Source organism: Pristiophorus japonicus, chromosome 13, assembly GCF_044704955.1.
Source record: "Pristiophorus japonicus isolate sPriJap1 chromosome 13, sPriJap1.hap1, whole genome shotgun sequence".
NCBI classification, from domain to species: domain Eukaryota; kingdom Metazoa; phylum Chordata; class Chondrichthyes; family Pristiophoridae; genus Pristiophorus; species Pristiophorus japonicus.
In genome coordinates, this window is record NC_091989.1 from 60,892,070 (window position 1) to 61,180,427 (window position 288,358).

At 42.9% G+C, this 288,358-nt stretch overlaps 2 protein-coding genes across 17 annotated transcripts in view; one reads left to right on the plus strand and one right to left on the minus strand.

Annotated features, from left to right (window-relative positions):
- The first annotated feature begins 26,644 nt into the window (after positions 1-26,644).
- ptpro (protein tyrosine phosphatase receptor type O) lies at positions 26,645-190,463 on the plus strand. The gene is given in 27 exon segments (XM_070896667.1): positions 26,645-26,719; positions 99,716-99,995; positions 107,343-107,504; positions 110,205-110,357; positions 112,683-113,135; positions 114,406-114,567; positions 127,636-127,832; positions 136,239-136,359; positions 138,967-139,160; positions 141,156-141,267; positions 144,922-145,073; positions 152,538-152,658; positions 154,837-154,970; positions 161,088-161,223; positions 162,404-162,524; positions 162,626-162,718; positions 164,656-164,739; positions 168,219-168,254; positions 170,673-170,754; positions 173,377-173,467; positions 173,998-174,074; positions 175,466-175,600; positions 182,168-182,317; positions 184,576-184,730; positions 188,288-188,423; positions 189,168-189,288; positions 190,380-190,463. Coding segments are annotated over 26 exon segments (3,723 nt in total). The 3' UTR covers positions 189,279-189,288; positions 190,380-190,463.
- A 9,881-nt stretch (positions 190,464-200,344) lies between these two features.
- eps8a (EGFR pathway substrate 8a, signaling adaptor) overlaps positions 200,345-288,358 on the minus strand; it is a 245,891-nt gene continuing 157,877 nt past the window's right edge. For 11 of the 16 annotated variants that reach the window (XM_070897554.1, XM_070897562.1, XM_070897561.1 and 8 more), the window contains 17 exons: positions 287,709-287,870; positions 273,544-273,693; positions 272,122-272,204; positions 271,355-271,494; positions 269,664-269,737; positions 266,964-267,090; positions 266,344-266,432; positions 265,850-265,924; positions 241,697-241,845; positions 238,488-238,671; positions 235,665-235,798; positions 224,585-224,696; positions 224,012-224,158; positions 218,688-218,904; positions 213,506-213,686; positions 209,917-210,049; positions 200,345-201,318 (listed from right to left, as the gene is read on the minus strand). In XM_070897554.1, coding sequence (XP_070753655.1) covers positions 201,205-201,318; positions 209,917-210,049; positions 213,506-213,686; positions 218,688-218,904; positions 224,012-224,158; positions 224,585-224,696; positions 235,665-235,798; positions 238,488-238,671; positions 241,697-241,845; positions 265,850-265,924; positions 266,344-266,432; positions 266,964-267,090; positions 269,664-269,737; positions 271,355-271,494; positions 272,122-272,204; positions 273,544-273,693; positions 287,709-287,870 — 2,271 coding nt within the window. In that variant the 3' untranslated portion in view covers positions 200,345-201,204. Of the gene's footprint in view, positions 201,319-209,916; positions 210,050-213,505; positions 213,687-218,687; positions 218,905-223,887; positions 223,924-224,011; positions 224,159-224,584; positions 224,697-235,664; positions 235,799-238,487; positions 238,672-241,696; positions 241,846-265,849; positions 265,925-266,343; positions 266,433-266,963; positions 267,091-269,663; positions 269,738-271,354; positions 271,495-272,052; positions 272,205-273,543; positions 273,694-287,708; positions 287,871-288,358 lie in introns of those variants that run through there. The other 5 variants (XM_070897568.1, XM_070897560.1, XM_070897563.1 and 2 more) reach the window with 5 other exon arrangements.

Below are 288,358 nucleotides of genomic sequence, written 5' to 3' on the forward strand. Positions count from 1 at the left end.
GTGGCAGATCTCCGGCGACTGGCGAGCCTATGTAAGTTCCCAGATGCATGCAGAGCGGAGATGGTGCGAGACTTTTTATTGAGGGCATCGGGCACGCTGGGGTTTTCAGGAAACTGATTGAGACCAAAGACTTGACCCTGGAAATGGCGGCTTTGATGGCCCAGACATTTATCTCAGGGGAGGAAGAGACCAGAATGATGTTTGACAAAAATCTTGGTTTAAATGCAGCAAATGGACAGGGAGTCAACATTGTTAATGTGGAACACAGTTCTCCAGGCAGACAGGGGCAATCGGACATGCCCGAGCATGCAGTCGAACCCAAAGGGGGATTTCAACAGAGACAATGGCTAGCTGAACAGCGATTCATGCCATCGCAAGGGACAATGCAACCAGTAATGGGGCCATCAACACCTGTCAATGGTGTGCTTAAGGACAGTTACAGAGACAGTCAGAGACGATCGACTGGTAATGGACCGTTTGTTTCCAACAACGGCTCATGTTGGAGGTGTGGAGGCAAACACCCAGCCAGAGCTTGCAGGTATCAGCAATATACCTGCAGAAACTGCAATGTCAGCGGTCACTTGGCGCGTATGTGTAGGAAGCCTGCAGCCAGGTTGACGGGGAGGACGGGTCCAATTTAAGCCCTACGAGGCCAAATGGACACTGGGGGAAATCGCTGGAAGCTGATGTTCAGCGAGTTCATGTGGAGCACATATACAGTTCATACACCAGGATGCCACTGATAATGATGAAAGTGCTCCTCAATGGCATCCCAGTATCAATGGAGCAAGACACAGGGGCCAGCCCATCCCTGATGAGTATCAAACAGTTCGACAAGTTGTGGACACCCAAGGCCAGGAGACCAAAATTAGTGCCGATTGACGCACAGCTACGGACATACACAAAGGAGATCATTCCGGTGCTAGGCAGCGTCACGGTAGTCGTGACCCACAAAGATTCAGAGAACAGATTGCCACTCTGGATTGTCCCGGGGGACGGTCCCGCACTACTGGGGAGGAGTTGGCTTGCTGTCATGAACTGGAAATGGGGCGATGTCAATGCAATTTCTTCTGTGGAGCGAGTATCATGCTCACAGGTCCTGGACAAATTTGACTCGTTATTTCAACCCGGCATTGGCACTTTCATGGGGACCAAGGTAGTGATTCACATAAACCCGGACGCCAGGCCAGTACACCACAAGGCCAGAGCGGTGCTGTATATGATGCGGGAAAAGATAGAAGGCGAATTGAACCGCCTGCTGAGGGAAGGCATCATCTCGCCAGTCGAATTCAATGACTGGGCGAGCCCGATTCTGCCGGTGCTCAAGGCAGATGGGTCGGTCAGGATATGTGGTGATTACAAGGCCACCATCAATCGTGTGTCACTCCAAGACCAGTACCCACTACCGAGAGCGGAGGACCTCTTTGTGACGCTATCCGGTGGCAAACCTTTTTCAAAATTGGACCTGACCGAGCTTACATGACCCAGGAGCTGGCGAGTGAGTCGAAGAAGCTGACCACCATCACGACACACAAGGGGTCTGTTTGGGATTCGCTCGGCCGCCATGATCCTTCAACGAAATATGGAAAGCCTCCTCAAGTCGATTCCAAGGACGGTGGTTTTTCAAGACGACATCCTCATCACGGGTTGCGATACTGAAGAACACCTCCACAAGCTGGAAGAGGTGCTACGCAGACTGGACCGGGTAGGGCTGCGACTGAAAAAGGCGAAGTGCGTCTTCCTAGCTCCAGAGGTAGAATTCCTGGTGATGAGGGTAGCAGCAGACAGGATCAGACCTACTGCGTCCAAAACGGAAGTGATCCAGAGAGCACGACAGAGCTGCATTCGTTCCTGGGGCTCCTGAACTATTTTGGCAACTTTCTTCCCAAATTGAGCACGCTGTTAGAGCCGCTACACGTGCTCCTACGCAAAGGTTGCGATTGGGTCTGGGGGGACAGCCAGAAAAGGGCTTTTGATAGAGCACGAAATTTGTTGTGCTCCAACAAGCTGTTAACGCTATATGACCCGTGTAAAAAATTTGTGTTAACAAGCGATGCGTCGTCCTATGGGGTCAGGTGTATGCTGCAGCATGTCAATGCCAAGGATCAGTTACAGCCGTTAGCTTATGCGTCCAGAAGTCTGTCCCAGGCAGAAAAGGGCTACGGGATGGTAGAAAAGGAAGCGCTTGCATGTGTATATGCAGTACAAAAAAATGCACCAGTACCTGTTTGGCAGGAAATTTGAGCTGGAGATAGATCACAAACCCCTAACGTTCCTTTTGGCCCACAACAAGGCCATAAATGCAAATGCATCGGCCTGCATACAGAGATGGGCACTCACTTTAGCCGCCTATGACTATATAATTCGGCACAGACCGGGCACTGAAAACTGTGCCGATGCACTCAGCAGGCTCCCACTAGCCACCACCGAGGGGGCAACCGAGCATGCTGCTGAGATGGTCATGGCTGTTGAAGCTTTCGAAAGCGAAGGCTCACCCGTGACAGCCCGTCAGATCAAAGTCTGGACTAATGGAGACCCGCTACTGTCTTTAGTCAAGAAATGTGTCCTGAACGGGGACTGGGCAGCCACGTACGGGGCATGCCCTAAGGAATTTAAACCATTTCACAGGCGCAAGGATGAACTCTCGATTCAGGCCGATTGCCTACTATGGGGAAACCGAGTAGTCATGCCCCAGATGGGCAGAGATGTGTTCATCAGAGAACTCTACAATGAGCACCCGGGCATTGACATGATGAAGGCAATTGCCAGGTCACACGTTTGGAGGCCAGGGATAGATGCAGACCTGGAACTTTGTGTTCGCAGGTGCAACACGTGTGCCCAGCTGGGCAATGCGCCCAGGGAAGGCCCCCTTAGCCCCTGGTCCTGGCTCGCCAAGCCATGGTCACGCATCCATATGGACTACGCAGGTCCTTTCATGGGAAAAATGTTTTGGTTGTAGTAGACGCCTACTCCAAATGGATCGAGTGTGGCATTCTTAATTCAAGCACATCCTCCACCATGGTAGGAAGTCTAAGGGCAATGTTCGCCGCCCATGGTCTACTGGACATCTTGGTCAGCGACAAAGGCCCGTGCTTTACAAGCATTGAATTTCAGGACTTCATGGCAGGAAATGGTATCAACCATGTCAGAATGGCACCGTTCAAGCCGGCCTCAAACGGCCAGGTGGAACGAGCAGTGCAGATAATCAGACAGGGGATGCTCAGAATCCAAGGGGTTTCCTACAAAGCCGGTTATCACGCCTCCTGTTGGCCAATAGATCCCGACCACACTCGCTCACAGGGGTTCCACCCGCAGAGCTGCAAATGAAAAGGACGCTCAAAACCAGGTTATCCCTTATACACCCAGCCATGAAAGAAATTGTTGAGAGCAGGCGCCAGTCACAATGTGACTACCATGGCAGGAATGCGAGGGTGCGATGTATTAATGTCAATGGCCCTGTCTTTGTCCTCAACTACGCTGCAGGGCCCAAATGGCTTGCAGGCACTGTGATTGCCAAAGAGGGGAATAGGATTCTGGTAGCCATGCATGCTCCCAGGGGTAAAGGAGAACAGTTTCTACTTTCATAAATGCAAATAGACATAAATGGCAACTAATTGCTAAATGCAGTCACCACCATGTTAAATGCTTGCAGCATTGTGAAATAGCTATATTTACATTTGTTTAAACGAACTCGGGTATCACATTCCACTAAAAGGGTTTCTGTGCACTGGAACCGCACAGGATCACAGCAGCAAGGTTCAACATGGAGGCACGTCAAGGGTCACGAATTCGAGTCACTTGCGATTAAATCATTGTAAAATCCATGAATTGCTCAAGTCAATAAATCCTTTGGAAGAGTAAACTTCGGCAGCATTACAAAAAATTTAAATTGCACAAGATACAACTCATAATATTGTCTCAGATGATTTTGGAGCATTGGTTAAACTTTAGCAGATTTTGTACAGCTGCACACACACAAAATAAGAGGGGGCCAGATACTGGTAGGCCAAATGCTGTACCTGCCCATAACTTACAGCGGTCTTGGTCTCAGTTGACTGAAGATCTTTTCCTTTTGTAACTTATTTGCTTCATGGGTTCTTTGCTTAAAAAAATCACAGCAACACATTGCTATTAAGAACTAGTTGGTTTATTAACAAAAGGTTTAACAATCACATTACACGTTACCAGTTCATCCACCGGACTCACAACCACCTGCCTCATCGTGGATCCCTGAACCCAACTGGCTGGGGTTTTATTGAGTCTTGTGAACATCACGTGACTAGCAAAGCCACTCACAACTAAACAGCTCTACAATTATTTTTGTTGTATCTGTAAACAAGTGGCCCGGTTAAAGCGGGGGGCGCCAAAAACTTTCAATCAAGTGCCCCCTTGGTTTTTTTTTTGAGGGCACCAAAAACACAAATTATACAAATGCCCCCTGGCTAAAAGTGGGGGTGGTTCGGTGGGGGAGGGGGTGGGGGTGGGGCACAAAAACCGTCAAACTTAAACAAATTAAACTTTAGACACGTGGTTCAAATTAAAATTTGGTTGCCGGGGGTGATGATGCAGTCCAGTCCCTTTGGCGACTACCTCTCGCGGAAGGCCGTGAGCGTACCGGTGGATACCGCATGCTCCATCTCCAGGGACACCCTGGCTCGGATCTAACCGGGGAAGAGAGGCAGGCAGTCTGGCTGAACGAGCCCCTCGACCGCCCGCGGGCTGGACCGGCTGATGGCCACCTTGGCCATGCCCAGGAGCAGTCCTACGAGGAGGCCTTCCGACCTGCCCGCTCACCTATGCACAGGGTGCCCAAAGATCAGGAGTGTGGGACTGAAGTGCAACCAGAATTTGAGGAGCAGCCCATTCAAATATTGGAAGAGAAACTGCAACCTCGCACATTCAAAATATATGTGGAACACAGATTCCTCTAGACCGCAGAAATTGCAGGCGGCCTGGGAGCCCGTGAACCGGCTTAAAGATTTATTGCACGGGACTGCTCCGTGCACCACCCTCCAGGCCAAATCCATGATAAATAGTGGGAGGACTCCCGTGTAGAGTGCACTCCATCGGGGACCCCCGCCTCCAGCGGACGGCAAGATGGTATCCGGACGGCAGATGAGGATGGCAAGGTTGAGAGTGTGCAGGAGCAGCCTGTACAGGAAACCCCTCCGCGCAGAACTGAAAGGCACGGAGGGGATTTCATGGAGGAGGCTCAAGTTGTGAGGCACCGGCTCCCGAGGGAGGTTTCGGGGCTTGGTGCCGATGTCAACAGCTCTACAAACCTGTGAGCATACTTACAGGTGCATACATTACACCTTTCCAATCATCCTATTTCTTTTAACTGCTGTCATGTATCTCACACTACTGTATATAACTGTATCTTACCATGCTATACATGACTGTAACTAGATATGACCTGTAACCACAAGCATGTTTTACCACCAGGGGTGCACTTGCAGGAGACACTGCATACCTGTTCCACACAGGTATATAAAGGCAGGTCTCAGGTAAGTGTGGCACTCGAGGGCTGTGAAATAAAGGTGCAGGTCGAGAGTAACCTTGACTTCAGTATGTGCCTCGTGTAAGTCTGTACTGCAGGGTCAGGACTTTACAGTGGCAACGAGTTACGGGATCACAGAATCCACAGAATGGCTACCAACGGCTCAGATGAGAACTACAATGCTGGAGACAATTGGGAGGACTTTATAGAAAGGCTCCAGCAAAGCTTTGTAACCAAAGACTGGTTAGGCGATGATAAGGCAGACAAGAGAAGAGACCATCTCTTGACCAGTTGTGGCTCGAAAACACACCCCTTAATGAAGGACCTGCTGGCACCCGAGAAACCAGCAAGCAAGTCGTTTGAGGAGTTGAGCACACTGGTGAGAGACCACCTGAAGCCAGCGAGCAGCCTACACATGGCCAGACACAGTTTCTACAACTACAGACGCTGTGTGGGCCAGAGCATACCGGACTTTGTGGCGGAACTTCGGAGGCTGGCTAGTTTATGTGAGTTCTCCGATGAACTAAGGAAAGAAGTACTGAGAGACATTTTTATTGAAGGAATAGGCCACGCAGGCATATTCCGAAAGCTCATAGAGACCAAGAACTTGACCCTAGAGGCAGCAGCACTGGTCGCACAGACATTCTTGGCAGGAGAAGAAGAAACGAGGTTGATCTATACGGCGGGTACGACAACTAACAAAACATCGGAACAAGGGGTTCACAGCATGAAACAAACCGCTACCACCACACACAGACAAAGGCAGGAGAGCAGGCCTTCAACAGCAGGCAGTGGCGCCAGAAGCCATCAAGGGCCACATGAACGGCCGTTCACACCTCATCAACCCACAATGTGAGCAATCAACTACAGACTGAGGGAAGCTCAAGAGAGATCAGCCAGACGCAGCTCATCCTTTGGAAACAATGGAAGTGGTCTGTGCTGGAGATGTGGGGGAAGGCACTCAACAAGAGGGTGGCAATTTCAGCATGCTGTTTGCAGAAACTGCAACTATACAGGGCATCTGGCTCACATGTGCAGAAAAACAGCAGCTCGGCTGGTATACGAATCGGAAGGGTCGGAAAGCGGACCAGAAGATGGTGGGGACAGTGCCCGGGACGCCGAGGTACAGCGGGTCAACGCGATCAATGTCTACTGTTCTTACAACAAGATGCCTCCAATAATGATGAGGGTCCTACTCAACGGGATACCCGTCAACATGGAACTGGACATGGGAGTTAGTCAATCTCTCATGAGCGTCCAACAATTTGAACAGCTGTGGCTGCACTGCAGGGTCAGGACTTTACAACTGCAATTCTTTCCATATTTTTTAATGGGTTTACTCCCTCGTTCTCTCCCCCTCCTTCTCCTCAAGCTGCATTTATACTACAAGAAGTCCTCGGGAGCAGAATCAGTGTAAGAACAAGATAAAGTGTCTTACGTGATAAGGACTGAAACAGCTTACCCGACTGTTCCCGTTCACATTAACATTTGGTTAAAAAGACAAGAATTAATGTGACATAAAGCGGGAAAATGCTCCTAATACGCGGTATGCCTGTCAGGATCAGAGAGAGAAAAGATATGGGGCTAGAACCTCCACTTTTGTGGTTATCGCGATATTTCCAGCGTGGGCATTAAAAAAAGAGGTTTCAGATCACCGGCTTCTCGCTCATTCTCAAAGCACCTAGTGTAGAATTTACCAATATTTCGCAAAGATTCCTTGTACCTTTCCCCTGCAGAGGAGAAGAATCCCTTTTTGGACTTTTAAAATGGAAGGAAAACGACGGGACACAAATGAGTTTAAAGGGCAGACGAGGCCTGCAGGGGATAAAAGGGGATGCATTCATGGAGACCCCCCCCACCTCCCAGCGTTTGGACTCATAGGAAAGGCAATTTAATTTGGAACTCGATGAACATTTTGGTATCCTAGGAAAAACTCTGAGGAAGATACCTAAGTGCTTTACAAGTTTAAGCTCTCTAAAGGAACATGTTGGAACATACTGCCAGAACAGAGGGTGGGACTACACTCAGGAATTGGGTTTTGGAGCTAATTCAATTTGTCTGGGAGAATGAGCCAATCGATAACTAACAAGAACTGTAAGGCATAAAAATTCGCTCCCTAGGACATAAACGCATCAAGAGCTATCAGGCTAATCACCGGAGACCATTATTGGCATGCATGTGCAAATAGGCCGATAGAAATCACGGGCCCAGCCCATCGGCCCAAGAGTTTAAACACTGCTTCAACAATGCAAACCGGTGATTTTCCACATTACCATGTCATAATCAAATTGCTGCTGAACGAGCCCACCAAAATCTGACAAAGAAGCAAGCTCAAAACTAACGAGCAGCTCCCTTGAAACAAAGAGCTGGGCCAGATTTGGCGGGAGATAAGGAAGCCTTTTTGGGGTATATCTATTCCCAGTTTTACAAGGGGAAAAAAAAGCAGCAAGAGGTGGGGAGTGAGGAAATGGAGTAGTGGAGAAAACTACAAGAAACCATCAAGGATCGACCAAGCATGCCAACAGCAAGAGGCCCACGAAACAGACGGTTGTCAGCAACCAAATTGACAACCCAGGCCACCACAATCAGCAAAACGACCAACCAAAACCAACTCAGCAAAAACCGAAGAATCGACATTTATTTCCACTCTACAATCTACTTCTGAATGACTAACGGGTGAGAAATTACCTAAAAGGACTAACTAAAACTATTCCTAACCAAAGAAAGTGGGTACTTACCCCATACATCCAAAACACGACTTACCACATCAGCGGACTCACCCCAACTGAAGACTACGCAGTCCGAAGTCCTCTCCTCCATCCGGGGTATAGCTCGCCTAGAAGGCAAAGTGCAATAAACCCCGAAACCGTGATTCACCGGCAACTGTTAAAAAGGAATTGGTGAGCATAGCCCCTGAACCCACAGAGCTATAACTTAGTTAGTATGGGGAATTGGGAGGGGGAGGCTGGGATAACTTGTGTAAATGTAGCTGCATTCTCCTCTTTACCCCATTTAGAGTTTAAGCTGTATTCTTTTCCCCACAGGCTGTATTTTGACAATTTATTCAATGTGTTGTACCTCTTAGTGTGTATTGGTATCAGTATTCTGTGTGTGTTATTAAAGGTGTGCCTTTTACTTATTTTTAAACACAATAAAGCCATACCTGCTTCCTACCTTGAAACCGATTATCTGTCCAATGTCCAAGTCTGTCACAGTCCCTTCATAATTCCGGAGTCTAGAACCAAGGGTGTGGGAGCGATTCGAAACCGCTCATTTAAAGTCAGAAGGGGAAGCTGACCCCCTGAAAACCATCCCTTACACTAGTCTCCATTTTTGAAAATGGGTGTTACCGCGAGCGATATAAAATGGGCGGTAACATTAAATTTTTTTGACCTTCTGCCGTAAAGTGTGACCGTCCTTAGCAACGGCATGGCAACGCTCGATTCCCGCGATTCAGGAGGTCAAGGGTCATCATGACATAGGCAGAAGAGGAGACAGAGAGAGAGAGAGCTCAGAGGGACAGAAGGCATGTCTGGGTGTGGTGTGGCTGCTTTGGGAGGAAGGAGGAAGACTTGAGCTTCACAGCGAGTAGGCAAACAAAAATTAGCTGTTACCAGCCACATATTTGCCTGAATTTGCCTTATAATGGAGGGAGAGGAGGAGGCATCACAGCACGCTGTAGAGACTGATGCTGGAGAGAGCAGTGAGGTGGGAGAGGAGCACATTGGAGGGCGCAAAAGAGCCAGGAGTTTCTCGGATGAGGCAAATGCCTCCCTCCTGCAGGAGGTCGAGTCACGCTGGGGTGATTTGACACAAGGAAGGCGTGAGAAACCCACCCCAAAGGCTTACCAGAGGATATGGGTTGAGATAGCAGAGGTGGTCTCGTCGGCGACCAACGAGGTTCGTGAGTGCAACCAATGCTGCAAACAATGGAACGACCTTGTGGGATCCGCAAGAGAAAATATTACATTGATTTACATGTACTAAGTATTTATATAATTTGATTTGTAAGTCATGAGTGACTATCATCAGATGTGAGGTCTTTCACTTTTACCGGGAATGTTTTACTCAAAGCCTGCGGTCACGGTGTACGTCTTTAGGTAAAGAATGATCATTTTCATAATAATCATGATTACATTGTTGTTTATGTGTTGTATCAGTTTCTGTGACAGTACCTAGCAATGATATCATGCAAAGATCTCATGCCATGTCGCCCTGTCACCTTTTACAGAAGAAGCTATCAACGATGAGGTCTATGCAAAGGTGAACGGGTGGGGCCCACCAGTCCCCAGCGACGTCACTGACATGGAGGAGCGGGTGCTCGCACTCGTGGGGAAGCACACCCGGACAGCCCCTGAAGACCCTGAAATGATGCCACGTGAATAAACTTACACCATTGCCTGATGTGAAGTCAATAGATGCCACACCCAATCATATCCGTACAATCATATAGGATAGATGATTTCTAAAATTGTCATAGAAATAATGATGGCCGAATGAAAATCATTGGAATGCAAATGTGTTGATGATGATGATGAAATGTGATGTCTGTGATGATTTTGATAGCGGTGGTGCTTTTGTCATGCATATGCTGTGTGTAGCGCTGGACTCACCTTGTGACCCTACCACCCCCTTCTCCTCTAATAACCTCATTTGTGTTTTGCAGCTCAGCCAGCAGCGCAGCCCCAGGAAAGATCACAGAGGCCAGAAGGTGGGGACTCGGGGCCCAACTTTCTGGACGATCCAACATCTGGTGCTGAGGAGCTCCGATTCTCGTCCGTCAATTTGCTGGGTCCGTTCTCCACGGATGAGAGCGCGGACTTCTAGGAACCTGCATCGTCACGCTCCAGAAGCCATTCTGCCCCAAGTCATTCCACTCTGGAGGTACCGGCCCCAAGCACTTCGCCACAGGGCACCCCATTTGTCCCCAGGACGGTGTCGACCCCGCGGAGGTCTCGTGGATGCGGCAGATCTGTTCCACGAGCACCACATGACAGCGGAGTGATGGTACAGTTGTCCAGGACTGTAGACATTGGTGACCAGCTCATCGAAGCATCGGGGGGCATATCCCAACAGCTGGCCACTATGACCGAGTATATTCCATGGATGGCGGAGGCCCTGGATGCGATAGCCAGGAACACTGCTGTCACAAGCCTCCCAGTGGTCCCCGTGCACGGCACTCTACCCCTAGGTTCCGCAGCACCACTGCGAACAACAGATGAGAGCAAGGACCAAGATCCTGCTTCTGCATCAGAGAATGTTGCCCCCTCGGCACCCCCCACTCCCGTACCCGTGCACCACTGCATCTGCCTTCATCCCCCCAATGAGGCACCGCCTGAGGAGCTCCTTGGCCAGGCACCGTGGAGCAAGGAGGGAAAGGGGTAGAGGTGGGGAGAAGAAGGGGAGGAGGGAAGGAAGGAAAATAAGATGCATGTCCACAGGTGATGGCTGTGTTATATCTCCATCTGGATGTACGCAATTTATTGTAATGTATGGGGGCTGGGGATCACCCTCCTGCTTTGCATTTGTATTCTGTGTTGCTGGACATGTTGAACATTTGATTGATGTCAATGGTGGAAAAAATGGGGTGTGGGTGGGGGCTGGGTGTTATTGCCTGTGATACTTATGATTTCAGATCAATGTTGGGATAAAATTTTTGTTATTGAACATAACCTTGTTGCATATTGTCTCATAGCTGCATCATTACACACTTGTGATTTGTTAACATGAACGGGTTAAATACAACTTAACATCAATCAATGTAAACTTTAACTGGCACCAAGGTGATGGGCACTATTGATGTCTGAGCTGCACACACTCAGCAGTGTGTCAGCGTTGTCACTCACATCAACGCTCTTTCAGGCAAATTGTTCAGATATCAGCTCCTCACGTAAGAGTCTTGTAGCTATGTAGCCGCCACGAGCCCTTTCCTGCGGTCTGGAGGGGGTCATGGGCATAGTTGCATAGCCAGCCTGATTGTCTGGCCCCAGGTCAGTGTTCAGCCCCTCGTCGTCCTCTTCCTCTCTCTCCTGAGGTGGAGCATCAGTGCCTTCTGGCAATTTTTGGCCCCTCCTGATAGCCAGGTTGCGCAGCATCGAGCACACAACCACAAATTTAGCTACTTGCTCAGGGTTGTATTGTAGCTCCCCTCCTGAGTGATCAAGACATCTGAAGCGCTGCTTAAGCACAGTTATTGTTTAGTGACCCCATTGCATTGAAAGTATAATAGCGATTGATCAGAAGCAATGATTTCCTCACTAAAATTCACTTAGAGTAAACCCCCAATAGTTCAGAGTCTGAAAATATGTCTGTTGAGATGTTCACTTCACCGGAGAAGAATTCCAGAGTCAATGCAAACTCCCCCGAAGTTGAGGCAGCCTTTTGAATGAAACACTTGCAATTTTAAAAATGCCAGCCACACCGCTGGCATTCGTTCAGAACAGTTTCACTTTTTCTGGGCGGTTTTTTGGGTGAGCGATATTGTGGGCGATATGTGTGTGAGGTGGTGAAAGTGACAGTGGGCGATCTCCTGGGCGTTAGTTTCGCCAAATGTGCTCTTTACGACAAAAAAAGTGGGCGGGAGATATTATTGAATCTTGGCGTTAATTCCGTGTGGAAAGTAGCGCTGGGCGATATTATGGCCATTGATTTCGCCCATTCTGATGATTCCGGCCAAAAAAAGTGGGCGGGCGGTAATAATTTTTCCCGTCGTTAAGCACATGGGGAAAGTAACGCTCGCCGATAAGTTTCCTAAAAATGCCTGTCAGTTTCCATTTTGTGCCAAAATGGGCGATATATGGGCGTTATACATCATTTCAGCGGTAAAATGGTCATTAAGCATGCAAAAAAAGTGAAGGTTCTAGCCCAAGATAACATTTTGGATGCAAAGCCGTTGTCATATTTCCAGCATCCACAGTTTTTCTCTGCTGGCTGAATGAATATGGGAAATGTGAAAGAAAGATCCAATAGTTGTACAATGGTCACAACAAAAACTGAAGCAAAGAATGAATTATTTCCGATTAATGTACATTTCCCAGTTGCCTGTCTTGGGAAATTACCTGAAGTAGCTGTTGCCAATACAGAATTGCAGAACATGAAATAAAGTAATTACAAGAAACATTGATACGGTTCATTTTACTACATCCACCTCAGTAGGAGAAAAAATAAATAATGTTCAGAGAATAAAGTCTGACTATTTTCCTGGCTAATGAATGAATGTTTTAAGGTTATCGGAGTTGCCATGGGAAGTGTGGGAATTGCTCCTGGTGAAGAAAGAAAAGAATTGTGTGGAAGGAGGGACTTGGAACTCATGAAACCTTTTATTTAACTAAATCTTTAGAGTGGAAGTTATAGGAACGAGCATGCAGCCAACAAACTCCATTGGATGCATCAAAAGCCTGCATCAACTTTGATTTATTGATTAAAATTTGAATGAGACATGCGGGAAAAAGTGAAGATAGAGAAGCAGACTGCAAGGAGCACCCAGTGCAAGGAGACCAAGGCTGGAGAACTTGTTAGAAGGTAACCAGTGTTGAAGCCTGATGCCCCAATCAGGGGAAGTCTGGAATATTCGGTGGTAAGAAGGTTCCAGCTTGAAACATTTGTCACGTTAAGTCTGGTACAACCAGCAGGTGAAATAATCTGGAGTTTAAAGGAAGTTTAGAATACTTGTCTGGAAAAGCTGGATAGATTCGCTTTGGGAATTTTATAGTACTGGTTTTGAGATGCTTGAGGCATCTATATGGCAATGGCTGACATTTCAAGAGGCTGAGGCTGGACAACCCACTGGGTAAATCCTGAACATTCATTGTGTTGCCGAAAGTATCTCAGGTAAGGTATCGTGTGAAAGGAATGGAATGTGGAAACATTAACTAGAAAGCAAGAACGTGTCAGAAAAAGAGACCTGCAGCCAAAAGATATTTTCAGGAAAGCTTACACTGAAAACCTTTCATCAAAGGTGCCATAAATTTTGAAGCCAAGGTAAATGGTATGAACTATAGGAACTGGTGGCATAACTGAACTATCTGCAGCACACGAGGTGGCCATTTAGCTTAGAGTTACTCCTCCTGGTACTAGAAATGCAACCAAAGATCAATATCTGTGCTCTACAGTCAGAAGCAGTAACGGTGACATGGCACTCCACCTTTTTGCCATAGGCTCCTTTCCGGCAATTGCAGAAGTCTTGGTAAGTTTGAGGTTCAATGCCGCCCTATCTCAACATTGAAGTCAGCATCAATATGCAAGAGCAGTAAAGTCTGAAAGGGTTTTTCAAAAAGATGGTGTATAATCAACTGCATCCATGTTGACCATTCAAGCATCTGTGCAATATCGCACGAGAAGAATATCATTCGAATGTCCGATGGTTATAAACGAACAGTCCCTTGTGCGTGGTGATAGTGGTCAGTAGTTTAGATTCGTCGGCCAGTTCCTGGGTCATGTAGGCTGAAGTGAGGTCCAACTTGGTGAACAGCTTGCCGCCTGCCAGCGTGGCGAAGTGGTCCTCTGCTCTCAGGAGCGGGTATTGATCTTGTAAGGACACCCGATTGATGGTGACCCTGTAGTCACCACAGATCCTGACAGAGCCATCCGCTTTTAGGACGGGAACAATGGGGCTCGCCCAGTCGCTGAATTCAACAGGCGAGATGATGCCCTCTCTCAACAGCCGATCCAATTCGCTCTCGATCTTTTCCCGCATCACATACGGCACCGCTCTGGCTTTGTGGTGCACTGGCCTGGCGTACGGGGTGATGTGTACCACTACTTTAGTGCCTTTGAAAGTCCCCAACGCCAGGTTGGAATAGTGAATCAAATTGTTGTAGGACTTGTGAGCACGAACTTCGCTCCACAGATGACATTGCGTGAACATCTCCCCATTTCCAGTTCATCTCAGCTAACCAGCTCCTCCCCAACAGTGCGGGACCATTGCCCGGGACAATCCAGAGCGGCAGCCGATTCACTAACCCATTGTGTGTGACAGCCAACATTGCACTGCCTAGCACCGGAATGATTTCTTTACTGTAAGTCCGTAATTGTGTTTCAATACGTGCTAATTTGGGTCTACTGGCTTTAAGTGGCCATAGCTTCTCGAATTGCTGAACGCCCATGAGTGACTGGCTGGCCCCAGTGTCCAGCTCCATGCGTACTGGGATACCGTTTAATAAAACCCTCATCATCGTTGGTGGCGTTTTGGTGTATGAACTGTGAATATTCACCACATGGACCTGCTGAACCTCGGCATCCATCAATTTGCCCCAAAAGTCATCCTGCCTCAAAGAACCCTCTTCTGGTTCATCCACCTCATATATTAGTCTGGTTGCAGACTTCCTGCCCATTCGAGCTGAGTGGTCACTGAGATTGCAGTTCCTGCAGACAAACTGTTGAAATCTGCAAGATTTAGCTGAGTGTTTTCCCATACACCTCCAGCATGAGTTAAAGTTTCCATTGTTGGGAACAAAGGGACTATGGCCAGACATTCCGAGCTGACTGTCCCTTTGACTGCTCTTAAGTACCCTATTGGTGGGTGTCAATGGCCCCATCCCGGGCCGCATTGTCCACTGTGATGGCGTGAATGTCCGTTCAGCCTGCCATTGTCTCTGTTGAAGTCCTACTCTGGGGTCTATTGCTGCCTGGGAAGTGTCGGACTGCCCCTGCCTGCCTATAGGGCTCTGAGTTGCATTGATGATGTTGACTCCCTGATCCATCACCGCGTTAGAGGCAGAATTGTGCACGTATATTATTTTCGTCTCTTCCTCCCCCGCCATGAAAGTTTGAGCCATCAGCACTGCCGCTTCCAAGGTCAAATCCTTGATCTCAATTAATTTGCGGAAAATTCCTGCATGACCGATGCCTTAGATAAAGAAGTTCCTTAGCATCTCCCCCCTGCAGACGTCTGTGAACTTACAGAGGCTGGCCAAACGCCGGAGGTCCACTACGAAGTCCGGTATGCTCTGTCCTTCACGACGTCAGTGGGTGTAGAATCTGTGTCAGGTCATAGTATGCTACTCACCATTTTGAGGTGCTCTCCGATCAATTTGCTAAGTTCTTCAAAGGTTTTGTCTGCCGGCTTTTCAGGTGCTAGTAAGTCCTTCATGAGCGCGTTACATCTTTGGTCCGCAGCTGGTCAAAAGATGAGCCCTTCGCTTGTCAGCCGCTGCATCCCCCAGCTATTCTTTCGTAACGAAGCTTTGCTGAAGCCTCTCGACAAAATCGTCCCAGTCTTCCCCAACACAGTACCGTTCCTCTGTGCTACTGGTGGCCATTCTCGTGGATCGTGAATTCCCGTTTCTTGTCGCCAATGTAAAGTCCTTACTCTACAATATGAAACCACACGAGGCACATTCTGGGGACAAGGTCACTCTGTGACCTTCTCTTTATTCACAGGACTCCAAAGACGATGACCCTGCATGGGACCTCCCTCTTTATGCCTGTGTGATCAGGTAAGGAGTGTCTCCCACAAGTTCACCCCTTGTGGTCAAGGTATGCATCTAGGTTGAGTGTATATAGTAATACGTGGTGTTATATTGTGGTTACATATATGACAGTCACCCTGGATTGGAGGTGCTGAACCCCTCGAGGATTTCAAGTCCTTTCATGAGCGAATCAAGCGAGAGGACTTTTCTAGGTGTGACGTCTGAGTCTGCGGGTACAATGTGTCGCAGCAAGCCACACCTGCGAGATGTCGTCGTGGGGGCAAACTCCAGACCTGATCCAGAAACACTGGACTCTGAGAACTTAGGACATCTTGTGGGATGAACGGGGAGAACATCGAACAATCTCGATTGCCTCTGGGAGCCTTTGGTGAGGTGAGGGCAGAGTTGGGGGGACTGTCATTACAGGTTGAAAGACTGTCGGGATGGTTGAACGAGGTAGTGTCGGCAATAGCGGGGCTCACCCAGGCAGTCCTTAATGCGAGGAGCGTTTTCCACTCTACACCAAATTCAAAGGTTGATCCTGAGGATGAGGTTTAACCCGGGCATTCCACCATGACACATTTTGGCTCTGTCCCTGTTGTAGCCCAGCATCAAGAAACGCCGCGCCAGAAAAGGAACAGACTTCATCTGGGGGTACAGGGGGCAAGGAAGCAGAAGTCTGCAACTACGGGCACGCGCAGGGGTAGCAGTATCTACTGGGGCAGGATTGGCGCACAGTGCTGATGAAGAGGATAGATGTCTTGTTTGTTTTTGGGTTGATTTAGTTGATTGTTCTTTGTAAAGTTTGCCACGGCTCTGAATAAAGTTTTTTAAGTTTTGAAGGTTTAACCATAAATAAAGTCAAGCTAATTACAACTATGCTGTACAAATGTTTAATAAACATTTTAATTTTGGACTTTTAACCTGACTCTTACATTTCATTTTTTAATGCTGCACTAATAAATATTACAGGAGAACCGGACTGAAAATGTAAATTGGCATCACCCCTTGCAACCTATTGGTTTAAATTACACAGTGCTAAGGTGTTCATGGACCCTGCCTTGTTCTGGCTCACTGATGCATGCAACGAAGTAACATGGTGCATATATCAGTGACCCTCACCCAGTCTGTATCCATGAACAACTTCATCTTATTGTCCATCTAAGCACTCCAACACTCCAAAACTCCATTTAAACATACAAGATTTGTGGTGGGAATATTTAATAAATATAAGGTTATGTCCATCTAAGCACTGCAACACTCCTTTAAAAATTAAAAGATTGGCGGTGAGAATATTTAATAGCCATTATGTGATGTCCACCAAAGCACTCCAACACTCCTTTGAAATATACAAAATTTGTGGTGGTAACATTTAATATAAATTATATATTTTCCACTTAAGCACTCCAACACTCCATAAAAACCTAAAAGATTTGTGGTGGGATTATTTTTTTTACAAGTTAATGCTCCACCTTTAATAGAGATCACTGCTGCTTGCCTTTGAGCCTGGAGTGTCTTGCATTGTCCTTTATGTACAGACCTTCAGCCTGGGCTAGTAGCGAGCCGTGTGGGAGGAAGATCTTCGGCCGGGGCTAATAGCGAGCCCTGTGGGAGAAGGACCTTCGGCCTGGGCTAGTAGCGAGCCGTGTGGGAGGAGGATCTTCAGCCGGGGCTAATAGCGAGCCGTGTGGGAGGAGGATCTTCAGCCGGGGCTAGTAACGAGCCCTGTGGGAGAAGGACCTTCGGCCTGGGCTAGTAGCGGGCCTTGTGGGAGGAGGACCTTCGGCCTGGGCTAGTAGCGAACCGTGTGGGAGGAGGACCTTCGGCCTGGGCTAGTAGCAAACCGTGTGGGAGGAGGACCTTCGGCCTGGACTAGCAGCAGGCCGTGTGGAAGGAGGACCTTCGGCCTGGGCTAGTAGCGAGCCCTGTGGGAGAAGGACCTTCAGCCGGGGCTAGTAGCGAGCTGTGTGGGAGGAGGACCTTCGGCCTGGGCTAGTAGCGAGCCCTGTGGGAGAAGAACCTTCGGCCTGGGCTAGTAGCGGGCCTTGTGGGAGGAGGACCTTCGGCCTGGGCTAGTAGCGAACCGTGTGGGAGGAGGACCTTCGGCCTGGGCTAGTAGCGAACCGTGTGGGAGGAGGACCTTCGGCCTGGACTAGCAGCAGGCCGTGTGGAAGGAGGACCTTCGGCCTGGGCTAGTAGCGGGCCTTGTGGGAGGAGGACCTTCGGCCTGGGCTAGTAGCGAACCGTGTGGGAGGAGGACCTTCGGCCTGGGCTAGTAGCGAGCCGTGTGGGAGGAGGACCTTCGGCCTGGGCTAGTAGCGAGCCCTGTGGGAGAAGGACCTTCGGCCGGGGCTAGTAGCGAGCCATGTGGGAGGAGGACCTTCGGCCTGGGCTAGTAGCGAGCCCTGTGGGAGAAGGACCTTCGGCCTGGGCTAGTAGCGAGCCGTGTGGGAGGAGGACCTTCGGCCTGGGCTAGTAGCGAGCCGTGTGGGAGAAGGACCTTCGGCCGGGGCTAGTAGCGAGCCGTGTGGGAGGAGGACCTTCGGCCTGGGCTAGTAGCGAGCCCTGTGGGAGAAGGACCTTCGGCCTGGGCTAGTAGCGAGCCGTGTGGGAGGAGGACCTTCGGCCTGGGCTAGTAGCGAGCCGTGTGGGAGAAGGACCTTCGGCCGGGGCTAGTAGCGAGCCGTGTGGGAGGAGGACCTTCGGCCTGGGCTAGCAGTGGCTGCATTCGACGTCCAGGAGAATGGGAAGAAGGCTGCACTGGATCCCAGAAGAAGAAGAGAATTGGTATGCTGATTCTTCATTTTTGGAAGCTTTTTATCTTTTCCTTCAACTATTTGGATTATTTTGGGCCGTGAGGACATCGATGGAAAAAGGTATAGATTTGATTAATTTTTATTTTTTTGCTATCATTCTTTTTTCATCGCAGGAGCATCAGAACGCATAAGTTTATATTTATTTTTTATTTTATACCTACTTATAGTTAAAATTTTCTCTTTAAATTACCTTAAAGTTTAATTGTAAGCTAAATGGAAGTCCCTTTGGCCAGGGATAGCAGCAGGCCAGCACAGATTCTCTAACTGCAGGTAAGGGTTTTCCTACGGTGTTTCTAGGTTCTGTGCACTGGTTTTTAAAAGTTTGTAGGTGGGGAAAGTTTCCCTTATGTAAAGAAATGGCACAGAACCTTCTTTTATAGGTACACCAGTGCCAGAATGTTTGGCGGCAAACATTCTGCCGCTGGTAGTGGACCCTGGCGCCACAACACTGGGGAATCTTTGGACTAAGCTTTGGTGCCTAAATATTTGCTGGGCGCTGAAAAAGCGGTGCCCAGAGATGAGCAAAATTGGGGCCTACAGGCCAAGGTTATATTATAGTATAAGATTAGAACCAGGTCCCCTTTTAGACAAAGCGTTCTCAATGACCAGGAGTCACGTAGCCACATGGAGAGCCTGGAGGTGGGCACTTCAGGACTTGTGTGACCCTCTGACATCAGAGAATTCTCAGAGCCTAGGAATTAGGTTGCATTATTTGCATGTCATTTAATGTAAATGGAAGACCAAGTCAGTCAGTGTAATAAAGCTGGTTATTATAAAAACCACTCGTGCGGGAATGATGAGCGGAGTTATTGTCCATGGACTAACAACCATTTGTTGCAACGGTAACCACTAAGAAATCCACCATTAAGTCCAATTTAATAAATACATACTGGCATATTAAGAAAAAGAGCACTATTCAACAAACCAAACGTGTCAGGATTTAGTAATCATAAAGTATAAGTCATAGATTTAATTAATTACAACAAATATATACTAGGGGCTAGACTTTCGGCATATATCAGCTCATTTAGCACCCATATAAGCGCTGAGATTCAGTTTACCGCCCATAGTTAATGATAAATGGAAACTACCGCCCATTTATCGCCGCGAAACATTCGGCATACAGGAATGAGTTACTTCACTCGCTCAATTTTTTTAAATAAAATTTAACGTCATCACTCGTGCACCGCCCAGAATACTGCTTATAATGGAAACTAGTGCCCAAATATCGCCCAGATTATCGCCGGGTGCTACTTTCGGCATTTCGCCCAAATGATCGCTCGCCCAAAAAGACGCTCAAGAAAAGCTGCACTTACCTGACCTTAACCTGGCAGTCTGGATGCCATTTTGTAAATTGGAGGAAGTTAAATAAAGGCCTGCTTCAAGTTGATGGGAGCATTAAAGCAATTTGTGAGTGATTTTAAGGGCATTTTAGAATCTTGCCAATCATCTAATCACATTGTGGTCAATTTCAAGTTTATATTGTGTTTGTTGAGGACAATTTAAGAATTTTGAAGACAGTATAAGGCATTTATGGTGATTTATAGTGATGGAGCCTGTAATTTCTCAACCTGTATTGATGACTACACACATGCTGCAGAATAGAGATGGGCGAAGGTTCATTGAAGAGCATTATGTGCCCAATCAAACAGATGGTAGATTGCTGAGGAGGAGGAGACTTTACACCCAATGCATTTACAGAGATAAGTGATCATACCTGGACTTGTCCGATAACACAGGGGAGGCTGCGCCTCCGAAAGAAGGTCATCAGTGAGATATGCCAACTAATTTAAGGAGATCTGCAGCCTAACTGCACCATCAGGGCTGCACTGCTCGTTGAGGTTAAGGTTACTGCGGCACTTTCCTTCTATACATTGAGCTCCTTTCAGGCCTCAGCTGACGACATTTGCAGCATCTCTCAGCATGCCACACATTGCTCCATTCAACAGGTGACTGAAGCCCTTTACGCACGCAGGATGGGCTTTATAAACTTCCCTATGACCAGGGAGGCACAGAGTGATAAGGCTTTGGGGTTCTCTAGAATAGCAAACTTCCCCAAGGTGCAGGGAGCAATAGACTGTACGCACATCGCCCTGCGAGCACCTTTACAGGATGTAGAGGTTTACCGTAACCCAAAGGGATTTCACTCCCTGAATGTGCAGCTCATTGTCGACCACAAGCAAATAATCATGGCAATGAATGCAAATTTTCCAGGGAGTATCCATGATGTGCACATCTTGCGTGAGAGTACTGTCTCTGACCTATTTAAGAGTCAGCCACAAGGTCATGGCTGTATACTGGGGGAGAAAGGATATGGCCTTGCCAGCTGGCTCATGACCCCCTTGCGAAAGACTCAGACAGAAGCCGAGAAGTGCTACAACGAAAGCCATATAGTTACACACAATATCGTCGAAAAGACAATTGGAGTGCTGAAGCAGTGCTTCGGATGTCTGGACATCAGGAGGCAACCTACAATACCACCCTGAGCAGGTCGCTGAGTTCATTGTGGTGTGCTGCATGTTGCATAACCTAGCTATCAGGAAAGAATAAGAATTGCCAAATGGAACTGCCAGTCCACCTCAGGAGAAAGGGAAGAGGAGGAGGAGGAAGATGACCATCTCGGGAAAGAAAATCAGCCTGCCGATGAATCCATGCCCCACCCCCTCTACACCACTGGAAAAGCCCCGTGGTAGTTACGCAGCTACAAGACTGTTGCGTCAGCAGCTCATAAATGAACGCCTAGTGTGAACTTACATTGGTGACAGTTATCGTTACGTTACGTTACGTTTCATCCTTGCCTGGCCTGGCCTCGCCATTGTTTGCAACCCTTGTATTGATGTTTAACCCTATGTTATTAAAAGACACTGCACAACAATTGTAAAGTTAAATTAAAATCTTTAATAATTTAACAATTGAGGTAAAAAAAATTTATACAAACTATATAACACCCAAATTCCCCCCCCCACCCCCAACAGTCACACAACAATAAATTTTCAATAACGATAAAAATATATAACAGTACAAAAACCCTCTTCCACCCCCCTCCCTCCATTCAACAATTTTTTAATAACAATGCAACCACCCCCCAACAGTCAACAATTTTAATAACAATAAAAACTGTAACAAGAATAAGGCTCCCCCGCACAACCGAGTGAATATCCCCCTACCTGCGGCCACCCTTCCTTCTACCTCTTCCATTCCCTCGTCGTAACCCCCCCTTTCCCACTTACCCCTTCTACCCCCACTAACACCAAGTCATCTTGCAGCAGGGCACATCGAGCGCTGCTGCTGTGGGGGGTGAGGGGCGGGGGCGCGGTTTGGGGTTGGTGACGTTGGCAGATTCAATTCTTGGGTCCCAGGAGAAGACATTTCCAAAGAAACGTCTTCTGGGTCAGAAGCAACTGCATCCTCCTGACTCGCATCTGTCGACGTTGGTGGTACGTGCAGTGCCGTATCCCGAAACCATCGCCTGCCGCATGGCATCGACGGAATCGGCCGTTCGCCGCATTGCCGCAACCATCTGCCCCATGTCCTCCGAGATTCTAGCAGATAGTGCGGCAATGTTGCTGGTCAACCCACCAATCGCTTGGAGGAGCTCACGACCAATGTCGACGCTTGCCCTCGACAGAGACACCATGTCCTGGTTTACATCTGCCTGTCGCTGCGCATGCCTACCTTGCCGACCCAACCTCCACTCGGAGCGCCCTGCTGCAAGCCGTTTCGCCCCGCTACTTCATCCGTTGAAGATGACGTGACCGCAGGTACTGCAGACTCTTCAGTTGATGTCTCAACTGGCGCGGAGCTGGGGAGCTGGAAAACATAATTGAGGTTAGTAGAAGAGAAGGGGAGGCATGAGAATGCTTGTGCTGCGCAGGCATATGTACAAGGAGCAACACTGCTGCAATAAATATGAATGACAGACATTACATATAATTAACATGAGAGTACAGAAGAGTACAGAAGCTGCATGCATAACATTACATCATTCATATATTATAATAAAATGGCAGTAAGTTACTTTAAATTACCACTGGTTTATACATTATTCACGTGGTGCAACAATGGGAGGCAGAAAGATTATGCGCCCCTACAAGGTGCTGAGACATGCTCCTCCAGGTCGATTAACTGAAAAAGATCTGCAGGCCCTTCTCCGGTCTGCCTGCGCTCCACCCGATTCTTAGATATCTTCTTCTGAAAATGTGACAAGAGCATGGCATAAGCTAATTGCCTAGGTACTATTATGGAAACTATGAGGTCTGCCCCAGCGAAGCTGATCGAGTATGGTCAATGCTTCAATGCTAAGCAATTGCTCCATGCGGAGCTCCTTCACAGCAAATGAGCCAAAGGCGGGCAGAGGAAACGTTACAAGGACACCCTCAAAGCCTCCCTGTAAAGTGCGACATCACCACTGACACCTGGGAGTCCTTGGCCGAAGACTGCCCTAGGTGGAGAAAGTGCTTCCGGGAGGGCGTTGAGCTCTTCGAATCTCAACGCCGCAAGCATGAAGCGGTCAGGCACAGGCAGCGGAAGGAGCGTGTGACTAATCAGCCCTACCCCCACCCCCCTTCCCCCGACGAATGTCTGTCCCACCTGTGACAGGGTCTGTGGCTCTCGTATTGGACTGTTCCACAACCAAAGAACTCAGTTTAAGAGTGGAAGCAAGTCTTCCTCGATTCCGAGGGACTGCCTATGATGATGTTGATGATTACGGAAACACACTGATATTGTAATTTACAACTAGTCATCTCACATGCTATTCATCTTTCACGTTATATGATAATACGGTTTGTGTGCAATTGATGCATGGTTATAACATCTACATTCAGAGAAGAAATTTAATAAGATCGTGGTTAGGAACTAATGCGTGACACCAACACCCTCACGTACAATCCCGAGGAAAGGCCCCATCCACGGGCCGTGCCATTCGCAGCCTGAGGGGAGGGAGCCGGGTTATTGCAATTGATGGAGGTCCCCGAGGGGGTGGGGGAGAAGCAGGACCGCTGGTGAGCTCGGCAAAGATAGGACTATGAGGGGAGGGGGCACCATGTCCCTGGGCTGTGCTCGGAGACCTCCGTGTGACCAGAGCTAATAGCCCAAAGTGTCCCAGGGCAGATAGTGAGCCAGGGCAGCTCTCCCCCAGTCCAGGCTGTGTGACTGACAGCAGCCGGAGAGACTCACAGTCTGGGCAAAGCTGAGCGACCCCCTCAGCGCTCAGTCATGCTCCCATCCACCAACCTAACCAAAAAGGAGACGGTGCCCAAGTTAAAGAGTTGCTCACAGCACACAAGCAGCGATATAATTTAATAATTATCCTTCTAAAGGAAAATGGTAGAAATGCTGAGTGTTTGTGGTCTGTCTGTTTCCAGTCATTCCTATGGCCTCAATTTCTGATCAAAGCGTTTAAATAATAATTAATACCGTCGATTCAGTTTAAAGCATCTGAGCCAGATACGAATGCACATTTGCACAGAATGGTTCCTGAGCCTTGCTCTCCCAGGGTCAGAGTCCTGGACCCCGCCCTCCCAGGGTTAGAGTCCTGGGCCCCATCCTCCCAGGGTCAGAGTCCAGGGCCCCGCCCTCCCAGGGTCAGAGTCCTGGGCCCCGCCCTCCCAGGGTCAGCGTCCTGGGCCCTGCCCTCCCAGGGTCAGAGTCCTGGGCCCCGCCCTCCCAGGGTTAGAGTCCAGGGCCCTGCCCTCCCAGGGTTAGCGTCTCGACCCTGCCCTCCCAGGGTCAGAGTCCAGGGCCCCGCCCTCCCAGGTTCAGAGTCCAGGGCCCCGCCCTCCCAGAATGAGAGTCCTGGAGGCACAGGTTCCGACCCCTGTCCAAATCTTACCAGGGATGCTACCCAAGATTACCCAGCTTAATTACAATCCGGCAGATTTACATTCTAATTAATGAGTCAGTGCATCATTACAATTATAAAATTAATAATTGAATACTTACTTTTGCAGATGCCATCAGACTGTTCCAACGCTTGCAGCACCAGTTTGGGTTTCTCACATCATGGGCTGCCAAAGTTACCACTTGCATCATTACAATTATAAAATTAATAATTGAATACTTACTTTTGCAGATGCCATCAGACTGTTCCAACGCTTGCAGCACCAGTTTGGGTTTCTCACATCATGGGCTGCCAAAGTTACCACTTCGGCGATGTCCGCCCATATTCGCTGGTATACCCGGGGACGGAGAGGGGGGGTGGGTGGGTTTCCCACGCCCACCCCGGGTTGGGTGGGTGGATTTCCCACGCCCACCCCAGGTTAGTTGGCCCCACCGAGTCTCCACCTCATGGACCAGAGCTTCACTGGCTTCATCAGAAAAGGCTTCCGCCCTCCTTCTCCCTGCAACCTCCGCAACATCACTTTCTCCCAACTCCTTGTGTTCCATCTCCATTGCCTTGACACAACCTTCCTTCTCTCTCTCGCTCCCCTTGTCTTCTGAGCATGAGCAGATGACCCCTGACCTCCTGAATTGTGGGAAAAGTTAATTGACTGAAAAAAAGGGCATGCGCAGAACGGCCGTTGCTATGGACGCCAGCCTTGCATGACTGAATACATCGCTAGCGCCCACTTCACATCGCTAAGGCTATCACCCAAATTAAAAAGGCAAAACTAGCGATTTTTAAAATGGGCGACATTCCGGCGATCCTGAAAAATAAAACAACCACTAATGCCAGAAATAGCGCCCATTTTTGGGCGATAGCGATAATAATGGACAGTCTAGCCCATAAAGTTTTGAATCAATACTTTAAATAGACAGGTGTTATACATGTAGTGTATGTATTAATTTGATTTGCACTTTAGGAGAGACAACGGAGAGGCAATATATTCTAAATGGTATTATTTTGATGGGGGTGCAAGAGCAGAGAGACTTGGGGGGTGCATATTCACAAATCCTTGAAGATGGCAGGGCAAGTTAATAAGGTGGTTAAGAAAGCATATGGGATATTTGGCTTTGTAAATAGGGGCATTGAATATAACAAGGAAGTCATTGATTTTGTAAACCAGTGAGATTGCAAGGATATTTATAATCCCATGTGATAAATAGCTCAAAGAAACATACCTTCTCTCCTATTCACCCTTCTAAATTCATAGAAATATAATTATTAAATAGTGATAATTGAGAACTATTTATTAGCTACCCAGATACACAGACGTGAATGAAAAGCAGTATCTGGATGTTTGTGGATTTTAGATACAAGGATTGTGCATCGTTCCTCCCTTCCCAAACTGAAGCACAGGCACTTCTTATTTTGGTGATAGAAAATGAGTGTTATTAATTAAATGGTGCTGAATAGAATGACTCCAGATTTAAAAATGAGTGGCTTGTTTAAAATAGACATTACCGCCCTGACGCTCAGTAATTAGTGAAATATTCTCACAATCCTACCCTACTCCCCTCTGGATTGCAATTTCTGTTCGCATTTCAGAGACAACACTTGCCCCAGATAAGATGATGGAAGGATCAGTTAATAGAAAGGAACTGAAAGCTCTCGGGTGTTTGAAGCGGGCCGCACGGTTGGTTCTCGGCTGGAGCCACAGTCTCCCTGGAGGGAGAGAGAGAGAGAGAGAGGCGGGGTTAGGGAGCAGGAGAATGAGTTTTTTGTGTAGGGATGCTCCCTGCCCATTGATCAAATGCAACACAACACACTGATGGAAGGATCACAGGAGGGAGGTGATCAGTCTGCTCACTGAATGCGTGTTTTAGGAACCGTTGAAGGGGGGGGAAGGAAAAAAAACAGTGCATAATTTTTCCAGTGGTGTCAGTAAAAGGGAGGGAGGGAGAATATCGACAGGCTGAGACACAGTCTGCAACACGCAGAGTGAGCGGAGACAGTGCAAATGATCAGATGCTGCAGGAAAGCGCCATTGTCTGTGTCAGCAGCCTAGCCTCCTGCCAAATTTCTCCATCTCCATTAAATGCATTGGGATCTGCAAAGAAGAGCCGTTTGCTCAATGGTGCTTTTTATCACTTGTTTCCTTTTCGCCATAAAGGTAAGTGGAATACAGCCTTAAACTGATGCGTCACTTTTTTAAACACAAAATGTTCCTCAATTTAAGTGAGGAATATTATTTTGTACAAAACAGACTGAAATTGTTTGAATTCTCACTGTATTGTTAGCGTCTTATGTGAAGTGTAAAATACATATTGTAAAGGTCTTGGTGTGTTCCCGCCCCAATGTGCTTTCACCATTAATAACCAGAGCTGACACAAAAGGTCGGCTTGGCATAATATGCTCCCAGGCACAATGAAGTCACTTTATTTTTGCCGAGACTAATGTATTCCAGCTTGGTACTGCATCCCAGTGCTAGCAGTCACGTATAGTTTTAATGTCTGTTTCCTGAATTAGTCACGTTAGGTAAATATTAGATTATAACGGGACAGTTCTGATTATTATTTTTATGAAAGAGAAACTGTTTATTATGAATTTTCTCTGACCTGTGCTGTAAATTTGTGAAAGATTATCCAGATCGACTTCAAGTCTGATGGTTTCTTTTTTCTCTCTTGGCACTTCGCAAAATTAATGCATTTTTGAATAAACGGGGTCCAAGGAGACCACAGTAATGGTGACCCTTTCTTTGCACGAGTTTAAATAGACCTGCTCCCCAAGGGCAGCACTCCGCCTTTTAATAGTCCTTTCACACTCATTCTGTAGCCCTTTACTTTCGAGGTTGCAGGAGCGACACGGAAATTGTTTCTGACGTGTGGCCAATGTACTTAGATTTGTATTTTGATAAATTTGACAGCAGCCATCTGAGAATAAATAGACAAAACAATGAGCTGCGTTCCAACAGAAAATAAGAAATTGGTTGTCTATAATAGTTATTGTAGGAGATAGAAATTTAAGAACGTGTGATTAATTTGGGATACTTGAACCATATTTGTGAATATATATTTGTATATGTATGAGTGTAGTGTACACATACGCACATGTACACACACACGGACAAACAAATATATACACATACATGATATATATATAATATAATATACACATATACACACACATTATTTATTTATATATATATAATATACATACACACACACCTGTGTATGTAGTGTGTGGATATATATATTTATTTCAGCAGCTGTCATTGTGATCGACAACAGTAAGAATCTGTCAAGATTAATTTATATAAATCCCTATCTTGGTACTTCAGGACCCTCTCATATCTGTGGATTAATGGTAATGGGCAAGTGTGTAGGTGCAAGGAGCTGGATCCAGTCTGCAGGCCATGGGCTACATTTTGGTAATGCACAATGAAGCGGGGAAGTTTCCAGTTTTAATATTCTCTTTCTCCCTTATGCACTAGTATGAGCTCCTTTTAGTAGTAAGAGCTTACATAATCTCGAATTAATCAAATCTATTAATGTACACACCTGCTTCTTATTGTCTGCTTTCAAAGTGACAGTGATGCTCCCTTGGTACATCAGCTGTTTGAGCTGGAGAGTAGCTGGTCTGTACAGACTAGGTAGGTCCCAGCTTCAATCCCTGGTCTATAATGAGTTATTAGTTCCTAGCCAGGGTGACAGTAAGGCATTGTAAATAGCTGCTTTCTCCTGGATTAGGGAGGGGGAAATATGACATGGTTCCCCCTCCTGGTTGCTATTTAGGTTTTGCCTGCTGGAGGTGCTCGGGTCTGGACCTCAAATGATGACCGGTGATCTGGTTTGGCTCTAAGACACGCTGCGGTTGAATAGCCTGTCAATGGTTACCATGTAGGCTCTCACATAAAGGCTGGTCAATTGTATCATGCAGAAGTTTAAATGTTGTGTAGTAATTATTTACACCCAAATGCACATTCCTTGCATGTAAATTGGTTTAGCATATTGTGTACTGATGTATTACACTCTCCTAGATTTCAAGCTCATTTTCCTGAGTAAATGATGTTACATACAAAATTCCTTTTATGGGGTCCATCTTTGAATGAATTTTCATAAGTAATGTGTGCTCACTTACAGAGAGCAGCTGCGTATTTTGGGCCTGTTTTTCAGCATGAATGGCACATGTTACATGTGAAAGAAATACAATACTTCTAATTGAAGATGAAAAGAATTACATTTTGCTTTGAATTATGAGTCATTGCTGGGTATGAGCAAGAGCTGCATAAGTTAATGTTGTATAATGTCCTGATCAATTGCCTACACTGGAATGGACCGTGGGTGTGCAATATTTAAATTCATATATCTTGCCTACACAGAAAATCTGTAAATTTCACAAATGTATACCGGAAACTGAAAAGCACTTTATGACAGCAGTAATGAAAAATGATCAAAATTGAACTTAAAAAAAACTAGGTCTGATAGAATGAACCATTGTCTGATAATGGCATGTTCACTGTGATAGAATTGTCCACCTCTGACCTTACTTGAATGTTTTATATTAGAATCTATATGCAGCGATATGTTACCTATTGTTCCAATGAAAAGGCACTAGTTTAGTGTGGCACTGAATTGGATCTTGCACCATCCTTTTTAACATTGCACTAACAACAAATTGCATTTATATAGCCCCTTTTTAAGTTAGAAAATGGCCCAGGGCTTCACAGAGGGGAAATGAATCCAACACACTGGCACATTTGATAGGATATTAAAGGGATGGGGTGGGAGTGTGTGGAAGAAAAGAAGTAGTTTAAGGCGGGATTTTGAGTGTCCAGCCGAGATGGTTCTACATGTATTAGAAGTCTAATTGCTCAAAGTCCAATACCTTGGTTGTGATGGATTCAGGTACATGATATTGAGGAATTTCTCACTTTCAATAGGAATCTTTTACTTTCATAGTTCTCTTCTGATTCTCAAGGTTACTGGTGCTCATATTTAAACACATTTGTTCTGATTGTAATTAAATTGCCACTTAAGGAGTTGGCTCCGAATGTGGAATCATGTAATGTGGCCTTTAGTGAGCTCCAGCATATTTTTGAACAATCTTTATCCACACTACTTAAATAATGAGCTGCTTTGCAGTACAGAGGCTGGGTCAGAACAAAATTATCTCATCAATCCAAGAGAAGAATGAGAATTAATTTCAGTAATTTTCCAGTGAGTTATGAACTTATTGTATAACTTATGAAATTAAGCTGTGCCCTAGCAACTGCCCTGTCATTTTTCATCATGCCAAATATTGCTTTAGAAAATAGTTAACCCCGAATCTCCTTAACTTTGACACTTCCTTCCCACACTGCCACCCAAAAAGGGCTGACTGACGTAATGCTTAGCTTGCCGCATTTCCTTACTCTGATAATCTTCCCCAACCTCGCTGTATAGGCAGTTGATAATAAATTAAGAAAATCACACTGTTGAAGATTAGTAAAGAACCACCATCATGAGCTGGATGAATTTTTCCTGCTGTAATCCATGTAGAATTAATTGAGGGAATATGAGACAAGCTGCACTTTTGTAATAAAAACATACTTGCACTATTGGTACACCATATAGGTATACAATATCCAGAAAAAGATGCAACAGCCATTCAGTTCATTACTTTTAAGATCATAATAAGTCCAGAGTCCAAGATGGCAGTACTTCCCTCCCACAGCAACTGTTTCAAGTGATACTAGGGCTAGATTATCCGATCACAGAAATCTGACCCTATGCAACTCCCTCTACCTTGCTTGACAAAGATCAAACAGTTGTGTTAATATCTCTAACCCTCAATCTCTCGCACCAAATATTGATCCCGCTCTAAAGATTGAGGGTCTAGTGCTATTAGTAATATTGTTTGCTAATTGACTCTGAATCAACTACCTTTTCTGGGAATCTATTCTACGTGGCTGTAATCTAGTGGTGGGAGACTAGGTATTTTTCTAATCTTTGCTGTAAGCTTGTGAATTCTGTGTTTACAACTAAAACATTTACTTTTACTTCTTTTACATCTGATTTTCAATTTTTTTTAAAGTAATGGTGGATAAAATTCAGCGTATTTCTCAGAATACTAAAGTGAAGAAAACTCTCCCTGAAAGCATAAAGGTTTGGCCCATCTAGCACGATTATTGTAAGTGTTGAAAAATTGCTTCACTGATGTTGCTCTTAAACGATTTAACTTGACTGAAAGGAACATTGCACCTTGAACACCCTGTCAAATATGTCAAAATAACCTTTTCAGTCTCTTATTTGTATTTAAAATGAGTGCTGTTTAGATATTTAGTGTTCCCTATCCTTCCAAAAAGGTATAACGGTTGTGCAGCCCCAATATGCATTATGGATCGAGTCCCCATGCAAATTATACCCGGAAACAAGACACAAGGAATTTGAGATATTTGTGAAAAGCCAAGATTTATCAATATTCCAGAGAGCCATTTACTGGTCAGAGATTGGATTCAGATACAAACACTGTGGGTTAGGTTTTGTCTTCAGCAGCTAGAGGAGGGGGTAACCTAGTGGGATGGATCTAAGGTTACCAATCCTCCAGATTGTCCTGGAATCTCCTGGGCAACCGAGGAGAAAAATCATATGATTCTTCATTTTCTTTGAACACCTTAATTTATTAGTTATAAAAATATTGGAGATGGGAAGCAAAAGGCTGTTTGACGACTGGGCGGGGCAGTTGGAAGCAGCAGGTCATGTGATGAAACCTCTAGGAATACGTCCAATCAGAGTTGGCAACCCCGAGATAGATCGCATGCCCTTTATAAAAGCCACCTGATTTTCATTCCATGTCTGTCAGTGGAATGACAATGTGATGGGTTCTGTAAAGGGGGGTGCTGATTACTGTCCAGGCTGTAAAGACCAATATCTACCTCCATGTTCTCTGAGAAGGACTCGAGACATTTTGAATAAAGTTTGAGATACGGTCCAGTCAGCGCGTGGCAGTTGCTGAAATAGGTTGCAAACCGTTGCATGATAGCCCAACTAGAAATGGTTAATTGAAATTCTGAAGGGCAATGAGTGGAAATGTGGGAAAATAGAAGACATTGTCCTCAGTGGGAATCGACCTTAGAGGGGACAAAGAGACAAAATGCCAGCTAATCACTGCATGTACTGGGTTAGGACATGATAGAGGTGTATAATAGAAGATAAATGGGACCGAGAAGTATTGACAGATACATTTGAAGAATATTTTACACCCAAGAATATTATGTACCAAAGACAAGTTTAATACCAGGCTTCAAGCTTAGATTTCATAGATTTGTGAAAAAAGGCCAAATCTTCAAATACAGATGCTGCACGGGATTTGTCAGACCCAGATTACTGAGAGCAAAGATCTACAGAAGGTTGTTGATATTTGCAGAGGAACAGAAGCCTGGAAAATCTGAAGTAATGAGTGGAGCAGAGATGTCATTGCATACAATGGAAAAATAAAATCCAGATCTAGCTGGTCATCAACAAATCATGAATTGTAAGTGCTGTGATAAATCACACGAGAGGAAAAACATCCAGTCAAACGTGATTTTTTTTAAAAACGAAATCTGCTTTCTCAGTTTGCAAAGCCAAAACTAAAACCAACCCTGTCGGAAGAGCAAAAAAATGAGAGTTCAGAGTGGAAGAGCAGGTTGGATGAGATTCAGACAAGAGATGACATTGAATGGGTCGTCAACCTCAAGATAAACACTTTAAGCTAGACACAGGAACACAGTGTAATGTCATGCCGCCGTCATTTACATGAAGCTGAGCACTAGATTGAGAAAACCTAATGCAAACTTGGTGATGCAGTCTGGGCGTGGCATCAAGCAAATCTGAATATAAAGACAAAAGTCTGGAATTCTAAACTCTGCAGCGGCCAGTCTTTGGATTTCAAATGTGCCAACAGTTAGGATTGATCAAATGAATTGACACAGTCACTAACAATAAATGCCTAAAAGAATGTGTGCTAATTTATTGCGAGGTTAGGGCTGCCTATGACTAAATCCAGGCACTCAACCCGTCAGATATGCATCAAGGAAAGTGATAGTCACTAAAGTTTATGATGAGCTGGGAAAAGAAATAGCGTGGAGAAAATTGGTGTAATTAAATCAAAGAACTAAGTGAACGGCTCAATGATATGGTGAGAGCAGTCAAGCTAAACAGTGAAGGAGTGAAAATATGCCGCAACCCGAAATATTTCGATAAAGCCACAGAAAGGAAACATCTTCTGTAGGCCATAGAGGAATTAGTGTCAAGGTTAACAAATGCCAAAATCTTAAACACTCTTGATGCAATTTGTGGCTACTGGCAACTACAACTGGATGAAAGCTCAATTGTACACATTTAATATTCCTCTTGGCCAAAATGCATATAGTAGAATGCCCTCCGGATCACCTCAGCTGCAGAAAAGGACCTAAATTTTGGGGAAAATCCCATATTGAGTAAGAGAACACATTTTGAGTTAGTAAAAAGGAAATTCCTGAAGCAAATCCCTGATTATAATCGCTCAACCATTAGTGGCCATGCCTTCTGTTGCCTGGGCGCCAAGCTCTGGAACTCCCTGCCTAAACCTCTCCGGCTCTCTACCTCTCTTTCATCCTTCAAGACGTTCCTTAAAACTTACCTCTTTGATCAAGCTTTTGACCACCTGCACTAATTTCTACTCGCGCGGCTCGGTGTCAAACTTTAAAATCTCATAATACTCCTGTGCAGCGCCTTGGGACGTTTCACTTTGTTAAAGACGCTGTATAAATACAAGTTGGTGGTGTTGTTGAAATGGAGATGTAATGGGATTGGTATAGAAATACCATGGGGGTAAAATAACATGGGCAGGGACACAATATCAGCAGTAACGCATTTGCTGCCTATTTTTAGTTCGATTGACTTCACTAATGCGATTCTGCCTGTGTTGTGTTCCCGTCCATATCCAATTTCAGCCCCCACCACCACCCAGCCGGTCCCATGTTCAGAAGAAAGCAGCCCCTCTGAATAAAACTTGAGATATGTTGCAGATAGTTTCATGCCCATTGTTCAAATGAGCTGCTAATTCTTACAATGGGAGAAGGTCAACTGTGTGATCTCTGCCAGAACCTATTGTTTGGAGTGGGACAGGTCAAAGGAAAGAGTAAGCCCTAATGGAGGGAATGCTCCAAGCCAGGCAGGCAGTGGGAAGGTTACTAGTGCTGGTAAGCTGAGCAGTTTTATCTGTTACACTCCAACAGCACACTGTGTGACCTTTAGAGGTCCTGATGTGTTGGCTTTTGCCAACCAGTGCCTGATTTCTCTGGACAAGGAAGCAGAGCGAGTTCCTACAGGGAGGGAGTGTACATTCCATATTGGGTCAACAGAAACTCTACCTATGTGGATTTCGCCGCTTGATTTGGAGATGTTTTAACATGATGAGTTTCTGCATGTCAAAAACCTAGCTGACCAAAATGCTCATCATGCACAGCGCTATGAGACACTCGATGGACCGAATGGCGGCCTTCTGTGCTGTACTAGTCTATGATTCTACACATGTTGTGATGCAATAAATGATCCCATGAATGTACTGTGTTTGGTACACAATGATTATCCATTGGGATTAATGGCATCTGCTACTTCCAGTAAGAAACCATAGGAGATGGGGTGCCTTTAAACTGTAGCAGAGGCAGGAATTCTTATCCTTATTTTCAAATCCCTCCATGGCCTCGCCCCTCCCTACCTCTAATCTCCTCCAGCCCCACAATCCCCACGAGATGTATGCGCCCCTCTAATTCTGCCCTCCTGAGCATCCCTGATTATAATCGCTCAACCATTGGTGGCTGTGCCTTCTGTTGCCTGGGCCCCAAACTCGAACTCCCTGCCTCTCTTTCCTCCATCAAGACGCTCCTTAAAACCTATCTCTTTGACCAAGCCTTTGGTTGCCTGCGTTAATTTCTACTTATGCAGCTCAGTGTCAAACTTTTATCTCATAATACTCCTGTCAACACCTTGGGATGTTTCACTATGTTAAAGGCGCTATATAAATATAATTGAATGCTCTAGTCAATCACAGATTCGGTCCCATTTTTGAAAGGGGCAACAGGAAGCGAGACTATATTGTATTGTGCTCTTTGGGCTATCTTTTAAAGCATTGAACAAACAATCCAAACAAACCCTGCTGTGGCAAATTAATCATTGGATCTGCAGGCCTTCACGGTCACTACTGTTGTTTGTTAGTTCTGGTTATGCTTTCGGATCAGTACATTTGTCTTCAGGTGGCTCTACTTCAGTTTGACCATGTCAGCAGCTTTGATGTGCCACAACACAGAACAATGAAAAGTGAGATGGAATTAAATGGTATGTACACATCGGGGCCTTTATAAGAGTTGTTATCCCTACTCATGATCTAATGTACATTAACATTTACACAAGAGTGACTTTACTCATTAATTCACAAAGTCTATTTATGTTTTCAAAGGTTTGGTTTTACTATCACCAGTGTGTAGATCAAAACATAACCCAGCAGCTTTTGTAAACTTAATTAAACTTAATTTTACACTTGTAAGGCAGAAAGCAACCAAGCCAATTAAACAAATCTTTCTTTAGATCATGCATGAACAAGGTGGGAAAGGAAGGTGGAGTAAATCATCATCATCATAGGAGTCGCTAGGAATTGAGGAAGACTTGCTTCCACTCTTAAAATGAGTCCTTAGATGGCTGAACAGTCCAATACGACAGCCACAGTCTCTGTCACAGGTGGGACAGGTTTGCTGCATGCTCCTTCCGCTGTCTGCGCTTGTTTTCTGCATGCTCTCGGCGATGAGACTCGAGGTACTCAGCGCCCTCCCGGATGCACTTCCTCCACTTAGGGCGGTCTTTGGTCAGGGACTCCCAGGTGTCAGTGGGGATGGCGTACTTTATCAGGGAGGCTTTGAGGGTGTCATTGTAACGTTTCCTCTGTCCACCTTTTGGCTCTTTTGCCGTGAAGGAATTCCGAGCAGAGCGCTTGCTTTGGGAGTCTCGTGTCTGGCATGCGAACAGTGTGGCCTGCCCAGCAGAGCTGATCGAGTGTGGTCATCAGCATCATCATCAGTAAATCACTTTTCAACTGGGTGATAGTCTGAGATGTTGAGCAGTGGGGACTCAGAGTGCAACTGTTCATCTGTGTATGTGAGGGAGCATTTCTGGCGTGCTCCCTCCCGCTCCACTACCTCTGATGGTGCAAATATAAGTAGAGTGATTTTGTGGGTGCCACTTAATACAGCCTTTAGTTCAGCAGTAGCGTGTGCGAAGCCAACAGTTTCAGAACATGCAGTTTACTCCAAGCAGCCTTACGACACAAGATATTCATCCAGGTCAGTGGAAATGTTACCACCAGAAAATCGCCCATGATGCATGTGCAAGTTAGAAATATTCCACAGAATGCTGAACAGTTTTCCTTTTTTTTTTTAAGCACCCAATTTTTGGCAGATCAAGACTAAATCCATAGAAACACAAAGCTAAATGTAGAGTTGGTTCTTGAGCAATTTATTAATCGCTTCACTGATCAATGCACTGAGCGTGGATGAGGCTTGCCTAGGTGCACAAAACAATCTTAACTGCAAGAAATTGGTGACCGAGAATCGTGATCCTGAGTCCATGGGCATGGGAGAGCTCCCAGCCCTGATTGGATCTCTTGGTGAGACTTGTAGGAAAATTGCCTCTAACAATGAGAAAGTTAACGAAATCAATATAACCTGCAAAACTAAAGGTTCGTTGCACAGAGGCAACAACATTGCTAACTCTTTTGTTATACTCCATTTATTTTGAAAAGGGAAAGTCTTCACACACATGCACTGGCTTTGTATTGCTCACTGATAATATCCATTCTGTGGGCATTGGTGAAAGGTATTTTCACACCTATGGTCATTTTGTCCAGTCACATTAACTTCTTGAGATTGAAGAGATCGCAAAGTCTCAGTTTAAAGAATGGATTCAGTCGAGAATACTTTGTGGACTTTATGGGATTTTTCTGAGGGTATTTTCACTGGGATGGGATCACCCTGTGCAGAGGGACCACATGGCAGTTGGCTGTGACAAAAGAGCTGTCAGTCATCCAGAATATACGGGTGCACCCACCAGTCCTAGCTAAAGAATGGGGGCCATATGCAAAAACAATTCTCACCTCCATCTCCGAAGAGAAGCAGAACAATGAACCCACTAGCCTGGCCAGCCAAAGAGGAGCCATTTTTTTTTGCCAACACAAACACCGAGATATGTCCCAGACTCAGGGTCATTAGTCCAATACACATGGGTCTGATGGCCCATCATTGACTAAGCACCGGCGCGCTTAGAAACAAAAGGCTTTTAAAGATTGGCGGGAAAGATCATAGGCAGTCCCTCGAATGAGGATGACTTGCTTCCATGAGAGTTCACAGATGTTTCAATGAAGGACCCGATGTTCCAGTCCTGAACTCCAGTTGAGGGGGTGGAAGATGCCTGTGCGTGGATTCTTTTAACGTGTGGTGACCGTTGCACACCAGCCACCACATGGGCTCGACAGAGCTAGGCCTTTATCCAGTGGCAAGGATTAACCAGGACGACTGGAGACTTGCTCTGCTGCACGGACCTAGTGCGCACACACATCGCAGTGTGGGCTGGCCCGTGCTGGCCCTGGCGGGAAAGATAGGGATAGCAAGACTCCTATAAAGATAGACTCTTTTCCACCATTTCGCTACCCTTCTCCCCCTCTCGCTTTTGCTCCAAGATCGACGTAACAAGGAGGAAGCCGCAGTTCCACAGAAGAAGCCACTGCGACAGAGAATCGCATACCCCTCACAGGCAGTGACTTCCCTCGGCTGAGCTGAGCGATTGAGACCGACCATGTGCGGTGGTGAGCATGGCCGCGAGTGTCCCAAGCCGGTAACCAGATTTCCCAAGCGAGCTGGGTGAGGTGTAAGGGCTCAGGGTTTTCTCAGAAGTGAAGCTTTTCGGGGCTATTCTGGGGAGGAAGCTTTGTTTGGTATAGCCAGGCGAAGGAGCTTATGTGACTGGGTAATTCGTTGGTAGGGGTGGAGTTAGAATCCACCATAGCAACAAGGGAATTACTGCATGTTACAGGTCCTCAGTTTTGTACGATATGTATGTTGTTTATAACCTGGATCTTATTCTCCACAGAGACAGTGATTTCGTTTAGTAGTGCATGTTTTAGCCAGTCTATGTTAGACCAAATAAATATAAGTACGATTTTTCACCGAAGTAATCTTGTCCGTGACTTATTCCATTTACACTCAATAATAATCCCCAGGTATAGAACTTTCGTAAGGCGGGGGCGATTCGAACTGCCCGTCTAGCAATTGGGCTAGAAACATAGAAAATAGGTGCAGATATAGGCCCTTCGGCCCTTCGAGCCTGCACCACCATTCAATAAGATCATGGCTGATCATTCCTTCAGTACCCCTTTCCTGCTTTCTCTCCATACCCCTTGATCCCCTTAACCGTATCTAACTCCCTCTTGAATATATCCAATGAACTGCTATCAACAACTCTCTGCGGCAGGGAATTCCACAGGTTAACAACTCTCTGAGTGAAGAAGTTTCTCCTCATCTCAGTCCTAAACGACCTGCCCCTTATCCTAAGACTATGTCCCCTGGTTCTGGACTTCCCCAACATCGGGAACATTCTTCCCGCATTTAGCCTGTCCAGCCCAGTCAGAATCTTATATGTTTCTATGAGATCCCCTCTCATCCTTCTAAACTCCAGTGAATAAAGGCCCAGTTGATTCAGTCTCTCCTCATATGTCAGTCCAGCCATCGCTGGAATCAGTCTGGTGAACCTTCGCTGCACTCCCTCAATAGCCAGAACGTCCTTCCTCAGATTAGGAGACCAAAACTGAACACAATATTCCAGGTGGGGCCTCACCAAGGCCCTGTACAACTGCAGCAAGACTTCCCTGCTCCTATACTCAAATCCCCTTGCTTTGAAGGCCAACATACCATTTGCCTTCTTCACCGCCTGCTGTACCTGCATGCCAACTTTCACTGACTGATGAACCATGACACCCAGGTCTCGCTGCACCTCCCCTTTTCCTAATCTGCCGCCATTCAGATAATATTCTGTCTTCGTGTTTTTGCCCCCAAAGTGGATAACCTCACATTTATCCACATTATACTGCATCTGCCATGTATTTGCCCACTCGCCTAACCTGTCCAAGTCACCCTGCAGCCTCTTCGTGTCCTCCTCACAGCTCACACCGCCACCAAGTTTAGTGTCTTCTGCAAACTTGGAGATATTACACTCAATTCCATCATCCAAATCATTAATATATAAGATCAAAACCGTTTACAAGATTAAGGATATAATAATATGAAAGTGACTAAGCGAATTGAGGGCTTAAAGATTCCGGGCCTGAAATTCAGGGTGCCTATAAGGCCCATTTCCACTGTTTTGCGACGGTCGTGTGGCGGAATCGAGTGGCTGCCATGTTGCAGTTCATTGGCCGCCCCGATCCAAATTCAGCTCGGGGATTTTTCGGCCTGTCCCCACTTCTGCCCCGCTGCTGCCGACCGCTGCAAGCACATCATCGAAGTGCGCACCTCCGCTATCCCGCACCTCCATTTCAATCCACCCCAATTTTGCTGAAAAAAATCCACTAGCCGATGAATGGTGCCCCCGGCAGCTTTTTCTGTCAGTGCACCTTGTCTGCTCTCTTTCTGCCCTGACATTGCGGCGGCCATTAAAGGCGAGAGCCGAATGCCGCGACCGCCATCTTATTTTTCTTGCCAGCCGACTTTAATGTCGGCCAAACTATTGTTCCCCCGGGTTTGGCCGGGCCGCCAACAGGCAGCCTGGCACCTCCTCTTGGGTACCAGGCCACTGGCCCAGCCGAAACCCTCCCTGGTGGCCAAGTGGCCAAAGCTAAAAAATCTCCGATTCTCTCCCCTTTAACACACGCGCTGTGACGTCACCACCGCAGTGGCGGAGACTTGATCCTGCCCCAACTTCCGCCCCTCAGCATGACTTACTGCCGCACTTCCGCCTCCTTTATGACCGACTTCCGGTCTAACGTTAAAAAACTTCTAAGTCTTGAAAATCGATCGGACGGCCGTCTCATCGCTCCCGGCGGAAAAAACAGGTCAAAAATCATAGGTGCGCCAGCTTTCTGGTGTGCCTGAATTTCGGCCCCTCCATGTCTTAAGTAGACAGTTGCTGTTGCCTTTGAGGCAATGCTCAAACGTCCTCTGGGTTGTTTTGCTGCGCCGAAGAGTGTTCCTGGTGTGTGCTTGATTCATTTATAATGAGGTGTGACTCGAGGAAGACGTTGGTGCACTCCACACTTACTGCTCCCAGATAGTGCCAGGAGAGGAAGATCGGCCCTGTAGTCTTTTGGATGAGATGATAAACCGAGACCCTCCCCCATCTGCTTGCTCATTGAAGAAGAGCAAGGAGTTCTCCCTCTATCCTGACTAACATTTCTCCCTCAGCTAACCCTGCCAAAAACAGATGAAATGCTCATTTATCTCATCGCTGCTTGTGAGGGGCCGTGCTGTGCACATCTTGGCTGCTGCATTTACCTACAGAGTAACAATGACTGCACTTCAAAAGTCATTCATTGGCTGGGAATTACTTTTGGAATTCCACAGAATGTGAAAGCTGGTGTATAAATGCAAGTTGCCTTCAGTTGTGCTTTATGTAGCTGACTGACAAATAAGTCAGGGATCACTTTGTCTATTAACCAACTGCTAACTTAGAATTTTTATGAATTTACCAGCGTAGATTTCTTGTTTACCAATTAGTGTGCTACTGCTAAACTAATGCTGATGGTCGAGTGGGTTGCCTGACAAGGCTGTGTACCATGAAGTGATAGGAATTCAGCCATGCTCACGATTCCCCATGCTGAGTCCCCTGCCTGAGCTGTGCTGGCAGAAGGACGTGTGAAGGACGGAGGGTGAAAACGCCAGAAGCTTGGGTCCAATCAGACTGCTCTTCCAACAGCGCCACTACAAGGTGACAGATCAAGGCCCTGGGAATAACTTTCTCCGCTCCTTAACTGAAGGCCCTGGAGCACTAGGAATAACTGAGTGAACAAATAAGAATGCCACTGAACATTTCTGTATCAGCAGTGCTCTTTCCCAGTATAAGTGACTCCTTTTTTTCTAGGTGTAGTTATCGTAATCCCAATGACAGATTGCAATCACAGTGTATAAAAAAGTATATTTCTCATTAGAAATATGTTACACTATGTAATGCTACACAAAGCATTAGTTATGAAAGTTAAATAATAGTGTGTTTTTTTTAAACTAATGAATCTTCAAGATAGTCAGAAAGAACTTTATTTATTTAATACCTTTCCTAACCTCGGTGTCCCTCAGCCCTTTACAGCCAATGAAATTCTTTTGAAGTGTAGTTACTGTTGTAATGTAGAAAATGTGATAGCCAATTTGTAGAGGTACTATAGCATAGTGGTTATGTTACTGGACTAGTAATCCAGAGGCTTGATTGGTTCAAATCCCACCACAATTTTCACTTAATTCAAATTGTGTGTCCCAAACAGGATGTGAAGGATAAGGTTTAGAAGCAAAAACAAGGAAGAACTTTTATTTATATTGGTGTTCATGTTCTTTGGCTGTGAAGCACTCGAGCCATCCCATGAATTACTTTTTAGGTATAGTCATTGTTTTTCAAGCAAGTGAACACAGCAAATGGGATTAGTGACCAGTTATCCTGTTTTTGATGGTGTTGGTTGAAGAAGCACTGTTGGTTTAGACTCCGAATACTCTCAATCAACACATAGTGCCATGGGATCTTTTGCATGCTGCTAAACAGGCACATTTGGTTTAATACCTTAACTGAAAAACAGCACCTGCTAACAATGCAGTGCTCCGTCCATACTGTACTGAAGTATCAACCTAGATTACATGCTGAGGTTATGTAGTGGGGCTTGAAACCATGAACTTCTGACTCTGAGGGGAGCAGGCTACCCATTGAATAAGCGGACATTGTTTATTATATTTCTGGAGCTGAGTTTACTGTGCCTCCAAACTCCTAGTGCATCTCCTGGAAGGTTACGTGATTATCCAGAACAGTCAAGTATCCAGTATAATATGGAGTGATCACGCAGTGCACTACTACAGCAAAATCATTTTCACTGACACGTGAAACAGTCTGAACTGAGAGAACCCATTGTCAACACAATATCACCAAAACAGTAGTCTTGCATTAATCACCAATGTCCATTTCTCATATTTTAAAGGCACAGGGCCCAAATTTGGTAAACTTACCGCTGGCTGCCGGTGAGTTTTCTCGGCGGTCTCCCTGGTTTCTGGGCGCTCTCCCCTCCGAGCGAGTTTGGTGAGGTCCTCGCTGACGGGGAGAGAAGACCGCTGGGGAACGTGCGCCGGCGTGCAATGCCGACAAAAGTCCTCCCACCCGCTGACTCCCCAGATTGGTCCGGGCGGTCCTCCGCTCCAGCAGCAGAAGAGACTGCCGCGAGGAGGCAGGTTTTACCTGAACGGTAAGTATGAAGACTTGCAAGAAAAGGTTAGTGCACTTGTTTTCTTCTTTTCTTTTGCAGCGAATTTGGTGGATGGGGTCCTCTGAAGGACTTGGAAAAGTTTTTTTTCCATTTGGTGAAATTTGTTTTCCCCGTTCCCCTCTACCTGGGCCCAACTCTATGCTTGGCGGTACTTTGCCGAGGATCGCATTTGCCGCCTACAATGTGACCTACCACCCACTGCCACCCAGAATCAGCGTGTAAGGCCCATTTTTTCCGTCAGGCGTTTTTTTCCACATTTTTCCACCAAACCTCTGCCCAAAGTACCATCAGGATCTTAGTGGTCCTTTCGACAGTACATGGGCGGAACTTAGGTTTGGACAAACTCGGGCCCCTAGTATTTTTCTTGTCTTTTGATAATTTATTTTGACAGGCTTATATCAATTTATGTGTGGCAAATTGCTGTAAATAGATCAGTTTTGTTACAAAGTTAATTAAACCAAACCACATTTTGACGGTCTCCATTATAATACGATCTTTGTGGTTATGGTACTTGATACAGGGATTTATACGGTTAGATTTTAGACAATGGTATGGGATGTTCACAAGTGGAGGCCTCTAGTTGAAATGCACAAAGCATTGACTCTTAAAGACAATGAAGGCAGAGTGTATATAAAATCAATCCAGACTCCCTCTGGAAAATAATTACCTGTACTGCCATTATATTTGGGACTTGCATTATACCCCTTGTGTGTTTAACTTGAGATATTAAATAGAATGAAAAGCCTGGGATGTGTTGATTAGATCTGATTTATGTTGTTGATTTACTGCCTGGGGAAAGCTCTTTAAATCATTAATGACCTACAAGAAGAATCTATGACAGGATGTCTTTTTTTTAAAGTACTGTACAAAATTAAATTTGGGATCAATCGTGCTGTGTTAAGCAAAGCTCAGTGTATGTTGGGCTGCCTTGTTAAATATTAGATGCATTCTATGAATTGCAGATGTTCATATATTATTAAACATCATACATGAGTGTGCTGTAATGCATTATTGAACAGCATGTTGAATTGTGGAATTAATTTCAAATGAGTCTCTGTCAGTCAGTGTAAGGCGGCAAATTTATACAGGAGTGATTGATAATAATAACGGACTGAAACCTCGGAGTTTAGAATCACGGAGGATTAAAACTGTACTCAATTTCAAAATTCTCATCCTTGTTTACAAATCCCTCCAGGGCCTCCCCCCTCCCAATCTCTGTAATCTCCTTCAGCCTCACAAACCCCCGAGATGTCTGCGCTCCTCAAATTCTGTCCTCTTGAGCATCCCTGATTTATAACTGCTCAACCATTGATGGCTGTGCCTTCAGCTGCCTGGGCCCCAAGCTCTGGAACTCCCTCTCTAAACCTCTCCGCCTCTCTACCTCTCTTTCCTCCTTTAAAACGCTCCTTGAAAACGACCTCTTTGACCAAGATCTGCCGTAATTTCTTCTTATGTGGCTCGATGTCAAATTTATTTGTTTTGTCGTAAAACAGTCCTGTGAAGCACCTTGGGTCATTTTACTACATTAAAGGCGCTATATAAATACTTGTTGTTGTACTGGCCTTCATGCAAATAGGGGCTAATTGTAACTATGCTCTTAGTTTGTGGAAGTATGTGTCCAATATAATGTCAACTTAATTCCAGAATTCTGTTCAGAATTAAGTGAACAGACGCTAGTTGTACTAAATATACTTTGACAATACTTTTTTTAAGCACTGACTATCATGAGTGTGGACTGGAAACTGGTGGTTTATTCCCCATGTTCTGTGCACTAATTTTAGTCATACATTGCCAGCCTTTCATTGCTACCACTGTCCCCTCTAGGCTCTCTACTGCTCTCATTTATAGCCTCTCATTGCCGCCACTCTGCCTGCCAGCTTGTTTTCCCTCTATCTCAGCCACTCATTTGTTCACTGTCTGTCCATCTCTTCCCAAACCCTTGACGTGTTTTCTTCCTTTGGCCTACCAGTCAATTTTCTCCCCTCACCCACCCCGCCCCAAACCTGTTGATTGCCACGGTTTCTCTCTCCCTCCACTCACTAGTCTCCGTCTCAGCTTGTTGTCGCCGTTTATGCTCCAGTGTAGACCGTTCCATTTTTTTGTTGTGATTTAATCAACAAATTGACAATTGCAAAGAAAACAAGTAAGAACAACAATGGTGATAAGACGAGACAAACCAATATGGAATGGAATGTTTTTTAATGAACTGTGGAGGAGGGAGGTCGATCCACTTATTGAGTCATATTCCACACCGCACTAAATGTCAGCAGTATACCGGCCCCCTCACACACTGTAAAATGACAATCCACTTCCCACAGGCACTCGGGGGTAGCTGAAGTCTGGCACAGTGTTTAGTGACCCCTTCATTTGACGACTGGCTTTCATTTATGCAGGTTTTAGTCCTACTTCTGTCACTAATTAGACAGAAAAGATTAACATTATATATACGCAGCATAAGTAAGATACATCAATGGGCAACAAAAAAAAAACAACCAAGAGAGCCTCCCTCTCTCAATGGTGTCATGTGCAGTCGAGTGTATACGCAGTACAGGAACACTATACCTCATGGACGAGTAAGCTAATGGAATATTTATCACTGCGATGCTTGTGATGTATAATATCTCATTTTTTTAAATCTCTGCCGATTTTATTAAACACTTGGATTATTTCATGATTCGTCGAGTGATTTTTGTCCGAATCCATAATGCAACTAGCCAGACATCAAGCCTGCTCCTGTTACTCCAACATTCCCATTGGAAGTGTGAGTAAATCATGCATTATAAAATTGGGGAGTGCTTGACGTAATAACAAAGTATATGGGTAAAACCAAACTCGCGTAATAATTTTGTACACTAAGTGATCTCCTGTGCAGTTGCTCAGTTTAAGTCAGCAGATGTGCTGTTTTATAATGACAGGACTGTTATTACATAAAACTTTTAGTTTTGATCAACTTTATGGTTTAAAATGCCTGTGTTCTGCCTAAGAGTGAAAGTAAAGTTCCTGCTGACTACTGTGACAATTGGTTGTAGTCAGCGGTAACTTAATCCAGTTTCTAATTTTGTACAGTGGTGGTGATCCGAAGGCCCAATTGCTGTATAGAATCATAGAATATTTTAGCACAGAAGGAGGCCATTCGGCTCATCGAGACTTTGCCGGCTCTTTCGAAGAGCAATCCAGTTAGTCCCACTCCCCTGCTCTTTCCCCATAGCCCTGCAATTTTTTCTCCTTCCAAGTATTTATCCAATTCCCCAGAAGTTGCACACTACTGGATTTAACCCGAGCGAGCAGCCATGGAGACTGATGGGAGATAGCACCAAAATAATCTCGGTGCTGACGGCAGCCAAACAAGATGGTTTTTAACCATTAAGGGAATTAAGGGTTACGGGGAGCGGGCAGGTAAGTGGAGCTGAGTCCACGGCCAGATCAGCCATGATCTTGTTGAATGGCGGAGCAGGCTCGAGGGGCTAGATGGCCTACTCCTGTTCCTAATTCTTATGTTTTAGTTGTGCTGAATGGTAGGGTTTTCTACTCCATTGAAATGATTCAAGGTGGAGAAAACAACCGACAGACGAGACAAGTCTGTGGGGGGGAAAAGGAGGGTTGAAGAGATGGTTCTTGTCTATGAAAAGACTGCAGTTGCCTTCTCCATGATACCTGGCCTGAGAGTTTGTTGCTTATTTTTCCGAGTTAACGTGAACATTTTTGCGAAGAGCTTCGGAAGCTATGGTCAGGACTGTTTTAAGTAGTTACCGTTAAAATATTATTGTAAGGATGTATCACCGATACTCTCACCAGATTCATCATCATCATCATAGGCAGTCCATCGGAATCGAGGAAGACTTGCTTCCACTCTCAAAATCAGTCCTTAGGTGGCTGAACAGTCCAATATGAGAACCACAGTCCCTGTCACAAGTGGGACAGATAGTCGTTAAGGGAAGCGTGGGTGGGACTGGTTTGCCGCACGCTCTTTCCGCTGCCTGCGCTTGATTTCTGCACGCTCTCGCCGATGAAACTCCATGCTACATGCGTGGTGTAAAATACACTGATATGTTTGAACATATAATAACCACATTCTCACCCGCTGAACTAACCTACATACTTTGTGCACCATATCCTAACTGTTGAAACTATTAGTCCAAGTATGAAAACACCATACCCTTTGATTGCCCGTGATCAATGCCATGAGATCAATGCACTGATAGACACGATACATATTTATCTGTTGAAATGTGTAGTGCACAAATGAGATGTGACTATGATGGAGGTGAGATGCATCATGGACCTTCTTGGTCTTTAAACTTTAATGAACAGGGTAACTGTATGAAAATGCATTTGTTATGCATCTTTCATGTTACTAATATTTTTTTTAATGTAAATAACTTTTGTTCCTTATATTGCTCAGAATATTTGTTAGCAAACACTAATTTGAGTAATTATATAAGCTGAGAATTTAAAAAATATGTTTGCATGACATTGTTCTGTCCACTCTTTGAACACTGGGTTAACTTATTTAAAATGATGACCTTGGTGCAGTGGAGGGTGCTGATGGTGTGGGAGTGCTTGATGCTGACAGTATGTTCCTGGAATGGGATTGTATCATTCTTCAGCATCAACATCCCTCACCTTGATAAATATTTTCTTTAAATAGTTTAAAATAATTAAGTTATTAATGCCTCTGCTAAAATAACCACCAGATGCACGTCACGGGAGGGGGGAACAATTTTCTTGGAGCTTTGCCACTGTAACTTGGGTACAAACCTGTTTATGCATGCACAGGGTCACAGCTGAACCTCTGGTGGGCAGGGCGAGAATTGCCCAGGAAATTCACCCCGATAACGTCGGCAACACTCATTTTCAGTCTATAGATCTAATTGGCACTGACTTGGTGAGTGTTGGGATTATGGTCAATGTTCCCTCTTATTTTTCTTTTGTGTGCAATCTCTTTAACTGGCTGTGCAACCCATTTAAACTTTCGCACATGCGTGGTTCCTGCGATATAAAAGCCAGCGAGCGGCCTACGGGGGACCTCCAGACCGCTACGTGACCGCGCAGCTTAGCGAGAACGTTGGTTATCGTACTTTGCATTGTTTCTGTGATGTGGAGTGTTGCTCTCATACAGCATCAGGTGACTTATCCAATGCACCAAACTGTTTTAAGATACAAGAACATAGGAAACAGGAGCTGGAGTAGGCCATACAGCCCCTCGAGCCTGCTCCGCCATTTAATCCGATCATCGCTGATCCGATCATGGACTCAGGTCCACTTCCCTCCCCGCTCCCCATAACCCCATATTCCCTTATCGATTAAGAAACTGTCTATCTCTGTCTTAAATTTATTCAATGACCCAACTTCCACAGCTCTCTGAGGCAAAAAATTCCACAGATTTACAACCCTCTGAGAGAAGAAATTCCTCCTCATCTCAGTTTTAAATGGGCGGCCCCTTATTCTAAGATTATGCCCCCTAGTTCTAGTCTCGCCTATCAGTGGAAACATCCTCTCTGTATCCACCTTGTCAAGCCCCCTCATAATCTGATGTTTTGATAAGATCACCTCTCATTCTTCTGAATTCTAATGAGTAGAGTCCCTGCCTACTCAACCTTTTCTCATAAGTCAACCCCTCATCTCTGGAATCAATCTAGTGAACCTTCTCTGAACAGGGTACAAAGCAAGTATATCCTTTCCTAAATATGGAAACCAAAACTGTATGCAATATTCTAGGTATGGCCTCACCAATACTCTGTATAACTGTAGCAAGACTTCTCTGATTTTATACTCCATCCCCTTTGCAATAAAGGCCAAGATTCCATTGGCCTTCCTGATCACTTGCTGTATCTGCATACTAACCTTTTGCGTTTCATGCACCAGAACCCCCAGGTCCAAGTGTACCGCAGCACTTTGCAATTTTTCTCCATTTAAATAATACTTGCTCCTCGAATGTTTTCTGCCAAAGTGCATAACCTCACACTTTCCAATATTATACTCCATCTGCCAAATTTTTGCCCACTCACTTAGTCTGTCTATGTCCTTTTGCAGGTTTTTTGTGTCCTCCTCACACATTGCTTTTCCTCCCATCTTTGTATCATCAGCAAACTTGGCTATGTTACACTCGGTCCCTTCATCCAAGTTGTTAATATAGATTGTAAATAGTTGGGCTCCCAGCACTGATCCCTGCAGCACCCCACTAGTTACTGATTGCTAACTCGAGAATTAACCATTTATCCCAACTCTCTGTTTTCTGTTAGTTAGCCAATCCACTACCCATGCTAATATATTACCCCCGACCCCGTGAACTTTTATTTTGTGCAGTAACTTTTTATGTGGCACCTTGTCAAATGCCTTCTGGAAGTTCAAATACACCACATCTACTGGTTCCCCTTTATCCACCCTGTTTGTTACATCCTCAAAGAATTCCAGCAAATTTGTCAAACATGACTTCCCCTTCAAAAATCCATGCTGACTCTGCCTGACTGAATTATGCTTTTCCAAATGTCCTGCTATTGCTTCTTTAATAATGGACTCCAACATTTACCCAACCACAGATGTTAGGCTAACTGGTTTATAGTTTCCTGCTTTTTGTCTGCCTCATTTTTTAAATAGGGACATTATATTTGCAGTTTTCCAATCTGCTGGGACCTCCCCAGAATCCAGGGAGTTTTGGTAAATTTCAACCAATGCATCCACTATCCCTGCCGTTACTTCTCTTAAGACCCTAGGATGCAACCTATCAGGTCCAGGGGATTTATCCACCTTTAGTCCCATTATCTTACTGAGTACCATCTCCTGAGTGTGATTGTGTTAAGTTCCTCCCCCCCTATAGCCCCTATAACTATCCACTGTTGGGATATTTTTAGTGTCCTCTACCGTAAAGACTGATACAAAATATTTGTTCAGAGTTTCTGCCATCTCCATGTTCCCCATTACTAATTCCCCGGTCTCATCCTCGAAGGGAACAACATTTACTTTAGCCACTCATTTCTTTTTTATATACCTGTAGAAACTCTTGCTATCTGTTTTTATATTTCATGCTAGTTTACTTTTCTATCTTCCCTTTCGTAATCATTTTTTTAGTTATTCTTTGCTGCCTTTTAAAAGCTTCCCAATCCCATTGGTTTTGGCCACTTTGTATGCCCTTTTAATTGGATACCATCCTTTATTTCTTTAGTTAGCCACGGATGACTATCTTTTCTTTTCCACTCTTTCCTCCTCGCTGGAATTTTTTTTTGAGAGTTATGAAGTACTGTATCTCCTTAAATATACGCCACTGTTCATCAGCTGTCCTACACTTGAATCTATTTCCCCAGTATACAGTTGGGGGAAGAAGTTCTGATATAAAAGTTGTTTAATTGTTCACTACGGCCACAGAATTTAGTTAGCTAGAGCCCAAAACTTTTAGCTCAAATAAACGAGGTTTCTACCAGAATATAATTGTTTGTAATACTTGTGGCGCTGATTTTTGGAAAGCCCTAACCCTATTTATCTAAAGTGTTTGCTCTGTATATGGTAATATATACACACGCACAAGCAGATATCTATAATATACACACACACACCTTGGCCTAAATTGTTAGTTAATAAAGTGACCGTGTATTTTACACTGTTCCATATTGCTAGAGTTTTAGGTGATTTATTCCCCACCCAATGGCTCACCCCCTGCACATTACAGTACACATATTTTGAGGTTCAAATGAAATCAAAGTGCTTAGCTGATCATTTTTCCTGGGCATACACACACTGCCCTCATTACCAGTGGCAGTCTACCAGCCCCATGGGAGATCAAAGTACCCCCTGTACTCCTTTTGACCCGAGTCCTTTCGTGTTACTACCTCCAGAGCCAGCACAATGTGTAAATGTCTCAAAGCCTAGTATTTCTGCTTTCCCCAATGTCTTACTTTGCTTATTCAATGAGTAGCTGAGCTTATAGACCAGAAATAGTCTGCTTTGATCCATGTTCTGTGCTGAGTTAGCTGATTTTAGCCAGGTTGACAGTAAGGACATGACAATTAACCCTTGTGCTTTTGCGTTTAGAGAGAGGAGACCTGACCACTCATGTTCACTAGTCAGCCGCCCTTGCTGTAAGCACACTTGTGCAGACTGTAATGTATTTGCTTCACAGGTTCTTTGCTTAAGAATTCATAGCAACACGTTGCTCTTAAGAACTAGTTGGTTTATTAGCAAAGGTTTAACAATCACACTACATATTACAATTCATCCACCAGGCTGACAACTACCTGCCTGATTGTGGATCCCCAAACCCAACTGGCTGGGGTTTTATTGAGTCTTGTGAACATCACATGACTGGCTAAGCCACTCTCAACTCAACAGCTCTACAAACCTGTGAGCATACTCACAGATGCATACATTACACAGATGTTGGATGTGGACGAATGGGGCTGGATTGTAAACCATTCCATTAGGCATAGGCTGCCAGCACTCACATAAAGGCTCACATCAATAATGGCTGCTCGGTGAGGTTTGGGAAGCTCTGCCAATGCCCATAGAACTGTGTGCAGCAAGGATCCTGTCATGTATCTCACATTACTGTATATAACTGTATCTTACCATGCTATACATGACTATAACTGGATATGACCTGTAACAATAAGCATACCTTACCACCAGGGGTGCACTTGCAGGAGACACTCCATATCTGTCCCACTGAGGTATATAAAGGGAGGTCTCAGGCAAGTGCGGCACTGGAGAGCTGGAATTAAAAGTGCAGGTCCTGAGTGACCTTGATTTCAGCATGTGTCTCATGTAAGTCAGTACATTAGAATCAGGACTTAACAGTGGCAACAAGTTACGGGATCACAGAATCCACAGAATGGCTACCAACAGCTCAGATGAGAAATACAATGCTGGAGACAATTGGGATGACTTTATAGAAAGGCTCCAGCAAAGCTTTGTGACCAAAGACTGGCTGGGCGACGATAAGGCAGACAAGCTGTGGCTCAAAAACATACGCCTTAATGAAAGACCTGCTGGCACCCAAGAAACCAGCAAGCAAGTTGTTTGAGGAGTTGAGCACACTGGTGAGAGACCACCTGCAGCCAGCGAGCAGCCTATACATGGCCAGATACAGGTTCTACAACTACAGATGCTATGTGGGCCAAAGCATACCCGACTTCGTGGCGGAACTTCGGAGGCTGGCTAGTTCATGTGAGTTCCCTGATGAACTAAGGAGAGAAGTACTGGGAGACTTTTTTATTGAAGGAATAGGCCACGCAGGCATATTCCGAAAGCTTATAGAGACTAAGAACTTGACTCTAGAGGCAGCAGCACTGGTCGCACAGATGTTCTTGGCAGGCGAAGAAGAAACGAGGCTGATTTATACTTCGGGTATGACAACCAACGAGGCTTCGAACAAGGGGTTCACATTGTGAAACAAACCGCTACCCCCACACACAGACAAAGGCAGGCCTTCAACGGCAGATAGTGGCGCCAGAAGCCATTAAAATCAAGGGCCACATGAACGGCTGATCAGACCTCATCAACCCACAATGCGAGCAATCAACAACAGATTGAGAGAAGCTCAAGGGAGATCAGCCAGACGCAGCTCATCCTTCGGAAACAATGGAAATGGTCTGTGTTGGAGATGTGGGTGAAGGCACTCAACCAGGGTGTGCCGATTTCAGCATGCCATTTGCAGAAACTGAAACTACACAGGGCATCTGGCTTGCATGTGCAGAAATACAGCAGCTCGGCTGGTATACGAATCGGAAGGGTCGGAAAGCGGACCAGAAGACGGTTGGAACAGTGCAAGGGTGCCGAGGTACAGCGGGTTAACACAATCAATGTCCACTGTTCTTACACCAAGACGCCTCCAATTATGATGAGGGTTCTACTCAACGGGATACCCATCAACATGGAACTGGACACGGGGGTCAGTCAATCCCTCATGAGCGTTCAACAATTTGAACAGCTATGGCTGCACCAAAACAGACCAAAACTCAAAGACCGACACCAAACTAAGGACCTATACTAAAGAGATCGTCCCAGTCCTTGGCAGCGCCATGCTCTGTCACACACAAAGGGACGGTGCACCGACTTTCCCTGTGGATTGTCCCAGGGGATCTCCCAGCACTGTTGGGGAGAAGCTGGCTAGCAGAACTTATTTGGAAATGGGATGATGTTCACGCCATGTCGGAGGAGGAACGGACCTCCTGCTCAACAGTTCTAAGCCGTTTTGAACATCTCTTTCAGCCAGGTATGGGCACCTTCACAGGGGCTAAAGTTAGAATCTACATCACACAGAATGCCAGACCAGTCCATCACAAGACTAGAGCTGTGCCTTATGTGATGAGGGAAAAGATTGAAAATGAACTGGACCGGCTTCTGCGGGAAGGCATAATTTCTCCCATGGAATTCAGCGACTGGGCAAGCCCCATCGTCCCTGTCATGAAACCTGATGGATCCGTGCGAATCCGTGCGAGTCTGCCATAAAGTGTCTCACTACAGGACCAATACCCGCTGCCCAGAGCGGAGGACCTATTTGCCATGTTGGCTGGAGGAAAACTTTTCTCTCAACTTGACCTCACATCTGCGTATATGACGCAAGAACTGACCGAAGAGTCTAAGCTACTCACCACCATCAACACACATCGAGGCCTTTTTGTGTACAATCGATGCCGATTCTGCATCAGGTCAGCAGCTGCTATATTCCAGCGCAACATGGAAAGTCTGCTCAAATCCATCCCGGGGACGGTTGTGTTTCAAGATGACATACTCATCACGGGCAGGGACACCGACTCTCATCTCCGCAATCTTGAAGTACAAAGTCGATTGGATCGGGTAGGCCTAAGAGTTAAGAAATCCAAGTGTCTGTTTCTCGTGCCTGAGGTTGAATTTTTGGTCAGAAGGTTTGTCGCTGACGGAATCCGCCCAACCGAATCCAAAACTGAAGCGATTCGCTTGGCACCCAGGCCCCGGAATGTCTCGGAACTGCGCGCCTTTCTCGGGCTACTCAATTACTTTGGGAACTTTATGCAGAACTTGAGCACGCTGCTGGAGCCTCTCCACGTACTACTCAGAAAGGGGTGCGATTGGTTTTGGGGGGATGCCCAAGAACGCGCCTTCAATAAGGCATGCAACCTTCTATGTTCCAAGAGTGTTTTAGCCTTTTTTTGACCCAGGTAAAAAGTTAGTCCTGACGTGTGATGCGTCAGCGTACGGGGTCGGGTGTGTTTTACAGCACGTCATTGATGCGGGTAAACCAGGTCACTTTCGCGGGCGATGCGCGGGTACGGTATGGTTGAGAAGGAGGCGCTCGCGTGCTTGTACGGTGTCAAAAAGATGCACCAATACCTTTTTCGGGGCCAAGTTTGCGTTAGAAACCGACCACAAACCCCACACGTCCCTACTATCCGAATGCAAGGCACGCATTCAGCGGTGGGCACTCATGCTGGCGGCTTACGACTACACGATCAGGCACAGACAACTGTGCCGACGCACTTAGCAGGCTACCCCTGGCGACCACAGAAGTGTCCGATGAACAGGACTGTGAGATGGTCATGGCAATCAATGCCTTTGAATCCACAGGTTCACCCATGACGGCTCGCAAAGTCTGGATGACCAGCGACCCCACGTTATCTCTAGTTAAAAGATGCGTTTTAACCGGTGACTGGTCAGAGGCTCGCGATGCCTGCCCCGAGGAGATCAAACCTTTCCATAGGCGCATGCATGAACTCTCACTACAGGCAGACTGCCTGATGTGGGGCAGCCGAGTAGTTATGCCCTTACGAGGCAGGGAGGCGTTTGTCCGGGAGCTCCATCGCGAGCACCCGGGGATCGTCCTTATGAAGGCCAAAGCCAGATTTCATGTCTGGTGGCCTGGCATTGACGTGGACTTGGAGCTCTGCGTCCGTCGGTGCACCATTTGTGCCCAACTCAGTAATGCCCCCAGGGAGGCCCCCCTAAGACCCTGGCCCACCAAACCGTGGTCGCGGGTGCATGTAGACTATGCGGGCCCATTCATGGGCAAAATGTTCCTCGTAGTCGTTGATGCATTTTTAAAATGGATCGAGTGCACCATTTTAAACTCGAGCACCACCTCCACCACTGTGGAGAGCCTTAGAACCATGTTTGCAACGCACGGCATTCCTGACATATTGGTCAGTGATAATGGTCCGTGCTTCACCAGCGCAGAATTTCACAATTTTATAGTTGACCACGGTATAAATCATGTTAAGGCGGCACCTTTCAAGCTGGCCTCCAATTGCCAGGCGGAGCGAGCAGTGCAGATCATTAAACAAGGCATGCTCAGAATCCAAGGTCCCATGCTGCAGAGCCGCCTGTCGCGACTGCTGCTGGCATACAGATCTCGTCCGCATTCGTTGACTGGGGTTCCCCCGCGCAACTATTGATGAAATGAACCTTAAAAACCAGGCTGTCGTTAATCCTCCCAGACATGCATGAAATTGTTGAGGCTAAGCGTCAAAAGCTAACTGAGTACCATAACCGAAATTCGAGGGGGAGCTGGAATGAGATAGGGAACAAAGTGTTTGTGCTAAACTATGGCCGGGGTCCCAAATGGCTTGCAAGGACAGTAACAAACAAATAAGAAAACAGGCTACTGGTTGTACAAATGGACAATGGCCAAACCTGTCGGAGGCATGTAGACCAAGTTTAAAAAGTAGATTCACTGATAACACTGAAGAACCAGAGGCAGACTACAATGTGGAACTCACACCACACCTGGTGGACAGATAGGTGGAACAACCTGAAGAAAGGACAGTCTCAACAGACAACCCAGGCGAGATATCAGCAATCCCACCGAACGAAACAGACAGCCCAGGCGAGATACCAGCAATCACACCGAACGAAAAACAGGCACCAAAGCAAACAACTGAACCACAACTAAGACGCTCCACGCGAGAGCACAGACCACCTGAGAGACTGAATCTATAAAGGCAATAAGACCTTGGGGGAGGGTGATGTCATGTATCTCACATTACTGTATATAACTGCATCTTACCATGCTATACCTGACTGTAACTAGATATGACCTGTAACAATAAGCATACCTTACCACCAGGGGTGCACTTGCAGGAGACACTCCATATCTGTCCCACTGAGGTATATAAAGGGAGGTCTCAGGCAAGTGCGGCACTGGAGAGCTGGAATTAAAGGTGAAGGTCCTGAGTGACCTTGACTTCAGCATGTGTCTCGTGTAAGTCAGTACATTAGAATCAGGACTTTACAGATCCAACACCTTTGAGAGCAGGGGACAGAGGAAAGTTGTATTTAGAGATTCTGAAAGGAAGCAAAGCAGGAAGTCCTCTAGAAGAACATCCTGCTGCTGTTGTGCAAGAACAGTTTGCTGCTACAGCAAGACTAGGATAGAGAGATTGTGGTGGTAGTGCGGCGAATGTTTGTGGCAGAGATGCGGCAAATGGAGGTACGGGGCCCAGAAGAGCCAAGGGCCCAGGGGCAGCACGGGCCAGCCCACACTGCGATATGTGCGCGCACTAGGTCCATGCAGCAGAGCAGGTCTCCAGTCGTCCTGGTTAACCCTTGCCACTGGATAAAGGCCTAGCTCTGTCAAACCCGTGTGATGGCTGCTGTGCAACGGTCACCACACATTAAAAAAATCCACGCACAGGCATCTTCCACCCCTGGAGTTCAGGACTGGAACATCGGGTCCTTCATTGAAACATCAGTGAACTCATTCCTTTTGCTGTGGAAGCAAGTCATCCTCGTTCGAGGGACCGCCTATGATGATGAACCACAACATTAAACTCTTCAGTGTAGATTGGAATTTCCTGGCTTGTTTCTTTTTGATCTGAAGCACCAAGCTGCTCAATGTTGTATGGTCTGAATATTCAAGAAGCTGCAGTCATTAACTTGCATTATTGATGACTGAATGCATGCTATTTGAGATTTCAGCACCGTTCTTAAAAAAAAAATACATATTTTATTTAACATTTTGATTCCTCTCGCCTCACCAAGACCAATATATTGGCACCGAAAGCAATGAGCAGTCTGAACCTTCATGGTCTCCTCCAAATACAGATTGTACACATTTTGAAGGCAACGTGAGACGCAATGATCACTGTGATGGACTATCCCATTGCTCCAGGTCACACAGGGACAGGTTGGAAAAAGGTGGCACTGACATGAATCGTTCAATGAATTCCCTAATTCCTTTTTATATAAAAATAAGAGTATCCACAAGAGAAACAAGAGCTTGAGAAAGCAGTAAAAAAAATAAGCATTGTTTCTTTAAATGCAAAACTATTGAGATACACAAGAAAAGTTTGTTTCCGATTCACCTGGTCAGCATGGATTTATGAAAGGGAAATCGTGCTTGACAAATCTTCTACAGTTTTTTGAGGATGTAACGGGTAGAGTGGATAAGGGAGAACCAGTGGATGTGGTGTATTTGGACTTTCAAAAGGCTTTTGACAAGGTCCCACACAAGAGATTCGTGTGCAAAATTAAGGCACATGGTATTGGGGGTAATGCATTGACATGGATAGAGAACTGGTTGGCAGACAGGAAGCAGAGAGTCGGGATAAACGGGTCCTTTTGAGAATGGTAGGCAGTGACTAGTGGGGTGCCGCAGGGCTCAGTGCTGGGACCCCAGCTATTTACAATATACATTAATGATTTAGGCGAAGGAATTGAAGGTAATATTTCCAAGTTTACAGATGACACTAAGCTGGGTGGCAGTGCGAGTTGCGAGGAGGATGTTAAGAGGCTGCAGGGGGACTTGGACAGGTTAGGTGAATGGGAAAATGCATGGCAGATGCAGTATAATATGGATAAATGTGAGGTTATCCACTTTGGTAGCAAAAACAAGAAGGCAGATTATTATCTGAATAGTGACAGATTAGTAAAAGGGAAGATGCAAAGAGACCTGGGTGTCATGGTACATCAGTCATTGAAGGTAGGCATGCAGGTACAGCAGGCAGCAAAGAAAGCAAATGGCATGCTGGCCTTCATAGCGAGGGGATTTGAGTATAGGAGCAGGGAGGTCTTACTACAGTTGTATAGGGCCTTGGTGAGACCACACCTTGAGTATTGTGTGCAGTTTTGGTCTCCTAATCTGAGAAATGACGTGCTTGCTATTGAGGGAGTGCAGCGAAGGTTCACCAGACTGATTCCCGGGATGGCAGGACAGACACATGCGGAAAGACTGGATCGGCTAGGCTTATACTCACTGTAATTTAGAAGAATGAGGGGGGATCTCATAGAAACTTATACAATTCCGACGGGACTGGACAGGTTACATGCAGGAAGAATGTTCCCGCTGTTGGGGAAGTCCAGAACCAGGGGTCACAGTCTAAAGATAAGGGGTAAGCCATATAGGACCGAGATGAGGAGAAACCTTTTCACCCAGAAAGTGGTGAACCTGTGGAATTCTGTGCCACAGAAAGTTGTTGAGTCCAGTTCGTTGGACATATTCACAAGGGAGTTAGATGTGGCCCTTACGGCTAAAGGGATAAGGGGGTATGGAGAGAAAACAGGGGTGGGCTACTGAGGTTGCATGATCAGCCATGATCATATTGAATGGTGGTACAGGCTCGAAGGGCCGAATGGCCTGCTCCGGCACCTATTTTCGATGTTTCTTTATTATATGGGTTAGGCTTGCCCTGTATTTTATCAACAGGTGGTAGTACTCTCACCTCTGAATCAGAAGGTTGTGCGTTCAAGTCCTACTTCAGAGAGTTCACATAATCCAGGCTGACACTTCAGTGCGGTACTGAGGGAATACTGCACTGTTGGAGGTGCCGTCTGCCCACTCAGATGGATGTAAAAGATCCCATGGCACTATTCAATGAAAAGCAGGAGAGTTCTCCCGGTGTCATGGCCAACATTTATCCAGCAACCAACACCCAAAACGGATGACATTTATTTCATTGTTGTTTGTGGGATCTTGCTGTGTGCAAATTGGCTGCTGTGTTTCCTACATTATAACAGTGACTACACTCCAAAAGTGCTTCATTGGCTATAACGTCCTGAGCTGATGAAAGGCACTATATAAATGCAATTCTTTCTTTCTCCTCTTACTTTCTCCTTTTTCTCTTTCTCTTTCTTTCTCTCTCTCGCAGACTGGAAAACATTTGAGTACTTTCTGCTGATGACACGTTGCACATAGCGGTAGCACTAGTCGGTACAAACTGACTTTACATTAATTCTGTATTGCACATACAGCTGGAGGTTACAAATTGTAGCTGATCTGTAGGGGAAGCCAAAAATCATGCTGAAAATGGAGAAATATGTTTGCTCAGGATCAGGCTGAGCAGTCCTTTGCTTACTTTTAATTAGTGGCAGTGATTGGGAGGAACTGCAGTGCTGCGGGCTGCTGCTATGTTGCCAGTGTTAAAGGGGCACCATCCTACTTTGCTCTTCACAAGTCGGATTTTCCAACTCTCAAAGATCAGCTCTATACAACAAAGCCTCTTTCTGAACCACTGAAAAGTGGAGGAAAGTTTACTGAGGGCAGGTTGAGCTATTGAATCTTGCTTGTGGGGAGCACGTGTTGTAGAATCGGACATGGTGGTCAGTGCGCCCGATACTCCAATCTGGCTTCCCGGCGAAAGTGCCTCTGTGCAGGGAGCCCCACCGCACAGATTTACCCGCATGCACTGTGCCAGAAGTGCTGCAAAAAGCATCTGTATTCATGGCCCTCAAGGTACAAGAATTGTTGTGTTGAGTTTTCTGATGAGTTCCTGGTCTATAACAACACAAGAAATGGGAGCAGGAGTCGGCCAATGGGCCCATCGAGTCTGCTCCGCCATTCAATAAGATCACGGCTGAACCTTTTCATCAGCTCCACTTTCAAGCTCTATCCCCATATCCCTTGATTCCCTTAATCTATCCAAAAATCTATCAATCTTTGTCTTGAATGTACTCAGCAATTAGGCAGCCACAACCCAATTCTGAGAATTCTGAAGTTTCACTCTGGGTGAAGAAGTCTTTCCTCATCTCCGTCCTAAATGGCCGACCCTTTATCCTGAGAATATGGGTCCGAAATTGCCCCGCACTAGGTTTGGGGCGATCATTTCGCTGAAAGTGATTTTTTTTTGTGTCAGAGCGGGAAACACCGGGCCCACCGCGGATTTGGGCTCTTTGATTTTAAAAAATGCTGCCTGCGAGAACGCAGCATTCGCGAGGCGCTCCACTCAGTGTCTGCGCCACATCACGCTGGTGACTCCCAGTGTTCCTCCCCTTTTAAAGCGAAGGGCCTTTGCGAACTCTGCAGCCTCTTTAGTGGCACCCACTGGGCCACCAGGGAGAGTGTCAACCGGGCCAGTGGCCTGGAACCCAAGAAGGGGAGCCGGACTGCATGTCGGCGGCCCGGCCACACCAGCAGCCAACTGAAAAAAGATGGCGGCCGCCGCGCTAACACCTCCCCTTTAAGGGCGGCCGGGGTACCCCAGCCACCACAGCTTCTCACCCCAAGAAGCTGTCGGTGGCATCGCCCCTCGCCAACCTCGCGTCCCGCGGGACAATTTCCCCCGAGGGCCGGTAAGGGGTCAGCATGGGACAATGAGGGTCGGTGTGCGGCATACCACAAACCACTTTTTGCCGGCGAACCCCCGGGGGGAATTCCGTGCGGGTCGATGTGGTTGCCGTGCTCGCGCGCTAACTCATTAACGCTGCATTAATGCTGACCGGCAGCACTAACTGGCTCTCTGCAAAGGGGCGATTTTGACTCCTGTGACTCCTAGTCCTGGACTCCCCAGCCCGGGGAAACTGCCTCTTAGCTTCCACCCTGTCAAGCCCTCTAAGAATGTTACACTTTTCAATGAGATCACCTCTCATTCTTTTAAACTCCAGAGAATATAGGCCCATTCTACTCAAATTCAGCTTGTGAGCCATCAAGTTGGGTAAAACAGCAAAATTCATGCTGCAGCCTCAGTCTATATACTTTACAAACGTTTCCAATGTAGCTCTCTGATTTGTATTCTGTCTTTCATTAAAACAACTCAAGGATAAATTTGTAACCCCAGCTGCATTCTCTGTTCACTGTTTTGCTGATCTTTGCTTAAGCAGGGGAAAAGTATAGTGCTGGAAAATTTACTGTGGTGACAAGCCCCCTTTGATGTGGGACCTTTCGTAAAAATTTTATTTTTATGAAATGAGCTAGGAAGGTTTAATGCATCCTTCTGGGCCAATAAAAGGAATAGTATTACAGTGAGTATGCAGTAAGTAGCAAGATGGAGAGATATGAATTTTAAACTCTTTCATTGGCACAAGGCTATATATTATTTTGACAGATGCTCTCTGGACAGTATTGATCTTGATTTTCTGTTGGCTCTGGTATCTTTACCTCATTTTGATTCATCACGCAAGAACAATTTACACTTGAATCATGGAAATTGCAGCACCGAAGCCTAACATTTGAGTTGCTGTTAACTCATCAGCCGTGTCTGCCGATTTTAATTTCATTTCCCTGCCCCTTTTAAATACTTGTCCAATTTTCTCTCTTAAATCTCTCTCAAATCATGCTGAGGGAGGGACTGAAGCTCTGGAGGCAGTGCAGGGAAGAGCCACGAGATGGATCCTCGGTGTCGAAGGGCTGAGCAATGAGATGTGGCTGGAAAGACTTGAGGCTGAAAATGAGGTTGACGGTTTTTTGAGGCGTTAATGTCAGGCGGTGGATAAATTTAGTTTCGGGAAATGGTTTGCGTCGGCAGCCAAAATATTCAGCAGCTGCACCCTGAGTGTGAAGCGGAGCGCTAAGGGAGGCGTCCCACACTTCTCTTTGGGCGCTAGGTCAGGTGAGCAACTGAATATCTGTTGCTAAAGAGCTCTCTTTGTAGCGCCTTAAGAGAGACCACCCTGCAACAACAAAGAAATCGGAACATAAACCACAAAAAGCATTCCCTCTAGATCACTCACCCCAAATAAAGTTAAATCGCAAAAAGAAAAAAAAACATTCACACCTGCCTCTTGCAGTTATTCCTTCCCTCAGTGCCCTGGGACAGCTCTGACCGCCCGCTTTCTCTGGCGAGGTCACTACCGGCCGCTATGGGCACAGCGCAAAACAAATGCTTAAAGTGGGTCGATACCGGGGGCATTGCACACCGGCGCTACGCTCCCGGGCGGTACTCCTCCGCGCCGCCGGTACCCGCACACTGAAATTGCCGATCGGCACGGAAGCCGGCGCTCGCGGTTGCCAACCCTTTACCGCCCCTGTTCCGACCTTTGCGAGGGACAGTATCACACCGAATTTCCAGTCCTTGGGCTTTTTTCCTGGAGAGGGGGGATTTGAGAGAAGTGATTTTCTAGAGGCAGACAAGATGGTAAAGGGGAATGGTAAAGGTAAATGCAGAGCTTTAGTTTTAAATTAAATTGCAGGACGAAGGGACACTGGTTCAAACCAGTAAAAAGTAAATTAAGGGCTGTTGTGAGGAAATCCTTCTTCACACACACTGATCAACACATGGAATAGACTTCCAGATAGGGCAGTGAAGGTAAAAGCCCTGGAAACTTGAGAAACAGTTGGATGCTGAAATATGACTTCAGTGTCGCGCTGGATAAATGAACTAAGATGGGCTGAATGGCCTTCCTCGCCTATAGTCTCTGTTCGAATGGACACTTGTGGTGAAGCATTATGGGGGTGAAATTTGACAAGGGTAGGGATGCGAAACAGTCAGTATCGCATCTGGTGCCCGTTATATGTCTCGTCCAATATTCAGTTCCGTGACTTCAATATACCTTGATATCAGGGAGAGTGTCTAACGGGCAGCCAATCTGATGCCGCCTGATTTGCGACCCTGCCCGAGACAAATTTCTAGGGCTCCATGTTTTTAAAAAAGATCTTCCAACGGTGATCATCCTTAATTACTGGGGCTACATTCTACAAATGAAGTGCAGAAAGACCACTCAATAAGAAGCTAATAAGTGTTTTAAAAATAAACATTCAAATCATAAGTTCAGAGCATTTGGAACTCGCCAATTCTGGGAGATTCGGTATCACTGTGACTGGCCTGGGAAAGGGTTAATCCATTGTCAACTTAATGCAATTCCAAGAATCTGTGCCCTTGATTTAATTAGTTGCATCCACAGAGAGTAAATCAAATGCTGTGTGAGCACCAATGTTAATTCGCATCCGTCAGCACATTTCTGTCATGAAATATGCTCTGCTTTGGAAAGTCTGGAATGCTTCTTAACAGGAACATTAAAAACGTTCTCTCTGACTATTTGGGAGATGGAGACTAAAACCCATCATTACCACACATTGATATTCATAAAATATACTATTATATAGTGAAGGTGTTGAGAAATACCAATACTTCCATGCATTTATATTTTAAAACCGATATGTCATTGTTAGTACTTCCTTCAGTTGAAGTGAAGAAAGGAAGAACTCCCATTTACGCAGCGTGTTTCAAGCCCTGGGTTTGAATAGTGCCATGGGACCTTTTTTGTTCACTTGAACAGGCAGATGGGACCTAAATGAAACATCTCATGTGAAAGGCGACACCTCCCACAATGCAGCACTCCCTCTACTGCACAGAACTGTCAGCCTAGATTATACGTTCGGTCATGGAATGGGACTTGAAACTCAAGTCTTTCTGCCTCTGGCGAGAGTAGTACTACATCAACAAAAACTTGCATTTATATAGCGCCTTTGATGTAGTAAAACGTGTCAAGGTGCTTCACAGGAATGTTATTAAATAAAATCTGACACCATAAGGAGACACTGACCAAATCTTTGGTGAGCTGTCCTAAAGAGGTAGGCTGTAAGGAGTGTATTAAAGGAGGAGAGAGGGATAGAGAGGCGGTGAGATTTAGGGAGGGAATTCCAGACCCCGGGCCTAGGCAGCGATGAAGATGGAACGATGAAAATTGGGGATGTGCACGAGGCCAGAATTGGAGGAGTGCAGAGAAATTGGAGAGTTGTAGGGCTGGTTACAGAGATGGGGAGGGGTGAGGTGATGGAGAGATTTGAAGACAAAGATGAGAAGTTTAAAATCACGGAGTCAAACCGGATGGTGCTGGGCACCACTTAGTGTTTCAGCCTAGTCTACAATAGTGGTGAGGTGTATTCATAAAAACCTTTGGGCTAGTTATTCTTTTATTTAAAAAAAAACATACCTAGTTTCTTCCTCATTTAAAAGCCTGCCATAAAATTGGAAGAATGCACAGTTTTGAAATGTGCAATTGCTGATTTCATCAACAGTAAGAAAAGACAAGAGCCAATAATAATGCTTCTGCAATATGCTTCTCTAACAGCTACTTGTCTTCTATGAAGTTCCAGATGTTCATTAATCCAGCTGTGCAGTCTGAAACATTAGTCAAAAACAGCTCAATGATTGTTTTTTAAAATCCAGTATACAGACCAAACCAGTATGCCTGGCTCTGTCCAGTACGTTTTGTCCAGAGCGATTCATAACTCATTGGTGTTGAAGGCATTAGATGCCGGAGTGTTTGAAAATACCAAAGACTGAGCTGAAGAATGTGCTAGGGTTACTTAACTGCATGTATGAGCTCCCTTTGTTGGGGGCTGGAAAGAAATGTTTCCCTGAATAAACTTTTTATATCAGTAACCTGCAACCTTTAAATATAATCAGATTTCCTCATTGTAAATGTATCCATTATATTTATTATTCGCTTGTTTATCTTTTCTTAAATTTTATTTGCTTGTTTATCTTAAATCAATTTGCTTAATGAAAATTGCATTCCCATTTAAATGGCATCATTGGGTCTTCATTTTAATATTAAAGTGTTCATACCCATGTAATCCAGAACTGGATATGTGTCCAATGCGCTTAATGGGTGCAGATGTACCAATGCGGATTTCCACTCATATTTTATGATTGGTAACACTCTGCTTACAGCCCAAAATCAGGTGTTACCAAGGACAGTATACCCTCCTATTTCCATGGTTGATGTTTCACTAAATGACCTAGACCGTGGTGTCACTTTCCAAATCTGTGCCCATTTTTCCTGAAACTCCATGTTTCAATCTCTCCATCATGTTTCCACCTTTATCACGGTACTGAAACGACCCTAATCAAAATCACAATGACATCCTCTGTGATTGTGACCGTGGTGCACTATTCCTCCTTGTCCTTCTCGACATCTCTACATCCTTTGACATGGTTGACCACACTCCAATGTGTCTCCTCTATTGATTTTTGTAGGCCTCTTCTTTTCCCTTAAATATCCCGTCTAATGCTGGAAAATATATTTTAAATATTTATAACCTTGATGATTCTTGCTCCGAATGCAGTCACTTGTCTTTGAGGTAGTTGCAGCTTTGTTTTGACTGAATCCTTTTGAGTCCTGCAGCTTGCCATGAATAGGTAATTAGGACAAACCTCAGGAATTTCCATGGTTGGCCCAGCAGGATATCGACAAGCACACTGCTAAATTTACTCTCGTGTTAATAACATCTGAAATATCGCTACATTCAGATTGCAATGTATACTTTCAGCTTTCTTTATTGCTCAGGAAATAAATGGTAATAAATCAAATTAAAATATCACCCACCCTCACGTTATGGGTTTATCTGTACAATTCACTCTGCTATAACAATCATTCTCTTTCATTTAAGCTCGAGTAAATGCACAGTTTTTGATTTGACTGCCAAGCAGTGGAACATTTATGATGAGACTAACGGCGGCCTCCTATGCTGTATCATTCTATGATTCTATGTTAACAAGGCCTTATTGAGTATATATTTGTTGTAAAATGCATAAAACCCACTTATTTTTCCCCAAATGATTTTATAAATGTTAAAATCGAAGATTCTGGGAGGAGGGAGGAAGTGAAGTTGGCCCATGCTGTAAGCAGGGATTTCTCCTTCACGTTGGTTCACAACTGGTAGCCGAGATAAGGGGTTATGGTGTAAATTCACGTAGCATGTGCTCCTGTTCATTGCAGCCGACGAATGCATGTGAAATTACTCTGCATTCAAGTACCAGGATTTATTGATACTAAAAATAGCAGAGTTACAAAATGAAAATAATCTCTGCCACCTCGCATTCGAGGAATGCCTTATTGATTTTGCGTTCTCTGTTCTCTTTTCTGCTTGAGATAGTTCACAATATTGTGCCAAGCATTTTTTCAGTAGTCCAATAATACCCCATGATGCTTTAATGGCTGCGGAGGTGAGTAAATCATCCATTGGGAGTTCTGTTGCAGACTGAACTAGCTGCAAGTGTAATTAGTTCCGGGAAAGGCAGGTTCAACAGAAAACTATTAAAGTGATACATTGTGAATTTGTCCGTCAATAAGCAATTAGTCAAAATTACCACAGATATTAAAATGATTATTAAACTTTAGAAATGATTGCACAATTAATTAAAGAATGTGTGGATCACCTGCAACTGCTGCATCCTGTGATTAATCAGGTTCCTGCGCTGATTCTACATTTTATTAATCCTACAAAACATTGTAGCATGTAATGCTGAAGATACCGTATGGTGGCTACTCTGTGAAAGACAGTAGTGGGCATATTTTCTTCAGTTCCCTTGTGTGATAGACAAAGTTGGTGTAAATATAAAATGTGGGCAACCATTCTACAGTTGGACTAATTTCTCCTCCTATTCCATTCATATTGGAGGAAAGAATGGGTTAAATGGCCTTTTCAAGTTCCATGCTTCCTTCTATATAAATAAATGAAAGAGGTTTGTCAAACACGATGATGGTGCCATTTCAAAGAACCATTGGGAATATAAAATAATTCCCCCACAAATAAACTCTATGGGGCGGAAATTTGGTCTTCTGCCAAACCTCTTAGCGCCCCGCTGGGACATTAGGTGCCGGGTATGCGGGGGAGCAGACCATTACCGCCCGGGAGAGGAAAAATTGGAGGAAAATATACTCATAACTGTCATGACAACATGAGATGTAATGGAAAAGCTGGGTGTGGAAATTCGCTCACGCCTCAGTTGGGGCGGTGTCCCGGGCAGAGCGGTAAATTTTGCGCCGGCAAATGGTTTGCGTTTGCAGCCGCAAGATTTATCAGCTGGGCCCAGAGTTTGGAGCGGGGCGCTAAGGGAGGCATTGCATGCCTCTTTTAGGGTGCTAGGCCGGCTGAGCAAGTGAAAATCTGGTCTCGGAGCGCCATAACAGAGGCCTAGGGAGAAAAAAACCTGAAAAAACCCATCAAAAACATTCCCAATACATAGCTCACGCCACCGTAATATAAATTGAAAAAAAAATGTTTTAAAACAATCACATTTACCTCAGGTTGATATTACTTACCTCACTGCGGCCGATAGAGCTCGAACCGTCCGCTTTCGCAGGAGTTCCCACCAGGGGGTGCGCTAAGGATCGGGCGGCAGCCAAATATAGAGCCGGTGTTGCAATGAGGGGCGTTGCACACCGGATCGCCTCTCCCAGGCGGTAATGGTCCGCTCCCCCGTAAACCCGGCACCTAATATCCCGGCGGGGCACTAAGAAGTTTGGCAGAAGACCAAATTTCCGCCCCATAGAGTTTATTTGTGGGGGAATTATTTTATATTCCCAATGGTTCTTTGAAATGGCACCATCATCGTGTTTGACAAATCTCTTTCATTTATTTATAGAGGGAAGCATGGAACTTGAAAAGCCCATTTAACCCATTCTTTCTGCAGACTATAAGCTGTCTATGCTATCATTGTCTACCCAACCTGTTTCTTCAGGAGAGGTCCTGCAAAGTTTCCTCCCCCTCAAAATTAAAATTGAGCAAAATTCCAGACTACTAACCTAATTTTATATTCGCCATTATAACATCCTAACATTTGCCCGGTCCCAGAAGCCATAAAGTGTCAAATTGCATTTGATTTACAAAACATGCAGTGGCATAAATTGCATCACAATGTTGTATCACGCCTTTCGGACATGACCTTTTCATAATGAAGTCTCTGCATCTCGGCACCCACCCAAAATGACAATTATTCTCCAAACACATTTCCATGAAAATGAGGCATAGAATACAAAAGCTAGAAGCTAATGTTGAGCTTGTACAAGACCCTCGCCTGCAGTGCGAAAAGATTGAGGGCTGACCTTCGGAAGGATTATGATGAGGTAAATTGTGATGGATTGTTTCCACTGGTTGACATGACTGTAGCGAAAGAGATGATCACAGAAAGAACTAAAATGGAGGTTAGAAAAAAAAATATGATTTAGAATGTAGAATTCTCTGTCACAAATTGTTGCTAAAGAGTCCATAAATTCTTTTAAAAAGGAAATTCGATCATTCCTTGAAAATGGGGAATATTAAAGGGTATGGGGAGAAATTAGGAGAGCTTGCTCGAGGAGAAAAACATCAGCAAAGACTTAATGGGCCAAACGGCCTATTTCATGTGCCAGAGTATTCCTTGATTGATTGTATGAAAGCAATGGTCCTTTTAATGGCTGCTGAGAATATGTAGTCAATACTCATCATTCATCAGACAGTTAAAGCTTCATTTCGGTTGCATGAAGTGAGGCCGTGGAACAATCCTGCCGTTAATTGTTACTGACTACAGGGAGTGTGTAAAACAGTGGTTCCACCACCCAAATTGTTGGCTTTATTGTTTAGCTCCTTTTATTTAATAGAAGGACCCTGATTATGGACTTTTCTAGTACACCTTCTAGCAGCTTGTTAGAGAATCTTGCTTTTACTTTTGGTCAGCAGGATATCTGATGCACAGAAACCCCATCTGTATGCTTAGCAATCTCCAAATATAAGCTGCTGACTCCCGCAGCTGAGGTTTTGTCCTATATAGATGTCAGACGCTCTCCCCATTGAGAGATACTCCACTTGCCTAAGTGCAGAATGCTTAGGTGCAGGTTGGCAACATCTGAGGCTTTGGAGAACTCCCCCACCCCCCACACAAGCGTGTTTAGGATACTGCAAGAATTTAACCAGCGAAAAGCACAAAATTTACCAACTGCTTGTCTAGTTAGGACCATCCTACTGTTGAAACATAGAAAATAGGTGTAGGAGTAGGCCCTTCGAGCCTGCACTACCATTCAATAAGATTATGGCTGATCATTACCTCAGTACCCCTTTCCTGCTTTCTCTCCATACCCCTTGATCCCCTTAGCCATAAGGGCCATATCTAACTCCCTCTTGAATATATCCAATGAACTGGCGGCAGGGAATTCCACAGGTTACAACTCTGAGTAAAGAAGTTTCTCATCTCAGTCCTAAATGGCCTACCCCTTATCCTAAGACTGTGTCCCTTGGTTCTGGACTTCCCCAACATCGGGAACATTCTACCCGTATCTAACCTGTCCCATCCAGTCAGAATCTTATGTTTCTATGAAATCCCCTCTCATCCTTTTAAACTCCAATGTATAAAGGCCCAGTTGATCCAGTCCCTCCTCATATGTCAGTCCTGCCTTCCCGGAAATCAGTCTGGTGAACCTTCGCTACACTCCCTCAATAACAAGAATGTTCTTCCTCAGATTAGGAGACCAAAATTGAACACAATATTCCAGGTGAGACCTCAGCAAGGCCCTGTACAACTGCAGTAAGATCTCCCTGCTCCTATACTCAAATCCCCTAGCTATGAATGCCAACATACCATTTGCCTTCTTCACCGCCTGCTGTACCTGTATGCCAACTTTCAATGGCTGATGAACCATGACACCCAGGTCTCGTTGCACCTCCCCTTTTCCTAATCTGCTGCCATTCAGATGATAATCTGTCTTTGCATTTTTGTCCCCAAAGTGGATAACCTCACATTTATCCACATTATACTGCACCTGCCATGCATTTGCCCACTCACCTAACCTGTCCAAGTCACTCTGCAGTCTCCTAGCGTCCCCCTCACAGCTCATACCGCCACCCAGTTTAGTGTCATCTGCAAACTTGAGATATTACACTCAATTGCTTCATCCAAATCATTGATGTATATTGTAAAGAGCTGGCACTCCACTAGTCACTGCCTGCCATTCTGAAAAGGACCCGTTTATACCGATTCTCTGCTTCCTGTCTGCCAACCAGTTCTCTATCCACATCAGTATATTACCCCCAATACCATGTGCTTTGATTTTGCACACCAATCTCTTGTGTGGGACTTTGTCAAAAGCCCTTTGAAAGTCCAAATACACCATATCCACTGGTTCTCCCTTGTCCACTCTACTAACTACATCCTCACAAAATTCCAGAAGATTTGTCAAGCATGATGTCCCCTTCATAAATCCATGCTGACTTGGACCGATCCTGTCACTACTTTCCAAATGCGCTGCTATTTCATCCTTAATAATTGAGTCCAACATTTTCCCCACTACTGATGTCAGGCGAACCAGTCTATAATTACCCGTTTTCTCTCTTCCTTTTTAAAAAGTGGTATTACATTAGCTACCCTCCAGTCCATAAGAACTGATGCAGAGTCGTTAGACTGTTGGAAAATGATCACCAATGCATCCACTATTTTTATGGCCACTTCCTTAAGTACTCTGGGATGCAGACTATCAGGCTCCGGGGATTTATCGGCCTTCAATCCCATCAATTTCCCTAACACAGATTCCCGCCTAATAAGGATATCCTTCAGTTCCTCCTTCTCACTAGACCCTCGGTCCTCTAGTACTTCCGGAAGGTTATTTGTGCCTTCCTTCATGAAGACAGAACCACAGTATTTGTTCAATTGATCTGCCATTTCTTTGTTCCTCATTATAAATTCACCTGAATCCGACTGCAAGGAACCTACGTTTGTCTTCACTAATCTTTTTCTCTTCACACATCTATAGAAGCTTTTGCAGTCAGTTTTTATGTTCCCAGCAAGCTTCCTCTCATACTCTATTTTCCCCCTCTTAATTAAACCCTTTGTCCTCCTCTGCTGTATTCTAATTTTCTCCCAGTCCTCAGGTTTGTTGCTTTTTCTGGCCAATTTATATGCCTTTTCCTTGGATTTAACACTATCCTTAATTTCCCTTATTAGCCATGGTTGAGCCACCTTCCCCGTTTTATTTTTACTCCAGACAGGAATGTACAATTGCTGAAGTTCATCCATGTGATCTTTAAATGTTTGCTATCGCCTATCCACTGTCAACCCTTTAAGTATCATTTGCCAGTCTATTCTAGCCAATTCACGCCTCAAACCATCAAAGTTATCTTTCCTTAAGTTCAGGACCCTAGTTTCTGAATTAACTGTGTCACTCTCCATCTTAATAAAGAATTCTACCATATTATAGTCACTCTTCCCCAAGGGGCGTCGCACAACAAGGTTGCTAATTAGTCCTTTCTCATTACACATTGGCTTGCAGATTTATCTGGAGCCAACTTTGCTGATCAGTCATGTACAGCCTGTTACAGTTGTCTGATTACCAAGTCAGCTATAGTGGTTCTAATTCAAACCCCAAAGGGACCTCTCTTTGACTCTCCCCTTGAAAGAGGATAGTCACTAGTTGATCATTAGACAACTGTCAACCACTGGTTTTAATTCTCCCTAGGTGGACTCTAGATACAAGAACCCCCTGACAAGTGGTATGGTGAACAGTACAACCCACAGCATAGACACATACTGCGGCCGCGATTTCACCAACCATGGCAAGTCCTGGCAGACGGGGTCAGTGGCGGGTTGTGACCCTGCTCCTGGCTCCAGCCCGCAATGTGGAAAGAATTTTTCCTATATTGGACATGTTAAGACCGCACTGCGACGTTCCCGGCCAATTCAAACGAAGTGGGTCTGATGATGTAATTTGATGCATCACCAGTCGGTTTCCTTAAAGGGACCATGTCCATATTGATTTTGACAGTTGTTCTGTCAGTGTTCTGCAGCATTGAAGTGCTTCAAACACTGAGAAGCGCTGCAGGGCTGCACCCAGACTCTCCCAAAACTCCCTCCAGATGCTTATGGAGAGAGTCACAGCTTGCAGGGAGGTTCTCTTCCCTTTCAATGGGTGGAAGAGACCTCCCCAGAACACTAACGCACCCTGGTTGCACATTGCACAGGAGGACACAAGCAGGGATGTCATCAGGAGGACCAGGCTGCAGTGGTGCAAACCTTTCAATGATCTCAGTAGATCACGAAACGTTACTTCAAAGTCACACTCAACCTCATCCTGCTGTGCCATTCATCACATCCCCATCACTCTGCCTTCGCGACCCTACTCCTACACATCCTTACTCACACCAACTTACCTTATACCTCCACCCATCCCTCCCTCTCTATCTACGTTATCACATCCCCCTCTCACTAGTCACACGTCACCCTCATCCTTGTCCAATCATACCCCCTAACAGTGTTCATGTAGAGTTTCTGCTAGTGTGTTGTCCAACATTGAAATCTCTATTTTGAACATTTTGCATTCTTGGACAGATTTGTGTGCACCTTTGGAAGTGGCGTAGTGAGTTGTAGTGAATGGTGAGACATAACGATACCCCCCGCAAGGTGATGTGTGAAAGGAATGGCTTGGACATTGTAGGGATGCTTTATATTGTTGGTGTAAGATGGTGCCAACCTGGCACATCAGGGTGTACAGCATCAAGTAAAGTAAATCTGGCCATGGTGAGGTCATCCCTGGCCTCCTGGGCAGCAATGTTGTCGGGTGCTGATGCCCTGTGTCCTGTGCAGCATCAGATGATTGCGGAGAATGTTGCTGTTGTTGTTGGTGATACTGGTGTGTTTAATGATGGTGTTGGCACTGATCATGATGGGATTCTCAGGACCAAGGTGAGATTGTTTTCAAAGGCACCAATGCTGATGGAATAGATGGCAACTGATGTTGAGCTGGCAGAAGCGATCTGTCAATGGTAAGAAAGGTTGCTCCAAGGAGCTTACAGTGAATGAAGAGTTCACTGCAAACACTTCCAACCTCAAAAGTATCTTCCAACTCTTGAAGGACTCAGCTTCTGAGATTGTAAAGTGAACAGTGCTGAAATTGTAGCTTTTATACCAATTCTGTAGCTGTCAACTAGTCAAAGCAATGGAGAGTTACTGAGAACCTGACACTTTTCTGACGTATTCCCCGAGGGACGCGAACCTTGAAGAAACTTGGAAAAATGAAGTAGCTGGTAAAATTCTTTTAAAATACCTTTTAAAGTACCTCTTAATGTTGATTGGCTGGCTCGTCGCTTGGTATCGGGCCTGTGAACCGCAGCCAGACCCGGCACTTTGTTAACTTACAAGGAGGCGGGGTCAGAGCGGGGTCCCGCCCAGCTGTTGATCATCATCATCATCATCAACAAAGGCAGTACCTCGAAATCGAGGAACATTTCCAGTCGATTCCACTCTAAAAGTGAGTTCTCAGGTGACTGTAAAGTCCATTACAGTCTCTGTCACAGGTGGGACAGACAGTGGTTGAAGTAAAGGGTGGGCGGAGAGTCTGGTTTGCCGGATGCTCCTTTCGCTGCCTGCGCTTGTTTTCTGCATGCTCGCGGCGACGAGACTCAAGGTGCTCAGCGCCCTCCCGGATGTACTTCCTCCACTTAGGGTGGTCGTGGGCCAGGGATTCCCAAGTGCCGGTGGGAATGCTGCACTTTATTAAGGAGGCCTTGAGATCAATCACGGTCATTTTGGCTGTAGGCCCGCCTCCAAACGCGGACTCGCAGGGCTGGTATAGCTCATCGAACAGTGGCTCAGACTCTGAGCTGCATCTGCTAGCCTGTCTGGATGTCAGTCAATCAAGGTGAGCACTGAATTTTAGACATGAGCCCATGATCTTGTGTCTAGCTTATATATAATTCTTTCGAGGCATGTCAGAATTTTTTCATCAGCTGTACCTCCCAGAATTATGGTCATAAGAACATAAGAAATAGGAGCAGGAGTAGGCCATATGGCCCCTCGAGCCTGCTCCACCATTTAATACGATCATGGCTGATCCGATCATGGGCACAGGTCCACTTCCCTGTCCCTTCCCCATAACCCTTTAATCCCTTATCGGTTAAGAAGCTGTCTATCTCTGTCTTAAATTTATTCAATGTCCCGGCTTCCACAGCTCTCTGAGGCAGCGAATTCCACAGATTTACAACCCTCAGAGAAGAAATTCCTCCTCATCTCAATTTTAAATGGGCAGCCCATTATTCTAAGATTAAGACCCCTAGTTCTAGTCTCCCCCCATCAGAGGAAACATCCTCTCTGCATCCACCTTGTCAAGCCCCCTTATAATATTCATTTCGATAAGATCAGCTCTCATTCTTCTGAATTCCAATGAGTAGAGGCCCAACCTCCTCAACCTTTCCTCATAAGTCAAACCCCTCATCTCCGGACTGAGATGAGGAGAAACTTCTTCACTCACAGAGTTGTTAATCTGTGGAATTCCCTGCCGCAGAGAGTTGTTGATGCCAGTTCATTGGATATATTCAAGAGGGAGTTAGATATGGTCCTTATGGCTAAGGGGATCAAGGGGTATGGAAAGTGTAAAGTCCTGACCCTGCAGTACAGACTTATACGAGGCACATGCTGAAGTCAAGGTCACTCTGGACCTATACCTTTATTTCACAGCTCTCGAGTGCCACACTTGCCTGAGACCTGCCTTTATATACCTGTGTGGATCAGGTATGCAGTGTCTCCTGCAAGTGCACCCCTGGTGGTAAAGTATGCTTGTGGTTACAGGTCATATCTAGTTAGTCATGTATAGCATGGTAAGATACAGTTATATACAATAGTGTGAGATACATGACAGAGAGAAAACAGGAAAGGGGTACTGAGGGAAGGATCAGCCATGATCTTATTGAATGGCAGTGCAGGCTCGAAGGGCCGAATGGCCTATTCCTGCACCTATTTTCTATGTTTCTATCAACCTAGTGAACCGTCTCTGAACTGCCTCCAATGCAAGTATATCCTTTTGTATAAACTTGTCATGGTCATATTGCGCCATACTTTTACCAAATACTGTTATTGACATCATAACATTTAGTAAGTTTACTCATATAAACTCATATCTAACAGAGGTACCCACATGTATTGTACATTATCCCTGTAAGCATTATTATAAATCCCACTTGAGACACATTGGCATTTGCTGGATATATACTTTAGTATTTTGTCCTGCATATGGCGTGCACTTGTCAATCACACCATGGGGGCATCACAGTTTTTCATACAAAATCTTTTATGTCATGCTTTCACCTGACTGGTCACTGTTGAACAAATATGAACGAATCACAGCTGAACAGGTAGGTAAAGTTCCAGTTAAACACGAGGACAGCTGACAGATACATTTCCAAATGAGAATGACTAAGAGCATGTGAAATAATGAACTGAACTTGTGCAGTCAGCAAAATCTGTCAATAATAAAAAAGGGAACAAATCCAATTACTCCAAATTTTGTTTTGAAAATCCTTTCAGCTGGCATCATGGTTTCTCCACAAAATTGAGTACCTGCTGCTGGAAATAAGGGTTTTAACATAATGTGGAGAAAATTAAAGAATTATCAGGAAAACTATTAAACATACAACAGTATTCTCTGTGTTTGAAGTACTTGTAACAATGTCTTTCACCAGAGGCCTGTGTCTGTGTGAGAAGCGTGAGCTTCAAGTTCAGGTGAGTTCCCTAACGCTTTGCTGTCTGTTAAAGAGAATCCCAGAGGTAGCAAGTTAATTTGTCTAATATGTCTATGTGCCTATGATTGACAGGAAAACAGTGTGTTGCAGGACTTGCTGTTTTCCAGCCCTCCCTAATCCCTTTCCAGTAATGAAACATTAATGGCAAACCAAAAATTGAAATTAATTTTTTTTAAACTTGTTTTTATAGCATGTACATTGGTCTGGATTTTTGGATGGAGGATTTTCGGGCTTTCCGCACCTCTCTTAGGGCGCTAGGCCAGCTGAGCAATAAAAACATTCGCAGTACCATGACTACCCCACAAAAATAAACCCAACAATCAAACTTACCTCATTCATTACTTACTTCACTGCCGGGACCAGGCGGTCCCACTGCGGCGGACTACGGGACGCTAGTGGGTCAGCGTCAACTAAAAATCAATGTGTTGTCGAAACCTGCAGCGTTGCACACCAGCTCGACACTCCTGGGCAGTGCAGCTCAGTGCCCCAGCAAAACCGGCAATAATTTCCTGCCGCGCGCTGGAAGCTGGCCGTCTGCCCTGAAATCATTCTCGCCGCCATTACCGACCCTCCGGGGCGCGAACAGAAGCGACAACATAGCGAAAAACCAGCCCAAAGTTTTTCCAGTCAAAATTCACCTCTGTCTATCTACAAAGGGTTTTAATTATGCAATTTATGTATACTGAAGCATCCGTGATAGATGCCGTACACTTTTTTAAAAGTAGGTGATAGAATTATGGAACCGATTGCCAGCGGGGCTGAGAATAAGTAGCTACTAAGAACATAAGAACATAAGCTTTAGGAGCAGGGATAGGCCTGCTGCGCCATTCAATGAGGTCATGGCTGATCTTCTACCTCAACTCCACTTGCCTACACTATCCCCATAGTCCTTGATTCACTTAATATCCAAAAATCTATCAATCTCTGAGCCTCCACAGCCCTCTGGGGTAGAGAATTCCAAAGATTCACCACCCCGAGTAAAGAAATTTCTCCTCATCTCAGTCCTAAATGGCCGACCCCTTATCCTGAGACTGTGACCCATGGTTCTAGACTCGCCAGCCAGAGAAACATCCTCCCTGCATTTACTTTGTCAGGCCCTGTAAGAATTTTATATGTTTCAATGAGATCTCTAGAGAATATAGGCCTAGTCTGCTCAATCTCTCCTCATAGGACAATCACCCCATCCCAGGAATCAGTCTGGTGTACCTTCGTTGCACTCCCTCTACGGTAAGTATATCCTTCCTCCGGTAAGGAGACTAAAAACTGTACACAATATTCCAGGTGTGATCTTACCAGGGCCCTATATAATTGTAATAAGATGTCTTTACTCTTTGTATTCAAATCCTCTTGTAATAAAGACCAACATACCATTTGCTTTCTTAATTGCTCGCTGTACCAACATTTAACTTGCAGTAATTTGTGTACAAGGACACCCAGGTCCCTCTAAACACCAACATTTTCCAATCTCTCACCATTTTTAAAAATACTTTGCTTTTCTATTTTTCTTACCAAAGTGGATAACTTCACATTTCTCCGCATTATATTCCATTTGCCATGTTCTTGCCCACTCACTTAGCCTGTCCATATACCCTTGAAGTCTCTTTGCATCCTCCTCACAACTTACATTCCCACCTAGCATTGTATCATCAGCAAATTTGGAAATATTACATTTGGTCCCCTCATCCAAATCATTGTAGTGTCGTGATTATAGAACTTGACTAGTAATCTAGAGATCATGGCCCCGATCTTATCTCGGAGGCAGCGAGGGAGCAGTGGTGGGGGATGGGGGGGGAGGGAAGTTTTGCGGTCGGGAAACCCAGAAGAAGGGGTTTTCCTCAGGCCCTGCCAAATTTAATGTCTGGGCCTGATTATCATTTTTTTCTCTGTTTCCAAGCTGCACTCAGCTAGATTGAGAGGGTGGGTGGGTAGGCCGTCGGTACCAGGCCACAGCTGGGGAGCAGAAAGGAGGGAGAGAGGGATCTGAAGGCAGGAGGGGGGAGGAATGATCGGAGGCCAGAAGGCAGATTGGAAGAGTCAGGGGGATGTCCAATCATGGGAGGTGGGTGAAGCAGGTATGCTGGTATCCAATAGGTAAGTGGATCCAGCAGTCCTCACGTCTGTTCAGCTGCTGGGTTTCCCGAAGAAAACTTAGTTGGCCAGGATTAACTTTAAACTGGTGGCTAAATATGAGGCATGCAGCCTCATTAGAATACTTAAGTGGACAACCCACCTCCTGGGACTGGGTTGTTTGCCTGCCACCTTCCCGCCCCTGTTAAAACTGGAAGTTGGTGGGTTGGAGGCAGATTGGGAGTCAGGATTCAGATTTTTAACATTTTTTAAGCATCGTGACAGACTCAAATTTGCCCCCCCCCCCCCCCCCCTCTACCACATGTTCAAACCCTATCATAGCAAATTGTGAAATTGAATTTAATTATAGGCTGGCACCAGGAATTAATTACCATGAAAGCTGCTGGACTATTAAAACCCATTGCCGTCTCTGCCTGGTCGGGCCTACCAGTGATGCCAATCCCACACTACAGGGTTGGCTCTTGATACGCAACTAAGGCAATAACGTTGCCTTGCCACTGCTGCCCACATCCCAAGAATGAAAAAAAATAACTGAAACTATGGCAGGGTTTTAAGAAAAGCAAGGACTGGATGAATTCCTATTCGGAAAGAAGGATAGAGTGCTATTGGTTCCAAGTTCCGATAACGTGACGCAAGGATTGGAGAGGTAGGCTACATGAAGCTCTGCTTTTTTCTTGCCAAAAGCATTACTATTCCTTGTCTTTTACTCCCAATCTTCAGACCCTGAATTAGATGGGAGTCCATTCTCAAGAACAGCAATTGAACATATTCATATTTTGCCCTCATTCCTTAATCACAATACACGACAAAATAATTACGCAGCCACAAAGTTCTGATACCGTTGCAGAGGAAACTGGCAAATGGAGGACGAGTCATTCAGGAGGCTCTATGAGCAAGAGTGAGAGGATTAGGAGATGGAGAATGATTTAGAATGGATCAGGTTTGGGCAGCTGGGACGGAAACTGCCTTGCACTTAACTGCAGTATTTTTTTAATTCCCCCTCCGACCCCGCACCTCCCCCTCCCCCCCCACAGGCACACATGCCTATCCGAGTGCTTGTTGCCCTACATGCTCACTCACCCTTCCAAGTACTTCCTCGTCTGCACTTTCCGAGTGATTCCCTGACTCCAGTCCATTTCCAAGCACCCACCCCGCCACCAACCTTGCCCATTCACCTGCGTTGGAGTGCTTTGTGGACCTCATGGTGGTTCCCCACACAGGCTAGGTGACTGAACTTGACACAGCCCAATGTTCCAATGGTTACATCCAGGTCCTGTCCTCCCAACTACCTCTGCAATCTCCCGCCCATCCCAGCCACTCCTGACTCGATTGTTCACCCCACCTTCCCTCTCAGCTACCTATATTGAAGCATCTCTCTGACCATCTCCAACCCACTGTGCATTGCCTCTATCTTCCTGCGTGCCTTATAATTTAAAAAAACGGAGAGATGGAAATTGAGTTCATAGGTAATATTTTACAAGGCGAGGCTTTTGGCAACCAGCTTCACTCAACAAGAGCATTGATCAGAGAATGTGGTTGCTGAGATAAGTGCACCTTTAAACGGGTTAATGCCCAGGAATGTACTCCGAGCACATCAGGTGTTTATATGTGAACTGTGTGTCAGCAGTGGCTCAGTGGTAGTACACTCACTTCTGAGTCAGAAGGTTGTGGATTCAAATCCCACTTCGGGGACTTGAGCACAAAAAATATCTAGGCTTCTACTCCAGCGTAGTGCTGAGGGAAAACTGCACTGTCGGAGGTGCTGCCTTTCAGATGAGATGTTAACCGAGGACTCATCTGCCCTCTCAAGTGGACGTAACAGATTCCCATAGCATTATTTCGAAGAAGAGCAGGGGAATTATCTCCAGTGTCCAAGCCAATATTTATCCCTTAATCAACATAACAAAAAACAGATTTATTATCATCATAGGCAGTCCCTATGAGTCGAGGAAGACTTGCTTCCACTCTTACCATGAGTTCTTAGGTGGCTGTACAGTCCAATATGAGAACCACAGTGTCTGTCACAGGTGGCACAGACAGTGGTTGAAGGAAAGGGTGAGCGGAAAGCCTGGTTTGCCGCACGCTCCTTTATCTGGTCATTATTATATTGCTGTTTGGGAGAATTTGCTGTGACAAATTGGCTGTTACGTTTCCCACATTACAACAGTGACTACACTCATTTTTTTTAAAAATGTACTTAATTGACTGTAAAACACTTTGGGATGTCTGGTGGTTGTGAAAGGCGCTATATAAATACAAGTATTTCTTTTTTCACCATTTGGAATTTTACTCCCCAATATTAGCCTGAAAAATGAATTGGAAAAAAGTTTCGAGAAGCCAACAGGAAGTTTACACAAATTGCCTCAAAACTGATTTACAGTACCAGATTTTGCCTGAGCAGTGTAAAGGACCAAGAAATAACTTGCATTTATACAGCACCTTTAATGTATAAAACATTCCTAAGAACTTCCCAGGGTCACTATCAAAAAAATGGGTATTGAGCCAATGAAAAGGAACTGAAGATTATCTTTGCTTTCCAGGATCATCTTGGAAGCAATTTTGGCAGAGGAGTTCATTAAACAGGTTTATAGAAAAACATATTTTAAATGAACCCTTTTGTAGATGCAAGTGTGAAACGAGACAGTAGATGAACAAAGTCTCTGATTTGGGGGGTTTGAGGTCTGAATGATGGGAGGCAGTACATTCCTGGTTGGAGAGCGGCTGTCTGAAAGGTGCTACAAAATGGGTCACAGAGAAGTTGGGGCTGAGCATCAGGCCAGGCATGACTGAAGGAGAGAAAGAGAGACTGGCTTAGAATTAATTATCTCGCTGTAGTCTTTCGGTTCTTTAAATCTCTTCTTCACTGCGCCTCTCCCTATCCCTAATTTCCCCTTGCCTTTCAACACCCACCACCAAACTCTTAATTCAACAACAACAACTTGTATTTATATAGCGCCTTTAACATAGTGAAACGTCTCAAGGCACTTCACTGGAGTATTATGAGATAAAAATTTGACACTAATCCACATAAATAGAAATTAGCGCAGGTCAAAGAGATATATTTTAAGGAGCATCTTGAAGGAGGAAAGAGAGGTAGAGAGATTTAGGAAGGGAGTTCCAGAACGTGGGGCCGAGGCAACAGAAGGCACAGCCACCAGTGGTTGAGCAATTATAATCAGGGATGCTCGAGGACAGAATTAGAGAAGCGCAGACATCTCTGGTGGGGCTGGAGGAGATTACAGGGATACGGAGGGATGAGGCCTTGAAAACATGGGTGAGAATTTTGAAATCGAGGCATTGCTTAATCGGAAGCTAATGTAGGTCAGCGAGCACAGGGGTGATGGGTGAACAGGACTTGGTGTGAGTTAGGACTCGGGCTGCCGAGTTTTGGATCGCCTCTAGTTTACGAAGGGTAGAATGTGGAAGGCCAGCCAGAAGTTGGAATAGTCAAGTCTAAAGGTAATAACGGCATGGATGAGGGTTTCAGCAGCGGATGAGCTGAGGTAAGTGGGGAGACGGGCAATGTTACGGAGGTGGAAATAGGCGGTCTTAGTTATGCTGTGGATATGTGGTCGAAAGCTCATTTCAGGGTCAAATAAAACACCAAGGTTGCGAACATTCTGGTTCAGTCTCAGACAGGAGTTGGGGAGAGGAATGGAGTCCGTGGCTAGGGAACGGAGTTTGTGGCGGGGACCGAAAACAATGGCTTCGTTGCTCCCAATATTCAATTGGAGAAAATTTCTGCTCATCCGGAACTGGATGTCGGACAAGCAGGCTGACAGTTTAGAGACTGTGGAAGGGTCAAGAGAAGTGGTAGTGAGGTAGAGCTGGGTGTTGTAAGAGGTTCTCGGGGAGTGTTGTTGTGCCTTGGGTGTCTCTCTGTGGGCTTCTGCCCTCACAGCTTATGCCTGGCCTGTGAGGTACCCCGAGTGCTGCAAGAACACCCCTGGAGAGACTGTGTCCACAGTTTATGAAGAGGGTTTTGAGACTCGTGCGTCCCCACAGCTTATGCCTAGCCTGTGAGGCACCTGTGAGTGTCAAACACTCCTAACCCCTTCTTCCCTAGCCTGTGACACACAGTTGAGCGTTTTCGAGGCGCTCCTAGCTTCCCTTATACTGTTCTGATAATAAGACTCACGATCAGGAGATGTAATACAATAGAACTGAGACAAGGTGATTCCAAGAGGAACTTAGGCTTCCAATTTATTTGACAAGGTGTATCTCAACAAACAGCAATACACCAACAAAACAATCCCCCTAAATCCCACTAACGGACACAACGAAAATCTTTACACAAGTTTAGCAGTACAATGCCCAACCTCCCACCTTTTCTGGCCTAACTGAGTTGGGAGTTCCGGGGACCAGAGATTATACTCACTACTGTGCCTTCTGCAGTCTGGTGGTTTGTTTCTTCTATCTTCGGTGTCTTCGGACACTGGTTTTCCTTCACTGTCGAGAGGCTTCCTGGTTGTTGGATCACGAGAGCAGGGAAGCACACACACTATGTCAGAAACCCCTTTTTATAGCCAGATTATCCAGTCTGCCTCTCCTGCTGAAATTGATCTTTCCCATTGGTGGGCTTTGTGATTTTGAAAAATGCAGCAGTTTTAGATTATTGCGGGTTTTTTCCACTGATATTAACCTACTCAAGGTTTGAGTGGGTGTTGATTGCGTTGGCCTCCTGTAGCCATTGTGTAGGCCCTTGGTTTGTTTTGGGTTCCCTAGTTTTCTGAAGGTCTGCATAATTTCCTTCCATAGTGTAAACATGGGGAAGACAATAGCCCGATAATGGCTATGAGTCAGTCCCAAAGTTTTCGAGCAAGTGCTCTCCCATTGGCTTGAAAGCCCCATGCTTCGGGCTGACTCTGTCCCACCATTGGCCCTCCAGTGTCCTCCCCCGTCCAATCACTGCTCTGCAAGGTCAAACCGTCTCGGTTTCAATTCACAGCACAGACCGATCCCACAGCCCTTTTCCTTATGGGTAAAATGAGGGGGTTTTCAGCATACACTGTGGAAACTGACTCTGCTTCCTTTGACTCTGGCCTCTTGTGTATCTCTCACTTTACCCCATCACTGGTGGCCGTGCCTTCAGCCATCTAGACCTTAACCTCTGGAATTTCCTCCCTACATCCTAGTGCTTGTTCACCCTCCTGGTCCTCCTTTAAGACCCTCCTGAAAACCCATCTCTTTGACCAAGCTCCTCCTAATATCTGCTCCTTTGGTTAGGTGATGATTTTTGTCTGATTGCACTTCTGTGAAGCACCTGGGAGCATTTTTCTACATTAAAAGCACTATCTAAATGCAAGCTGCTCTTTTCCCCTGTGCAACTCACTGCTCTGTTTTTGTCTCCTGTTCGTAGAATGCTATATTGAGATTACATTCTAGACCAATATGTTGAGGAACCAACTAGGGGGGAGGCCATCTTAGACTGGGTGTTGTGTAATGAGAGAGGATTAATTAGCAATCTCATTGTGCGAGGCCCCTTGGGGAAGAGTGACCATAATATGGTGGAATTCTGCATTAGGATGGAGAATAAAACAGTAAATTCAGAGACCATGGTCCAGAACTTAAAGAAGGGTAACTTTGAAGGTATGAGGCGTGAATTGGCTAGGATAGATTGGCGAATGATACTTAGGGGGTTGACTGTGGATGGGCAATGGCAGACATTTAGAGACCGCATGGATGAATTACAACAATTGTACATTCCTGTCTGGCGTAAAAATAAAAAAGGGAAGGTGGCTCAACCGTGGCTATCTAGGGAAATCAGGGATAGTATTAAAGCCAAGGAAGTGGCATACAAATTGGCCAGAAATAGCAGCGAACCTGGGGACTGGGAGAAATTTAGAACTCAGCAGAGGAGGACAAAGGGTTTGATTAGGGCAGGGAAAATGGAGTACGAGAAGAAGCTTGCAGGGAACATTAAGGTGGATTGCAAAAGTTTCTATAGGTATGTAAAGAGAAAAAGGTTAGTAAAGACAAACGTAGGTCCCCTGCAGTCAGAATCAGGGGAAGTCATAACGGGGAACAAAGAAATGGCAGACCAATTGAACAAGTACTTTGGTTCGGTATTCACTAAGGAGGATACAAACAACCTTCCGGATATAAAAGGGGTCAGAGGGTCTAGTAAGGAGGGGGAACTGAAGGAAATCTTTATTAGTCGGGAAATTGTGTTGGGGAAATTGATGGGATTGAAGGCCGATAAATCCCCAGGGCCTGATGGACTGCATCCCAGAGTACTTAAGGAGGTGGCCTTGGAAATAGCGGATGCATTGACAAACATTTTCCAACATTCCATTGACTCTGGATCAGTTCCTATGGAGTGGAGGGTAGCCAATGTAACCCCACTTTTTAAAAAAGGAGGGAGAGAGAAAACAGGGAATTATAGACCGGTCAGCCTGACCTCAGTAGTGGGTAAAATGATGGAATCAATTATTAAGGATGTCATAGCAGTGCATCTGGAAAATGGTGACATGATAGGTCCAAGTCAGCATGGATTTGTGAAAGGGAAATCATGCTTGACAAATCTTCTGGAATTTTTTGAGGATGTTTCCAGTAAAGTGGACAAAGGAGAACCAGTTGATGTGATATATTTGGACTTTCAGAAGGCTTTCGACAAGGTCCCACACAAGAGATTAATGTGCAAAGTTAAAGCACATGGGATTGGGGGTAGTGTGCTGACGTGGATTGAGAACTGGTTGTCAGACAGGAAGCAAAGAGTAGGAGTAAACGGGTACTTTTCAGAATGGCAGGCAGTGACTAGTGGGGTGCCGCAAGGTTCTGTGCTGGGGCCCCAGCTGTTTACATTGTACATTAATGATTTAGACGAGGGGATTAAATGCAGTATCTCCAAATTTGCGGATGACACTAAGTTGGGTGGCAGTGTGAGCTGCGAGGAGGATGCTATTAGGCTGCAGAGTGACTTGGATAGGTTAGGTGAGTGGGCAAATGCATGGCAGATGAAGTATAATGTGGATAAATGTGAGGTTATCCACTTTGGTGGTAAAAACAGAGAGACAGACTATTATCTGAATGGTGACAGATTAGGAAAAGGGAAGGTGCAACGAGACCTGGGTGTCATGGTACATCAGTCATTGAAGGTTAGCATGCAGGTACAGCAGGCGGTTAAGAAAGCAAATGGCATGTTGGCCTTCATAGCGAGGGGATTTGAATACAGGGGCAGGGAGGTGTTGCTACAGTTGTACAGGGCCTTGGTGAGGCCACACCTGGAGTATTGTGTACAGTTTTGGTCTCCTAACTTGAGGAAGGACATTCTTTCTATTGAGGGAGTGCAGCAAAGATTCACCAGACTGATTCCCGGGATGACGGGACTGACCTATCAAGAAAGACTGGATCAACTGGGCTTGTATTCACTGGAGTTCAGGGGACCTCATAGAAACGTTTAAAATTCTGACGGGTTTAGACAGGTTAGATGCAGGAAGAATGTTCCCAATGTTGGGGAAGTCCAGAACCAGGGGTCACAGTCTGAGGATAAGGGGTAAGCCATTTAGGACCGAGATGAGGAGAAACTTCTTCACCCAGAGAGTGGTGAACCTGTGGAATTCTCTACCACAGAAAGTAGTTGAGGCCAATTCACTAAATATATTCAAAAGGGAGTTAGATGAAGTCCTTACTACTCGGGGGATCAAGGGTTATGGCGAGAAAGCAGGAAGGGGGTACTGAAGTTTCATGTTCAGCCATGAACTCATTGAATGGCGGTGCAGGCTAGAAGGGCTGAATGGCCTGCTCCTGCACCTATTTTCTATGTTTCTATGTTTCTAAATCACTTCATCCATTTTAGTCGAGATACTTGCACTTGCTTATCTGGAAATGATAGTTTAATGCTGAAGAATAGTATGTGGCACCTATTGACCGGTGAGTAAGAGGAATTCATGCTTTGAGGTGAAGGTGTTGATAACTGCAGATTTCAATGAACAGTCCAGATGTGAGTGAAGTTCAGCAATTAGTTGTGAACCTTGACACCATCACTCTAATCTCCAGAATTCCCAGCACCTTGGAGCAAGCTGATAATCCTACTGGATCGAATAACCGCATTCCTACTATGTTATGGACTGTGCCGCAATTTGTAAAAGACACTCAGGAAATCTATTAGTAAAATTTACTGTTTATTAATTAAATAGAAATATTCTTCTACACATATTCATGGTAACAACTGGAGTGCACACAGCTTTCACACCAACATTCAACTGCGAGAACGAAGATGATGTAATTACACAGTACTAATACTTTACCTGATACTTTTCAATTAAGCCTGACCCACATTTCACTTTATAAGAATCTAATAATATTTGTGATTATATCTAGAAGGAGAGGGAGACATGATGGGAGTCACTCTGTAATGAATGGTCACTTGGGTGAGGTACTGGAGGCCCACTCCCACTTGGAGCTTTATCCAGCTTGAGTTGCTGCCTGCAGGAGAGAAGTGATAGGAAGGTTAACGCAATACATTGAACACTTCTGTTGAATTGTCACTGTTGTATAAGGGCAGCATCTGTACCTGCAACGAAGGTTCACCAGACTGATTCCTGGGATGGGAGGATTGTCCTATGAGGAGAGATTGAGTAGACTAGGCCTATAATTCTCTAGCGTTTAGAAGAATGAGAGGTGATCTCATTGAAAGATACAAAATGCTTACAGGGCTTGACAGGGTAGATGCAGGGAGGATGTTTCCTCTGGCTGGGGAATTTGGAACCAGGGGTCATAGTCTCAGAATAAAGAGTCTGCCATTTAGGACTGATGAGGAGAAACTTCTTCACTCAGGGTGGTGAATCTTTGGAATTCTCTACCCCAGAGAGCTGTGGGGGTTCAGTCTTTGAGTATATTCAAGACAGAGATCGATAGATTTTTGGATATTAAGGCGATCAAGGGATATGGGGATAGTGCAGGAAAGTGGTGTTGAGGTAGATTATCAGCCATGATCCCATTGAATGGCGGAGCAGGCTCGAGGGGACAAATGGCCTACTCCTGCTCCTAATTCTTATGTTATGTAAACAGGAGGGGTTTATATAAATCAGAACAGCAGAGCTGAATTGTAGTTTTTTTGTTGAGAACCTTACGAGGTTTATTTGATGGTATACACCCTGTGTCCTTGGCGCTAGTCGAACTATGCCTTAGAATGCTCTAGCTGCTACATCAGTGCTTTCAGACTGAACTGTGTGGTTATTTGCGCAATCTGAGCCCACATCATGAGACAAGGAGAGAGGATTTTACAGCAGCCTGAAAAAGAACTCTTAACAATAGTCATAGGGAGATTTTCTTGGCGGAAAAATATATTGACGGTTACTTGGATGTATTAAGTGACGTTAATGGAATATTTTACTTGTTTCAGACTTTCATGTTTTTCAAAGTAATATTTTTCAAGTTAATCTTTAATATCTAGTAGCGAATCAATAATGTAGTATTATGGCTGGAGCAATTTTGCAGCAGTGCGATGCCATTTGCATCTTGTTCACAGTCCTGCAAGAACCCAACATTCAGAACGTAAAGGGATTTCTGTGGCACATGCTGTCGAAGGTACTGAAGGACTATGAACATTGGTTTATGGATTAAAAATATGAAAGTTAAATATAATTAATCTAAAACATCAGTTGTGTTTCTCCATGGAAACAATGTGGATTAGAAAAATAACATTTATATAGCACCTTTCATGACCTGTGGACATCCAAAAGCTCTTTACAGCCAATGAAATACTTTTGAAGTGCAGTCACTGTTGTAATATAGAAATGTGGCAGCCAATCACGCACAGCAAGGTCCCGCAAACAGTAATGAAATAGTGACCAGATAATCTGTTTTTTAAGTGATGTTGGTTGAGGGATAAATATTAGCCCGAGGTGTGAGGAGACTGGTATTGAGAAATGTTTCCATAATGAACCATCACTGGTCCAGTAGCTTCTGGATACGGACACAGTGGAGGCAATCATATATATTGGAGAAGAAGTCATGTTAAAAGCTGCATCATTAGGTAGCCACCAGCAATTCTGTGTACAAGACATAGAATGAAAGCTGATAGCTCCTGATTGAAACCAGTTGAGCACCACATTACAACTTTGGTAGATTAATGTGCATTTACACTACGGGATGCATTTTACAGATGTGCCAGGAGAGCATATCAGAAATGTGTGCGTGAATTTGCACCAATTGCCGTGGGCACGTCCCCTTTTCTGTGCACGTGGATGGTAAATTGTGGTCGGGGTGGGGGGTCATTTGCGGGGAGGTGATGGGATAAGGAGAGGTCGCAAAAAACCTCCGATGGGCAAGGCTTGGCACTGGAAGCATATATTCGTGAAATTTACACTTGCACATGTACTGTCGGTACGTTTGTCGTTATAGGTCAAATGCTCAGGTTCCATCTGATGCTGGAGTGAAGTGGTAGAAGACTCTCGCCTCCAAGGAGTCAAGTTACACTCCAGATACAGATTACTTCTACCCTACCTGCAGTGTTGGTGTAAAGCTTCACACCAATACTATAGCTGTAGTGTTAATGCCGACTGAGTCTGGAGTTGGATTTATAACTGGCATTCTAACTCAGCAGTCCTGGTTAAGTGAGTTTTCAGACTTATCCAGTCGGGTTGACAGTTAATATTTCTTCTCATGATCCAGCTAAGTACACCTTTTATTGCTGAACCATGGAGCACCATTAATATTGTCCGTGGAAAAAGTCCATATTTCAAACTGTCCAATCCTCTTGGCTGAAGTCGGAAGTGTGGCTTTGGAGGAGGCAGGAGTGAAGATAATGGAGGGAATACAAAGGACTTGAAAAGAGCTGGGGCAAGCTCATCGAGATACCAAGAGCCCTGTACCACTGACTTATGACATAGCTTTGTGCTCATGCGTCTTCAGACCAGTTCAAGTTCCAAATTGTTTCAGTGAAATTGATAATTGGGTTGGAGGTAAATCTCTCTCTTTTATTTTTGTAATTTATTTATGAAAATAAACCTTTTAATTTGTTCTGCTTTCTTGGCTTTCTAATGAATTTGCAAAGTAAATTTGATTTGGTTCTGAGCGCCTTATACCAGCAAAACATAAATGTTCATTGGCACGTCTTTGAGACGTTTGCCATTTGAAATCTTTGAGGTCTGCCTGAACAGGCAAATAGAATGTTTCATCTGTAAAACGGTCTCTCTGACAATGCAGCACTCTTAGTACTGCACTGAAGAGTCATTCCATGTTATGTGTTCACGTCCTGGAGTGGGGTTTGAAACCATTACCTTCCAAATCGAGGGGAGAGTGAGTCAAACAGATGTGTAAATATCAGTAGAATTCCAAGCAAAAACATTTCCAACTCACTTTTTTCTTTCAGTTTGATGTATGCAGGTTAAACAAAATGTTGAAGATGAAGTTTGTAATGTAAAACTATAAGGAATCACGTTCACAATTAGCAGATTAAAATCACCCCTAAAATAGTCGAGTGTTTTTGAGCATTTTCCGAACATTTTTACTAGGAGGCCTCAGCCACTCTGAAAAGCCAAGAGTAACCGACTATATCTGTTTCTACAGTTAGCAAAATGCCAGTCTGTGCGGTGTATGTTGCTCTCAGAGCACGCAAATCAAAGTGAATCTTTCCTCAGATTTGTTTGTTCTTACAAATGATTTCCAAACAAAACAGAGCATGAACTTTAAATACTTTTTCCTGTAAAAACTTACTTGAAGGCTATTTACTTTACTGAGGGAGAGAGAGACAAGACAGAGAGTATCAGCGAGAGAGAATAAACTAGATGGTTACTTCATCTGCCATTTTCTGTTCTAAGAATTCAGAAATTATTATTAACACTTTTTTTCTTTGCTGTCTCAGGCCAGAATTCATCTTTGGACATGTGCATCCACCTCTTACAAGAGCATTGCCTCCGACTTGCTGAGCAATGCCACAGAAACATAGAAACATAGAAAATAGGTGCAGGAGTAAGCCATTCGGCCCTTTGAGCCTGCACCACCATTCGTTAAGATCATAGCTGTTCATTCCCTCAGTACCCCTTTCCTGCTTTCTCTCCATACCCCTTGATCTCCTTAGCCATAAGGGCCATATCTAACTCCCTCTTGAATATATCCAATGAACTGGCATCAACAACTCTCTGCGGCAGGGAATTCCACAGGCTAACAACTCTCTGAATGAAGAAGTTTCTCCTCATCTCAGTCCTGAATGGCCTACCCCTTATCCTAAGATTGTGTCCCCTGGTTCTGGACTTCCCCAACATCGGGAATAATCTACCCGCATCTAACCTGTCCAGTCCCGTCAGAATCTTATATGTTTCTATAAGATCCCCTCTCATCCGTCTAAACTCAAATGTATAAAGGCCCAGTTGATCCAGTCTCTCCTCATATGTCAGAGGCTCTGCCAGTAAAATCCTGCTGCTAGAAAAAGAGTTACATTTGTTTTCTATTAAGTAATTTTGGGGGCATCCGAAACGGAGGAGGACGCTTCATAGACCCTCACGGTTGACAGTGTCAAAGGCCTTTGTAAGGTCGAAGAAGGCCATGTATAAGGGCTGGTGCTGTTCCCTGCATTTTTCCTGCAGCTGTCGCGCTGCAAAAATCATATCCGTTGTGCCCCGTGGGGGACGAAATCCGGACTGTGACTCCAGGAGGAGCTCCTCAGCCACGGGGAGAAGGCCGTTGAGGAGTACTCTAGCCATGACTTTCCCAATGCCCGATAACAGGGAGATTCCTCTGTAGTTGCCGCATTCAGACTTGTCCCCTTTTTTAAAGATGGTCACGATCACTGCATCTCTGAGATCTCCCGGCATGCTCTCCTCCCTCCAGATGAGAGAGATGCGGTCATGTATTCATGCCAGTAGTGCCTCTCCGCCATACTTAAGTGCCTCAGCAGGGATTCCATCCGCTCTCGAAGCCTTGTTGTTCTTAAGCTGTCTTATGGCTTTTTCTACCTCGTGCAGTGTTGGGGTTTTACTGAGGTGGTGGCGAGTAGCATGCTGCGGGATGGAGTCGAGAACACTCGAGTCAAAGGCAGAGTCTTCGTTGAGGAGATCTTCGAAGTGCCCCTTCCAGTGGGCCCTGACTGCCTCGGTGTCTTTGAGTGTTCCCCCGTTCTTGACCCCGTTAGTAGTTACCTAACTACTAACCACTTCTCTCCTGGAATCAACTGCTGCATCCAATTAAAAATAGAATATGCTGGAAACACTCAGCAGGCCAGGCAGCATCTGTGGAGTGAGAAACAGAGTTAACGTTTCCGATTGATGACCCATTCACTGGCTACCTGTGAAATGGCTGTGCTGAGATGATAAACTTGAGAAGCTCTCATTGGAAAAGCTGTGCTGCTGTAATAACTGCAAGAACACCCTTTAGAGAACAATGACCACTTTGAGACTGCTGTCACTGAGAGTTCCTCTCCTGAACTGTTCAGGATGAATCATCCACTTACTGTCAAAGCCTTTGCTGACACCAGGAGGGCCCAGAGTAAAACTCCTCCTTGACCTTTTTATCCCTAATTAACTCCATAACTACGGGTCACAGGGCCCGAGAGAGTGTCATTTCTCAGGCTGCCATTTCGTTAGTGGATCATTGAATTAAAGGAGGGGAGCGAATGGAACACGCTTCAGTGTTTTTATTGTTCTCAGGCCGGTCACTCTGTCAGTTGGAGTGTTACCGACTACATCTGCTCCGACAGTTAACAAAATTGGGCTAGAAATATAAACAAATGGAACGACACCAAACTAACGCCGTAAACACTCATGCCTGCTTCTGCCTGGAGACAAGCAAACCAGCACTTACCAGTTTGGACTTTTATGCACGTGAATCAATTGTTACTCTAATTAGCCTTGTTCAAAGAGATGATAAATTATTGACTGCAATTCAAGAAGATTCACTGATAAGATTTCCGTGGAAATCCAATCACTGTGGGCGTTTGATGTCACGGTCATGTATTGCCTTTCTATTGAAAAGAGATTTGATGCTTTGATTCCTCCAATAACTGCTTTGAACATCCTAACTAGTGCTGCCACTTCGGTCACACTAGCCGGATTTTTAGCGGGTCAACTTAAGAAGAATTCCTAGGTTCTAACCCTGGCCTTCACTTCCAGGAACGCATGTTGCACTGCTCTCATCTGGGAAAGATGTGCTGCAGTGCTCACCTAGGCAACCTTCTCCACATTCATTTCATGCCGGCCATTAAATTGTGGGATTCGGATCCTGCCCAGAAATGCAATTTCTTGCCTCAATATTTTTGTTGCAGTGGGCTGTGTTTTTTTTTTGCCCACCTGACTACTTGTTTCATTAGCCAAAAATGGTTTGTGGTCCATGTTTTTCCCACATTACAACAGTGACCACACTCCAAAAAATACTTCATTTGCTGCAAAGCACTTTGAGACGTCCGTTGGTCGGGAAAGGCACTATATAAATGCAAGTCTTTCTTTTTACATTGCTTTTAAAAAGCTCCTGCAGCATTGCACACAATCCAACAGACCCGCTGTGCAAGCTGTGCATGTGCTTGCAGCAAGACACTTGCACTGACTGTTACAATCACAGGCTCCCAGAATTGATTGTTGAAAATTTACTCCATCGTTTGTTGATCTGATGCCCCTGCATTTATAAAATAGTTTATTTGCCATGAGCAATGGCACATAGCATCCACTAACATTTTCGATTTATATTTTAAGTATCAGTTTGGCTCCATTGATAGCAGCTTCACCTCAGAGTAGGATTGCGAACCCCTTCCTGGATGGTCCGGGAGTCTCCCGGAATCAGGGATAGATCTCCCCGGGTAACCCGGGAGAAAATAAGTAGAAGAATTAATAGGCAGCACCACTGCACCAATGGGAGGAGGCAGACCCATGACAAGCAGGTGTGGGTGTGTTTCTGTCAGCAGATTTACAATAGGATTACATAGGATATATGACACAGAAACAAGCCATTCGTCCAACCAGTCCATGCCACCGGTAATGCTCCACTCGAGCCAAGTAGTTAGGTCGCACTGGTGCCCGTGGGAGTGTGAGCACTCTCGGCAGTAATAGTGCTACCTATTTTAGATAAGTACTTGGTGTAACTTTTCATTTTAAGGTAAGCACTTGTAACTTTTTTTATTCCAATCAGTTCCTTTTTTTTTATTTGCCTCCACAACCCACCCCCCGCCCCCCCCCCCCACTCATTCACTTTAACTGCATCTTTGCCTCAGTCTACCTATGAGGCAACTATCTGATCATTTGGGGGCTAGCATGATTGGAAACCACTGCTGGGACCCCCCCATCCCTCCGAATAAATTTATTATCCACATCGTCTTTCACTGAAGTCGAGGGTGAATTGGCATTTAGATTCCCAGCCTTCAACTTGCAACGCCTGTGTGTGGGGCAGAGACGCCAATTGCTGCTGAGCTTGCTAAGTGTTTCCAGCATTTCCTGCTTTTGTTTGAGATTCTAATGACTTCTCAAGGATGGTGGAGGATCAAAGAGCACAACTCTCGGGGGTGGTAAGGTACCATTCATAAGCTCATTCAACTGCACAGGAACCAAAAACAACTTGTATTTATATAGCGCCTTTAACACAGTGAAATGTCCCAAGGCACTTTACAGGAGTATTATGAGATAAAATTTGACACCGAAGCACATATGTAGAAATTAGGGCAGGTGACCATAAACTTGGTCAAAGAGGTATGTGTTATGTATGCATGCCACTGATGTACTGTAACACTCGACCTGAATGTACCTTCACCCTGTATATACCTTATCTGTACACCAGAGGGTGCTGCTGCTGGAGACCTAAGGGTCACCTGTACACTGCAGGTAACCCAGTATAAAAGGGAGCTCACCTCTTGGTGTCCTCACTCTAGGAGCTGCAATAAAGGACTACAGTCTGTACACTTCAAGTGCCATACCCTGTCTTGTGGAGTCATTAACAGAGTGCCTACATACACAATAGTATGTCTTGAAGGAGGAAAGAGAGGCAGAGAGGTTTAGGCAGGGAGTTCCAGAGCTTGGGGCCAAGGCAACAGAAGGCACGGCTACCAATGGTTGAGCAATTATACCTTTATAAGGTATACACAATAACAATGCCAAACTAAGGGCAAGGGGAACACGTGATCAAGCCTCATGTGATCAAACCTCCATGAATAAGTCAGCCAGAGTGGCAACCCTACCTCTGAGTTCAAAGGTTGTGGGTTCAAGTCCCATTGGAGAACCTGAGTACATAACCTTGGTTGAAAGTCCATTGCAGATCTAAGAGTTCGGAATATGGAGGTGGTGGTGTCTTTCAGATCAGGCATTAAATTAAAGCCTTGACAACTGTTCAGGTAGATGTAAAAGATCCCATGGTGCTAATTGAAGGAGGACAGGGAGCTCTTCCAAATGTCCTGGCCAACATTCATCCCTCAACCAACACCATCAGAACCGAATAACTGGTCATTTATCTGATTTGCTGTTTGTGGGACCTTGCTGTGCGCAAACTGGTTGCTATATTTGCCAATACAACAGTGAATATACTTCAACAAAAAGCTTCTTAGCTGCAAAGCACCTTGGGACATCGAGAGGACATAAAAGATGTTATAAAAGCAAATTCCTTTTTTTTAATGTAGATTGTATACTTGGCAATTGGCAACTTTAGTACTCTTGTCAATCTGAATGACTGGAGTGAATTCTGATGGAAAGTTCTGTGATTTATTTTTGTTTATATTTATCACGATACAGGATTGGCTCAGTGATTAATCATGTATACAGAAATGGCTTTGATCATTTCAAGATGAAAGCCTAGGACTTTTATGAAGTATTACCACATGTATTGTTGATAGATTGTACGTTATATTAATGAGCACATTCATACACTAGAATTGTAATGAATTCCTGTGCTCCATTTTCAAACATGTGTCCCTGTAAACGCAGGAGCATGTTTCCATTTGATAACGACTATTGTGCATGGAGAGGTTGTATTTGTCATTTACTGCCAAGCAACACTTGAATCTCCCTGTCCTTGCCTGTGATTAAGGAAGCGGAACCAGCATTGATTTATTCTCTTTCAAATGCACAAAGAGAGAACACAACAGCACATCATCCATTAAGAGCCACTAAATTGCAAAGCAATTTTCCTGCCATCGAAGTGGATGATGCCAGTTTTGGCCTCGTTATGTCGGCTGCTGTAAATCTCTTGTCAGCGGCTCCAGCGCATCATTACAGTGTCACCAGAAATTACCGCCTCTCCTCCATTGTCTCTGACCCCGAGCCATCCATTATTACAGTGCAAAAGGGAATCTATGTACAATATGTGAGATGTGTGCAGTCTGGGATTAATCTTGATATTGCCACTTAGAACATAATCCAACAGCTCATCCTTGTACTCTTGCACATCAAATCAAAAAGGTTTGCCGACTTGTGGAATTCAGTGTTTATGTGCGATACTAATCTTGTTGAGCTTTAATCTTGGTGTCTTTGGCCAGCATCCAAGAAAGTGGCCAACTTCGGATTATCAAACAGAACTATGAATGTTTTGTCTGGGAGATACTGAGGGGGAATGTTAACCCAAAAAACAGGCGGCTTTGTATCAGCTGGGAGATTAAAGTGTTAGAAATCTGAATCCCACCCCCACCCTGCCTCCAACCCCACCCACTTCCAGTTTTAATGGAGGCGGGCAACAAATCCGCTGCCAGGAGGCACATGATAATGTGGCTAGAAGCCTTGGATTTAACCTGTGGCTGGCCGGGGATCCCAGGGCTCGGGATTTCAGCAGCTGCAGTGAATCAAGGGCAGCCTCGGGGAGCAATCCTGGTAGGCCGGGAAGGCCAGAAGGGTTTCCTCCCAGTCCCCCCACATCAGCCGCCCTCCCTACCCAGGGTCGGACCCCCCAGGGTCGGAGATCAAACTCCCCCATGGGGTCAGGGTTTTATTCTCCGTATGATAACTTCTTATTATTCAGATCAGTAAAGTTTTTTCTGCATGTTGGGCAATCAATCGATATGCTAAGAGGCTGAATGACGGTATGATGAAATTCACAGTGGGAGAAATTGGGGGCCTTTGTGCTTCCCATTCAGTGCGACGCGACGTTGACTCCAGCCAAATTCGGCGGGAGTATAGCAGCGACGTTACGGCACTGCGCCCCGATCTCATGCGCCCGGTGATCATGATGTCATCGTCATGCACTTCGCCCCGGACCCAAAATTGACTTCCGCTCCCAACATTGCCGGGCAAAAGCACCAACAGCTGCAGGAGGTGTGTATCGGGAGGCCAGCCGCTTCTGGGGCGATAATTAAAGGCAAGGTGGCCGAGGTAAGTAAAAAAAAAACTTCCCTTTCTTGTTGCCATTTTTTTCACTGGTTCCTACCCGCGAACGTTCAGCCCCGCACTCTGATCGTGCAGGATCACCGCTTCCTTGGTGGTCCAGGTAGGTGCCATTTACATAGCAGAACATTTAAGGGAGGCAAGGAGCTGCTGAACTCTCTGCCCCGCTGCTGCGGTAATGCTTGATTTAGCGCTCCACTTCCTCCTTTGAGTGTAAACGCCAAATTTTTTTAAAGTTTGAAATCTTTAGCACCTGGCACTAACTTTTCAAACTTTCAGAAATTCGTGCCCCAAAGGGGGCGATAGTGAATTTCTCCCCCATAATCCTGGGTTTAAGTTGCTGAGAATGCCAGTTCAGCAACCTGAACAATGAGTTTGATCATTTCTCAGTCAGGTCATTGAGACACAGCAGACACCTCGGAGATATATGAACTTTTGGATTCAGGATTATGATGTTATTCATCTGACCAGGATCCACCGTTCGTGGCATCTGATTGAATGAGGTTACTTAAAGATTAATTTATCTTTTTCAGTCTGGTTAATTCCCATTTCAGCCTCTTCTTGGGACAGTTCCACAAATGTGTTGGACATGTTCCATGATCTAGTAACCATTGTGCCAAGTTACTGGAACAACCTAAATTTATTAATGTCAATGTATAAATTCTGTATCGAAGTAACAGCTCTAAGTGGAGCACTGTGTAAGTTAAGCAGAGTGGTGTATCTAACTAGAGGTCTATTGGAGGAGTTAGTAGCTGTTTTATCGATAAAATCCTCTGAAGCATCTACACTCTTAGAACTGGTGTTCTGGCCCCAATATTTAATCTTGGCCAATGGTAGACATGAATAAATTCATTCATGTTGAAACTGTGAGCATCCTAAACCCCTCAAAAATTGTGTAAAATACTTGCAAAAAGCAGCAACAAAAGCTAATTGAACTAGTTAAAGATCATCAGTGAAGAAATTGTGCAACATTTTGCATTGGGAAAATGAGTATTTCACTCCAGGTCAGAGCTGTTCCAGTTTGTTCGGTGCTTTCAGAGACAGTGCCTACTGTCCCTTGTTGCAGTGCTAAGTGATGTTGGCATGAGTGCCAACTAGTAGCATAAATTCCCCAGGCCACTGATGAAAGATATCTGCTTGCCATGCCCACTGATCTGAGAGAATATAAAATAGTGGGAATCGTGATACCTGTATTTCAAAATCCCTCTATCATGGTCTCCTCTAACTAGTTATTGATTTGATGCCAGCATCTTGAGTGTTTGGACTCCAAAGCCTCTAATGGAGGGGTGGGAGGGCTCGTGAGCAATGTCCCTGCTGTACTTGAGGTTTGTCAGAATGCGGCCTCCACTGCAGGCAGCATTGGTGGTGCCGACAATGGTAGACTGCAGTGTAGCCACTTAGTGCTCGATGACAATATTCCTGTAGGTGGCAGCAGCACGTTACCCATAACATCTTCCAGTATTTTGTGACGAGGCAAGTGACTGCTCAACAGGCCGGCTGATACACCAACCTCAGCTTAAAGCATGACCACTAAGGCCCACATCCCAATATAACCGAGTTGGAGCACTCACCATAGTAGGCTTCTGTCCAAAGCCATCTGATTCAGCACGAGCACTCAGTGCCTCACTCTGTGCTTCCTTGCCAACACCACTATCTACTTCTCATGTAGCGAGAATGGGTGCTGGTGCCTGCCTACAGTGTGAGTAGTGATTGGTGCTCGGGTATGTGATGCTCTTTGGGTGCAGCCGATAGTCAACTGGGTTCTCCTGGCTCTGAGAGGGAAGTCAATGCTGTATTAGGACTACTTTAGCTCACACCCATTTGAGGGGCTATATTATAGTAACACACAGTTACGCACTTGTGTATGATCAATTCGCTGTGAAATATAAACATTTTCTGCCCCTTCCTGCAGTTTAGCAGTCCTAATTCTAAATTCGCCCTCCTGAACAAATAAACCATTGCTTCCTCATACAGAGAGAGTTCCTTAGAGCTTTGAGTTCCCCACACTGTTCTAAACATACGAGCAACGGAGACTGAGACACGATCATTTCATTCCTGAGCTGTATTCACTTTCCCATCATCCCATCTCTAATGTAATTGACATAACCGTGCTATTTCTACCCCTCATAATCTACTTGCTACATCTTTGCTAACGTGTATGCATCAGTACAGCATTTCTTGCATATATCTTTAATGACTACAACTTCCTTTTATGTCTTTATATAGCTCCTCCCTTACAGTAATATTCATGATGTGCCTTCCTGTACGCTTCCTTGTTACGCACCTCCTCTGGGCCTCCAGTCAAGGCTTGAGTTGCGGGGAAACTGTTGATGCTGTCCGTCACATGTTGCCACACTTTGTGCCAAAATATTCCTGCATCACTCCAGTACTGTGCTTGCCAACAGGGCCTGGTCAGTGAATCAGTGGCACAGTCATCGTCCAGTGTAGTCTAGGGCTCTACTTTTGGTGCCGGTGGGTTCTCATAGCTCTGAAGAAAACCAATGTTGCATTGTGTGTACATGAGCATAAATCCTTGGGGGTACTTGTCATTGCACGCACAGTTATGCAATTGGTATTTATGGATAAATAGATATAATATGTAAATCATAGAATAGTTAATTAAAATAGTACTATAGTTGTGACAGTCCGAACACATTCCCTACTAAACAAATAAACCATTGTTTCCTCATCCTTAAGACCTTGAGTCTGCCACACTGTACCCTAAACATAAGAGCAGTGGGGATTGAGACACAACCATTTGACACATAGCTATGATATACATTGCAGTAACCTTGATCTATGAAGCATTGAGTACACACCCTCTGACTGAATTACCCCTGACTCGCTCCTGATTAGCATTGAAAGGTACTACTACAAACGAGAGTATGTCCACCAATCCGAAACGTTCCGTGAGAGGCCAAACTCCAATGCATTGTGGGTCAAAGGTGGAGCTACAGCAGTGTGGCACCATCTTTTACCTGCATTTCACTTGAGCATGATTCCTCACTAGGGCCACAGAATGGATGAATTTGCCCTCTACCTTTTGACCACTGCAACCTCCATTTACAACAAATAGTAAAGTCCACAAGAACTTGTAGCTTAAAGCAGCATTATTTCCAATTTTTTAAAAATAAGACTTAATAGGGACATTTCAAACTAATTAACATAAGAAACTTTCATCTGTCACAGACTGAGTTGGCCTTGATAACTTTCAGTTGAGTATGACCATGACAGATTGTATGAAAGAAGCAATTATTGATATCTGGACCTACTTTTTTTTTCAGCATTCAGTGATTGTGAAGAGATCCATTTTTTTTTCCCTTGAAACTCTCGGGTTAATTTTTGGGGCTGAAGCTCGTGGTGTCGACCCTTGCTCTAAAGTGTGGATCGGAAGATCGAGTGTGCAGATCAGTGCACCTGATATGTGCCACTCCTGATTGTGTAATTCTTACAATTAATGACCAGAATTTGGGAGTGCCACAATTCAGGTTCACTCATCTCTACACCTGCTCATCCCATCGGCCCCTCACAAAATATCTCCATACTTTGATTTCACAGATAAGAACACAGCAACACACTATTGTAATGTACTGCACTCAAATATAATGCGATAACTATTCCGATCTCTGCAAAACCTTCTTGTATGCAATTTTATCCCATTCATTACAATCACGTTGTCATCATCATCATCATAGGCAGTCCCTCGAAATCGAGGAAGACTTGCTTCCTCTCTAAAAGTGAGTTCTCAGGTGACTACAGTGCAATACGGGAATTACAGTCTCTGTCACAGGTGGGAAAGACAGTGATTGAGGGAAAGGGTGGGTGGGGAGTCTGGTTTGCCACACACTCCTTCCGCTATCTACGCTTGATTTCTGCATGCTCTCGGCGACGAGACTCGAGGCCCTCCCGGATGCTCTTCCTCTACTTTAGGCAGTCTTGGACCAGGGATTCCCAGGTGCCGGTGGGGATGTTCCACTTCCACGAAGTGGACCTCTGGCCATCCCAATGCCTGCCCTCAGTCAGGAGCGAATACCTGGGAGAGGGAAGCATTACCTCAAATCTCTCAACCCCACTTTCCACGCCTCGGACCTCTCACCATCTCACCGAAGGGCGCTGCTCAGTGTCGAGCTTACGGCTCGCATCCCACCATCAGCAACTAGGCCCATACAGTAGTGCCTGGTCTCCAGTCGTCTTGGACCCCCTTACCACTGGACCAAGACCTTGCTCTGCTAAGCCCGTGCGGTAGCTGGTGTGCAACGACCATCCCGCATTAAAAGAACTCACACACAGGCATCTTCCACCCTTCAAATCACGTTGTAATACATGTCTATGTATATAAATGTTGTGGAAAAATGTACATCTAAAAATATAGTAATTAGAGATGTCTGTTTATCTCCAGTGGTTTTAATTGACAAAAATCTCAGGTATGACATCACTAAATACAGCAGTAGTGAAGTGCAGGATTCTCAACTAAACTTCCCAATATTTGAAATCCATATATAAAATACGCTCTTTTATAAAGTTTTTAAAGTCTAATTAGTAATTGGTTTAAGTTTGTTTTAATAAGCTCACTCATTCTGATCTCAAAAAGATAGCTGATCGTGAACTTGAAGCAAACTTTTTTTTTTAGGGAATGAATCCGGGTTGCAAGATAACTCCACTTTGATAATCTGTTCCAGTGTACAGGGCTCTGTCCTTTACTCTTGACCTGAATTTTCCAGTTCTTTGAATCCACTTGACGTGTATACAACTGGACATTACCTCGCAAATTTTGTGCTGATTTCTTCCCTCCTTGCATGTATGTTCAATGTGATTACATCTGAATAAATGCTTTCTTTTTCAAAGTCCTAAGTATTTATACAGAGGGATGGTTTTCCTTTAACCGTTTAATCAACCATACTGTACACTTGCTTGTGTGAAAATCACGATTTCAGGAATGTTATTGTTTAATGCTTACTCTTTTATTTCCTCTATCCAGAGTGCTGCAGCAATCTCTGCCACTGTTAGTGATGACAACAAAATCATAGTGTCACTCCAGCCATCTGATGTGACTAATGGATCCTCTCTTTACTATGTGAAGATTACACAGTCTGTTAACCTGACCAATTATAAACTCCAGTTCAAAGACTTCAACAGTTCACTCCCTCCTCCTGTGGTCTTCAATGCTTCTTACCATGGGATCTACTACTTGGTTACCCTCCTGACCGGAAACTCAAAATCAACTGTTAAGCCGGTACATTTAGTTGCTGTACTAACAAGTAAGCAACTCTTTTTTTAAAAATTTATTACACTCGTCGGTAAGTTAAATACAGGGTAATGGGTGCCTAGGAATGAGTAACCTGCCTGGGAGGCTCAGATGGTAACCTAGGCCACAAGAATGAAACCTGGTTTCTCACCATTGTCTGGATGCCCAGATTCGAGCACATTCTGTCATTTGTTACTGTATGCAATGTCTTTCGAAAATGGATTCCTGCATTTGGCATTTAGTAAGTTCTCAGTTTAGCTACAATTGTCAAGGAAATTCCAGTGTCTGGCATCAAGTGGTGTTCATAGAAGGACAATTTGCTGCCGAATTACATCACAGAAGACGTGATATATAAAACAGTTAGTATTAAATTACATGAAAATCCCAAACAGGAATATATTGGGGGAGGGGTTGGCGGGGAGGTGCAGCCTGTGTTTGTTGAATCATATTTGGGTTTATTTGACTAAACTTTGCTTCAATAACATTTCTTCTCAACACAAGAAAGTGTCACCGAAACCTGCTGTTGACATTGACAATATCTTATTTACCACATCAAATCTGGTCAAAGAACTTCAAAATTTGACATTCTACTCCCACTTACGCATAGTTGATGACTTGTCAACTAGTAACTAAAATACCTGTTGACATTTATTTAGAAATTTCAGCACATTCAGGAACTTTGGTGTTGGGTTTTCTGGATTCATGTAATTACCAATGAACATATTTACTGTTGCAGGTTTTTTTTAATGTGGTGGTTTACTGTTTGAATGACTAGTCAGTAGATTGACATAGAAAGGTTTAACCGATATTTATTTATCTAGAAAAATAGAAACATAGAAAAATAGATGCAGGAATAGGCCATTCTGCCCTTCGAGCCTGCACGACCATTCAATAAGATCATGGCTGATCATACACCTCAGTACCCCTTTCCTGCTTTCTCTTCATACCCCTTGATCCCTTTAGCCATAAGGGCCATATCCAACTCCCTCTTGAATATATCTAATGAACTGGTATCAACAACTCTCTGCAGAAGAGAATTCCACAGATTCACAATTCTCTGAGTGAAGAAGTTTCTCCTCATCTCAGTCCTAAATGGCTTACCCCTTATCCTTAGACTGTAACCCCTGGTTCTGGACTCCCCCAACATCGGGAACATTCTTCCTGCATCTAACCTGTCCAGTCCCATCAGAATTTTATATGTTTCTATGAGATCCCCTCTCATTCTTCTAAATTCCAGTGAATACAGGCCCAGTCGATCCAGTCTCTCCTCATATGTCAGTCCAGCCATCCCGGGAATCAGTCTAGTGAACCTTCCTAGTGCACTCCCTCAATAGCAAGAACGTCCTTCCTCAGATTAGGAGACCAAAACTGAACACAATATTCCAGGTGGGGCCTCACCAAGGCCCTGTACAGCTTAACCATTTAAAATGGCTATTGTTTTCACTTGATGCCAACAAATTCATAGGATAGGTTATAATCTATTGATACTGTGGGGAGGACTTCACAATCCCTAGTTCCCAATCTGAAAGCTGCTCACCAAGATAGAGCTATAACATTAGAGCATGATTTCCTGACCTGATTAAACCATTCTGTGGCAATCCAGTCAACTCATTTAAACACCAAACTTTATTTGTTGTTGTTAATAACTTCATATGTAGAATCACGTGCAATTTTGTGCAACAATTGTCAGTCGGAAGAATGGACCCCTTTCTCCAGCCAGTTGCCGTTCTTCACATTACAATTAAAATAACTGCTAACACCTCGGTCAAAAAAGGACACAAGTGTACTAACTGCTTTATATTAATGGTTGATCTTGATCTTGTGTCATTGATGACTGAAGCATCCCCACACAAAATCAGGGAAGAAAATGAGGAAACAAAATTAAGGTTAAGTCATCCCAGCGTTCTCCAATACTTCTCCTTAGTAGCCGACTTCAGAATAGTGTTGGTAAAGGACCAGGAACATGTTGTACACGGGTACCAATAGTAATCGAAAAGGCTAATGGAAGGTTGGCCTCTATCTCAAGGGGCTTGGAATTTATAAGTGAGGAAATAGTTGTACAGAAGATAAAGGTTTTAATTAGAGAGGGATTCCAGCAACTAAACCTCAATGCCATGCCATTGTTCCTTGGCAGAGCTCCTTTTTAGTTCTAGCTGGAAGAAAGATGTAATAAAACATTCAAACCAATATTTTCCCATTAGAGTTTGGCAGATAAAACTCCATGCTAATTAAAGCAACAGCCATTTCTGAGTAAGTGACTTCCCTCTCGCAGAATAGTAACCAAGTCTGGGGCTACCTTACTGTTTTACTGACTGAAGCATCTTTAGCTGAGAGTGTGCCAAACCTTAATGTACCAACACCTGGAAGATTTAATTTAATAAAATGTCCAATATTTAATCAAGCAGATTGCTTAGTTTTTTGCGGTACAGAATAATTGTAGCTTTAAGTGACCACCAGGAAAACAGCTGTCTTTGAATAGACAGTGGGGCTGTAGCACAAGAGTGCCAGACGCAGGCTCGCACCTCTGATTTTCCCCAGTTGCCAGCTACAAGGCGATGTTTAAGCAAAAGGAAGGGAAACCCCAAGCTAATCTTGGATAGAGACAGGCTGGCACTGTCTCAGGCCCTGAGAACAGGGCCAGGAGAGAATCTCAAGAGGAGAGAAAATAAGTATCTCGAAGTGGTAGAAACTGAACTCCCAGACTGTGGAGGGGGGGTCTAACCTGGGGGTCTGTGGAATGTCTGATTCGAAAAATCAGCAAGTTGAGATTGTGATTTACAACCCAAGAGATATTGTGGATCATAAGCAAGGTACTCAGTAAGGCTATAAAATGAAGGTTTAAAATCCTCTGTCTGGAGCAAGGCCAGGAGGAAAACTAGCTGCAGGATAGGAGAAATGATCAAACTGGGCATTAAATAAAGATCAACAGAGTCCCTGTTAAAGAGAAAACAGACAGTAGAACAAAAACAGGTGACATTAGAATAACTAGCAAGAGATTCTTTTAAAGAAAGTGGCAAATGAATACTCTGATGCAATAAAAAGAGGGATACAGGAATACAAATACAGATACAAGAATAATGGCGAGAACTTGCTTGGAAAGTTTTGACTGGGAGAGATGCCAACAATGATGAGGATTTTCAATCCAATCTGAAGATATGAAGCTTGATGTCTATAATTAAGGATCCCAACAACTTACACTGGGATGTGACTCTTCCTGCCATCACCCCCCACCCTCAAAAAAGATGTTTGGGGCCAGAGAGTACAAAGTTAAAGAGGTGCTCCCTCATCTTGTATGCAGGGATGTATTTATTTGTATGCAAGTGATCAAATATATTTACTTACCAGCAGTATAAAGGGAAATTATGTAGCATGTTCTTGGAACCATTCGGAAAACACTTATTTTGCTGGTTCTGACCCAATCTTTTTCTTTCTCAATCCTCTGTTGAAATGTGCACACCCCAGCAAACCCGTCCCCCACAACACTGCAACCACTGACTCTCTTCGAGCAATACCACCAGCTTATTGGCCCAAATTTAGTATTACACCTGAAACAATCCTGTTCCTCGTTACAAGATATATTCAAACCTGGAGTGGGGAAAGGGACTTTATTTAGCAAAAAGAGTGAAAGAAAACAAAAACACTTGCTTTCAGAAGTTTATAACAGCTCAATAAATGAAAGTAGTATTTCTATCCACTCCATAACATTCATCTTTTTAAACTTGACTGGACACAAACACTGTCTGATATTTTTCTCACCTCAGCGGGGTAGGAGACCCTGTAGAAACAAGTTAAGATAACCTGGCTGGTATAAATGTTCAAACAATATATCTGAACTACATGCGTCAAGTCTTTATGTAGTACGCTCCCTAACCCCTGTGGCTGGGTATCGTGTGAGATGATGTATTTGCACGTCGCAGTTTGTCAAGGCTGCTCCTGTTCACACTCAGTTCTCTGTTTTGATCTTTATAAACATGTGCACCTTCATTGAAAGCACAAGAAATGGGGAATTCAGCAACACTTACTGGTTATTCTGTGATGCCATGTTCTCCTTTATCCTCTTCCTCCCTACCATCCCCCTATACTAATAATGATTTTATTAGAACATTTAATGATTAATTTAGCTCAAGGCAGCATAAAAGACACCAGTGTGATCACATGTTGACTTGCTTTCCTTCGTCAAATTATATTTTAGCCTAAATATACAGTCTACATTTGATCTTTTACAATGGACAGTGCCACAACATCTAATTGGATGTAGGCGTAATTTTCTGACTTGGTACTCCTGGCAAGGAGCCTTGGGAGCTGGGAGTCTTTATTTGAAATTCCAGTACACAGCATGTGCCAGAATTTACAATGTGCTGTTTCAGTGGGCATGGCTCCTGGCTGAGAGTGAGGCCAGCAAATTACCACATTTGTGTGTGTTTGAATATATGTGTGTTCCCTTAATGGTGTGTGCATGTGTGTTTGAATTCAAACACACACACACACATATATTCAAACACACACACACACACACCATTAAGGGAACACACATATATTCAGACACTGACAGACAGAGAGTGAGAGACACACACACAGACAGAGAGATAGAGACACACTGGGGGGGGGCTGTCCCAGCACACTGTTGGAGGGCTCCCGGTGCTGCAGTCGGTAAGTAGAAAATGTTTTATTTATTGATTTTTTAATTTTTAAAATTTTTTATTGATTTTTCTTTGGATTGATTTATTGGTTGATTTATTGATGTATTTATCATTTATTATGATGGCTCTTTATTTGTAAAACTGAAGTGTTTAATGTTTGTAAACTTCCCTTTAAAACCCCCCTCCACCATTCCCTACGCCTAATTTTCTAAGTATAGACAAGGTTTTTCTGAGCATACAAAAATCTACACTTACTCCATTCTAAGTTAGTTTGGAGTATGTTTTCACTGCCTAAACTTTCAAAACAGGCGTAAGTGGCCAGACACGCCCCCTTTTGAAAAAAAAATCTGTTCCAAACTGAAACTGTTCTAACTGACTAGAACTGGAGCAAACTAAATGCCAAGAATTGCAATTTCTAAGATAATCCATTCTAAACCAGTTGCTCCAAAAAAACAGGAGCAACTCAGGCCAAAACTTGGCCCCTATATTTAGGCTAAAATATACATTGACGAAGGAAAGCAAGTCAACATGTGATCACACTGGTGTCTTTTATGCTGCCTTCGAGCTAAATTAATTATTAAATGTTCTAATAAAATCATTATTAGTATAGGGGGATGGTAGGGAGGAAGAGGATAAAGAAGAACATGGCAGCACAGAATAACCAGAAATTGTTGCTGAATTCCCCATTTCTTGTGCTTTCTATGAAGGTGCACGTGTTTATATATATAATATAATGTGTGTGTGTTTGAATAAATGTGTGTGTGTTTGAATATATGTGTGTGCGTGCATATGTATGCACATTTGAGTGTGTATATGTATGTATGTTTGTGTGTGTATGTTTATGTACATTTTCTCCTAGTGGCTATTTTAAACTTTCAAATCTAGGTGTCTGACAAATAGTTACATTAATTATCTTTAAACACATTCTACATTCCATATAAATGTGGGCTGCCCACACCAGCCCCAAGATTTCACTTGCTTACTTGATCCAAATCCAATTACTAGGACAGGAAATTGCAGTGTGATGTTTTGCTGGCTTGAAGATGTAATTAAGGTCGCGCTTATAAATAGAAGTGTTAACAAAGACTCGCTTTACTTCAAAGAATTCAAACTTCAAAAGCAGTATTTTCCAATTTATATTCAGTAGCGCACCGTAACCTGAAAATAGTTGATCCTAATCAGTATAAATGTATTTCTACTGTTCCATTCAGTCATGTCCCTGTGCTCCCATTGCCCTTCCTGTGATTGCCTGTATCTGTGCTGCCTTCTGATAAAGGATTCAATATTGACTCCTTCAGAATTTTTCATTTTGAAATATGGCGATATATTCAGTAACTATAGTAAATAAAGTCCATCCAACCACTTTAAACTGGAAATTCCATATTGCAAAGATCCCAGTCTTGGGTCTAATCGTACTTGCTTGTGCACGTGACATTGGGTTATATTTCCTACTGGACATAACTCATTATTCCAGTCAACCGTCGTTTAAGGTCAAGATCAACAACAGCTTGGTGTACTTGATGTCAAGATATGCGCTGGCCAGTTAATTGTTTTAGAATTGCCTATAAAGGAAACTGGAATGAAAATCTTATCTAACATGAAGAATGTACTTTGTTTCAAGATAGTAAAATCACATACTTAAAAAAAAATGACACTTAAGTGGCATAATAGCAGCACCAGACTCCAATGTATTATGCTACAGTGTTAAGTCGCTGTCTTGTGTTCTCAATTTCCCAACAAGCAAGTTCCTAATTGGGGCCATACCATCAGGGGAAGAGACACAGAGACCAGGTTCTGGTCAACATGGAAAGAGGGAGTTTTTTTTTAAAAAAGGTCACAGCAGGACACTGAAGTACTTCCCAAGAGTGACATTTGCCGAGGCCTGGGAAGAGGTTGCTTGGCATTCGCTTCAGAGTCCGAAGGTTGTGGGTTCAAACTCCCCTCCAGGATTTGAGCATATCATCAAGACTGACTAGTGCAGTACTGAGGGAGTGCTGCATTGGCAGAAATGTTGTCTTTCACATGAGGCATTAAACCAAGGCCCTGGCGGCCCCGCAGGTGGACGTGAAAGATCCCATGTCACTATTCGAAGATGAGCAGGAGAGTTCCCCCGGTGTCCTGGGCAATATTTATCCCTCAACCAACATCATTAAAACAGATAAACTGGCCGTTTATCTCATTGCTGTTCGAATAGTGGCATGGGATCTTTCACGTCCACCTGAGGGGCCTTCCTGTGTGTAAATTTGCCTAGAGAACCACAATGACTACACTTCAGATGTAATTCATTGGCTGTAAAACACTGGGGCATCCATGGGGCATGAACAGTGTTATAGAAATGCTAGTTCATTCATTTGCTCTTTCTAAAGGGGGTGAGTAAAGTAGTGTGCTGTTTATAAAATTGCGAATAAAGCATAGCCCTGTATTCAGACAATTTCTACTGGTTTATATCTGCAAAGTGAGCACAGTAGTGATTTTTTTACATAATGCTGTGTTTCTTACTATAAACTCCTGTCATTACACATACCTCATTACAACATCTTCCCAGATTCCTTATGGAAGCTGCATGAAAGCTGATTTAAAAGCTCTGCACTTGATAAAATTAATCTCCATAGGAGGTACTTTGCACATAGGAGGTAATCCACATGTATTACCTCAATTGGAGGTAATCACATGTATTAAAAATGTTTAATTGTAACTGCCACTTCCTCTGTCTTTGCTAGAACCACTACCAGTCAACAGTGTGGCTATATATGACTACAAGCAATCCCCACAAACTGGAGTCCTCTTTGACATTGAATATCCAAAGCAGACCACCAACTTTTTCTCAAGATTAAAATTAAGCTACTTTGAAGGCAATTATTATCGATCATCGCTCCATAAGGGTAAGGACGCATCAATTACCCGGGTAATGTCTGATTTCCACCAATGTTTTTTGTAGTCGATAAAAGGATTTTCTTGAGTTAATTGCAGATTTCAGTCCAAAAGTAAAATAAAACAGATTGTACTTGGCTAATTCTGGTTGGACTGATATCTCCCAATGTATACCATGATGTGGAAACATGAATCAAGATAAGTGATTGAGTCAAAAAATCAATTGCAATAGGACTAATTTGCAGGATTATGGGGAGAACGCTGGGGTGTGCGATTTAATTGGACAGCTCTTTCAAAGACCCAGCACAGGCACGACCATTCAAATGGCCTCTTTCTGTGCTGTAAGAACGTTTTATTATGTTAAAGGCGCTGTATAAATATAAGTTGTTATTGTTGTAAGATTCAATGATTCTATGAAATTGAACCTTTTCATGGTTCTTCGGATATCCACACCTACAGGCACCACCAAGCTTGCTCAAAACCAACCAATCATATTCCTAAATCTTTTTTTCAAACTTGTCTTGGTAGCTTTGTTGCTTTCTGACTCATGAAATGCCTCAAATTTATAATATAATGAATTAAAAAATTGCACGTTCTTTAGAAAATCACCAAACATCCCAATGTTTGGAAGAAATCCTTGCACTAACTTTCTTACTAATGGGCCTTCCTGTCTTGCCTCATCTCCTCCTCCACCCCCTCGGTTCCCTACCTCTGCCCTCGGTTCCCTCTCTTCTTTACCCCCATCTCCCCCCACCCCCAGCCGCCCTAAAAAAATACCTGTTGAGGTTCAGTCAGTTGAAAATTTAGACATTTTTAGGCAAGGGTATTAAGGGTTATGGAACCAAGGTGGGTAGATGGAGTTAAGATGCAGATCAGCCATGATCTAATTGAATGGCGGAACAGGTTTGAGGGGCTGAATGGCCTACCGCTGTTCCTATGTTTCTCCTCCATCTTCACCCCACCCCCCCAATCATTCCTTGAGCTATCAGTCTTCATTCACCACCATCTTCCTCACCAGTTCAGTGCCATTTTGGAACCCCTATGCCCGTGCTTTTTCCTCTCCAGTGGGTCAGCTTCACTGGCTGGGAAACTTCGAGCAGTTCCCGCTCCACCTCTGTAACCCCGCCTGAAGAGGAAATTCCTGGCCACGGGTGATGTCCTGGGCCCCTGCTCCTTGTAAATAATTCAATTACTTTTCATGATTTATTGTTTTTAAACAGTTCTTCACGGCTGGGGTCCGCTTTTTAAATTTGGAGTTTTATGTAAGACCATCAACTCTCTCAGCGGATATCGTACCTTTCTCTTGGGATCTCGGGCTTTCCTGCCACTATTCCCCACCATTCCCACCCCCAAGACACACTCTTGACTCCATTTAACTGCACTTTTCTGGGACTCCTGTCTTCTGTTGCTGCCCTGATCTTGAATATTGCCACACACTGTGGTGAACATTCATGATTCACTGAATTTCTGAAAGTAATCTTTTGTGTAAGGCAGTTTGAGACCCGCAAAGGATTCTACCTAAATGTTAACTTGCTACTGTTGTTGAACCTCTTCCTCCGATCACATGACGTAGCTACTCCCATTGTCTTCAGAAGATTAGAATGGACAATTGTAGGTTGCGCAGCACTGGCCAAATTTGCAAGCCCCTAATTGCAATAATTCTGTTTTTAAAAAAAAAAGCAAGTACTTACAATCTAATTCATTTTGAACACAATCCCCAGGTTAGGTTGACCAGAAGTGTTGTGTGGTCACATCGTATACAAGGTAAGTGATTTAACAATTGAGGTGCACATGGTCAATATGATCTTCTGGATTGGTTTTGCTCGCCTTAGGAGGTTGGAGAAGAATTTTCTAGATCTTTTGCGACCCCCCCACCCCCCCACCTTCGGGGGGTTAGGAAGTGTCTGTTTATGAGGCCCCAGGCATCAAGAACGTGGGGCAGATTTGATGGACCAGCTAGTCTTTTCCTGCCCGTCATGTTCGGCCGATGGAATGTGCCTTTTGACGCACTTAATCTCAATTGTTCCCCAAATGACTACAGGTGAATTTAGACCAATAGGGTCTAAGTGGTTTTGCTTGACACCAACACTGCAATGTAGAGTGTAAATGCAGCTTGAATCCAGAGTCGAGGCCTGATCTGACAACAGGAATGAATCAGATTGAGACTCCCTGGAGAAATAGATTCCTTCACAATTAGTTTAGGCATCCGCACCCAATTTACAGTATACACATTTAACGTTGGTGGAAAATCTCATTAGGCCAATGCTAAACTTATAACACAAACTAAATTCATTAGAACACGAGTGTTAAACATTTTAGTTAAAAGTAGTGCATTTTATTTCCATACTAATATTTTTTTTTTCTTGAGGTAGTAGACTGTAAGCAGTTGCCCAGCTACAACCTATGTTCTTTCCATAAGCTGGCAATAGTGGGGGTGGTATGATAGGAACATGGTAAAATTGTTCTTCCAACATGTTTCTATCTAACTTGTCACTGCATAATGGCCAAATAATGCTGGAATATTGAAAGCAATCTTCCAAGTGAGCACTGGCAGCAGGGAATCTCTCAATCACCATTTATCGAAAAATTATGGGAAACAGGTGGGATTCCCTACTACCAGTGCAACTTTGCAAAATTGGCCCCCTTCTACATATTCACAACCTTTATTGCTTGATGTAACTGTGCGGTGGTGTTTTTTTTTTTATAAACAGATTTTCTGAAAGGCAAGTTAATTTTCAACACGTGGCTACCCGGAACATGCTACAGTAACATCACATTTCAACTGGTTGCAGAGGCTAATGTCAATAGAGTTCCATTAATGGAGTACAGTGCTGTTGGTCATGAGCCAAAACATCACCGAACAGGTAAAAACTCAATTCATATGCTTTTCCAAGATAGTGCCTCAGCCACATGGAAGACTCAGTAGTAGCCATGAGAATAGGCAGTCCCATGGTAACTAGATTCTCATCCGTTCAGATAGAGCCGAGAGGTTTGATTGGCTTTCAGGCAAGGATATCTCATGGAAGTGCAGCACTCTCAATATATGGACAAGGCTCCTTTCCTTTTGACTTAGCTTAGACATCACTGCTGTCTTGACTAAAAGAGAGACCATCAGTGCAAAAGTGAGGTGGGACTAAAAGTTGAGAAACAGGGAGGTGGGAAGGAGGGATGGGGTAAGAGAGAATGAATTACTGTATATTTCTGGTGTTTCTTTAGATTGGTAAATAAATTCCTGATTTGCTGAGATGTAATAAATCATGTGTTTAAGTGTGTTCTTCATATCTCGGTGATGGAGTGAGGTCCTTTACTCTCAACAAACCCACCCAAACCAGGCTACTGAATTAAGAATTTATCTACAGGAAAGAGCTGTGCTTCCTGCCAGTTGATTTGCCTTGCAGCATTGGTGTTAGAAGCCATGAAGAAAGCTCCAGGTGACCATTCTGTTCTTCTAGCTGGAAGGGGATAGTACAGATTTAACCATGTGAGAGAAGGCAATTCAGCCCACCAAGCCGCTCCACCCAGACTCCACACAACCTGTTCTTCTTCTAGGGAACACTACTTGATTTCCCTGACTTCCCTTGAAAAAAGGTGCCCGTTGATCTAACTCAATCATCTTCTCTGGGAGCTTGTGCCAGATGTTCACATTCCTTCGGGAATTTTTTACCCCTAATCTCTAACTTCACTCAAGGCAAGTGAACGTTGTACTTGTGTGCTTATTGTCCAATATCAATAGTTTGGTTATTTCCATGTTATCAGTATTTAGAAGATTTGAGTCTCCAGCAAAAAACAAGTTTAGTTGCTTGAGCCTTTCTTTATTTCTTAGTCCCCAAAGGCCTGGGAATTATCTTGCTCACCCTTCTATGAACCTTCTCTAATGTGGCTTTATGCTTTTTGAGGTAGGCGGAATGAAAATGTGTACCCTACTTAAAAACTGGACTGCCCATTGATCTGAAAAATGTCAATATAAATAGTTCTGTGGGCCAAGCATCTGATTTGCCTTAATTATTACCTCACACTGCCCAGATGCTTTCTGAATATGATCTTTCAAATTCTACAATTTTAGGCTTCTGCCCATGGATAAATTTTAGCTGCACCCTCCTTTATGTGTGTGTATCCAGTGAGATTAGGCTTGCCATTGGCCTACTTAAAATAAAATCCTTTCACGTTATACACACATTTCTGTTACCTGTTTCAATATCCATTACCCTACATTTATCCATATTAAATTCATCTGTCACCTCAATCCATCTAAAAAAAGGCCTTACCAAATACGATCAATCCCTTTTCTACTGGTTGCCTTTTCTCAGCCTCTGTAAATTTATTGATCTTCTACTACAGAAACTCATGTTTTGTATTATTCCCAAATACTGTGAGCAGCAGCAGCAGCCTCAAAGCAGATCACTCTGGGACTCCACTGTCACTTTTACTAACATTTGTAAAAACTTTACATATTTTGTAGAAAAATAAATATTTTTGTCCTCATTGTATCAGCATAATTAACTCTCTAAATTTTACAGCAACCTTTCCCGGCACAGAGCTTCATGAACAAGAATAACTATCGGGTTCAGGCACAGATTTAGGGTCAGCACGATTTACTGCTCGTTAAAATGGATGCTGTGCGGGCCACAAATCAGGTGCACTGACCTCGCGACTAAGTTCCCGACATGTGAAAGTCTAACCTGGTGTAATGTATTTGCTTCATGGGTTCTTTGCTTAAGAATTCATAGCAACACATTGCTATTAAGAACTGGTTGGTTTATTAACAAAGGTTTAACAATCACACTATACATTAACATTTCATCCACTAGGCTCACAACTGCATACCTCATCGTGACTGGGGTTTTATTGAGTCTTTTGAACATCACATGACTGGCTAAGCCACTCACAGTGCAACAGCTCTACAAACCTGTGAGTATCTACTCACAGGTGCATACATTACACCTGGGAGCAGTAAATTGTGAATATAATGCATGTGTCAACAATGACAAAACAATGTGCATCACGTGTTGAAAACAAGTACAAATCCATTCAAGTTGATTTTAAAAGTTATTTTGTCGTGGGATGGCCAAATTCAATAGTTTAGTATAATGGAAAAAAACTCTTTTAAAAGCATAGAATAAAATCGGCAGTCATCCTGACTTTATTTAATACCTCATCAATAAGGAAATCTCTTTATTTTCCCTCAACAGTTCCCTACCCCCCAAGCAATGTGACGATGAGGATTGTGTATGAAAGAGGTCGATCTGTCGGTGAAATTCATGCTGGCCATGAACAGTTTGTTCTCAGCACTAACAAAACTGACGAGGAGGGAAGTAACGCGATTGATGCGGAGGTCAACGAGCTCGCGGCAAACAAGTCAGTCGGCTGGAGCGATTATAAATCGACTAATGAAGGTGACGAGAGAATGATCGCTGACTGGGCGCTGGAGTTCCAAGCAGACAGTAAAGAGATTTCAGCAAGTGGAAGCGACTATTTAGATATAATGAATGTCACTGAAGAAGATCTGCAGAATATTGCTTATACAACCACAGAGCCCGCGCGCTCAATCAGCAATCCGGAGACAGTTTGGCTTGTGCTCGAATGGTTCCCTCCAAAGCCATCTACAGCCTATGATGGTTTCAACATTTACATCCAAAGGCAAGGTAGGCCAAGCTACCAATACCACTACTGTAAAATACCACCGGTGTGATACCAATATATTGGATTATGTTATCATCTTCATTATTGTGTCAGCCATGGCTCAGTCGGTTGCTTTCTCACTTTTGAATCAGGCGGTCGTGGGTTCCAGCCCCACTCCAGAGACTAGAGTGCATAATCCAGACTGACAGCCTAGGGAAGTGCTGAGGGAGTACGGCACCGTCAGAGGTGGTGCCTTTCGGATGAGAGGTTAAACCGAGGCCCCTTATGTCCTCTCAGTTGGACCTAAAAGATCCCAAGGCACTATTTGAAAAAGAGCAAGGGAGCTATCCCTCCCACACGCCCCCGCTCCCCCCAGTGTCCCGGCAAGCATTTATTCCTAAACCAAAATCACTAAAAAAAAAACAGATTATCTGGTCATTATCACATTGCTGTCTGTGGGATCTTGCTGTGCTCATGTTTGCTGCCTTGTTTCCCACATTACAACAGTGACTGCACTTCAAAAGTACTTCATTGGCTGTAAAGTGCTTTGGTATGTCCTGACGTCGTGAAAGTCACTATATAAATGCAAGTTCTTTTCTGTACAGTAGGTTGATTAATGAGATGGGGCTACAGCATCATAGCCCTGATCTTTGTCCCACGCTCTCTACGAGTAAGGCTTCTCCCCGCGGATCACGGAATTAGCCCTGTAAGGCCGACGTGCCAGGTGTCAGGCACAGTCCGGACTGTGCGTACAGCAGGGAAATAAATACTCTTCATAATATACGCGTACAGAAAAATAACTACAAATGTGCAAAAGAACCTTAGAAACATAGAAAATAGGTGCAGGAGTAGGCCATTCGGTCCTTCGAGCCTGCACCACCATTCAATATGATCATGGCATATCATGCAACTTCAGTACCCCACTCCTTTCAAAAATAAATACCGAGAAGTCACCTTCAAAATAACAATTTTTCAATAAAGCATTGAAAAGTTGCATTGAAGTAACTTAGGAATCACAATCATGATTTTTGATCACCTGCATCGACCCTGAGAAAAATAAACTTTGAAGCAAAAATGATTCATTATCTGGCATTGTTAACTGCGTTTCTTCGTCCACAACTTTTGAGATCCTGATGTTCTTCCCTCTCATAATAGAACATAAAACTAAAATGAACACGGCCCATAGATTTCGGCGCTGCAGAGGACTGTATCAAAGATGCCCTGTAAACAGTTTCAAAAGATTCAGTACTTTGCACATTGATGCTCATTTTAATCTTTCTTCTTCTCCTGCAGGGAACTCCGTTGAGATTTTTACAGTAGAAAACAACAGTTATGTGTTTAAGATGGAACTCCGAGAGCCAGGGAAGTACGATATAAATGTAACAACAGTCAGCTCCTTTGGCATCTGTCAAACTAGAGAGAGCTCATCCAAGAAACCCGTGACCTTTTACCTAAGTAAGTATCTTGGTTGTGTGGGGTGAACAAGAGGACTTCAGCACGACAATTCAGTTTCAGGCCCAATTTCAGGAGTTGAAATCTGTTACAAATGTACTAGGCCAGGGGCAAAAGGCCTCCACTGAACAGCTCCAACACAAGACCAAAAACAAGTGAATAAGTACACCCGCCCTTACCCCCATGACCAATTAGTTTACCAGAAACAGAGGCATATCTATTACATGTTAAGCAACTGCTCTAAAACCACATGGGTACCGTCCTGTCCCTTGGAGCATCAGAAGATATAGACGTCCCTCTAAACCATCACCAAAGCACAAATGCCAAGGGCTTAGCATAAAACTTTATCTGTTGCCTGACCTTTGATTGAGCCTGTGTAAAATCAATCCAATGTGAGAACTAGCAGCAAGATGCTATAATTATGGTACCTTCATAAAATCATTTTTAACTTCAGTAAAATGTATCCGTGAATTTTATGTGGAGAGAAAAAACACCGATCCATTTCTTTCATCAAGCCACCCATCTTGTTTCGACCAGAACCATTTTGACATTAGTTGTGACAGGAAAGCGGTAGGTTTGTTGATTTAAAAAAAATCTAATTAAAGCAGCCTAGAAAGGGGTTGGAAACATGTTCCTGGACATGACCACTGGAACTTTGCCAAGATTCATAGATGATTGCGACAGAGAATGAGGGACCTCTCACCACAGCTGGTGGAAAATCTGACCCTTGACCTTTCAAACCCAATTTTAACATTCCCAATTTTGTGAGGTACAATTTTCGGGCAGGCTAGAGGCATTCACACGGGTCATTTAAATATAATAACCTTTGGCAACATACAGAATTTCACGACTTCCTCTGAGGCTCTGCTCCCATATAAAATGGGCACATTGTTGTTGAATGGACGAGGCCAGCTTTGGAATATTTATTAAAGGAAGATTTTAATTAAAGTTGAAGTCTAATTTGGGGGTGGGTGGGGGGATTTTGGCAGTGAGCATTTATTAACTCGCATTAGACATCTTTGCATATTTTTTTTTTGTTTCCATTTTGTATTTCTGCTATCCTATGGATGAAAGTAACCATGTCTACAAAGGTTGGTACACTTACCTTGTCACTTCTGATGCCAATGCCTTGGCAGCCGTACAGCAGGACCATCACCAAATCGTCAGTTTTGCTCACTCCCAGTAGAGTTTTGCACTTCAGTCTCACCACACTCCTAAATTTGTTGACCCCCCCCTGCCCCCAGCGCCCCACATACTCAGTGACTCTGGAGCAGGTGTGGCATCCACCATGGGCAGACCTCTCTATGCCATCCGTATGGAGGAAGAGAAGGAGGAACAGCAATACGTGGATTGGGGAGGAGAATAAGGTAACATGGCTGAAGATAGCAGCCCACCAAAGTAGGAACCTGTGACTGGTGACGTGTTGGAGGAGCTCTGTGTCCCAAGGGTGTGATTGTCCAAGGCTGGCATTCCACTTCTCTGCAACCTCCTTCGTCAAGATCTACAGATCTTGCTCCATTGCCGGAGCAAGCTCTGTCTGTCACTATGCAAGTGACCACTGCCCTGAACCTTTTTTGCAACAGATCCTTTCAGGGTGCTACAGGGAATCTGTGCATCATCAGTCAGGGAGCATTTGGGGGTGGGGGGGGGGGGGGGGGGGGCAGTGAAGAAAGGAACAGAGTGATTGGGAGCTTACCTTGTCTACTCTGGTCCGGCATTGCTGTGCAGTCCTCGGTGCGAGGGAGTTGGCAGTGAGTGCCAGGGCCATCTCCGTCCAGGGGGCACGGCTAATGTTCCTGGACAGCTTGCTGCCTACACACTCGGGACTCAGTCTTGCCTGTTGTACACCTCTTCCAGAAGGACTTTCAGGTCTTCAACCCTCTCTGGCATTATGTCTCATGAGCACAGATGGTCTGTGGCTGCTCATGGTTCTGGCAGGAGGCACTTCGGATCAGGTCGAGAGATACCAAGTGTATAAAATCCAATGGTGTTGAAGAAAAAATATCTGCATCAACCCCCGACATTCCCCAAGTGCTCTAATGAACACTTCTGCACTAAAGTTTCCTGGGGCTTGAGCTGCTTGCTGTGCTCATAGAATATAATTCAACCAGAACTTAAGTCACTTCATATGCAAATTAACTTATCCAGAAAACTTGCGTGTGACTCTCTGCTGGTGAATGGACATTGAGGGAATTTAGTGCCTCTTGAGTATATCTCCTCCCAATTATTACATTTCACAGTAATGCCAAGGTACTGAGCTTCCATTTTAATGGCAAACAGCAACCCTTTAAGTTTCCCACATTACAACAGTGACCACACTCCAAAAGTACTCCATTGGCTGTAAAGCGCTTTGAGATGTCCAGTGGTCATGAAAGGTGCTATAAAAATGCAAACTGGCTCACCCAGAGACATGCGGGCCTCTCCATCCCTTTGCTCATTCCTGACCTTGAACAGTTGGAAATTAAAGTGAAGAACATGTCCTCATAAAGTTCAGCGAGGCCAGCCCCCATCCCCCTGCTAGCAAAGGTACACCAACTTCACAAGGCACTATAGTCCCAATATTCCACCCTAACCATACATACGTACAACCAAAAGCTTCACGAGCATTAACCGATGTTTGGGGTTACAATAACCAAGATTCACTGTGTCTGACAATGGTTTCTTGATTTGCTTTCTCTCCATTTTAATAAAAACATTTCTGTGTCTTACCTTGTAGGCCTTGTCCCATTATCTATGTTTCCTAAAGGAAATACTTATTTCTTCAGTCAACGGGAATCTCATTCTTTTGATTTGGTCATATAGGCCTGCGGCTTATGAAAACGATCCTTTGAATGTAACCTTGCAGTCCCATGAGAACGTGGGACCTTTTCCTGGTGATGATTCTCCTGGGTGGAGTTGAAAAAGTGGGCAGCTGGTCTGAAGCTTCTGAGGCCTATGAAAGCAAATCATAAATTCCACCCATGTGTAACAGTCTACTCATTCAGCCCCATGTGTGGGTAGCTGTGGGGTGTTTACTCTACTGGTAAAACCTATTAATTATAAGTACAATAGGAATGTTAAAACAGCATGAATTGTTGAATTTCATTAAATGAGTCAGCATAGAATTTGTAGATTTCTGTTTGAGAAAAGTAGGAGAGAAGAGATAAATGGGGAAACATTAAGTAATGGAAAGCTCGGTTACTGTAACCTCAACCATCTGTTGATTCTCTCAAAACCATATCCCTTTTCTTTAAATTGAATTTTGCAAGATGGAAATAATGCATCAACTGAAGATCTAACATGTCGGCAGTATAGAGCCTATCATTACTTTCATCGTGTCTTTCAATGATGCCACCACAAAATCGGGCAGCCCAAGTTTGCCACTGAATTCCTGTCTTGCAAAAAAAAATTCTGTTCTCACTTACCAGCTTCTTGCTTTTGCTCTGTTTTCTTTTTCTCCTTCACTCTTTCCCTTTTCATCTCTCCTGCTTTCATTTTCTCTCCTTTCTTTGTTCTCTTTATCTTAATTTCCGTCACTCCTGCACTCTCTTTCGCTCCTGCTCTCTCTCCCTCCCTCTTTCTATCTTTCTCGTGGGTTTGAGACTCCAGGGGCTAAAAATTCTGTTGCACCCCGTTTGTGACGATAACTTTTAAAATCTCCGAAAAGTAACGCCAGGCAACAATCATTTTTGTCTCCCGGGAAATTCAGCCTTAGCGCTCGACGGAGGAAGTGGAGCCCTAAATCAAACGCTAAGCACTTCTCTTAGCGTGATAAAGTGTGTGAGAGGGACGGTAATGGCAGAGCGCTGAACGATGAGCCGTGCAGCTCTGCCGGCATCAGAGGCTCCTTTCCTCATTGGTTTACAACACTCTTGTACTCAGTTCTGTGTGACCAGGGGACCTGTGCAACTGCCATTACAGCCACAATCACTGAGAGTGGAGGGCTTTGCCATCGCGCAGTAATGAGGCTTTCAAAACTTCCAGCAGGCGCCAGACTGGTGCAAAAAATAAAGTTTGGCCTACCTGAACACTTCTGCCTTTAATTATCACTCCCCAAGCAACCATCCAAGGTGACAACAACATCTCTTGCTGCCGTTGTTAATGCCGGGCGATACAGCAGGGGGCGGGAGCAAATTTCACATCTGGGGCAGTAACAGGGCGCTGCGCACTTGATAACGTCATGATCTACGAGGCGCTAGAGACCCAGGCAGTAAGTGTTGGCCCCAGTGCAAAACTGGAAGGGAAGGTGGCGAGCATCACTGAATTCGCTGCACCTGGTCAGTCACCCCTTAGCATCCCATTACCGACCCCGCAGGCGCTAACGGGAGGCGCAACGCAACTGAATTTCTCCCCCTAAATCTTTAGAAGTCAAAAATTTGGTGCATGGTCATAATTTTTTAATGTCTGCGTGGTGTCAGCGTCAGCTTAGGTTGTGGGTTCAAGTTCCATTACCACCAGAGCACATAATCTGAGCTGACACTTCAGTGTTCTACTGAGAAAGTGCTGCATTGTCAAAGGTCTGATCTTTCAGTTGAGATGGGATAGCTCTGTTGATAAAGGATGAAATCACTGCAATAGTGAGAAATGATATTGGCTCAAATGATACAGATACACCATTTTGGATACTGTTGGGGGAGATGACTCATCAGGGGAAGGCAGCAGCAGCTAATTTCATGGCACCATGGCTCTGCTGCACAGAAGGGCAGGAAAAAGAGTGGGAGAGCTATAATGATAGGGGATTCTATTGTAAGGGGAACAGATAGGCGATTCTGCGGCCGTAAATGAGACTCCAGGATGGTATGTTGCCTCCCTGGTGCAAGGGTCAAGGATGTCTCTGAGCAGCTGCATCGCATTCTGGAGGGGGAGGGGGAACAGCCAGCTGTCGTGGTGCATATAGGTACCAACAATATAGGTAAAAAATGGGATGAGGTCCTACAAGCTGAATTTAGGGAGCTAGGAGTTAAATTTAAAAATTAGGACCTCAAAGGTAGTAATCTCAATATTGCTACCAATGCCACGTGCTAGTCAGAGTAGGAATTGCAGGATAGTTTAGATGAATACGTGGCTTGAGGAATGGTGCAAGGAGGAGGCATTTGCCATATGCCCATCAGCCTCTAATCTTTCACCAGGTCCTTTCTAACTGTCTTTGACCAGTGTGAATTGTTGTGTACACCTGCCTCCATTGATTTCCCCATTAAAGCTAACTTGAGAAAAGGAGACTTTAATTAAATTCCTGGGGCATTGAAACAGGTTCTGGTGGAGGTGGGACCAGTACAAACTGGATGGTCTGCACCTGGGCAGGACCGGAACCTATGTCCTAGGCAGAGTGTTTGCTAGTGCTGTTGGGGAGGGGTTAAACTAATATGGTAGGGGGATGGGAACTTATGCAGGGAGGCAGAGGGAAGTAAAAAGGGGGCAGAAGCAAAAGGTAGGAAAGAGAAAAGCAAGAGTGGAGGGCAGAGAAATCAAGGGCAAAAATCAAAAAAGGACACATTACAACATAATTCTAAAAGGACACAGTGTTTTTAAAAAAAACAAGCCTGAAGGCTCTGAGTCTCACTGCGAGGAGCATTCATAATAAGGTGGACGAATTAACTGCGGAGATAGCTGTTAACGGGTATGATGTAATTGGGATTACGGAAACATGGCTCCAGGGTGACCAAGGCTAGGAACTCAACATCCAGGAGTATTCAATATTCAGGCAGGATAGACAGGAAGGAAAAGGAGGTGGGTAGCGTTAATGGTTAAAGAGGCGGTTAATGCAATAGCAAGGATGGACATTAGCTTGGATGATGTGGAATCTATATGGGTAGAGCTGCTAAACACCAAAGGGCAGAAAACATTAGTGGGAGTTGTGTACAGACCAAACAGTAGTAGGGAGGTTGGGGATGACATCAAACAGGAAATTAGGGTACAGCAGTTATCATGGGTGACTTTAACCTACATATTGATTGGGCTAATCAAACTGGTAGCAATACGGTGGAGGAGGATTTCCTGGAGTGTATAAGGGATGGTTTTCTAGACAAATGTGTCGAGAAACCAACTAGACAGCAGGCAATCCTAGACTGGGTCTTGTGTAATGAGAGAGGATTAATTAGTAATCTGGTCATGCGTGGCCCCTTGGGGAAGAGTGACCATAATATGGTAGAATTCTTCATTAAGATGGAGAGTGACACAGTTAATTCAGAGACTAGGGTCCTGAACTTAAAGAAAGGAAACTTCGATGATATGAGACGTGATTTGGCTAGGGTAGACTGGCAAATGATACTTAATTGGTTGATGGTGGATAAGCAATGGCAGATATTTAAAGATCACATGGATGAATTACATCTATTGTATATCTTTGCCTGGTGTAAAAATAAAGCAGAAAAGCTGGCTCAACTGTGCTAACAAGGGAAATTAGGGATAGTGTTAAATCCAAGGAAGAGGCATATAAATTGGCCAGAAAAAGCAGCAAACCTGAGGACTTGGGAGAAATTTAGAATTCAGCAGAGGAGGACTAAGGGTTTAATTAGGAGGGGGAAAATAGAGTATGAGTGTAAGCTTGCAGGGAACATAAAACCTGACTGCAAAAGCTTCTATAGATATGTGAAGAGAAAAAGATTAGTGAAGACTAATGTGGGTCCCTTGCAGTCAGAATCAGGTGAATTCATAATGGGGAACAAGGAAATGTCAGACCAATTGAACAAATACTTTGGTTCTGTTTTCACTAAGGAAGACATGAATAACCACCCGAAAATACTAGGGGACCGAAGGTCTAGCGAGAAGGAGGAACTGAGGGAAATCCTTATTAGTCAGGAAATGGTGTTAGGGAAACTGATGGGACTGAAGGCCGATAAATCCCCAGGGCCTGATAGTCTGCATCCCAGAGTATTAAGGAAGTGGCCCTAGAAATAGTAGATGCATTGGTGGTCATTTTCCAAATTCCCATGGACTCTGGATCAGTACCTATGGATTGGAGGGTAGCTAAAGTAACCCCACTTTTTAAAAAAGGAGAGAGAGAGAAAGCAAGGAATTATAGACTGGTTAGCCTGACATCGGTGGTGGGGAAAATGCTGGAATCAGTTATTAAAGATGTAATAACAGCGCATTTGGAAAGCAGTGACAGGATCAGTCCAAGTCAGCATGGATTTATGAAAGGGAAATCATGCTTGACAAATCTAGAGTTTTTTGAGGATGTAACTAGTAGAGTGGCTAAGGGAGAACCAGTGGATGTGGTGTATTTGGCTTTTGACAAGGTCCCACATAAGAGATTAGTGTGCAAAATTAAGGCACATGTTATTGGGGGTAATGCATTGACGTTGATAGAGAACTGGTTAGCAGGCAAGAAGCAAAGAGTGGGAATAAACGTGTACTTTTCAGAATGGCAGGCAATGACTAGTGGGGTGCCGCCAAGGTTCAATGCTGGGTCCCCAGCTATTTACAATATACATTAATGATTTGGATGAAGGAATTGAATGTAATATCTCCAAATTTGCAGATGACACTAAGCTGGGTGGCAGTGTGAGGTTGCAGGGTGACTTGGACAGGTTAAGTGAATGGGCAAATGCATGGCAGATGCAGTATAATGTGAATAAATGTGAGGTTATCCACTTTGGTGGCAAAAACAGGAAGGCAGATTATCTGAATGGTGACAGATTAATAAAAGGGGAGGTGCAATGAGACCTGGATGTCATGGTACATCAGTCACTGAAGGTAGGCATGCAGGTACAGCAGGCAGTAAAGAAAGCAAATGGCATGCTGGCCGCCTTAGTGAGAGGATTTGAGTATAGGAGCGAGGAGGTCTTACTACAGTTGTACAGGGCCTTGGTGAGGTCTCACCTGGAATATTGTGTTCAGTTTGGTCTCCTAATCTGAGGAAGGACGTTCTTGCTATTGAGGAAGTGCAGCAAAGGTTCTCCAGACTAATTCCCGGGATGGCAGGACTGACATATGAGGAGAGACTGGATCGACTGGGCCTTTATTCACTGGAGTTTAGAAGAATGAGAGGGATCTCATAGAAACATATAAAATTCCGACGGGACTGGACAGGTTAGATGCAGGAAAAATGTTCCCGATGATGCGGAAGTCCAGAACCAGGGGTCTAAGGATGTAAGCCATATAGGACCAAGATGAGGAGAAACTTTTTCACCCAGAGAGTGATGAACCTGTGGAATTCTCTACTACAGAAAGTTGTTGAGTCCAGTTCGTTGAATATATTCAAGAAGGAGTTAGATGTGGCCTTTATGGCTAAGGGGATCAGGGGGCATGGAGAGAAGGCGGGAATGGGGTACTGAAGTTGCATGATCAGCCATGATCATATTGAATGGTGGTGCAGGCTCAAATGGCCTGCTCCTACACCTATTCTCTATGTTTCTATGTTTCTATGATCAGGATGTTGAAACAGTTTGGGTGGAGATAAGGAATAATAAGGGGAAAAAGTCACTGGTGGGCGTAGTCTATAGGCCCCCAAACAGTAGCAAATCTGTGGGTCAGCGTATAAACCAGGAAATAGTGGGGGAGTGTAGAAAGGGAACAGCAATAATCATAGGTGCTTTTAACCTCCATATTGATTGGACAATTCAAATTGGTCAGGGTAGCCTTCAGGAAGAGTTCATAGAGTGCATAAGAACATAAGAATTAGGAACAGGAGTAGGCCATCTAGCCCCTCAAGCCTGCTCCCCCATTCAACAAGATCATGGCTGATCTGGCCGTGGACTCAGCTCCACTTACCCCCCCGCTCCCCATAACCCTTAATTCCCTTATTGGTTAAAAATCTATCGATCTGTGACTTGAATACATTCAATGAGCTAGCCTCAACTGCTTCCTTGGGCAGAGAATTCCACAGATTCACAACCCTCTGGGAGAAGAAATTCCTTCTCAACTCGGTTTTAAATTGGCTCCCCCGTATTTTGAGGCTGTGCCCCCTAGTTCTAGTCTCCCCGACAAATGGAAACAACCTCTCTGCCTCTATCTTGTCTATCCCTTTCATTATTTTAAATGTTTCTATAAGATCACCCCTCATCCTTCTGAACTCCAACGAGTAAAGACCCAGTCTACTCAATCTATCATCATAAGGTAACTCCCTCATCTCCGGAATCAGCCTAGTGAATCGTCTCTGTACCCCCTCCAAAGCTAGTATATCCTTCCTTAAGTAAGGTGACCAAAACTGCACGCAGTACTCCAGGTGCGGCCTCACCAATACCCTATACAGTTGCAGAAGGACCTCCCTGCTTTTGTACTCCATCCCTCTCGCAATGAAGGCCAACATTCCATTTGCCTTCCTGATTACCTGTTGCACCTGCAAACTAACCTTTTGGGATTCATGCACAAGGACTCCCAGGTCCCTCTGCACCACAGCATGTTGTAATTTCTCGCCATTCAAATAATATTCCCTTTTACTGTTTTTTTTCCCAAGGTGGATGACCTCACACTTTCCGACATTGTATTCCATCTGCCAAACCTTAGCCCATTCGCTTAACCTATCGAAATCTCTTTGCAGCCTCTCTGTGTCCTCTACACAACCCGCTTTCCCACTAATCTTTGTGTCATCTGCAAATTTTGTTACCTCTGTCCCCTCTTCCAGGTCATCTATGTATATTGTAAACAGTTGTGGTCCCAGCACCGATCCCTTTGGCACACCACTAACCACCGATTTCCAACCTGAAAAGGACCCATTTATCCCGACTCTCTGCTTTCTGTTCACCAGCCAATTCTCTATCCATGCTAATACATTTCCACTGACTCCGCGTACCTTTATCTTCTGCAGTAACCTTTTGTGTGGCACCTTATCAAATGCCTTTTGAAAATCTAAATACACCACATCCATCGGTACACCTCTATCCACCATGCTGGTTATATCCTCAAAGAATTCCAGTAAATTAGTTAAACATGATTTCCCCTTCATGAATCCATGCTGCGTCTGCTTGATTGCACTATTCCTATCTGTCCCGCTATTTCTTCCTTAATGATAGTTTCAAGCATTTTCCCCACTACAGATGTTAAACTAACCGGCCTATAGTTACCTGCCTTTTGTCTGCCCCCTTTTTTAAACAGAGGCGTTACATTAGCTTTCCAATCCGCTGGTACCTCCCCAGAGTCCAGAGAATTTTGGTAGATTATAACGAATGCATCTGCTATAACTTCCGCCATCTCTTTTAATACCCTGGGATGCATTTCATCAGGACCAGGGGACTTGTCTACCTTGAGTCCCATTAGCCTGTTCAGCACTACCCTCCTAGTGATAGTGATTGTCTCAAGGTCCTCCCTTCCCACATTCCTGTGACCAGCAATTTCTGGCATGGTTTCTGTGTCTTCCACTGTGAAGACACTGCTCAAGGGACGAGTTCCTTGAGCAATATGTAACGGAACCAACCAAGGGGCAGGCTATCATAGATCTGGTCCTGTGTAATGAGACAGGATTAATAAACAATCTCCTGGTAAAGGATCCCCTTGGAATGAGTGAACTTCAAATGATTGAATTTCAAATTCAGATGGAGGGTGAGAAAGTTGGATCTCAACCTAGCGTACTAAGCTTAAATAAAGGAGACTATGAAGGTATGAGGGCAGAGTTGGCCAAAGTGACTGGGAAAATAGATTAAAGTGTAGGACGGTTGATGAACAGTGGCATACATTTAAGGAGATATTTCATAACTCAAGAAAAATATATTCCAGTGAGGAGGAAAGGGTGTAAAAGAAAAGATAGCCATCCGTGGCTAACTAAAGAAATAAAGGATTGTACCCAATTAAAAACAAGGGCATACAAAGTGGCCAAAACTAGTGGGAGGACAGAAGATTGGGAAGCTTTTAAAACCCAACAAAGAATGACTCAAAAAATGATTAAGAAAGGGAAGCTAAACTATGAAAGTAAACTAGCACGAAATATAAAAACCGATAGCAAGAGTTTCTACAGGTATATAAAAAGGAAGAGTGCCTAAAGTAAATGTTGGTCCCTTAGAAGACAACACCAGGGAATTAATGATGGGGAACATGGAGATGGCAGAAACTCTGAACAAATATTTTGTATCAGTCTTTACGGTACAGGACACAAAAAATGTCCCAACAGTGGATAGTTAAGGAGCAATGGGGTGGGGAGGGGGAGTTGTAGGAACTTAACACAATCACAATCACTAAGGAGGTGGTACTCAGTAAGATAATGGGACTAAAGGTGGATAAATCCCCTGGACCCGATGGCTTGCATCTTAGGGTCTTGAGAAGTAGCGGCAGGGATAGTGGATGCATTGGTTGTAATTTATCAAAATTCCCTGGATTCTGAGGAGGTCCCAGCAGATTGGAAAACTGCAAATGTATCGCCCCTATTTAAAAAAGGAGGCAGACAAAAAGCAGGAAACTATAGACCAGTTAGCTTAACATCTGTGGTTGGGAAAATGTTGGAGTCCATTATTAAAGAACCAGTAGCAGGACATTTGGAAAAGCAAAATTCAGTCAGGCAGAGTCAGCATGGATTTATAAAGGGGAAGTCATGTTTGACAAATTTGCTGGAATTCTCTGAGGCTGTAACGAACAGGGTGGATAAAGGGGAACCAGTGGATGTGGTGTATTTGGACTTCCAGAAGGCATTTGACAAGGTGCCATGTAAAAGGTGACCGCACAAGATAAAAGTTCACGGGGTCAGGGGTAATATATTAGCATGGATAGAGGATTGGCTAACGAACAGAAAACAGAGAGTCGGGATAAATGGTTCATTCTCAGGTTGGCAATCAGTCACGAGAGGGTTGCCGCAGGGATCAGTGCAGGGATGCCAACTATTTACAATCTATATTATCGACTTGGATGAAGGGACTGAGTGCAACATAGCCAAGTTTGCTGATGATACAAAGATGGGAGGAAAAGCAATGTGTGAGAAGGACACAAAAAACCTGCAACAGGACATAGACAGGCTAAGTGAGTGGCCAAAAATTTGGTAGATGGAGTATAATGTTGGAAACTGTGAGGTTATGCACTTTGGCAGAAAAAAATCGAAGAGCAAGTTATTATTTAAATGGAGATAATTACAAAGTGCTGCAGTACAGCGGGACCTGGGGTTACTTGTGCATGAAACACAAAAGTTTAGTATGCAGGTACAGCAAGTGATCAGGAAGGCCAATGGAATATTGACCTTTATTGCAAAGGGGATGGAGTATAAAAGCAGGGAAGTCTTGCTACATTTATACAGGGTATTGGTGAGGCCACACCTGGAATACTGCGTGCAGTTTTGGTCTCAGTATTTAAGGAAGGATGTACTTGCTTTGGAGGCAGTTCAGAGAAGGTTCACTAGATTGATTCCGGAGATGAGGGGGTTGACTTATGAGGAAAGGTTGAGTAGCTTGGGCCTCTACTCATTGGAATTCAGAAGAATGAGAGGTGATCTTATCAAAATGTATAAGATTATGAGGGGGCTTGATAAGGTTGATGCAGAGAGGATGTTTCCACTGATAGGGGAGACTAGAACTAGGGGGTATAATCTTAGAATAAGGAGTCGCCCATTTAAAACTGAGATGAGGAGGAATTTCTTCTCTGAGGGTTATAAATCTATGGAATTTTCTGCCTCAGACAGCTGTGGAAGCTGGGTCATTGAATAAATTTAAGACAGATAGACAGTTTCTTAACCGACAAGGGAATAAGAGGTAATGAGGAGCAGCCAGGGAAGTGGACCTGAGTCCATGATCGGATCAGCCATGATCGTATTAAATGGTGGACCAGGCTCGAGGGGCCATATGGCCTTCTGCTCTTATTTCTTATGTTATGTTAAACCAAGGTTCTATGTGCATGCTCGGGTAGATATAAAAAGAGCAGAGAGTTCTTCTGGTGTCGTGGCTAACATTCCTTAACCAAATCAGCGAAAACAGATTATTTGGTTGTTCATTTGCATATTTGCCTACATAACATTGACTGTGCTTCATAAGTAATTCATTGGATATAAAACGCTTTGGCATATCCTTAGGATGTACTAAGGCACTATATAAATACAAGTCTATTTTCCAGTTATCCTTGAGATTCTTCAAGCTGGTTCGTGTTCTACCCAAACATTTGATTCAACGTAACATTCTTCTCACGTCGGAAGCTGAATTGTTTCTCTTGAAGAATATTTGCTTAAAATTTTTTTTTTTGAAGGTCCTTCTGGGCAGTGGTTTAAGGAGGTCACTGAAAGCCCTCAGAACGTTGGCGTGAAGGTGCTGAACTCAATGACAGCCCTCGTATCCTGGACCCACTCACAAGAAAACAACTACGACAGCATCGTGTCGGTCATGTCCCTCTCTTGTCAGCAGCAATTAGACGGCCGAAGAATTGAATCCTTTTATTGCTCCAAGGTATTAACTTTCGAAACCACATTAGATCAATGAGATTGTATGCTGTGAAAATGTTTCAAGGATTTAAGTATAAAAGGCACCTCGAACTCTCCTCACTACCACCACTTTGGATTATGTCTCTGCCTATTTTTAGTTTTCCATGCATTATATCTCACTTCCTTAATATGAATGCAAGCAGGAAAGATATTCTCAGACTGCTGCCAATATCACTCTGTGGCCACTGAAATGTGTGTGTGGTGTCCTTTCCCTCCTGATTTCCCCTTTTCTTCCTCTGTCCTGTGTGACGAGGTGTTTAATTTATACTCTGCATTTTTGCAATTGAGGTCAAGGGGCCAAAATTGCCCACCGCTGGGAATGAGGTGCACCTACCCTGTTTCTGTTGATTTTACCGGCGCGGTGGATGCCGTGGCCTCTTGAGCAAAATTCCGCGCATTTTTTTTCCAGCGGACCGGAAGTTGGTGATAATGGTGGCGGATGTGCGGCGGTAGGTGGAGTCTAGAGGGGCGGAGGTTGGGGCAGGTGTAGTGTCTGCCACTGTCAGTCATCAGCGTAGCGCTGATGTCGTCATCACAGCGCCGAGTCACCACAGCTCTCCCCTTCACTTAAAGAATCACGTCGGCTCTCCCCTTTAAGTTCGGCCCACAGGGCCATCGGCAGTCGGCCGACAAAAAAAACATGGTGGCAGCGGCAGTAGGTCCTCCCCTTTAATGGGAGCCGCACCGCCATTTTAGAAGGACTACAACCTCACTTCCCCGGCAGAAAAAGCAGCTTTTGGCACCACGCGGCAGGAGCAAGATTTTTTCGGCATAATGTCGCCATCGGTGAGGCGGGAGGAGAGGGACATCGGCGGTGCGCGCTCTGATGACGCACTTAGGACGGATCGGCAGTAGCAGAGCGGTGGTGGGGGGCAGGAGCAGGTCACTGTGGGAATACCGCAGGAGCAGAATTTCCAAAATGGCCTCCATTACACAAGAAATCGGCGGCATTGGCACTCCGCAGCGTGGCCAACCGGTGGTAACAGGCCTTAAGGGAAGGGGCAATTTGGGCCCCCCAAGAGTCGTGGACATGAGCCTGTATCCTACACACTATAGCATGTTTGGTGCAGCAATAGTACTGGGCCATGTGGAGCTCGGTTATTACATCTATGCTAAAAGTAATCACATTTGTGTATCCGCCCACTTTCTCCCATCAGTTTGAGTCCTGGTAACCATATGGCCATTAATGTATTATCAGTCATGTGGTTAGCTGAGACTAATCATAAGGGAGAAAGCAAGTGTATGATGATATGCTTCACATGGAATTCAGCTATAAGAAAAAGATTGCCCAGGTCAGAGTTCAGGGACAGTCGCACATTCCTGAAAACCCCATGAAAGGTACAGTTGTACAAGGCCTTCATTCACTCAGATTGAGACTCGGTGTGACTGTGCACCCCAGCAGTAGTCTGGCCCTAAAAAATAGTCCGAGCATCTCTCCCAGTGCCAGGACCCAGCTCCTGCATCATCCTGACATCAGCTCCAGGCCCTGAGTGAGGCCCGAGCTTGGGCCCACACTGCTCACCACAGCCACGGGAAGAGGAGGGAGCAAATTCCTTGGCAACTGAACAGCGACTTATGAATGGAGAAGAGTGTCAGATGGGGGCTTTGAATGGAGGCAAAATCAGTGCCAAAATAAGCAATAATGAATGCATTAAAAACGTGTGTGCTCCAAGTTGCTGCGATGCAAGTACTTTTAAACTGTCCATTTTTTTAAATTATGCAACCAAAATCCTGAGTGCAGCCTCTGAGATTCAGCTTATCACTGTCATTATCATCATCATCATAGGCAGTTCCTCGGAATTGAGGAAGACTTGCTTTCACTCTTAAGATGAGTTCTTAGGTGGCTGAACAGTCCAATATGGAAACCACAGTCTCTCACAGGTGGGACAGACAGTCGTTGAGGGAAGGGGTGGGTTTGCTGCACACTCTTTCCACTGCTTTCTGCACGCTCTCGGCGATGAGACACGAGGTGCTCAGCGCCCTCCCAGATGCACTTCCTCCATTTAGGGTGGTCTTTGGCCAGGATCTCCCAGGGGAGGAGAGGATTTACTTTCTCTGCGAGCAACCTTCTTGGATTCCGTTACTATTTACACCTTGTATTCTTTTCCTGTTGTCTCTGACTGCCCTCTCGATATTGTGGCAGTGAAATCTTTTTTACTGTTACCCTTAGCCTCAACTGCTGTGCTTTTTTTTTGCTTTTGCCTCTCTGGGTCATCTTCTAACATGTTTCTGTAATATTTTTATTGATCCCCAAGGGCCCCTTCTCCTTTCACGGAGGGATATGTACACACACATTTTCCTCTTTATCTTGCTTTGCATTTGTTTGCTGCTCCATTTGGATCATGTTTCTTCAGTCTGAGCTTGTTGGTTTGGGGGATATATTCACCCTGCGTGCTCAGCGTTATACCATTTAAAGGCGTCCCGTCCCGTTGAGCGATTATGATTACCCGACCTTCCTACTGCAGCACTGTTACTGCCTACAACTGCAAATCCTTCTTGCTTCAAACTAGAGAAATAAATTTTGGGGGCTGGGTATTGAATAATGAATGGATAATGTGGCAGAAATGATGACTGCTCCATTATGTTTATTTGTTGCTTCCTTTTGGTGGTTTAAGCACATAGACCACATTTATCTTACACGCTGCTGCTGCACATTCACGTTAATGTTCTGCGTCATTAATAAGCTCATCCCCTTACCTTGTAAAATGAATCATCGCTCCTGTAATATGGGAATCTAGAGTTGCTACTAAATATATGTTCCTGTTCTTCCCCCACAGTAATTCCCAGCCACATCAAATCATTGATCTCTGCATTAGACTTCAATCCATTCACTGCTTCACTGACTGTTAAAACGAGAGGTCCTTTCATGAATAGCATTACAGTACTGACATTGGGCTCAATTTTCCTGGGTCATTTGCATCGTTCTTTTGGCGCGCGCCGTTTTTTTTGGTGCATTTATTTTTTTTCAAAGTTCCCCCTGCGATCTGTGCCGGCCTAACTGAGTTACAATTTTCCTAGGCTGGTTTTTAATCATTTTTCGCAGTTCGGCCAAAATGTTTTCCTCCTAGGTCGGCGTATCTGGCCACTCCCGAAAAACCTTCTGGGTACTTAAGAAAACCAGCGCACATTGACACATCGCGCAGAAAGACGCCATTGTTTTTAATCGAAGATTTTGGAGGGAGTCAAGAACACTATAAAAATCAAGAATAAAATTCGACTTTTTTTTAACCTGTCAACATAGTAAATGGAAGTTTGTTGGATTTCAGAAGTTTTCTCTTTTTTTCACTCACTCACTCACACGCCACCACCGAACATCTTGAAGTAGGGCTGGAGGGTCGTAGCTTTGGCCGGCAGAATCGGCCCCGCGCTCCGACACGGGCTCGGAGTTTAGCCGGAAACCAAGCCCGGGGGAAGGAGAGAGAGCGAGGTGCTGATCGGAAGGCTTATGCATTGATCCCGGGGAGTGAGGTGCCATTCGGAAGGCTTCTGCAGACTGAGCCCGGAGAGGGAGGTGCTGATTGGAAGGCATCTGAAGACTGTAATGAGTAGGGGGGAAGGGTGTTGGGAGAGAGAGAAGGGGAGAAGTCACAAGACTGAAATTAGTTAAGAGGGGTGGGGGGAGGATAGAGAGAGGAGAAGTCACAAGACCTTGGGTGTGGTCCATCCATACAGACCTTGGGGAGAGAGAACTATGAACATATCCTGCCTGCTTTCCTGCCATTTTGAGATTCTTTCAAAGGTAAAATTTAATTATGGGGGCAATGCTGACAATGCCACCATACCTTGTATGAGCCTTCTGCATCATGCTGCTACGTAGGAGACAATTGATTTGATGTCATTGCATCAAGAATGTCAAAGCCTGTAGGGTGCTGGGCAGAAGGCCTTACCCACCTCGGGTATATTGAGACAGGCATTTGTACCTCTACCTGAGTGATACAGAATGTCAGAAGGCTGCATTTCTGCAAAGAAGTTGTAACTGAGGTCTGTGAGTTGGTCAAGGCAGACCTGCAACCTAGAAGTATCAGGAGGACTGCTTTGTCAGTTGAAGTGAAGGTTACAGCTGCACTTTCATTCTATGCCTCCAGCTCATTTCAAGCTACAACTGGAGATGTATGCACCATCTCTCAACATGCAACACATGTCTGCATTCATCAGGTGACGGTTGCACTGTATGCACGGAGGAATTACTTCATAAAGTTCCCCATGACCAGCCAAGCAATGCATGACAGGGCTGTGGGCTTCTCCAGGATTGCTGGCTTCCCAAAGGTACAGGGCTACATCGATTGTACCCACATCGCCTTGCAAGCACTTTGGAGGATTCCGAGATGTACAGGAACAGAAAAGGCTTCAACTCCATGAATGTACAGCTCGTGTGTGATGACATGCATTGCATCATGCCAGTCGATGCAAGATACCCTGGGAGCACCCATGATGCATTCATACTACACGACAGCATTATATCTGCCATGTTTCAGCAGCAGCCAGAAGGGCTGAGCTGGCTACTGGGAGGACCGGAACCAATGTCCTAGGGGGAGTGTTTGCTAGTGCTCTTGGGGAGGGGTTAAACTAATATGGCAGGGGGATGGGAACCTATGCAGGGGTTCAGGGAAGTAGAATGGGGGCACAAGCAAAAGATAGAAAGAAGAAAAGTAAAAGTGGAGAAACCCAAGGCAAAAAGCAAAAAGGGCCACATTACAGCAAAATTCTAAAGGGGCAAAGGGTGTTAAAAAGACAAGCTCAATGTGACAAGTATTCGGAATAAGGTGGACGAATTAACTGCGCAGATAGCAGTTAACGGATATGATGTAATTGACATCACGGAGACATGGCTCCAGGGTGACCAAGGCTGGGAACTCAACATCCAGGGGTGTTCAACATTTAGAAAGGATAGACAGAAAGGAAAAGGAGGTGGGGAGGCATTGCTGGTTAAAGAGGAAATTAATGCAATAGTAAGGAAGTACATTAGCTTGGATGATGTGGAATCTGTATGGGTGGAGCTACGGAAAACCAAAGGGCAGAAAACGCTAGTGGGAGTTGTGTACAGACCACCAAACAGTAGTGGTGAGGATGGGGACAGCATCAAACAAGGACTGGCCTACCCCTGCACCTATTTTCTATGTTTCTATAGGGTACAGCCTCGCCACCTGGCTCATGATGCCCCTACGCGTAACCGGAAGCTGACCGTGAATACAATATGTCGCACATTGTGATGCACAGCATCATGGAGAGGACCATTGGCATCTTGAAACAGTGTTTCCGATGCCTGGGCCATTCCGGAGGCTACTTGCTGTACTCCCCTGAGATTGTCGGTCAGTTTACTGTTGTGTGTTGCATAACTTAGCCACCATGAGGCAGCAGCAGCTGGTAGTGGAAGACCCACCTGCGGTGAGAGTGGCTGATGATAATGATGAGGAAGATGCAGATGACGAGCAGGAGGAGGACGACGAGGAAGCCATGCAAGTGCCTGAGGCCAGAGCACGGCGACGGAGGAGGGCGGGCCATCGTGCCCCTTTAACAATTGTTCGAGCCTTGCGCCAGCAGCTCATCTGTGAACGCTTTACTGATGCCTAAGGGCTCAGCGACAACTATTCCACATGGACATGCTTACTGTTCGGACCTGTTCCGTAATGTTGCATTGCGTTAATGGAACAAATGATGGAAATTATTCTTGTTTACTTCAAAAGTTGTTTTAACAATCAAACAAATAATGGAAATTATCCTTCTTGAGTTCCAAACGTTGTGTTCAGAAAGGAATAATGGAAATGGTTCAGTTTTAATGTAAAATATATTTTATTCAAAAGTTTCAGTTCTTTTGTACTTAACTTTAATAAAATTATTCTTGTATCAAAGATCAAGATCACTCCTTAAGATCACTTTTATAAACTTTGAGAACAGTTGCAACAGTAACAACAATAACAGCAGCAAAGAAAGGCTGCACCCATCTCTCCTCCACTTTATTCTAAGACCGCCCGCTGTGCTTGGTCTTGGGTACTCCGCCACCCCTGCCCGCAGGCGGTAGTGTAGTGTTTCTGGGCTTGCTAGCAAGCTTATTCTTTCTAAGATCTCAGGTAGTGCGCACCTGTTTGGGCTGGGTGGGGGTGTGGGCATCGCCGGCAAGTTGGAGAGCCTGGCTTTGGGCTCTTCAGAGGCTGGTGTGGGGATTGTAGTGGGAGTGGCAACTGATTTTGTCAATGGGCGCGGGGTCTGGGCGTGTTCCCTTATTGCAGCAGCTAACTCCAACATGCCGTCCCTCATGCGCCCTGACGGTGTCTCAACGACCTGCAACATTCCCTCCCACATGTTGAGCAAAACTGTCTCCACTATCTCTGACATTCCCTCCCTTATGGTCACTATTCTCTTACTAATGGTCCCGGACATTGTTCCCATTTCTCGTGCCATTGCTGTTACTTCTCCCGACAGTCCCGCTACCCCAGGAGTGATCGGGTAAGGTCAATGCTCTCCGCAATGAATGACATCATCTGAACCACATCTGTTAGACCCTGCACCTCAGGAAAGTGCGGCTGAGCTCTCCTTCCCCTCCTGCCCACGGGTGTGGCTCGCACCCCATCACTGGGACCAGCAGCCTGGGACGGTGGGGCCTTGGGTGTGCCTCGCTGCACCCCACCACTGGAACCCGCAACCTTGGAAGGTGGGGCCCTGGGTGTGCCTCGCTGCACCACACCACTGGGACATGCAATCTCGGAAGATGGGAAACCATGGAATGTCCCACCAGCACGCAAACCACTAGTCATGGAAGGGGCTGTCACTGCAATGAGCAGCACCTCCTCCAAAGTCAGTAAAATAGTGGGGGCTTATCCAACACCATCCTCTCCCCCTCACCCCTTGGTCTGGAGGGTTGGATTCGAAGATGTTATCCTGTTCAGGCTGGTCCTTGTCTGAATTTTCTTCTACATCGTCAGAGTCGGCCTCAAGTTCTGCAAAATATAACAGAACAGAGACAAATGGTTAGCAGCTGAGGAGGGAGCAGGATGGGTGGCATGAGTAGGCTCACACAGCGCAGACCAGGCAGCAGGCTGATTTGAAGGACCACGATGAAGGATAGCGCATTGCATCAACCGAAGCGTAGCTGAGGGAGACATCCGCATGAACCGAAGCATGGCTAGCCCACGCAGTACTTAACAGTTAGCAAAGCCAGACTGTGGAATTTGCGGGACTTGCCCTCTCCCTCGAGTGTGGGCCCAGCTTGTGCAGTGGTGATTGCTTTTCTCCAGGCAGGACCCATCAAAGCAGCCGCCCTCGCTTCCACGGGTGTCAGTGGCTGCAGATTTGCCCGGCCTCCTCCTGTTCAGGTTCTTTTTCATTTGTTGTGTGCCACTTTCCTCTGCAAAGATGAAAACATAACTTTTTAGAGAGGGTGTCTTTCTGTTGAGTGGGATATATACAGCTGGTCACATTTACAATTGCATTGAATAAATTAAAATATTACTTACAGTATCTACTTGACCAAGGCCCTGCTACTTTTTACACTGGCCTCCAGATCTCGTGGTGGTCACCATTGTGCAGTAATCTTCTGCAACTTGATTCCAACATTTCTTCATTTCTTTGGGTGGAACTTTTATGTGACACCTGCTGGTGTCCAGCTCCTGCTATCTTTTCTCAATCAGTGCCTCCATTTCATCCTGTAAGAAGTTTTTGGTACTTGCACCGCGTTGCATCTTGTATTGCTGCAGCTGTGATTTTTCTATGTTCTCACGCAGCATTCCTTCTCACACACACAACTGGCTCTTTAAAAACGGCCGATCGCCAATTCTGAGCTGTACTGCACATGCGCGTCCATTGCAACAACGTCAGAAACGCAACTTTTTTTCCGTGCATGTTTTTCAGCGCAGACAGCAGGAGCCCATAATTTATTAATTTAACCCCAGGATATTATGTGCAAAGCAATGTTCATCTTCCAGTGTGCTTCATATAATTCCAATTTACAATATCCAGACATTTGCCAAAAATAATTTTTCAAGAAGCTGTTTGAAAATCGACTTGTGTATTTTGAATGATGGAATGGGGGCCTCTGTACCCGAGTGGCGATGATAAAAGGCACCGAGCTGGAATATTAATAATGCAGTTTCCAATACAGAAAGGGAACTAACAATGAGATTTCCAATGCAGACTAGTGTGTCTGTATATATTACAAGATTAAATATTAACATGCTGTAAATGAATGGCCCTGCATGAATAAAATAGACCCAATCTGACTGACTGTTCTGTAACGGATAAAAAGGAAAGATGTGTGATATCAGAGTAGGGACTGGACTGGAATGGTTTTAGATGGGTTAGGTGTGAGGGAATAAGCAAATGTGTTTCTGTATAGCTCAAATATGCATTACTTATAGTAATCTCTTTGCTTTATCAGGTAAATCTGAGCAGCAACATCATTGAAAACCTAATGCCTGGGGCATATTACCAGGTTGTGGTCTACCTGAAGAATGGGCCTGCTATAGGTCCTCCTTCTCTCCCACTTACATTTGGTTTGAGTGAGTATTCAGGAATCTGCAAACATTATCTCCAACATTCTCTCAATCAGGCATAGCACTGATAAAAGTAGACTCTCCTATTTCTAAAAGCCATACAAGTGCAAACACTAACCATCAACTTTAACATCTGTTTTCCTGTTTGTATGAATATGGTTTTATGTAATATTGAACGACAAGCTCTGAGGAGGAACGGTGTCATGAACTAATCATGTGCTAATATCCAGCCCAGCATCAGAAATCAAGTCAGAAAATGTTTGTGAAATCCTAGCTATATCCTGCAACTCCCTTCCATGTATAAATAAACAAAGAACTCGCCTTTATGTAGCATCCTTCACCACCTCTGGACCTCCCAAAGCCCTTCATAGCCATTGAAGGACATTTAAAGTGTGGTCACTGCAACCGAATAAATAGAAAAATGAAGAATGGAGTCTGCCCCATATCTCAGATTCTGTGGACCCAGAAGTGTATTGAGGCTTGAACTCATGCAAGGAGGATCCAACAGCAGAGGATCTCCACATCCAAGGTCTTTGCTGTGTCCCACACTCCGAACATGGCCTCGCTCAACGGGAGCATTAATCGGATCATTCATGCTACAGTTTTGTGGCCCCGTCTTCAGTCCATCAAACCCATGTGCTGAGAGCACAGTGCCATAGAATGTGACCTATCCATCTTAAGACAGTGTTGATATGCAAGCAGATATCTACAAAATCATTATTTCATTTTGAAACTTTGAACCTATGCTCGGAATAAAGGAGTTACATGTCCCGAATTAAGGCTTGTGTTGCAGAGCTTTATGCCATTTTAATTGTTGCTATTACTATTGAGAATAGATGCACAACCATGCAATTGGTAGGGCCATTCTATACTGACAGAGTCATATCATTTTTTACTAGCTCATAGTCATGGCCCTCTTTTTATCTCCAAACATAGCTTGTGGGCTGCAGAGTCCAGCAGGAGTTCTTGTAAGCACAGCAAACAGCACCATTACCTCCCCAGCACCAGCACAGGGGACTCTGTTTACCTAGACACACAACCAGCATCACCTCCAGTAAATGGCAATAACAGAGGTAGATGACCTAGGACCATGAGGAGACTGTTTGACCTAACTGTCACAGACAAACTCCTGAATCACGAAACAAGTGCAGTTGTAGTTGTAGCAGACCTACAGACTGCAGTGTATTGAACTGTGTTTGCCATTCAATCAGCCTCACACAGCATTGTGGTCAATATGGGAAAAGCTGTACAAGTTAAGCACTGCAGGATTAAATGGTGTGGAATCTGTTTCTCACAATTGTGCTGTGTATTGGCCTATCTCATGGGATACATCTCCTGAACCATTTATACAACAGAAATGTGTTTTCACCTCGCTAAATGTTCTTTCAATAACCAAACTGGCCTTGTGCATCTTGTTCTAAGTCCCCCAGAGTTATTTTGTGGACACTGTAATAGAATCATTCAACTTGACTAAATAATGTAAATTTTCCCCATAAATCAACAACGACTTGCATTTATATAGCGCCTTTAATGTAGCGAAACGTCACAAGGTGCTTCACACAATCTGTTACAAAGGGGGCATAACTGATCAGAAAATGGGCAGTTGTGCTAGATCTGTTATAGAATCTTACTGTATAAAAGATGTTTGAAAGTGCTATCTAATTAGTCCCACGGAGATTGCTCCCCGTTTCGGGTGGAGGGCAATTTCTACCCCGCTGTTTAAGGGCCTTCACCTTTAATCGTTTGTAAGTGGTCTGCCAGCTCCATCAGTAATACATGCTTTTAAACTATATTTTAACTTTACTGTCACTTGAAATGGGATATGAAATCAGAAAGAGTAGAGTACATTTAAACAATGTTTTTATTGAGAATTTTTGAAGGAACAGGTGCAGGAGTTAGATTTTGTTTCTAAGGGGAAGTATTCACTACAGTGAAGCACTTTCCTTTTATATATAATAAAAAAGGAGAACTTAGTATGGACACCCGCAGGGGACCGGACATTGTATGGATACTGGAGCTCTGTGATTGCAATCCTTTTTGGTTTTGCATGGTAATCTGAAGCTGTCAATCAACAAATAACTCAATAAAAGCCCTTTTATTTGTTATTTTGTCACAAAGTTAATTTCACACTCCTGCAAATGTAGTAGATTTGTTACTGTTGCTTTTAAAACTACATTAATCAATCAGCATTTGATCTTGGAGGTTCTCCCATACTGTTCACATCAAGGATTCTAAAAATAACAGGCAAGTAGCCTTTAAGTGGCGTATGTTATATGCAGATATGCGATTTACACTGCAAGTGCTAGAAATGTGCCAAAGACAGAAAGCACTGAACATGCACAATAGGGTCAGTCAGTATTGGTAAGGGAAAAAAATTGAGTATGATTTGAGTCATCAGAACTGACAAAGCATCTGCATCCAAAATAACCGATTCTTTCTCGATTCAGATGCTGATGGAGTTGTGTTTCCAGCCAGGTCTCATTTAATGTTATTCCAATCAGTTATAAGTGGTCTCTGCTGGTCATTATGGAACAGAGGTTAATATTACTTCTCATCGAAGCCTCCTTAATGGTGGCCGGAATCCTAATTTCAATCCTATTTTTCCTTCCTCAGACCCATCAGGAGTGAAGAACCTGGTGTTATATCCTCTGGGCCCCACAGCAGCAGTGTTGAGCTGGAGCAGACCTTACTCTGTGGTGTTTAAAAAGTACGTTGTGGAAATGTACCATCACGATCCAGTCAATCAAAACTCAAAATGGAAAACCATTCAAGATATTCCATCCACAATTGCCTTAACAACCTCAATGGTAATTCACTTCACCATAATGATTACATTTTGGGGGTTTTGGATTCATCGAGGTAGATTTTCATCTTCATCATTTGGGTGGTAATGTGATGGTGCAGATAGCCCACCCTTTATAGAACCCCTCTGTTTTTCATTCCATTGAAAGCAATGGGATGAGATTCAGGCAGGGTCTATAAAGGTCGGACGATTCACTCTGCCAGATTACCACCCAAAGGGTACATTTTTGTCTTCACCACATCATAGCAGATCACTTCCGTAAGTGAGACTTCACTCCTTATGTTGACAAGAGTGTATTGCCGTGCCCAGATACTTAGATAAATTAGTAGCCTGCCCAGTGTTTGAAGAGAGAATCCTCTTCACTTTCATTTAGCTTGCTGGTTTTATCAGTTGCCTTTAAGTGATCCTTCATATTTTCAGATGACAGAATCAACACTACACTTGACTATAACTTAGACTTTAGATACCAAACACATTTTTAGACTCTAAAAGGGAACTGTAGCAATGACGCAATATAGACTTCAAAGTAGCTGTTAAGTTCAACTATCTCCTTGAATAAAGAAAGAATCGTAAATAGTTGGTACTGCTGCACTAAACTACTTACTCTTACATCTATGACAGTCTCTTCCTTTTTTCACCCTCCACATGAGCCATCTGGTCTGACTGTCATCCTCCTAGAATTGCAGACAGACTGAGAAATATTTTGCCCAACAAATGATCAGGAACAAACACATTCAAATAATTGCCAATTTTCTTTTAAAGCTGCCAATCAAACACATACGTGGACAAACCTCAAAAGATGTTTGTGTTTGAATTGAATGATTTGGCCTCTCCCTTGGGTACTTGACTGAGACTAAATGACTACAATATGTAACATTTGTGTCAAAATAAGCTATAGCATGTTTTTCTTTGAGTGCAGCCGACATTTAACCCCTTATGTACCATGACCAAATTAAAGAAACAATACCAAGCTAAATCTTAGACAAAAATAATTCATTCTTGTCACAATAACATGTTAATGTAATTGTGCACTGTTTCAACAAAAGCAAAATGATGTACAATTCCTATTTAAGTACTCTTGACAAAGTTTATTTTTAATCAAAACACGATGCCAATGAATGTTACATCCTTGGTTCCCCCAAAACAAGTTCCCAAATTCAGCTATTCCTACTGGAGAGGTATTGAGCAGAAACTGCATAATTCCCCACATTGAAGAGAGAGAATTGATGGACAAGTGACCCAGGTTCTAAGCTACATATTTCAGCAGTCACAGCTGAAAAGTTCCATAACTTACTGTGGGACAGAAAAATAAAGAAGAATGCATAGCATTGAGCTGGATGGTAGCCAGAGTCTCACATTCTCTCACCATTTATAAGGCCAGATGTCACTATTGACACTTCAGCTACATTCTGAACCCAGAAAATGGACATTAGAGGCTAAACCAGTTGGAAATCCAGGTTAGAGTAAAGAGGAGGGAGGGGTGTGTGTACAAGCAAGAGAGGGTGTAGCACATGCAGGTACAGTTCCATGCCAAGCAAACAGGCAAACCAGTCTAATCACTGGGTCTGAGGGTGTGGGCTAGAAAGAGAGCAGGCCAAAGTAAGGGGGAAGTCAGTGAGGGAGGTAGATGATCAAGGAATGACAAAGTGTGTTTCATCTCAAGTCCAAATGACTTGTAGTAGAGTTTTAGAATGCTAGTCTAGGAGTTCATTCCTTGTTTAGAACAGAGCCTTTCAATTTCTACTTCTACACAGTATCTCCAGTGATACCTTGATATCCAATTACATACGAGTCTCAAAGCAAAGTTCCTTGCAGTCAGTGTTATAACCCTTAATAGTCACACTTTTACAGTGTTAGATTATCTTTTAAATGGGGTATATGCCACAGTAGGTCACATTTAACAATGATGTCCAATGATCATTTTGTAAGAAGTACCTTGCTGTGAGGTCTGCGGTTTTCTCCTAATTCTCAGTGAAATGTGCTGCTGTGTTTCATTCAGACTGTGACCGACCTGCACCCAGCCTCACGCTATGAGTTCCGTGTCACTATGGTGTCGTGGGGAGAGCCTGAACACAGCTGCTGCGACAGATCTTTAACAAGCTATATAACAGGTGAACTCAGTGCGCTATTGCAGCCTCTTGAAGCAGAGCTGAGATTTCTGACCCTGTTGTACGTGCACACATCTCTTCCATTTGTCTTTCCAGTGTTTCAATATGGGTTTCATACATTATTATTGCATTTTCTCACAATTTGCATTGTGTTTTGTAACTTTAGTTTACAGCAGCTGTGTGGTTTATTTGGCAATACAGATTGAAAGAACTTGTGGGTCCAAGCATCCAGGAATATTAGATAGTATGCTATAAGATCATTTTGCACCCATTAAGAACAGTCATAACATATGTGGTTTCCTGTTATGTTTTTGATTAGCTTCTGTCTCGATTTAGGCCACATTTCCCTCAACATTCCATACTTTACATCTACAGTCCAGTGTTTATACGAACAATGATGCCCTTCATTGCAAGGATGTCTTATAATGAAGGGCCTTGGTGAGACAGGGCCTTGGTGAGACCACACCTGGAGTATTGTGTGCAGTTTTGGTCTCCTTACCTAAGAAAGGATACACTTGCCATAGAGGGAGTGGCAGCGAAGGTTCACCAAACTGATTCCTGGGATGGCAGGACTGTCGTATGAGGAAAGATTGGGTCGACTAGGCCTGTATCCACTAGAGTTTAAAAGAATGAGAGGGGATTTCATTGAATAGTATAAAATTCTGATGGGATTGGACAGACTGGATGTGGGGAGGATGTTTCCCCTGGCTGGGAAGTCTAGAACACGCGGTCACAGTCTCAGGATACAGCGTAGGAAATTTAGGACCAAGATGAGGAGAATTTTTTTCACTCAGAGGGTGGTGAACCTGTGGAATTCTCTACCACAGAAGGCTGTGGAGGCCAAGTCACTGAATATATTTAAGAGGGAGATAGATGGGTTTCTAGACACAAAAGGCATCAAGGGGTATGGGGAAAAAGCGGGAAGATGGTGTTGAGATAGAGGATCAGCCATGATCTTATTGAATGGCGGTGCAGGCTCGAGGGGCCAAATGGCCTGCTCCTGCTTGTATTTTCTATGTTTCTATGTAAAGACCATCTGGTCCATCGATAATGTACCATTAATCAGTAAGGTCAATGGAAAGTGCACTTTCCCTTCTCACACTCATGCTCTCTTAATTACAGAAAATATATATATCTAATTGAAATATTAATATGTTGAGACACAGACAATTTAGGCAGAGTTCACATTGTTGGAGCAGGATAGAGGCTGCTTTAGTCTTCAGCTGGCCATTCTACACAGACCTGGGACGCTGGGAGTGCTCAGTGTTGCCACCCAATGCCTGAAGCAGCGGCGTAGCTTGGAATGGAAATTTGGGCAACCCCTCTCTCCCCCCCCCCACCCCTCCACCCCACCCCAACACCTTATCGTGGCGAGGAAATGACCAACAATCGGACATTGCCTCAAATCATTTTGATTATATTGTACAAATAATTAAAGTCATCGTTTTGTTTTAAATGTTGCTCCCTCCCGAACAGACGCAGAGTGGCAACATTTTAGAGACCGATACACAGGACGGTACATTTAGAGGTTCACCCCACGTCCACTCGGGTTAGCCATCTCTTACTGTTATTCCCATTGCCTTTTCTGGTGGGCATTTTCTCCCGTAGCTTGAGTTTTAAAGCTGGACCTCGTGTCTGACGGTTAGCCTGGGGGGAGTCTATTCCGCGGCTCTGCTGCTGCATTTTACCCGAGTGTGACCGGATCCGTGTGACCTGTGGCTACACCCCTGGCCTGCATGTGGAGGTGTTCCATAGCCCCTGTGCCAACCTTCCGTGACCACAGAACTTGCTTTATTTCTTTTTAAAAGCCACTACACTAGAATTATCCAACACACACCTTCCTTTGCAGCTCTGGGATACTCTGATTTATAAAGGCCCAATCAGCACAGTGATGATTCTGTGACATTCAATGAGTTCTGAGGTTGGATTGAGGTAAAGTCATTCTCTTCCCTTCATCCGCTTTTACAGAGATGTTTCCCATACAGGAGGGGTGCTGAATAAATGCAAATTGTTGCTGGTGAAGATGAAGAATATGTCGTCCATGTGCAGTTTCCCTCAGATTCCACTCCTTCACATTGTCACATGGTCTTCTCTCAAGCACAAGCTCTAATACGAAAAGTTTATATTTAAGAGTAAAAACGTGTCTTCTGTGCGCGGTGCTCACTGGAGTAGTGTCTATTTGTTGCTGCATTAAAAGTAAGGGCCTGGGCCTCCAGAATAGCAGTTTTCTTTTTGCTTCATATAATTTATAAATGATGATTGCTTTGAGCTCTGCCAGTGCACTGTAGCAGTAGCTCCCCAATCATTCCCAGTGCCACCGTGAACATTAATCCATTTATCCAGCTGCAGCTCTAGTACTGAAACTAGTAAGAGACTCTCGTGTTGTCGTACCAAATCCAGGTGCCGTTTGTACGGAGTGGAGTAATGATGCATCACTGTGTTCCCCCTCTCCCCAGGGTCAGTTGCACTTATTGCTGAATAAGTCGTGGATCAAATGATCATGTTTCACAAAGTTAGCCGTGGGATTATCCTGTCTGTTACACCAGCGGCAGTAGCTGTATTATGCACTTTGGCATTGACTGAAAATCTGTGATGCTGACAGGAATGTTGTAATGCTGAGAGAGGCAGAGACGGAAGCAATTAAAAGTTGGCTTTAACCCAACGTTGGCTGACAAAAGTCACATACTTTGACTTCTATCAGCACAGTTACAGGCCAGAGACCCATCCTCAGTCAGACAAGACAAGCCTTACATTTTAGAACAAACTTGTTCTAGACACTGCTACCTGATGCCCCCTAGTGGTGAAACAAAATAGAGCTTTGGAACATGCATCTGAACTAATGGTAAATGTTCCACATGCTCTGGGGCACACTGTGCTTCACATTTCTATCAAACAGTGTGCATAAGGACGTAAAGATCCACATACATGTTGACTAACTTCCTATTTTGATTAGTTTTTTTTTAAATTGAAGTTCATTAGAATTCTAGTCATGGGATTGTAATGAGATGAATAATACAACAACAACTTGTATTTATATTGCCTTGTTAACATAGAAAAACATCCCAAGGTGCTTCACAGGAGTGTTATGAACAAAATTTGACACCAAGCCACATAAGATATTAGGGCAGATGGCCAAAAGCTTGGTCAAAGAGGTAGGTTTTATGGAGTGTCTTAAAGCAGGAAAGGCACGTAGAGAGGCGGAGAGGTATTGGGAGGGAATTCCAGAGCTTAGGGCCTGGGCAGCTGAAGGCACGGCCGCCAATGGCAGAGCGATTAAAATCAGGGTGAGACCAGAATTTGGAGGAGCACAGATATCTTGGAGGGTTGTAAGGTTGGAGGAGGTTACAGAGATAGGGAGGGGCGAGGTCATGGAGGGATTTGAAAACAAGGATGAGAATTTTAATATTGAGGCATTGCTTAATTGGGAGTCAATATAGGTCAGCGAGCACAGGAGTAGTGGGTAAACTGGATTTGATGCGAGTTAGGACACGGACAGCAGAGTTTTGGATGACCTCAAGTTTACAGAGGGTGGAAGATGGGAGGCCGGTCAGGAGTGCGTTGGATTAGTCAAGTCTAGAGGTAACAAAGGCATGGATGATAATCCCATTAGTCTCTTCACGTTAGCCTTTCTAAAGTGTTCTTTATCTTTTCCCACAGCACCACTAGCTCCAGAGATTACTTGGCTGGAATATTCTAAGAACATACTGTCAGTTAGCTGGACGTATGGTAATGCTACAACTGAAGCATCCAACTCAACCCTTCCCTACTGGCTGGTTGTAGCTGTTGGACGAAGAATCATTAAAAAAAGTGTAAGTACAATTATCTGTGTGTTCAACATGATGCAAGGCAAAGCGAATTGAATTTGATCATTTTAGGCAGCTTCTGTATAAACCGATCGTGATGTCAACCTTCCTCTCTATTCTGTAGTGGTTCAGACAGTTAATACAGTTCTCAGGTTTCCTAACTGTTTGAATAATATGAAGAAATGCTGTCTCCGTTTATATATTAATTAGTTAGGAACAGGACTAAGATTAAGTTCAGACAGACAATCAAACATTAGATGGAACATGATGGTTTTGAACTACTAGGACCATGGAATTTTTTATTCTATGCTTTCCCATGTACTTATTGACTAATTTCTCAAATTCTAAAAACAATAGTTTTGTTGTGTATCTGTAAAGCATGCACTCCCATGTTCCGCCACCATCCCCTGAAGTCCCAAGGGATCCCAGCATCCCTTGGGAGCACTGTATATAAGTCGGCTCTTCAGGCCTGTACTTCACTCTGGACTGTCTTATTAAACATAGAAACATAGGAGTAGGCCATTCGGCCCTTCGAGCCTGCACCGCCATTCAACAAGATCATGGCTGATCATTCCTTCAGTACCCCTTTCCTACTTTTTCTCCATACCCCTTGATCCCTTTAGCCGTAAGGGCCATATCTAACTCCCTCTTAAATATATCCAATGAACTGGCATCAACAACTCTCTGCGACAGGGAATTCCACAGGTTAACAACTCTCTGAGTGAAGAAGTTTCTCCTCATCTCAGTCCTAAATGGCCTACCACTTATCCTAAGACTATGTCCCTTGGTTCTGGACTTCTCCAACATTGGGAACATTCTTCCCGCATCGAACCTGTCCAGTCCCATCAGAATCTTATACGTTTCTATAAGATCCCCTCTCATCCTTCTAAACTCCAGTGAATAAAGGCCTAGTTGATCCAGTCTCTCCTCATATGACAGTCCAGCCATCCCTGGAATCAGTCTGGTGAACCTTCGCTGCACTCCCTCAATAGCAAGAACGTCCTTCCTCAGATTAGGAGACCAAAACTGCACACAATATTCCAGGTGAGGCCTCATTAAGGCCCTGTACAACTGCAGTAAGACCTCCCTGCTCCTATACTCCAATCCCCTTGCTATGAAGGCCAACATACCATTTGCCTTCTTCACTGCCTGCTGTACCTGCATGCCCACTTTCAGTGAATGATGAACCATGGCACCCAGGTCTCGTTGCACTGCCCCTATTCCTAATCTGCCGCCATTCAGATAATATTCTGCCTTCGTGTTTTTGCCCCTAAAATGGATAACCTCACATTTATCCACATTATACTGCATCTGCCATGCATTGGCCCACTCACCTAACCTGTCCAAGTCACCCTGCAGCCTCTTAGCGTCCTCCTCACAGCTCACACCACCACCCGGTTTAGTGTCATCCGCAAACTTGGAGATATTACACTCAATTCCTTCATCTAAATCGTTAATGTATATTGTAAAGAGCTGGGGTCCCAGCACTGAGCCCTGCACACTCCACTAGTTACTGCCTGCCATTCTGAAAAGGACCCTTTTATCCCGACTCTCTGCTTGTCTGCCAACCAATTCTCTATCCACATCAGTACATTACCCCCAATACCATGCGCCTTGATTTTGCACACCAATCTCTTGTGCGGGACCTTGTCAAAAGCCTTTTGAAAGTCCAAATACACCACATCCACTGGTTCTCCCTTGTCCACTCTGCTAGTTACATCCTCAAAAAATTCCAGAAGATTCGTCAAGCATGATTTCCCTTTCATAAATCTATGCTGACTTGGTCCGATCCTGTCACTGCTTTCCAAATGCGCTGCTATTTCATCCTTAATGATTGATTCCAACATTTTCCCCACTACTGATGTCAGGCTAACCAGTCTATAATTACCCGTTTTCTCTCTCCGTCCTTTTTTAAAAAGTGGTGTTACATTAGCTACATCCAGTCCATAGACTGTTGGAAAATGATCACCAATGCATCCACTATTTCTAGGGACACTTCCTTAAGTACTCTGCGATGCAGACTATCAGGCTCCGGGGATTTATCACCTTCAATCCCATCAATATCCCTAATACAATTTCCCGCCTAATAAGGATATTCTTCAGTTCCTCCTTTTCATTATCCCCACTGTCCCCTAGTACATTCAGAAGGTTATTTGTGTCTTCCTTCATGAAGACAGAACCGAAGTATTGGTTCAATTGGTCTGCCATTTCTTTGTTCCCCATTATGAATTCACCAGAATCCGACTGCAAGGGACCTACGTTTGCCTTCACTAATCTTTTTCTCTTCACATATTTATAGAAGCTTTTGCAGTCAGTTTTTATGTTCCCTGCTAGCTTCCTCTCGTACTCTATTTTCCCCCTCTAAAGACTGAGGTCACTGTTACTTTAACCTCCCTGTGTGTAGCCTCATCTGTGTTAGGAACACATAACTGGCGACGAGAATATGAATCCAACGCAAAGATGCAGCAAACTGTGGGCATCCTGGAGAAGTTCTCGGAGGGTGAGGACTGGGAAGCCTATGTCAAATGGCTAGACCAGTACTTTGTAGCCAACAAGATTCTCCGGAGAAGGAATTGCTGCAAAAAGGAGAGCGGTCCTCCTCACAGTCTGCGGGGCACCGACCTACAGCCTCATGAAGAATCTTCAGGCTCTGGTGAAACCCACAGATAAGTCATATGAGGAGCTGTGTACACTGGTTTCGGAGCATCTTAACCCAAGGGAGAGCGTACTGATGGCGAGGCATCAGTTCTACACATGCCAGCGATCTGAAGGTCAGGAAGCTAAGGAGTCACAGAAGGCTCAGTCCAAACCTGCCTGTCCCGAGTACTGCTCAGGTAACGCATGAGACCCCACTCGCTCACAGGGGTGCCCCCAGCTGAGCTACTCATGAAAAGGACACTTAAAACCAGACTCTCGCTGGTTCACCCCAAACTGCATGATCAGGTAGAGAGCAGGCAGCAACAAAATGTAAACAAGGGTCGCACCACTGTGTCACGGGAAATTGATCTGAATGACCCTGTATGTGCGCTAAACTATGGACATGGTCCCAAGTGGATCGCGGACATGATGATCGCTAAAGAAGGGAATAGGGTGTTTGTAGTCAAACTAGACAATGGACAAATTTGCAGAAAGCACCTGGACCAAACGAGGCTGCGGTTCACAGACTGCCCTAAACAACCCACAGCAGACACCACCTTTTTCAAGCCCACAACACACACCCAAAGGATCAACGACACCACGCTGGACCAGGAAATCGAACCCATCACGCCCAACAGCCCAGCAAGGCCAGGCTCACCCAGCAGCCCTGCAGGGCCAACAACACACCAGCCCAGCGAAGGTACAGCCAACACACCAGAACAGACATTTGTACAGAGGCGGTCCACTAGGGAAAGAAAGGCTCCTGACTGCCTCACCTTGTAAATAGTTTTCACTTTGACTTTTGGGGGGGGGGCGGGCGGAGGAGGAGTGATGTTGTGTATCTGTAAAGCATGCACTTCCATGTTCCGCCACCGGGGAGCTCATCCCCTGAAGTCCCAAGGGATCCCAGCATCTGGAGTGTCTTATTAAAGACTGAGGTCACTACTACTTTAACCTCCTGTGTGCATTCTCATCTGAGTTAGGAACACAATAATTTTTAAGTGTCTTTCATAAAAGCAGAATATTTTTCAAAAGGTGAGAGACTCATATTCAGAGGGATTTGTTTGTTCTTGTACATGAATCACAAAGTTAAATTGCAGCAAGCAATTAGAAACCAAATGATATGTTGGCCTTTATTGTGAGTGGGTTGGAGTACATCAATGATTTAGATGAAGGAATTGAGTGTAATATCTCCAAGTTTGCAGATGACACTAAACTGGGTGGCGGTGTGAGTTGTGAGGAGGATGCTAAGAGGCTGCAGGGTGACTTGGACAGGTTAGGTGAGTGGGCAAATGCATGGCAGATACAGTATAATGTGGATAAATGTGAGGTTATCCACTTTGGTGGCAAAAGCACAAAGGCAGAATATTATCTGAATGGCGGCAGATTAGGAAAAGGGGAGGTGCAACGAGACCTGGGTGTCATGGTACATCAGTCATTGAAAGTTGGCATGCAGGTACAGCAGGCGGTGAAGATGGCAAATGGTATGTTGGCCTTCATAGGTAGGGGATTTGAGTATAGTAGCAGGGAAGTCTTACTGCAGTTGTACAGGGCCTTGGTGAGGCCTCACTTGGAATATTGTGTTCAGTTTTGGTTTCCTAATCTGAGGAAGGATGTTCTTGCTATTGAGGGAGTGCAGCGAAGGTTCATCAGACTGATTCCCGGGATGGCAGGACTGACATATGAGGAGAAACTGGATCGACTGGGCCTGTATTCACTGGACTTTAGAAGGATGAGAGGGGATCTCATAGAAACATATAAAATTCTGATGGGACTGGACAGGTTAGATGCAGGAAGAATGTTCCTGATGTTGGGGAAGTCCAGAACCAGGGGACGCAGTCTAAGGATAAGGGGTAAGCCATTTAGGACTGAGATGAGGAGAAATTTTGTCACTTAGAGTTGTTAACCTGTAGAATTCTCTACCGCAGAGAGTTGTTGATGCCAACTCATTGGATATATTCAAGAGGGAGTTAGATATGGCCCTTACGGCTAAAGGAATCAAGGGGTATGGAGAGAAAGCAGGAAAGGGGTACTGAGGTGAATGATCAGTCATGATCTTATTGAATGGTGGTGCAGGCTCGAAGGGCCGAATGGCCGACTTCTGCATCTATTTTCTATAAGAGTAAAGAAGTCTTGTCACAATTATATAGTGCTTTGTTGAGACCATACCTGGAGTACTAGGTACAGTTTTGATCTCCTTATCTAAGGAAGGGTATACTTGCTTTAGAGGGGCTGCAACAAAGGTTCATTAGATTGCTTCATGGGATGAAAGGGCTGTCCTATGAGAGAATGAGTAGAATGGTCCAAAATTCTCTGGACTTTAGAAGAATGAGAGATGATCTCATTGAAACGTGTGAAATTCTTAAGGGGCTTGACAGGATAGATGCTGAGAAGTTGTTCCCCTGACCGGAGAGTCTAAAACTAAGGGGTCATAGTTTCAGGATAAGGGGTCGGCCATTTAGGATTGAGCTAAGGAGAAATGTTTTCACTGAGGGTTGTGAATCTTTGGCATTCTCTACCCCAGATGCTCAGTCGTTGAGTATATTCAAGACTGCGATCGATAGATTTTTGGGCACGAAGGGAATCAAGGGATATGGGGATAAGGTGGGAAAGTTGAGTTGATGTAGAAGATCAGCCATGATCATCTGATCTTCTACATCAGCAGGCACGAGGGACCGTATAGTTCAATCCTGCTCCTATTTCGTATGTTCTTAACTTCGCCAGATGATGTGGGTCTGTGTCTAACAGGTACACTCTGAAACCTTTGCTGTTCAACTTAAAGGTTGCCTTAAAGGTTAAACTTTTTTTATTGTGAATTGATCAAGACAAGATAAAGTTCAAAATGGCGCTAAGGAAGGATCTGTTTATTTGTTCTGCCTGAGAAAGCACACCTTAATTGAATGGAGTATGCAATAGAAAGTGCCTAAATTTGAACATTTTAAATTTTATAAACCACTTCCATTTTATTGTGTGTTTCTCGTGTAAAGAAACATCTGTTACTGTACTTTTAAAAAGTGAAAAAATTAGGTACCAAGCAGCCAAAGTAGGAACAAAAGAATTGAGGGAAGGTAATGGGCTTTGATAGAGACTTTTGAAATCAGGCAATTGGATTTTGGGGGTGAGTTGTGGAGAATAGATGTGTATAAGCTGAAAGAATGACCACTGATGGTGGACCAGAAGATCATGAAATGAAGACCAATTCAATATCAAAACAATGGAAGGTGTGCATGGCAATATACAACTGGAAAAGATCACTGAGTGAAGATCAGGTCAGGGCATGGAGAGGTTTCAAACCCAAGGATGAGGATCTTCAGATCAATTTACTGGGAAACAATTTACTGTGGATCCTGGCAAAGGGCAGGATGATGGGAGTGAGATTATGTGGGCCATCGAGTTCTGATCAAGTGGAGTTTGTTGACTATGGAGACTGGTTAGAAGAGGATTGGACAAGTCAAGGCTCTTAGTGATGATGATGTAGTTTAGGGTTTTGGCAGGATTGAGGGAGGCATGAGGGGCAGAAGTGGGCAGTGCTTGAGGTGAGAAAGTAATTTTGGGATGAAACCTGAGCTCGTGGTCAATCAGGATGCCCAGGTTGCACAAAATTGGGTTTATCCTGAAACGTTCATCAAGTCAAAGCAAGAAACATATAGGTCCTGGAAGGAGCTAAAGAGGATGTATTCAGTTGGACCAATATAGAATTAAAGGATCTTACAACTTATTCAGAACTTAACATTGAACAGGCAGTTGGAGAGTGTAGTGCCTGCTGTGAAGTTGATGGTGGAGATGAAGCTGGTTACATCAGTGTGTGTGTGGAAGTTGACCCCATGCTTGGAGATGATAGAGTTGAGGAAGATTGATGAAGAGAAAGGGGTGAAAATGGAGCCCTAGGGTGGCCATTAGAGGAAATGCAATGTCTGTGTGGTGCAGGTTTGAGTAGAACCCCAAAAGTTCAATGCCTTAGGGATGGACTATAGAAGGGAATGATGGAGTAGTCGGCAGTGTTAAAGAATCAGGCATAAGATGCCACGTGCAACTTTCACCATGGTGGTCTCCATGCTGTTGCCGGGGAAGAAACCGGATTGGTGGGTCTTGAACAGGGAGCAGCAAGTGTGTGGTTCAAAAGGAACAGCATGTTACATGATTTTAGAGAAAAGCAAAGGATAGAATGGATTATAGAGGGGATGAGAAGGGTTCTTTGAGAAATGGGTGATGGTGGTTTTGACGGAGATGGGAACACTGCTAGAGAATAGGAAGAGTCGATGAGCAGGGAACAAGAATGGGGAGGTTGGATAGATAAAAGCTAGGAGGGAAAGGGATCAGGGGAGAAGGTGGTGGTCTTCATGGGTGTGATGAGTTTGAAGATGTTTGTGAGAGTGGGGTTATGAGAAGTTGGTCAAGCAGAGGGCTGGGAAAGATTTGGAGCAGTGGCAGAGGCTACAGCCTATAAATTATCTGCAGGATTAAATCGAAGAAATTGCAGAGACTAATTTAATATCACACAATGCAAAACCGAAGTGATTTTTGAAACTCAATCATGAGGAACCACAAATTTACGTGATTTGACTACCTCCCATCCCCCTATTCTCTCCGAGTTGTCTACCTTCTTACTACAGATCAAGATTTTTTATTCTTACTATTAAATGACAGATCCTTACAGCCTCATCACTCTCCTACTAGCCTCTGAACTATTTCATTCATTTTAGTGTCTAGAAACTTTTGATGCATTCACAAGAAATCTTGGTTACTGTGCAGCTCAAATGAGGTTGAAACCTTAAAGCTTGGGTGGTTCATAATTGGGAGATGCTGTAAATAAAGGTCCATTGTTTAATACAGGTGCCACGCAGCGTAATGACAACCCTGCTTCGATTGCCTCCTGGGGACATATACAACCTAACTGTTGTCGCCTACACGGAAGGAAGCAGCAACTCCTCGGCTCCACGAATAATCCAACTCCGTTAGTATTTCTTTGCCTTTTAATTAGTTACTATCATTTATTTTGCAGACATTTTTGGTACTTTTATTAATTCCTATGTGATGTTTCACCCCCATTAGTGATGATGTTATTCAGCAAGCATAATATGTTCAAAAATCACGTAAAGCTTGCCCCAGTCCTAGAATAACTGGAACAGTGTTAGAGAATGTATGTGGACACCATAGGAATAAAGTCCAAAGCCTCCCACGATCTAGACTACCGAATTTAATGAGGAAGTCTATGTTCAGTTCTGCTTCACAGGCTGTGTAAACTGAGGCTAAGTTAGACACAAGATAGGGTTGGAAAGCAAAAAAAAAAATCAGGATTATCCATTAGCTTTGGGACATGAGCCAATAGGTAATGAGTTAGCAGTTTTGGTTTTGACATGTGGAGGAGTTCCAGTTTACTAGTCAGACTTGAAATTAACTCTGCAGATTGAAAGTTAGTACAGACTGCTCATGACTTGGACCAACTTTTCTTATTTCAAGTAAGTTTGGCTGTTTGTTGCCAAAACAATAAATGCAGCTGGGAGATCCCTCCCCTGAGTCTGGTGACTGATCCACAGGAACCACTGTCCTACCTGCTCACCTCACTACCTCCAGCCCTGAGAGCCAGGATTGGCATCTCTATGAAAATGGCAGTTCTCACCTCCATTTGCAGAGGTCATAATACTGGCTCCGAGCAGATAGCAACCTGCTCCACTCGACTTGGATATAGTGGGTAGGCTGGAAATGGATGGCAGTGAAAGGGAAAGAGGGACCATAAAGGGCAGTGAAAGAGGGGGTGAGAATAATGGCAGTGCGAGGGGAAAGGAATTAATGATGGCACTGAAGGAAGGAAAGAAGGGATGGCAATGGAGGAATGAGGTGTAAGTTGGGAGCAACGCTTTGGGGAGATCATTTTAGAGTGGGAGGAAGGAGTGTGCCAGTATGAACTTTGGGTGAAGCAAGACTATCAGTTCGAAATGGGGAGTGGAAGAAGAGTAACAGCAACTGGGTTGGGGCGGGGGAGGAGAGGAGAGGGAGAAGAATGCCAGATTGCATTGAGGAAAGTTGGAGAAGAGAGTGTCTTTCTCAAAGGGTGGGAGGGTGGAGAGTTGAGTGGGCTGCAGTGTCTTTGTGAAGTGGGTCCATAGGGGTTAGAGTGCCTTTATGAACTGGGATGGTGGGACAGTAGAGATTGGATGTGGGAGAGTGACAGTTGAAGTAACCGATGAGTATAATGGGCTTATTACCCTATTGAAATCCAAATGTCACTTCATTTTATCGGAACATAGGAACAGGATTGGGCCATTTAGCCCCTCGAGCCTGTTCCGCCATTCAATGAGGTCATGGCTGATCTGCGACCTAACTCCATATACCTTTGGCCCATATACCTTAATACCTTTGGTTAACAAAAAGCTATCAATGATTTAAAATTAACAATTGATCTAGCATCAATTGCCATTTGCGGAAGAGAGTTCCAAACTTTTATCACCGTGTGTGTGTAGAAGTGTTTCCTAATTTCATTCCTGAAAGATCTGGCTCTAATTTTTAGACTATGCCCCCTAGTTCTAGAATCCCCAACCAGCAGGAATAGTTTCTCTCTATCTACCCTAACTGTTCCCCTTAATATCTTGGAAACTTTGATCAAATCACCCATTAACCGTCTAAATTCGGGGGAATACATCCCTCATTTTTGTAATCTCTCCTTGTAATTTAACCCTTGAAGTTTTTCCTCAATGTTTATATTAAAGAAATCTATTAATTGTTGACTATAAGAGCGCTTAAATAAACCAGAATACATCATAATGTAAGAATTAAATCATTGTTTCCTGAAGGGTGGCAAAATCAGCCACTAGGAGGTGCAAGAGCAGCCTGGGATGACTTTCCACAATTGTCCTCTCTTCCCCATAGAGAAGCATTAAACCTTTCAGAAATTCCTCACCCTGACCGCTGCCATTTACAAAAAAATGTATTTCAAATTGAAATTCAAGCCTAGTGAGAGAGGAGTGGTGGCTATTTAGTCTCTGAAATCCAGAGACAGGCAAACCTGGCATAGGGAAAATGTTTATCTCATTTCACGACAAATACCAGGATCAAATTTTACAAGTTTGTTTTTCAGACAAGCAAAAGAGTACCCCAATCCATTTTAGTTTTGTGATTCACTCTTTGTTCACAGAGCCAGCTTCTCCCAAGTCACTCTTCGCCGTTAACAAAACACAGACGTCTGTGACACTCCTGTGGGTAGAGGAAGGGGTCACCGATCACTACAAGGTCACTTGCAAACAGGTTGGATCAAGAGATGAAGGAAAGGTTGGTTTGTTACTCTTCACTTTGATCCCCATTAACTCAGGGTCTGGTTCCTCCACCGGTGTCACAGGGTTGAATGCAGGCAGACCTGGCTGGAATTAAACATAGGGTCTAGTTCGATGAGGAGCTGCATTCAAGTTCAACTGACCAGGCTAATCTTGTACCCTGAGTGCAGGGATTCCTGTGCTTAAAGCCATTATTGAGAGCTCATTCTATGCCTTTACAGGGGTCATCATCATAGGCGGTCCCTCGAACGAGGGTGACTTGTTTCCACAAGAGTTCACAGATGTTTCAATGAAGGACCCGATGTTCCAGTCCTGAACTCCAATTGAGGGGGTGGAAGATGCCTGTGCGTGGATTTTTTTAACGTGTGGTGACTGTTGCACATCAGCCACCACATGGGCTCGACAAAGCTAGGCCTTTATCCAGTGACAAGGGTTGAACCAGGACCACTGGAGACCTGCTGTGCTGCATGGACCTAGTGCGTGCACATATCACAGTATGGGCAGGCCCATGCTGCCCCTGGGCCCTTGACTCTTCTGGGTCCCGTACCCTCATTCACCGCACCTTCGCCCACGGTGTTCCAAGGCCCAGCACTCCAACTCTATTTATAGCCCCGACTTGCGATGGTGTTCTCACACAGGTCGGGGCAGCCCACGATGTCCCAGCACAGAGGTCGGGGCAGCCAGACACAGCTGTCCTTTGGGGAGACAGCTGACAATTGTCCCATGTTCTGAGGAGAATCATCAAAAAAGAAACATCTAAAATTAAAGCTGATCTTAATCGAGTTCAATATAATTGTTGACCATGAAGATATTCAGTTGGAAACAGATGTAAATGCACTAGTTGGAATTTTCCTCTGCTTTTAAGCTGGTTTTCCAGTTGTACTGGGGCAGCAAAAAAAGGGTCCATTACACCTACATTAGCGTGCACCACAATTTTCTGCCTTGGCAACGCTAGATAACATTCAATGGGCCTCCAGCTGAACAAAGGGAGGCGCAATGCATAGAAAAGCTGAAATGCTCGTAGCAGTGCATGCAGCTGCTGCAGGGGCCATCGATTCACATCAACAGTGGCAGACTTTTCCATTCTAATCAGAGGCTCCAAAGCTTTTCTGTACTTCCAACCTTATTAAACCCATCTGGTGTGGCCGATATGACTCCAGACCCACAGCAATGTGGTTGACTCTTAACTGCCCTCCGAAGTGGCCCAGCAAGCCATTCAATTGTAAATAAAAAACACCATGAAAAATAATAAGAATCCTTCACGCGGACTGCAGCGGGTCAAGAAGTTGGCTCACCACCACCTTCTTGAGGGCAATGATGCTGGCCTAGCCAGCGACACCCACATCCTGGGAATGAATAACAAAAAATGTCAACTGCTACAGGTGTCAGAATACTGGAGTAGCAATTATGATTTATACCCTTTCCCCTACCCTCTCTTCAGCAAGCATTGATGGAAATCCTGCCAGAAGCTCAGCAGGAAGTATTTAAAGAAACCCTGGAAACTTCATGGCTGGTCCACTTGGGCAACTCCAAGTCCCATTCCACCACACATTGTTAGCCAGCAACTTTATGATAAAGTGGCTTTTACGCTCACTCCACCTTTCTCTCGTTTCCATTTTGAAGTTCCACCCCAGTTTACAGCTGATACTTTTGTGAAAGAACTGGAAATTCTGAAACCTTCTCTCTGACATCATCAAAATTACAGCACAGAAGGCCATTTGGCCCATTGAGTCAGTACTGGTCACATTCTTCAACTGGAGCTATCTGCACGAATAACATTTCCCTGCTCTTTCCTGCTATCTTTTATATTCCTTTATAAATACTTAGCCATTTTAAACGACGTAGTCTCTGGCCCAACAGCCACTTGTGATAAAGCAATCCATGTTCTAATAACTCTTGGCTTCCAACTTCCCCTGTTTTGTTCCTCCAGCGATAATCCAGAGTCTGTGCCCCCTTGTCACCAATTTGCCATCCAATGAAAAAAATCTTTCATTATTTACCCTCTCAATACCTTTTATAATTTTGAAAAACTCTATTCGACTGTCCTAACTTTATCTGCCTTGTGTTTGGTTTTAAGTAAATGTACTTGTCGGTGGCAATCTCCATACTGGGAAGAGGGTCTATTTTTTTTAAGTGAGTACCTTCTGACTAACCCAGTATCTGTCCTTCAGGAGACCAGCGAACAGTACGGTCTGCCAGAGGATCATGGACATTATTCTGAGATGAGCACAGGTCTCATTGTACTGGCTATGCTTTCACTGATTTTTTATCATTGGCATCATTCCTTGGCAGTCAACAGAGTAACACAGCATATGTGGCTATGGTGTTGCGACTGCCTATCAACAGAGTAACAGTGTGTATGGCTATGGTGTTGCGACTGTCAATATAGCCTCAACTCTCCTGCCACTCCAGATGTCATCAGGACCCTTTTCTGGGTGCTCAAATCTCAGAGATCGGAAAGGCTGAGTTATCTTGAGCATCGTTTTCCCCCCACTAAGATACAATGCCTTTCTTCCCTTTTCATTGGTCTCTAGCCTCTCACCAGCTGAAACCGTGGGGGTGGGTGGATGAGCTGTTGGTTTCTGCCAGTGTTGCTCTGAAACAGTTGTTGAAAGCTGTGCAAGAGTAGAGTACTGACAATTTTTCTGACTTTCCTCTCTGTGAGTATACAGCCAAGACCTGGAGTCAGCAGTCTGGAGAATTATAAGTTCAAACTCAAGAATGTTGCAGCCCTGTGCTCTCCTGTTATGATTTTACAAAAATATATATATGTAAGCAAGCACTAATGAAGGCTATCGCTTTAAGGATTTGAGCTATTTTGTTTCTTGCTTGTGTTGTAATTTATTTAAAATGTTGCGTAAATGCCTATTACTTCTCCTTTTGTTTCTTTATATAACTTTGTGATACTGCAGTTTATATTTTGAGGTTGATGATGACAGCACAGCCAGATTTACCACAGCTGCTAGGAAGATAGTCCTTTGTTAAATATCCGAATGTAGTTAAGCCACCATGAGTAGCCAGTTAGGGTGTCTGCCTGCATCGTCTACAAGGAGCTGTGGTAACAAGTAAGTAATATTTATTTACTAATAACCTGTTTGTTCTGCATTGTAATTAAGAAATTGACCGTTAAACATATGAAGGAAACATACCTAAGTGAAGTGTTAGCAGCATAAAGAACAATTTGTCGGTGGATAATGATTGCACTTTGAATGAGTGGGCCTGGATGGTAATGTGCCACAGTGGAAGGATAAGTACTGCAAGGGAGCGTATTTTAATAGTAGTCATTGGCAGCCCAGCGATGTTATAATAAATGTGGACCCTATATTCCTCGCACTGCAGCTGGGTACAACAGTTTAGTGATTGTGAAACTGGACGATCAAGTCCGAGATTGAGTTCAAATCCCTCCACAGCCAATGATGAGATTTAAATGTAATAAATATGATCCTTTGTGGGCTGGCACTAAAATGGATTGTTATAAAAACTGATCTGCCTTATAAGAACATAAGAAATAGGAACAGGAGTAGGCCATATGTCCCCTCAAGTGTGCTCTGCCATTCAATAAGATCATGGTTGATCTGATCATGGACTCAGCTCAACTTCCCCACCCACTCCCCATAACCCCTTATCCCCTTATCGTTTAAGAAATTGTCTATTTCTGTCTTAAATTTATTCAATGTCCCAGCTTCCACAGTTCTTTGAGGCAGCAAATTCTACAGATTTACAATCCTCAGAAGAAATTTCTCCTCATCTGTTTTAAATGGGCAGCCCCTTATTCTAAGATCATGCTCTCTAGTTCTAGTCTCCCCCATCAGTGGAAACATCCTCTCTGCATCCACCTTGTCAAGCCCCCTCATAATCTTATACATTTCAGTAAGATCACCTCTCATTCTTCTGAATTCCAATGAGTAGAGGCCCAACCTACTCAACCTTTCCTCATAAGTTAACCACCTCATTCCCGGAATCAACTGAGTGAACCTTCTCTGAACTGCCTCCAAAGCAAGTATATACTTTCGTAAATATGGAAACCAAAACTCCATGCAGTATTCCAGGTGTGGCCTCACCAATACCCTGTATCGCTGTAGCAAGACTTCCCTGCTTTTATACTCCATCCCCTTTGCAATAAAGGCCATAGGTGACTCCAGTCCCACACTGTGGTTGACTCTTGATGCGTTCAGGACAGAGGGTTGGGCAATAAGTGCTGCTTTGCCAGTGTTGTCTACAGCCCAAGATTGAATTTTTATAAAAAGTTCTTAAATATTTCCATTCCAGTGTGTTAATCATTGTGTGAAAAATGTCCTCATATCAAACCTAAATTTTTATTTTACGAGGTTAAACCTATGTTTTCTTGTCCTACTCTTGCAATTTAGTTTGCATTAATCTTCTGGATTTCTCTCTCCCATAGCATTTACTGTCTATGTACCCTAATCTGATCAGCTCACTGTCAACTTCTTTTAAGGCTGGAAAGCCAGTTCCCCGGTCAATCCTCAATCCTCAGCCCTCCGACATTAGGGAGCAGCCACAAAAACAGCTTGAAATACAGATCATGTAGGCAGCAGTTTAAAGTCAACACTTAGAAGTCTGCTGAGGTACAAAGCTGACTTCAATAACCATTTATGCTTGTTGCATGCTCACAAAGTATTTTTAATTCTATTGGGGAATGATCTGCTTTCTGCATGAATTTAATTGTTAATCCTTTGTTGTGGAAATTAAACCATTTCATTAATTGAATATTTTGATCCTTTTATAACCTGGGTTTCTTGCTTTGTTGAGTCGTCTCGGTGAACCTTTTCCCCAACCAAAAGATGGGTAGGTGACCAACTATTTCACCTATGCCCTTCTCTCACCATGGACAACTGGGTGAATAGCAGTGGCCTAGGTTACTTGTTGGTTAATTTAGCTCCCGTCTACTGTGAGGAAGAGGTTTGGCCTAACTGCACCTTCCCAAAAGCATAGACAACTCAGAACTGAGAATCATGCACAAATGCGCATGCTGTATATATCCATGACACTATGCCGAAGTGACTAAAAGGAAGCATTTCTGTTACAACATGACCGGACATACATCTGTCTGTAACTCAAAAATGTTTAACTAAAAGTTAAGCAAGCAATATCATTTCCACTTATTGAATATATTCAAGGTTGATAGAGGTAGATTTTTGGACTCTAGGGAAATAGAGATCGGGCAGGAAAGTGGAGGCGAGGTTTAACATCAGCCATGATCTTATTGAATGGCGGAGCAGGCTCAAGGGGCCAGAAGGCCTACTCCTGCTCCTAATCCTTATGTTCTCATGTTAAACTGATGTCAAAATTGCAAAATGTAAAATGCTGAAATATTTTTTGTAATTGTGCAAACATTTGAAAGTTATGCTCTGTGTAATTTCCACTGGCAGCTACATGTCTGTGTACTTTTGATATCTTAGCATTGCTTTTAGGAGCAGCTGGTTTAGTTTCATTTAATTTTGTTCCTAAAATGTTACTTTTGCTTCAACAGAATGTAACGTAAGTAAATAGGTGGACGGGCGGGCAATTAACAAACAGTCAGTATATATTGCATATAGTGTCCAGTAGAAATCATTGACTAGCCACAGGTGTGACCACAGCAACACCGTTTTAGCCACATGCACAAATTCAGTAGGAAACGCCTTGTATACACTCAATACGGGTAAATGGAATTCACATGTATATTTACATCTGCCACCATCAATCAACCAAGGAAGTAAAGCACTCACAAAGTTCAAGAAACACTTGCAGACTCTGCTTTGCATAGTGCCATTTTACCAACAAATGCACAAAAAGATTAAAATACACATGGATAGCCTGTGCGAATGAGATCACCAAGTACGGTATCTATTACTCATTGTTTATTTGCTAATCAGAAATGCATTAGCCACATCTAGACTCCCAATTAGCCACAGGTGGCTAATGTACTGCACAACACTGATCTACATGTGTAATATACTGAGCGTGATGTGGAAGGTGTAACCAAAGGATTTAATTTGATGGATGTAAAAGTTGTAAGGTTTAAGCTGATGTATTTGTGTAGCTTCTCGTGCACACACAATGCTGTAAGTCTTCCATAATATCTAGGTTTGAACTTCCCTTATCTTCCTCTCAGAAAGAAGAGGTCACAGTACTCTCACCCATTGCTACACTCGCCAATCTCGCCCCATCGACTTCCTATAACTGCAGTGTGACCAGTGTCAGTTATGAACGTTACAGTGCTCCGGTTTTCATCATTGTCTCAACAACAGGTACTCTGTGTAAACACTGGCATTCCTTTTAGTTTGGAACTGCAACTGATAAAATAAGATGTGATTTTAGTTACAAATGTGGAGCTTATTGGGCAAAAGTAACTCGGAGTTGAGAGCTTGACTCCCAACTTGAAAGCAAGCTCTCTGTTACTCAAACTTGCTTGTATTAGTTGGAGGAATGTTACTTTTAAGATTTCATCCAGGGTGACAGATGGAGCATTCCAAAGAAGTGTTTACGTCTGCTGGTTAATGCATATATGAACTGCAGCATAGGCTAGCCTAGTGCTGTGACTTCGACACAAGGGGAGTTCCTGATCGGAGTCAATTTTCCAAGGGCTATAAGCACACAGTTTGATGCATTCCATGCAGTGTTCTGCAATAATTGTTGTATATCATTACCTTTTAATGTATTTCATTTGATGCTTTGCGAATGATCAATGACACTGTAAGGGTACAGATTAGGGTGTAAACTGGAAAAATCTGCCTGAGGAAGATGATGTCATGAATGACGAGCACAAGATAGTTGAGCTGACTTTTGTACCCTGAACTCACTATACTGCTAAATATAGGGCAAGCCTTTCCCCAAAGGGAGCAAGATAAAAATCAAAAAGTTTATCAACCAGGCCATACTTCACTTCCTGACAGTTGCTTCAAGAGTAGGATGGGCAGAGCCTGGGAGCAGGTTGGCTGCCCCTCCGATATCATACAATTGTGCAATACACAAGGGGACAGACAAATCAAAAATATGGTTTAAAAGTAAGATGAAAGTAAGGAGTTATTTTTATTTGTTTTAGTACAAGGTGATCCAATTGAAGGGTGAAGAGGAGAGAGAAAACCGCGACAACTCAAACTCAAAAGGCAGCAGACCATCACCATCACCTTCGCAGGGCAACTAGCGCTAGGCCAGCCTTGGGGAGGGAAAACTTTGTACCTTTTTTATCACCATGTTATGCACAAGTGAGGGGGAAAACTTTGTACTTTTTTTTTAATCAAAATGTCGTGCACAAGTGAGGTGTTTTGACATAATTCATTTCACTGCATTGAGTATATTTGTAAAGAACTTGAAAGCAGATTGCAAACAATTTACTTTCATCAAGGTTGTGCTCAGCTAAGGAGCAGAATATGCCCCTGCTGGCAGTAACAGAAAGGAGATCCTGATTTAATTCTCTTAAATATCTAGTTACAGAAGTGAATTCGAACATGGTGGTGATCTCTGCCCTTGCGATCCTGAGTATCCTGCTTATAGGACTGCTACTGATCACACTCTTTGTTCTGCGCCGTAAGCACTTGCAACACGCCAGGTACAGGGTAACTTGCTCTACACACTTTTTCATATATAGATTTGGAGTCATTTAGTTGAACATGGAGGTCAAGTATAAATAATCATGTTAATATTTTACAGGAATTGTGGAGCAGGAATATTTGTCAATTTTGCTACTTTGGAGAGAGACGGGAAGTTGCCATTTAACTGGTATGTTTAAAGTAGAATGGAGAAGTAACAGACTGGGTTAGCAGAGTGATAGCCTTTTTGAAGAACTGAAAATAAATTTTTGTGCAAGGTTTTTCATCCCAGGTTCTGTTTGAGCAATGGAAGGCATAATATACAGTATAACAGAGCACTCAACAGCAAATGTTCAGACGCACACAGAGTTCGAGTAGACCAAGAAAGTAGGAAATAAACTAGCATTGTTTGAAAAGGAAATCAAAACGTTACTGATGTCTGCAGGAGGTTCATTGGACAGCTTGCAGTTTCAGTGGCAGATTTATTGTGTAGTTACACTCCGAAATCCATCTGGTTGACCTTCAGAATCTTGCTTGGTATTTCAATATTGGGTTGGCTGCGCCTCTGGTTTCAGTGACCACATTTGGCAACACTAGTAACTAGATTATGAAGGTAATGCAAAGTTGATTATTTTATAATTACTGTATAGTTTCCCTGAAAATTTTACTTCATAAATATGATTTTGTTTATATCACATCCATCATAAAACCATTTAAGCACGTGGTTTTCAATATTTGTTCTTTACGTGTTGTTTTTTTCTTGTGTTGTGGGGAGGTATCTGTTGGCAAAATCTCATCAACACTAGGAAGAAGCAAATGGGGAAACCTGCCACCAAGACGACCCTTTCTACAACAAATGTGTACAAGCTATGCTGGGAAGCAGGACTTCCCAGTATAAGGCCCAGTTTTTGTTTCTGTTTTAATAGGCAGCTGCATGGGTGCTAAGAATATGCAGTTAGCATTGATAAAATAGGGGTGTTGGGGAAGGATGGGAAATTCCTGCTTTTGGGGTTTTGTGTGTGAAATAGTGTGACAAATATGTTAAGCACTGGAAGAGCAAGAAAAGGAAAAAGAGGTCTAACTATCATATTTCACCTAGACTAGCTGGATTTAGTTTCTGCAGCTTATTCACCTAGGAAAATCCCATATACCATAACACATGTCTTCTGCAAGCATCTCTTACTTGATGTCACACTTTATCTATCACACTTCATAACTTATGTCCTCCTACTCACCATAAGCAATGCCATTGGGGATCTGCCAATATGTGTTTTTGTGTGTGTTCTGCACAGACAGATACTATTAGTTAATCAAAAGAATCCTGATTCTTATTGGTTTGTCACAACATTCATGTGTATAATATGATCATTACAATAAGGGCAACAAGGCATAACATCCAATTGTCTTTTTAAAGGGCACCATCTCCATTTTGCTACGAGTGGAGTTCGGTCAGCCAGGCTCGTGCTCAGTTGGTGTGTTTAAATTGTGTGGTGTGAAATATATTTTTTGTTATCTTCTACTCACATCAGGAAGCTGGGTTAGATTCCATGGCCTGGACTTTCTAGTAGCTTGGTCTATACGTTGTAAAACTGAGAGCCAGTGATAGAAAATCCCTCCCGTAGTTAGAAAATTATATTTAGGAAGCTCGCCCAGAGGGAAACCCTGCTCTAGATCTCAAGTTAAAAAAAAAAATCAACATGATATTCAACAGATTTTCAGAGCTAGGGTTTTCTTTGCAGTTTCTGGTATAAGCAGATACAACCGAACGTGGCTGTAACCTTGTTTAGTCAATTATAAGTCAAGTTGAGTTCCTCCCAACGGTAATCCAGACTCCCGAGTAGTGTGCGTGATCTTTAATAGGATCCAAGTCAAATGTTGCAGCAAGAAATGGAAAAAATAACATAGCAGGTAATGATTTCAATTTTGTGTTTGCATGTGTGAATTAAACTATCATATTAACTTTGTGCTTTACTCTATCTGTATTTCCCATTGTAACGCTATATTAACTGTGCAGCATGTCTGTCTTACTGCAGAATCTCTATATGCTGTACCTAACCAAGTCTTACCTCATGTCTATGTTAATCACGGGCAACTGTCTTTTATTAATCAACAGACTCTTTGTCTATATGTGTCTGTGTTGCATTTCCTCAGGCGTAGGAGTATTTTTGCTGTTCTTGCACTGCTCCCATCATGCCTTTGGACTGACTATCTTTTGGCCTTTGGTATTAACCCCTGGTAAGTTTATTTTCATAGTCTTCTTACCAACACCTCCTGAGAAATGTTAAAACTAAAAGCACCTCAACTAGGACATAATTTTCTCGCACATCTGTACTGAGAGGCTACGGCTACAAAATATAGGAAAGTTCAAAAAGCTATTTGTATTGTATTGCACATGATGTGCATGTGTTTGTGTTTTGTGATTGTATGTGGGGTTGGCGGGGGGGGGAACGAGATTAGTTTTAGGATTGGCCAAGAGGAGCAGGCAGAATCAACTTACAACAACAACTTGCATTTATATTGCGTCTTCAACGTAGAAAAACCTCGCAACTCGCTTCACCCGGGGGTAATCAGACAAAAATGGATGGAAAACCAAAGGAGGGAAATTCAGAGCAGTGACCAAAAGCTTGATCAAAGATGTTCGTTTTAAGGAGGGTCTTAAAGGAGGAGAGGCAAGTGAAGGGATTTAGGGAAGGAATTCCAGAGCACAAAGGCCTAGATGGCTGAAAGCACGACTGTCAATGGTGGGGTGAAGGGCAGGAGATGCACAAAAGGCCAGAATCTGAGACATGCAGAATTCTGGGATGGTTGTACGGCTTGTGGAAGTGGCAGAGACATGACAGGGTGAGGCCATGAAGGGATTGAAATGCAAGGATGCATATTTTAAATTTGAGTCATTGGGGGACCAAGGAGCCAATGTAGGTCATCAAGGACAGGCTGATGGATGAACAGGATAGGATGAGGGCAGTAGAATTGGGTTCACAATTTAGTATTTTAGCAATAATTAACAATGTGGGAGAGAGCAGCTTATTGTCAGTAGGAGAATTCCAGTGACTTTGAGATTAATTCCTAAACTCAAGCTCTAGAATGAACTGTTGCCTTTGTGCCTGGGAAGTGAGAAAAGACAACCATATTGATTTTGTCACACTGAGTACAAGATGAGCTTTGGTGATGTGCAACACATGTTCACATTGCACTATGACTATTTTTGGAAAATTAGCAAAAGGGTTTGGCGAACAATTTTATATGCATTCTATGCCATTTAATAGCCCTATTAAGACTGCAGCACTATAATCAATCCCACTTCCCATATTATATTAGGTGCTTTTTTTATTGTAACACATTAATGAGGCCGTTTCGTGCATATTACCATCAGTAATAAGATCAGTGATCTCTCAAGCTGGACAGCAAATGGAGGTGAAATAGCAAACTGGAGAAAGTATAAAACCTTTGCTATAGGAATAGATCTGAGGGGACCATGTTCCCTGCTTACTCGGCAGTACTGCTTTGCAAAGAGACTTAAAGCAGGAGATGAATGATGTAGAAAATAGCGAAAGACAAAGACAAAGAAACGGGAAACGTACATAGCTGCTGATTTCAACTTCTCCACAGTGCTCGTAAATTTCAAAATCATTACAGATGAAGGCGACCATTGGGCCTATTTTAGTTTGTCCATCCAGAAATATCATACAGGCCCTTGGAATATCTGCTCCTAACTGCTTCTATTAACTTACCTCATAACTGGAAATGTCCTCCAGTCAGCAACCTGTCAAGTTCCTTTTAAATGAAGTGCATGTAGTTTGTTTCAGAGGGGCCATAAATATCTGCAGAAAGAAATATTTCCTGGCAACTAACCTAATTGCTTGATTTTATACACATGCTCCATACACACAGTCCTACCATCGCCATCCATCTCCACAAATCAAACCGACCTGATGGCATCCAATTGCTTCATTGTTTCAGAAAACCTCAGCTATATCCTCTACTTGCCTTTGTTTCTCTGAAGTAAATAGCCCCAACACTTGGAGCCTATCCTAATAACAGAGTGCCTAGGATAGATAACATTTTGATCAGACCCCTCTGCATATTTTATAGAACCTCAATATCCTTTATAATATGTAGGGATCAAAACTGGACACAATGCTCCAAGTGAGGGTGCCTGCAGTGTGTACTATCTACATGATGCACTGAAGCAAGTTGCCATGGCAGCAACTCCCAAACACGTGACCTCCATTACTTAGAACGACAAGGGCAGCAGGTGCATGGGAAGACCACCATCTCCACATGGATTAATATCAACGTTCCTTCATTGTTGCTGGGTCAAAATCCTGGAACTCCCTACTTAATAGCATTGTGAGAGCACCTTCACTGCATGGATTGCAGCAGTTCAAGGCGGCGGCTCACCACCACCATCTCAAGGACAACTAGGGATGGGGAATAAATACCAGCCTTGTTGACACCCACAGCCTGAAGAATGATGAAACAAAATCTGATTCTCATATAGTCAATGTTGTACTCTGGTCCTTACTATACAACCTAAAATCCTATCTGCTTTCCCTATAAGCCAGTTCACACTCTTCACCTTCATTGGGTGATCAACAATTATCCTCAGGTCTGATTAGTTCATCAGTAACTAATGTAACCATATTATAATATATATTAGTAATTAGTACACCTATGTTATAAGCCATATTAGTGACTAGTGTCACTGCATTAAAAGATAAATTAGTAACTAATGCAAATGCATTATTAAGTTACTAACTAATGTGCCTACATTGCAAAATGTATTAATGACTAATGCTGCTGCGTTATTTTATAATGTAGTGGCATTAAATACTAATGTATCTTATATGTAGGCACATTCATTATTAATTAATGTATCTACATTATAAGGTGTTTAATGCCACTACATTATAAGATACTCTGGTAATTATTATTTACAAGTAGCATTATATGATATACTAGTAAGTTATGTGCCTGCATTATACTATACATTAATTCATGTGCCAATATTTAAGATGCAATGGTAATGAAAGTAGCCACATCCTAAGATATACAAGTAGGTAGCATGCCTACATTCTCAGATACATTAATTATTAACGCTGCTGTTAACATAATATACATTAGTATGTACATTAACTCAAGTGCTTTAATTCACAACTAATACTTGCTCATTATGTTCGATATACCGCTACATTATAAATACATTGGTAATTAATGCACCAACATTATGGAATGTATTCGTAACTAATGTACTTACATTACATTACACCCACTGAACGGTGAATTTAACCTTGCATTTGCCTATATATTCAACCATTCTGTAAGCATATTGTTTTCATTGTGTAATTACAGTTCCTATATTTTACTGTAAGTTTATCAATATTTAGTGTCATTTTCTACTTACTTGCATGGGTTCTTTCCAAGCCTGAGTAAATCTTTTGAGACTCTTCCTTCACTGGAGGAGGAGTAGTGAGCCATGTGCTTATCAGATATCAGGTTAGTAACATGAAAGTGATTAAGGAAAGAAGGGGTCAAAAGGCCTTACTTTACAGTGAGCTATATCAGAGTGTGGATAGCTATTTACAGTATTTTGGCACAATGTGTTTCTAAATTAAATTCTTGTGTACTGTTTCATTGTGGAAGTTCCATAAATTTCCTCAGTAAAGATAGAAACTGTTTTTTCCATCTTTTTATCACATGTTCTTTACTTACAGGAATAAATATGCACTGAAGAAGAGGAAACTCGCCAAGTACGTTTAGCTCTCGTGTAATGAACTTTAAACTGATCAAAAATGGTTCTGTTCCAAGTGTTGTACATTAAAGCTTCAGTACTATTAATGTGAAGTATAACTGTTGAACCTATAGAATACTCGATTCATACTTTGTAAACTATCTGTCACATCAGTTTCTGCGAACCAGGCTCACTTCTCTGCATTATTCTGATTTTGGTATGAGTAGGACTCTTGTAAATTCTGTATCTGCAAGGAGCTTCAGTTGTAGAATGATGTGCCTCCTGCTGTCTTAAAATCTAGGTGCCTTGATACGACTGTTGTGCTCATGTCCCTAAAACCAGGAGAAAAAAATGCAGATCTGACCTCTTACAAAATACCAGGCTCTTGGCAGCACAGTACAGATTTCAGTGTATGATTTTTTTTTCAATGTAATTATGGAGAGGCACAGATCCTGCCTGGGATGAAGCTGTCTTTCTCAAAGCCTCTGGTTAAAACTAAGCCTCTGTATGTACCAAATCCGAATGTCAATCAGAAATTATGACCTGCAGATTGACACCGAGAATGCTCTCTCTGCCACACCACATGGTCACTACAGCCCGTTAAGGAATAATAATTGTTTGAGTCAATCTTACAGGGTTCAAGTAATTTTTCCTCCAGTATTGTCCTCAGCAGTGATGCATTGAAAAAATTCTCTTAGGATAACTGTGCAATAGCACAGCTAATGGTTTTATTTTTTGTTCATTTATCCCCATTTTAAGGTTCGTATCTGGCCACCCACCCATTTCTGAGGCAAGAGGACAGTTAGGCAGTCACTCTGCTGCAAGACATGTACTGCACAATGGATGCAATTGCCAGCATGTACATACGAGTCACTGGTATGACTCACCCTTGGGGCTTTTCCCATCCTCTGCTCATGAGAAGCCTCTTTCAATCAGTGCCGTGGCTGAAACTGGAAAGTCATTGTGGAGCCAATTGTTGGTCACAAGTCTTTCCTCATGTCGGTGGCTGTGCTCATTGGTACACCAATGTGCTGGGCCCTCAAGAGTGATAGTTTGAATGATTCTCTCGAGTTTATTGCTCTCAAGTTGATCAGAATTGGCATAAAAACAAAAACTCTTTTCAGTTTAACAAATTCTACAAATCAGCATTGTGTAGTAAAACTCTGAGCATAACTGACGAGTAAGGAAATATTTACTGCAAGACCACAGACAGCTGCTTGTTATTTTCAGCAAGGAGGTCAGGAAACAAAAAACCAGCCCAACCCAATTTCAGCAATACTTCTTGTTTAAGCTGCTCCTTTCTCAACACTAGAGTATAAATTCTATGTTTCCTTTATTGACCCTTATCCTTCCAAGGCCATAAGAATGGGTTGTAACTCTGCTCCTTAGTGTGAACACAATAGGAGCAGGAGTAGGCCAAACGCCCTTCAAGCCTGCTCCACAATTCAATATCATATCAGATGTTTGCTGATGTGACTCTAAGAGGTGCAAGTGATTAGCCCAGGGAAGCTGATAACATGCCCACTTTTTACACTTATTTCCTTCCAATATGCTGTGATATTTATACGGAGTGCCTCCCATAATTGCTTGACTCAAATAGTCAGCATGACAGAAAATCATGAGCCATGTATTAAGAGCATATAGTTCAGATTTTAAATGGTTAAAAATAATCTGGCACAAATCAACCCTGTGAGATGTCAAGTAATAATATGTTTTATTGAAAAAGTAAATTGACAGTCAAGTTGCTTAATTATTAGTGTATGTACTAACTGATTCAAGCAATGAAGCCCATCAGACTGGGTATGATAGATATTGACTTTGTGAGAGAGTGTAAAAAGAGTCGGCAGCCCATGTTATATCTTCCATTTCAAATAAAAATCGGGATATATAAAATGGGCTGCTGACTCGCCATCACCCGTTTTACACTCTCGGACAAAGTCAAGATCGGTCCCGGTGAATTTCATTTTGGTGTTTGCTTCTGGCTGCAGCTCTTTCACTGATATATAGAATGTTAGCAGTGATAACTGCCAGGTTTGTGTTATGATTTTGTGGTGTAACTTATGAGGAGATTCAATCTTCCCAGTGATTTAAGAAAGACAGTGAGACTCGTAGGAGCACAAGAACCAACTGCCAGATGAGCATATAAATGTGACTATGCAACATTAGCAGTATAACTAGAAACACTCCTTTCTACAGACAAGTAATATTGAATGGAGCGAGCATGAACTAGATAACGATCTTTTGAATTAATTGAAAGAAGTCCTGACGAAAAGGTCTGGCAATGCCACTAAAGCAAGCAAAACTCATTGTAATAGGAATGGCCTCTTCAGGATATCTGCAGCTATTATGGAACTAGTTAAGTCATCTTTAATATAACTTCATTCCTTTCCCTGATCAATTGAGAGTTAAATTGTTTTTTTTGGTTCACTTCACACAGCCCTGTTCAGCTGGATGATTTGGAATCATATCTCAAGGAAATGGCTAGAGACTCGGATTACAAATATTCTCTGCAGTTTGAAGTAAGGTATTCCCTCACCCAATAAAGCAGATTGAAAAGTTTCCTCCTCCACAGACCCTTTTTCTCTGCCCGGCTTCAGCTTGGATGGCAGGCAGACAACCTACTGTTGCTCATACACTTGTGCCTCTCATGAACTGGTTAGACTGGAGATTGCAATTACTTCACTGATTTATTTTAAATTATTCCTTCTTTCCTTATCAACCCCCTCATCCCTCACGCATGGGAAAGTCTCCTGCTCCTGCTCTATGCCTCCCCTCAGCAATGCAGCCGAGATAGGAACTGACCGGTATACAGAGCAGCAAACTGGTGCAAGTCTATAAATATAACCGGACAGCACTGCCATTAAATGGGAGTCATTTAACTGCATGTTAAGAACATAAGAAATAGGAGCAGGAGTAGGCCATTTGGCCCCTCGAGCCTGCTCTGCCATTCAATAAGATCATGGCTGATCTGACCATGGACTCAGCTCCACTTCCCTGCCCGCTCCCCATAACCCTTTACTCCCTTATCGCTCAAAAATCTATCTCCGCCTTAAATATGCTCAATGCCCCAGCCTCCACAGCTCTCTGGGGCAGAGAATTCCAGAGATTTACAACCCTCTGAGAAGAAATTCCTCCTCATCTCAGTTTTAAATGTCCCCTAGTTTTAGTTTCCCCTATGAGTGGAAATATCCTCTCTGCATCCACCTTGTCGAGCCCCCTCATTATCTTATATCTTTCAATAAGATCACCTTTTATTCTTAACTCCATTGTGTATTCGTCCAACCTATCTTCAAGAGTCAACCCCATCATCTCCGGAATCAACCTAAGTGAACCTTCTCTGAACAGCCTCCAATGCAAGTATATCCTTCCTTAAATATGGAGACCAAAACTGTACGCAGTACTCTAGGTGTGGCCTCACCAATACCCTGTACAGTTGCAGCAGGCCTTATCTGCTTTTACATTCCATCCCCCTAGCAATAAAGGCCAACATTCAATTTGCCTTCCTGGTTACTTGCTGTACCTGCATACTAACTTTTTATGTTTCATGCACAAGGGCCCCCAGGTGTCTCGGTGCTGCAACACTTTACAATTTTTCACCATTTAAATGATTTGCTTTTCTATTAATTCTGCCAAAGTGGATAACCTCACATTTTCCCACATTATACTCCATCTGCCAAATGTTTGCCCACTCACTTAGCTTGTCTATATCCCTTTGCAGATTTTGTGTGTCCTCCTCACACACTGCTTTCCCACCCATCCTTGTATCATCAGCAAACTTGGCTACATTACACTCAGTCCCTTCATCCAAGTCATTAATATAGATTGTAAATAGTTGAGGACCCAGCACCGATCCCAGCAGCACCCTGCGAGTCACTGTTTGCCAACCGGAAAATGACCATTTATCCCGACACATTGATTTCTGCCAGTTAGCCAATCTTCTATCTATGCTAATACATTAGCCTCAACCCCATGAGCTTTTATCTTGTGCAGTATCTTATGTGGCACCTTATCGAATGCCTTCTGGAAATCCAAATACACCACATCCACTGGTTCTCCCTTATCACCCTGCTTGTTACATCCTGAAAAGAACTCCAGCACATTTGTCAAACATGATTTCCCTTTCATAAAACCATGCTGACTCTGCTTGATTGAATCATGCTTTTCCAAATGTCCTGCTACTGCTTCCTTAATAATGGACTCCAGCATTTTCTCAATGACAAATGTTAGGCTAACTGGTCTATAGTTTCCTGCTTTTTGTCTGCCTCCTTTCTTTAAATAGGGGCGTTACATTTGCGGTTTTCCAATCCACTGGGACTGCTCCAGAATCCAGGGAATTTTGGTAGATTACAACCAATGCATCATCTATCTCGGCAGCCACTTCTTTTAAGACCCTAGGATGTAAGCCATCCAGTCCAGGGGACTTGTCCACCTTTAGTCCCATTATTTTACTGAGTTCTTTTTTTTTTAGTGAAAGTGATTGCATTAAGTTCCTCCCTCCCTATAGCCCCTTGATTATCCACTAGTGGGATGTTTTAAGTGTCTTCTACTGTGAAGACTGATACAAAATATTTGTTCAACGTCTCTGCCATTTCCCTATTCTCCATTATTAATTCCCCAGTCTCAGTCTCGCGGGGACCAACATTTATTTTAGCCACTCTTTTTCTTTTTATGTATCTGTAGAAACTCTTATTGATTTTATATTTCATAATCTATCTTCTCTATTATTTTTATAGTCATTCTTTGCTGGCTTAAAAAAATTTCCCAATCCTCTGGCCTCCCACTCGTTCGTCTTGGCCACGTTGTGTGCCCTTGTTTTCAATTTGATACCCTCCCTTATTTCCTTAGTTAGCCACGGATGGTTATCCCTTCTCTTAGTCATTCCTTCTCATTGGGATATATTTTTGTTGCGAGTTGTAAAATATCTCCTTAATGTCTGACAAATGTTTGATGCTTGGAGTCAGTTTATCTGCCTCCACTATTAATAATTCTATTTGAAATTTAGATTTACAAGATTTTTTTTAATTGAACAAACATATGGATCTTTTGGACTGTTTGTCCTTGCATGTTTGCATGTGCCTAGTCATCATTGTGCAAATCTAAACTTTCCACAAACTGATTATCACTCTGGCTTTCATTGCCAGGATCTAAAGCTGGTTGGTCAAGATATATCCCATGATGCAGCTGAACTGCCAGTAAATCGATGTAAAAATCGTTATACTAATATCCTGCCATGTGAGTATTTGGAGAGTCATACAATGTGGCATTCATCAAATAATCTTTAAACAAGACCATTTTCCTGCCGTCTATAATTAGAAATGCAGTGTAATTCCTGTGAAACATCACAAGACATGTTTTTGTTAAGTGGAGTGCACTGCAGTTTCTAAACAAGGGTGCTTTTATCTTAAACTCCCAAAGGTCTTCTATTCCTAAAAATTCTTATGTTCCATGATTTTCATAATGGTGTGAGTGTTGTTTGTTGAAGGTGCTTATCTTTTCTTCTATATGTCCCGTTGATATGTGATTACTTGATACATTTACAAGAAAATGTTGAAAGCTGTAAGTAAAGATTGTGTTGGGTGATCACAGATCTGCAATAATTTTTAGATTATTTGTCAGTATCCTCACCAGCAGCTACCTTGTTGCGTATTTCCTTTAGATAAATTCCAGAGTATACCTAAGTAAGCTTCAGGCACTGAAGATATTATCTACTCAACACATTAGGGCCTTGTAAGGTCTTCATGCTGATGCCGTTGTCTCCGCAGATGACTTCAGCCGAGTGAAATTAATTTCTCTGCACAGTGAAGAGGGCTCAGACTACGTCAATGCTAACTACATCCCTGTAAGTATTTGGTGTGGCACAGAAAGTCTTCATTGGCCCTTTTCATTCAGGTTCAGTAGAGCTGAACTAAAGTTATAATGAAGTTGTTTCATTAATGGACCATGGCCATTACAACAAATGCCCCCCAGTAGGAGCAGAGCAACACTGGTATAGCTTTGCAAAGCTAGAAGTACCACACAGTGCCCCTGATAGCATATCATCATTTTTGGAGCAACTACAATCAAGCCCACCTCCAACTGGTCATCTCCCACGAGTGCAGTATTTAATTCAATACCAACTTGTCCAGACAACATGCTCTATGTATATAAATTATTTCATTGTTCTTTATTAGTTTTAGTACAGTAAAACATTGTAAAAAATATGCAACTACTTATCCAAATTATTCACGTATATGAATTGGGTGGATGCATAAATGGTCAGATAAGCAGCTGCATGGTCCCCGTTTCTCCAAATTGACTTGCAAACCAATGCACGATATAATATATTTCCTGATAGTACTGTTGTCCCTGTCAGTACTGTTGTTCCTGTCAAGTTATCAAATCAATACCTTGGCCCTTGGAGAAATTGGGGTGGGTTTCAGAATTCAATTGTAATTTTTTAAATGGCCATCTGCCACTTGAATGTACGTGTTTAGATTTTGGATTATTAGATTCCTTTTTTAAATTTTTCCTCTCCTCTTAACGTGAAGGTATTGACTCCTTGCTGGGATGGGGCTCGATGAACGTCAGGTATATTCTGGTAGCCATTTTCTATGTGTGAACCATCGCAAATGTCATTAGGCTATTTGACTATGTGCCAAATCGAATCCTATCCTCGCCCAAAAACCACACATGCCCAGCAGGGACGGCTGGATAGTGATCAGGAGTGGAAACACTGGCTGATTTTTTTCCCTTTCACAACCCAAACCACTGTGGCCAACTGCAATACCTCTACTCGCTTATCTGCCTTTAACTCAACACAGACCAGAGACACAACCTTGGACCTTCCTGGTTGGTCAGTGTGACTCAGCTAATTGACGAATAAACTTGCTAAGCCAACAGGATTCCCAGGATATATAGGATATGTTTTAAAATGGGAGAGCAAGTATTCCAAAGGGTTGTGGTAAGCGGCTACTCTTCATCTAGCAAGGCCAAGTGCAGAAGATTCTGTCTCACAGTTGAGGTATAAACTGGAGAAATGGGTGCATCTCAGATGAGCAATAAAAGGGCTGCATTAAAGTATGGAGAATGGAAAGTTCAATTGTATAGGTGGGTGGGGTTGGGAGGAGGGTTAAAGTTGCAGAGTCAGTTTTCCAGGATTACTGTAACCGGTATAGTTTCCTGACCTTGTTTTTAACAATGTTACCCACAGTTCTTGGAGCAGAGAGGATGAATGTAATTCTCTTCCCACAGGGGTTTAACTCTACGCACGAGTATATCGCAACGCAAGGACCCTTGGCAGAGACGAGAAATGATTTCTGGAAGATGATAATGCAGCAGAAATCACACATCATTGTTATGCTTACACAGTGTAATGAGAGGAGACGGGTAAGGACCTGTTGAATACACAAACAAGAAGCAAAGGTTTGGCGTTGTGGTCTACGTACAATCGTGTCCACTCTGGCAATTGTAATTACTGTAGAATTTTCATTAGAAAAGTTCAATGTACGCTCTGTCTATAGTATATAGCATATACAAACCATAGTATCTATCCCATGTACCACCTAGTTACATAGTCCATATGTGCTGGATTCCTGACCATCCTGCACAGGGAGTAACTGAGTAAAGGCTCTGCTGCCTATATCCTAGCCCAGACTAACTCCTGCTCACCCATCACTCCAGTCCTCGCTGACCCATGTTGGTTCCTTGCCCCCTAATGCCTTAAATTTAAAAACTTCATCTCTAAATCCCTCCATGAGCTCACTCGACCCCATCTCTCTCTATAACTTCTTCCAGCCCTAAATCACTCCCCTGACCTATCCCAATGCTAAATCTATTCAGTGTTGACGCAGTAGGTGCAGATCAGCGAGGATATGCAGTTGGATCAGACCACTGATGCAAGTTACAAATACTACAACATAAAATTTACAGACTAAGGGCTCAATTTTCCCCAAAGCTTTTTTTTGGCTTACTTGAAGAGTTATGCCAGTTTTTTGGGGGCCCAAGTACACCAAAATTTTTTTTTCTAAGTTTCCTAGTTTGATTTCTTCATTTTGGCACAGCCTAACCTGTCCCTTAGTTTTGTGGGTGGAGCCTTGATCTGCGCCAAAAAGATCGGGTTGCCATGGTAATCAGGGACACAATGTGGGCTGAGGCTGGAAAGTGAAACATAACAGCCAGCTCACAACCTGCACAAGCACATTAAAATACATGGCAGCAACTTCCCTCCATTAAATTATTTAAGTAACCCCCCGCACCCCCATGCTGATCCCTGCTCCTAGCCCTGGCCGAGTGGCCTCCTGCTCCGCTCCCCTTCCCCTTTCCCTGGCCGAGCGGCATCCGAGTCCGCTCCCTTGCCCCTAGCCGAGTGGCCTCCCGGTCCATTCCCCCTCACCTATCCTAGGCTGAACAGCCTCCCTGTCCCCGCTCCTATCACAGGCCGAATGGCCTCCTCTCTCCTGGTCCCCGCACTTAACTATATCCGAAAGGTTTCCGCTCCCCGCCCCCACCACTGCCCTCTCTCTCACTTCTCCTGCTGTTGCTGTCCGGGCAGCTGCTGCACTTACCTGTGCCAATTTCATTACCTGCGCATATTTCCTTAAGTCTCCAGAAGGTTTTTCTACAGAGGCCACATACACTGGCCTAAAAAGAACTGGAGTAACTCTCAGCTGAGAAAAAGATTAGTGAAGACAAACATAGGTCCCTTGCAGTCAGAATCAGGTGAATTTATAATGGGGAACAAATGGCAGACCAATTGAACAAATACTTTGGTTCTGTCTTCACGAGGGAAGACACAAATAACGTCCCGGAAATACTAGGCAACCGAGGGTCTAGCAAGAAGGAGGACCTGAAGGAAATCCTTATTAGTCAGGAAATTGTGTTAGGGAAATTGATGGGATTGAAGGCCGATAAATCCCCAGGGCCTGATGGTCTACATTCCAGAGTACTTAAGGAAGTGGCCCTAGAAATAGTGGATGCATGGTGATCATTTTCCAACAGTCTATCGATTCGCGAACAGTTCCTATGGACTGGAGGGTAGCTAATGTAACACCACTTTTTTTAAAAGGGAGAGAGAAAACAGGGAATTATAGACCGGTTAGCCTGACCTCAGTGGTGGGGAAAATGTTGGAATCAATTATTAAAGATGAAATAGCAGCGCATTTGGAAAGCAGTGACAGGATCAGTCCAAGTCAGCATTTATGAAAGGGAAATCATGCTTGACAAATCTTCAAGAATTTTTTGAGGATGTAACTAGTAGAGTGGACAAGGGAGAACCATTGGATGTGATGTATTTTGGACTTTCAAAAGGCTTTTGACAAGGTCCCACAGAAGAGACTGGTGTGCAAAAGTAAAGCACATGGTATTGGGGGTAATGTATTGACGTGGATAGAGAACTGGTTGGCAGGCAGGAAGCAGAGAGTCAGGATAAACGGGTCCTTTTCAGAATGGCAGGCAGTGACTAGTGGAGTGCCGCAGGCCTCAGTGCTGGGTCCCCAGCTATTTACAATATACATCAATGATTTAGATGAAGGAATTGAGAGTAATATCTCCAGGTTTGTAGATGACACTAAGCTGGGTGGCGGTGTGAGCTGTGAGGAGGATGCTAAGAGGCTGCAGGGTGACTTGGACAGATTAGGTGAGTGGGCAAATACATGGCAGATGCAGTATAATGTGGATAAATGTGAGATTATCCACTTTGGTGGCAAAAACATGAAGGCAGATTATCTGAATGGCGGCAGATTAGGAAAAGGGGAGGTGCAACGAAACCTGGGTGTCATGGTACATCAGTCATTGAAGGTTGTCATGCAGGTGCAGCAGACAGTGAAGGTGGCAAATGGCATGTTGGCCCTCATAGCTAGGGGATTTGAGTATAGGAGCAGGGAGGTCTTACTGCAGCTGTGCAGGGCCTTGGTGAGGCCTCAACTGGAATAGTGTGTTGAGTTTTGATCTCCTATTCTGAGGAAGGATGTTCTTGCTATTGAGGGAGTGCAGCGAAGGTTCACCAGACTGATTCCAGGGATGGCAGGACTGACATATGAGAGAGACTGGATCGACTGGGCCTGTATTCACTGGAGTTTAGAAGAATGAGAGGGGATCTCATAGAAACATATAAAATTCTGACGGGACTGGACAGGTTAGATGCAGGAAGAATGTTCCCGATGTTGGGGTAGGCCAGAACCAGAGGTCACAGTCTAGGGATAAGGGGTAAGCCACTTAGGGACCGAGATGAGGAGCAACTTCTTCACTGAGAGTTGTTAACCCGTGGAATTCTCTTCCGCAGAGTTGTTGATGCCATTTCATTCGATATATTCAAGAGGGAGTTGGTTATGGCCCTTACAGCTAAAGGGATCAAGGGGTATGGAGAGAAAGCAGGGACATTGGAACCGGTTCTGGGAGAGGTGGGACCAGTACAAACCAGATGGTCTGCACCTGGGCAGGACCGGAACCAATGTCCTAGGGGGAGTGTTTGCTAGTGCTGTTGGGGAGGAGTTAAACTAACATGGCAGGGGGATGGGAACCTATGCAGGGAGACAGAGGGAAATAAAATGGAGGCAGAAGCAAAAAGGTAGAAAGGAGATATGTAAAAGTGGAGGGCAGAGAAACCCAAGGCAAAAACAAAAAGGGCCACATTACAGCAAAATTCTAAAGTGGCAAAGTGTGTTAAAAAGACAAGCCTGAAAGCTCTGTGCCTCAATGCGAGGAGTATTCGGAATAAGGTGGACGAATTAACTGCGCAGACAGCAGTTAACGGATATGATGTAATTGGCATCACGGAGACATGGCTTCAGGGTGACCAAGGCTGGGAACTCAACATCCAGGGGTATTCAACATTTAGGAAGGATAGGCAGAGAGGAAAAGGAGGTGGGGAGGTGTTGCTGGTTAAAGAGGAAATTAATGCAATAGTAAGGAGGGACATTAGCATGGATGATGTGGAATCGGTATGGGTGGAGCTGCGGAATACCAAAGGGCAGAAACCGCTAGTGGGAGTTGTGTACAGACCACCAAACAATGGTAGTGAAGTTGGGGACAGCATCAAACAAGAAATAAGGGGTGTGTGCAATAAAGGTACAGCAGTTATCATGGGCGACTTTAATCTACATATTGATTGGGCTAACCAAACTGGTAGCAATGCGGTGGAGGAGGATTTCCTGGAGTGTATTAGGGATGGTTTTCCAGACCAATATGTCGAGGAACCAACTAGAGAGCTGGCCATTCTAGACTGGGTGATGTGTAATGAGAAGGGATTGATTGGCAATCTTGTTGTGCGAGGCCCCTTGGGGAAGAGTGACTATAATATGGTAGAATTCTTTATTAAAATGGAGAGTGACACAGTTTATTCAGAAACAAGGGTCCTGAACTTAAGGAAAGGTAACTTTGACGGCATGAGGCGTGAATTGATGAGAATAGACTGGCAACGGATACTTAAAGGGTTGACTGTGGATAAACAATGGCAAACATTTAAAGATCACATGGATGAACTTCAGCAACTGTACATCCCTGTCTGGAGTAAAAATAAAACTGGGAAGGTGGCTCAACCGTGACTAACAAGGGAAATTAAGGATAGTGTTAAAACCAAGGAAGAGGCATATAAATTGGCTAGAAAAAGCAACAAACCTGAGGACTCAGAGAAATTTAGAATTCAACAGAGGAGGACTAAGGGTTTAATTAAGAGGGGGAAAATAGAGTACGAGAGGAAGCTTGCAGGGAACATAAAAACTGACTGCAAAAGCTTCTATAAATATGTGAAGAGAAAAAGATTAGTGAAGACAAACATAGGTCCCTTGCAGTCGGATTCAGGTGAATTTATAATGGGGAACAAAGAAATGGCAGACCAATTGAACAAATACTTCGGTTCTGTCTTCACGAGGGAAGACACAAATAACCTTCCGAATGTACTCGGGGACAGTGGGTCTAGTGACGAGGAACTGAAGAATATCCTTAATAGGCGGGAAATTATGTTAGGGAAATTGATGGGATTGAAGGCCGATAAATCCCCGGGACCAGATAGTCTGCATCCCAGACTACTTAAGGAAGTGGTCCTAGAAATAGTGGATGCATTGGTGATCATTTTCCAACAGTCTATCGACTCTGGATCAGTACCTATGCACTGGAGGGTAGCTAATGTAACACCATTTTTTAAAAAAGGAGGGAGAGAAAACGGGTAATTATAGACCGGTTAGCCTGACATCAGTAGTGGGGAAAATGTTGGAATCAATCATTAAAGATGAAATAGCAGCGCATTTGGAAAGCAGTGACAGGATCGGTCCAAGTCAGCATGGATTTATGAAAGGGAAATTATGCTTGACGAATCTTCTGGAATTTTGTGAGGATGTAACTAGCAGAGTGGACAAGGGAGAACCAGTGGCTGTGGTGTATTTGGACTTTCAAAAGGCTTTTGACAAGGTCCTGCACAAGAAATTGGTGTGCAAAATCAAAGCGCATGGTATTGGAGGTAATGTACTGACGTGGATAGAGAACTGGTTGGCAGACAGGAAGCAGAGAGTCGGGATAAACGGGTCCTTTTCAGAATGGCAGGCAGTGACTAGTGGAGTGCCGCAGGGCTCAGTGCTGGGACCCCAGCTCTTTACAATATACATGAACGATTTAGATGAAGAAATTTGAGTGTAATATCTCCAGGTTTGCAGATGACACTAAACTGGGTGGCGGTGTGAGCTGTGAGGAGGATGCTAAGAGGCTACAGGGTGACTTGGACAGGTTAGGTGAGTGGGCAAATGCATGGCAGATGCAGTATAATGTGGATAAATGTGAGGTTATCCATTTTGGCGGCAAAAACACGAAAGCAGAATATTATCTGAATGGCGGCAGATTAGGAAAAGGGGAGGTGCAACGAGACCTGGGTGTCATGGTTCATCAGTCACTGGAAGTTGGCATGCAGGTACAGCAGGCGGTGAAGACGACAAATGGTATGTTGGCCTTCATAACGAGGGGATTTGAGTATAGGAGCAGGGAGCTCTTACTGCAGTTTTACAGGGTCTTAAGTGAGGCCTCACCTGGAATATTGCGTTCAGTTGTGGTCTCCTCATCTGAGGAAGGACGTTCTTGCTATTGAGGGAGTGCAGCGAAGGTTCACCAGACTGATTCCAGGGATGGCTGGACTGTCATATGAGGAGAGACTGGATCAACTGGGCCTTTATTCACTGGAGTTTAGAAGGATGAGAGGAGATCTCATAGAAACGTATGAGATTTTGATGGGACTGGACAGGTTTAGATGCAGGAAGAATGTTCCCGATGTTGAGGAAGTCCAGAACCAGAGGACATAGTCTTAGTCCTAAATGGCCTAACCCTTATCCTGAGATGAGGAGAAACTTCTTCACTCAGAGTTGTTACACTGTGGAATTCCCTGCCGCAGAGAGTTGTTAATGCCAGTTCATTGGATATATTCAAGAGGGTGTTAGATATGGCCCTTACGGCTAAGGGGATCAAGGGGTATGGAGAGAAAGCAGGAAAGGGGTACTGAGGGAATGATCAGCCATGATCTTATTGAATGGTGGTGCAGGCTCAAAGGGCTGAATGACCTGCTCCAGCACCTATTTTCTATGTTTCTATGAAAGGAGTACTGAGGTGAATGATCAGCCATGATCTTATTGAATGGTGGCGCAGGCTCGAAGGGCTGAATGGCCTACGCCTGCACCTATTTTCTATGTTTCCCTAAATGGCCAGAATTGGTACGTGTGGCCCCCTTTGGCTGAAAAGAAACTTGCCTAAAAAAAATCGTAATCGAGTTACACTGGTGCAAATTGATAAGAGAAACTTAAAAAAAAACGAAGGCCAAAAAGGCAGCTTGCGCCAAAAAAACGGCGCAAATCACTGGGAAAAATTGAGCCTCAAGTATGTAACAGACTTACGACAATTCACAAACTAGCAATCGGCTAATTGCAAGAATACTAATTGAGCTTATAGGAAAGCAACATAAATAATTGATTTTTTTTGCAGGTAAAATGTGACCATTATTGGCCTTTTAACGAACAGCCTGTTGGTTATGGAGACATCACTGTTGAAATGGTCTTTGAATCAGAGCAGTCCGATCAGTCGGAGGAGTCTCATCAGTCTGAATGGATCATCAGGGAATTCAACGTCAGCTACGTAAGCTGTTTCGTATCAGCTTTCCTGTAAATCCTTTCTTCTGTCAAAGTGAAGGAAATGGTGATGGGTCACTTGTTCAGATAAGTGGTTATTTCCCCCCTCAACGGGAGATTGTTGGCAATTTTATTGAAGGAGGAGCGGAGCCAAGGTTCCTGGTCTGTGCCACGTTAGCTCGCTTCAGCTAGGACAGCAACAGTGGCATTTGATTGGCCTCAGTGCCCTTGGGGGGGGGGGGGGGTGGCGGGAGGAAAGAGGGAGGACAGGACAACTGGTCCCTTTCGGTACCAAGTGCCAACTTCTCCAGCTAAAAGCCGTAAATGGGCATGAAAAAAAAAGGGAGATTACTGTTGTTAGGTGGTTATTGGTACAGCCTCAAAATCCTTTTGAATGTTGTCTCCCTAAACTAGCCACCTGGCCACAAAGCTTGGTGTTTGGGGCAAATTTGTATTACTGGATGTACCCTCCTCCATAAAGTGCCTGATCAGTGTGAATAGTAGAGACCCTGAACAATCCTTGTAGAACTCTCAGCCTCTGGGGCAAGACCTTTCCCAATTATTGTTGCTTTATATTGAAAGACCAATTTTCATTCCAGCTAGATAATTATGCATCAATGCCATGGGTCTGAAATCATTCTGAAGTTTAATTTTACTCGCTTGTCAGCATTTTGTTTTAATTGGAGCACTTATCTGCTAGGAGATATCAATTTAGTCCCATGACCATTTTCCCCTTTGGGATTTTCCACTGACACCAAGCCTCTCTGGTGGCAGGCTATAGTGGTAGTTGTATTCACTTATATAGGAGTCAGCTCTTTCGACTGGATTGACTGTTGATCAGATGTCCAAGCTAAACATGGGTCGATCATTATGTGAGAGAGAACCTGAAAATAGGTGTATAAACTATTAGTATCTGTTGCAGGGTAGGAGATGATTTTTTTAAATACTTGTATTGCTTATAAAGTACTCACCAGGCTTTCCTTCTCTTTTAATCTTAAGGCCTTACACAAGAACTTCATCAAATGCCTTTTCAAAATCCAAGTACATCATATTCACAGACCATGTCCTGTTAATTTAGTTACTTCAGAGAATTCCAGTGTTTTCCTCAAGACATTCTTCATTTCTAAATCTATGCTTGTTGCTTATTTTCTCTGCTTTCTTGGCAACTAATGGTAGCCTACTGTAAAATGCTTTTGCACATCACATAAATTCACTGAATTCCCCAACTTAGCTCACTCCTGTATCTGGGTGTCAGGACTGATTCCATTCTCCCAGTAGGGAGCAGTGTTCCCAGGAAGTGCATGGTCAAAGAGTGCAGGCGCACTGCCCATGATTTTCCAACCTTCCATCTGAAACGTCATGTAAAAAAAGATGTTGGAAGTAATTACTGGGTGGTAGGTCATTTTGAGCGCAATACATCCTGCTTCGTTATAGGAGCCCCTTGAACCTGTTCTGCCATTCAATGAGATCATGGCTGATCTGTGACCTAATTCCTTTTACCCACCTTTGGCCCATATCCCTTAATACCTTTGGTTATCAATATCAATCTTAGATTTAAAGTTAACAATTGATCTAGCAGAAGAGTTTCCTAATTTCACTCTTGAAAGGTCTGGCTCTAATTTCTAGACTGTGCCCCCTAGTCCTAGACTCCTCAACCAGTGGAAATAGTTTCTGTCCATCTACCCTACCTGTTACACTTAATATCTTGAAAACTGCGATCAATTCACCCCTTAACCTTCTAAATTCCAGGGAATACAACCCTAGTTTGTGTAATCACTCTTAATTTAATCCTTGGAGTTTGGGCATCATTCTGGTAAACCTACGCTGCACTCCCTCCAAAGCCGATATATCCTTCCTAAGGTGTAGTGCCCAGAACTGCTCTCAGTGCTCCAGGCGTGATCTAACCAGGGCTTTCTATCGTTGCAGCATTACTTCTACTCATTTTGTATTTTAGTCCTCTAGATATAAAGGCCAGCATCCCATTAGCCTTTGATTATTTTCTGTACCTGTTCATGACATTTTAATGATCTATGTACCTGGATCTGGGACCCCCCAAGTCTCTTTCGACCTACACCATTTTTAGCTTTACCATTTAGAACTTGCTCTGTTCTATCCTTTTTAGGTCCAAAGTGGATGACCTCACATTTGTCTACATTGAAATTCATTTGCCACAGTTTTGCCCATATACTTAATCTATCAAGCTTATTAGATTTAATTCATGCAGTTTGGTGTAATTGTTCTCCTTAAAATGTATCCTGTGTATAGGCTGATGAAGTTCAGAGAGTGATTCACTACAATTATATGGCATGGCCTGATCATGGTGTCCCCACTGCTAACACAGCAGAGAACATCCTACAGTTTGTACAGTTGATAAGGCAACAGACAGTGGAGAGACCCGGCCCTATAGTTGTGCACTGCAGGTGAGTGGATTTGATAGTGTAATAAAACGTAATCCAATTGACTGGCGTTCCATTCTTCAGTCCTGCTTAAATAAAAGAAATACATTTAAAATGCAGACGTGGTAATACACTACTACTGGTCTAATTGGCTGCTCCCAGTAGCTGTCCCAGATCACAATTCAAGGAGACGGCAATAATTAAAACACAGTTTGAGCCCACATAATTTAACATACAATCACATTGCATACTTAAAACTCTGACCGACTCAGACATGCATTTTTCAGGACAGGTTGTCTGCATTGTGGTCAAGTCTTGAGATGTGTTAAACTATTCAGGTGTGCAAAAGAAATTCCATGGCACTATTCAAAGAGGAGCAGGGAATTCTCCTGGTATCCTGGCTAATATTCATTCCTCAACCAACATCACAAAAACAGATTAACTGGTCATTCATAGGAATTTGCTGTGTGTAAATTAGCCACCCTGTTTGTCGATAAAACAATGACTGCAATTCAAAAGTAATTAATTGGCTGTGAAGCAACTTGGGACATTGAAGAGGATGTGAAAAATACTACAGGTATACAAGTAAATGCAGGTTTCCTTTCTTTCATCAGTGAATGATGGAAAAGTTTAGTACAAAAGATAATTCAGCCCATCATAGCAGTGCCATCTTTCTGAAAGAACGATGAACCTAATCCTATTTGCCCTGTCTGTTCACCATATCCTTTTTAAATAATTCTCATCCATGTTTTAAAATCCCTCCATGGCCTCACCCCTCCCTATCTCTAATCTCCTCCAGCCCCACAACTCCCCCCACCGAGATGTCTGCGCTCCTCTAATTCTGCCCTCTTGAGCATCTACCTCTTTCCTCTTTCAAGACGCTTCTTAAAACCTACCTCTTCGATCAAGCTTTTGGTCACCTGTCCTAATTTCTCCTTGTGTGGCTGAGTGTCAAATTTCTTGTCTCATAATACTCCTGTGAAGCGCCTTGGGACGTTTCACGATGTTAAAGGTGCTATATAAATACAAGTTGTTGTTGTTCATAGTTTTACACTTTCTTTTTAGGACTCGGTTTCTCGTAGGTTTCTATTGTCCTAACAAACTGGTGTAAAAAAAAGTTATTCTAACCCCTACCTTCATTCTTTTAAAAAAATATAACGTGCACAGGTTTTTAGGGAAGATAGGCTTTCACTCCTGAATATTACGAATGGACATTGGCTACTCAAATATTTTAGTTTTTGATACTGCAATTTATCTACTTAAATTGTGAAAAGGTGAAAGGTTAGATAAGTGAACATGTTCTTTAACTGGTTCATAACTTTAGTAAAATAAACTCACTTTTTGAAGTTCTTGACTACTTTATTTTGAAAGTTATTTTTATTTTCTTGCTCTGGCCCTATTCCCAAACCCTTACCATTGCCATACTGGTGCTGATTTAGACGAGCAGCCAAGGTGACCTGCTCAGGGTTCATCTCTCCTTGCACCTCTGACGTGCTGTCAGGGGTAGTGCGGGCAGAGAAAAGAATTGAATGTCTGGAATTATGCAAGTGAATCCATTTTTAAGTGGAGGTACAGAACAAAGGTATAGAACAAACCCCAATCAAACTTCAGTACTATACCATAAAATGAAAGTCCACAGGCTTGAAAGGAAAAGGTCGATAGCTACTCAAATTACAAAAAGCCCAGTACAATGAGAAAAATGTGCAAGTTCAAAATTTAGTACATTCAAGCATCTGTAAATTTATAAACTTTATATGTTGCTCCCTTGAGTCCATTTGTACGCAGCTCTGAGTGTAGGAAAGATTTATTTAAATTTTGTTGCAGAATGTTAGTTTGTCAGTACTTACAGGATCAGACAATTATTTTAACAGGTTTAATTTTACAACAGTAATGGTCTTTAGTGATCAATAGGGTGCACCGCCTACTTAAGAGTAAACACAGAGTTTCTGCCAGTTTGCGCTCGTTTTATCAACGCAATCTGGGTGAAACCGGCCAGACCCATGCAAAAGATCACGGAAACTCAAGCGCAAGTTATGTACAGCGTAAATTGAGTTTACGCGATCTTTAACGCTGGTTTAAAAATAATTTCGCCCAAAGTTGGCCCGGTCCACAAAACTAGCTCCGCCCCCAGATTGAAACAATGAGTGCGGCCCAATTTCCCGATCCAAGCAGAAGCTCTATGGGACTCCCCTGGATATAGTGGAGGGGTAACTATGCTAGTACAGGTACAACATCTACAATCTAGAATCCTTGGGACAGAGTCCGTGCTGGTTTTGGGGTTTTTCCGGATTTCAGTCAAGAAAATTAATAGTTTGAAATCCGAAATCCTCGGGACCAAATCCGTGCCAGATTTCGGGGTTTGCTGGATTTCGGACCTCGCCATGGAACGAATCCATGCCGGATTTTGTACCTCGCCGCGGACCGAATCCATTCCCGATTTCGGTATTTTGCCAGATTTCAGACCTTGACAGGCGCCGATCCTCCACTTCTCGCTGCACGCCGAAATGTCCGGTTTTCAGACAATTCTGGCTTTCGGAATTCCGTCTTGGTTTTCAGCACCTGCACTTACCTCATGCCAAAACAATATGCAGAATACCTTTAACCGACTCAAACCTTCTTATCTAAAAAGGTACTTTTGCATGAAAAAGGTGGTTAAACTCCAACAAGCTGTTTGGGAAGAAATTTTTTTTTTTTTTAAAACCTACAAAGTCACAGGAGTTTGAGGATTTAGAACAATTACAAAATGAACACAGGTATTCCAATGAATCTCACCCATCCCTTTATATCTCAATTTCTTAGATTGTAATGGTCAGAATACAAGCTGCCCAATGCTGGTTAACTGCCTTACCTTTAGAATCCATCAATTGGGGAATGATACTGAATTTCCATGGTAGCTTTTGTTCCCCATGTTTAACATACAATCATACAGCACAGGAGGCAGCCATTTGGGCCATCATATCTGTGGCAGCTCTTTGAAAGAGCTATCCAATTAGTCCCACTTCCCTGCTCTTTCCCCATAACCCAGCAAATTTCTCCTTTTCAAGTATATATCCAATTCCCTTTTGAAAGTTACTATTGAATTTCATTCCACCACCCATTCAGGGAGTACATTCCAGATCATTACAACAAGCTGCGTAAAAAAATTCTCATTCTCCCTGGATTTTTTTGCCAATTATCTTAAATCTGTCGTCTGGTTTCTGAGCCTCCTGCCACCGGAAACAGTTTCTTCCCCCATCTACTCTATCAAAACCCCTCACAATTTTGAATTCCTGTCAAATCCCCCTTAATCCTTCTCTGCTCTTCACATCCTGGTAAATCTCCTCTGCCCCCTCTCCAAGGTCTTGACATCCTTCCTAAATATACAAAACAAATTATGGAAGTATTTCACACTGAACAATGTAAAATCAAGAAATGCATAGAATTTCATTACATATCCATTTGCTGTAATGAGTGTAGAATTTTTTTAATATAGTAATAACTATCAATCAAGGCTATATGCAGTCAATCAATATCTGCACCGAGGTTAGAGCTCCTTGTGTAGAAGAATTTAGATTTAACTAATGTACTTTTGACATGTTTAGTGCTGGTGTGGGAAGAACAGGAACCTTTATAGCTCTTGACCGCCTTATGCAGCACATCCACGAACACGAATACGTAGATATCCTGAGTCTGGTGGCTGAAATGCGTACTTACAGGACATCAATGGTTCAGACAGAGGTAGGTCCCAAATGTGTATGGATGGAGTTTCAGGGGAAAGCAGACTGCAATAATAATCTACTCTTGCAGTGTAACTATTTGTCTAGTCAGGCAAACTAGTTCAGAGTTTGATTGGTACGAGTGTAATTACAAGATTTAAAAAAAAAAATCTTTTCTTCGAATCTCACTTTCAATGTCCATAAAAATAGAAAAATCTGCAGCCGTGCTCATGGGTCTTCCCTTTTACGAAGTTGTGATTACTGTCTTTTTGAACTTCATTCAATGCATATTTTTAAATACGCTATTAGATTGTTGGAAAATTGACTTGGAAATATCAATGACTTGCAAATTCAACATTACCTATATATATCTTTATATCTAAAAGACACCCATGAAGAATTCTTAACAACATTGTATACTTAAGTATCACACATTGAAGCCAAATTTATGTTTATCAAAGTTACAGAGCAAACAGTGACAGAATAATAGAATGTAGCAAAGACAGCTAACAAGCACAGAGGGAGCAGGAAATTATCCTGGCAATTCCCAAAATCACAAAGATAAGAGAATTTGTACTGGTGTATATAAATAAACTTCAAGTAAATAATAGTTAATTCAAAGTTTTCCTCCTAACTGAATCTACTTGTTCATCTTTGAACTATTTATAAACCCCGAATTGGGGTAGGGCCTGTACTATTACGCCTATCTGTCCTAGCTCTCTGCAATTAGTTGTGATGACCTTACTCTGTGTTGTGTTTCACCCAGGAGCAATACATTTTCATTCACCGGTGTGTGCAACTGATGTGGAAACAGAGAAAGCAACAGTACAATAGCAGTGATGTGATATATGAGAATTCTAGACCATCCCAGTTATGAGGCCTGCAGGGTAAGAGATGCTTGTTACATAACATTATAGTGGTTGCTTGGTAACTTGGCAGTACGCTAAAGATGTCCAACCCGAGACCTCTACACCTCCCAACCAGCCCCCAACCCCCATTAACTCAATGCCATTAACCTCTACAGTTTTGGTCTCGGTACCTAAGGTAGGATATACTTGTCCGAGAGGGGGTGTAACAAAGGTTAACTAGATTGATTCCTGGGATGAGAGGATTGTCCTTTGAGGAGAGCGAGTAGATTGGGCCTATGCTCTCTGGAGTTTAAAAGAATGAGATGTGATCTAATTGAAACATAAGATTCTGAGAAGGCTCGATAGGGTGGATCCAGAGAGGCTGTTTCCCCTGGCTGGAGAGTCTAGAACCAGGGATCAGTGTCAGGATAAGGGGTCGGCCATTTAGGACTGAGATAAGAAATTTCTTCACTCAGAAGGTTGTGAATCTTTGGAATTCTCTACCCCAGAGGGCTGTGGATGCTGAGTCGTTGAGTATATTCAAGGCCAGGATCAACAGATTTTGGGATTTTATGGAATCAAGGAATATGGGGATTGGGTGAGAAAATAGAGTTCAGGTTAAAAATCAGCCATGATCTTATTGAATGATGGAGTAGTTGCAAGGGGCCTACTCCTACTCCTGGTTCTTAGGCTCTTATTGTGTTCTATTTTCTGGGTCATCCTGTTTAAATTTTGTGGGCTTGAAAGGCCTGTTTTAGTGCCGTTGCTTCACTGGAGGATAAATCCTAAATCACATCAGCATTTGTTCATATAAGCAACCTAAAATCCATGTAAATTTATGGAATCATGGATTTAATCTTTATACATGGCTCCCAGGACTCCATACAATGCACCGTGAAAGGCAAAGTTCTACACACCTGCAGTATGTGACCAAGAGCAGATCCCAGTAAGCACCATCCATATTGCACTTGAAATCAGGTCGTTCACTGCTGGTCAACAAGGAATTTTTGATGCAATTCTTTCGATATTACTACTGAAATAAAATTTTGCTGCATAATGTTCAAGCTTACACAACTTATTGCTGCCTCATTTTCTGCCTCCTCTATTGTGTAATTTCCACTGTCTTTCAGATTCCAAACCTTACAGCACACTTTTCCCAAGCTTCAGGTATCCTGTGCTTGGCTCTGACCACAGAGGAGGAGTACTAGGAGTACTAGCAACGGAAAGATAAAAGAAAATGTGAAAAACAAATGCTCTGGGACAATGCCTTAAAGTACCTGTAGTGTCTTTCGACTGTTTCCACCAGCGAAAATTCAGCGTGGGACCAAATTCATTTGGAAAGTTTTAAAGTAGGTACAAGCGACAACTGCATAAGGAAGAAAGAATGAAGTGTATTGCATTCCATTGCTCGTGTCCAGATAACACACCATTTTACAAGGATAATCTTTCACTAAAAGTTTGATTTCCTGGAATCTTCTAGCCTTTTTTACACAAGCCAAAAAAAAACTTTAAACTAAATGGTAAAAACTGTGAACTGACTGAGGAATTCATTGAGATAACGTTAAAAAAATTATTGCATTTATGCAATAATAAAGGAACATTTGCATTGGAGGTAGAGATGAATAAGAGGATTTATCTGGCACTGCAGATCCGAGAAGTATTCCTCAATAATGCACATGCTGTTGTTGATTATTGATGTTGTGTAATGCATTGATGTGTCTGACGGTTTCTGTTGTGTTGCAGATGAGGTAAAATTCACTTTCATACTGCAGTCATAATTGCAACAAAAAATTTAGTTGTAACATTTACACTTTGCCCTTTTGACTGCCGAATTTTCCTGGCGTTAAAAGGAATAAAAACATCACATGACTGCACACAAAATTGGGGCTCTGAATATTTATAAAAGGGACGAAAACAAAAAAATGTTCATGAACAATTCAGTAGATTTCAAACATGCAAAATATTTTATATTTTTCCCTAAAAGGTGCAAAAATGCTAAGTTTAGCTAGTGATTCGTCACAGGAAATTTACCCCCTAAATCACACAAGACATTTGAGTGCAAGATTTAGCACAAGCAGCTGACTGCTGTTAAACCACATTACTGCAGCACAAAGCAAACTTGCTGTCTCAAACCAGACATGTTAAGATAACAAGTTCAGGGCTGAGATAAGCTGTAGAGCACCAATAATTATGGGATACCAACCAACTGAACCCAGGACTCTGGTTTGCACCATTTTAAAAGGCATAGTTGAACAGCAACATTTTTTTTTTTAAGTTGATTTTTTTGGGGAGGTAAATTTCCTGTGACAAATCACTAGCTAAAGTCATAGCAGTTTTGCATCTTTTGGAAGAGTGAAATATTTTGCATGTTTTAAAAAAAACTAAGGAACTAATGGGTAAAATCACTCATCATAGTACATTACAAAAATCATAAGATGTTACACCATAGCAAATAACTAGTCTTAAACCATGAGGGTTAAGGAGCAAAAAGATATTTAAAAATTCATATTGGGAATAGCTTACAAAACAAGTGAGGCAAGTGCCTAAACTCCAAATTAACCCTGAAGTGTAATAACCAGATATTGCACAACTTTTGGTGGAATTATTAATATACTATATAATGCCCTGCCAACACAAACTTTAATTTTTGAAGTTTTAAGTAAGGTAGAAGAGAAGAATTCATCACATCCACATACCTGTGACCCATTGTTGTTGGAGAACCTCATCACCAGGTAACAAGTGTCCATTAAAATTCTTCAGGCTAAAACTACAAATGCGCCAGTACACAGACCAAAAGCAACATGCCACGTCTGATGTGCTGGGTTTAAATGCAGATTCAGAAAAAGGTGCAGCACTTGTTTGGCTGTTAGTCACTTTTGTACCATTCGTAAGAAATCATATTTGTACATGAAATCTTTGTATTATACAGTTTCTCTAATTTATTTTTTTTGGTGGCTTGCTGTAGTGTAGATTTTTCAGCTTTGAATTGTACCAGTACTTGGAATGCACCAATACGATAAGAAAACATCTCAGTGACAATAAATCATTAATTTGCACTGTCTTGCGGTGTTTTTTTTGTTTGTTTTTCTATCTGACCTGTGACCACTTCAGGTTATTACGAGATAATAAAATATTTATGCCTTTGGCAGCCAAAATAGCTCTGCATTTTAATTTGTCTTTGTATTGGCGTATTAGGCTTCATCAGATTTTATCTATCGAATACAAAACCTCATAACTGATTGATAAACGGCATTTCAGTAAATCCAGATTTTCATAGCCTAATTCTGAATTTGAAGCGATTGCATCATAGAACTTCCCACCACAAGAGATTATGTCTATGTCACTTGTTGCTAGAGCAGTCTAAAACTAAGCCCCCTGCCCCCTCCACAAGTTCAGCTGCTTCAAATATAAAATGATGCAATGGTCTCTAACTATGCCCAGTGGCAGAGCATCCAGTGCTCCAACAACCCTATGTAAAGAAATTTCTCCTAACCTAACCTTTCTCACTGAGAACTTGAAATTGAAAACACCCCTCATCACTATCTCACCAACCAGAGAAAATTGTCTTTCCTTATTCAGTCCGACAAAACTCTTCATAATTAAAAAAAAGTCATTAAATCTTCTCTGTCCCATTAGAAATAGTCCCAGTATCTTGTATTTTTTCCCATCCCTGGCATTATCTATGTGCATTTACCTTTCTGTGCTCCGCATTTAATGTCCCTTTTCTATAATGGGGCATGTAAAACTGCGCACAATATTCTGTGGTCTAATTAATCTTTAGTACAAATTTATTACTTTACTCATGTACCCTATACCCCTATTTATAAACCCAAAATGTCTTTAGCCTTTGTTAGGACTTCAGCTGCCTGCATTCACACTTTCAGGGAATTATTTATTTGACCTTGACTGACATATCAAGAAAGACTGGATCAACTGGGCTTGTATTCACTGGAGTTCAGAAGAATGAGAGGGGATCTCATAGAAACGTTTAAAATTCTGACAGGTTTAGACAGGTTAGATGCAGGAAGAATTTTCCCAATGTTGGGGAAGTCCAGAACCAGGGGTCACAGTCTAAGGATAAGGGGTAAGCCATTTAGGACCGAGATGAGGAGAAACTTCTTCACCCAGAGAGTGGTGAAACTGTGGAATTCTCTACCACAGATAGTTGTTGAGGCCAATTCACTAAATATATTCAAAAAGGAGTTAGATGAAGTCCTTACTACTAGGGGGATCAAGGGGTATGGTGAGAAAGCAGGACGGGGTACTGAAGTTGCATGTTCAGCCATGAACTCATTGAATGGCGGTGCAGGCATGAAGGGCCGAATAGCCTACTCCTACACCTATTTTCTATGTTTGTTCATTCACATCCCAATGTCTTTCCATTGAGTGTATACTTTCCACACCTTTTCTCAGAAAATGTATTACCTCACACTTAGCCACATTAAATTGTATCTGCTACCTCTCTGCCCATTCTGCTAACCTGTCTATATCTTACTGAAGTCTTTCAGTCCTCTGTGTTGCAGTAAATTAAATGTGTGCTTTATATTCAAGTCCAAATCATCTATATATGACAAAAAAAAAGTGGCCAAAGTACTGACCCCTGGGCTACACCACTCAAACTTTCTCCAGTAAAAGCAACACCCATTTCCTGTAACACTGCGCTCTCAGCCAACTTTCTATCCATACTGCTACATACATCTGAATTTGTCTAACAAGCCATCTTATCTGATGATTTCTGAAAATCCATGTACATTACATCTGTTAAATGCTCACTAATTTTATCTCCAATTATGAAATCTAAAAAATTGGCCACAGACTAAATGGTTTATATTTACTCAGCTTATCTTTCTATGCCTTCATGAACAAAGGTCTGAAGTCTGTTATGGCCAAATCTTTATAATCAATATTGGCTTTCTTTGGCAAAATGTGCATATTTTAGGCTTGAAAAATGATGGCCAGAGCCCCTGCTATCTTCCTTGCTAGGGTGCATGCCATCAGGGTCTGGTGACGTATTCACCCAGAGTTATGCAGCTGATGTAATACAGGTGTCAGTGTCTTAGTGGTAGTACTCTTGCCTCTGAATCAGGAAGTTGGGCGTGCAAGCCCCACTTCAGAACTTGAGCACGTAATCTAGGCAGACACTTCACATAAGGGATTGTTATGGAAAAATGGAAGTGCATGGAATTGAAGGCAACCTTTTGACATGGGTAGGGAATCGATTAGGAGATCGGAGACATTCGGGATAATGGATAAATATGTACTCTAATTGGCAGGATGTGACTAGTGATGACCCCAGGGATCTGTACTAGGGCTCAGCATTTCACTATATTTATAAATGACTTAGATGAAGGAATAGAGAGCCATATATCCAAGTTTGCTGCCGACACAAAGTCAGATAGCACAGTAAATAGTGTAGATGGGAGCAGAAAGCAGAGTCATTGATAGATTAAATGAATGGGCAAACCTGTGGCAGATGGAGTTCAATGTGGGGAAGTGCGAGGTCATCCACTTTGGACCCAAGAAAGATAGATCAGAGTATTTTATAAATGGTGATAAGCTAGGAACTGTGGAGGAGGAGTGAGATTTAGAGATTCATGTACAGAAATTAAAATCTAGTGGACAGGCACAAAAAAATGTAAACGGCTAATGTAAAAGGTTAGTCTTCATCTCAAGGTGACTGGATTACAAAGAGATGAAAGTTATGCTAGAATTGTATAAAGCGCTGGTTAGACCGAACCTGGAATACTGCATTCAATCTGGGTACCGCACCTAAATCAGGATTAAATTAGGCTCGGCGGGAATGCAGTGCACTTTCAGCAGAATGATACCAGGGCTAAAACTGTTAAAATTATGAGGGCAGGTTGCATAGACTGGGTTGTATTCCTTCAAGTATAGAAGGCTAAGGGGTGATATAATAGACATGTTCAAGATGATTAAAGGATTTGATCGGATAGAGAAAATATTTCCGCTGGCGAAGAGTCCAGAATAAGGTGGCATAATTAAAATTAGAACTGGGTTGTTCAGGGGTAATGATAGGAAGCACTTCACACGTCACACAAAGGGTAGTGGAAATCTCTAATTTTCTCTCCCAAAAAGATGTTGAGGCTAGGTCAACTAAAAATTTTAAAACTGAAATAGATAGATTTTTGTTAAGCAAGGGTATTAGAGATATGGAACCAAGGCGGATAAATGGAGTTAAGATACATTCTAATTGAATGGTGGAACAGACTTGAGGGACTGAATGGCCTACTCAGAACTATGCTCCTTTGAGGTATTGAGGGAGTGTGCATTGGAGAACGGGGTGTTAAAATCTGAAGAGCCTATGACTAGAGCAGGGAGTTTTCCCAGTATTCTGCCCACTCACCCCATAACCACCACTAAAACAGATTTACTGGTCATTTGCCTCATTTTTGTTCATGGGACCTGGCTGTTGCGTTTGCTCACAAATCACAAGTGACTATGTCCAAAGCACTGTAGGACATCCTGAGGATGTACAAGATGCAAATTAGTTTGTTCTATTTGTTTAGGCAGTATTGAAAAGAGATCAAAAGCAACATGCCTAGTCTAGTGTGCATGACTCCAATACAAGTGTCCCCAAATTATGGTTCAATGCCAAATGTTCATTTTTTTTAAACTAAAGAATTGCATTAAGGGTATATACTGGACACACTATTTTCTCAACAAACCTATCATAATTAGATTATTTCAGTTCATTAAAGTGGAAACTGGAATGGTTCCTTCACTTTGTTTAATATCATGCATTATTTTACAAGCTGACTTCATTCTAGCATTGACCAGTTTAAGGGCCCAAGTTTCCACAGGATAAAAAACGGGCGCCCCTCCGAGCTGGGCGCCCGTTTTTCACGCCTAAAACGGCGCCAGAAAAAAAACGCGCTATTCTCGAGCGCTTTGCAGCTCCATGTCTGTTTGGCGCGGCGCCCAGGGGGGCGGAGCCTACACTCGCGCCGATTTTGTAAGAGAGGGGGCGGATACTATTTAAATTAGTTTTTTTCCTGCCGGCAACGCTGCGCGTGCGCGTTGGAGCGTTCGCGCACGCGCAGTGTGAAGGAAACATTGGCACTCGGCCATTTTTGTAGTTCTTTGTAGCCGTTTAATTTTTGAACATTTTTTAATAAAAGCACATTGCCATCAGCACATCAGCACTGAGGCTACCCTTCTCACTGTCTCCTCCCCCTCCCTCCCCTCCACGGCAACAAACCGCTGTCTCCTCCCCCTCCCTCCCCGGCGGCAACAAACCGCTGTCTCCTTCCCCTTCCTCCCCTCCGCGGCGGCAACAAACCGCTGTCTCCTTCCCCTCCCTCCCCTCCACGGCAACAAACGGCGGTTTCCTCCCGCAGGAACAAACGATGGCTGAAGCACTTTCACACAGGTAGGAAGATGGTTTATTTAATCTTTTCTTTGCTTATAAATGTTTATTCAGGTTGGATTTATTTGTATAATATTTGTAGAAGTATAAATAAGGATTGATTGTAGAATTTAATGACTTCCCTTCCCCCCCTCCCCCCACCTCGTTCTGGACGCCTAATTTGTAACCTGCGCCTGATTTTTTAGTGTGTAGAACAGGTTTTTTTCAGTTCTACAAAAATCTTCACTTGCTCCATTCTACTTTAGTTTGGAGTACGTTTTCACTGTGGAAACTTTGAAATCAGGCGTCAGTGGCCGGACACGCCCCCTTTTGAAGAAAAAATTCTGTTCCAAAGTAGAACTGCTCTACCTCACTAGAACTGCAGAAAAAAAAATGTGGAGAATTGCGATTTCTAAGATAGTCCATTCTCCACCAGTTGCTCCTAAAAATCAGGCGCAAATCATGTGGAAACTTGGGCCCTAAGAGTTAGGAAAAAAATGCACTTATCAATATTATTTCAATTATTATATCATTTTATACCAATCATTGTAGCTATTCTTGTATCAAAATAGAGCAAATAAGGAATATGTACATTTGTAATTTGCCCCAGACCATTTTTTCATCTACATATAAAGTTAAACACAAGGTTATAAAAAGGAACAGTGGAATAAGGTTTAAAAAAAGGGACAGTGAAATACTAACTCTGCAGAGTTAAAAATATTACAATGATTCCAAAATCTAGTATACAGGCAAGTTTATATAAATAAAGCATTTCTGGAGAAACCTCATAGCTAAACACATACCTATTTTGATCAGTTAGGGTCGCTCATTTGTAAAAAGTAGAGTCACATCTTGTGGAAGAGGCAGTATCTCAAGTCAAATTTCCAACCTTCACTTGCACCTAACATACAATACTGACTTTTGGAAGGTTGATGCATTAATCAGGAACATAATACAGGGAACATAACTTGAATCAAATTGACAATTAAGCCCACAAAGTAATGAACAGCTCAATTTAACAGATCAGCAATTTCACACTTGCTCAATTACACATCTGGCTTTGGAGAAAATTACAATTTAACACTGCAAAACCACCAGAACTGAATTTTCAAACTTCCGATTAAGAATGCAATAGGTTTTATTCACCTGATAAGACCTATATGCCCACTTCATAGTAATATCCTTGAATAATAAAATGAATTTGAGACGGAGTAAACAGGGAAGTACATCCTCAGCCCGTCATTTCTATCTTAAAAATTCCACAACAGCACCATCATGCAAGGGGAAAGCAGGTTACTGGCAAGAACCCTTCCATATCACTGGAAAAGAACAGCAGTTAACAAATTCTAAATCAGTGCAGGGGAAAGAAAGCACAATATGAAAATGAATCCTATAATTTGCAATCATTGCAATCAGGTACAATTATATTTTACAGTAGACATTCAAAATAGAGAATAAAATCATTTTTGTGCTCGGAGCAATTTCATCAACGCTTGAAACCTGAATGCATTACTGTCATTCCCAGGTCATAACTCGTCCATATACTTTCCCCACTGCTTATAGCGGGCGTATTGGTGCTAATGCGATTCACTCGCTATAAATGGTGGATGATAAAACTCAGAAGTGCAGAATAAAGACAGCATCAGTCGGACTTTACTAGCTGGCTCAAAATTGCATCCTGGCATAATTTCGTGGCAACATCAACAGTCAGCAACATCTTAAAGAGGGTAATAAAACTCGAGCCCCTACAATGAGTAGATCCCATTGTTCAGCCACTTGTTCACCATGCTCCCGATAAAAAGAAACAATGTCTGAATACACATCAATACGACTGCACTCATGTCAGCTTAATTCAAAGCTGAAAGAAATGTAATAAACACCAATGTTGCCTGAAATCAGCAGAGCTTTAAAGACGGTAAGTAGAGAGAATTAAGTAATTACGGTAAATGCACTTTAATGGGGTGCAAAAAGTTTATTGCATTACTAGAAATGGTCAATTTCATCAACGCTTGAAACCTGAATGCCTTACTGCCATTCCCAAGCCACGCCTTTGTAATTGACTCCGATGGTGATGTGAATTTGCTCCATAGAGAGCTGCTTGTTCTCCAATAGATTTGCTAATTAATTTTAGGTTTTTCATCTCCGCTACTCAATCGGGAACTGCATTAAAGTAATATTCTGAATTGACCTTCCCCTTTCCTTAACTATCTTGTCAACATCATAGGCAGTCCCTCGAAATCCTGCATACCTCAGATCACCTCGCAGACGTCTCCTTTCCAGACTGAAGAGCCTAAGTCTATCCAGACATTCCTCATAACTCAGATCCCTGACACTGGTCTTCAATCTCGTGTCTCTTCTATGCCTTTTTCCAACACCTGAAAGTCTTGTAAACCACCAGAAAAGACTACAGTACTCATCGTGTGATCTAACTAGAGCACTGCATTACAACAGTGACTACACTGCAAATTACTTTATTAGCTGTAAAACGCTTTGAGGTGTCCGGTGGTCATGAAACATAGAAAATAGGTGCAAGAGTAGGCCATTCGGCCCTTCGAGCTTGCACCACCATTCAATAAAATCATGGCTGATCAAAGGCGCTATATAAATTAAAGTATTTCTTTTACTGCACAAATTGATCATGACTTACTCTGATTTATATTCTATTATTTTGGCTATATAGTTCAAAATCCAATTGGTGTTGTTGATTACTGATCTGCAATGGTTGGACACGTTGAGAATCAAACCCAAGATTCCTTGATCTCTTTCAACTTCATCCTTAGCTTTTCATGGAGTATGCACATCACCTATTCTGCCTTCGTCTGCGCGTGACCTGTCTGCATTGAATTTCATCTGCCATTGTTCTACCCAGATTAAATATTATAATGAAGCTGCATGCATCAAAATTAATTATAAATTTAACCCTGGCCGCAACATCTGAAGGGAGGCGAAGTGAGTGCCTTTCCACTTACCTGCTGGATCAAGTGCACCTATTTTACTCTCTTCCCCACCCCCCCACCCACCATCTTTTTCGATCTCGCCTCCAACCCCTCTCATCTCCCCTATGCTCCAGACCCCGATCTTCCTATCTCCTCTCTGGTTTCCAATCCTCCCACCAGCCTCCCGATCACTCCTCCCTCCGCTCCGCTCCCCAACTGCAGTCTGGTGCCGAAGGCTTACCCACACGACAGCCAGCCAGCTCTTAATCTGCTGGCTGCAGCCGGGAAACAGTGACGAAAAAAGGCAGGAGCTGAGGGGAACCCATTCTTCCATCTACAAAATTCTCCCCCCCCCCACCCTTGCACCCAGTCTCAGCGATAAGATTGGGGCACAAGTCAGATATAAATTACAAACAGTAGTGGCCCTAATACTGAGACATGGGGCACTCCACTCAGTGCTTCAGTCCCAAATCCATCCCCATTAGTCGGTAAAATCAAATGTGAAAGGCATAAAGAAAGAGCTAACAGATGGAACGAGACTTACATGAACAGGGAGAAATAAAGTACAACAGTAAGACAGACCAAGAGACAAACAATAAAAAAGTGATCCAGACAGAGCGTGGAAGACAAACGAAGAGGCGCAGAAAGAATTAGAGTGGGACACACGCAGAAAAGCATTAAAAAAATGTTGTCCAAGGGTCACTGTGGGAGATTAACGTCTAATTATAAATGAACAGTAAGAAGTGTAGCAGTAAATACTATTTATTTCAGAATTATAGCTGAATTGTGTGGAAAAAGGCACCATGAAACTATACAAATACAATATCAAATCCTTCTAAATGGATTTAAGTTCTCAAATGTACAACATTCTTCTCATTTCAGCATGTTTTCATAAAATAACAGTAAGATAACAAAATTTAAAGTTCAAACAGTGAAATAAACTATTTGCATGTGAAATCTTTTGGTGTCTGTATGTAACATAGATATGAGATTACATGGGGTAAGTGGGGTGTCAGTGATAAACTTCAAAACTACAGGTTCCATATCAAGGGCTAATTTTTTTTTCAATACAACTTTCTGGTCAAGCTGGAAGACCAGAATTGTGTATTTAATATAATAAAGAAATTGCTCCATTAGGTCAATGACATCTTCTACATTGACATTTTGGCATTTCTACATTAAATGTCAATCACAGAAAGTCCCCCCCACCTATTTTAGTGCTTCATTAGCAAAATTAATAATCTTACAGATTTTCTGAATTTAAATCTAAAGACAATACTGACTCAAACACTCAATCCTATTCCCTTTTATCATTCCACTACAGAACGTTACATACCTAGTTTACTGCATTAAGTTTCATTACAATAAACCGAGCAGAATATTAAATTATATTCACCAAAGAGAAATGCAATCAGCGTTATGATTGCAAAAGATATGCTGAATTTTACTGGAGTCACAATGATTTTAACAAAATCCTGTCCTACACCACAGAGGTAAAAACTCAGCAAAACGTGTTGTTAAAGCGAGTCCTTTTCGGAGATATGTTTCACTGGTCCATCAATTTGTGCCTTCTGCGCATAATTTCTAAAAAGTCAGCTGATCCGTCAGTGGCTTCCTAAAATCAAAACAAAAGTTCATGGTAATGATGCTTCACTAATGACTGTTTCCTTCATCGAAAGATTCCACTCCAGAGTCACAGCCAGCAGCACTGAGTTTTTCTTGCCTCCGTTTCATGATTTCTTCTAATTCTGAGGTCCCTCGTTTATCCTGAAATTAAACAATATGCGAGCTTTAGAATTTATATGTTGTTGGTGGGGAGGGGGGGGGCGGTGGAAGAGGAAAGAAGAGAAGAGAATCTCAAGATGTTCAGCTCTCAAATGGATTGAATGTAATAATTTTCTCAGTCTTCGTGTTTAAAATGTCCTCTTATGCATGCATCAGAGTCTTTTCACATATATACTAAATTGAACTTTTATTCGCATTTTCTTAAATTAAAGGACTGTTTTAAAATTCAAGACTACCAAATCACATTTAAAACATTTCTCAGCAGTTCCCGATTTAGCCCAGTATAAACTGAACAACTTGGTTCTCCAGGCAGATTTACATCATCAAGTTTTTTTAATATCATAAATCAGTGCCAGCTCTATGGTGACTGCACAATTAGCAAGTCCTTCTGCTGGCAGACTTCACATCACTTAATATTTTGTACTTGTGTGCATTAAACATTGTACATAGCAATGTAAGCTTGGTACTTTTGGTAATTGGGAGAGCTGTTCAAAGAGCTGGCACAGGCACGATGGGCCAAATGGCCTCCTTCAGTGCTGTAAGATTCTATGATCCTTATTTAAATTGATAATATACTTGTACACATTGAAAGAGCTAACTTACTATAACCTTACACCTGGCCTTTTATGGATGTTAGCTCCCACTTCTAATTAGCACATTTATGGAGTAGTTGATCAGTATGCCATCTACTGGTTATATAGTTGATGACCACATTTTATTCATCACTTATTGTAAAGATTTAACTTGTACAAAATCAAAGATATCTACTAATACAATAAACTAAAAGTAGCAAGACGCTGAATCCATTTAACCAGAGAGTGTGGCATTCCAATGTCGACATTTAAGACATGCACACAATTGTACGCTCAATGTTAGTTCAAGATATTTCAATCTGATCTAATCAGTAAGGCCAGTAAATTGTTGCAAGAATTTTTCCCATAAATCCAATGGAGTTGAGGGGGAAAAAATTGGCAAAACGCAGGGTTTGGTTAAAGGTGCATTACTCTAAATGAAACGCAAGTTTGAATGCAAATTACAATCGCTACATCCAAAGAGGTGAGTGTGAATTCTCAGCAACACTTGCCTCCATTGTTCAGCTGGTACAGCAACACATGAGCCACTGGCACACAGCAACTCCCACTGCCACACTGACAAGTCACTAGGCTTCTAGTCAAAGGATCAGCCTTTTTTTCTCCTCTGCTCCCACCCAGTCCCACCACCTTTGCCGACTGAAGAAGCTGACTCATGCTTGGGATCTGGTTTCATAAGCGCTAGCTATCCTCCAGTGGCTTGCCCATGTAGCCATTCTTCCTGACACCAGATAGGCTATTCGGTTTTGGAAGGCATCATGGTCAATTACAATGCCATACACTGTATACTGTGCGGCTTTATATAACAGTATAGAAAATTGAAGCTTAAAAGTAACTTTGTAGTCTAAAATTGCAACTAAGTTCAAGACCTGCATGATAATTACATGCACAAACACAGCAGTGCCAAAACAGGAAAACAGGTGATATGTTTAACTAAAGTGCTAGCATGCTATAGTCTAAACACCTGTAAAGCATTTGGGAATAAAGGCCCTTAATAAAAAAAAAAGTATCAGTAGGATTTAAATTTTCTATAAATAGTGTGAGTAATCTCTTGTTAAACTACAATAAATTGTACACAAACCATCTCATTGTGCCAGCTACAAGAAGCTATCTCCATTATTAATATATTATAACTTTCCATTCATTAATGGGGAATATTTTTTGCCAAGGTAGCAGTGCAGGTAATGGCTGTATTAATATTCACTTCCAAAATGAAGAGTATAAGAGAGTGTTAGAAAGTTAATTAGGAAACGGTTACCTTTTTTTCCAAATATGAACAAAAGCTTGTTTTCCTTCCCCTCCACCAATTTCCCTCCAACACAGTAAGATTTAGAATTGTTTTATAAAGTGGGAGGAAAAGTAATATATTTGGGTGAGCATCTTATTTACTGTCCAATTTTATATGGATGGCCTCCGGAGGGCTGCTGAAGTGCAGCAATGTGTCAGTTCCGTTTTTGAGCAAGACTGACTAACCCACCTTTGGTGGAAAGAAGTGGACAAAGGTGCAATTTTTTGTTCCCAATGAAACTAAAATGCAACTTGTACCGTAGGCAAAAAATTCTGCCCTAATTACTTTCACTGAATAGGTAACCATTTAAGGAAGTTTTTTTTTGGGGGGGGGGGCACGATTGGGGAAGAAATGTGGAGCACAAACACAAATACAATGCTGTGGCAGTCATTAACCCTTTGAGTACCGACACCATTGTGTTTTCAAACAATGGATTTTGTCCAGAAAATGTTCAGAATCCACAAGTTATCTGTCAGGTTTCACTAGCCACTTATTAATAGTCAGATTTGGGAAATGTATTTCAACACAAATCATTTCTTTCATAGTATCCTTAGAATTAACTTCAAAGTAGTAAGTAATTTTCAATTGTGATGCAGAAATACAACCGCAGTGCTCAAAGGGTTCTAAGGTTTTCTTTTTGTTGATCTAACAAGGCTGCATTTCAAAACAGTCAAATATATAAACAATGGCAACTATCAAAAAAAATCGCCAGATTACATTTAAAACTGGATTTAAACTTCTAAAGTAGTCAATGTAAAATCTTATTATAATTTATTCCCTCATTTAAAAGACAATGTTGAAATTTACTACAAGGATCAGATAACTTCTATACTCTAAATTTGTAATATCAATTCAGCCAATTTAGACCTGAAAGAGGACTCCTGTAAACTGCCAATTTAAGCGAGAAAGTTAAGCATAATCTTACTGTTACTTAAACTTGAATAGGAAGTGATAGTCAGGACCCATGGAGTCAGCAGAGCACCTGCAAGTAGGAAGACAGCAAGAAACCACAAAACAAGCCAACAAAAACCCAGCCAAAGAAAATGAAGAAAGCTTTTAAGCAGTTCACCACATGCACAATTAAACAGATTTAATTTTTTTTAAAGTCAACAATGTAAAACACATTATTTAACACAAATAAAACAGACCATATTGATAAAAGTTTACTGAAATGATTTGGGAGGTGGTTTTTCCAGGGCAGAGGGGTTAAAAGCCTTGCTTTTCCTCTTCCAAACAATTTTCTTGCATGATGCACCATTCACAGCAGAGGGGTTAAGCTGACCTGCTCCCAGGCATCAGCAAACTGTGCTTTGAAAGCATCCACTAGAAGCTGGATGACAGCAACTCAGGGATCCTCTGCCTCTGCCACAACAGGGATAAACAGTTTGTATCCTCCTGTGCTTCTCCATAATGGCATGGCTGAGATCAGGCACTCTGCATTGCAGGTGATTAACACACACCGTGGCTCGATGCAAAAAGCACACTTTTAATATTGCAGCATATAAATCTTTCAACTTTGCTTTCAGCCTCAGCTTCACATTTTTCAAATATCACCATCACAAGATCACAAGACAATTACTGACAAGGAAAGCCATTTAGCCCATTTGACTCATGGGATCCTAATGTCCCTCTCCTCCCCTCACCCTGTTTTAGCAGCCAATTATTTCTTAAATGATTCCATGGTTTCTTCCAATACTCTATCAAAGTTTATTCTACATGTTGATCACTGTTCTTGTGAAGAATAATTTCCTGATATCAGTCCTGAAAGTTCCGTTCTCTGGTTTGAACTTATATTCTCTAGTGCTACCTCCGCAGTCCAAGTGTTACCTCCGCATTTTAATTTGAAGTAATGCGCCAGGTTAAGTTCTCTTATATTTTCTATAATTTTTCATACCTCTACAAGATCACCTCTCAGACAGCTCCTTTCCAGGCTGGAAAGGCAAAGTTTCTCCAGTCTTTGCTCATAACTCATACTTCTAAAAATGGGGATTAGCCTTGCAGCACTTCTGCGCAATGCCTCCAGGACTCGAATTTCTCTCTTTTCTTGTGACCAGACCTGGACGCAGTAATCATGGTGCGGTCTGACCAGCGCACTATAAAGTTTGATCATTTTCCTCCTACTATTTTGGCTATGTAGGTCAGCATCATTTTGGGTTTGTTAACTGCCGCTCTGCATTGGTTGCATATGTTTAGCATGAAGTCGACCAAGACGCCCAAGTCTCTATCAGCTTCACCCTTAGCTATTCCAACACGATTCATGGAGTATGTGTGTCGTCTATTTTGGTTTCCTATGTTTAGCACTTATCAGTCTGCACTAAATTTCATCTCCATTGTTCAGTCTGCTTACATATCTTGTCCAATTCATTCTGTAGTTTGAGCTGCATTTCTGATTCCCCTGCACCTCCTAGTTTGGTATCATTTGGAAGTTTTATCATTTTGCCTTGAATTTCTGAATCCAAGTCATTTAGGTAAATTAGAAACAGTAGTGGTCTCAATACTAAGCCCTGAAGCACACCACTCAGTTCTTCCCCCTGGTTTGCTGACATAATGCCTTTAAACCAGTACTCACTGTTTCCTACCTTTCAACCAGATTCTATCCCTTCCCAAGGTTTACCCTGAATCTCTATAGCCTGGAAATTAATTAATAGCTTTTAGTATGGAACTTTGTCAAAAAACCTTTTGGAAGTCAAGGTACACCACATTATAGGGCTTACCACAATCTACTTGGATTGTCACTTCTTCCAACAAATCAAGGAGACTGGCCAGGCAAGATCTGCTCCGCCTGAATGCATGTTGATTGCTGTTTACCAGGTTGTTATTGTACAGATACTTTCAAGTTTACTCCCGATAACCAATTCCATTATTTTATGTGGAATAGGAGTAAGACTAATAGGCCTGTAATTTTCTCTGTCTGTCCTGACATCTTTTGAATGTAACTTCATATTAACCCGTTTCCAATCATCTGATACCTTCCCAAGTGTCCATTCACTCCCTCAATGATTGCCCTGCTTCGCAAATCTCTTCCCTAGTCTCTTCCAGCAATCAAAGATAAATCCCATTAATCCCTGGGGATTGAATTGTGTTAAACCCAATTAGCCTGTTGAGGACTTCTATCTCATTCATAACAAGGTAATTGATTTACCCTTAGAACATCTTGGAGGGGGGCATAAGAACATAAGAAATAGGAGCTGGAGTTGGCCATTCGGCGCCGAGCCTGCTCCGCCATTCAATAAGATCATGGCTGATCTGATCATGGACTCAGTTCCACTTCCCTGCCCGCTACCCATAACCCTTTATTTCCTTTTCGCTCAAAAATCTATCTCCACCTTAAATATATTCAATAACCCAGCCTCCACAGCTGTCTAGGGCAGAGAATTCCATAGATTTACAACCCTCAGAGAAGAAATTCCTCCTCTCAGTTTTAAATGGGCGGTCCCTTATTCTGAGACTACGTCCCCTAGTTTTAGTTTCCCCTATGAGTGGCAATATCCTCTCTGCATCCACCTCATCGAGCCCCCTCATTATCTTATATGTTTCAATAAGATCACCTCTCATTCTTCTGAGCTCCAATGAATATAGGCCCAAACTACTCAACCTATCTTCATAAGTCAACCCCCTCATCGCTGGAATCAACCTAGTGAACCTTCTCTGAACAGCCTCCAATGCAAGTATATCCTTCCTTAAATACAGAGACCAAAACTGTATGCAGTACTCTAGGTGTGGCCTCACCAATATCCTGTAGCAGGATGTCTCTGCTTTTATACTCTATCCCCCTTGCAATAAAGGCCAACATTCCTGATGCCTTCCTGATTACTTGCTGTACCTGCATACTAACTTTTTGTGGATCATTCACAAGGACCCCCAGGTCCCTATGTACTGCAGCACTTTGCCATTTTTCTCCATTTAAATTCTCCATGCTTTTCTATTTTTTCTGCCAAAGTGGATAACCTCACATTTTCCCACATTATACTCCATCTGCCAAATTTTTGCTCACTCACTTAGCTTGTCTAAATCCCTTTGCAGATTTTTTTGTGTGTTCCTCACAATTCACTTTCCCACCCATCTTTGTATCATCAGCAAACTCTGTCCCTTCATCCAAGTCATTAATATAGATTGTAAATAGTTGAGGCACCAGCACCGATCCCTGCGGCACCCTACTAGTTTCTGTTTGCCAACCGTAAAATGACCCATTTAACCCGACTCTCTGTTTTCTGTTAGTTAGCCAATCCTCTATTCATGCTAACATATTACCCCCAACCCCGTGAACTTTTATCTTGTGCAGTAACCTTTTATGTGGCACCTTATCGAATGCCTTCTGGAAATCCAAATACACTACATCCACTGGTTCCCAGTTATCCACCCTGCTCGTTACATCCTCAAAGAACTCCAGCAAATGTCAAACATGATTTCCCTTTCATAAAACCATGCTGATTATGCTTGCCTGTATTGTGCTTTTCCAAATGTCCCGCTACTGCTTCCTTAATAATGGACTCCAGCATTTTCCCAATGACAGATGTTAGGCTAATTAGTCTATAGTTTCCTGCTTTCTGTTTGCCTCTTTTTTTAAATAGGGACATGTTGCTCATGTATTCCGTTGTGAATACTTGGGAGGAGTCATTTACTATTTTGTGCTGAGTTTCAAACCCATTTTCATCGTTTATATCTCTTCTATGACTATCCTCTTGCTTTTTTGTTACTGATAGATTTATTTTACTGTGAGTGGCTGAAGCTCAGTGTATGCTTTATCCTAAATCTCCCTTTGCCCTTAGGATCAGCTTTTTCACATGATTCTGCAATTTGTTGCATTCATCCCAGTGGGACCCCCTACTCCATTCTCCCTTGGGGATGTCTACATGCCATTTCTCCTCTCTAAATCACTTTTAATTTGCTTCTCATCCATTCAAGGTCACCGTTGTTTAATCTGACCTCGATGGTTTATGGTTAGATGAAGATTCATATAAACTGCAGAATTTTTTAATTAATTGCACGTCTTTTTACTGTAGTCCATTATTCACTTATTGAAGAAACAGTTTAACATTAAAAAAAACTGAACAAAAACAGAAGTGGTTTAACTTCAAAATGTCTGAAAAGGAATCTGGTGCATTAGCCAGTCTTGGCACATAGAGCATAACAATTTAAAACAGGGATTTAATTATTGACTTTGCATCGAGAGCTCTATAATGGGATAGGGCTTGGGATATTGGAATTCAGTGCTTGCATGTTCATTTGGCGATTGCTGTAAGAGCACAAAACTCTCGTCAACTGGGAAATAAAACACCCTGACCTACTCTTCCTGCCACATGATGCACTCTCACTGTGCATGAATTTCAACAGCAAAACATATTTTAAGGGGCAACAGAGGATATAAAAATGTGCATGAAATTTTTCAATACTGGTAAACAGTGACCCATTGTACTAGTCAAATGAACAGCGATAGACCCAATCCTCACTGCTCTGGTCTTTCCCCTCCCAAAATCAGCCGGGTGTAGCACTTTTAAAAATCAAGTCATGTACTGTATTTAGTTTCATTTGTTATGGTTCTTTTATAAAAAAAAAAAAAAATCTGTTGTACTTTTCCTTATTTGGATGCTTTTTCCTCTGCTCAATCACTCCTAACTGTTTCTTCTAAATGTTAAACGTCAGTATTGAAGAGTAGGAGACAATTGGAGATGACCATTTCAAAGGCATTGTATTGTGGGGGGGGGGAAAGAAGGGGAAAAGAGGGAAATGGTAGTCCTAGTTGGGGGGCAGGGTGAGAGAGAAAATAGTAGCACATGCGAAATGGGGGATTGTCGCTGGAGGGAAGAAGGCCCGTCGCTGGAGAGAAGAAGGCCCGCTGCTTTAAAAAGTTCGTATTAAAATATTAAAAGGAAACATTAAAACATTAAAAATGTTAAGAGTGTCAGGCTCCTGGTGTTTGGTTCCCGGTGCGTCGGACTCCCGATGTCCGATTCTCAATGTCTCGTAGTGGCAGGAAGAGTCATCAACCAAACTTCTCTACCTTGGATGATGTCCCGGTGTAGACTGCGAACAGGAGCCACAGGCCGGTGCGGGGTCCCTCCGGCCCGGGATAGAAATGAAGTGCAGTTGGAAGTGCAGAACAAAAATGAGTGCGAGATTTCTACTGGTGTTTTGCAGGATTAAATTTTGCTACTGTCTATTTTTCCCTGAAAATTGCAAATCAGTTACCTTGAACGTTCTTCTATATATATTCCCAATTTAAAAAAAAGGCCTAGATACACATGTTGGAGGCAATTACCCGATATTCAGCAGCACTGGGAAGAGAATGCGCCTTCGCCATGATTGGGTGTTGGGTTATGGAAAGAGAAGGAAGGATAAGAGAGATCCTGTGCTCTGGAAGTAAGGAGGTTTGTTCCATCACTGAGAGACAAATAGGTAGATTATATTGTAAAAATAACCATTTCTTTTTCAAATCTGCATTTAGTATCGAAGTGACATGTGAACATCATGCAGTATTCTGTAGTTTATCACTACAATATGAGCAGTCCTATGCAGAATTGGATACGAGATATCTGTAGATCACAGTGCCAAAACCAGAAGGCATCAACTATGAACCAAATCAACAGTAGCAAAAATTTAAATCAAATCATAATTTTAAATGTATATCTACAGTCCTAGTTACGATACACAAGTGCAGTCATGTTGGTAAAAGTTTCATAAAATATTAGAGAAAAGTATTACCTCCAATGCAGCCTTCTGTACTGTAACCTGACTATAAACCCGAACACCATCTTCAGGACAAACGGTCTTCAGTTCATCCTTGTTTAGAGAGAAGAGTTGTGCTCCTGAGAGTACTCCCAAACTGTTCACAGTACTTCAACACAAAACAAAAAGTTAAACAAGAGTGATATGTTGATTCCTATGCTGACACTTCAGTGCAGTAGTGGGAAATGCTGCATTGTCAGAGGTGTTGGGCTAGAAATTCAGCAATTTTGCGACTGCGTTTTTGGTGCCATTTCACCTTTTTTGGCAAAAACCCAGTCGGCAGAAAATTCAGAAGTTTTGCAGCGGTGCTTTTCAAATACCGCTGGAAGGAGGAGAGCCGCTGTGCAAGACTTGAAATATCACGTTCGCCAAAAATTTGGCTCTGAGCGCACCCGTATTTAGGACGAGAAAAAACAGCAAGGAAAAAGCTACTTTGGAGCCCTTGGATAAGCAGTAAGTATGAAGACCTGCAAAAAAAAGTTTTATTTTTTATTTTTTTAATTCTTTTGCAGCGATTCGCTAGATAAGTGTCTTGTAAATGTTTTGTGATTTTTTTTCTTTTATCCAATTTAATTTCAGTTGTTTTTCCGCCCTCCCTAGGCCCAACTCGCAGCGGTATCGGCCTCGGACTAAAGTTGGCAAGGATCGCGGTTTGCGCCGCGAATCTTCGTGCAACACTGATTTTTACTGCTGCGCAAATTAAACCTTGAATTTACGACCTCATAGCGATAGCGTTGCGATAAATATAGTTCTGGCAAAAAAAAATAATTATCGCCGAGAACCGAATTTCTAGCCCCAAGTCTTTTGGATGAGACTAAACCGAGGGCTCATCTGTCTGTTCAGGTGGATGTAAAAAATCCAATGACATTATTTTAAAAATAACTGGGAGTCTTTCTGGTATCCTGGCCAACTTCCTGCCCTTCACCAAAAGCAGATTAATTGGTCAGTCATCTTATTTGCTGTTTATGCAACCTTGCTGTGCAGAACACTTAGTTGCTATATTTTCCTGCAAAACAAGTGACTGCACATCAAAAATAATTTATTCGTGGCAACGAGCTTTGTGACATTCAAACAATGTGATTAGGAACTACAGAATATCACGTTCTTTTTTAAAACTACGCAATGATGAAATATTAATTGTGGTAATCTTCTGTTTCTGTATAATCAAAATGATATTTGAACACGAAGATTGTATTAAATCAATAAACACTCTTGTGCTTGTTGAGCCTCCTCTTTCTGTCTTGAAGCCAGTTCGTCCCACACCTCCGCTCTGTCTCCATATCCCTGCAATTTTTTCTCCTTTTGGTATTTATCCAATTCCTTTTTGAAAGCTACTATTGAATTGGTTTCCTACCCATCAAGCAGTGCATTCCAAATCCTAATCACTCGTTGCGTAATAAAGTTTTTCCTCATGTCGCCTCCAGTTTTTTAGCCAATCACCTTAAATCTGTGCCCTCTGGTTATCAATCAATCAATTTCTCTTTATCTAAACCCTTCGAGATTTTAAGTGCCTATCAAATCTCCTCTTAGCCTTCTCTGTAAGGAGAACAACCCTAGCTTCGCCAGTCTATCCAAGTAACTGTAATCACTCATCCCTAAAACCATTCTAGTAAATCTCTTCTGTACCCTCTCCAAAGCCTTCACATCCTTCCTAAAGTGTGGTGCCCAGAATTGGACACAATCAGTTCGGGCCGAACTAGTGTTTTATATAGGTTTAGCACAATTTCCTGGCTTTTGTACTCTATGCCTCTATCTATAAAACTCAGGATATGCTTTATTAATTTGTTTTCTATCCCACAGATAATTTTGGTGCTACTGCCCCCTTTATCCCATGGGCTTCAATTTTGCTAACAAGTGTTAGAAATCAGGGTATCCAAAATGTATGTGGTAATGTGAACAAAATTGTGATGCAAATAACACTATTTACATATGATTGTATTAAACATGGAGACAAAAATCTCTTCAGACTAGCATTAGAATAACTGGATAGATGCTTAGAATTTGCTTATGTTTTTGGTTTCCTGCGGATGTTATAGCATTCTGCACTATGACAGTCATACATGACCTTGTTTGTAGGCTAGCTATCTGCTGTTTGTGTGCTAGGAAGATTGTTTACTGTATCTTTAATTTAACCAACTAAGGCCCAACACCATGTTTCTTCCATTACTGCTAATAACCATATTATAATGCTAAGTTAGGATTTTGACTTTTTAACAAAACTGCTTTAAAATGTGCAATTTGGACAGTGTTTGAGAATAGAATAAAATATATCTTTGGGAATTTAATGATTCATTCCATGATACTATAGTCTGTTAATGGAACGAAATAGTTAGTTTTGCATAAAAAGCTATTTGAACAGGGTGAACATAAATAACTGATAACAAGCAGCTACAAATATCTGACGGTCAAGAATGGCACGTCGGACTCCAAATTTGGGAGGATAAGGATGGGAGAGGGAGAAAGAAATTCCTATGGATGGGCCTTCAGAAAGTCATGTGAACAAAAACATGAGACCCCCTTTAGGGGAGGGTTTTCATCCAAGATTTGACACAAAGAACTCGATGTGCCATTGGGAACCTAGTTTTAAGGGGAAACTCTATAGGTTGAATGGTACTGTCCATATTCTACCCCGGGCTCACCCCAAAAATAGAATAAAAGACCTGGAGAGCTTTTTAGCACAGACAGTGAAGGGGAGAGCCATACAAGAGTGGGCCTGGTCTACCGCTCTTCCAAGTGGGGACCCATGCTGACCTAAGTTAACGCTTTGGAGTTTTTAGATGAGAGGAAGAAAGGCCGTAAGCCGAAGAACTGTTCACGCATGACAGTCATCTGTCCAATCTGGACTGGTATCAGCTGCTTATCATGGTTGTATGTTTTTGCTGTATAACTAGTGTGTTATATTCCGTCTTAAACTCTGATTGAGCACAATATACCCAACCATATTGGTTTGCAGTCAATCCTGATTATTTGAAAGACCAGAGATAAGCCAATATCAACAAATTGGCTAATCGCCACAATTTCTACCCTTATCCGCCTGAGCAACCTTAGAGGCATCCCATCCGGACTCGTTGACTTATGCACTTTTAGTACTGCCAACCTTTTTAGTACTTCCACTTTATCTATTTTCATCTCATTCCGTATCCCGATGACTGCCTTGTTTGCCATAGCTTTAGCAAAATCCTTTTCCTTGGTAAGTACTCATTTAGTATCTCAGCCATGCCTTCTGCCTCCACCAACAGATCTCCATTTTGGTCCTTGACCGGCCACACCACTCCTCTGACAACCCTTTTAATGTTAATATGCCTAAAGAAGACTTTTGGATTCGCTTTTATATTAGCCGTTGCAATAAAATACCACAGCTTGTTGGGATGCTTTAACAAGTAGGATTACATGACCTATTCAATTTATCTCAATAGGAAAATTTCTCTCCATTCATAAATATAAATTGGGATTAACAAACAGTAGTACTTACTATACCTACAAATGAATTAGTACAACTAATTTTGTTTCATGGAGTTGGATAATTTTTGTACTTCATTCAGGTTTGATTCTGATATGTACTTACACAGCATTAAATCCCTTAGACCGTAACCATTCAGCTACTTCCTCTGGAGATGAATCATAGGAAATGCTAACTGTAGAACTGTTGCTTCGCAACACTTGGAATTTTTTCTGTGCAGCACTACGTCCAATTGTAAGTCTATGTGCCAGTTCATCCTGCACTTCTTCCATATGGGATTTCCGGCCTATAATCAAAGAGTTTTACAGAAAACATCTTAGATAAGATTCTGTAACATTCCAGAAGCAAGACAGCTCTTAATACCTTTGAAAATACTTACAAAAAAAAATTGCAATACTGTACAATGAAATCCCCTTGATTTCAATGATAATTTAAAACAATTGATCTCAAACAGGATTTTACTTCAGTCAGTTTGCCTTGCACAATTAAATTTCACTGAGTAGCGGATACAGATTTGAACATTGAAGAGATTTTGAACACTCTCCTGAAAACCTGCATTACAAGTGTAACTCAGTTATTGGCCTTACTCATTAGTTTAAAAAAAGCACGTCATTGCAGCTTTCAGCACCCAAAGATCCAACAAACACCAGGGAAATTACATGGTGATGGAAATACGACCTGTACAAAGAGGCAGCTGTCATCTTCGTACCTGTTGTCAGTAGGGAGGAGGAGGAGTCTTGTTACACATCATATCACTGCAGCACAGAAACACGACACTCAGCCCAACAGGTCCATGCTGGTGTTTTTATGCTCCACACGAGCCTCCTCCCACCCTAATTCAGTTAAGCCTATTCAGCATATCTTTCTATTCCTTTCTCCCTCATGTATTTATCTAGCTTTCCCTCAAATACATTTATGCTATTCGCCGCAACTACGCATTGTGGTGGCAAATTCCACATTCTAACCACTCTCCGGGTAAAGAAGTTTTTCCTGAATTCCCTATTGGATTTATTGGTGACTATTTTCTATTTATGGTCCTTAATTTTGGACTCCCCACAAGTCGAAACATCTTCTTCGACATTTACCCTATTGAACCACTTCTTAATTTTAAAATATCAGCAAGAACTGGAAATGGCAATTTCTTAACAATAATTGCCATAGCAAATCCACTGAATATGAATAACTGCTGTAAGGGTTTCATCACAAATGCTGAGAATTTAGGGTTAAATTTTCCCCAATTATCTGTGCCGTTTTGTTGGCGTCCACTGTTTTTTTTTATATAAGAGTAAATTAAAATCTCCAAGTTTCCCCAAAGTTTCTGCGCAAATGTGATTCAGTTAGGTAGGATTTTCTTTAGGCTATGATTTTTTTTAACCTTATTGGGGGTGTAACCTGCCACCCGCGCCAATTCTGACCATTTAAGCAAGTTTTGCCAGCAGTGATTTGCTCCAATTTCTCTTATGACGGCATATGTGACCACTCTGGAAAAACCTTCTGGGCAGTTAACAAAATCGGCTCAGGTAAGAGAATCAGGTCAGCAGATGCAGTTCCACGGCCCAGACAACAGCAGCAGCAAGGGAGGGAGGGAGGGAGAGAGAGGTGGTGGGGCGAAAAGAGGAGAGGGAGGAGTGGGGGAGGGAGGCCTTTCAGCCAGGGCTCGAAGCGGCACCCAGCATCGGGAGGGGAGCCTTTTGGCCAGGGTTAGGAGCGGCACCCGGCACCGGGAATGGGGGGAGGGCGGTGCGGAGAGGAGATGAGGGGGATACACTTTTTGCATAAACACTTCAATAATTTAATGCTGGAATGCTGCTGTAATGTGCAAGGTGCTTGTGCAGGTTGCTGTGAGCTGTCCAGAATGTGTTGTATGTTTCACTTTCCAGCCTCAGCCCGCAGTGTGTCTCTCATTACCTGGCAACCTGATCTTTTTGGCACAGATCTTAAGCTCCATCCCCAAAGCTAAAGGATAGGCTATGCAGTGCCAAAATTAGCAATTCTAATGGAGAAAGTTGGATGATTTTTTTTGGCGTAGTTGGGCCCAAAAAAAGCGGGCGGAACTCTTCAAGTATGCCAAAAAACAGCTTTGGGGAAAATTGAGCCCTTAATGTTAGAAGTTATTTGAAAATGTGGACTGAAGCCTCGTCACTAACTGCACAAAAAAGCTAAAAGGTCCTTGGCACTCAATTTCAAAGCACAGTCACAAGAACATTATGGGACTGATTTAACTATAATGCACAGACCCTTGACTCTAAATACCTAAAACACTGGGCACTTTCTTTTAATCTTAAATTCTAAGTACCAAAGGAATAACCATTTTGTCTTGAAGCCAACCAAAAGGGTTGAAGTTACACTGCAACCACAAAGTCCTCTTAACAAAATAATCTAATTAAACTCTAATATGGGAAGGTTATTGAACATTAAATAGCCACAAACAAAATGATTGGTCTGTGGTGATTTTAACGTGGCCCAGTTTTTGAGATTGATCTGGAAGTGATATCGGATGTTTCAATAAATATAAATGCCTTTTAAATGCAATATTTAAATCATATGGGTTGATCTAAAGCAAACACAAGGACCTGTGATCAACTGTTTCACGGAGCAGAACATCTATGCACTAGCAGATGTATCAGATGTTTTGGTTGATTAATGGTCCATGGTTAACAAACATTATATATTGTTTTAAACTTTGCATATTCAGAAATTCTGAATGGATAATTACATGTATAAGATGATAATTATTTATTTGACTAAACACTGTTGGACGGAGTATAAGTCAAGAAATAATGGAGGCTTGTAAGAAAGGTACGGCAATAATTATGAGCGATTTTAATCTTCATATTAATTGGACAAATCAAATTGGCCAAGGTAGCCTTGAGGAAGAGTTCATAGAGTGTGTCTTCGGGATAGTTTCCTTGAACAGTGCATTGAGGAATCAACCAGGAAGCAGGCTGTCTTACATCTGGTACTGTGTAATGAGACAGGATCAATAAATAATCTCATAGTAAAGGATCCTCTAGGAAAGAGTGATCATAGCATGGTTGAATTTCAAATTCAGTTGGATGGTGAGAAAGTCAGATCTCAAACCAATCCAGTGACCTGATTCTAAATAAAGGTGATTACAAAGGTATGAAAGCAGAGTTGGCTAAAGTGGACCAGGAAAATAGATTAAAGTGTAAGATAAGCAGTGGCAGACATTTAAGGAGATATTTCATAACTCTCAACAAAAATATATTGCAGTGAGAAGGAAAGACTTTAAGGGAGAACCATCCGTGGCTAACTAAGGAAGTAAAGGATGGTATCAAATTGAAAACAATGGCATACAAAGGTTCCAAGATTAATGGGAGGCCAGAGGATTGGGAAATTTTTTAAAACCAGCAAAGGATGACTAAAAAAAAAAAAATAATAGAGGGAAGATAGATTATGAGAGTAAACTACCAAGAAATATAAAAACAGATAGTAAGAGCTTCTACAGGTATATAAAAAGGGAGAGAGTAGCAAAAGTAAATATTGGTCCCTTAGAGGATGAGACTGGGGAATTAATAATGGGAAACAGAGAAATGGCAGAGACTTTGAACAAATATTTTTTTTAATCGGTCTTCACGGTAGAAGATACTAAAAGCATCCCAATAATGGATAATCAAAGGGCCATGGGGAGGGAGGAACTTAAAGCAATCACGATCATTAAAAAAAAAAGTACTCGGTAAAATAATGGGACTAAAGGTGGACAAGTTCCCTGGACCTGATGGTTTGCATCCTAAGGTCTTAAAAGAAGTGGCTGCAGAGATAGTGGATGCATTGGTTGTAATCTACCAAAATTCCATAGATTCTGGAGAGGTCCCATCGGATTGAAAATCTGCAAATGTAATGCCACTATTTAAAAAAGGAGGCAGACAGAAAGTGGGAAACTATAGACCAGTTAGTCTAACATCTGTAGTAGGGAAAATGCTGGAGTCCATTATTAAGGAAGCAGTAGCAGGACATTTGGAAAAGCATAATTCAATCAAGCAGAGTCAGCATGGTTTTATGAAAGAGAAATCATGTTTGACAAATTTACTGGAGTTCTTTGAGGATGTAACAAGCAGGGTGGATCAGGGGGAACCAGTGGATATGGTGCATTTGGATTTCCAGAATGCATTCGATAAGGTGCCACATAAAAGGCACAAGATAAAAAGCTCACGAAGTTGGGGGCAATATATTAGCATGGATAGCGGATTGGCTAACTAACCAAAAAGAGAGTCGGGATAAATGGGTCATTTTCCAGTTGGCAAACGATAACTAGTGGGTGCCACAGGGATCGCTGCTGATGCTTTAACTATTTACATCTATATTAATGACTTGAATGAAGGGACCAAGTGTAATGTAGCCAAGTTTGCTGATGATACAAAGATGGTGGGAAAGCAACTTGTGAGGAGGACACAAAAAATCTGCAAAGGGATATAGACAGGCTAATTGAGTGAGCAAACATTTGGCAGATAAGAGTATAATGTGGGAAAGTGAGGGATTATCCACTTTGGCAGGAAAAATAAAAAAATAAATTATTTAAATAGAGAGAAATTACAAAATGCTGCAGTACAGAGGGACCTGGGGGTCCTTGTGCATGAAACACAAAACGTTTGTATGCAGGTATAGCAAGTCATCAGGAAGGCAAATGGAATGTTGGCCTTTATTGCAATGGGGATGGAGTATAAAAGCAGGGAAGTCCTGCTACAACTATACAGGGTATTGGTGAGGCCACACCTAGTGTACTGGTCATCTTATTTAAGGAGGGATATACTTGCATTGGAGGCAGTTCAGAGAAGGTTCACTAGCTTGCTTCCTGAGATGAAGGGGTTGACTTATGAAGAAAGGTTAAGCAGGTTGGGCCTATACTCATTAGAGTTCAGAAGAATAAGAGATGATCTTATTGAAACATACAAGATAATGAGGGGACCTGACAAGGTAGATGCAGAGAATATGTTTCCCCTCATGGGGGAATCTAGAACTGGGGGGCATACTTTCATTTAGAACTGAGATGAGGAGGAATTTCTTCTCTCAGAGCGTCATAAATCTGAGGAATTCTCTGCCCCAGAGAGCTGTGGAGGCTGGGTCATTGAATATATTTAAGATGAGGGAGTGAAGGGTTATGGGGAGCGAGTAGGGAAGTGGAGCTGAGCCCAAGATCAGATCAGCCATGATCTTATTAAATGGCGGAGCAGGTTCGAAGGGCCAAATGGCCTACTCATGCTCCTATTTCTTATGTTATGTTCTAATGAAACTGGAACTGAACTTTACTCTGCTTCTCTCAACTTACGGTTCAGTGGTGCGTGCCCATCCCTCTGAACGTCCTTTAGTGCACCAGTGCTCTCGATAGAACTGCTACTGTTCTGACGACTGATATTCCTAGGAGATCCTTTAACTATACCACCTGCAAATGAGGGTGTAGGGGAGGCAGAGATATGTGCTGGTGGGGGTGAAGGAGCAGGAGGTATTGGAATGGGAGGTCTTGCGATGTAATCCAACTTCTGTTTCTGTAGATGAAAACAACATTTATAATTATTTTCCTCTAAACTGAAACGATTTAGCAAATACAGACAATCTAAAAAGCTTTAATAGGAAACTTCTTGCATTGTAGGACTCCAAATAACCTATTAAACGTAATCATCAAGAACAGTGGTAGCTAGGATTCAAGATCCAAAGGCAAGATTTGGTAAGTATAAACATGGTTCAAAAAATGAAGACCAGTGTTAGCATTTCTAGCCAGCTACACTGATCTAGAAAACAATGAAACAATCCTGTAATTTTCCTCTCATTTTTTTCAATCATTATTTTGTTATTGCCGATACCATGGGGTAATTTCCTAATTTGTATTATGAAGCAACGTGTATCAATTGAGAATTTAAAAAGTACGTAACACCCTCTAGTTGCAGAATTTTCTGTTGCCTGGGAACAAAAACTACACTGGATCAAGGAGCATCCTCAGCAACTCATAACTTGCATTTATATAGCACCTTTAATGTAGTAAAACATCCCAAGGAACATCATCAAATAAAATCCGACACCAAGCCACACAACGAGATATTAGGGCAGGTTACCAAAAGCTTGGTCAAAAAGGTAGGTTTTAAGGAGCGTCTTCAAGGAGGAGCAGCACAAGAAAAGCCAAGTTCAAAGAAAATTGAAAAATCATACACTTCGAAGTAAACAACTCCAAGCAGAGGTTTAACTGGACACCATTGTACTTGTCTTTATGGTACTGAGCCAAAGTTTATAATTACATTAATAGGCAAATCCAGGGGGAATAAACAAATCATAGACAGCAGCCTTCTCCAAACTTTACAATTTCCAAGTCTTCATTATAGGTGCAGACAGTTCAGAACTTGATCAAGTGAGCACACAGTACGCATTATATATTTAGGTGCACAAATCGCACACATTTTAATAGTTTAATGAAGTAATTGCGCATCCTGAATGAACAGTGCCTGTGACAGGAACGTATCACTGCATCTGGCTGCTTACACTGTGAGCAATGCAGGTTTGTGGGGCGAAGGAGAGGCGGGTGAGGCATCTTGTAAGCCATTGAATTCAAAGGTTAGTTAGGGTTTGGGACAATAGGGAGTAGCAGAGTGTTGTTTCGAGTTGGTGCCGCTCATGGTTGGTGGACAAGTTGCTGCACTGAAGGGATAGTTTGTGTTGTGAGCTCCCTCTTTATAAGATGTATTATCTACACTTGACTTCTCTGGGGGGGGGGGGGGGGGGGGGGTTCGTATGCCACATGCCAACATCCTGAGCTATTTCTGAAATACCAAGATGCCCAAATCTATACTGACTTTGGTCTGAGCGCTTCAGGCTAGAACAGTAACCTGCAGTGTCCCCAACATCACAAAAGACCCAAAAATGCAGAACCCAGTTCAGATTGCTGCCTAAAACCAGACTCCAAATAATGTGTTTTACAGGCCATTTTAAAGTAAACAGAATGATAAAAGGACAAAGAATTTACTTAATAGATGAGTTAGCTGTGCGCCAAAGATATAAACACATCTGTTGTCAGGATTAAGAGAAGTTAATCATTGGCAGAAAGGATTAGCATACACATAACTATTAAAATTCAAATGAAACTATATTTGCTAACATTTTCACAAATATTGAAACAGACCGGAGGTTTACCCTTCACAATACAATCCCATTCTTGAATGCCATGAGCATAAGCAGAACATACAAATTACCTCAGATAATTCTCCAAGTAATTGCTGTCAGCAAGTGTTTGAAGCCAATAAGAACCAAAACAAAACAATAGCATGAAGTGAAGATAAATGCATAAACTTAAGTAATGAGAAACCACTCTAATTCACATGCCAACAGTGATGGAGGGGAAACTTCAAACAAAAATGTTTCATCATGTTTGCTCATAAATTATTCAACATCAGAACATGCACAGCAAATATTCAGATATGGAAATGTAGGTAACACACTAGGCTGCAGTTCCAGGGTTGAAAGCAGGTAGTTATTCTACATGGAGACCCATATGTGCTGTGTGAATAGATATTTAGTGCTGTCAGGACTAAAAGTGTATCATGGTCTTACAAATCCACATCATAGTACCATCAGAATGTTTATCTAGAACCAAACTGCACATATCTGCTCAGCATTACACATCTGCATTCAGGCATTGCAGATTTCTTGCAAAGTATGTAACAGTAGCACCGAAAGCAGTAGTGCCACATGTTGCTAAACTGTTCTATTAATCTGGATAAGGGGGAACCAGTGGATGTGGTGTACTTGGATTTCCAGAAGGCATTCGATAAGGTGCCACTTAAAAGGTTACTGCACAAGATAAAAATTCATGGGGTTGGGGATAATATATTAGCATGGATAGAGGATTGGCTAACTAACAGAAAACAGAGAGTCGGGATAAATGGGTAATTTTCCAGTTGGCAAACAGTGACTAGTGGGGTGCTGCAAGGATCGGTGCTGGGGCCTCAGCTATTTACAATCTATATTAATGACTTGGATGAAAGGACCAAGTATAATGTAGTCAAGTTTGCTGATGATACAAAGGTGGGTGGTAAAGCAAATTGTGAGGACACAGAAAATCTGCAAAGGGATTATAGACAGGCTAAGTGAGTGGGCAAAAAATTGACAGATGGAGTACAATGTTGGAAAATGTGAGGTTATCCATTTTGGCAGAAAAAATAGAAAAGCAAATTATAATTTAAATGGAGAAAAATTGCAAAGTGCTGCAGTACATAGGGACCTGGGGGGTCCCTACACAAAGTTAGTAAGCAGGTACAGCAAGTAATCAGGAAGGCAAATGGAATGTTGGCCATTATTGCAAGGAGGACAGAGTATAAAAGCAGAGGGGTCCTGCTACAACTGTACAGGGTATTGGTGAGGTCACACCTAGAGTACTGCAGTTTTGGTCTCTGTATTTAAGGAAGGATATTTGCATTGGAGGCTGTTCAGAGAAGGTTCACTAGGTTGATTCCGGAGATGATGGGGTTGACTTATGAAGATAGGTTGAGTAGGTTGGGCCTATACTCATTGGCGTTCAGAAGAATGAGAGGTGATCTTATCGAAACATAAGATAATGAGGGGGCGCGACAAGGTGGATGCAGAGGGGATATTTCCACTCATAGGGGAAACTAAAACTCGGGAGCATAGTCTCAGAATAAGGGACCGCCCATTTAAAACTGAGACGAGGAGGAATTTCTTCCCTGAGGGGGTTGTACATCTGTGGAATTCTCTGCCCCAGAGAGTTGTGGAGGCTGGGTCATTGAATATATTTAAGATGGAGACAGACAGATTTTTGAGCGATAAGGGAGTAAAGGGTTATGGGGAGCGGGCAGGGAAGTGGAACTGAGTCCATGATCAGATCAGCCATGATCTTATTAAATGGCGGAGCAGGCTCGAGGCGTCAAATGGCCTACTCCTGCTCCTATTTCTTATGTTCTTGTGTTATGTTCTTAATTTGAACCAACCCTCTATAGTTGAATTGTTGTTTTTCCACAGGTTAACTATTAGAAATAGGCAAGAGGTGGGAGCAGAGCAGCATTACTGCATTTGGGAGAAGAAAATACAAAATACGGTATTCACAAGACGTGACTTGTGTGAACGCTAAATCAGCCCTTCAAGGGAAGCTGTGGAGAAGACCTGACTTTTTTTTAAAAACATACTAATTAACTCCTTGTTCTCCCATTTTAAGCCCAGTTGCTAACCGAAGCTGTATTTTGCAGGTCGAGGCCTCACACCAGTGCCTTCTGACTGGGGCTCAATCGGTTACAGAAATGTCTGCTAGCCATTAACAAATGGTACAGACAATGCCTGGGCCCACAATAGGTGGAACAGTTATCCTTTGACTAGACTAGTAGATACAGACACGGTCAGAGATTTACACTATGGATTGAAGTGCCTAAATTGCTTTGACACTAAATTTATAATTTAAGATCCATTATCCATCTAAACTGCATTATACATACTAAATCAATTTCTGGCATCATACATGGCCATCAGGGCTGGAGCAACATTGTGCACCTGAGAATCAGCAATTTTAATAAAAACTTTCTAAATTAAGTAATGATCAGTGGTTCTTTGAATTCAGTTGAGCACTTGAGCTGGTTTTATGGAAGTTATGAGTGGAAATCCAATACGCCATGTTATGCCTGATTGCACTGCTTCAAAGGAGCTTTGCCAATGACTGTGCTGAGAATTTTTCAAAACTTAGTTAAATTGAAATTTAAAATCAAGGCCAAACACATTGAGAACATGCACATGGGAATTTCTCTTTTACAAAAAGTACATAAAAAAAATTACTGTTCAACCAGAGATGCAAATTTAATACTCAACACCTGTACTTTTTGTTGCATCGTCATTCAATACATCTTCAGTGCAACACTACTGAAACTGCATCAATGATACCAGCACACTACAGACTCAAAGGAAAATGCATTCTAAAATCAAGCGTAGCTTATTTCAATTAGACTTCCAACACCCTTGGCCTGACTTCCTACAGCAGTGAAAGGTTAGTTTTCCTCCCCACTTATCAATTGACATTTTTTGTCCTTTTACATCCACTTACACTATATGCCATTTCCCCAGTCAAACAGGTGATCTGTTCTAGGTTCAAGTCTCTGCCACGCAACATAGTCACAAAACGATCTATGGTGGCTTACCTACAAAATCTTTCCTCCTTCTCCTATGGGATCCCATGACCAGGAATCCACTGCTGGAGAAACTGAACTAAAAATATTAATCCACCATTCTATGGCATAGCACACTGCAGCATTAACGTGTTGTACCACCTTTAATTATCACTTACTCCATTCAATTTAAGTAACAAAGGTAATTGAGGCAAACTGTAATCACATTATTCGCTAAAGAAATCAGGCCAAAGGTTACAGCTAAGAATGTAACTTGGGAAGCTTCTACAGAACTCTTTTAGCCAGAGAACTAGTAAGGATCAGATAAAAGATGCTTGGGTTGGGGAAAATTCACTCAGCCAGGGCAAATCTTGGCCCTACCTTGAACAATTCAAACTCCTTCTTTGGCATCAACAGCTGCCAAGACAGTAGATAAAAATGTCGTTAACTGGAGTATTTGAACTGCTGGGGAAGGAAAAAAAAAGATACCTGATATAGCATTTACCTGAATAGTCTGACTATAAAGGCCTTCGGGCACTCCTTCACTAGGCTCGTGAGGGTCTCTCATTAGATCCAGAATGTTGTTTGGCACATACCCCAACATTCCACTCTGGTTTTTCACTTTCCACCATTGTTTCCTATCATCAATGATCTGTAGCAATGTAACAATCAAATCAATATATTCCACAAAACCTGCACCAGGATAGCACCATAATTCAAGAATGCCCAGTTTAATATTTAAAGTGTTGAATATGCCTTACATTAAAGTGTATACCCATGCACTTTCAGTTCTCTGCAGGAAACTAGAAGGTGGATTTCTTCCACTTGAAGCTCAGGAGTTAAAATTACTGGGCACACTGCAAGTGAAATAGAGCTAAGGAGAACATGCTACTCATGCATTTTGGACTCTGATTTTACATTGCATTACTTTAAGCTGCAAAATATGCTGCAATGCCAAAGCATTAATGACACTGTTTACATGTAACAAAGTATGCACAGATATGGTTGTGAAATACCATCTCCCTGAAGTCCAAAGCTAAACAAAATGCTGAAAAATAGTGTACAAGATTGGTCTCACCTCCAGCTGGTCATCTTTCATAACAGACAGTTCATTGTTGTTTCTTGCTACAAAATCATACTTTGATTTGGCAAATTTCTTAGATTCCACGTTAACATGAGCTTCATAATTTCTTTTAAAAAATAAAATGAGAAATACCACACAAGTTAGAAAACATGGCTTTAAGTCATACTGACCGTACACAAGCAAAAGTACCATAAACAGTAAGACATTAAACAACTTTATTCAGTCATTTCAAGTTGTCATTGTTCATGTGGTTGTAACTTGTGCAAAACTAATGGGATGAACATGCAGTCTAATCCAACCCAACTCGAATAATGTTTAATTTTGAAAAGTGGCAAGTGTAAAATATTCAAAATATTAACTGTCAATCTCGTAAAAAATAACTACTGAAATACAAATTATATGACAACGATGAACTAGTCTATAAGGAAGGCACTTGAACATTAGTTCATCCAGTACAAATCACTGCTTGTTTGTCCTTAGTTCAGTAAATTTTTGCATCAAAGGGCTAATTGGGCAGACAACATGCACTGTGTTCTCAATACCACCTTCATAAAATGACACACCAACTTTTAATTTGTAGCCTAGATGGAAATAGAAAAGGCCAGTTGGTTCCTCAGGCCCACTCGTTGCCCAGATTTTACAATCAATACCAATCATGAACTCTACCCCATCCAGAATAAAGCTGGGCAGGTGGAAGGAGCATCAGTGGAAATGCAGTTGGGTGTTAATGATCATCATTCAGTTAGATTTGAGGTACTTATGGAAAAGGACAAGGATAGACCAGGAATAAAAGTTCTAAATTGGGGAAAAGCCAGACTGTTAAGCGAAGCAAGAGGAAATAGCAGAGGCTTTGACCATCATTTTCCAATCCTCGCTGACTTCATGGACTGGAGGATTGCTAATGTGGTACTTTTGTTTAAGAAGGGAGAAAGGGATAGACAGAGTAATTACAGACCAGTCAGCCTAACCTCAGTGGTGGGAAAATTATTGGAAAAAATTCTGAAGGACAGGATAAATCTTCATTTAGAAAGACACGGATTAATCAAGGACAGTCAGCATGGATTTGTTAAGGGAAGGTCGTGTCTGACTAACTTGATTTAATTTTTTGAGGTGGTAACAAGTAGGGTCAATGAGGGTAGTGCATTTGATGTAGTGTATATGGATTTCAGCAAAGCTTTTGATAAGGTCCCACATGGCAGACTGGTCACCAAAGTAAAAGCCCATGAGATCCAGGGCAAAGTGGCAAAATTGTCTCAAAGGCAGGAAGCAGAGGGTAATAGTTGTTGGGTACTTTTGTGACTGGAAGGCTGTTTTTCCAGTGGGGTTCCACAGGGCTCAGTACTAGGTCCCTTGCTTTTTGTGGTATACATCAATTATCTAGACTTAAATGTAGGAGGGTATGATTAAGAAGTTTGCAAATGATACTAAAATTGGCTGTGTTGTTGATAATGAAGAAGAAAGCTATAGACTGCAGGAAGATATCAATCAACTGGTGGGCAGAACAATGGCAAATGGAATTTAATCCGGAGAAGTGTGAAGTAATGCATTTAGGGAGGGCTAACAAGGAAAGGAATACACATTAAATGGTAGGACACTGAGAAGTGCAGAGGAACAAAGGGACCTTGGAGTGCATGTCCACAGATCCCTGAAGGTAGCAGGCCAGGTCGATAAGGTGGTTAAGAAGGCATACGGAATGCTTGCCTTTATTAGTCGAGGCATAGAATACAAGAGCTGGGGAGTTATGCTTGAACTGTATAAAACACTGGTTAGGCCACAGCTAGAGAACTGCGTGAAGTTCTGGTCACTGCATTACAGGAAGGATGTGACTGCACTGGAGAGGGTACAGAGGAGATTTACGAGAATGTTGCCAGGAGTGGAGAATCTTAGCTACGAGGACAGATTGGATAGGCTGGGTGTGTTTTCCTTGGAACAGAGGAGGTTGAGGGGAGACCTCAGAGGTGTATAAAATTATGAGGGGCCGAGATATAGTAGATAGAAAGGGCCTATTTCCCTTAGCAGAGGAGTCAACAACCAGGGGACATAAATTTAAAGTAATTGGTAGAAGGTTTAGAGGGGACTTGAGGGGAAATTTGTTCACCCAGAGAGTTGTGGGGATCTGGAACTCACTGCCTGAAAGGGTGGTAGAGGCAGAAACCGTCACCACATTTGAAAAGTACTTGGATGTGCACCTGAAGTACTGTAACCTGCAGGGTTATGGACCTAGAGCTGGAAAGTGGGATTAGGCTGGATAGCCGCTTGTTGGCAGACATGGACATGATGGGCCGAAATGACCTCCTTCCATGCTGTAAATGTCTATGATTCTATGATCCTCTCCTGACTTCTGAATGGAATAACTCCTTATCTACAGTGTAATCATTACATTTCCAGGACATTCATCCCAACAACCCTACTATTGAACATGGCCTCCAGCTGCACACACATCAACTACTGCATTCCATTAGGTATTTAACCATCAGTAATGCAACTTACTTTGCTAGACTTCAAAGCTATTTCACTATCAATAAAACAAGAGTCGCAGAATAGTTTAGGATTTTCTACACTTGTGACTAGTATGAAATGGACCAAAAAAAGGCGAAATCATTGAAAAAATCTCAAGCTCGACCTCTGCAACAAACTACAATTAGAAAGTATATAGTTACATTTGACATGCTGAATATATTACGAATGTACAATATGTAGATATTCAAAGATTAAGAATTTGAAGATCAAGCAGCACATCTGATCGTAGTAGAGAACAGTACTACAGTGCTGGTACTAAACTGAAATTTGGAGCTAAACAGTTAACTTTTTAAATCCAATGGAAAACAGAAGAAACTGATCGTCAAAATCAAGTGTGATCTGCACAACAGAAGTTCAACACCAATGCTCCAATGTTTAGTATGCAGAGAGGTTATTTGTAAGCATTCAGTCCACTGCAAAAATGAAAATATTCAAGTTAAATTCAAGCCCTTTTTGCCAAATGCGTATCAACTAAATTACAAAGTACTATGGAAAGCGGTTTTGACTTTGTCTGAAACACACACAGAATCAGCAAAAATCAGGAGACTCTGAAGCAGCTGCACAGAGAAATAGTTCAGGTTAGAAAATGGAGCAGATAAAAATGAAAATTAAATACATATATTGCAGAAACAAAGCAAGCTATTATTTAAAACAAGTGAGCCAAAGGGTCTGAAAATGTAAATTACTATTCCCAATTCTATCACAAGAAAACAAACAGTTGATCTGTGGTGCTTGCCAAGCAGTTAGTAAGATAGTACATGCCTCAAATTTACCATGCATTTGAATGGCAATTCAATTGAAGACTTCATCAATGAAACACAAAAATACCTTTTATGTATTGTTATTGAAGCTCATCATTTGTTTCATCTCATGCATTGATTTAAGTTTATTTGAGGGACATGTGTATTAATACGTTTTTTTTAATTTTAAAGTGGTTTGCTTAGTGTTGAATAGAATGCATGCTAAAACATACATTAGCAGCTTTGCTGAGAAAATATTCCCTCCTTACCTTGATGTCAAAAATCCAATACATTCCATGAATTTGCTAAGACTACTGAAATATCTGAAGCAACATCTTATTTTAAATACAATACATTTCAGTGATTCTTCATTGTACAAGATATTGATCATTTTCTCGAATTATTCTATTGCATCAACAGATTCTCTTCCCCCCTCCCCCCCACCCCACCCCCACCCACTTTTTAAATTTTCTCACTTGAAGGGAATACATCAAGCTGGGTGTTCCACAGATAGCAGTGGCACTCTGATATCTCGTATCAGTGGCTAGTCTTGCATGAGCCTACACAACTACTGTCGATGGGTTCTTTGATCCTCAAAACATCATACAAGCAGATTTTCCATCAAGGTCGCTAGACAGAATCAGAAGTAGGAACCCAAACTTGTTTATTTCCCCTTCTAGACCGAGGGATTATTTTGTTAGCTCCGCCACTATTCAAACAGCAATGTTTCATGCAAACTATCAGCATTCCCAGGGCTTTGTCCACTGACAAAAATCAGCATGGGATTTAAAGCTCACACACTGCATCAAAGTCACAGGATCTATGGCACAGAAGCAGGCCATTCAGCTAATCGTGCCTGTGCAAGTGCTGCCATTTCAATTGGAGCCTCTAATCCCATTTCCCTCTATTTTACTTTATATTCTTCCTTTTCAAATTCTCCTTTAAATACTGTTACAGTCTCTGCCTCTATTGAGTAAAATATTTCAACAGGTTTGAAACTTTGGAAATCCCAAGACAAGGAGTACCTAGATTTTCAAAAGACATTGGACATGAAAGACAATTAAGTTAAACTCCAAGCAGTGGGGATTCAGAGTAAAGCCCGACAATGGATAGGACATTGATTACAGGTTAGAAAATAACAAGTACTCGTTAGAGGATTTATGCCAGGGTAGTGGAGGGTGAAGAAAGCATCGACTGGGATTACTCAAGGCTCATTGCTGGAACCACGACTGGTTCTAATTTACATAATGCCTTGGATTCAGATACTGAAAGTAAAAAGGTTGAATTTGCAGACAATCCTAAACTGGAAGGGCCAGAGAAATTGGAGCAGGCAGCTCAGAAATTACAAATGGAGTTGGATAAAATATGTAAGTGGACAGAGCAATGACAGATGAAATATAATGCAGACAAACAAAGCATCAAAATGGCTAAAGATGAAGCCAAAAGAGACTCAAGTCTTATTAGACTTCATATTCAACATGTCCAATCAAATGTAGAGCAACAATCACAAAGCCAATTGAACACTGAACTACATACCCAAAACAAGTCAGAGAAAGTTTTGAGTAAAGAGCATAATCTGATCAGACCATATCTTTGGTATGCATCTAGATCTAGTCACTGAGACAAAAGGGATGATTGCAGAGAGGGATAAACTAGGCAACTACAGGCCAGTCAACCCAACGTCAGTGATGGGGAAACTTGAGACAATAATCAGGGACAAAATTAATTGGCATTTGGAAAAATATGAGCTAAAAATGAAAGGCAGTACAGATTTATTATAGGCAAATCGTGTTTGACTAATTTGATCGAGTTCTTTCAAGTAACGGAGAGGGTTGATGAGGGTAGTGCAATTAATGAATTGTATATGGACTATCAAAAGGTGCTCGATAAAATACCACCGAATAGACTGGTTAGAAAAATTGAAGCCCATGGGATTAAAGGGCAGCATGGATACAGAAAGCAGAGAATAGTGATGAACAGTTGTTTTACAGACTGGAGGGAAGGATACAGTGGTGTTCCCCAGGGGTTGGTATTAAGACCACTGCTTGTTTTGATATATATTAATGACCTGGATTTGGGTATACAGGGCACAATTTCAAAAGTTTGCAGATGATACAAAACTCAGAAATATAGTAAACAATAAGGAGGATAGAACAGACTTCAGGAGGACAGAGGCTGGTAAAATGGACAGACACATGCAGATGAAATTTAATGCAGAGAAGTGTGAAACATAGAAACATAGAAAATAGGTGCAGGAGTAGGCCATTTGGCCCTTCTAGCCTGCACTGCCATTCAATGAGTTCATGGCTGAACATGCAACTTCAGTACCCCATTCCTGTTTTCTCGCCATACCCCTTGATCCCCCTAGTAGTAAGGACTTCATCTAACTCCTTTTTGAATATATTTAGTGAATTGGCCTCAACAACTTTCTGTGGTAGAGAATTCCACAGGTTCACCACTCTCTGGGTGAAGAAGTTTCTCCTCATCTCAGTCCTAAATGGCTTACCCCTTATCCTTAGACTGTGACCCCTGGTTCTGGACTCCCCCAACATTGGGAACATTCTTCCTGCATCGAACCTGTCTAAACCCGTCTGAATTTTAAACGTTTCTGTGAGGTCCCCTCTCATTCTTCTGAACTCCAGTGAATACAAGCCCAGTTGATCCAGTCTTTCTTGATAGGTCAGTCCCACCATCCCGGGAATCAGTCTGGTGAACCTTCGCTGCACCCCTTCAATAGCAAGAATGTCCCTCAAGTTAGGAGAACAAAACTGTACACAATACTCCAGGTGTGGCCTCACCAAGGCCCTGTACAACTGTAGCAACACCTCCCTGCCCCTGTACTCAAATCCCCTCGCTATGAAGGCCAACATGCCATTTGCTTTCTTAACCGTCTGTTGTACCTGCATGCCAACCTTCAATGACTGATGTACCATGACACCCAGGTCTCGTTGCACCTCCCCTTTTCCTAATCTGTCACCATTCAGATAATAGTCTGTCTCTCTGTTTTTACCACCAAAGTGGATAACCTCACATTTATTCACATTATACTTCATCTACCATGCATTTGCCCACTCACCTAACCTATCCAAGCCACTCTGCAGCCTCATAGCATCCTCCTCGCAGTTCACACTGCCACCCAACTTCGTGTCATCCGCAAATTTGGAGATACTACATTTAATCCCCTCGTCTAAATCATTAATGTACAGTGTAAACAGCTGGGGCCCCAGCACAGAACCTTGCGGTACTAGTCACTGCCTGCCATTCTGAAAAGTACCCATTTACTCCTACTCTTTGCTTCCTGTCTGACAACCAGTTCTCAATCCATGTCAGCACACTACCCCCAATCCCATGTGCTTTAACTTTGCACATTAATCTCTTGTGTGGGACCTTGTCGAAAGCCTTCTGAAAATCCAAATATACCACATCAACTGGTTCTCCCTTGTCCACTCTACTGGAAACATCCTCAAAAAATTCCAGAAGACTTGTCAAGCATGATTTCCCATTCACAAATCCATGCTGACTTGGACCTATCATGTCACCTCTTTCCAAATGTGCTGCTATGCCATCCTTAATAATTGATTCCATCATTTTACCCACTACTGAGGTCAGGCTGACCAGTCTATAATTCCCTGTTTTCTCTCTCCCTCCTTTTTTAAAAAGTGGGATTACATTGGCTACCCTCCACTCGATAGGAACTGACCCAGAGTCAATGGAATGTTGGAAAATGACTGTCATTGCATCCGCTATTTCCAAGGCCACCTCCTTAAGTACTCTGGGATGCAGTCCATCAGGCCCTGGGGATTTATCGGCCTTCAATCCCATCAATTTCCCCAACACAATTTCCCGACTAATAAGGATTTCTCTCAGTTCCTCCTCCTTACTAGACCCTCTGACCCCTTTTATATCCGTAAGGTTGTTTGTGTCCTCCTTAGTGAATACCGAACCAAAGTACTCGTTCAATTGGTCCGCCATTTCTTTGTTCCCCGTTATGACTTCCCCTGATTCTGACTGCAGGGGGACCTACGTTTGTCTTCACTAACCTTTTTCTCTTTACATATCTATAGAAACTTTTGCAATCCGTCTTAATGTTCCCTGCAAGCTTCTTCTCGTACTCCATTTTCCCTGCCCTAATCAAACCCTTTGTCCCCCTCTGCTGAGTTCTAAATTTCTCCCAGTCCCCGGGTTCGCTGCTATTTCTGGCCAATTTGTATGCCACTTCCTTGGCTTTAATACTATCCCTGATTTCCCTTGATAGCCACGGTTGAGCCACCTTCCCTTTTTTATTTTTACGCCAGACAGGAATGTACAGTTGTTGTAGTTCATGAGGAGAGGCAATATGAGTTAAATGGTACAATTTTAAAAGGGGTGCAGGAACAGAGAGACCTCGGGTGTATGTACACAAAGCTTTAAAAAAGTACAGGACAAGTTGAGAACGTTGTTAAAAAGCATGGGATTATTGGCTTTATTAATGTAGAGAAATAGCATACAAAAGTAAGGAAATTATGCTAAACCTTTATAAAACACTCGAGTATTATGTTCAATTCTAGGCACCACATTTTAGGAAGGATCTTAAGTCCTTGGAGAGGGTGCAGAAGATTTACTCGAATTGTACCAGGGATGAAGGACTTCAGTTATGTGGAGAAACTAGAGAAGCTGGGGTTATTCTCCTTAGAGCAGAGAAGGTCAAGAGGAGATTTGATAGAGGTGTTCAAAATTATGAATGGTTTTGATAGCATGAATAAAGAGTAACTGTTTCCAGTGGCAGAAGGATCGGTAACCCCCAAAGGACACAGATTTAAGGTGATTGGCAAAGGAATCAGGTGACATGACAAATGTTTTTGTTTGTTTTACAGCAAGTTGTTGTGATCTGGAATGCACTGCCTGAAAGGGTGGTGGAAGCAAATTCAATAGTAACATTCAAAAGGCAATTAGATAAATACTTGCAGCGAAAAAAATTACAGGGCTATGGGGAAAGAGCAGGGGAGTGGGATTTTTAGGATAGCTCTACCAAAGAGCCGGAACAGGTACGATAGGTTGAATGGCCTCTCTCTGTGCTGTATCATTTTATGATTCAAGCACTGGAAGCAGTGCAGAGAAAAGTCACAAGGTTGATCCCTAATGTCAAATGTCGAGGAAAGAACTGGAGAAATGAGGGCTTTTTAACAACAACTTGTATTTATATAGCACCTTTAACGTAGTAAAATGTCCCAAGGCACTTCACAGGAGTATTATAAGACAAAACAAATAAATTTGACACCGAGCCACATAAGAAATTACAGATGACCAAAAGCTTGGTCAAAAAAGGTAGGTTTTGAGGAGCTTCTTAAATGATGAAAGACAGGTAGAGAGGCGGAGAGGTTTAGGGAGAGAGCTCTAGAGCTTGGGGCCTAGGCAACAGAAGACACGGCCACCAATGATTGAGCGATTATAATCAGGGATGCTCAACAGAGCAGAATTTGAGAAGCGCAGACATCTCAGAGGAGGTTGTGAGGCTGAAGGAGATTACAGAGATATGGAGGGGTGAGGCCATGGAGGGATTTGTAAACAAGGATGAGAATTTTGAAATCAAGGCGGTGCTTAACCGGGAGTCAATGTAGGTCAGCGAGCACAGGAGTGATGGGTGAGCACGACTTGGTGCGAGTTAGGACACGGGCTGCCAAATTTTGGATGACCTCAAGTTTACGTAGGTTAGATGCCCAAGAGGTGGTCTTGTACAGATATAAAAGACAGTTAAGGGAATGGTAAATTGTAAATCCGGAACATTACTTTAAGTTAAATTGCAAGAATGAGGCAAGTGGACATAGATTCAAACTAGTAAAAGGTAAATTGAGGATTGATGTCAGGAAATTCAGGTTGATGTCAGGTCAACATACAAAATAAAATAGTGGAGGCAAAAACTCATTTAAAAAAAAATAATCGGATGATGTAATGGGGAATTTTATCATCTTTATTCATCCAGAAAGATAAGCTGAATGGCCTTCACTCATCTTTAACAGTTTTGTGATATTGCTCAGATAACAGTAAAAACAATCCAATTTAGCAAGTCTGCACTAAGTATCCAAAATAATATGTCCTCTGCAAGAAACGGCAGAAAATCCAATTAATTTTTGCCAGAGTCTTCAGTTATACAAGTAGAATGTAGATATCCCTGCAGCTTGAAGTATGACAAGCCTGTGCCCCACTCTACTTTGAGAGCAACTACACATCACAAGCCGACATGCAGGACTGTTTTGGGTGATAGTTTTTTTTGAAGCTGATGGGTTTGCTATTACTAGTTTTCTAGGTTGTCATGTATGCTGGCTGAGCCTGTATTCCTTCGGGTACCAGCATGTTAACTATCCCTTTGTACTTTGAGTGGCCCAGCCCCACACAGCACAGTGCATTTGTGCATTGTGCCAACAGGGGAATGAACACTATTTGCAATCATATCTGACAGATTTTCAAAGGAAGATGGAGGGGATTTGTGAAATTTCATCCCTACAACACTAATAAAAATTCAACAGTCGATCCCATTTAGTAGCTTATTCAGTCATAATAAATCAATTGCTCTGATCATATGCTAAACACACAGTTCAAAAAAATGATTATCGTGCAGGAGTTCAAAATGTCAACACGAACATTAGTTAAAAAAGTTACATATGACTGGTTAACTTTCTGAATCATCACATGGTGCAAATGACCAAAATGAATTATATAACATAACATGCCAATCACTTCTGAAACTTGCTGAGTGATGCGGCTCTGTTAAACGCTTTCTTTTATTCTCCAACTTACATCAAGACTTTCATTCCCTGTAAAATTGGAGAATTTAATAGCAACAAAAATGAACCACTTCCTACAATTCTTGTCTTTCTCCAATATATTTGATTGTCTCAGCCCTTCACTTGTTCGTAACTTACATTTTTCCACTTGCTGCACCTCACGCAGCCTTACATTCTAAATCCCTTTTGTAGACAACAGGCCAATCAGGGACCAAGGTAGTAAAAATTGAACCAACTATATTACAGCTTGTCAGTTTGAATAAAGTGAACGTCATATACATTAAAGTAGCAGTGAATTAAAAGTGCATTGACATCAGTGTCAACGCAAAGTGATTTTAGCTTCATACCGATGCTAACCAAGTGTCATGTAAATCACTAAGAGTGAAGTAAACCAGATGTTAAGGCACCTCCTGAAGCCAAAATGAAGTAGAATGAGGCTCCCTCCATCTTGCTCCGCTTTGCTCTGATATACAGTACAGTTGTAATGTTAATGCACCTTAACTTACTCATGCAGAAGAGAGGGCAGAATTAGAGTTTGAAAGTAGAATATAATAACCGTGTTAGTTAATAAGCATTTTATTTTAGTCTTTGAGCTGAAACCCAGCATAAAACATTTTTTTTAAATCGTAAAAAGCATGCAGTGCATTCAACCTGTATGTTTAACACAATGAAAAATTTCTAGCAAGTGTGAGGCAAGATTTGGCGCGGAGATCTAATGTTCAGTATTACAGAAAAAAAAAGATTAAACCTTAGCGTTCCAGGCTTAGCGTATCATACAGTAGCATTATTCAAGTGTTTAGCATGTTGCAATAAAATTCTGGGTAACATAGCAATATAACTGACAACAGCGTCATCTAGAGTCCAAATGTAATGCAATGTTCTACATTGTGTAGTATAATAGCAAGCACCAGATTTTAATCGCAGCAGTTTAAAGGATTAAGAAAATGATCAGAAAGAAAAAGGAGGACAAGAAATCCTCATGCGTATAGGCTTTTTAAAACAAAGTCAAGACAGCTCTCCACAGCACAATGTGTATATTCTATCAACTGTTACCTAGCTACATGTCGGCTACTACTTCTCTTAAAGGCAGCATCAGCTGTCCCTTGTTGCAGCAGAGATCGCCTCTTGTAATTTGAGTTGCTGAATGCATACCCGTCAGCTGGAAGATGGTCATCGGAAATGGCTTGCTGAAAGACAAAAAGCAATGAAACACAAGGATCATATAGCGAAATGATTTAAGTTAGTAACAGATAATCTTAATGTTTAAGGATCTACTAACAGTATGATGTACATCACCTTTGGTAATAAAGAATTCACACTAGAGGTCAGTGAAACTTCGAGTCAGAGGATCCGTAGTTGCAGACCGAGTCATTAAAATCATTGCACTGTCACTACATTTTAATGCATTTCTGGTCTCATTATAAATTTTGTACAAGAGTTTGTTTCAATGAGCACTGTTGCAAGAACAGAAGATGCTCTTGTATTTCTTGTTGGCACATGAGCCACAGCTGTAATTTAATTGCTACTTTTGCTAAAATGGGGTAATATGGTGAAAACCAAAATTGAAAGGTCCTCGTCGTGGTTAACAGAACTGAAAGTGGTTTGTTTACGGATAATTCACAAGGAGCTCAGAAAGTCATTTCTGAAAGATAAAATGAGGCAATGAGCCTTCAACAATGTAACTGGCTACCATATTTTTAAAAATGTATAGTTTTTAATGTTTAAGAGTTGCTGTTCACCAATTCTAAAATGTTTGAGAGCTCCATGTCAGTTCAGTAAGTGAATATGAAGCTGATTTATCTATATTTTCAAAAAGAACACTCTTTAGTTTTGACATAATCCAGACTAAGAGCCAACAGCATCCCCTACTGGTAATAGTGTTTTACCATTTTAGCAGGATGACAGTTACATATCATTTATAGTTCCTCAAATGGTTAGTACATTACACATTTTACAGATATACAACATAATAAAACCAAATGACCTGCCCAACCTAATTTATGATCGATCTATAATTTATCTTATTCACCAATATACCTTAAAACACTTGCCACAATTCTACTGTACTGTTTATTATAGTTCATTATTGTAGTTAATTCACACGGGGATATACCAAAAATCTGCAAAATTTCCTAATACAGGTATACAAAAACACTGAAGGCCTATACAGTTCTCCAATTACAAAATTACTTCACAATACAATACTCAAGTCTCAGGCAAGATGAAAGGTCACAAGCAGGTCGAATTCATTCTTCGTTTTTTGAGGATTACAGCAACGTATATAAATTCTTGAAAGATCAGCATTTGAAAGAAATTCAGTACAATTTCTAATTATACCAGAATATTTAGTTTTCAGAATAAACCCAACTGCATTAAATATTGCCCACAAACCCCAATATAGTATTGAAAATTTTGAAAATGTGTGTAGAAGATAAGCATTGTATTCAGAGATGGCTTTAAGTACAAGATAAGTGATGCAGGAATTGATTTTGGATTCTATATTTTAAATCAAGAGTGAGCTTGCATTTATATAGTGCTTTTCACAACCACAGGCCATCCCAAAGTGCTTTATAGCCAATGAAATACTTTTGAGGTATAGATACTGTTGTAATCTAGAAAACACGGCCATCAATGTGTGTCAAGTCAAGGACCCGCAAACAGCAATGAGATAAATCACCAGATAATCCGTTTACTTAAATGTATTTGAGGTATAAATATTGGCCTGGACCACAAAACTCCCCTGCTCTTCTTCGAATCGTGCTTATGGGATCTTTTACATCCACCTGAGAGGGTAAATGGGGCCTCAGTTTAAATCTCATCCAAAAGACAACACCTCTGTCAGTGTAGCACTCCCTGGATTATGTGCTCAAGTATCTGCAGTGGTTCTTGAACCTACAACCTTCTGACTCCGATCCAAAAGTGCTTCCACTGAGTCAAAGCCAACACCACCTCTAAACCATTTACCACTATACTAGTCAAGTCCAAGTGGGAGGTTCCAGTAAACCAATATTTAAACTGCTATGTATTATCCCACCGGTTTAGTTGGAAGGCGTGTCCAAGTACTCTGGCAACTCTTATTTCCACAGGTAACAGGTGGCTTCCTTCGTGCAGTCTAATCAGCAACATAGGTGCATGCTCATTATTCTCTCTCTATTACAACAGTTTCTAGTCAATTTAAAGGATCGTACGTACATATTTCTGGAAAATAGTATTTTCTCTGTAGGTCCCATCAGCATACTCATCTCAATGTTGTAAAATTACAGTTTAACTTGCACTACGATCTTTCTCAACTTCTGTATATTTGGCAGTATATATCCTTGTAATACAATTTTTAAGTAAATTACCCCTAATATTGCATAATTGGAAGGGGAAAACTGTGTGCGCGCAGGTGTGAGATGTTACAAGCTGCCATACAGAACAATGATTCTGATATGGTAATTAGCACCAGCTGCCTCACCAAGATTTGGAGCATCAGAACGAGGAAATTGTATGACTGTGTTTAATTCAATCAATCCATCTTTTATTTCCTACAAAACAGATCTTGATTATATACAGCTGAAAGAAATCACTTCATGTTAAAACTAAGCATATCATAACAGCCATTTTAAATTATATGCTAACCAGTCATTGAGGTTCCCATTTTTAAAACAAAGGAATATAAAATTGCACATACAAAACATGCCCTTAACAATGCACAATTATCCTTTCAAGCTTAGAGTTCCTAACAGGATTTTTTTGTTTAATTTTTATTTAGCTCTGGCATCTCAAAGGCAAGGTGATTTCCAGATTAGCCATTACAGTTGTGGTAAAGTCATGGCTTGAAGATATAATTATGCTGAAAGACATGCCCAGATTAAAGTCAGCGCAGGCACATACCTCTTCACTCAGCCTCCTCTGCTCTTCTTGCCTTCGCTGATGCTCTGCATTTGCCACCGATTCAGCTAAATTATTCAGTTCCTGTTCACACGGTGTGCCCAAAAATGACAAGAGTGGAGGTTCCCATCCATTTCTAAAGTGAGGCACGTAAGGAGAAATAAACTGATCTTTAGGCCACTCGGATCTGTAACCGATAAAAATAGGTTGTTAACAAAAAAGGAACAAATCCTTCCGTGTGAAAAACTCACAAATTGGGATCATGTGTGTATCACAAGGATGAAGAATGATGCAGCTCTGCAAAACTGAGTTACAACCTCTAGTTTATAACTCTTGTGGGATGCTATAGTAACTTTTAAGGAGTTTAAAATTCATGTAAACGGAACAGATTCATTCTGTCAGCATTTCCAAGTTTTAATCCAAGGAGGTTATATGATGCTGGATTAGACAAGCTACATAGAAACATAGAAAAATAGGTGCAGGTGTAGGCCAATCGGCCCTTTGAGCCTGCACCGCCATTCAATAAGATCATGGCTGATCATTCCTTCAGTACCCCTTTCCTGCTTTCTCTCCATACCCCTTGATCCCCTTAACCGTAAGAGCCATATCTAACTCCCTCTTGAATATATCGAGTGAACTGGCATCAACAACTCTCTGCGGCAGGGAATTCCACAGGTTAACAACTCTGAGTGAAGAAGTTTCTCCTCATCTCAGTCCTAAATGGCCGACCCCTTATCCTAAGACTAGGTCCCCTGATTCTGGACTTCCCCAACATCGGGAACATTCTTCCCACATCTAACCTGTCCAGTCCCGTCAGAATCTTATATGTTTCTATCAGATCCCCTCTCATCCTTCTAAACTCCAGTGAATAAAGGCCCAGTCGATCCAGTCTCTCCTCATATGACAGCCCAGCCATCCCTGGAATTAGTCTGGTGAACCTTCGCTGCACTCCCTCAATACCAAGAACGTCCTTCCTCAAACTAGGATACCAAAACTGAACACAATATTCCAGGTGAGGCCTCACTAAGGCCCTGTACAACTGCAGTAAGACCGCCCTGCTCCCATACTCAAATCCCCAAGCTATGAAGGCCAACATACCATTTGCCTTCTTCACCATCTGCTGTACCTGCGTGCCCACTTTCAGTGACTGATGAACCATGACACCCAGGTCTCATTGCACCTGCCCATTTCCTAGTCTGTCGCCATTCAGGTAACATTCTGCCTTTGTGTTTTTGCCCCCAAAATGGATAACCTCACATTTATCCACATTATACTGCATCTGCCATGCATTTGCCCACTCACCTAACCTGTCCAAGTCACCTTGCAGTCTCTTAGCGTCCTCCTCGTAGCTCACACCGCCACCCAGTTTAGTGTCATCTGCAAACTTGGAGATATTACACTCAATTCCTTCATCCAAATCGTTAATGTATATTGTAAAGAGCTGGGGTCCCAGCACTGAGCCCTGCGGCACTCCACTAGTCACTGCCTGCCATTCAGAAAAGGACCTGTTTATCCCGACTCTCTGCTTCCTGTCTGCCAACCAGTTTCCCTATCCACGTCAGTATATTACCCCAATACCATGTGCTTTGATTTTGCACAACAATCTCTTGTGCGGGACCTTGTCAAAAGCCTTCTGAAAGTCCAAATACACCACATCCACTGGTTCTCCCTTGTCTACTCGGCTAGTTACATCTCAAAAAATTCCAGAAGATTCGTCAAGCATGATTTCCCCTTCATAAATCCATGCTGACTTGATCCGATCCTGTCACCACTTTCCAAATGCGCTGCTATTTCGTCCTTCATGATCGATTCCAACATTTTCCCCACTACTGATGTCAAGCTAATCGGTCTATAATTACCCGTTTTCTCTCTCCCTCCTTTTTTAAAAAGTGGTGTTACATTAGCTACCATCCAGTCCATGGGAACTGATCCAGAGTCGATAGACTCTTGAAAAATGATCACCAATGTATCCACTATTTCTAGGGCCACTTCCTTGAGCACTCTGGGATGCAGACTATCAGGCCCCGGGGATTTATCGGCCTTCAATCCCATCAATTTCCCTCCTAATAAGGATATCCTTCAGTTCCTCCTTCTCACTAGACCCACTGTCCCCTAGTACATTCGGAAGATTATTTGTATCTTCATTCGTGAAGACAGAACCGAAGGATTTGTTCAATTGGTCTGCCATTTCTTTGTTCCTCATTATAATTTCACCTAAATCCGATTGCAAGGGACCTACGTTTGTCTTTACTAATCTTTTTCTCTTCACATATTTATAGAAGCTTTTGCAGTCAGTTTTTATATTCCCTGCAAGCTTCCTCTCGTACTCTATTTTCCCCCTCTTAATTAAACCCTTTGTCCTCCTCTGTTGAATTCTAAATTTCTCCCAGTCCTCAGGTTTGTTGCTTTTTCTAGCCAATATACTTTGAAACTCAATCATCATCTAAGATTGAACATTAGGAAGATTTCCTAATACAAGTTTATGTAACCATAAAGTAGACTAGCTCAGAAACCAGTTTCAATGTATACTAAAAAGGGCATGAGTCAGTGCTTTGTTAATGTAGGGCAGTTTGTTTATATGATCAGACTGAGTTATTCTATTTAAATTACAGTAATGAGACAACACAATATCTGAAGTTCTGCTTCCTTATTTGTGAATTTTAAAAACAGCCACCTTGGATTCCTGCCGAACCCACTTTCTAAAGTTATTCACAGAATAATTAGACAAACACAGATAATGAAGTTGATCATTTCTCAAGCTATTGATGAGACACACAAATTCAATCTTTGAGATAAGATTGAAAACACGAGTCCACTTGTGCAGAATTAAATATTTTGCCACAGGTGACAGTTTGCTAGTCATGTTCTGTAGCCTTCTGAGACAAGCTTGAATTTGGAAATGTCCACAGTACAGCAAAGCCTTTTGATATGAGCAAATTCAACAGATAATTAGTCAATATATCAATCAACTTTTTATGGTGCAATTTACAAGACTACAATATCTGTAAATCCATGGACGGGGGGGGGAGAGCAGGGCGGAGGGAACAGATGTAGTGCATATAACAGAATCATCTTGTTGCTGAACTTCCCCCACCCCCATCAGCAACTTTTCTCTACTCATCCCCTCCAAATTAAATTGGTCAAATTGAAGTCCATCACTTTGTATCACTAATCTTTACACCAGAGCTAAGCAAGCATTCCAATTGACTTGCCTTGGTTTAGTCCATGTTTCACCCAAGGAAAACCAAATTTCTCTTTCTTCAGGTGTGACACATACATTCAGAAAGTCTATAGCATCCTTTGTCAAGAGAGGAGAGAGAACAGAACTACCCATTTCAGGTCCACCAGTGGTTTGTATGACCTGCAATACAAGAGTTTAAAGTAAGTGATGGAAATATGCACTGTGAACTGTGACCACATTCTCCCTGGTGCTCTCAATACAATCAATGAATTATACTACTTATTCCACTTCTCCCACCCCATTTCAAAAAATACAATATAAATAATATCTGTATTCTAAACCAAGTGTTGTGCAACCACAAATTTGTAGTCAAAATAAAATGGCAAACTGTCACAATCAGGTTCTTGAAATAACAAAAATAGTGTTCAATGGTTCCAAATTATGCTCCAGTTTCAATGTCAACTTAACTTGGAAAAAAAGCAACCTTTAAAAGGCCCAGGGTGAGCGTTTCCATTTCCAACACAAGTAATCTTCATTATCACCAATGTCTGCCAATTTACAAGCAGCATGATTCTGTCCATTTGTGTCAGTTAAAGACTGGATTAGGACAGTCAAAACTCATTTAATTCAAGACAATGACAGCTGGTAGAATTTAATTTTATCCCATTAGATTTAAATTCAAATTGCGGAAAGTGAACAAATAGTGTGCTAACCCATGAAGGCATCCAGTGCCCCAGATAAGGCTTCTTTTAAAATGGCCATTAAAAAGAATCTAGACACTCTCTTTGTCATTGCAAACATCCATGTAACTTGGAAAAGTAAAAGTTAACTGTCTCTTGTATTGCTGCATCAGGGCAGAGGGAAAATGTTACAATACATTTTGAAGTTGTGTTTCAAACTCAGGGCACAATTCCCATACTCAGAGAATCATGTTACAGTGGAATCTGGCCCTTGTTGCACACAACATAATTGTTCTTCTCACGAATCAATAACTCCAGACATTTTCAATACAGCCATAACATTTTCAAAAAGCTGTTGACCCTACTGTACATCTTCAACAAACTATCCTCCTGAATGCAACTAGAGCACCCTTTGGGCACCCATATATTAATATAATTGTAAATATAGGAATATAGAAAAAGTTTCAAACTAGATTACTTTCAAACAAGGATGAGGGATTATAGTTTTGAAGTTTTGAGAATTTTTTTTCCACTGGAGCGGAGGCTAATCCTAATGAGGTTTTCAAGAAGGTTGCCGATAAAATGAATAGTAGAAGATTATTTCCACTGGGCATTGATATGGTAATGAGGGCACAAAGTTAATATAACAAAAGAATTAAATGGGAAGTTCAGGAAAATCATTATACTGAGAATCCAAACCAGAGGAGCGAGCAACTATCGCGAGAGCTGACCGGGTGCGGGACTACAAAAGGCAGCACACAGCGGGAGAGCTGGGGTTCGGGAGGAGCTATCTACAGCAGCGTCAAACGGACCTGCGTGTGCAAGAGATAAAAAGTAAAAAGAATCAAAGTGTGACATCACAGCCAAGCAAGTAAGCGATTGGCCGGTTGGTTGGTATTTCTCTCCCTCTCTTTTAAAAAAAAAATCTTGGGCATTGGTGTAAGTTAGGAGCCGCAATTAAATAGGTAAGTGATATTTCTAATCTAAAAAACCTCATTAATTAAATCAGTTGATTGCTGAGTAGTTGCTGAGTGTATTTTGCTAAGATTTAGAGTTTATTTTTGCTTGTTAGTTCTGAGTCTAACTAGAGTGATGGCAGGGCAGCTCAGTCCCGTGGCGTGCACATCCTGTGGTATGTGGGAAGTCCTGGACACTTCACGCAGCCTGGATGACCATGTGTGCAGGAGGTGTCTCCAGCTGCCGCAACTCGAGCTCTGCGTTTCGGAGCTTCAGCGGCAGCTGGAGTCACGGTGGTGCATCTACGAGAGAGCTACTTGGATAGCACGTTTCTAGAGGTGGTCACCCCACAGCTTAAGAGTGTGCAGGCAGAGTGAGAGTGGGTGACCACCAGACAGAAGAGGAGGACTAGGCAGCTAGTGCAAGAGTCCCCTGAGTGCATCTCGCTCTCCAACCGATATTCTCTTCCGAGTACCGGTGGGGGCGATGGTGCCTCTGGGGAGTGCAGCCAGAGCCAAGTCCACGGCACCATGGGTGGCTCAGCTGCACCAGGGGAGGGGGGGGGGGGGGGGGCGAAGAAGAATGGAAGAGCTATAGTGGTAAGGGATTCAATGGTCAAGGGAGCAGACAGGCGTTTCTGCAGCCGCAGAAGTGACTCCAGGATGGTATGTTGCCTCCCTGGTGCCAGGGTCAAGGATGACACTGCAGGTGCAAAGAGCAGCTGCAGGGCATTCTGGGGGAGGGGATGAACAGCCACAGGTCGTGGTACATATCGGTACCAATGATATCCTGGTAGAGTTAAGGGAGCTAGGAGAGAGATTAAGAAGCAGGAACTCAAAAGGTAGTAATCTCCGGATTACACCCGGTGCCACGAGCTAGTGAGTACAGAAATAGGAGGATAGAGCAGATGAACGCGTGGCTGGAGAAATGGTGCAGGAGGGAGGGCTTTAGATTCCTGAGGCATTGGGATCACTTCAAGGGAAGGTGGGACCTGTACAAGCCGGTCGGGTTGCACCTCAACAGAGCCAGGGGGGTTTGTCAGTGCTGTTGGGGAGGGTATAAACTAGCTTGGCAGGAGGATGGGAACCAGAGAATAGATTCAGTCGGGAGGGAAGTCAAGCTGGAATTGGAAAGCAAAAACCGAGAAAGTGAATCTAAAGGACAGTGGAAATGAGGGCTGACTGTGCTAAATGGTATATACTTCAATGCAAGGAGTAAAGCGAATAAGGCAGATGAGTTGAGAGCACAAGCAGACACGAGGGAATATGATATTATAGCTATTACAGAGACATGGCTAAAAGAGAGGCAGATATGGCAGTTCAACATTCCTGGTTACAGGATTTTCAGAAAGGACAGAGAGGAGGGTAAAAAGGGAGGGGGGTCGTGGTATTGATTAAAGAAACTATTTCAGCTGTGAGGAGTGATGATATGCAAGAGGGATCAAATGAGGCCAAATGGGTCGAATTGAAAAACAAAAAAGGGGCGATTGCACTGCTGGGCGTGTACCTTTGACCCCCCCCCCCCCTCCCCCAAACAGTGAGAGGGAGATAGAAGAGCAAATATGTAGGCACATTTCTGAGAAGTGCAAAAATTATAGGGCAATAATAGTAGGGGATGTCAACTATCCTAATATTAACTGGGACAAAATTAGTGTGAAGGGTATAGAGGGTGCGGAAGTCCTAAAATGCATTCAAGAAACCTTTTTTAGCCAGTATGTAGCAAGCCTAACACGGGAGGGGGTAGTTCTGGATTTAGTTTTAGGGAATGAAGCTGGGCAGGTGGAAGGGTTTCAGTGGGAGAGCATTTAGGTGTTAGTGACCATAATTCAGTTAGATTTCATCATCATAGGCAGTCCCTTGAAATCGAAGAAGACTTGCTTCCACTCTAAAGGTAAGTTCTAGGTGACTGGACGCCAACGTTGGTGCGTCTGTCCTCCAAGGGGATTTGCAGGATCTTGCGGCGACATCGTTGGTGGTATTTCTCCAGCGATTTGAGGTGTCTACTGTATATGGTCCACGTCTGAGCCATACAGAAGTGTGGGTATCACTACAGCCCTGTAGACCATGAGCTTGGTGGCAGATTTGAGGACTTGATCTTCGAACACTCTTTTCCTCAGGCGGCTGAAGGCTGTGCTGGCGTACTAGAGGCGGTGTTGCATCGCGTCGTTGATGTCTGCCCTTGCTGATAATAGGCTCCCGAGTTGTAGAAAGTGGTCCAGAGGAAGAACGGCACCACTACGGAGTCAGTTTCGCTATCAAGAACGAGCTGGTCGACCGCCTCAGAGACTCCTCCTGCGGGATTAGCAAACGTCTCAACTCTCTGAATCACCCTATCCTGGAACCAGTGCGCCACAGTCATCAGTGCGTAGGCTCAACACTCAATGCAACAGATGAGACCAAAGAGGGTTTTACTCCAGCCTCAAAAAATCCCTGTCCCGCATCCCTACGGACGACAAACTGATACTCCTCGGCGACTTCAACGTCAGGATCGGCAAGGACACAGCCCTCTGGGGAGGCGTGATCGGCAGAGGGGGTTGGGAAAACCAATGCCACTGGTACCCTGCTCCTAACAAAATGCCTAGAGTACGACCTTGTCATTACTAACACCTTGTTCTGTCAGAGGGACAAGTACAAGGCATTGTGGCAACACCCTCGCTCCAAACACTGGCACCTGATTGACTTAGTCATCTTTCAAGCCAGGGATTGCAAGGATGTGCGCATCACCCGCGCCATGATAGGAGCTGACGACTGCTGGACGGACCACCGCTTAATCTGTTCCATCATCAACATCGCCCCAAAGCGGCGACAGCAGCAGAAGCAATGCCGCAAAAAAGTCAGTTAGATTTAAGGTAGCTAAGGAAAAGGACAAGGATAGACCAGTATTAAAAAATTTTAAATGGGGAAAAGCCAATTTTGCTCAGCTGAGAGGTGATTTGGCCATAGTGGATCGAAAACAACTACTAGAAGGTAAATCAGTGTCAGAGCAGTGGGAGGCATTCAAGGAGGAGATCCGGAAGGTTCAGACCAAATATGTACCCTTAAAGAAAAAGAGTGGGACTAACAAATCGAGAGCCCCCTGGATATCTCGGGACATAGAGTAGGATAAAGAAAAAACGGAGGTTTATGACAGTTAACGAGGACTAAATACTGCAGTCTCTGAAGTATTGAAAGTGCAGGGGTGAAATTAAAAAGGATATTTAGTAAAGCAAAGAGAGAGCATGAAAAATTCTTGGCAAGTAAAATCAAGGAAAACCCAAAGATGTTTTAAAATATATTAAGAGCAAGAGGATAACTAAAGAAAGGGTAGGGGTTATTAGAGACCATGAAGGTAATCTATGTGTGGAGGCGGGAGACGTGGGTATGGTTCTTAATGAATACTTTGTGCCTGTTTTCACAAAAGAGAGGGGCGATGCAGACAATGCTGCCGAGGAGGAGTGTGAAATAGTAAATGAAATATAAAGTGAGAGAGGTATTATTAAGAGGTTTAGCAGCTTTGAAAGTGGATAAGTCCCCAGGCCCGGATGAAATGTCCCCAGGCTGCTAAGCGAAGCAAAAGAGGAAATAGCAGAGGATTTGACCATCATTTTCCAATCCTCTCTGGCTTCAGGTGTGGTGCCAGGAGACTGGAGGATTGCTAATGTGGTACCTTTGTTTAAGAAGGGAAAAAGGGATAGACCGAGTAATTACAGGCCAGTCAGCCTAATCTCGGTGCTGTGAAAATTATTGGAAAAAAATTCTGAAGGAAAGGATAAATCTTCATTTAGAAAGACACGGATTAATGAAGGATAGTCAGCACGGATTTGTTAAGGGAAGGTCGTGTCTGACTAACTTGATAGAATTTTTTGAGGAGGTAACAAGGAGGGCCGATGAGGATAGTGCATTTGATGTAGTGTATATGGATTTTAGCAAGACTTTTGATAAGGTCCTACATGGCATACTGGTCACAAAAGTAAAAGCCCATTGGCTCAGAGGCAGGAAACAAAGGGTAATGGTTGGTGGGTCTTTTTGTGACTGGAAAGATATTTCCAGTGGGGTTCCACAGGGCTCAGCACTAGTTCCATTTCTTTTTATGGTATACATCAATGATCTATGATTAAGAAGTTTGCAGATAATAAAAAAATCGGCTGTGTGGTTGATAATGAAGAAGAAAGCTGCGGACTGCAGGAAGATATCAATCAACTGGTCAGGTGGGCAGAACAGTGGCAAATGGAATTTAATCTGGAGAAGTGTGAAGTAATGCATTTTGGGAGAGCTACCAAGGAAAGGGAATACACATTAAATGGTAGGACACTGAGAAGCGCAGAGGAACAAAGGGACCTTGGAGTACATGTCCACAGATCCCTGAAGGTAGCAGGCCAGGTAGATAAGGTGATTGAGAAGGCATACAGAATGCTTGCCTTTATTAGCCAAGGCATAGAAAACAAGAGCAGGGGGGGTTTATGCTTGAACTATATAAAACATTCGTTGGGCCACAGGTAGAATACTGCATGCAGTTCTGGTCACCGCATTACAGGAAGGACGTGATTTCACTGGAGAGGGTACAGAGGAGATTTACGAGAATGTTGCCAGGAGTGGAAAATCTTAGCTATGAGGTTAGGCTGGGTTTGTTTTCCTTGGAACAGAGGCGGCGGAGGGGAGTCCTCATTGAGGGGTGTAAAATTGAGATCGATCGAGATATAGTGGATAAAAAGGGCCTATTTCCCTTAGCAGAGGGGTCAACAACCAGGGGGTGTAAATTTAAGGTAATTGGTAGAAGGTTTAGAGGGGATTTGAGGGGAAATTTCCTCACGCAAAGGGTTGTGGGGGTCTGGAACTCACTGCCTGAAATTGTGGTAGAGGCAGAAACCCTCACCACATGTAAAAAGTACTTGGATGTGCACTTGAAGTGTTGTAACCTGTAGCATTACGGACCTAGAGCTGGAAAGTGGGATTGGGCTGGATAGTCTCTTGTTGGCTGGCATGGACACGATGGGCTGAAATGGCCTCCTTCCAAGCTGTAAACTTTTATGATTCACACCACTTAAACGTAACTCATTTCTGTGGAAAACTTGTCAAAAAATTTCCAAATCTGACACAAGTACACTTACCTGGAAAATCGTCGCATGTTACAGGGCAGGAACAACCCATGTGGTTAGAATTTGGAACATGTGACAAACCATTGTTGAACGAGCACCTATAAGTTCTTTTAAAGTGAATTAATTGTTTAAAAAAGATGAATATTGGGGAAACAAGCAGGCAAGGGAGATTAGGGGCGATTTATGTGGAGAAAAACAACAGTGCAGATTGATGGACCACATGGGTTGGTCCTGTCATGCAACAATCAAGTAAGTGCATTCGCGGTATACCACAACTTGCATTTATGTTTAATGTCGTAAAACGTCCCAAGGTGCTTCACAGGAGCGGAAAACAAAATGTGTGACACCAAGCCACATAAGGAGAGATTAGGACAAATGACCAACAGTTTGTTCAAAGTGGAAGGTTTTAAGGAGCGTCTTAATCCTTTTAAGCGCTGGCTGTATCGGGCTTTTTAACTGGGTCTTTGAGTGCGTCGATTTTTCTGCGGCATTGTTTCTGTTGCCGTCGCTGTTTTGGGGCTATACTGATGTGAATGACTGAGCGATATAGGCGGTGGTCCGTCCAGCAGACGTCGGCTCCTGTCATGGCGTGGGTGCTGCGCACGCCCTTGCAGTCTCTCACTCGAACGATGACTCAGTCGAGCAGATGCCAGTGCTTGGAGCGAGAGTGTTGCCATGATGCCTCAGACGGAACAAGGTGTTGGTGATGATAAGGTCATGTTCTCGGCATTTTGTCAGGAGCAGGGTACCGCTGGACTTGGTTTTCCCTAGCCCCTCTCTGCCAATCACGCCTTCCCAGAGGTCTGTGTCCTGACAGACTCTGGCATTGAAGTCACCAAGGAGGATTTCCCACCACCTCTCCCGAAGGTGCTGCACAGTGCAGAGCTTACAGCTCACACCCAACCATAGGCAACTAGGCCCATACAGTAGAGCCCGGTCCCTAGTCGTCTCGGACCACCTTGCGACTGGACCAAGACCTTGCTCTGCTAAGCCCGTGTGGCTGCCGGTGTGCAACGGCCACCCCGCGTTAAAAAAAAACTCACACACATGAATCTTCCACCCTTCAAAATGAAGTTCGGGATCTGGAACATCAGGACCCTCATGGACGACTCCAACAGCAACAGACCGGAATGGCGCACATGTATCATTGCCCAGGCGCTCAGACGTTGACATCGCTGCTCTAAGTGAGACCCGGCGGGCAGGGGAAGACCAGCTCAAAGCACAAGGTCGTGGTTACACCTTCATCTGGAAAGGTAAACCAGAAGAAGAACACCACCCTTATGGAGTTGGCTTTACCATCAAGAATGAGCTGTTGGGCCGTCTCAGAGGCTCCACCAGCGGGATAAGCGAACGTCTCATGACTCTTCGACTCACCCTAGCCCGGAACCAGTGCACCACAGTCATCAGCGTTTACGCCCCAACACTCGACACAACAGATGAGACCAAAGAGGAATTCTACTCCAGCCTCAAACATTCCCTATCCCGAGTCCCCACGGACGAGGAGGGATAGCTTAATACTGCCAGTCACATAGGATGTCACTTGTGACTTTGATCAGGGTCATTTTGGTACTGTGGCAGGGACAGAAATTCTGATTGGAGTGTTTCAATCATGGAGATCCAGGAAAGGTGGGCCTGGATTTGGGAGGCGACATCACATTCAAGGACTTGAGAGGAAAGAGAGGTTGAAGCTGGACCGGTAGTTTGCAAGGACAGAGGTGTCAAGGATTGTTTTTTGAGGAAGGGGATGACGACAGCAGATTTGAAGGATAAGGTAACAGTGCCTGAGAGAACAATTAACAATATTAGCTAACATGGGAGCCAGGAAAATAAGTTGACATTTATTGACTAGTTTTCTGCAGAAAATATTTGGAAAGGAGTTACATTTAAATGGTGTGTTTTAATTTACCGTAGATAACACAGGTTTCAATTCCCCATATGCTGCAGCCCCTGAGACAGTGCAGTTTGTGTTAATGAGACAGTCACTGAAAATATGGTTACACAACAACCAGGGACTGAAGTTATCTGGTATGCTCAAGACACCAGAATTGGAGAAGCACAGATAGCTGCGGGTTGTGGGGTTGGAGGACATTACATGGAGGGATTTAAAAAGCAGGATGTGAATTTTAAAAAAAAAATCAATTTCAGCAGCCAAGTATCAGTTAATCCTGATTTCAGCAGAACATAGATGTCTCTGAATTTAAGTTTATAAAAAGTATTTAGTCCTGTGAATGTGTGTTCTGGTGAAAGGTCATCGACCGGAAGCGGTAATTCTGTTTCGCTCTCCAAAGATGCTGCCTGACCTGCTTAATAATTCCAGCATTTTCTGTTTTTATTACTCAAGTTATCTTGTTAGGTCATCGCAGGCTCCCTACAAACACTCACACGTCACTGGGATGACTTTTTGTTTGGGCGTAGCATGGGAAATCTGCTGAGAATCCATTATATGGGGTGAGGGCAGTCAGTTTTAATAAGAGGTTGACAGGCGAATCACAAAGTGAGGAGTAGCGCACTCACTTCCTGTGGTTAAAAATAACAAAGAAAGCCCATGTTAAGGTCAGTCTGTCTCGTTAAATCTGGGAAGGAAGCCCAAAATAGCAAAGGGGAAACTCACTCCTCAAGCTCAGAGCCAATAAGAAGCAGGATAAATTAATTTAGCACTCTCAAATGGGATAGTGTAACCTGGTTGATTTTTTAAATTTATGAGCAAGAAACATAGAAACATAGAAAATAGGTGCAGGCCCTTCGAGCCTGCACCACCATTCAATAAGATCATGGCTGATCATTCACCTCAGTACCCTTTGCCTGCTTTTTCTCCATACCCCTTGATCCCTTTAGCCATAAGGGCCATATCTAACTCCCTCTTTAATATATCCAACGAACTGGCATCAACTCTCTGCGGTAGGGAATTCCACGGGTTAACAACTCTCGGAGTGAAGAAGTTTCTCCTCATCTCAGTCCTAAATGGCTTACTCCTTATCCTTAGACTGTGTCCCCTGGTTCTGGACTTCCCCAACATCGGGAACATTCTTCCTGCATCCAACCTGTCCAGTCCAGTCAGAATTTTTTATGTTTCTATGAGAACCCCTCTCATCCTTCTAAACTCATGAATAAAGGCCCAGTCGATCCAGTCTCGCCTCATATGTCAGTCCAGCCATCCCGGGAATCAGTCTGGTGAACCTTTGCTGCACTTCCTCAATAGCAACAAAGTCCTTCCTCAGATTAAGAGACCAAAACTGAACACAATATTTCACGTGAGGCCTCACCAAGGCCCTGTACAACTGCAGTAAGGCCTCCCTTGCTCCTATACTCAAAATCCCCAAGCTATGAAGGCCAACATACCATTTGCCTTCTTCACCGCCTGCTGTACCTGCATACCAACTTTCAATGACTGATATACCATGACACCCAGGTCTCGTTGCACCTCCCCTTTTCCTAATCTGCCGCCATTCAGATAATATTCTGCCTTCATGTTTTTGCCCCCAATGTGGATAACCTCACATTTATCCACATTATACTGCAGCTGCCATGCATTTGCCCACTCACCTAACGTGTCCAAGTCACCTTGCAGCCTCTTAGCATCCTCCTCACAGCTCACACCGCCACCCAGTTTAGTGTCATCTGCAAACTTGGAGATATTATACTCAATTCCTTCATCCAAATCATTAATGTATATTGTAAATAGCTGGGGTCCCAGCACTGAGCCCTGTGGCACCCCTAAGTCACTGCCTGCCATTCTGAAAGGGACCCGTTTATTCCGACTCCCTGCTTCTGTCTGCCAACCAGTTCTCTATCCACGTCAGTACATTACCCCCAATACCATGTGCTTTAATTTTGCACACCAATCTCGTGTGGGACCTTGTCAAAAGCCTTTTGAAAGTCCAAATACACCACATCCACTGATGTTCTCTTGTCCACTCTACTGTTACATCCTCAAAAAATTCCAGAAGATTTGTCAAGCATGATTTCCCTTTCATAAATCCATGTTGACTTGGACCGATTCTGTCACTGCTTTCCAAATGCGCTGCTATTTCATCCTTAATAATTGATTCCAACATTTTCCCCACTACTGATGTCAGGCTAACCGGTCTACAATTCCCTGTTTTCTCTCTCCCTCCTTTTTAAAAAAAAATGATGTTGCATTAGCTATCCTCCAGTCCATAGGAACTGATCCAGAGTCGATAGACTGTTGGAAAATGATCACCAGTGCATCCACTATTTCTAGGGTCACTTCCTTAAGTACTCTGGGATGCAGACTATCAGGCCCCGGGGATTTATCGACCTTCAATCCCATCAATCTTTCGAACACAATTTCCCGCATAATAAGGATATCCTTCAGTTCCTCCTCCTCAACAGACCCTCGGTCCCCTAGTACTTCCGGAAGGTTATTTGTGTCTTCCTTCGTGAAGACAGAACCAAAGTATTTGTTCAACTGGCCTGCCATTTCTTTATTCCCCATTATAAATTCACCTGAATCGGACTGCAAGGAACCAATGTTTGTCTTCACTAATCTTTTTCTCTTCACATATCTATAGAAGCTTTTGCAGTCAGTTTTTATGTTCCCGGAAGCTTCCTCTCATACTCTATTTTCCCCCTCCTAATTAATCCCTTTATCCTCCTCGGCTGAATTCTAAATTTCTCCCAGTCCTCAGGTTTGCTGCTTTTTCTGGCCAATTTATATGCCTCTTCCTTGGATTTAACACTATCCTTAATTTCACTTGTTAGCTACGGTTGAGCCACCTTCCCAGTTTTATTTTTACTCCAGGCAGGGATGTATAATTGTTGAAGTTCATCCATGTGATCTTTAAATGTTTGCCATTGCCTATCCACCATCAACTCTTGAAGTATCATTTGCCAATCTATTCTAGCCAATTCACGACTCTTCCATCGAAGTTACCTTTCCCTAAGTTCAGGACCCTAGTCTCTGAATTAACTGTGTCACTCTCCATCTTAATAAAGAATTCTACCATATTATGGTCACTCTTCCCCAAGGGGCCTTGCACATCAAGATTGCTAATTAGTCCTTTCTCTTTACACATCACCCAGTCTCGGATGGCCAGCCCTCTAGTTGGTTCCTCGACATATTGGTCTAGAAAACCATCCCTAATACACTCCAGGAAATCCTCCTCCATCGTATTGCTACCAGTTTGGTTAGCCCAATCTATATGTAGATTAAAGTCGCCCATGATAACTGCTGTACCTTTATTGCACGCATCCCTAATTTCTTGTTTGATGCTATCCCCAACCTTACTACTACTGTTTGGTGGTCTGTACACAACTCCTACTAGCATTTTCTGCTTTTTTGGTATTCCGCAGCTCCACCCATCCTCTTTAACCAGCAATGCTACCCCACCTCCTTTTCCTTTGTGTCTATCCTTCCTAAATGTTGAATACCCCTGGATGTTGAGTTCCCAGCCTTGGTCACCCTGGAGCCATGTCTCCGTGATGCCAAGACTTTGAAGTTAGATGAAGTAAGCAAAGTTTGATTTTACTGGTCACTTCTCTATACGTTCACTTCCTGTCTGTAAAATAAAGCAGCTTGAGGATTTGTATCTAGCCCCATTACACAAGTGTTTTCAATTCACCCATTAAAAAAACTGGAGAAGCACATACGAGGGCACATGTGAAATATCCAGTTCAGGTTACAAGGACATGCTATTGTTACAATAGCATGACATGGGAGTGCATGATTAGATATTGGGTCGTACAAGGAATTGAGCAGCACTGCTGAACCCGAAATACAGAGAGATCAGATCAGGTATTTGTAACAACTCATTGCTAAAACCTAGATGTGCAGGATACAATGCAAAAAAACATACTCAACCAATCTATAATAGTTCAAATAGTGAAAATAAAATAATTCTGTTAATTTGCAATGAAAGAGTGCTATTGGGGACTCAAAACTTTTTGCTACATCTCCAATATCTGATTTGGAGATAACTTGACTCATAATTGAATGTGTTATTTGTGAAAACTTTGGTGGAGAAGTTCGGGGTCATTTGCGCCTCTCGTTAGCCCAAGCGACTTTGCGACCGGGCGCAGCGCTGCTAACGACTCCCACTAAATTTGGCGGGAATTTATTGGTGACAGCAATATATAGCGCCCCGCTCTGCTGCGCCCAGAGATGCCGATGTCATCACCATGCGCAGCGCCCCAGACCCTTTATTGGGTATCGCCCCCTGAAGCTGCACCAGACAATGACAGCGACAGCTTCTCAGGACGCTTACCAGGCAGCCGGCTGCTAGCGGGGTGAAAGTTCAAGGAGAGGTAGTTGGCTGTTTGTGAAAAAAATTTCTGCTTTTTTTGTGTGCCACTTTGAACGTGGGGTCTGTGCCGCAATTAGTCAGGCTGGCACTCTGCTCAAGTGCTGGGCTGTTCACATGGCACCCTCACTCCCGGGTGGCCAGGTAGGACCCTTTCATTAATGCAGAGTATGCAGTTTGGGCCCTTCCCTTTAATTCAGGGAAGAGCCCCACCCAAGCGGCAGGGCTACGCATCCCAGTGTCTGGCGAGGCTGAGGCGTCCGCCCCCCTACTGCCGCAGAAAGGAAGTGTAAGGCTTGATTTAGCGCTCCACTTCTTTTCAGGGGTGGTAACTTCAATTTCTCGCAAGAATGTCTCCTGCCTCACGAGTGTTACAGCCCCCAAACGGGGCACATCCAAATTTCTAGCCCTTTGTGTTCTTGTATCAGAGCCTATGATAGTTAGAAGACACAACAATTACTGCTTGTCTTTATGTAGCAGCTTTAACAGTAAAATGTCCCAAGGCACTTCACGAGAGCGTTATTAAACCAAATTTGACATCGAGCCGCATAAACAGATATTAGGGTGCATGACCAAAAGCTTGGTCAAAGAGGTAGGTTTGAAGGAATATCTTAAAAGGAAAGAGATGCATGGCCGCCAATGGTTGAGCGATTAAATTCAGGGATGCTCAAGAGGCTAGAACTGGAGGAGCGCAGATATCTTGGAGGGTTGTAGGGCTGGAGGAGATTACAAAGATAGGGAGGAGCATGGCCAAGGAGAGATTTGAAAACATGGATGAAAATGTTTTAATTTAAAAAAAAATCAATTTCAGCAGCAACGTATCAGTTAATCATGATTTCTGCAGAATGTAGATTTCTGCAAAATGTAGATTTCTCTGAATTTTCAACTTTATAATTGGTGTTTAATCCTGTGATTGTGTGTGTGCATGAAATAGCTGTGTAATATCAGCTCTGTTCTCAATGTAATGGCTGCATTGTACAGCATTCGTGGTCTTACAATTGTAGGCAGAGTATCCCATGAAATTGCCAAAGGGTTGCCTTTTTGATTGATAAGGGAAATACTCTGTAAACTGCCAGAGGATGCCCAAACAGTATGGGAAGTAAATACATGTAGTTTACATCAGCTTTCCAGCAATTAAGTCCCAAGGTCATTATCCCTGGCTTAGGTCCAGAGAAGAAGCATTACATGAGTCATAAACAGGTCACGGCCCTTCACATTTGTGTTGTTCCTTTGTTAAAAATAAGGGGATGTTGCAAAAGTGGAGTCAACTTGTCTGTAATTCCATGCCCGGAAAGACTTTGAAGATGACTGACACAAAAAAGGTTCTTCTGAAACATGAGTCACTCAGAAGCAGAGTTTGTCCACGTCTTTGGTCTTTGTGTTACATCAGGAATATAGGAGTCAAGTTTCAGGCCGTGCCAAGAACGGCGCAGCCCCGACCTGGACGCCCGTTTTTCACGCCTAAAAGTGTGACAGAAAAATACCTCTTAATTCTCCGGCTCCTTGTTGGTGCTTGGGAGCTCGGTGCGGCACACAGACAGCAGCGGGGGGCGGAGCCACAGAGTCGCGCCGATTCTGCAAGTGGAGGGGGCGGCGGGGCTAAATTAAATGAGGCAACGTCGTGCCGGTAGCCCTGCGAATGCGCGTTGGAGCGTGCGTGCACACGCCGTAGCCTAGAAATATTGGCACTCGGCCATTTTTAAAGGGTTGATTGTCTCATGGACCCCTGGAAAGGCTTGGGATTGAATTTTGGCGACTTTTGTGTGTCTGAAGGAGTGCTTTTAACAGCACTGTTGAATAAATCACCTGTTGAAATCAGTGAGTGCTGCTTTTCACTGCTAAACTTCCAGAACAGGTGCTGCATTGGTGCATGCAAATTAAGGAATGTGTGTTTTGAAAAATAAGAGTGTCAATTCAATACAGTAATGGAACAATGTCTACCAAGAACAAAGGATTTCTTGCATGAGGAAGTGGAGATATTAGTCAACATCATTGAGCAGAGATGGCAGAAGATAGATACCAGCAACAGAGGTCGCATAAAAGTGCCACCTAAAGGAATGAAGAAACGCTGGAACCAAGTTGCAGAAGATTGCTGCGCAGTGGTGCATACCATGAGATCTGGAAGCCAGTGTAAAAAGAAATGGCACGACTTTGGTCAAGTAGTTCGTGTAAATAATTATTTTCATTTTTTTATGTAATCGTAATTATAATGTGACTATCTGTATGTCCACCCTGCAGAAAGATGCATTCTGCAAAAAGTTATATTTTACTAGTGCAGAAGAAATTGGCCTACAACAAAAGGGAAGCAATTCAAACAGGAGGAGGCACGCCCAATCTGCATCCACTGACACCCTTGGAACAGAGGGTAGCTACCATGATGAAGCGTACATGGAGAAAAGCAATCAGTGCAGCACAAGCTGGGCCCTCACGCGAGGAAGAGGGCAAGTCATGAAAATGCATCGTGGCCCTTCAAATCAACCTGCTGCCTGGCCTATGTGTGAGAGTTCTCATGCCACCCATCCTGCCCCCTCCCTTGCTGTTAAACATTTGACTGTTCTGATATATTTTGCAGAACACGACGACGACGACGACCCCGAGGATCCAGAACAAGAACCAGTACAACCAGATGCGGACGATCCAGACTGGATGATGGCGGCGATGACTGAAATGTCTACAGGGGAGAGTTTTCAAATTAATGTTTATGAGCCCCCATTAAGGGGCATCAGAGTTTCAATCCCTTGCATAGGTTCTGGTTCCACCTTCCATGGTTTTGATTCCGACATTGCGAGTCCCAGTGGTGCCGGTGATATAATGAAGCAGTTTACACCCATTCACCCACCATCCCAGCCTACAGCTCGCACTCGAGTGCTGTCGTCTGGAACACAGAGCGTCCCACCGTCCCTGCCCGCGCCTCCCTGTGTAGTGGTGCCATGAGGCAGACGAGAAGGAGATTGGAGACACGCTCTCCTGAGATGCAGCGTGCAACAGATGCGGCTCAGGATGTGGCACTGGGTATGGAGACCAATGAGCTTACCCGATCACTCATCGGAAGCGTCAGTGCAGTGGGTGAAGAAGTGACAGTCCTGGGAGAAATAGCAGTAATGACACGGGAACTTGGGGAGGGAATGTCCAAAGGTGTGCAATCGACGGCACAGGCCGTCAGGGAGGGCATGCAAGTGTCGGCACAGGCCCTCATGGAGGTAGCTGCTGCAATAAGGGCACACAGCTCCGCCAATCAAATGACACCCCCATGAACAAGTGAACATTCACTGAGATGTGGATGAGACATGGTTGCAGCCTTTCTTTGCTGCTTTTGTTCTTGTTCTTGATGTAGCTCCAGTAACGTTTTTCAAATTGAAATTGTTTTGTAAGTTTTGTAACTTTACAACTTATAAGTGATCTTAGGGTTTTTAAAGTGATCTTATAGTGTAAATGCTCTCACATTTTGTATCTTATTTAATTTTGCACCTAAAAAGTGATCCTGAAGTTTAAGTGATCTTGAGAGTGTAAGATTTTTCACATTGAAATTGTTTTGTAACTTTACAAGTTTTTAAGTGATCTTCAAGAGTCATATTAAAAAGTAAAGTTTGATACAGCAAATATTTTATTACAGTGACGTTAACTTTTCAATAAAATATTTTTTCATTAAAACGGATTCATCATCCATTAACACAACACAACGTAGGAACAACTCCAAAGAATAAACATGTCCATGCGCAGCAGTGGTCGCAGAGCCATGCCCTCAGGCATCAGTAGCTGAAGCGTTCACGGATGACCTGCTGGCGCAGGGCTCGAGCAATCGTTAAAGGAGCACAATGGATGGCCCTCCTCCGACCTCGTGCTCTGGCATCAGTCACTTGCATGCTTTCCTGATCTTCGTCATCATCCACATCCTGCTCTTCCGTAATACTATCATCGTGCACTGGACCCTCACGTGGGTCTTCTGGCTCCTGCTGCCTCATGATGGCTAAGTTATGGAGCATGCAGCACACAATAGTGAAGTGACCGACAATCTGAGGCGAGTATTGCAAGTGGCCTCCGGAATGGTCCAGGCATCGGAAATGCTGTTTCAATATGACAATGGTCCTCTCAATGATGCTCGGCGTTGCAATGTGCGCCATGTTGTATTGACGGTCAGCTTCCGTCCATGTCACGCGTAGGGGCGTCATGAGCGAGGTGGTCAGGTCGTACCCTTTGTCTCCCAGTAGCCAGCTCTACCCTTCTGGCTGCTGCTCAAATATGTCAGATATAACGCTGTCGTGTAGGATGAACGCATCATGGGTGCTGCCAGGGTATCGCGCATCGACTGACATGATGCGCTGCTTGTCGTCACATATGAGCTGCACATTGATGGAGTGGAAACCTTTTCTATTCCTGTACTGCTCGGAATCCTCCACAGGTACTCGCAAGGCTATATGGATACAATCAATGCAGCCCTGTACCTTTGAAAAGCCAGCAATCCTGAAGAAGCCCACAGCCCTCTCATGGATCGCTTGTGCGGTCATTGGGAAATTGATGAAGTCATTCCTCCGCGCATACAGTGCAGCCGTGACATGGTAAACGCAGGCATGCAGTGCACATTGAGAGATGGCGCACACATCTCCAGTTGTAGCCTGAAACGATCCTGAGGCATAAAAGGCAAATGCAGCTGTTACCTTTACTTCAACAGATAAAGCAGCTGCCGTTCTGCATCTGGGCTACAAATCTGCTCTCAGCATATTACAGATGTCAGCGACAACTTCTCTGCGGAAACGCAGCCTTTTGACACAATCAGCCTTGCTCATGTCCAGGTACGAGCGCCTGGCTCCATATTGCCGATGTGGGTAAGGTCTCCCGCTCATCAGCCTATGGGCAATGACGTTCCTGGTGTATTGGGCTCTAATCAATTCTCTCCAATGCAGTGAATTTCTGGCAAACCATTGCATAATCCGTGGTGTTGCCGATGCAGCACCCATTCTGCAAATTTAAGTTTCAACCTGGCTATCTGGCTGCCGCTGCCTCTCCCTGGCCGAATGGCCTCAGTCTCCCACGCAGCTCGAAGGCTGCTTGCTGTGTCTTCGGCCGCCGTCTGCCACTGCCGCCGCCCCTATCCTGTGGCCGAATGGCCTCAGCTTCCCTCACAGCTCGAAGGCTGCTTGCCGTTTCTTCGGCTGCCGTCGCCCCTGTTTCCTACATGGAAGGAAGGCCTGCCTGAAGCACCGCAGCTCGAAGGCTGCTGCTGCTTCTCACAGGTAGGAATATTCAATATTTTGTCTTTGCTTTGTTTATAATTTTTGAGTCAGGATGGCTCTTTATATGCTCCTCCTGTACTATGTGGGAACTCAGGGACGACTCCAGTGTCCCTGACGACTACGTGTGCAGGAAGTGTATCCACCTCCAGCTCCTGACGGACCGCGTTGCGGAGTTGGAGCTGAGAGTGGATTCACTCTGGAGCATCCACGATGCTGAGAATGACGTGAGTATCACGTGTAGTGAGTTGGTCTTACCGCAGGGAAAGGGTCCACAGCCAGCTAGGGAATGGAAGACCAGCAGGAAGAGTAGTGCAAGGAAGGTAGTGCAGGGGTCCGCTGTGGTCATCCCCCTGCAAAACAGATACACTGTTTTGAGTACTGTTGAGGGGGATGACTCATCAAGGGAGAGCAGCAGCAGCCAAGTTCATGGCACCGTGGCTGGCTCTGCTGCACAGGAGGGCAAGAAAAAGAGTGGGAGAACGATAGTGATAGGGGATTCAATGGTGAGGGGAATAGATAGGCGTTTCTGCGGCCGCGACCGAGACTCCAGGATGGTATGTTGCCTCCCTGGTGCAAGGGTCAAGGATGTCTCGGAGCGGGTGCAGGACATTCTGAAATGGGAGGGAGAACAGCCAGTTGTCGTGGTGCACATTGGTACCAACGACATAGGTAAAAAAAAGGGATGAGTTCCTACGAAACGAATTTAAGGAGCTAGGAGCTAAATTAAAAAGTAGGACCTCAAAAGTAGTAATCTCGGGATTGCTACCAGTGCCACATGATAGTCAGAGTAGGAATCGCAGGATAGCGCAGATAAATACGTGGCTTGAGCAGTGGTGCAGCAGGGAGGGATTCAAATTCCTGGGGCATTGGGACCGGTACAAACCGGACGGTCTGCACCTGGGCAGGACCGGAACCAATGTCCTAGGGGGGAGTGTTTGCTAGTGCTGTTGGGGAGGACTTAAACTAATATGGCAGGGGGATGGGAACCAATGCAGGGAGACAGAGGGAAACAAAAAGGAGACAAAAGCAAAAGACAGAAAGGAGATGAGGAAAAGTGGAGGGTGGAGAAACCCAAGGCAAAGAACAAAAAGGGCCACTGTACAGCAAAATTCTAAAAGGAAAAAGGGTGTTAAAAAAACAAGCCTGAAGGCTTTGTGTCTTAATGCAAGGAGTATCCGCAATAAGGTGGATGAATTAATTGTGCAAATAGATGTTAATAAATATGATGTGATTGGGATTACGGAGACGTGGCTCCAGGATGATCAGGGCTGGGAACTCAACATTCAGGGGTATTCAACATTCAGGAAGGATAGAATAAAAGGAAAAGGAGGTGGGGTAGCATTGTTGGTTAAAGAGGAGATTAATGCAATAGTTAGGAAAGACATTAGCTTGGATGATGTGGAATCTATATGGGTAGAGCTGCAGAACACCAAAGGGCAAAAAACGTTAGTAGGAGTTGTGTACAGACCTCCAAACAGTAATAGGGATGTTGGGGAGGGCATCAAACATGAAATTAGGGGTGCATGCAATAAAGGTGTAGCAGTTATAATGGGTGACTTTAATATGCACATAGATTGGGCTAGCCAAACTGGAAGCAATACGGTGGAGGAGGATTTCCTGGAGTGCATAAGGGATGGTTTTCTAGACCAATATGTTGAGGAACCAACTAGGGGGGAGGCCATCTTAGACTGGGTGTTGTGTAATGAGAGAGGATTAATTAGCAATCTCATTGTGCGAGGCCCCTTGGGGAAGAGTGACCATAATATGGTGGAATTCTGCATTAGGATGGAGAATGAAACAGTAAATTCAGAGACCATGGTCCAGAACTTAAAGAAGGGTAACTTTGAAGGTATGAGGCGTGAATTGGCTAGGATAGATTGGCGAATGATACTTCGGGGGTTGACTGTGGATGGGCAATGGCAGACATTTAGAGACCGCATGGATGAATTACAACAATTGTACATTCCTGTCTGGCGTAAAAATAAAAAAGGGAAGGTGGCTCAACCGTGGCTATCTAGGGAAATCAGGGATAGTATTAAAGCCAAGGAAGTGGCATACAAATTGGCCAGAAATAGCAGCGAACCTGGGGACTGGGAGAAATTTAGAACTCAGCAGAGGAGGACAAAGGGTTTGATTAGGGCAGGGAAAATGGAGTACGAGAAGAAGCTTGCAGGGAACATTAAGGTGGATTGCAAAAGTTTCTATAGGTATGTAAAGAGAAAAAGGTTAGTAAAGACAAACGTAGGTCCCCTGCAGTCAGAATCAGGGGAAGTCATAACGGGGAACAAAGAAATGGCAGACCAATTAAACAAGTACTTTGGTTCGGTATTCACTAAGGAGGATACAAACAACCTTCCGGATATAAAAGGGGTCAGAGGGTCTAGTAAGGAGGGGGAACTGAGGGAAATCTTTATTAGTCGGGAAATTGTGTTGGGGAAATTGATGGAATTGAAGGCCGATAAATCCCCAGGGCCTGATGGACAGCATCCCAGAGTACTTAAGGAGGTGGCCTTGGAAATAGCGGATACATTGACAGTCATTTTCCAACATTCCATTGACTCTGGATCAGTTCCTATGGAGTGGAGGGTAGCCAATGTAACCCCACTTTTTAAAAAAGGAGGGAGAGAGAAAACAGGGAATTATAGACCGGTCAGCCTGACCTCAGTAGTGGGTAAAATGATGGAATCAATTATTAAGGATGTCATAGCAGTGCATCTGGAAAATGGTGACATGATAGGTCCAAGTCAGCATGGATTTGTGAAAGGGAAATCATGCTTGACAAATCTTCTGGAATTTTTTGAGGATGTTTCCAGTAAAGTGGACAAAGGAGAACCAGTTGATGTGGTATATTTGGACTTTCAGAAGGCTTTCGACAAGGTCCCACACAAGAGATTAATGTGCAAAGTTAAAGCACATGGGATTGGGGGTAGTGTGCTGACGTGGATTGAGAACTGGTTGTCAGACAGGAAGCAAAGAGTAGGAGTAAACGAGTACTTTTCAGAATGGCAGGCAGTGACTAGTGGGGTGCCGCAAGGTTCTGTGCTGGGGCCCCAGCTGTTTACATTGTACATTAATGATTTAGACGAGGGGATTAAATGCAGTATCTCCAAATTTGCGGATGACACTAAGTTGGGTGGCAGTGTGAGCTGCGAGGAGGATGCTATTAGGCTGCAGAGTGACTTGGGTAGGTTAGGTGAGTGGGCAAATGCATGGCAGATGAAGTATAATGTGGATAAATGTGAGGTTATCCAGTTTGGTGGTAAAAACAGAGAGACAGACTATTATCTGAATGGTGACAGATTAGGAAAAGGGAAGGTGCAACGAGACCTGGGTGTCATGGTACATCAGTCGTTGAAGGTTAGCATGCAGGTACAGCAGGCGGTTAAGAAAGCAAATGGCATGTTGGCCTTCATAGCGAGGGGATTTGAATACAGGGGCAGGGAGGTGTTGCTACAGTTGTACAGGGCCTTGGTGAGGCCACACCTGGAGTATTGTGTACAGTTTTGGTCTCCTAACTTGAGGAAGGACATTCTTGCTATTGAGGGAGCGCAGCAAAGATTCACCAGACTGATTCCCGGGATGGCGGGACTGACCTATCAAGAAAGACTGGATCAACTGGGCTTGTATTCACTGGAGTTCAGAAGAATGAGAGGGGACCTCATAGAAACGTTTAAAATTCTGACGGGTTTAGACAGGTTAGATGCAGGAAGAATGTTCCCAATGTTGGGGAAGTCCAGAACCAGGGGTCACAGTCTGAGGATAAGGGGTAAGCCATTTAGGACCGAGATGAGGAGAAACTTCTTCACCCAGAGAGTGGTGAACCTGTGGAATTCTCTACCACAGTTGAGGCCAATTCACTAAATATATTCAAAAGGGAGTTAGATGAAGTCCTTACTACTCGGGGGATCAAGGGGTATGGCGAGAAAGCAGGAAGGGGGTACTGAAGTTTCATGTTTAGCCATGAACTCATTGAATGGCAGTGCAGGCTAGAAGGGCTGAATGGCCTGCTCCTGCACCTATTTTCTATGTTTCTATGTATAAGTAAGACTGTTGAATGCCTGTAGAATTTAATTGCTTCCCTTCTCCCCTCACCCCTCGTTCCCTACGCCTGATTTGTAAAGTGTCGACAAGGTTTTTCTGAGTGTACAAAAATCTACACTTACTCCATTCTAAGTTAGTTTGGAGTAAGTTTGCACTGCCTAAACTTTCAAAACAGGCATAAGTGGCCGGACACGCCCCCGTTTGAAAAAAAAATCTGTTCCAAAATGAAACTGTTCTAACTGACTAGAACTGGAGCAAACTAAATGCCAAGAATTGCAATTTCTAAGATACTCCATTCTAAACCAGTTGCTCCAAAAAAATAGGAGCAACTCAGGCAGAAACTTGACCCCATAGTTTTATTTCCTCTATTCTTCGATTAAAAATATTACATTACAGATCGAAGAGGTATCCTTACAAGTACAATGTACCTTTAAGGACAGAGTGTCAGAGATTAGAAGCTAAATTGTGGGTACACTAGACCATTACAGGCAGAGACAAGAGTATCACTTAATTGCAAGTAGTCTGAGGTCAAGAAAGAGAGAAAGCCAGCTCAGATATCCTGACTCCTGTGTAAGGTGGGTTCAGTATGAACCGAAGATCCAAGTAAGACAAATAATCCGCTGCAAAAAAGCTTGTAGGACTCAACACCCAGAAGCTTTCAAAAGATGTTTGATAAAGTATCACATACTACGCTTGTTAGCAAAATTGTAGCCCATGGGATACAAGGGGCAATAACAGCATGGTTAAAAATTGGCTGAGAGATAGAAAAGAGAGTTGTAGTGAATGGCTGGGGGTTTTTTTTGATGGGAGGGAGGTATACAGTAGTGTACCCGAGGATTCTGCAGCTAGCTTTTGATACACATTAATGACTTGGGGGTACAAGATGCAGATGACACAAAACTGGGAAATGTAGTAAACAGGGAGGAAGATAGTAATATATTTCAAAAGGACAGGCAGGCTGGTGGAATTGGCAGAAATATGGCAGACAAAATTCAGTTAAGAAAAGTGAAAGGTAATACATTTTGGTAGAAAGAATGAGGAGAGACAATACAAGCTAAATGGTACAAGGGGGTGCAAGAGCAGAGACCTGAAGGTGGCAGGACAGGTTAACAAAGCAATTAATAAAGCATGTGGGATCTTGAGCTTTATAAATTGAGGTATAGAGTACAAAAACCAGGAAGTTATGCTAAACCTATAGAAAACAATACTTTGGCCCCAGCTGGAGTATTGTATCCAATTCCGGGCACCATACTTTAGAAAGGACATGAAAGCTTTGGAGAGAGTACAGAAGAGAATGGTTCCAAGCATGAGGGATTATAGTTACGTGAATAGCTGGAGAAGCTGGGGTTTTTCTCAGAGCAGAGAAGGCCAAGGGGAGATTTGATAGAGTTTAGATAGAGTAAGTAAAGAGAAACTGTTTGCAATGGCTGAAGGGTCGATAACCAGAGGGCACAGTTTTAAGGTGACGGCAAAAGAACTGGAGGTAAAATGAGGGAAAACTTTTTTTGTACGCAAGAAGTGGTTAGGATTTGGAATGCACTGCCCGATAGGGTGCTGGTTACAGTTTTCAAAAGGAAATTGGATAAGTACCTGAAGGAGAAAAATTTGCAGGGATCTGGGGAAAGAGCAGAGAAGTGGGAATAACTGGATTGCTCTTCGAAAGATCCGATGCAGGCTTGATGGTCCGAATGGCCTTTCTGTGCTGTATTACGCTATGATTCTATATAATGCCTGCATCCCAGGGAATGAGAGAGATTGATCCAACATGCCGCTTGTGAGGATGAGGTCATGCAGGCTCTGAACGTTGTTAATCACGCATGTAGACTTGAGCTATTTGACAGCTGTTAACTTGTCAGCTTCCTATGGAAATATTCTTAAAGTAATCTCACATTTAAATATATGATTTATATGAATACAGTTACCAACATCTTGTAAACTTACCATATTCAACGGTGTAAACAAGAAGTGAACCAGGTCAACTGCACTAGGATTCTGAATGTGGGTTCTTAGTTTGGCCTACAAATGAATAAAGAGAAACAATAAAGTGTGCAGTCAACGAACAATAAATCCGAACAGGTCATAACTTGTGCATCAACTGTTTTAAGGTTTCGAAACTGAAAAAAATGTTGACACTTTCCATGACAACCTGATTTTTAAAAGCAATATTTGTACTATAGTAAGCATATATAGAAGGCTGTTCCTTACTACTTCAATGGTGGTGGGGTTTCATTACATTCCATGAACCAGGTCACAATTTAAATCACAGTGCAGATATCACAGTTTGTCGTCAGGGTTATTCATTACAAAGATCAGACAAAAATAACAGTGACAACACAGGAGCTTAAAATAATGTAAAAGCCACATTTCTTTATATTTAATTTTACATTTCTGAAGAGCCTTAATCAAGCTTATTCTCTTCGAAAATAGTGACTTACCAGGAGATTAAACGCATGCTTGAATTTCTGAAAACAGTCGATGAACTCATCCTGTGGAGGTGGTTTTGCACGGAGAGTCAGAACACCCTCTAATGATGGGGGAATAAAATAGAACATTAATACTTCAACTGTTATCTTGATGCATGTAGAAAACAAATTACCAATTTTTTAGCAGGGAAAAAAGTGTGCATATCAGTACATTATAAAATCAGAAGTAATTTTCATGTAGTTTTGAGTCCATTTAAAATCTACTTTTCAACATCCTTTACAAATGCCAAAATTAATAGATATTGCTCGAGAACAGTTCTTAATTTCTTCAGTAGACGTAGATGCAAATGCTAGTTAATAGATTAAAAATAACCTTGAACACAACCAAAGCAGAATCACCCTCGACTGAAACATAGCGTACTTTGTTTTCTGCAGCATAGAATTTTAAAAGTACTTCTGGCAAAGTACCAGACTTGGGCAACTTTTTGGTAAAGTTTACACGTACATCATTTTAAAAGAAACTACTACTTATACATTACCACACTCCCTCAAATGTCCACTCTGCAGCACAAAGAAGAAATAGGGTTTACTGCTTTCTGCATTATACAGACAAGCCTCAAAATACTACTTACCTCCTGGTCCTTTCTTTTTGTTTTTCTTTGATTTTTTGCGTTGTGAAAGCTGAGAAAATGCTTCAGCGGCCTTCTGAAGTTTAATAACAAATGCTTCTACATCATCCAAAACGTGGTTCAAAATTTGCTGGTACAGAAAAATTGAAGTAGTTACAGAAAAAACAGAGATTGATAAATTAGTAACTGTATGAAGCTTTACATTGAAGTTTCACAAGTCCACCTTAAAATAATGTATAATTTTCTTTGTGATCATCGGTTAATAAACATTGCCTGAAGAACATCAACAAATAGAAAAATGCATCGGATCAGATTCTGCCTCAATAGATATGTACATAAGCACATCAAAACTGTGACTGGCTTGTTCCAAATTCAAAAAACGAATCATATTGGATGCAGTTAAATTTAGCAATACAGGAGAAGCTACAGTGTGTTGACTCATTTGCAACAAGTTTTAACTTGAATAAATGTTTAGTGTGTCTGTCCCCTTTGTGAATTGGTTGCTGCAAAGAGGTTGGGCTCAACTCACTCCATTTACATTTACAAAGTTTTCTCTTCTTTTGCCTGTGGTTATTCACCTGATTTAGGAGACGAAATAAATTGGTCAGAGTACACAACAGTGCAACTGATCTGTTGCAACAAAGCAATTCAATGAGCAATCAATCCCATTTTAACAAAATCAGCAAAGAAAATTGTATGGGTGAAAGTGCACTACAAATAACAAGACAACCCAGTTTGTAATTGGGAATCAGTTACTATTGGATACTGATTGGCAAGTTGCCATAGGTCCTTCTGTGGGAAACAAAGTTTGAGATATTTGAAAGGGGGGATAAGAGACACTGAAGAATGAGAAATCTGGTTTAGATTTAGAAAGAGGACTCAAGACCAATATTTCAAAGGCTGTTAAAGGATGCTTTATCTCTAACATGGAATACTTCACATGGACTTTAATATAGTTACAATTCTTGCACAAGGAACATTTTTTAAATATTGATGGGAATTTTCCATGCTGGACAGGAAAAACACACTATAAAAATGCCAAGGGCCAAGTTGTAAATACTTTTCAGAGAAAGGCAGAAGGCATCAAAAGCTAACCTGAAAATTCAGAACGGACTGCTGCACAATCCTTTGAAATTCAGAACAATTATTCAAATTTAATCTCAAGAACTGGTAAGAATTCCACATTTTTAAGTTGGATCAAGGGCTAAAACTAACCGAGCAGCAAAAATAAAACCCAGTAAACTAAAACAACTAGAGTGCTATTTTAGTTTCTTGGGGCTAGAATTTCCGAACAACCTGCCTGTGTCTGATTGCCGCCCAAAAGACTGCTAAGATTCCCAACATTATCGCCAGCGAAAAATTCCCCCCAAAAAAGAAAAAAATCCGGCCAGCGAAAAAAATGCGCGTTGCACCCAGATTCTCAGCAAAAAAAGTGGAATCTTGGTCCGATTGGATGGTTCTTAAAGAAAATGGACCATAATTAATAATTTTACACCGAGGCTGCAGTTTGGGCCTACGAGGAGAAAAACAAATGTTATGTTTTTTGAAAAAATATATTTAAAAAAATATATTCTCAGGACCCTTTTCACTTAAATCACTGCAACAGAATTTTAAAATAATTAGTAAAAAAACACTTACTTCCCTTTTTCTTGCAGGGCTACTCACCTTCTGCCCAGCTCTGCTGATTCTCGTGGACGTATTTTTTTTAGACTTGCCTATGGGTCACTGCTGAGCCAAAAATCGCGCCATGGCGATCTGTGGACGGTGCACGCCGGCGGTCCGCTCCCCAGCGGTAATTCGAAACTGCCAACGGAACTCAGCTGGAGAATTTTTTGCCGACCTGGTTCTCACCTAAAATGGCCAATACCGCCGAGAAACCAGGCAGCGCTACCAGCCTCGTACTAAAGTTGACAAAACTCGCGGTTTGCGCCACGAATCCTCGTGCAACACCGACCTTACCAATGCACCCAAGTAAAGGCCAAAATTTAGGCCTGATAATGGTAGCGCAGCGAAAACGGTAATTTTGGCGTAAAACTACTGTTTTTGCTGACAACCGAAAATCTAGCCCTAAGTGTTATATTGTTCTGAGGGAGGCAGGTCTGGCTGACAGGTCACTTAACGTCTGCCAGTTAAATTTTCATGTTCAAGATCAGTTGGCTGTCTGGTAACATTAAAAAAAATGAAGTCTGAAAAGGCTCACAGGACTGTCTGGGAACTTTGTAAAACTTTTGCTTTGCATCAATTTACACTTTAGTACCCAGGAAGACAGTGTAGAATAATTTAGGGGAGTATTCTAGCGATTTAAGTGGACATTTGAGGGCAATTCATTTTTCAGACTCGACAGAAACACTTTCCTCGTCCTGTACTTTTCTAAGCTCCATAATTCAATTAAAAAAACATGTATTCATGGTTTTCAAAACTTGAACTTTGCTTTGGGGTACAAAATTGCTACTTAATAAGGTGCATCATCCCAATACAATTATTGCATTAGACACCAAGTATCTTGCATGGTGCAAAGTTAAACAATCTTACTAGATCATGATATACACAAGCACAATGCCAAAGTAAAAAAAAAATAAGCCTTCAAGTCAGTATTTTTCCTCATAAAATGTCAATTCATCTTTTAATTTTTAGTATTTTGTATTTAACAAATTCAAACAAAGATTTTTTGGAAAATGAAACTATTCTAATGTGCATCCATACCACATCTCTGTCAATCCTGACTGCCGCCATATCTGAGGTTTCTTCAGGTTCATGAATAACCTTCTGTTTCTCATCTGTTAAGAACACAGTGTTTTAATAGAAACATCTTGTGTACATTTTTCTATACCACTTTAGGAAATGTGGCATTTTTCTATGATGACAGTCTCTTTGTAGCTCAGTATATAGTTGATGGGTTATGACTCTATAAGCATGGTAATAATTTCCATAACAAATACAGATGGTATAATTCACTACAGAGCAAGTGGTGACTCTGGTCATAGGTTTTTATTACTTTTCAGTGAAATATTGCAGCTGGCGAATGAAATGTATTCCATTCCAGGCACCCGATGTCAGGATTAAATATTCCCAGTCAGGTGTAACACAAGTAGCTAGAGTAAAGCTTCCTTTATTTTAAGCCCAGCAATGTACCTTAGCCCTTGGAACAGCTTTGTTCCAGATTTTGCTTGGAATTACATTGAATTTTTATGGACAGAGGAGACAGTCATCACAGCAATGTGGGCTGGATTTGAACCTAGGTCCATGAAGTGAAAAGCCAGTCACCAGCTCACAGCATTACCGAGCCCCCATTGAAAAGAATGATTTTTACCATGTGCATGATTGGATTTTGTAACCAAGAAAATTTAAATCTAGTTTAGGAGGTCACTCAACATTGATGAGATTAAGTTTTTAGGGTGTATATTAGGGAAGATCACATCACCGTGGAGGATCTGCACAATTTGTTTGCAAAACATCAAAATAAAGTTGTTCTCAAAGGCACTGCCTTGCTTTGCTAATCTTCAAGCAGTACACAAGAGAAGATGTTTAGTGATTGTTTACTGGGGTGCATTTGACAATATAGGTTTCCTCCATATCATTCAAATTATTTAGTTAAAAGTAGAATATTGACAGTCTACTACTCTTAAGTAGGAATTGCTTAGTTTGAATTTTCAAACTGAAATTGTACAAAATAAAACCTCGGTTTTAATAAAATTGCTTAATTCAATTTTTTGTCAAGCAAATATTGGCTTTGAATTAACAGGTATATACTGTATCAGTTATCTCAACACAAGGATACATATGCATCCAGTGTATTAATACAACACAGAGTGATGCTCAAACACCATCATGTGTCTGTGGAAAGGCTACACAAGGCTACTAAAGATTGGCTACACTTGACCGTCAATTTTTGCTTAAAGAGAGAGATCAACGTGCTAGATTCTTCATCGTATCAGTATTAATGCTCAAGTTAGGTGCCGCATTAGTTGAAACTTCAATATTCCCTCTACATTGCACCTCAAACAGCATCCCAGTCCATTAGCCTGTCCGTGCTCACTATCCTGGAACACACAAGTAGCGGCTAATCAGGTCAAATAGGTGGGTATTGCCAGCTCATTGAGCTGCTGGAGAAAAACAACGTACTGACAGCAGTAGGGAAAGTGGCTTTAAGGCATTACTGAACCAATAAATACAACATTATTAAACAGAATTTAGAGAAATAAATCAAACGTTTATTATGTTCTTCCTGTTCCAGCATGTAGCATTTTTGTAATTTTCTCTGTTTGAATTCTTTTAACCTTCCAATGGCCGGGATAGTGAGCATGGACAAGCCAATGGATTGGGATGCTAGTAGAGGTGCCATGCAGAGGGAATGTTTTATCAAAATATGATTGTGCATATGAAAACCTGATTACCTTGTTCAACAGGTAAAGCCCAAGCTGACCAGGCTGCTACTCGGCTCCTAACATCCACCTGTGTAACAGTTCCTGGAGGAACAGGAGCCGGGGCACTTGGAGGTGGAGGGATGGAGGAATTATCTGCATTTATAATCATTCTGTAATTTAAAAAAAAAGGATGACTTAGTATTGCTTAGGTTAAAATAAATTGCACTATGGAAGTCCATCAGTACCTTACAATAATATAATGACAGTTTATGTTCAAGTTTGTACATAGGAAGCACAATGTCAACACTCTTTATTGAAAGATCTGGCATCACAAAAATATTATCTGCGAGCATTACTTAAAAGGAATACAAATGTGTTATACTCCAGCTCTTACCACATCCATGTGCTTTTGTTGCCTTAGTGACATAATCTTTTGTTCAATTTTAAAATACAATTAATCCTTAATTTTTCAGAATGGCAGGATTCAAACATATAAGATTCCCTGTCATCTCAACACAGTTCATCAATCCTACTAGTATATGGATTGACTATATAGGCACAAATTGGCAGACAAAAGAAAACAGTATCAAGCTCTCACCTGCAATTACATGATATTCTGCTCATTGAGGTACACTTTGGGCATCTCGAACATTTAATCAGACCACAGTTTTACAGTACAGATTAGCTGGACAATTTTTTTTATACCAGGAAAAAGAGAGATAGCTTACTGTTAAAAGGAAGTCCAAATAGATGACCAAGGATACTACTTAATGATTAATATCCATGTGTCTTTGTACCTCAGAGTATCAGGCCTTTTCTTCTGTTTGCTACCTTTGCTGTCACTGATTGCACTTTCAATATCTGCATGGATCAGATCAGCCTGCAAAATAAGATCTTGAAATAAATCACAGCAACAGTGCCACTTAACAAAGCCTCTAATTACAACACTTACTCACAAAAAGTGTGGAACACACTTGTGGAACATGAGTACCCACGAATCCATGACTAACTCCATTGCAGCCTTGGGTTCGCAGCTACTTTTAAAGGTAAATGTATTGCTTTATAGCTAATTTTTAAAATTTATACCACAAGAACAGCTGACATAATTATGGTTTATTCTTCAAGATGCAAGAAAGCAATGTATCAACATAGATCCATGATCCTTTTTTCTAGATATTATCCAAATCATTCACAGGGGTTATTAAATTTACCAGAGTATTTAATAAAATGTCTGGTGGCTCTGAGGGATCTACTGAACACCACAGGTCAAAAAATGTTCTTCTGACAGCATAACTGTTATGTCGGACATTATATTAAACGATTACAGAATTTGTCCTGAAGGAAAATCAGCTGCAAAGTAAATTGCCAGTTAACCATAAGCTTTAGAGGGATGAATAATTAGAAGATTTTACAGAAGAGAGATTCAATTAAACAAAGTACTCAAATAATGAGGGGCAGCACGATCTTCAAGAGCCAAAAAATATTACACATGTTGGTACAATAATCATTGGTGCTCAACAATTTCCCCACTAGAATATTCTGTAAGTTTGATCTATTTTGTGAAAGATATAGAGTGCTGTTTTCTTCAAGGAAATTGTTCCTTTTTAAATACGTGGTCTCTTACCCAAATAATATTCTATCGCTCAGAAGATTTTGTTCACCAATCAAATTGTGAAAACAAAGCAGAAAAAGAGTTACCCCTTTCACCAATACCAAATTATATTATAGGATTAAGCAAGTGCTCACAACCAAATATTAGCACAAAGTACCCAGTAGTAAATTATTTGACCAGCAGGTTAGTTAAACACATTATTTTGAATTTCAAGCAAAAGTCTGAAAGAGTATAATCAAACCTGGAATTCATGTCCATTCTCACCTCACTCTCCTCTAGCCATTTCAGAGCACTCTTGGCAGAGGCCTGGAAAGAAGTTACACCCAGCACCTTGGGCAAGTGAACTCCACCAGTGGGTTTTGGGACGTTGTGGGGCAGGGTAAGAACCACCCATTGAGGCAGCTCCAAAATCATTTATAAAATGGGGTGATAAAAGTATTAAAAACTAAAAAACATTAAAGTACCTCATTACTATTCTAATGCCAGTATAAAGACATTTGCTATAAATGTGGAAAAATGTATTAAATGTGTCGTGGAAGATTCACGTCTTACGCAGATTGGTAATATGAATCAAGCTAATACTATAGGAAGTAAAACATTTACCAACCTTAACTTCATCACATTGGAAAAGGTGAATGTCTGGTTTGCCTTGGCCAGGTTCCTTGCAAACGAGTGCCAGAATGGAGTCATAGTTACAGGCATTCATCACAGACTGGCAATGCTGGATTGTGTTAAAGGGAAAGTGCTCCAACTCGTTCTACAAAAGAAAGCATATGGAACATTTTTGCATTCTTGGATGTTATGACCCATTTTCAGAGTCACTCCCTGCATTTTGTGCTCATTCTCTTCCCCCCCTCCCCCCCACCCACCGCCGCATTCTTTTCAGCCAAGTAGGCAGGAAGAAGACACCCATTCCCAGACCTCAGCCACTTCCACTCTGAACTAACTGCTAAGAGTTGCTTGAAAGCAACCCAGTTAAAACGGTCTATGAAGTAAATCTAAACATCAATCTTTTCACCTCACCAAGTTTGCACCTCCTTGTTGTAGAATATAAAACATGTTATGCTTTTGTCTTTCCCTTAAGATCTTACTCCGAACCCCAAGCTCAAGCCTTCTCTTTTCAAGTGCAAAAGTTCCCAATTTCTATAGCTTCTCTTAGCTTATCTGTCTAATCTCAGGCATCACTTCAGCTATCCTTTGCTGTGCCCTCTCTGAAGCCAAACTATCCCTACAGTCATGCAACGACCAGAATTCATGTATTCTATATTGTAATTTCTCCCCATTCAAATAATATTCCCTTTTACTGTTTTTTTTCCAAGGTGGATGACCTCGCATTTTCCGACATTGAATTCCATCTTCCAAACCTTAGCCCATTCACTTAACCTATCTAAATCTCTTTGCAGCCTCTACACAACCCGCTTTCCCACTAATCTTTGTGTCATCTGCAAATGTTGTTACACTACACTCTGTCCCCTCTTCCAGGTCATCTATGTATATTGTAAACAGTTGTGGTCCCAGCACCGATCCCTGTGGCACACCACTAACCACCGATTTCCAACCCGAAATGGACCCATTTATCCCGACTCTCTGCTTTCTGTTAGCCAGCCAATTCTCTATCCATGCTAATACATTTCCTCTGACTCCGCGTACCTTTATCTTCTGCAGTAACCTTTTGTGTGGCACCTTATCGAATGCCTTTTGAAAATCTAAATCCACCACATCCATCGGTACACCTCTATCCACCATGCTCGTTATATCCTCAAAGAATTCCAGTAAATTAGTTAAAACAGTCTAGGTAAGTGGCTGATACGGACTAGTGACTGAAAAGCTCAGATGTGGGACCTGCCCGATATTGACGACTCTGAGCTGGACTCGGGATCCACGTCTTTGAACATTCTCTGACAACCAGATTTCGGTTGTAAAGAAGTAAGGAAATGACACTTCAAGCCCACATCCGCAGGGAGCGTGCCTAGACTGGGGGAGAAACGCTCTGCTTTTATTCCGGACTGGTTGGAATTCTAAAAGTGGAATCTTGCAATCTGGAAGCACTAAATTAATAAGCACCTAAATTAAAAATACGCCAATTCCAGTGCGTGCTCTAGTCAGCAAGGTAGCACTTCTAATTTTTATTACTTGATTTAATGTTCATTTATTGTTATTTAAAAATTATGATCGTTTCTATGCATCTTTATGGTAAAAGAAGTGTTTAATACTTTGTAAAATCCCCTAACTTCCCTTTCCTCCCCATCTCTTACTGCCTGCGCCTAATTTATAAAGTATAGGCAAGGTTTTTCTGAGCGTACAAAAAGCTACACTTATTCCATTCCAAGTTAGTTTGGAGTAAGTTTTCGCTGCCTAAACTTGCAAAACAGGCGTAAGTGGCTGGTAACGCCCCCTTTTGGAAAAAAAACTATTCTTAAATGAAATTATTCTAACTAACTAGAATTGGAGCAAACTAAATGTCGAGAGTTGCAATTTCTAAGGTACTCCATACTAAACCAGTTGCTCCAAAAAAACTTGAGCCCATAATTCCATATTTCACCAGGTACTCCATTATATACTCCTTTTAGAGGCTTTTCAGTATTTTACTGCAGATGCCAGGGTTCCCAATAGTTTTCCCAGGGTAATTCATATGCCTTTTATAAATTGAACACAAGAACATACAAAATAGGAGCAGAGGTAGGCCAAGTAGGAGCAAGTTATTATTTAAATGGAGAAAGATTGCAAAGTGCTGCAGTACAGCGGGACCTGGGAGTACTTGTGCATGAAACACAAAAGGTCAGTATGCAGGTACAGCAAGTGATCAGGAAAGCCAATGGAATCTTGGCCTTTATTGCAAAGGGGATGGAGTATAAAAGCAGGGAAGTCTTGCTACAGGGTTCCAGGAATACTGCGTGCAGTTTTGGTTTCCATATTTAGGAAAGGATATATTTGCTTTGGAGGCAGTTCAGAGAAGGTTCACAAGGTTGATTCCGGAGATGAGGGGCTTGACTTATGAGGAAAGGTTGAGTAGGTTGGGCCTCTACTCATTGGAATTCAGAAGAATGAGAAGTGCTCTTATCGAAACGTCTAAGATTATGAGGGGGCTTGACAAGGTGGATGTCCCTTATTCTAAGATTAGGCCCTCTAAGTTCTAGTCTCCCCCATCAGTGGAAGAGGCATATAAATTGGCCAGAAAAAGCAGCAAACTTGAGGACTGGGAGAAATTTAGAATCCAGCAGAGGAGGTCAAAGTGTTTAATTAGGAGGGGGAAAATAGAGTATGAGAGGAAGCTTGCTGGGAACATAAAAACTGACTGCAAAAGCTTTTATAGATATGTGAAAAGAAAGAGATTAGTGAAGACAAACATAGGTCCGTTGCAGTCAGAATCAGGTGAATTTATAATGGAGAACAGGGAAATGGCACATCAATTGAACAAATACTTTGGTTGTTTTCACGAAGGAAGACACAAATAACCTTCTGGAAATACTAGAAGACAGAGGATCTAGCGAGAAGGAAGAACTGAAAGAAATCCTTATTAGTCAGGAAATTGTGTTAGGGAAATTGATGGGATTGAAGGCTGATAAATTTCCAGGCCTGATAGTCTGCATCCCAGTGTACTTAAGGAAGTGGCCCTAGAAATAGTGGATGCATTGGTGATCATTTTCCAACAGTCTATCGACTCTGGATCAGTTCCTATGGCCTGGAGGGTAGCTAATGTAACATCACTTTTTTAAAAAAGAGAGAGAAAACGGGGAATTATAGACCTGACATTGGTCGTGGGGAAAATGCTGGAATCAATTATTAAAGATGAAATAGCAGCGCATTTGGAAAGCAGTGACAGGATCGGTCCAATTCAGCATGGATTTATGAAAGGGTTGACAAATCTTCTACAATTTTTTGATGTAACTAGTAGAGTGGACAAGGGAGAACCAGTGGATGTGATGTATTTGGACATTCAAAAAGCTTTTGACAAGGTCCCACACACGAGATTGTTGTGCAAAATTAAAGCACATGGTATTGGGGGTAATGTATTGACATGGATAGAGAACTGGTTGGCAGACAAGAAGCAGAGAGTCGGGATAAACGGGTTCTTTTCAGAATGGCAGGCAGTGACTACTGGGTGCCGCAGGGCTCAGTGCTGGGACCCCAGCTATATACAATATACATCAATGATTTAGATGAAGGAATTGAGTGTAATATCTCCAAGTTTACAGATGACACTAAGCTGGGTGGTGGTGTGAGGTGGTTGTTAAGAGGCTGCAGGGTGACTTGGACAGGTTAGATGAGTGGGCAAATGCATGGTAGATGCAGTATAATGTAGATAAATGTGAGGTTATCCACTTTGGGGGCAAAAACACGAAAGCAGAATATTATCTGAATGGCGGCAGACTAGGAAAAGGGGAGGTGCAACAAGACCTGGGTGTCATGGTACATCAGTCATTGAAAGTTGGCATGCAGGTACAGCAGGCAGTGAAGGCATGTTGGCCTTCATAGCTAGGGGATTTGAGTATAGGAGCAGGGAGGTCTTACTGCAGTTGTACAGGGCCTTGGTGAGGCCTCACCTGGAATATTGTGTTCAGTTTTGGTCTTCTCATCTGAGGAAGGCCATTCTTGCTACTGAGGGAGTACAGCGAAGGTTCACCGGACTGGCAGGACTAACAGATGAGGAGAGACTGGATCGACTGGGCCTGTATGCAGTGGAGTTTAGAAGGATGAGAGGGGATCTCATAGAAACATATAAAATTCTAATGGAGACTGGACAGGTTAGATGCAAGAAGAATGTTCCCGATGTTAGGGAAGTCCAGAACCAGGGGTCACAGTCTAAGGATAAGGGTAAGCCATTTAGGACCGAGATGAGGAGAAACTTCTTCACTCAGAGTTGTGAGCCTGTGGAATTCTCTGTCGCAGAGAGTTGTTGATGCCAGTTCGTTAGATATATTCAAGAGAGAGTTAGATATGGCCCTTACGGCAAAAGGGATCAAGGGGTATGGAGAGAAAGCAGGAAAGGGGCACTGAAGTGAATGATCAGCCATGATCTTATTGAATGGTGGTGCAGGCTCGAAGGGCCGAATGGCCTACTCCTGCACCTATTTCCTATGCTATCAGTCCAGTGAACCTTCGTTGCACTCCCGCTGCAGCAAGTATATCCTTCCTTATTAGATCTACAGCTCTACAGTTGCTGCCCTTTAATAAAATCATTTAGTTCAAAGTCATGCCTCTTTGGAAATGTTTTCAAGTACAATGCAGTCATGTATTTACAAATTATTGGCACAGTACACAGATACTGGTCCAGTGTACATGATACAGTAGCACAGGGAATACATCTCTCAGCTATCTGGGGACAAGTTTCTGGGAGGTGTCTTTTTTTATAAAACAAATTCAGGTATATTGCTATTGCTGTCAGTTTCAGTTACCAATAACCATTGTTTCTCTTAGCTGCACTGTTACAGCTTTGTAAATCTTTAAGAGGAGAAGAGTGAGCACATGCCCTTTTCACCCGTTTGAAAGGCACTTTAACTATGCGAGTGTGCCAGACAGCGGGGTCAGAAATGGGGGTCATTTTCTCAAGAATTTGTCCTGGTCCAGCCTCGGTCAGTAGATTATTATTTCCAAACTGGACAATTTTGTGTGGCTTAATAACTCATGCCGACTGGGTTTTTGAGAGCAACGGCCTCAACTTCAGCAGGTTGTACTGTTATGCTGCAATTAGGATGAAAGCCAAGAGTTTGACCATTATAAATTCAGGGTGACCATTGTGACAAAAAAGAATAATGTTTAAGATTCAGCTTAACAATAGCTTTTATAAAATGTTGTCACGATACCTTACAATATTTACACTCTCCTTAAGCTCAGTGTTACGAACCACTTGTCTAAACAGACCATGTGTCATTCCTGAACCAGATTGTACCTTTTCCTCCCCAAAAATGTAGGTATGCGCAGGAAAAGCCAGGGCAAAACAAAGAACCCTCAGCACTGCACTCTGCCTTATTGGAATGTACTATGTGATTCCATCTCTTCCACCTTCAGTAGCCTGATCACCACCAGATTATGGCTCAGGCTATAACCCAACAGAAATATATTTAACATTAAACAGGTAAATGAACAGTACTTAGCGCAAACAGCAAGTCTACAGAATTACAAATTTTACTGTTTTCTTGAAATCTGAAGAAGAATCTTCTCCTGCAATGACATTTAATGTAAAGTTGATGCTTGAAAGATGGTCGCTAGTTAACTGGCTATATGTTACCATGGAGCTCTCAGATTATCTCCATAACCCTGATGGCCTCAAATGAGCTAAGACAGCCAAATATAAGCCTATAATCAGGAGCTCCTGGCTATAGAGCTGTGCGTCAAAAGGATTCCGAAGAATCATGGCCCTGCCTCTCTCAGACCCTCACATCTTCACCCAAGTGATAGCCGCTAATCACTTATCACTTCAAAAATAAATCCACACGATGCCAATCCAATTGAATGTTTGAAATGAATGGCTTGATCCTTTGAGAAATTGACTGATTTGTTCCAATCACATTAATCATCACGTGACTGCAGCAAATTGACACTTTCCCAGATACAAGAGATACTGTTTTGGACAAAATCGATCATATTTAAATATATTTAAGGCAGAGATAGACAGATTTTTGAGCGATAAGGGAATAAAGAGTTATGGGGAGCGAGCAGGGAAGTGGAGCTGAGTCCATGATTAGATCAACCATGATCTTATTAAATGGCGGAGCACACTCTCGGGGTCAAATGGTCTACTCCTGTTCCTATTTCTTATGATCAGAGGCTCTGCTCGCAACACGCCAACATATTTTACAACCGCCTAACCCAATGGAACGAGGTAGACACAATAACCGCTTTGGCATATCAGATCATAATGTGCATTGTCTGCAGCTTGATAAACAGCTAGCAGTACAATTTTAACTGTGTACGATGACTCCAAGAAAATTGAACAAAATACATAATCGACAAAATGCTTCATTTTTGACAGAGTACGTACATGTTCAAAGCTAGCTTCACTATCCAAAAATTTCCACCGTAACCAGATATATTTATTGCAGCTTGTTGGAGACAGGTTGTCCAGGAGACCCAGCCATTCAATTCAAATATGAACATCTTTTGAGATAATTTTTCAAATATGTATTTAATTATCTATCCTCTTTCTAACTTTTATAAAATTATTTACATCTGCTGGATCCGTGTCACGTTTTGAAAGTATTTACCATCCTGTATTTTTAAAAATCTGAGAGTCTGTTTGAAGTCTTCAATGAGAGCAAGTGAGGCCAGACTGCTTCCATTGAGGGTGAATAATCGAAAAAACTCGCTGTGTGAGAATATTACCCATCATTTAGTACAGTACAGCAGTTGCAAACTGTTTTCCACTACAGGAGGAACTTCTGTAAAAATATATATGTTGTGCTACTGTTACTCTATGGGGGAAAAATTGCGGTCGGAGGCTTCCTTTGGACGAACGCCTCCGAACCGAAACGTTTTTACGAAAATACCTGGTGGTCACCGAGGCACCTTAGATTCCAGTATGAGGCCTTCATTCGATGCGCAGCGTACAGGGAGATGACTTCCCTGTATGCACACGGGCCTCGATCACCAATCACTAGATAGTATTCCATTGATAAAAATGGGATCTCCGTTTGTGCGGACTCCCATTACTTTCAATGAGAAAACCCTCCTAAAACAAGAAACACGCATAATAAATTTTTTAAAACACCTTATGTTTAAAATTAATTGAAATTAAATGTAATTAAATGTCTTAGAAAAAATATATATTTTTGGGAAACAAATTGTGTTTTAATAGGGTTAAAATAAGCTTATCTTAATGGACAGGGTTTTTAAAACATAAAAATGAATGATTAAATTTAATTTTTTTTACATGTTTTAAAACTCTTACGCTGGCAAAAGTAAGCTATGTGCCTGCTTTTACTCGGCGTAAAAGTTTGAAGGAGATTCACTGGGCATGAGTTGGGCAAATAGCCCAATCTCTCCCGCGCGAATGTCCTTCTCCCGGGGATGCGGAGAAACAGTCAAGAAAAAATCTTGACAGATCGGAAAAGCCGGTTTTCGTCGCATGCGCATCTGGCCCTGAAAACTGGCTTTTGCGAGGCTCTGCCGGGTCCAGGCGCACTTCGTCGGACTAGGTGAGGCCGGAATTTTCGGCCCAATTTGTTTCCTGGGCAAACCATGAACTTAGCTAGATATTCGAGCAAATGAAAACGCACTCTGGGTATTGGGAGGTGGGGCTCACCTATGAAATGAGCCAAACAGAGAAGCCAAAATTATCTAAAATCAGAGAAACTCAGTGTAACAACCACTACAGAATCATAGAAATTTACAGCACGGAAGGAGGCCATTTCGGCCCATCGTGTCCGTGCCGGCAAACAAGAGGCTTTCCATCTCTAGGTCCATAACCCTGCAGGTTACAGCACTTCAAGTGCACATCCAAGTACTTTTTAAAATGTGGTGAGGGTGTCTGCCTCTACCACCCTTTCAGGCAGTGAGTTCCAGACCCCCACAACCCTCTGCGTAAAGAAATTTCCCCTCAAATTCCCTCTAAACCTTCTACCAATTACTTTAAATTTATGCCCCCTGGTTGTTGATCACTCTGCTAAGGGAAATAGGCCCTTTTTATCCACTATATCTAGGCCCCTCATAATTTTATACACCTCAATGAGGTTTCCCCTCAACCTCCTCTGTTCCAACGAAAACAAACCCAACCTATCCAATCTGTCCTCATAGTTAAGATTCTCCGCTCCCGACAACATTCTCCTCTGTACCCTCTCCAGTGCAATCATAGCCTTCCTGTAATGTGGTGACCAGAACTGCACAAGTTACACCAGCTGTGGCCTAACCAGTGTTTTATATCGTTCAAGCATAACCACCCTGCACTTGTATTTTATGCCTCTGCTAATAAAGGCAAGCATTCCGTATGCCTTCTTAATCTACCTGGCCTATCTTCAGGGATCTGTGGACATGCACTCCCAGATCTCTTTGTTCCTCTATACTTCTCAGTGTCCTACTATTTAATGTGTATTCCCTTTCCTTGTTAGCCCTCTCCAAATGCATTACCTCACACTTCTCCAGATTAAATTCCATTTGCCACTGTTCTGCCCACCTGATTGATATCTTCCTGCATTCTACAGCTTTCTTCTTCTTCATTATCAACCACACAGCCTATTTTTGTATCATCTGTAAACTTCTTAATCATATCCCCAATATTCAAGTCTAGATCATTGATGTATACCACAAAAAGCTCAGAAAAGTTCAGAAAGCAATTTGCTCAATTGCGTGTCTGACAATCATTTGGATTCGACAGAGCATCAAGCTGTATCTCTGGCTATTACTAACAATTCCAACACCATAGATAAGTTAGCGCTGCTGGCGAACAGTCAACAAAGTAAATGTGCCAATTTGCTTCTTAAAGACAATAACAACTTTCAATTTATCTAGTGCCTTGAACGTAGTAAACTGTCCCAAGGTGCTTCATAGGAGCGTTATTAAACAAAAAAATTGACATGGAGTCAAAGAAGGAGACATTACGTCAGGTGATCAAAAGCTTAGTCGAAGAGATAGGTTTTTAAGGAGTGTCTTAAAGAAGGAGGAGTGGTTTAGGAAAGGGATTCCAGACCGTAGGATATCGACAGTCGAAGGCATGGCCGCTAATGGTGGGATGAAGGAAGTTGGTGATATCGGCCAGAACTGGAGGAATGCAGAGTTCTCAGAGGGTTGTAAGGCTGGAGGACATTACAGAACTAGGGAGGGATCACACCATGGAGGGATTTGCCAACAAGGATAAGAATTTAAAAAAAATTTTTTTTTTTAAATCGAAGTGTTCGGGGGCGGGAAACCAGGGGTGATGGGTGAACGGAACTTGGTGCGAGTTAGGATACAGACAGATGAGCTTTGGATGACCTCAATTCATGGAGGAAATAAGATGGGAGTCTGGCCAGCAGAGCACTGGATTAGTCGAGTCTGGAGATAACAAATGCATGGATGACAGTTGCAGCAGTAGATGGGCTGAGGCAGAGGTGTAAACGCAGCGATATTACAGAGGTGGAAATAAGCGGTCTTAATGACGAAGAAGACATGGAGTCAGAAAACCAGCTTAGAGTCAAATAGAATGCCGAGGTTGCGAACAATTTGGTTCAACCAAGACAGTGGCCAGGGAGGGGGGATGGAACCTGTGGTTCGGGATTGCAGTTTGTGGTGGGGACTGAAGTCAATGGCTTCAATCTTCCCAATGTTTAATAGAAGGAAATTTCTGCAGCCTGACAATAGATGATCTAGTGGAGGGGTCAAGAGAGGTGGTTGTGAGACAGAGCTGGGTGTCGTCAGCATACATGTGGAATCTGCCATTGCATTTTCGGATGATGTCGCTGAGGGGTAGCATAGAGATGAAAAATGGGGAACAAAGGATAGCTCCTTGGGGGACTTCAAATGTAAGGCTACAGGGGCGGGAAATGAAACCATTGCAGGAGATTCTCTGGCTACTACTGGATAGATAAGAATAGAACGAGGAGAGGGCAAGAAAGACACAAGGCATGCAAAAGATTTTTTTAACTAATTCTTTAAGGAAAGTAAGTTAGAAAGTACATAATAGGCCGTGATTTGCTGTGGCATGGCATCTACTGTTAGACGAGCCCTAGCTCATTTAGGTTTTTAACCTTTGTGGATGCCAGAAATTGCGAGCCAATTAACGTCACAGTGAGGGAAACAGGGCTACTGGGACCCGAGTGAAGAGGCCAAGCAACTGTGCATCTCTTTAACCAATCAGACTGAAATATTGTGAAATTAACAGCACAAGGAGAAGGAAATGTAAATTAGAGTGGGTGAATTCAATGCCAAATCAGGTTTAGAAAGGGAAATAAAGGCCTCAATTTTGGCCGAGCCCATTTTTCGGCGCACTTACCAGAGCTACGCCGCTTATCTGCATTCCGAGGTGCGCCGATAAATTGTGTTGCCACTTTGACCGCTGTCCGGCCTCTTCACTGCAGTCGCACAGTGTGGCCAGTCAAGTCGGGGGTGGAGCCAGCATTCTGCACCGAAAGCTGTGCCGGGACATCTGCACATGCGCAGTGGAGTCCGCTGGTGATGTCCGCGCATGAGCAGTAGCGCTGCGAGTCTGCAACAACAGTAGCTCTCTCTCACTTTGAGCGTGGCAATGGGCTCCTTCAGGTAAACTTCTCTGCATTTATTCTGCCTCCTTTGTTGGGCTAGGGACGGGCAGGAGAACTGATAGAAATCACCGTCAGGCAGGAGCACGATCAGTTCTCCTGCCCGCCCCTAGCCCTGGCCAAGTGGCCTCCCGCACCAGCCGGTCTGCTGGCTTCCCAAGCAAAGTTTGAAGATGAAGGTAGGACTTACTTCAATTTTTTAATTTCTTATTGAATTCTTAGTACTTTTTGTTTGCAAGGTTTGGTGGTTTAGGTGCAGGCAGGTCCTCTCTGATTCCCGCCCCATCCGAAGCCGAATGGCCTCCGATGTACCGACCTGCACCGATTTCTTTAACTCTCCACAAGGGTTTTCTGAAGTGGCCACATACGCTGGCCTAAGTATAAATGGAGTAACTATTAGCTGGCCAAAGTTGACTAAATGGGCAGAACTGGCATAGGTGGCTGGTAACGCCCCCTTTTGAGAAAAAAAAACTAACCTAAAAAAATCGTAACTAACTCAGTTACACTGGTGCAGATAGGGGAAAATGGGGATTTTTAAGTTGCACCAAAAAAAAAAAAGAGAGCAATTTCTGGCCAAAATTGAGCCCAAAGAGAGGGAAAGAAATATTGGATTGAGAGAGAGAAAAAGGAGACAAATGAAAAGTTCAAAAAATTTAAATTTCAAATTTTACATTTTTAAAATCTCCAACAAAATTAAAACCTCAAGGAATGAACCTCCACACTTGTAATAATTAATTTTCAGTGACAGAGAGCTTGACTGGCAGTAATTAACACTCATCCCATTGTTAAATGGGTACTTAGACTGGAATGGACAAGAATTAACTTTTTGGGGCGAGTGTAGTTTGTATACGCAAATACAGCAACTTCACACCATTCAATGTATTTCAATGGTGAGGTAGACACCGAGATTTCGCAGAGCTAATGGCGGAGTAGTGTAACCCAGACAGCAACATTTGGATTTTTGAGTTTAACCGTGCATCTGCCCCTCGTCTGACTTTGCTGTACCATTTGTGCATAAATAAAAGCAAGCACCATTATTGTGACAGCAAATTATGGCCAAATATATTAAATTAGTTAAGAAGCAGAAGGAAATGAGAAGACACAAGCAAAATTTAAGTGACTAAAATGTTTTTTTGTATATAAGTATGTGTTGTAAGTGACTTCCAGGTGACATTGGGGCATATTTATTACCATAATTAGTACTTATTCACAATCTATGTGAGCTGAAATATTGCCCACACATTAGACAGTCATTTCATTGAAGCTGCTAAGTGATGTTGTCGAAAGGTTAAATACATACCTGCATATGCTCCAGTTAACAGTGGAATGCAAGAAGTAGAGGTTGAAAAAAATGACCGACTGAAGTGTATGCACACTCACATTTTTTTCCAATGTGAAAAAGTGAAAGAAAAGTATCAAGATCTCCTTCCACAAGATAATTTCGTGCAAAAAAAGGTACATGCTTTAAAATGTATTGTTAAACAGCAGAACTGTAGGGACATGGACACATCACAGGATGACAGCATTCAGTTAAAAATATTCAACCAAAAAACCCCACTGCTTACACAGTAATGCATTCCTCTTGATGGACCTCAAATATTTCATCACTGAATCAAGGGACAGCAAGATGCTAATTATACATCTACTTGCAAAACTATGTTATTTATAAAAACCTAAATTTTTGAGTATGCTAAACTGAAGTTTTCATTAACCTAAAACGAGTTATCTGCACTTTGTAGCCAACTGAAAAACATAATTACACTTGTTCTTTTAAACAAGCATCGATATTTAATGCCAGACCACACCAAGATTCATTCCTTGTGCAAATACGTGCAAATCCAGTCTTCAAGTTGATTTGGTGAGATTTTATTGTGCATGCAAAAATTATTTCAGCAAATGGGTAATGCATGCATGCAGACACATCAAATGCCCTATAGATGGTGATATATACTATGGTATGCACAACATAAATGTACTTATATAGGGCCAAAATTTGGCCCACCCATTTTTTCGGCGGACTCACGCGAGATATGCTGACTTCCCAAACAGCGCCAAAAAGATGTCCCCGGATTCTGGCTGCTTTGTTGACTCTCCTGGGGCTTGCCGATTCCATTGGGGGGGGGGGCGGAGCTAGGACCCTGCGCGTGAAAGAGTGCCGGCAGCTGTCCGCATGCGCATTGGAGTGTCGCGCATGTGCAGCAGCTCCTGCTAATGATGCATGCTGCAGCTTGGGACCCGATGCTTCCCGCCCCTATCCTGGGCCGAGTGGCCTGCCGCACAGGCCGGTCGGCTGCCTTCCCGGGCTAAGGCTACAAACAGGTTGGTGAGAGTTTTGATCGGGATGGAGGGAGGAGAGTTTTGATTGGGGTTGGGGGGTGGGGAAGAGTTTTGATTGGGGGTTGGGGGGAGTTTTGATCCCAGGGGGGAGGGGTGATAAATGTCTAGCCAGTAATTTTAATGAGCTTACTCAAGACTTTCCTTAACCCTCTTGATAAAAATACTTTCCTACATAAGAACATAAGAATTATGAGCAGGAGGTACTTCTATTTTTTATTTGGATATTTTGAAAAAATTATGTAAATATGTTTTGTCTCTACTTCTTTTATTTTTGTAGTTTAAGCTTCCATGAATGCTTTTGTTGTATGGTAAATTAACTGTGCAAAGTTTGTGATAGGATATCCTGTATAGCTGTTTGATCCGATTCACATTCTTTAGTCAAGTCATTAGTATCTACCTGCGCTGATTTCTTAACTCTCCACAAGGGTTTTCTGTGCGGCCGCAAGTGGTCACAAACGCTGGCCTAATTTAGTTTGGAGTAACTATTAGCTGGCCAAAGTGGCCTATATGGCCAAAACAGCCGTAAGTGGCTCGTAACGCCCCCTTTTGAAAAAAACTAAACTATACTAAAAAAATCCTAACTAATTCACTTACACTGGCGCAAAGTGAATGGAGTATCTTAAAATTTCCCATTTTGCACATCAAGTTGCTCCAAAGGAAACAGAGCAACTCCTGGTCAATTTTAAAACCAAGCTTTTGTCAACCAACATGCTAAGGAAATAGTCAAATTATTTTGATAAGCAGCAAATTTACATTACATTTAAATTAACACTGATTGACAATTTAATCAACTGTTACAGAATTAAATGACATTTGCATCACAATTTGCTGGGATCATTTAATACTGTATGAACAAATGCTAACAAATGTCATTCAGCAATCTGTAATGTATTCCAAGTAAATTTTGTAATTGGGAGTTTTCGTCAAGGATTCTACACCTATGCAATTTCAACTGCATATCCTTTAACTGCTTTCTTTGATGGCAAATACACCACATTCTAATACTGAGTCACACATGTTGTGATCCCTAGTCTGTGCTGAATTAACTGGTCTCCTCTGACCAATTAGTGTCACAATCAAAACTAACCAAACACTACAGATATAACATAACTTGTTAAATTAGTTTCCATACATTGTGCATATTTAGCATCATGTTAGCACCACTCAAATGGGTAAACACCACTTAAAATCAGTTAATACATAATCTGCATCTAAAATCAGTTGATACACAATCTGCTGCGAAACTATCCAAACATTTTCGACTTACTTTGCTTTCCAGATCAATCAAGCTGACAGCTTTCTTATCCACCTGCAGTAACATATCCTGGGTCCAGACTTTGCCTTTTGCATCAAGCAGTTTTAGTTTTCTTATACCATCATCTACTGTTATCATAGCATCCTTCCGATCCACAACAAAAGTTGCGAGGTGCTGTTTTCAAGACAGAAATTACATCTTATAAATTTATCACGTCTTATAAATTTTGTGGTATTTCAGTTGTAAAATGCAACTATACCACACAGCGTTGCCTTATTTCACACAGGTGCCATTATAATTGAATCCTTCATTGGTATTTTTGTAAACAGAATCTGTGTTTGAGTCTTGGTACCAAATGCAAATTTACCTTTAAGGGAATCACTATTACTAGTACACCGTGAATCAAAGGCAGTATGATTTTCATTAAAAAAAATTTAATCGTTGAGCTTCAAATTTTTTTTATTGTTAAACCAGATTAAATCGCAAGCATCAAAAACATGTATAATTAAAATGTACATAATCCATGTGAAAAGATCACAGTCTGGAGGTCTATTTTAATTAAATACCACACACATTAACAAGCAGATCACTAATACTGCTTCTGGTATTTTTTTTGAATTGGTTTAAAATTGATCCATCATACATGAAATTACTAAACCTGA